The sequence below is a fragment of the Nelumbo lutea genome, chromosome 3, assembly GCF_056320005.1.
Source record: "Nelumbo lutea isolate HS-2025 chromosome 3, American lotus-T2T, whole genome shotgun sequence".
Taxonomy (NCBI): Eukaryota; Viridiplantae; Streptophyta; class Magnoliopsida; order Proteales; family Nelumbonaceae; genus Nelumbo; species Nelumbo lutea.
In genome coordinates, this window is record NC_142686.1 from 57,586,337 (window position 1) to 57,810,169 (window position 223,833).

General features: G+C 39.0%; 2 protein-coding genes, 1 long non-coding RNA gene and 1 pseudogene across 3 annotated transcripts; 1 reads left to right on the top strand and 3 right to left on the bottom strand.

The window, feature by feature from the left end:
• Positions 1–4,846: 4,846 nt before the first annotated feature.
• LOC148865144 (protein neprosin-like) lies at positions 4,847–9,606 on the bottom strand. Its single transcript, XM_088975392.1, has 7 exons — positions 9,053–9,606; positions 8,843–8,929; positions 8,504–8,770; positions 7,330–7,503; positions 7,106–7,159; positions 6,322–6,468; positions 4,847–5,514 (listed from the first exon to the last, which is right to left on the bottom strand). The coding sequence occupies exons 1-7, from the start codon at positions 9,251–9,253 to the stop codon at positions 5,137–5,139; spliced, it is 1,308 nt and encodes a 435-aa protein (XP_088831518.1). The 5' UTR covers positions 9,254–9,606; the 3' UTR covers positions 4,847–5,136.
• Positions 9,607–33,915: 24,309 nt separating this feature from the next.
• LOC148865145 (uncharacterized) lies at positions 33,916–37,962 on the bottom strand. The gene is made up of 3 exons (XR_016109371.1): positions 37,646–37,962; positions 34,576–35,025; positions 33,916–34,477 (listed from the first exon to the last, which is right to left on the bottom strand). It is a non-coding gene; the product is annotated as an uncharacterized LOC148865145 (long non-coding RNA).
• A 10,556-nt stretch (positions 37,963–48,518) lies between these two features.
• On the bottom strand, positions 48,519–52,026 carry LOC148865146 (xyloglucan endotransglucosylase protein 1 pseudogene; annotated as a pseudogene).
• A 4,435-nt stretch (positions 52,027–56,461) lies between these two features.
• On the top strand, positions 56,462–205,946 carry LOC148865147 (myosin-6-like). The gene is made up of 39 exons (XM_088981329.1): positions 56,462–57,410; positions 57,560–57,688; positions 58,023–58,166; positions 58,293–58,438; positions 58,512–58,668; positions 58,825–58,883; positions 58,989–59,148; positions 62,767–62,916; positions 63,009–63,145; positions 63,260–63,406; positions 63,581–63,682; positions 79,311–79,368; positions 79,474–79,575; positions 79,810–79,847; positions 79,991–80,117; positions 82,677–82,847; positions 82,929–83,060; positions 83,161–83,270; positions 83,459–83,516; positions 84,599–84,776; positions 85,225–85,430; positions 97,723–97,842; positions 109,652–109,750; positions 144,821–145,333; positions 145,527–145,666; positions 146,511–146,625; positions 146,706–146,750; positions 146,873–146,953; positions 147,073–147,243; positions 179,511–179,669; positions 179,803–179,982; positions 180,298–180,426; positions 180,508–180,578; positions 180,701–180,800; positions 203,019–203,075; positions 204,759–204,815; positions 204,904–204,984; positions 205,103–205,185; positions 205,264–205,946. The coding sequence occupies exons 1-39, from the start codon at positions 57,408–57,410 to the stop codon at positions 205,376–205,378; spliced, it is 4,830 nt and encodes a 1,609-aa protein (XP_088837455.1). The 5' UTR covers positions 56,462–57,407; the 3' UTR covers positions 205,379–205,946.
• The last annotated feature ends 17,887 nt before the right edge of the window (positions 205,947–223,833 follow it).

The following is a 223,833-nucleotide window of genomic DNA, read 5'->3' on the forward strand; positions in this document are numbered from 1 at the left end:
TTTTAGAAATGACTAGAGTTTAGACAGGTCAAGGGGGTGAGATAATTCTATTGTTATGCTTCAATTGGAGTTGGAAACTCTACTTGAGGATATCATGGCTCTGTTCCAACAGCTCAGACTAATGAATCCTTAGTTGTGAGCAATAAAGATGGAGATGATTCCCAGATTGTCATTGGTTGCATGAGAGATGGCTCAAATGGTCTTATGATTTGAGGCTTGCTTTCTCTTTTGGTACGTAACAACTTGCTTTTTATTGATTTAAAATGAATAATACTAATGGCAACATGCCAGAGATTGAAATGTTCTAAACATAAACTATATGCATCAAATATTTCAAAGCATGATACAAACATTCTATTGGATGTGTGGCAGAAATTTGTATGTTCAGATGGATGAATTTAAAACATAGAAAGGATAGGGCAGAAATAAAATCATTCAAAGGAACCTAGGAGTATTTCTAATTTAGCTATGTGCATATAAAACCATCTACAACACCCCTAAGAAGAAAGATCTGCTGCAAGTTGAAGGGGCTAGAAGGGCTAGGGGTAGACCAAACAGGACAGGTTGAACTGTTGAAGTAGTAAGAGATGAATTAAGCAATTAATTTAACAGAATGGCAAAACAAGATTCATGTAGCCAACTCTATATGGTTGGGATAAGGGATGGATGATGATGATTATACAAACATTTTATTAGATGGTTTAAAACGTATGATGAAGTTGATTGTTTTAGTAGGCCTTCTAGATGGATTCCATTACTCTCGGAATTTTGTATGGAGCTGTGAAACTAATAAATGTAGGATATCGAGGTAAAATGATGAACTAGTATTTCCGCTTCTCTAAGTTTCGGGTTTTTTGTTCTTTTTCTTTATAAGAAAGCATCTTGTCATTTCTCCCAATGTTCTATGTGTACAATAAACATGTTTGTAAGTTTCAGTATAGTGTTGGTTCCATTCTTATGCAATACGCGCCTCTTTGTTGAATGAAATTTTTTTGCAGTTTTTTCCCTTTCCTTTTTTTAGTTTTTTTTTTTTTTTTTTTTTGTTTCCTTGAGACTTATGGAAGCAACTGCATGTACCATAATTTGGCATTTAAATAGGCCAACTCAGGACAAAATCATAAACCCATTGGATTCATAAGAGAGGAAAAAAAATTAGTCATTGGTTCCCACAAGTGCAGGTCAACTTGAGATTACCAACCTACATTGGGGTGGCCCATGCAACATCACAATGGAAGACTAAAAAGAATTACCACCGGTGGTAAAGATATTTCAGCTTGACCAAGGGATTGCACTAAATTAGTCAATAAAATAGAGAATGCAAACACCAGAAGGGAAAACCAAAATGAAAGAATATTCTATTGAAACCTGGGTTAGAATCTTTAGCATCTGATGCAGTATCTTTTTTTCTCATCAAAACCTCCTCTTCAAAATGCTCACGGCCCTCAATCTATATGCTAAGATATCTGTACATGTTGCTTTGTATCATAAGCTTGATATTATGCCACTCTTCTGGAGTAAAGAGTGTGTGTGTGTGAGAGAGAGAGAGAGAGAAGAAGAAGAAGAAGAAGTAGAATAGGAGAGGAGAGAGAGCAAAATCAATGGTGACTTACCTTGCTATCGTCGGAGCTTTAGTCCAAATCCATTCTTCAAACTTCAGCTACAAGGAGAGAGATGAAAGATGAGGGAGAGAGGGTTAGAAAGTTAGAATCGGGTAGTAAAAGGGTTTGAGGGCTTTTATATAATTTTGTTATTTCTTTTTTTGGGAAGTTGTCTAAAACTCACCATGAGTTTTCAGCTTTTCTCTTAAACTCACCACAACTTTCAAAATGTCTAAAACTCACCATGTCACTAACTTGGCGTTAAACAGACTAGCAGACATTAATATATTACCATTTTAACCTTCATAGAAAAATATAAAATATATACAAAATAAATTAACGGGTGTTAATATATTACCATTTTAATATTAGACATGAAAAAAGGAAAAAGTTCAAAAAAATATTTCCAAATATAAAATACATAAAATCATAGAAATTACAAAAAATATAAAAAATTATAGAAATTGAAAAACAAAATCAGAAAATAAAAATTGTAGAAAAAACACCAAAAGTTATAGAAAACACAAAAACTGTAAATAAATAACAAAAATACAAGAAAATTTATAGATTGTAAAAAATATAAAAATGTAAAAAAACAGAAATTATAAAAAATATTGGGAATTATAACAAAACATTAAAAATGCAAAAAAAAAAAAGAAAATTGAAAACTGAAAAAGACAACTTTTCCTCTAATTCACCATTCAAGGGTAATTTGGTCATAAAAGTTGTTATTTATGCTGACATGGACACCTCTGTTAAGAAGCATTAACGGTGAACTAACGGAAGGTGAGTTTTGAAAAATAAAAACTAACTGACATGGTGAATTTTAGACATTTTGAAAAGTTGTGGTAAGTTTAAGAGAAATGTTGAAAACTCATGGTGAGTTTTAGACAATTTCCCTTTTATTTTAAGAAACGGGAATGGGATTCTGATTCCTGGGGGTGGGTCGGGAATGGCCATTCCCTCAAATGGGGGATTGCCATTCCACTCGGAATGGGAATCAGATTCCGATTCCGCCCAACCAAATGCCTGGAATCGAAATTCCAATTCCGGACCCTATTCCACCGAACCAAACGGACCATAAGTAATTCCATTTTTCTATCATTCATTTCCCACTACTGTTTCTCCATTTCAGATTTGGGTTTTCCACCAAATTCTTCAAAAAGAGAAGGTTCATTGTCCCACTACAATACAGTTGCTGAAGAGGAAAAGCTTGCAGATCAAATGGGTTCATCTTCCAACTTCTTCAAATAATAAATGCCATTGAATAAGCTGTTTCCATTTGCCTTTATTTCTTGAGTTTCTGAAACTTTTGCACCTACCCGAATTCAATGGCTTTTGGTTCTCTAAATCACACAAACAAGCAAAACCCATTTCCAAAAGTGGCCAGCTTAGGTGAGAGACTGCAATTCCCTTCATTTCTTATTTCTAATTAATCCAAACAAAGCTGCCTTTGAGATTATAGATCCTAACCTCAGTATATTAAGTAATCAGCCTAATCGTTCTTTTATAGGGTTTCTCTAAGTGTCATATAATAATAAAGGGGGTTGAGCAGCTAGGGTACATTTCTCTACATTGATTGAGCTGTATTGACTGAGTCACTTCGGATAAAACACCTAAGATAGGCAGATAGTTTCAACAATATGTCAACTTTTTTTTTATGTACAAGGGAAAATTAGCACCAGTAGGGGAGAGACCTCTCAGCTGCATTTAAAATAACTAAGAAAATGAAGTCCCAAAGAGGGGAGCTTTGCCCTGAGGCTCATTTCAGATAGCCGCATTGGATGGCCAGCCAGTCAGCAGTTGCGTTGCCTTCTATGTGGGTGTGTTTGTACAAGAATGTTGATGAGGAACTATGAACTAGATTTCTACACTCCTTGAGAAGCGAAGTACATTGCTACTGAACCTTCAAGACACCTTTGAGGTTGTTAATTATGAGGAGAGAGTCTCCTTCGATGGTGATTAATTGATTTTTCAAATGGATAGCTAACTTGTGAGCTTCTAGAGCAGTCCACACTTCATCTATCAAGATGATTGTATTACCAATTTTGCCCCATTTTATCTTTAGAACTATGCCTTGAGCATTCCTCGTTATGCATTCAGTAAAGGTATACCTTCCGTGCAATTTTTCTGAGGCATCAAAGTTTATTCGAAAAAGTGGACAGATCCAATGCAGATTTCTGAATTTCACTGCAGATTTATAAACATTCAAAATGTCAAAAACCCCTACTCTATACATCAATGTCTGCCCGTGAATTGGCATCAATTCCGAGATGGCACCAACCCCAACTGTACTTTAGGCCTAAAATTTCTGACCCTGGGCTGAACCATCTTTCTCCCAAATTTATTTTTATTGAATTTGAGACCGGTGTGATCCATCTGATCCAATTCAATTACTTCAGATGGTTCTCTTTGGGGAGTTGGTGGGTTGTTTGCTATGTATTCTTTTGTGGCATGGGGGAGGTATGATTTATTTTTAAATATTTTTTCGGTTTTTCCATAATTACCGAAAGGTTGCAGTGACCTTCTCCCAGAATTATTGCATTTTATGGTCTAATTTCTCATGGACCGTTCCTTCCGACTCCGGATCTCTTGCCCATGAGAACTCTGCCCATGTCTACCCACAACACACTATCCCCATGAATTGGGAACATCTCCCCAGCATAATACTATGTAGGAGAATGAGATATTCTCCATGTGTGACTGCGATATTTGTGGGTAGACATGGGCAGGAGATCGGACTCGTTCCTTGCCAGCAGTTCAGTCTGAATGCTTAAGCCTCTCGCATGGGGATTATTTTTTGTTGGCAGTTTATTTTTGAAAAGTCAACTTTTGGTTCATGTAAGTTCACTTTCAGCCTTCCGATTTTTTGTCAAACATGGCTTTAGGAATTTCCAGCTTTCTCGGCTCATGTAACGTCAGAAGCTACTGCATAGCATTGAAGCTTCTTTTAGTGGCTTCTCCAAAGAAGCTCAACAACGCTTTTAGTGGCTTCTCCAAAGAAGCTCAACACCCCCACATTGACCCATCTCTAACCCATGGTTCATCTTGGCATTGGATAATCTTCCCCATCCAATCAAGGGCCCATAAGGGTAAGAAAAGAAAGGTTATGGCGTCATGCCTTATATTGGTCATTGGTGAGTTCATTCATACTCTGTAGGTCAAGTGGCACTAAATCTTTATTTTTATTTCTCCTAATATTACTCTTTTATGTGTTTTAATTAAATATTAATCAATTGAATATCCACTTTCTTAAGGCTCATAGTCCATTATATCATAGTAATTTGAAGAATATAACACTAAAATTACAAGGATCATTACCCAAGAAAAAAGAAAAATACAAGGGACCAAAGAAAAGGAAAGAAAAATAAAAAACCTAAGCCCGTTTGATGGAACAAAAATAATGAGATTACACATTTTGGTAATTCAAAACAATACACTTGTTCAAACTAGAGAAAGATATTTATAGAAACTTTAGGAAGAAAGAATTAAGAATGGAGATTTTACTTTCTTCTAAGGTTGTATAAATGGTTGATGATTATGGGCACTGTGGGTTTTTCCCAGGCCCACCATAATAGAAATGGGTGCCCCATTCATTGTTGGAGGAGCTCCTGATGTTGTAACAGTTAGTGTTCTCAGCGAGGTTGGAGATGTCTTGGGCTGGGCTGAGACTGTTGTCTGCATCAACAATCTCCAGGTTTCGGAAGTAGCTCGACTTGCCGAACCCTGCCTCGGCGAAATGACCGGAGCCCATTTGCGTTGACGTGTGCTTGCCGTTGGCCCTTGAGTTCACCACTTCACCACCCCACTCCACCATGGTTGCATAGTCTCCTAATTGTGTGAACAGCTCCGCCGGCCAGTAACCCACTAATGTGTTATCACCAAATCCAAGCCACCAATTCCCTAGATTGGGATCCTGTAGGAATACAAAAGCAATGAGTTGGCCCATTAGATGGGTATCACAAAGAAACCTTCTAGGGAAAAATCAAATATAGGCCATGAGATCCTCCAGTTCATGCTTATAAAGATCCAAATGCACCCTAGACAGGATCAAGGAATTATGGGCCTAGAAAGCCCAGGTCCTTAGTCATTACGGTTGTGTTTGTTTTGGACATAAAAAAAAAAAGTGCAAAATAAAGTTTTCATCACCATAAAATGTTGAAATATTTCGGTTTGAAAATATTTCTACCATTTTACAGTGGAACAAGCAAAACCTAGGCTCCATTTGTTTGCAGTGCAAACTTCATTTGCATTGATATAAATGTGTGGGAGTGCAAATGAGCTGAGGTAAATTCTGATTTGTTTTTGCTTCAGAGTTGACTTCACCTTGTCTGTTTGTGAGAATAGAAAGTAAAATCATGTGATTCCCATTCTATATGGAGAATGGAGGCAGAAAGAAAGTTACATCTTTGAGAGAATATAGAAAGCAAAATGATGTAATTCCAACTTTATATTAAAGAGAATCAAGGTAGGAGGAAGATTGTGCAAATTTTTCCATGCAAAATTTGCACTGCTAATAAGTGCAAATAAGATGAAAGGTGCAAATTTTGCATCAGGGTTGTGGATCGGCAAAAACCCTAAAGAGTGGCTGTCAAATATCTGATCAATCCCTTATAAGTCCTAATTTCTTTCTCTTGTTGGACTGTGTCAAAGTATCACTTAGAGAAGCCATTAAATGTGCCTTAGAAGACATATAGAGAAGCCATTAGATGAATTAGCAGACCTTCCAAATAAGAATGGTGATGTCAAATTGGTTGCCGGAGAATTTCGAGACCGGAGATATAGCTGCTCCAATGGCAATCTTACTGTTTGTCTGTACAAATCCTGCACAGAGAAGGTTGTAGCACCCCGTCGCCTCATACGAGTCACTCTGTAGCATTAAAATGGAGACAATCAACTTGATGCAATATTGTGATTACAGCAACCAACCATGGCCAGTTATTGTTCTATACAAAGGTGTAATGGCCTTTAAATATACCAGGCCCAAACCCAACCAGGTTCAAGCCTTTCAAAGGTAACATCTAATCCAACAAATGTCTTATACGTATACGGGTTTGCCAGTTAAATGGCCCAAGGGCCCACTCCACGTCCACCATGAGTCCATGACTGAGTCCAAATTTTGAAAATTACTGGGCCAAGGCAGAGGACAAAACCCATCTTTTCATGGGTTTCTTTTTCTGGGTTATTTATGATTCAGTAATCCGGCCCATTTCTAAAATGTCAACCTTTGGGCTTTCCCTTGTAGGCCATCGTCCAAGCGGTGTACTCAGGAGTCAGGATACTAAAGAAGGGTAGGTGGAATAATTCAGAATAAAGGTCCCACACCAGACGGTTGGAATCAATCGGAATTTGATTTGCATACGATGGATGGGGCCTACAACACAACTACATAGTAGCACAGATGATACTAATACTGCTGATGCATGGTAAAACAAAACATGATTTTTACGTTTGTATTTAATAAAAGGACAAGATATTGAGGAATAGAGTTGAAAGAGAGATCTGACCGTCCAATAAGTAAATAATCTAGGTTTGCTGTCCCCGTAAAGCTCCGGACTGACCTGACTAGAAGAGAAGAATCAAAGCTTCAGAAAACGCTTTTCTTTGAAGTTTAAATAATTGTTTATCTTGATTTCAACGAGTCTTTTTGTTATTTTTAATTATTTATTTACTATTTAAATATTCGAATGTCGGATACTGTGTAGCGTGGTACACGAGACGGAAGAAGCACCTGCCAACCAGCTTCTATGCTGTTCAGATCCGAGCCGTCAAAGGATCCAGAGAGAACCCAAATCTGAGACAAACTGAACTCGTTCTCCACTTGAATTGATGGGTCCCACACGTTTATTGTAGCCTTTGCTCCGTATATTTCTTCCGTTGATGATCCAGTGTATGCAATCGCATGCTATAAACGTGCAAAACAGTTCAGAAAGGATAAAAAAAGTCAACATCTTTTGGGCTTGCAGGAGAGAGAAAAGACTGCAAAAGGCAATAAAAATATACGATGATCTAGATCATTCTAGTGGGGCACTGGATCCACACTACAACAGTCTGCACAAAACACCAAGCAAATCCAGTGCCTAATTGTGCAGAAAACCAGTTGCTAAATCTAAAAAGTTAAAGATTTTGCCCATGGCAATCCTATGTATGTTGCAGCACTATATCACATATTTATCAAATTTCAACTTACCCCTTGAATTACTTGCGAGAATTACCATTAGCTGCTTCAAGAATCAAGACAGTGGTTTTTCACTATTTTAAGCTAATGGTGACAAGGTAGAGAGGAGTAGAGGATATTGTCTCTTCATCAACAAAAGCTAAAATTGAGTGAGTTTGAACTTTCAAGTGAATATTCAAAATTTGAGGCAGGAAGAAGCCAAGAAGTAACCAAAGGAGGTAGCCAATGGAAATTTTCCTCTATTCACACTTCACCATTTGAATCTTCTAATTAGTTCAGTTCCTTCTCTGACTTCCCATTCCCATTCCAATTTTGCAACTTGATCAATCTAGACATATGAATATAACATATTATGTATACATACATACATATAAGTTAATGTTTTTTGATATTTTAAAATTTTCCGTGACGTCTGATCTCTCATTTCCGTTCCCATTACCATTTTCATCACCATTTTTCCTCTTTGCTTGGTGTAGAGACGTGAATGGAAATATATATATATATATATATATTAATGCATGCATACACATACATATGCACAAGTCAATATTGAAAATTTTCCTCTATTAATCATTTGAACCTTCAAAGTTCAGATACTTCTGTAACCTCTCATACCCATTTTCATCACCATTCTTCCACTTTGTCACCATTCTTCCTCCTTCTTGGTGTATAGACAAGGATAGATTAATCATGGGATAAAACATAGCATACATATATACATACATACCTCATGGCCGTTGCCGCTGACCACATCAGGTGCTTCAACATATTTATCAAGAGGCAGCCTGCGTTGTTTCTTCCCAAAGTGATACAGAGACTTAGCTCTCAAGACATCATTCACTGAGCTTCGTCGCATCGGAATCGTCCCCTTCGGACATCTCTCTCCAACTTGATGCCATGTTTGCCATGTATGTTCTGTTCCTTCACTGCTATTGTAACTTCTTACTCCTCCTTCCTTTGTCACTCTAATTCTTGGCATCTCTGGAGGTACTCTCTATTGCAGACATACAAGTTGACATTCAGAGAGAGAGAGAGACAGAGAGAGAGAGAGGGTTTTGCCAAGTACCTGGATCTTGTGATTCTTTAAAAGTGGATGATCTAAGGCTGGCTGATTGTGTCTATGAACACAATCAATGATATCTCCATCTGGGCTCTGAGAAAACCAATCAAGAAAGAATCAAACTTCAAAATTTACTCAGAAGACAAGAAATCAGAATATCATTAACAAAACCAGTGGCAGTGATGAGAAGACTATAGAGATAATTAAGCTAATTACCTCAATGGTTTTAACAGAAAGCTTGTTTATCTTCTCCAAATGTCTCTGAATCCTTGCAACTCTTAAGCTTGATACTTGTCTCAGATTTGTGTAATTCAAACCCAAAACGTGAACTGTGCATCTTGAGAAGAAAACAAGGAGGAAGAGAGCCAGAATCAGAGGTGGGGCTTGTCGTCTCTTCCTTCTAGTTCCGGTATCCATTTCATTCAGTGCCACCCAGAAGCTGAGATGCCTAGATCACCACCATTACCAGTAAAACAAATAGCACAAACAAATCAGAGCCCCACTCTTTAATTCTCAATAATAAACCAACCAACAGTGGTAAATGGGAAGAAATTAAGTGAGCAGCTGGCAACAAGGAACTCTGTCTCGATCTGCCTCCCTCTTGAAAGATGGTGCACGTTAACCTGCGCATAGCCCTTCTGGTTCATGGATCGCCATCATGATGGAGGAACATTTGCATTTGCACCAGCGGTAAGAACAGTGGCTTCAAGCGCCCTATAAAAACTTGACCTACCCATCTCCACTCCACACACCCTTAATTACACCTCCTTGAATATCCATCTGCCACCACACGATAAGCCATAAATACTTTTGAAATTGCACTCACTTTCTTCCTCAGTTTACTGAACTCTCCCTCTGAGATTCTGGGGCTTCTTTTATTTATTTGTTACTTCTTTTTCTCAAAGACTGTATTCTGTACTTCCTTCAACCATGGTGAAGTATGCCTCCCACCCATCCAACTGTTGACATCGCTGAACGATTCAACCATCTTTACAGCCAATCATGGCCTACCCATCCATCCATCACGGACTATCTCTCCTGGATAACATCATTTATTTTCTTTGATTTTATAATTAATAATTTAACTTATTTCTAGGGTTTGGGTGGTGGGGTGGAAAGGGAAAGCCAAAGGGAAGGTGAGGAAGGGAGAAGGTGTTGAATTTTGAGCAGATGGGGAGGATTTCTAATGCTTCTGAGCTCATTCAAGGGAGAATTGGCTCTTAAGTCTCCATTCTCCTCCCGAAACTCAGCAATTTGACTGGGGATATGTGGAAATGACCAAAGTACCCACCACGATATTTTGGTGCTCTTCTTTGTGTGCAACTGCAAATTCTCGACGGTTAATTTCTCATGACCCGTTAACAGAAGATTCAGTTAAGTTTTGTTCAGCTGCTCTGAAGTGCCCACATACGCTATTCAAAGTGGTAGAAGTGGAGAACTCTTCAAATGACTAATTGATATCCGATTTGGGCTCTGTCTAAGACCCACATTGGAAAGCCAAAAGCCACTGCATTTCAGCCCTCTCCAACAAGATCTAAATCATGTTAAGGTGGTGTTTGATTGCACTTTTCAAATGTTTGAGGTCTAAAAACATTGTTTTTCAGACCTCAAACCCGTTTGGTGTCTCCTCTTAAAATTTATCTGAATTTTGTTTTCAGATCTGAAAACCATAGCACATGGGCTGGCTCTTAACGCGCTCAAACACGAATCAGAGCCGATGTATTATCGAAATAACCCTTCCAATCTTCTGGAAATGATGCGTGCTACCCCTATAACCCTAACCCAAAAAAAAACTAGTCATTCGTGTTTTCTCTCTCAGGGACAAGAAGGAAGAACGTCAGTCGTGTTTTCGCTCTCTTGTGAATCCACCGCTCATGTTTTGTAGTGGTGCTTCTCTCTCTCTCTCTCTCTCTCTCGTCTTCCCGCCACCATCGACGGTTGAGTAATAATAATAATAATAATAATAATAATAATAATAATAATAATAATAATAATGATGATGATGATGATGATAATTAATTATAAATTATTTTTACTAATTATTAATTATCTTAATACTTTTTACTAAACATTAATTATTTTTATTAATTTTTATTATGTTGTTTATAATTATTAATTATTTTTAGTAATTATTGTTTATTGTATCATTTTTGTTCATGTTATTTCAATATTATTAATAATTAAATAATTAATTATTAATTTTTATTGATTATTTAGTTTGTATTAATTTTAATCATTTTAATATTTTTATTAGTGAATAATTATTTTTATTATCTGTTTGTATAATTTTGATATTATTTTGAATTTGATAAGTTATTTTTTATGAAATAGTGCTAACTGCATTCACAATTACAAAATAGCTTGTTCTAGGGGTAAAATAGTAAAACAAAGCAATTTTAGATGTTGTAGAATTAATCCACACAAACAGTATTATCTTTTCAAATCCTCTAAAAAGTAGAAAAGCATCTATGCCTCTTTTTAGATTTCAGACTTTTAATATCTTTTTAACTTTTCAAACTTCAGATTTCAGATTTATCAAATGCCACCTAAGTCTTGCTTTTAAGACTATCAATGAGTTGGGTTTGAGTCAGGATTATTGTGTCTGATAAACCTTAATAAAAATGGCAGTAAAATAATATATTATTTTGATGTTATAAATTAAGCATTTTTAACTAAAATTATCTTATACCATTGTAGACATAAAATATTATAAAAATTATAAAAAAACTAAAAAACCTTTATATATTATTATTACGAAGATAATCAGTTAGGGTTTGAATCGGCTTGAAACAAACAAGAATTAGAACCAGCCTAATTATTAATTGAAACAAAACCACAGAACCAGAACCAATATAATTGGTTCAGTTGGGTCGATTGGAAGAACCGATTCATTGAAAGCCCTATAGTTGCTTGACCCTTAACAACCCTAATATAGGAAACTTCTAAAGTTCCGTTTCGTTGTCAACCGAGAGTTTATACATTTTAGAGCCAAAGTAAAATATAGAAATGAATGGGAAGAGCAAGAGAGTTAAAGAGAACGTTGACAGGTGGCAAATTAATGTTGAGCCAAGATACAGTTTCTAGAAGTGTTGGGGTTCATATATGCAATATTTTTCCTGTCGTGATGAATATAAACAGGCCTCTGCTTCTTTCCCGGAACTCACCCAATTTGGACTGTTCAGAAGTATTTACACAGCAAAAGTTCATGCATACATGGTTTGGTCCGAAGAAGCAAGAAGTAAGAAACAAAACTTCACCCAACATATGGGGACATGGCAAAAGCCAAAGACAAACCGAGTATTTGTATTAAATATGGGAACAAAAATGGCATTTTTGTAACTATTTGCAAAAAACATATACAATTTGTTTTCTTATTTTCTGACCTGTATTGCTATTATGTTGAATCTCTTTGCCAGATGTCCACTTGGGATCCATCAATCCAGGTTTAATCAATAAAAAAACCACTACCAATTACTGGTCTTAGCTATTTGGGGTCTTGGGAAGGGTAGATTGAACCAAGGTTCAAAGTCGATACATATCATATCGGAGCCTTTTCAATATGCTCCTACAGGGAGTATTTCGGGTTAGCAAGTGATTCAGAGGGTAGACCGGCCTTAAACCAGCTCATCTGAAACAGATTCGAGAAAAATAAAAAACAAAAAATAGTACAGAGATTTTTCCATTCCCACATGTCTTGACTTTGAACCTTGGATTGAACACATGTCTTAACTTTTGCTTTTCCATATTCTTTTTTTTTTTTTTCTTTTGCACAAAGTGACCATTTTTAAACTTGAACCTGTGTTTTCACACTTGCTGGCCCAAAATTTTTCCATTCCCACCTCTCAAAAAAAGAAAAGAAAAAAAAAAGAGAAGGAAATCTCAGTTCTGAAAGAGTATAAATACAAATATGTATATAAATATATATAAAATAATACAAAATACGAGGTTTCACTCTCTCTCTCTCTATATATATATATATAATCTTTCCAAACTGAGACAAAAAAGGAAAAAGAAAAATAAGTCTAAATCACTGTCTAGATTTCAGCTGATTGAAACTGACCTGACTTTGGTCCATTGCCATACTTAGCGGCATAAACAGCTCCATGAAAACAAGGTCTGATGGCTTGAGGCACATGAAAACTAGTTCCAACTTCCAACTATGTTTTTTTGGATGTATTTGGTTTGAAAGGTAGGGTATAAAATAGAAAAATAAGGTTTTCTGGTACATAAAATGACAAATGCAACTGTGACATGGGCATTGATCAATGTTAGGCCCTCGCCATTGTAATGGTTATAGTGAAGCTACTTGTTCCAATTTTTTTCTACTTTGCATTATTATTTGAGTAGACAAATAAGTGATAATGACCGTCAAAGTGGTCATAGCGCTATCAATGGCCGTAATTTAGCAAGACTAGGTCATCCATTTAGATAAGGTTAAGCTGGGGTCTTGGCTCTGGGGACATAGAAGTTAGAACCATTAATACATGGGTATTGGGGCCCCATAATTTTGTGTTTGTGCCATTTTTGAAGCATCATGAACCCACCATTAGATAGGGGGGAGGGGGGGCCTAGAAGATTAGCTGGATCAAGAATCAGAAGAAAAAGTTATTTTTCCTGAGCAGTGATGTGAACAAAAACTCTTTCTTTAGAAATAGTTCTACAAATAATGCCCAAATTGGAAGAAGTCTAACTAATTAAACTGATTTATGGTACAGCAGTTGTTTTAGTTGGAAACTTGAAATCCATGCAGTGGTCAGTCCTAGTTCTTGAAAAATGGGACGGGTGGTAAGTTATGGTGGGTGATACAAATTGCTTAATAACTGTTCAGCCCACCTCAGAATTTTTAGGTAAGATGAATTCTGACCGTGGCTTGGTGTCAAATTTATGGATAAGATGTGGTTTATAGGATGCTATTATTAAACTATGGGACTGGAATTTCAGAATTTTGTAATGGGTTGCAGTGTATTCTATAATTTTTATTGGGAAATAATATTTTAATGTGGCAGCTGAGGTGGAGTTGAATCTGTTACCAGTTGAAGGGGCAGAAGAGCATAGGGGCACAACGAAAAAGAAATGGATTTATGTAGTAGAAATGATTTAAGTATTAATAATTTAACAGTGGACATGGGTTTATGTAATAGAAATGATTTAAGTATTAATAATTTAACAGTGGACATGGGTTATTAATTATGTAGTAAGAAATGATTTAAGGGCCCATTTGATTTGCTAGAATAAGGGTTTGGAATTGGAATTGGAATGACGTATTCTGATTCCAATTATTTGGTTGGGTGGAATTAGAATCTCATTCCTGGCGTAAAGTTCTGATTCTTATTCTTGTTTAGGGATGGCAATCAGTTTCTACCCTACCCGGTGGGTACCCACCCTACCCTCTCCTATGGAGTTAGCTTTTTTACTTGAAGGACAGGTTTTGGAGTGAGGACGGATTTTGGGATTTTACAACCCACACGGGTACAGGTAGGGTATGGTATTAGGCAAAATCCAACCCTCCCTGACCTGTATATTGTTAGAAAGCATCAAACTTTATGTACTAGGTGATGAACTTAATAATATTTTGAATTTTATGTGAAGGATAATTGATAGTTCATGTGTGTTCTATGTCTTAATCAAATAATTGAAATTTTTCTTGTTTATTTGTGTTATTTTACTTATTTATTGCTTAGATATGGATTTTAAACCCAACCCGTCTCTACCCTTGAATGCGGGAAGGATTTTGCATTTTCATGTATGGATAGGGTTTGGTTCTCAAAATCCAACCTACTACAGGTTTTGGGATGGGTACGAATTGGGAGGTTTAGGAAAGTGGATAGGATCTAGAGTTTACAAGAAACCTCCCTGAACCCGCCCCGTTGCCATCCTTATTCTTGTTTGAACCATCCAAGGGATTTTGATTCTGATTCTAATTCCTATTATGGTTGCAAACCTTACTGAATCTAAATGTTCATAATTGAGTAGTGGATATGTCAGTGAAGCAAGATACAAGTAGCTGGCCGTGTATAATTCGGAGAAGGCTTGATGACGATGAAGAAGGAGATGACAACTGAGATAAGGGCCCTAAGTTTTGTTCAATCACTTCCTCCCCTCTTCACACCTATCAGATTCCTTCTCGAGGTGCAAAATGAGAATTCCTTCTCATATGCAATAGAAGCTGATATGGATAAGGCCTTATAAGGAAAATTTGGAGTTTCTCTATCATATGGATGGTTTGAATAAACTGAAGGGATAGGAAATCCATCACATGGATGCCCAAGATTGTGGAATAAAGGGGGCGAATTTCAAAAATTTTTCTTTCACTTCAACTGGCAATCGAATTCCCTATTTAGAAAATCATATTTTCAATGATCATTCTTGAACCATAAACTGAGCCAGATCTGAACCAAAAGAAGGAGAGAGAGATAATACCTGATAAAGAGAAATAATATCTCTCAATGGAGGTGTTCACGCCAAAGGTAGAAACCAAGATCTGCTCCCACTAAAAATGGCACAGTGTAAGGTGGAGCAGAATCAGCACTGTCCTTCCTAAGAACTTGATTCTTCCCAAAAATCACCTGGACGGCTTGTGAATACAATTCCTACCAATCTTTTCTCCAAAAGATTGGAATCAACATCCAATCTTGATTTCTCCCAAAATGGAGATCGAACTGCTATAGTCGGCGGCTGCAGGAAGGAAGCGGCTAGAGAGTATTTGCAGGGTGCAGAATTCTCTCTTCTGTAATCTCAGCTCTGAAGACAAGACGAATCTGCTGGATGTTGTGTCTAAAGGCTACCGCCCCCTCTTCCTTTTATAGACTTAAAGGGATCAGCTCCTAATCTCATTAGGAGTTGCTAACCCAAATCATATCTACATTAGAGGTCCCTTTAAGATAAGGGATAATCCTTATCTTATCTGCATATTAGATTAGTCAGTTCCTAATCTAATTAGGAAGTTTCCAAATCTAAATCTCATTTACATCTTGGACTCTCTGAGTGGATAGGGTGTGGGCCCAATCCTATCAGCTGATCTTATCTCAGAATTCGCCCCTTAAAGACTAATCAAATTAGCCCAGTTCGAAATGGGCTTAAGGCCCATTTAGGGTTATGTATTCATTAAGCCTTCCAAACTACTGCCCAGTTGGGCTTCCTTGTATGGCGTGGGACCCAAACATTGATCTACACATCAGCCACATGGGTTCAGCCCAGCCTTTGTTACAAGGCCTGGCCGAATACACTGTTATGGATATTGCACCCCCTGAAACCCATCAGATGGGCTCTATGGGCCCAACACTTACCCTAAGTGGTCCTTGGGCCAAGCCACCTTGTAACACCCAGGGACTGTGGGCAGATGCAAGATTAGCCCATCATGTATTATCCTCAATGGTCTTACACTTAACCTCTCAGCCCATAATGATCATACACTGCCCAACAAGAGAGGACATCTCCCTCGGCTGCAAGGAACAGTGTTGCACTCTCTCAAGTATAGATCCCAAGAATTAAAACCTATTTGCAAACATTTCGAAACCATAATATATGTACTTTTATATCTCATATAAAATATATTTTGCAAAACAAATCTCAACGATTGAAATCGGCTACCGGCAGTCTTGGTTTCCATCAGAGAGAGTGCATCCCCGATCATTACCTTTGTCCGACAAAAGGGCTGATCCTGTCACTATGATCACCCACTCAGATGAATTCTCAGACTGTCCCAACATACCCAGGTTTTGACCCCCGCTAAGGATCTCACTGATTGGTACATCAAAGACAACCTAATCCGACAACTAGTGCAGTATCATAATCGAGTCTAGGGGTCGGGTGTAACTTTCCAGTTTTGCCCATCAATCTCCAAGGTCTAGGGCAATACTGGAAATCTGGTCCAATTCAAAGATTAAATTAATCCCACACTGTATGTGCCTAGGGTCTCACCCCGGTAGCTGAGACAAGCCACTCCAACCGACTTGGTGGCACCACAGTGTCAGCCTTGTCAGGATAGGTCTCCCCAGACCGACCCACTGGCTGTGAACATTCTAAACTAACACGAGTCTCATTAAGTGTCTAGTTTAAGGGTATAGCACAGAAACATACCAAGGGAACATGAATCAAATATGCACTTTTATTCATTTACAATAAACTCATAAAGTACATCATTTTGATTGAAGCTAAGGGCATACAAAACTGTCTAACAGATCCCACTTGCACTTAGGTCCAATCAGGTACTAGCCGGAGTCCCATTCTTTCCACGTGTTTCATAAACACTTTCTGTGTTAATGGCTTAGTCAATGGGTCTACCACATTCTCCACTGATGCTACCTCTTAACATCATGCTCCCATAGGTCCAGTGTTGTCATACAACAGTGGAATAGGTGATGTGTTGAATTATAAATCCAGGAATGAACACCTTCATTCATAAGGCAGCCTCACAGCAATGCATTCGGCTTGGGTTGTGGACTATTAATTTGCTACTCAGGACCCCAGTTTGCTAACATTCAGGAAACAACACACGACTCTATCATGAAAACATATCCAGATGTAGACTTTCTATCATCTGGATCCGACTGGAAATCGGCATCTGTATACCCTTGGATCTGTAGTGAGCTACCATCGAATACTAGACAAAACTCTTTTGTCCTTCGAAGGTACTTAAGTATGTTTTTCACAGCAGTCCAGTGCTCCTGCCCTGGGTTGGCCTGAAATTTGCTTACTACACTCACTGCCTGAGCAATGTCAGGGCGAGTGCATAGCATGGCATACATGATGCTCCCTACGGCAGAGGCATAGGGAACGTCCTTCATGCCATCAATCTCCTCAGAAGTCTTGGGAGACATCTTCTTGGAGAGAGTGACTCCGTGCCTGAAAGGAACATTTCCTTTCTTAGAGTTTTCCATGCTGTATCTTTTGACTATTTTGACAATGTAGGCAGATTGGGATAATCCTATTATCCGCTTCGATCTATCTCTATAGAGTCGAAGACCCAGTATATAGGAGGCTTCTCTAAGATCTTTCATGGAGAATTGTTGTGAAAGCCATACTTTCACCATAGTCAACATTCCTACATCATTCCCAATGAGTAGAATGTCATCTACATACAAAACCAAGAAAGTAACCTTATCTCTACTGTACTTTCTGTAAACACAGGATTCATCTAGATTTTGCTCGAAGTCAAACGATTTGACGGCAGAACCAAAACGGATGTTCCAACTTCTAGAAGCTTGCTTAAGTCCATAAATGGATCTATTAAGTTTACATATCATGTTTTCCTGACCCGCAGCTATGAAGCCTTGCGGTTGCTGCATATAGATATCTTCAGTAAGATCTCCATTCAGGAATGCAGTTTTGACATCCACATGCCAAATCTCATAATCATGGTATGCTGCTACAGCTAGCGGATCCTAATGGATTTAAGCATGGCCACAGGCGAAAAGGTTTCCTCATAATCGATGCCCTCTTTCTGAGTGTACCCTTTCGCCACCAGATGAGCTTTGAAGGTCTCAAATCTACCGTCGGGGCCCTTCTTCCTCTTGAAAATCCATTTGTAACCGATTGCTTTTACCCCGGAGGGCGGATCTACTAGAATCCAGACTCCATTTGTATCCATTGAGTCCATCTCTGCTCTCATGGCCACCACCCACTTCTGGGAATCTATGTCCAACATAACTTTCGTATAAGTCACGGGATCCTCCTCACTAGTCAAGGTTTCCACCAAGTAACTATCCTTGTCATAACCATAACGGACTGGTGGCCTGGATACCTAAGTGGATCTTATAGGTTGGTCACTACCTGGAACTTGTGGGACATCTCCCACTGCTCCTAAGCTCTCCTCATCAAGAACAATTTCCTGATGATGGGTGTCCAGGATATAATCGGTCTCCAAGAACTGGCCATTTCGACTACAGAACACTTTCTGCTCACTTGGGTCATAAAAAAGGTAACCTACAGAGCCTTTTGGGTAGCCTACAAATAGGCAACGGCTGGTCTTGGATTCCAACTTGTCTGCACTCGTTCTTTTAACGTGTGTTGGACAACCCCAAATCTTCAAGTGCCTGACACTTGGTTTCTTTCCGGTCCAAAGTTCATATAGATTCGGAACCGATTTGGTTGGAACCCGATTCAGCACGTAAATTGCAATCTCTAATGCGTAACCCCAAAACGATGTGGGTAACTCTGAGTGTATGAGAAGTGACCGGACCATATCCAATAAGGTCCTATTCCTCCTCTCTGAAACACCGTTAAGTTGTGGTGTAGCAGGAGGAGCTAATTGTGATACTATCAAATTGTCCTTTAAGTAGTCCCTGAACGAGTCAGAGAGATACTCACCACCTCGATCAGATCGAAGGACTTTAATTTCTCTCCCCAACTGTTTCTCGACCTCTTGTCTAAACTCTTTGAACTTTTCAAAGGATTCAGACTTGTGTCTCATTAGGTACACGTAACCATATCATGAGAAATCATCTGTGAAGGTGATGAAATACACCTGTTGATTCCGTGTCCTAACACTCAAGGGACCACATACATCAATATGTACTAGGTCAAGTGTGCCTGTACATCTTTTAGGCTTACCGTTAAATGGTCGTTTCGTCATCTTGACTTGTAGGCAAGGCTCACAGGTGGGAAGATCTTCTACAGTTAGAAAATCCAAAAAACCATCCTTTATCAACCTTGTGATTCGGTCAACACCGATATGGCCAAGTCGGTAATGCCACAGACACGTGGGATTAACTGTATCACGGGCTCTCTTCTTGGGGATTTCAGCCGACGTAGTTTTGGTTATGTTAGTTTCTAGAGAAGGATGTAGAACATAGAGACCGTTCTCCAGTTTCCCGTATGCGATGAATCTGTTATTTCTTTTAATAGTAATCGTATTACTAAAAAAGACAGAATAACCATCTATACACAGTTTTGAAACAGAAATCAAATTTCTTCTTAAGTTTTGTACATAAAGACAATCTTTGAGTATAATTTTTCTTTCTCTAAAAATTAACTCCACGGTTCCTATTGCCGTGGCTGCAACTGCTGCAGTAGTCCCCAAGTAGAGAGTGACTTCTCCTTCACTCAGCCTTCTTCTTACCTTGAACCCCTGCAGTGAGTTACACGCATAAGTTGAAGCCCCAGAGTCAATACACCAGGACACAGAAGCTACCAATAAATTGGTTTCTATAACACAAATTTCGAAATTTCCTTTCTTGGATTCCAGGTAGGCAGGACAATTCCTTTTCCAGTGGTCGGTCTTCTTGCAGAAGTGACAGGCATCCGATGCTTTGTCTTTCTTCTGCCTTTTGCTCTTAGTGGCTTTCTTCTGAGGCTTCTTTGCCTTCCTCTTTCTCTTGCCCGCTTTGCTAGCTTCAACAAGCATAGCTACAAGCTCATCCTTTTTAATCAGTTCTTCAGCTCTTTGCAACATATTGCTGAGCTCTTGCAAACTGACATTCAGCTTGTTCATGTTATAGTTCATGATGAACGGATTAAAGGAATGAGGCAAAGAATTAAGGATAGCGTCTATCTGGGTTGTGAGGTCCAGCCCGGATCCAAGAGCCTCCAGTTCGTTGATATAACCCATCATCCGAAGACAATGGTCGTGAACTTGTTGGCCCTTGGACATTTGAGTGGTCATGAACTGCTTCAAGACCTTTTGCCGAGTAGAACAATTCTGCTCTTCATACATCGTCCTCAGGCTGTCCAATATGTCATTGGCAAGTTCGATTTGATCGAACTACCTCTGTATTGGGTTGTCCAAGGAGGTGATGATGTAACACCAGGCTAGGGAGTTTTTCTCCTCCCATTCCTGATAGTCTCTCCTTCGGGCCTCAGAAGCCCTATCTCCCAAACGCTCCGGGGCAGGATTCTTTACCACTTTGTCCAGTTTTTCTGAAGTTGGGACCAGCATAAGGTTCCTGTACCAGTTGGCGTAGTTTGGGCCCTTAAGCTTGTTGTCATCAAGAAGCTTTGCAAAAGATCCGCTTGCCATTTTCTGATAAAAGAGCAAACATTAGTCCACAACCTAATTTGATTCATGTTCATTTCATAGATATGGCTTTTAATCTATGATCCATTTCCATTTATTCATCTCTGAGATTTCCCTCCTTTCTCAGTGACGAAAACTACGGGTTATCTCTAGAAATGTGGGAAATCACATAGGGTGCATGGAGCCAACTGTTTCAGCTACATAACCCCACCACCTTTCTGTGAAGGATCATATCCACTCATCATATGAGTTTTCCCTTTGGCCTCTATCAGACAAGGTTCAGAGCCATTTTGAGGTAAACATTTCTGTCCAGTGAGTGCTTACCCATCATATTCGTGAACGCCAAGGTACCGTGAGAGAGTTTCCATTTTCTGGTGAAGCCCTTCCCAGATCGGTCTATGACGCCCCCATCATCTTATGAAACACTCAGACAAGCCCAACAGCAAATGGATAGCCCATTTTTTGGTGCATTTCCTCATTACTGAATGACCCATCCTCATGCTAATGATGGAAGGCCTTTAGAGAGTTCATCATATGAATCTCCCTATCACTTGCACTCATATTAGCTGGAGGGAACAAATAATTATGCCCTAGTTTGATTTAGGTCAAACCAAAGTGGCTCCCACTGACTTTCATAAAGCAGATTTCGGTGGGCCTTAAATCGACTAGGGTTCCGCACATAACCTCTTGATGAGGCATGGGGCCCACCACTGAGGGAGGTTATCCAATGATCAAAAGGGACACCATGGCAGTGATGTGCATTCAGCCATGGTGTGTGCAAGAGCCACTGTCGAATGAGCATGGGCCAAATACTTATGGCCCATGTACGCAGCACATCACACATTCATACATCTCATGCAGGAATAGATTGATCCAATCAATTAATTATCTGTAACGCCCATTGGAAGCCCGTTAAAATCCATAATATTAACCATTAATATTATCTAGGTATATGGGATGAATTAGGGTTACCCAGTTCGGCCCATATAGCTTTATCCTTTAAAGTGGGCTTTTAGCAATTTTAACTATTTAAAACTTGGCCTTTACAGGTTGAGCCGAATTAACCATTTAATTAAATATCAATCCTCAAGGCCATTTGTGGGAAAAATTAGGACTGACTTTTAGCCTTGATTAAACCCTAGATTTGGTCCAAATAGTTTGAACCAATCTTGGTTCGAATGGGTCTAGGGTTTGATTTTTAATTAAATCATTAATTCAAGAAAATAATCTAAAATTAAATAATTGATAAAAGAAAAACAAAACCAGTTAATCAGGGTTGTTCGCACACTCCATCCTGCAAAGCAGAGGTTAGATCACAGATTGCAGTTTCTTAAACTACAAATCGCAGATAGTGAATCTCCCATCTGCGAAATCTCCTTCTTTGCGCCCCCTCTTCTTTTTATAGAGAGTATTTGCAGGGTGTAAAATTCTCTCTTCTGTAATCTCAGCTCTGAAGACAAGACGAATCTGTTGGATGTTGTGTCTAAAGGCTGCCGCCCCCTCTTCTTTTTATAGACTTAAAGGGATCAGCTCCTAATCTCATTAGGAGTTGCTAACCCAAATCATATCTAGATTAGAAGTCCCTTTAAGATAAGGGATAATCCTTATCTTATCTGCATATTAGATCAGTCAGTTCCTAATCTAATTAGGAAGTTTCCAAATCTAAATCTCATTTACATCTTGGACTCTCTGAGTGGATAGGGTGTGGGCCCAATCCTATCAGCTGATCTTATCTCAGAATTCACCCCTTAAAGACTAATCAAATTAGCCCAGTTCGAAATGGGCTTAAGGCCCATTTAGGGTTATGTATTCATTAAGCCTTCCAAACTACTGCCCAGTTGGGCTTCCTTGTATGGCGTGGGACCCAAACATTGATCTACACATCAGCCACATGGGTTCAGCCCAGCCTTTGTTACAAGGCCTGGCCGAATACACTGTTATGGATAGTGCACCCCCTGAAACCTATCAGATGGGCTCTATGGGCCCAACACTTACCCTAAGTGGTCCTTGGGCCAAGCCACCTTGTAACACCCAGGGACTGTGGGCAGATGCAAGATTAGCCCATCAGGTATTATCCTCAATGGTCTTACACTTAACCTCTCAGCCCATAATGATCATACACTACCCAACAAGAGAGGACATCTCCCTCGGCTGCAAGGAACAGTGTTGCACTCTCTCAAGTATGGATCCCGAGAATTAAAACCTATTTGCAAACATTTCAAAACCATAATATATATACTTTTATATCTCATATAAAATATATTTTGCAAAACAAATCTCAACGATTGAAATCGGCTGCCGGTAGTCTTGGTTTCCATCAGTGAGAGTGCATCCCCGATCATTACCTTTGTCTGACAAAATGGCTGATCTTGTCACTATGATCACCCACTCAGATGAATTCTCAGACTGTCCCAACATACCCAGGTTTTGACCCCCGCTAAGGATCTCACTGATTGGTACATCAAAGACAGCCTAATCTGGCACCTAGTGCAGTATCATAATCGAGTCTAGGGGTCGGGTGTAACTTTCCAGTTTTGCCCATCAATCTCCAAGGTCCAAGGCAATACTGGAAATCTGGTCCAGTTCAAAGATTCAATTAATCCCACACAAGCCACCCCAACCGACTTGGTGGCACCACAGTGTCAGCCTTGTCAGGATAGGTCTCCCCAGACCGACCCACTGGCTGTGAACATTCTAAACTAACGCGAGTCTCATTAAGTGTCCAGTTTAAGGGTATTACACAAAAACATACCAAGGGAACATGAATCAAATATGCACTTTTGTTCATTTATAATAAACTCATAAAGTACATCATTTTGATTGAAACTAAGGGCATACAAAACTGTCTAATATAAACCACATTAGTTGAAACTTTTTTACTAAGAGCATTGTTTCTAGAAGCTTCAACTGAAATTGATTAACCATTAATTTAGATTGTTTTCCCACAATCCAAAATGTTTACTCAAGCAACTAACTACAATCACTTGTTCAGGAAAAAAAAGAAAAAAAAGATTTGAGTTTTCTCCTAAATGATCTCCCAAATGGGACCTATTCAATGGTGGGTCCTAATTTTCCATTAAATTTATTACTCAATGGTTTAGACCTCAAGCTAAAGTTTTCCACTTTAGCTGAATCAATTGCTCTTGTATTAATGGTAAATAGATTTTTAGATTTTTTTTGCCCAAATGGAACTTTCCTTGACTGACCTTGTTTATACATGAGGAGAAGTTTAAGTTCCGAAACCCTTGCAGCAGCTGTATTCATTGGTTCCCCATCCGTAGAGATCTCCACTCTGCTGTATTCATTGGTTTAGTTAGGAAATTCTTGAAATCTGAAAATTGTAAGAAAGTTGAGAAAACCCTATACCATCGAAACAACTAGTACTGAAAATAGAAAACTACTTGGGTTATATTGACAACTGCATCCAGTAGTAGCTTATTTGACTTTAATAAAGAAATTAATTAGATGCTAATATTAATTTTCAAGCCTAGTCAACTAAATTTGTTTAGCTTTATATGTCAGATGCAAATAAATCGTATTTTAAAACTTAGAAGTCATATTAGATACAATTAACATGGAACATGGGAGCCCACACTTGAGTGGAAGGAAGAATTGAAAGACCAAAAACATATAAAATAAAGATAATTTATGAAAAATAGATAAGTCCAGTCATCCTTGTTTACTCCATTCAACTAACTCATCAATCAATGCCATTTAAAATTGTTAATGTTGTTGCCCACAACCTGTTCGATCAATGACTCATGGCTTCCTGATCCAGAGAAAGAATTTCTTTCAAAATTCAAATGGACCTACTGTAAATTAATAGGGTCTCTTAACTACCTGCACGTTCTTCTCATCTGTTAGCTAGGATCTCTCAACCAAATTCAAATAGCTCGATATTTTGAAGATGGATTGTCATCAAGGTCATTTTGGTCAATGAACACTATACTCAACTGGCTTTAAAGGCAGAGGAGTTCTAACCTCACGATATGAGAAGACCCATTTTTACATTTGTGCCAGACAAGAAACTCAAAAATTAAAATTAAATGAAGGGCCCACGAGCGATCTTTTCACTCTACAATCAAATGAAGGGTGTTTTCGTCATTTAAGTGCAAAAGGGACTGATGCTTAAAGGCCTCCTTGCCTTTGCTTGCTTAGTTTGAAAAGCTTAGTTAATGGGCTGTTGCCCTATTTTTATGTGCTTAACGAGCAAGGGAAGTTTGAAAATATCTCTTTGAGATCTCTTTGGAAGGGTTGGTATACCATTTGGGGAGGCTTTAAAAGTCTCAACTCCCAACCAACCATATAGATCGGAAAATGATACTATGATTCAACTCACCATTATCATTTATGGTGTGCTCCATCTTCAAAAGAAAACACTATGGATTAGATCATGATAGTTAGCAAATATAGGGCATCATCATTAATACTGAAGATGGGTGTGATTATATCAGCACTGATGCACCAGATTAGATCATCAAAGTTAAACATGTTTGAGCAAAATTACATACATATATATTAGAAAGGGCCATTATTTTGATAGCACATCTGCATCCCACAGAGGGTATCCCACATACATTGGGAAGATCTCACGAAATTGTCAGTGGGAGATGTTCTCAATACACAGTTGGGATATATTGCGGGGCACAGATATGAATTCCATTATTTTTGTATATGACGAACCTCAGGTTGATAAACGTGAAAATGCGCATTCAAGTCTGAGTGGGCTGCTTTACAATAAAAAGGAAAAAATGACAAGATAAGTCAATACCCAATTGAACCCTCCAAAGACGCCAGATAGCTGGGACAACACACAGGTACCAGTTTAGGTCTCTGATAGGATAGGGCATGCATGAAGATTTTTAGATCAGATGCATCCAAGAAGAGTAGAGACTACTCCTAACAAGGGTACAGTTTGGGACATCTATAGACATTTATATGCTAGGATAAGAGTCAAAGGAGAGCCCCGCATTGCTTTTTAATTAATCAAACGAATAGGGAATCAAACAACTACCTTAGCCTTTTAATCATGGAAAGCGAAGCACCAAAAGGGTTCATTCTGAGTTTTAAGGGAGTTCGTAAAAAAGGAAATGACCAATTTAGCCATAAAAATTCATTATTAAAAAGGGTATTTTTGTCCCATTCAAGTGTTAAAAACTTTCCTCTCTGGTGAGAAAGTTATTTATCCACCTAGGAGATGGGTATCACTTATTCGGGTAAGTGATACCTAGGAAAATAAACTTTCTCTAATCCCCACATTAATTTAAAAAAAGAACATGGGATTCTTGGTCAATGGGAACTAAAATCCCATTGACTAACTTTCCTCCCTCTCAAAATCCAGAAAAAAAAAATACCCCCTTAATGTCCACTCTACCCATGTTAGGAATTTCTTGGAAAGGTTGGATAGGCTTGAACTAGGTCTGGAATATGTCTCACAATAGGAAAAGGTATCAAGTAGTAAGCACAATTATCAGTTGCAATTTTCTAAAATAATTAGGTAGGGTCATGCTTGTAAAAGCTATATCACATTGAAAAGTACTTAAAAAAAAGGAATGTTCATTTTTAACTTGCAATCAAGGATTAAAATATTGATATATCCAATACCCAAATATGGGTATTGATGTGTATTGATATGGCTAATATTTGCCTTTTTTTTATGTGGTTTGACAAGTATTCTTAGAAAGATCTTTCAACAGCCTACATAATCAAAAGACATATTGGACTTTTGGGGTCTTGTCTTTAAAGACAAACGTTTGATAAGACTTGTGATCTGGTCTGATTCTGATCCATGGATCCTACGTGTTGTTCTATAGCCACCATTCGGATTGGCTCAGGCCTAGTCAAGTAGAAATGGGACCAGTCATGGGCCCAATAAAGCCCAAAGTTAAATTTAGCTGGGCTTACGTCAAATGCAGAGCTTCCTTGGGATTGTATATGTGACCAGTTGAGAGGGCTTTTAGCGCTATATGAGCTGAGAACGCTGAAATGTGGTGAAGCCACGTTTTGTAAAAAGCTAAAAAGTCGAAAATAAGCTTATATATGCAAAATTGACTTTTCAATGAAGCTATCTCAGGCAATTTCTCCAAAGTGATTCAACTAACATAGCTCAATCATAAAGAAGACCTCCCAAACAATCCTTATATGCTTAAGGGTTTGAGCAAAACCTTCCCTACCCAGTCCGGATTTCCTGCCCAAAGGACTCTACCTACAATACACTGCGGCTGTAGTGTCCTGTGAGTAGAGAGGCCTGCGAGCCAGAAACCCTATGTCCCAACCTACATCTTCAATCTCCATTAAGGGTGTCAATGGACTGGTTTTGGACTCCCATCCATTCCAAAATCAATTTGGACGGATTGGATGGAGCAACAAGATATATTAGATTGGATCAACCCAGGCCAAAATATTTATTAGATTAGATTGGATTGGGCCTGATCCGTTTGTAATAAATTTATATTGGATTGGGTTGGATTAAACCAATATCTTTTCTATTGATATAAGATAAAAATATAGGTGTCAATAGGCCAGGTTTGGGTTGAAACTAATATAAATTAAAACGAATTTGAACAAATTGAACGGTATAGACATTAAATTGGACCGGTCCAAAATATTCATTGGATTAGATTGGATCTGGTCCATTTGTAATGGACTCATATTGAACTGGATCATATTGGACCAAATCCAATCCAATTGACACCCCTAACTTCTCAATGCAATTCATTCAACCAAACCCCTTTTAGAGCACCAGCACCAATCATACATTATCCACCTACAACTAGAGGTGTTAAGTGGGTTGTGTCATGTCAAGCCCGGAATGGCCTGTGGCATGAGTCTAGGCAGGGCCATGTTAGGTCAGGCCCTACTGCGGGCCTTGGCCGAGCTGGGCCAGGTCTTTTTTTGGTTTTTTTTTTATTTCTGCTAGTAAAGATGATACAAATTTTATGGAAAATGAAAAATTAACCAAAAAAAACACTTAACAAAATACAAAATAGGCAACAATTGAAAAGAAAATTTTAGAAATTTTATTTCATTTGAATTTAATGCATACAAAGTAAAAATATATATATACAATGGAATTTGAATAAAATATAAAAATAATATAATAAAATTGAAAATAATAATTTATAGTGGCATTGAAAAAAAATAAAAAATAAGTAATAACTTTTAAATAAAATTAAGAAACAAAATTTACAACAACTTTAAAAATGTTGTACACAATTATTGAGTATACAAAAAAGTATTGATTTCATTATTTTCTTCAAATTTCACCTCCATCTCCTTGACTTTGATCTTAATATACATCATTTGCTTTTGGTGAAATATCAAGTGTCATGCCCTCATTGATCTTGTAGTCTATACTTAGCACCCAACCAATCATTCAAACACACACAAGCTTTCATTGTTCATATAGCGTTTCTCGCCATCTAGTACCCTAGTACCTATAAACAAGATTCCGATAAAACTGTAGACACCGGAGGGATTAGTAGATCACATATTGTGGCAGTAAAAACTAGATAATTTTTTTCATGTTCACTCCACTAGGCTAAAATATCAAAATTATTTAATCCCTTCAATTTGAGTGAATTTGTTAAATTAATTAGTACAATTAGCTTGTAAATAAAAATTGTCTAGTAAATGAACTTGATGATGAAGTGATAACTAATTTTTGCCTTCTATTTATTAAAGACCAAACTTTATCTCTTTCACTACTAGAACTAGATGCTTCAGTAATGGAGGATATACAAGTTCTTCTAAATCCTTATAATTGAGATTCATATAGACTACTTATTTTAAATAACAAATATTAATTTCATCCTTTTTTGTTTCAATTTCAGTTTTCATATTTTCATAATAATGTTCAAGTTAAACATATAAACCATCTATTTTAATCCTAGGGACATAGTTGTCAAGGCGTTGCCTAGGCACCTTTGGTTGGTGCCTCGTCCAAACGCCTTGACTTTAGCAACTACGTGCCCTTCTAAGTGACAAAAAATGACAAGGCAGATGTTTTTTATAATATCATTTATATTGTTGTATCTAACTTATTAATGTATGTGTTAATACATTTTTTTATATGCTACATATGTCAATAATATTTTATTTTAATGTTTTACTATTAAAACTTAAAAGATCAAAGGGTTTTGAGGAGAGGAAAAAAAAGAAAGAAAAAACAAAGAATAGAAGTATAAAGAGATATTTTTTCTATTCTCTCTCTAATTAAATAATACAAAAATGTTGTCCTTATTTTTTCTATTTTACTTTTTATCTTGAATATTTATCATACGATGTTAATAAACCTTCTTTACCTGGTAATTGATATGAAATTGCTTTATTAAATACTTATTATAATAGTATTATTTTTGAAACTAATGAAATTAATTTATGTAAAATATTTTATCTTTAGAAGTGATAATTTGCCACATTTTTAGAGGAAATTTAGTGTCCCTAATAAAGAAGATTGCTATTTTTTCAATTAATATACATGTTGAATGGTATATAAACTAGGGAACTAACCAAAAGTTAGTTTTTTATAATATAAAATTTTTATTTCCTAGGCGACTAAGTGCCCCGGTGTTGTCCAGAATTGCCTTGATGCCTTGAAAATCATGCTTAGGATCTAATATTATAACTAACCAATATAGAGGAGAAATATTTTCCTAATATTTTTAAAATTTAACTTCCATTACATCAATAATATTTTTAAATTTTAAATTATCTCTATACGAGAATATGAGAGAATACAAGAATTGGTGTGATGAGAAGATGGTTAATTCAATTGACCAAAATACCCTTAAAATAGTATTTTGCAGTTGTTGGGAGGGTATTTTGGTCTTTCATAAGTTAATTATTACTTTACCAAAATGCCACTCAAACTAGCTATTATATAGCTATCAGGGGCATTAATGTCATTTTTCCTCCCCCAAAGCCGAAATGCACAAATACCCCCTCAAACTAACTATTTTTAGAAATTGGTTTATGTAAAAAACCCCAAAAAGCAAAAAAAAAAAAAAAAAGCCATTAGGGGTCCCCAACAGCTATATTCTTAGCAGGCCAGAGTGACCCATAACAAACTATGTCGTACCGAGTTGCAGGCCATGCCAGCATGACCCACTTTGTCATGCTATGTCATGCTGGCTCGTGGGCCTCAAAACCCAAGCCCAACATGGCCCAGGAGTATGGGCCAGGCCGCAACACAGCTCGACATGGCCCATATCATGTTGAGCCATGCCAGCCCGCAGGGGACATAGCCCATTTTACATCCTCTAACTGCAGTCGCAACAAAAGAACCATTAGAAGCCATGCAAATAAATCCACAAGCTCCTAAACAATCCAAGATTACACCTCCATCACAAATTAACGAAAACAAGGAATCCTCTATAAGAAAATTGGAACCAAGTGCCTTAGATTACCTGCAATAACCGACCCACTTGACCTCACACCAAACTTAAAAACACTCCAAAATGGTAGATATAATTTTAAAACCAGCCTTAATAAATTAAACTTCTCACTCCAAAAAATACAAACACTCCTTGCTTACCAAATACAGTAAGATGCTATTGTCAACTAAGATAAAAGCGTAATCTTATAATTCTTAGAATCCAACTTATGTAAACGTCATACGCTTTACCCCCCAAATCAGAATTAGACCTGACTCCCCAAGGTGAAGAAAACCGCTTCGACCAAGCCCTATTTGAATGTTTTTGATTGCTTTCCTGCCACTATTTCGCCAAGGCAGTGTTTGGTTTACCATTTTCTTCCTTTTCTTGAGAAGCTTTGTATTCATTATGTTTCCCTTGTAACTAGCCCTGCCTAGGTTGAGCTTAACTCAAGTTGTATAGTGTTGTTAATGCACTTAAGGATGAAAATGGGTAGTACCCATGAAAATTGTCCTTCCTATTCCTGAACCTGCCTAGTAAGAGTTCTCATGGTTTGGTTAACTGAACCATGGGCACTTTTTTTAAACCGAACGGGTACCACCGGATTTTGAAAAACTGTGAATTGAAATTGAACCAAACCAATTGGTTAACCTGTCCATCGTTTCAAATTTTTATCAATTCAATTCTCGATCTCTTAGTTTTTATATTTACAGTATATATTATAAATAAATGTATATATTATATATTATAACTAGATAATTATAAATATAATATACTTATATATAATGCATGCAAATTTATGTATAACATTTAGATAATATAATATATGCATTATATATATACATACATATATAAACATGTCAATTCAGTTAATCGTCAGACTTTCTTTTAGGTTAAACAAAACAAAACTGGTATCACCGATTTTTGAGAAACATCAAACCAGTTGTTGGGGTCGTATCCTAGCCGTCAGTACTCACCACGTGGACACCATGGTAACCAGGTCCAATTGATGAATTTGGTCACGTCAGCAACTCTAAGTCAGCACTAAGCAGACGACCAAGCCATCATGCGAAGGCCCCGGACGGATAACTCCAAGACAACCCGAGTAGTAGCACGCAAGACCTCTAAAGATTACAAGCCTTGATCTCTTTAGGGAAATGGTGCCACAAGACACGGAGCATACTAATGTAGGAAATGGCACTAGGCCATTTAAAGGCATTTCCCCCTAAGGTCTACAATCTTTAACTCTCCCACTCTTGCTCTCATATTCACCTCTTCGGCTTGGACCAGCTCGGCCCAACCAACTTCACCATTCTCTACTAGCTTAAGTGTTAAAGTGTCTTCCCCGAGGACCTCATTCTCAAGACTCTGACTTTCTTCTTTTTGCATGCACCACCTTGGCTTCATCCAAGTTGGCAGTATTATTTGTTGCATGTCCAATTCGGTTACACCTTAGATCGAGCAACATTAGATTGGTGTCATCTATAACAATATTATTTCGTGCATTAGCAATAATACATCCCAAGAACACCTCTATTCGCATTGGCGCTCAATCTCCATCATGGGGATCCCACTCTTGACATACTTCCGCTCCCTGAAAAGCTCAACAACCGAAGCAAGTGTCCCCCGAAGACTTTAACGCCTTGAAAAGAGCAATTGATCAACTTGTTGTGTTGATGGAGGTGTTGGGGCAGCCTGGACGTGCCCCAACAACCATGCCACCAGCTCATCAAGTGCCCACTACGACTGATCCTCAAGATGATGACCCCAAAAGGATGCCTAGGAGACCTTACGAAGCCCAAGGTCGAGTGTGAGCAACCACAGCCATCTCGAAGATCTGACACTCAAGCCTAGAGTTGAGTCCACAACACTCACTCACCATTCCAAAACTCCGACATCCGAGCCCCGGTCAAGAAGCACCTCGGATCCCAATTGCAACACCAATAGTCGTAGGCCTCCAAGGCCAAGTCAAGCTCTATTAGAGACTGCCGCAAACTGACAAAACTAGCAAAGCACTCCAATCTTGGCATTGAAATCAAAGACATGTGGGAGTGGCTGAACGAGCTTGAACAAGTCACCTCAACTGAAATGTGCCCGCCAATGGAGTTTGCTCCACTAAAGAACCAATCTTCACGTAGGAGATCATGGACTAGTAGACCCCTACGAGATGATGACCTCCTTAGTTCGAGAAGTACAATGGCACCATGAACCCCATTGATCACCTAGAAGGGTGTAAGGCTACTATGCTCCTCCACAGCACCTCCAAAGCCTTGTTGTGCAAGGCCTTCGCCTCCACTCTCTAGGGAGCAGCTTGGCAATGGTATTCTACAATACCATCGTAGTCCATTGGTACACAAGACCAATTCAAAGAGAAGTTCCTGGCATAGATCACCAATAACCGATGGCACTAGAAGACGTCGGCCAGTCTCATATAGAATAGGTAGAAAGATGAGAAGCCCTTGTGAGACTGTGAGAGTACTTAGCAAGGTTTAATGCCAAGTCCACCCAAGTTCAAAACCTTGACCAATCTGTGGCCATGGTCGCTCTGATGCATGGCCTACGATCCTCTTGCTTCAACTTTTCACTACAAAAGAAGTCTCCACAAAACATGACCGAGCTCTTCACACGAGCCTAGAATTACAACAACATCAAAGAGGTTCCAACACAATGTAGGGAACGCAAAGAGAATCAGTATCGAACAAAGCGTAGAGATCTAGACAACCATCAATCTAATCATGATGAGAAGAAGTTGAAATGTTGATGATACCACAGGCTGAGGACTCCACCCTTGACCTTCAAGAACATGGCACCCCTCAATATGATGCAAACTAAGTTGTTGATGCAAATTTGTAATCGTCGGTTCATTTGTTGTCCAGAGAAGTTGAAGTCTCAAGGAAATAGGAAGACCAGGGACAAGCACTATGAGTTCCATCGAGACCATGGCCACAACATCGAAGACTGTTGGGACCTCCACAACCACATAGAGGACCTCATCTGAAGAGGGTAAATCGTCAAGCTCTCAAAAAAGAAAACTCAAGCCACTCTGACACACCTGACGATTGGGCCTGCCTTCAGCCAGAGTCATCATTGTCATCTCAGGCAAAGGATGCTTAGAGGGGAGAGCCCCTCGGCCTAGTAGGCCTATGACCCCCTCAAGCAGCCGAACTCCTTATAACTAATTTCTAAGAAATAAAAGTTACTACACACACCAAGAGCCCTCCGCGGTGATCTAGTTGAACATGAACACGTGGGATCCCTAGTTCAGGCTAGGCGAAGCGGGAATAGTGTCCCCACCACTCATGGCCCGGGGACGACCAACAAAGACTATCCTAGGGCGCTATAATGGCCTTATGGAGCTGAGGAACCATGACAAATCCCTTGGCCTAGTATCGAGTGAAGAGTTGGCTGAGCACCATGGTCAACCCGTTAAGGAGCTGCTAACCAGCTTTGAGATGGCCAAGCTCTGTAAGGAACCTAAGAGCTTGGGAGTTCCTCAGCTAGCTCAGCTTAGGGGTCACCTAAGCCATGGAGTGTGAGACCTCAGTCGACTAAAGACCAAGGGCACACATCAAGCAAGCAAGTGAGGGGGAAAGCTTAAAACCTTGATCAACCGAAGACCAAGGCCGCATTTTAGATGGATAGTTCCAAGCAAGTCGATGAAAGCCACCATAGCGAGGTGAAGGCCTCAATCATCTGAAGGCCAAGGCCTTATTGCAAACATAAGGCAAGACAATAGTAGAAGCCAAAGAGTTAAGATAAAATTACTTTCATTCATTAGAAAAATTTTTACAAGTATTTTACCCTGGCATATTGAGCTATACAAAAAAAAAAAAAAAAAAAGGAGAGGTAACAAGAAACTACAAAAGACATTTAGGATTGTTGTACCGAACCATACAAGATTGAAAAAAGTGAAACAAATCAAGAGCTACTCATCTATTGGAGGGTCCAACTTAAGTTGATCCTCAACTTCAAGGTCTCACTCAGTTTCTCTTCCCTCAGCCTTGCCTGTTTGAGGAGGTTGTTGATCCAAGGGTTGAAGGCCTTCAGGAAACATCTCCGCCACCTTCTTCTCACACTACTCGAACCCAAGGAGATACAAGTCAATGGCGAACTCATCTAGCTCCCGCTCATATTGCGCTAATGCACGAAACTCCTCAACTGCCCAGTTTTGGAACTCCTCAACCACCAATGCCCTTGCTTCAGTCAGCTCCTTCTTTAAGGTCCGGACCTTCTTCTCTTCGCCCTTCACCTTTGCCTTCTCCTCACCTAAGGTAGCCTTCATGGCCTTTGTCTTCCCTCCAAAGTCCTGATGAACTAAGACATGGCACACATTCAATTGACAAGGTGGACAACCAAGCAAGCATCCTAATATAACAAAGTCAGGCTAGACCGAAGTAGAAAAAGAGTGTTACCCAGATAGCAAACGTGATGGCCATACTACAGACCGACCCACTAGTCTATTCCCGTAGATCCTTCACCACCTCGAGAAGCAAGATACCCTAGCTGATCTTTTCGAACACACCCTTCTTCTCAAAAGTGTCGATTGGCAGAACCTTCCAGTTCAACCAATAGTAATGACCTTCCTCCTGTATCTGAGGCCTCGACAACACCGCTTGACAAGGGGGGATCAACTACCTCTCGGCATTTGACTCAAGCTCGACCACTTCCTCGTGGGGGCACTTCGAAGGCCGAACAAGCACGTCACCCGAAATCCTACCCAACTAGTAGAGGCACATCCTTTGGACTAAATGTTGTCTTCTTCTAGATCTAAGCACTCTGAAGACGACTTCGTCTAGCTGCCTTCTCTCTCTCCAACTCCTCGGTCAACCTCTAGTGATTACCCATGGACGACATCTCAAAAACTGCAAAGGAAGACGGTTGGTCAATATTACTTAACAAATAAATGCAAAAAGCATAGCAGCATCGCAATGCCATTACCAGGCTGAGGTGGGCATAGTTCAATACTAATTAGTCGAGCCTCAGACGTATACTCCATGATATCGATCTGAAGATTGGTTACAAAGGTCCTTACCTCAGGCATACAAGCCATCTACCCTCTTGACTAACAAAAAGGAATTTGCCCTTCCACCTATGCATAGACGAAGGGGCACCAACAAAGATCTTCAAGTTCTATTAGGCTGAAAGGTAGTTGAATTCCAACTTGTTGAACTTCTTCAAGTATAGGAGGGTGTGGAAAAGGTTGAAGGTCATTGGCATGTCGTGCAATCTAATAGAAACACAATAGGTTGATCAAGTACCTAAAAGAGTTTGACACTAGTTGGACAAGTAACACCTAGTGCTCGATCAATATCTGCACCAACCTCTCATGTAATGGGAATCTAGGCCCGACCTCCATGCTATGCTCGTACACGCACAGTTCGCCCTCCCTGAGCTCGTCTATGCCCTCTCCCCTCCTCAAGCACTTCAACTTGTACTTGGCAGGGATCAAATATACACTTCGGGTGCAATCTATTTTGGCCTCGATCAGAAACCAAGGCACGTCACTAAGTCCATGTAAATTGCAACCAATGACCAATTGACCCTCCTCAACCTCACTAGACTCCTCGCCAACCTTGGCCTAAGCTTCGGCCTCATCATGACCCACATCTTCACCCTCGACTACGACCCCTCTTTCCAAGAGATGGCCTGCCTTACGGGCCTCCTCCTCGGAGCCCACGCCAATGACATCCACTTCGACCACGTCCTCGTTGGCATCGGTCCCAAAGACACTCACGTTAGTGGTCTCTCCTAGAGATATCGCCCCCCCACTCTGCTCACTACTTGAGTTGAACTCTATGGTCTTAGTTTACCCTAAAGAACACTTGGAAGAAAAAGACGAGGATGAATACTTAGTGGTCTAACCATGGACACATGTCTTAACTGGCATTTAGAATTCTAACAAGTGTTCTATAGTCAAACACCAAAAGAGCTCGACCTCCAAAGTAGGGGTGAGCATTCAATTTATTTGGTTAAAAATCGAACCGAATAAACCGAATTTTTAAAAATTGAACTTATAAAATATAAAACCGAACCGAAACCAATTTATTAAAAAACCAAAAAGACCAAAACCAAGTATTTCGATTATCTCAGTTAAAACCAAAATTTATTAATATTATACTAATACATATTATATATTATATACTAATATATTTATGTATATTATAATATATGTATATGTTAATGTATATTATATATATTAATATTATGTTTTACATATTAATAATATGTATTATATTATGTATATAATAAATTTGGGTTAATTCGGTTTTTTCGGTTTTAACCGAACAATACTCACCCCTACTCTAGATTTTGGCCAAGTACTTCCTCCTCAACCCTGGAACTGGAGGACTGGTGTTGGGGCCATATCCTTGTCATTAGTATTCGTCACGTGGACATCGTGGTAATTGGATCCATTCGATGAGTTCGACAATGTCCACAACTTTGAGTTAGCACTAAGCAGATGAATAGACCGTTATGTGAAGACCCCAGATGGATAAGCTCCAAGACAACCCGTGTCGTAACATGCAAGACCTCCGAAGATTACGGACCTTGGCCTCTTCAGAGAAATAGCGTGCAACACAAGAGCATACCCCAATAGGACACAACACTCGACTATTTAAAGGTATCTCCCCCTAAGGTTTAACATCTTTAACTCTCCCACTCTTGCTCTCATATTCACCTTTTCAAATTGGACTAGCTCATCCTTAATAGCATGGGCAAACTAACTTCACTATTCTTTACTGACTTGAGCGTCAAAGTGCCTTCCCCAAGGACCTCATCCTTGGGACTTTGACTTTCTTCTATTTGCATTATTTGCTCAATGTGCCACCTCATCCTTCCACCTCGACTTTGTCCAAGTTGGCAGGATTATCCACTACGTGTCCCACTCGACTACACCTCAAATCGGACAGCATCACTTGTCAGTTTGATTAATCAGATTTTTCGGTTTGGTTTCCTCAATTCATTTTATCTTTCCGGTTTTTGTTGATCAACTCTATTGTCTAGGCACCCTTGATCCCAACTTGTTCAACTTTTCCTTCCAAATTTCCAAACCCATTATGATTTGTCTTATCCAACTATCACATCAAACATGCCAAAAAAAGTGGTATATTTTAATTAAGGTTTTAAATTTTGGAAATTTAATCCACCATAGACCTAGGATTTGATATAATATTTAAAAAAAAATTATAAAGGAATAAGAAGCAACCAAGAAATGATCTAATCCTAAGGTTCAATGCTAACAGATCCAAATAAATAAATAAATAAAAAGTATGGGAGGTTTAAGAAATAGCACAGAAACGCCATTAAAGGGATTAATAATCCAATGAATACAACAAAAGAGCCAAAGATAGGAACTTCGATATTAGGAGAAAAAAGCAATCAAAACATTACAATTAGATTAAAGACAGAAAGCTTCATCTCTGGGACAAAGTAATAAAGAAGAGAAAAAAAAAAAAAAAAAAAGAAAGAACACATACGTACACTTTGATTCAGCCAATATAATTTTAGGTTTTAACTTTTTGGACTTGAATGCAGCGGCACCTCCTCTCTCCGTATTCGCCTTTCTCTTTTTTCTCTATGTATCTCTATCTTAGGTTTCTCCCTTTCTTCTAGGGTTTTGTTTTTGACATAGAATGCAACAGCAACGACCCCTCCTCTATCTCAACAGCGACACCTCCCCTCTCTCTCTGTACTCAGCGGCACCTCCTCTCTCTCTCTATACTCTCCTTTGTTCTCTCTTTGCTTTTCTTTTTCGACTTTCCTCTCTCTCAACAGCGATACCTCCTCACTAAACCTCATCTCTATTCTCTCCCTTTTTCTTCTTTCTTTGCACGTGTCAATGTAATTTCAATTAGTTTTTTTTTTTTTTTTTACTTGAACAAAAGTAGGATCCGGTCCTAGTTGTGGGTCGGGGCAGACTTGGGATTTCGGACTTATCCATGTTAAATTTATTTATTTATTTATTATTTGAATTAATGGAACCATAGAGTGAGGTTCTGAGTGTGGGTCCGGATAGGTTTAGGCGTCCAAGCTTATCCCTACTAGAAAATAATAAATTAATTATTTTTGGTCTCGAACTAATGGGATCGTAGGGTTTGTTTTAAAGTATGGGCTCAAGTAAGCCTAATACCCAAAAATCCAACGCTCAATCTAACATCTGATACAATTATTTCGGACTCAGATGATGTATTTGTGCAATAAGATTTGACCCCATCTGGTCCGATTAAAATCCGAATCTAATTATATTATAATATTTATTAATTTTGATATATAAATTTTATATAAATATATTTAGAAATATAATATATAAATTTATATGTATACTAAATTTATTATGTTATATTTATATTAATTTATTATATATAAATATTGAAAATAAATAAGTTTTTAAAATTTTTGATATTTTAGAAAATTTATAGCAGAGATGGATTAAATTCGAATCCGATCCAAATCTTTTAATATTGGAATTTGAATATGAGTCTTTAAATCCAATCAAATTTCATATTGGATTCGAATGTAATCTCTCAATTGGATGCAAATTTTGCTACATCCGGTCTAAGTCCGATTTGATTACAATCCTAAGACTCAGGTAAACTAAGGCATCCGACCTTACCTTATTAATTAATTATTTTTTAGACTTTGAAATAATGGCAGCATGGAATCAAGTTTCAAGTGTGGGCCCAAGCAACGTTCGGCAACCGGATTTACCCATTTTAGAAGTTATTTACTTATTGGATTTGAACTAATGGGACTTGGGGTTGTGATCATGGCTGCCTCATAATCTAGCTTGCTCAGTTACTGGAAGAAGTTCTTTTCAGGGTGCACACATGGACATTTTCATTGCTATTGAAAGGGCAATCATGGTTGCCTCTTTGGATTGTCCTGATGAGTTCAAGATGAACAAGGAGAGAATCACGGAGGTCTTCTTCTCGTATGGAACGATGAATGGTAGCAACGGTAGGTGTATCGGGTCTGATAGCATGCAGTTTGAAGTGTTAGAAAAGGGAGATTGTAGTAAAAAGAAGGTAGGTTTGACCATGAAAAGCAACGTGAGTGGTTTCTGTACCAAGGATGGCAGCTATGATCAACCAGCAAAGGGGGTTAAACGGAAGAAGATCTATGGTCGTATGATTCTTGCTATTGACTTAAGTGTTGGAGCGCCTTCCAAAGGTATCATCTCCTAGAGCCTCTGATTCTTTCTCTGCCTACAAACCTCTTTGGTGCACAACTTCATTCTTCCACCTCGATTCCATGTGTTACTTGTTTGGTTTAGCACACCTTGGATCATACAACATCATGGATCATACAACATCATACATGTTGATCGCTATTATTGTTGTCTTATAGATTACAAAGACTTACCTTACATGTTCAAGTTTATTTTATATTATTTATTTGTCAATTTTATGTCATGTTATTGTATTTTATTATGTGAGATATTTGTTTAATTTATTTCAGTTTATCAATTTTGTATTCAATTATTTTATTAATTCATTGTCTTATAGGTTTACAAAGGTTCGCCCCCTATGTTTGTTGAAGTGGGAGATTTGGAGTCAAAAGAAGAGGAGCCTAAAGACATGATGTAGGTGATGGAGGGTGATTTGACCCAACCTCCTAAGAAGGCAACACGTGGACGTGACTCAGCATAAACAACATCTCAGCATGACAGCATAGCAACAACTGAGTAGCGAGCTAGCTAGGGTCCTCACAGGGCAACTCGCTACACTACAGCTCGCCATGGAATGAGCTCGCTATAGCGCGAGCTCATAGACCCCGGTATGTGGAAAGGGAGTACTCTAAGTCAAGTCTATCCCAGCTCGCGAGCTGAGAGAATCAGCTTGCCCCATTACTTAAGCAAGAAGACTGCCCAAAGGCAACCTCAAGTGGAATCACCTCGGGACATATCTAGGAGCTCGCTATGGGATAGCTCGCTACATGGCAGCTCGCTAGGGGATAGCTCGCTACAGGGTAGCTCGCTATGGGATAGCTCGCTGTTAAGTGATGTGGTGTTCTCATGAAGCTTCTTATCTGATGAGACCGTACCCATCAGACGGCATCACGTCTCTGACGGCACAGTCCCTACCAGCCCAGCAAACTGCACCCACGTCTCTCGACAGGTGGTGGCGTGTCTATCCTTTTTGGGTCATGTCTCTCATTCGATTGGACAGTACTCTGCAATAGTAACCTGCGTAGCCCTAGAAAATAACGGTTGCGGCAAAAAGCCAGTGGCGGTTATGCCCGATTTGACAAGAACATCTACATTTAAAGGCCCTAGGATCGAAGGGGCGAAGGTATCTTGTATCTTGAATTAATCTCGAATTTCACTGATCTAGTGCTATTTGCACTCTTAGTTCTCTTTGCAACAGAGATGCTTCCGAATCCAGCAGGATTGGCAAAGCAACCACAGAGGCAACCCCCGGAAGAGAGACCAGTTTGAGGAACCATAGTTGCAGCTTGGACATTAGCTCGCGATGCCGCCAGGGAAGAACAAAACCCACCAAAGCGGCCAAGGATGGAAGATCTGATCTTCTTCGCAGAGGACGATGGACGCAGGGTCCACTACCCCCATGATGACGCGCTCGTCATAAAGATGAAGATTGATGACTTTGAAGTCAGGCATGTCCTTGTTCACTCCGACAGCTCGGCAGACATCCTCTTCAAAGCAGCATTCAACCAGCTCCAGCTCCAAGAAAGCGACCTGAAGCTTGCGAACACTCCCCTGTTAGGCTTTAGCGGAGAGGAAGTCAGGCCCTAGGGAAGGATTACAGTACCTGTGGAAGTCGGCACCTGGCCTAGCATTGTGAGGCTCAACCACAACTTCTTAGTGGTCGCAACCCCCTCCCCCTACAAAGCCATAGTAGGTCGGTCGATCACCCATGCCCTACACGTAGTGGTCTCCACTTACTACTTGGCAGCAAAGTTCCCCATGGACTTCGGAATTGGGATAGCGCGAGGTGACCAAATTGAGTCTCACAAGTGCTATGTCGCCACCCTCAAAGGGAAAGCAAAGGTGGCCGATGACCTCGAGCTGGAGCTATCTACGGAGCAGTGGGAGGAGCGAGCTTCACCCACTGAAGAGACTCTCCATCCCGGCATCAAAGGAGGACCCAGCTCGAACACTTCAGATCGGTGCTTCTATTGAAGAGCCCCTGCGATCTCAACTAGTACGCTTCTTACTTGAAAATTTAGATGTTTTTGCATGGTCCGCGGCAGAGATGCCCGGCATAGACCCCAAAATCATAACTCACAAGCTCAATACTGATCCTGTAGTTAGGCTCGTTAGACAGAAGAAATGAAACTTAGCCCCGGAGTGATGGAGGGCATTCGACGAGGAGGTCAGAAAGCTCCTTGCAGCCGACTTTATCAGGGAAGTCCATTACCCAAGTTGGGTTGCCAATCCCATTCTGGTAAAAAAGGCTAATGGTAAATGGCGCATGTCGACTACACTGACCTGAATCGAGCTTGCCCAAAGGATTGCTTCCCAGTCCCCAGGATCAACCATCTGGTGGATGCGACTTCAAGGCACGGGTTGTTGAGCTTCCTAGACCCCTATTCGGGCTACAACCAGATCAGGATGGACCCAGCTGATGAAGAAAAGACTACCTTCATAGCCGAGCTCGGCCTGTACTGTTACAAGGTCATGCCCTTTGGGTTGAAAAATGCTGGGGCAACCTTTCAGAGACTTGTAAATAAATTATTTGAGCCATCGATTGGCAGAAAAATAGAATGCTATGTAGATGACATGGTCATCAAGACCCAATTTTTGCATGATTTAATACAAGACTTGCATTCAGTTTTCACAATTTTGCGTAAATTTAACATGAAATTGAACCCCAATAAGTGTGTCTTCGGTGTCACCTTGGGTAAATTCTTGGGCTACATCGTTAACCGGCATGACATTGAGGCCAACTCGGATAAAATAAAGGCCATCCTAGACATGAGATCACCCCAGAAATTGAATGAGGTTCAGAGGCTGAATGGCCGAATAGTTGCTCTGAGCCGCTTCATGTCCAAGTTGGTAGACCGCTGCCTGCCTTTCTTTAAGGCAATTAAAAGCAAAGGTTTTGAATGGACCAAAGAGTGCCAGCTCGCGTTCAACGAGCTCAAAAAGTACCTCGCTAGTATTCCGATCTTAACCCGACCCGAGGAGGGTGATGTTTTAGAGTTGTATCTCTCAGCAAGTGACGAGGTGGTCAACTCGGTACTGATAAAAGAGGTAGATCGGGTCCAACGACTTATCTACTATGTTAGCAAAGAATTGCAGGGAGCATAAACGAGATATCTGAAAATAGAAAAGTTGGCCTATGCACTAGTTATTGCAGCCCGGAAGCTTCATCCGTACTTCCAAGCTCACACTATCATCGTCCTCACCAACAAACCTCTGAGGCAAATTATACTCAAGCCTGGAGTCTCCGATAGACTGACGAAGTGGGCCGTTGAGATTAGCGAGTACGATCTCCAATACAATTTGTGAACTGCTATCAAGATCCAAGCCTTAGCAGACTTCATCGCAGAATGCACTTTCAGCTTCGAAGTCCCCAGGCCAGTCGAGCACGAGGCCCCCAGCTCGGGCGAGCCCGAAGCTCCAAGGCCGGTTGAGCGTGAGAAACGTGAGGAAGTAACCAGTGCGGCATCTCTCCTAGTTAGGCCAAGCGCAAACTGGGATGAGGAGCCCTGAATCCTTCACGTAGATGGCTCGTCAAACCAGCAGGGCAGTGGAGCCGGAATTGTTCTGTACGGCCCAAGCGACACAAAGCTGGAGTATGCATTACACTTCGAGTTCGCAACATCCAACAATGAAGTGGAGTACGAGGCATTAATAGCTAGGCTATCTCTTTCCAAAGAGGTGAAAGCCAAGCATATCGTCATCTGCAGCGATTCACAGCTCGTGGTCAATCAAGTCACAGGTGAATACGAAGCTCGCAAACCAACCATGATCGCCTACTTAGCAAACTAAGAGAGGCCTTGCTCAACTTCCAGTCACACTTCATCAAGCAAATCCCAAGATCAAAGAACGCTGAGGCCGATGCCCTGTCCTAGCCAGCACCAACAATAATATCATGGAACCGTGTACATAGAGAACCTACCTCAGCCTAGCATTCTCGGGGGGGCAGAGAAGGATGCTCCAATCATGCAAGTAGAGCCGAGCTGGATTAATCCGCTCGCTAACTTCTTGCTACACGGGACCCTCCATGCAGACCGCAATGCCGCCAAAAGGGTAGAGCATCAGGCGGCCAAATACGTCATAATAGATGAATGGTTGTACCAAAAATCTTACACGCTCTCCTACCTACGCTGCTTGTGACCTTCCGAAGCCGAGCTCATGCTCCGCGACACTCATGCCAAGTGCCAGAAGCATGCCAATATCCACCATCAACCTGCCGCTGACCTGAAGTATCTCACCAGCTCGTGGCCTTTCGCACAGTGGGGATCGATATACTCAGACCGTTTCCACCAGCAACAGGCCAGAGAAGGTTCTTAGTGGTAACAGTTGATTATTTCACTAAGTGGGTAGAAGTTGAACCTCTCGTAACAATTACAGCTCGGAATGTACAGAACTTCTTTTAAAAAAGTATAGTGTATCGTTTTGGGTTACCTTGGGTACTAATCTCTGACAATGGCAAGCAGTTCGAGGACATTAAATTCTAGAACTTGTGCCAAGACATGGGAATTCAATAGAACTTTACCTCGGTGGCACACCCTCAAGAAAATGGCCAAGCGGAAGTTACAAAAAGAGCTATCCTCCGTGGACTAAAGGCACACTGGACCGAGCCAAAGGACTATGGGCAGACGAGATACCCAGTGTTCTATGGGCTTATCGGACCACAGTGAAGACCATTATAGGCGAGACTCCCTTCAACCTCACCTATGGCACTGAAACAATCATCCCAGCCAAGATCGAGGTCCCCTCGCTACGGCTAGAAGCGTATGATGACAAGGCAAATGAGGACGAGCTACACACCAACCTCAACCTACTTGACGAAGTATGGGACCTGGCATATTCTAGGACCACGGCCTACCAGCAAAGAGTAGCTCGATACTATAGCGACATGGTCAAGAAGCAGAACCTCCACATCAGCGACCTGTTCCTTCGTAAAGTTATGGTACCTGAGCCTGGTGTTGGTAAGCTCAGGCCAAATTGGGAAGGACCCTACTGAGTAAAGCGGGTGATTGGGGAAGGAACATATGAGCTCAAAACCCTAGAAGGGAAACAAGCACCTCGGGCATGGAATATTGTCAACTTAGGGCAATATTACCTATAAACTACTGAGTAGACCACGAGTCACTCCCAGAGTCTAAGGGCCAAAGTGCTGAGCTAACGACGACCTTGACGCAATAAGACCTAGTCGCCTCTATGGCATGGGTGAACTACTGAGTAGACCACGAGTCACTCCCAGAGCCTAAGGGTCAAAATGCTGAGATAATGAAGACCTCAACGAGATAAGACCCAGTCGCCTCTATGGCATGGGCAAACTCTAAGAGTGAACTATAAGTCACTCCCTCAGCCTAAGGGCTAAAATGTCGAGCTAACTAAGACCTCGACACTATGAAAGACCTAACCGTTTTGTCGGTAAATGATAAGTATTAATGCCGAAGGCATAGGAAGCTCGGACATGAACCCTATGAAGTGTAGCTTGCCTCGGCATACTAGTTGAACCCGATAAGGGACAAGCTACGTCAATTTAACCCAGGTGTATATAGCTCGGGCTCACTATAATAACCACTACGGGGTATATCATAAAATTACCCCAAGTGTGGAAGAACAACTCGGGGTAACAACTACCGAAAGATCCTACTTTGTGCATGTAGCTCTAACAGCTCGAGTGATAAAGTCGCTTTGGCAGAAAGTAAAGAGCACACAATACTTAGCATAAAAAGATAAAACATTTCATTACTAATTTCTATAAACAAAAAAATCGGGCTTAATAGCCCGAGAAAAGTTCAACAGAAAACAAATAAAAAGCAGGGCCCAACCGCCCGAGAGAGTTCATAAAAAAATAAGAGAAATACTTAAAACCGGGTTCAAACACTCGGGAACCACCAAAATCCATGCAAAAGAAAGAAAAAGAAGAGCAGCAACTGGCCTTAGGGATCCACCGCCTCCACGTCCTCGTCATCCTCCAGAGAGTCAGGCTCCTCTTCCTCTGCCATGTCCACCGTCTCTAGATCCAGGCCCTTCATCATTATGCCCTCAAGGTTGAGCCCGGAGTACTTCTTTTGGACCAGCCAGGGACAGAGTTTGAATCTAGAATGGTAGGAGCTCAAGCCATACTCCACCTGGAGGTCATGGTAGTCCTGGGAGTCCTTGAAGTCCCATACCGCCTTCACTCGCTCAGCCTCCACCATGGTGTCGAAGTTCCGAGTCCGATCTTGAAGTGTGGACTCCAATTCCTGGACCTGCTAGCAAAGAAGCTCCCCCTCCGCTGCCACCCTCGACGACTCCTCCCTGTAGTGAGCACTCTCCTCAGATAGCCGTAAGATCTGTGCCTCCTGGTCCCTGATAAGCAGTTCCTAGGCCTCGATCCTCGTTCTAGTCTGAAGGACTTCACCTCGGGCCCGGTCGAGCTAGCCCTGGAGCTTCTGCATGGTTGACCTCTGAGCGAGAGCGTCGTTGGAGTGAATGTTGGTCTGGAGGACCATGGCATGGATGGCAGAGTTCACCTGCCAACAAAAGGCCGAGATCAAAAAAGAAAAAAGAACAAGAAGGGAAAAGAAGAAAAAAGTAGCCACTTACCACCATATAGTGAGTGGAGGCTAGCCTGGCAAGCTGCTTGAGGTTCATCCCTCCCCAGCTGGCGACCTCCTCGTGGGAGACCGCCTTTCGGCTCCTTCGCGAAGCCACAATGAAGTCGATGACACTTTTCCACCCTTCGGTATGAAACCGCAGGAAAGCAAAGGGGTGGGATTGCTCAGGCAGAGGGAATTGCCCTTGCGTCGGGACCTCATGCTCTTCTGTGCCACCTTCCGTGGCTACTCCCTCGAACGAGACCGGTGGGACCTCAGGCGGTGGTGGAGCGAAGGCTGCATCAGCAGCCTCGAACTCAGTGCTCCCAGAGGTGGAAGCTTAATCAGCGCGCGACCTCTTCGCCCTATGCTTCTTGTTGCAGGACAGAAGGCGGCACGCGTCTACACCAGACATGTCAGCTGCCAAAAATCACATGGCGTTAGTCCAGTAAAAAAAGAAAGAAAGAGAAATTTTGTAGAAGGCATTACACGACCTAAAAGGCAACCTACCAAGACTAAGGCCAGCCTGCGCGAGCTTGTCCTCGGTCAAGTAGTCTGACCAATGGAAGCCAACTGCTGCCCAGGATTGCAGCATTTTCCAAACTTTGGGATCCAAGTCAACACCCGAATCCTAGACGGTGGCCCTCCAGTGAGTTGGGAAGGGCCACCCTTTGGGGTTGCGAACTACAAAATAGTCCCGCTTCTAGGCCAGGATCCTGTTCGGCAGCTTGTGCAGGAGCTTGAAGCCAGGACGGGGAGAAAAATAATAGGAACGCCTTTCTGGAGGTGCTCTAGGGGAAGCATTCTTGATGGAAAGGATGGTGGAGAAGATGTTGAGGTTAAGAGGAAGACAATATTCATAAAATAAAGAAATTGTCCCAACTACATTTCAGATTGAGTTGGGGTGAAGCTGGTCTATAGTAACATTAAAATGGTTTAAAACCTCCACTATCAGAGGATGCAGAGGAAGACGTAGGCCAACGATGAGCTATTCCTGGAAGATCACGATCTCATCGTGACCGTATGGGTAGTCACCAGATGGGAGACTATAGATGAGGTTTCTACAAAGGTTAAATTGAAGAACCAAGGTCCTAAGTCTCTCCATCGACATGGAGGAAGGACCAAAGCTATCTGGCTCCCTGCCTCGGGAGGTGGAAGTCGTCTTGTTAGAGGCCTCCCGAGACTGCCCCCAAGCTCCCCCTAAGCTCGAGGGAGTGTCATCTTGGTTACCGCCCTAGGGAAAAATGTTGTACGGATACCCAAACATACTGACAAAGTGATAAGACTCACCAGGGAAAAGATGAACCGAAAAGACGATGTGAACAAGAGGAGCACGAGCGGCTAGGTGAAGGCGCGACCTCAAAATCCAAAGGCAATGAAAGTTGGCGTGAAGGAAATGAGGCCTAGTGCCCTCCTATTTATAGTCACCGTGCCCACAAAACCGACGGCTCAGATTAAGGCAAATCTGATGGTTCGTAGTCAAGCTAACTGCACGTCTTCTGAAACCGAAATGTGTGGTTACACGTCTTCCATGATTAAGGTAATGCCAGCTGCACGACTTCCAGAGGTGAGAGGCGTTTTGGCGCACTTTTTAGCATTCGAAAGGTCCAGAAATCACCTATCGTTCGCATGTGTATTTAATACGATTGGTCAATCAAGTTTAATTTCAGGTCAAATCCACCCGTCACACTCCATGAACTCCTCGTGCCAAAGTAGAATCCCTAGCCTGAGGAGTGGAGGGCAATCGATGGATGGTGATTTGACCTGACCTCCAAAGAAGGCGGCACGTGATGTGACTCAGCATAAGCAACAACTCAACATGACAGCCTAGCAACAACTGAGTAGCGAGCTCGCTAGGTTCCTTGTAGGATAGCTCGCTACATTACAGCTCGCCACAGAATGAGCTCGCTACAGCGCGAGCTCATGGACCCCGGTATGTGGAAAGGGAGTACTCTAAGTCAAGTTTATCCCAGCTTGTGAGCTGAGAGAATCAGCTCGCCCCATTACTTAAGCAAGAAGACTACCCAAAGGCAACCTCAGGCGGAATCACCTCGGGACACATCCAGGAGCTCGCTAGGGGATAGTTCGCTATAGGGCAGCTCGCTGTTAAGTGACGCAGCGTTCTCAGGAAGCTTCTTATTTGACAAGACCATACCCGTCAGACGGCATCATGTCTCTAACAGCGCAGTCCCTGCCAGCTCAGCAGATTGCACCCATGTCTCTCGATAGGTGGTGGCGTGTCTGTCATTTTGGGGTCATGTCTCTCATCCGATTAGGCAGCATTCTGCAACGGTTACTTGTGTAGCCCTGGCAAATAACGGCTGCGACAGAGAGCCAGTGGCGGTTACGCCTGATTTGACAAGAACATCTGCATTTAAAGGCCCTAGGGTCGAAGGGGCGAAGGTATCTTGTATCTTGAATTAATCTCGAATTTCATTGATCTAGCGCTATCTACACTCTTATTTCTCTTTGCATCCCTTACAACTCTCTCAAGTATTGTAACTTAAGCATTAGAGTATTCCCATCGGGCGAGCTCCCCGGGAATCCTTCACCTTCTACTTCTCAGGTACCGTCCGTCGCTAGTAGGAGCCAAACGCCCGCCAACTAGGAGTGCCTGGATCGCGCTGCATCAGTAGGCATTGGCATTAAAGTTTCTATACGAGGCAATAAATGGTGCGTTTGTCCAATTAATCTTGGCAAGGCCACCCCTTGTGGCCCAATCATCAACATTCCATAGCCTGGAGTAGATCTTCATGGGTTGGTTCTTAGGGAATGGAACTGATGGAAATGTAGGGTCATGAAAACTTGGAGAAGAAGTTCTGAGGTGTGCCTAAAGACATTGTCTTTAAAACGTTATTTTCCCCTAGATTTACTGAGTTTGTTGTTGGGTTACAGGCAAATCCGTTCACAGGATACAACAGAGCCTTGGGCGAGAGTCTACAACTAGCAAAGATGAAGATTCTCCAAAGAAACCTTCTATGAGACAGTAGCAGATCGAACAAAGAGAGACAAAGTGATTTTCGAAAAGCTTGTGTGTGCATTTTCTTGATTAACGCTCCTTAAATAATTTATGAAGTCATGGAGCAAAAGAAGGTGTTGGTTTAGAAAATGCACCTTGAACAATTACAATTTCAAACATTGTGATTGTTAAAAAGGTAATTAACAGTTAATGACTGTTAACTTTGAATAGTGCCTCTTGATCGCAACCAGTGACCATTAAAACATCAACGGTCAACCTTGCATCAAAAGTCAAAGCTTCCCTTCGCAATCCACGCGGGTGCGTGCGAAATGCAAGCAAAGTGTACCTCTAAAGCGCCTCATTGCGCCACACACACACATGCACATGTGTGCATGTGCGTTGTGTGACAGCAAGCCTCTATACTCTCCTCTTTATTTCTAAGGAGTGTAAATAAGCTCCTATTTAAAAACTCAAAACAAGTTTGTAATTTTCTAATGTATGACAAGTTGGAAATTGGTTTTAGTAAGAGAAAACACTATTTTTCAATACATGTGTGCAGGTGTTTTTTTAATGTAATTGATCAATTAAACCCCGTTGGATTTAACCTCTAATGAAATTAAAATCCAACAGGAACTCCAATGGATTTTGAGTTCTTGAATTCTCTTATGGGTGTTCCATTTATAGAAAAGATGATGCGTTGGGGTTTCTAAAGGATGGGATAAGTGTGGAAGTATGTTGTAGGATTTAACCAGAGATAGAATTTTTGCTCCATGTTTCCCTTTCCTTGGTTGAAGACATTAGTGCATGTGGAGAATATTAGGGTCACTACTTAGGTTACTAAGGAATTCAAACTCAATCTCGTTATTGGTCGGCCTTTGAGATGATAAGTAATAAGTTTTAACTATGTCGGTTGAGTTGCCAGGGACAAGATTAAGTTGCATGTTTATCTTAGAAAAGAGGTATTCATTCTTTTCAAATGATAGAGTTAGAAGCATCCCATTGTTGACTATCTGTTTTTTACCATGACCCCATGTGACACTGGAACTTGGAAGTTGGAATCTTAGTAAAAATTATTAGTCGAAGCAGTAAGAGCGTAAGAGCTTAAAACCAAAAAAGACAACACCTACTTCTATTCCAATGAGTGAGAAGTGAACATTTAAAGAAGTTTTGTGTGGAAAGGTAATTTGAAAATTTGGAAAACAACGAAGGGTAAAATAGATATTTTAACTATAAAAAGGAAAAATTAGGATTTAAAAAGTTATATAAGTCGTGTGGCATCACATGATAGTGGATTGTAATGGCGTGCTTGAAGGGATGAGAGATCCATCATATGGATGGTCGAACCCTACAGGAAGGTTGGTCGAATTTCAAAAATTTCTCTCTCTCCCATCTAAGAATCGCACTCCCTATTTTAGAAAACTACATTTTCAAGGATCAATCTTGAACATAAAACCGAAACAGATCTGAAACCAAAAGGGATATGCCTGATACGAAATAAGTGTAACTCCCAATGAAGGTGTTCACGCCTAAGGAGAAGACCAAAATCCGCCTCCACTGAAGATGACATAGTGTGTAGTGAAACAGGATCAACAGGATGGCTCTTTAGCAAGAACTGGGATTCTTTAGCAAGAATCGAATAGGGGCTGGTGAGTACAACGTCAGATTGTTTCTTCAACCAAGAAACAATGTCAAGAACCTTTCTTGATTAATTCCACAAGTGGAGATCGAACTAGGTAGGGATGGCAAGAAAAGGAGAGAACTCTACAGATTATGAGAGACCTTTTGATCCAAATCTAATTAGGAGAGAGTTTCTTGATCCAAATCTGATATTTACATCTAGACTCTTCAATGGATAAGACATATCTTATCCTTCAGCTAATCCTAATTAGATTATAAATCAGATCTTGGTCTTTTAATTAACTAACTTAAGCCCATTTCGAATTGGGCATTAGGCTCATTAAGCTTATGTGCTCACTTACTCCTTAATCTACTGCCCAGTTGGCTCTCTTTGTATGGCGTGGGACCCTTACATCGATCTACACATCAACCACATGGGTTTAGCCCAATATTTGTTACAAGGCTTGGCTGAATTAACTATAAAAGATAGTGAACCCCTGAGTCCATTACCATGGGCTCTTAATGGGCCCAACATTTACACTAAATGGTTCTTGGATCTAGCCACTTTATGAAAACCCAAGAACTGTGGGCAGATGCAAGATTAATCCATCAGGTATTACCCTCAATGGTCTTATACTTAATCTCTCAGCCTATAATGATCAAATACTGCCCGATAAAAGAGGACATCTCCCTCGGTTGCAAGGTACAATGCTACACTCTCCATTCACATGGATCCCGGGAATTAAAACATTTTTGCAAATATTTTGAAACCATAATATATATATACATATCTCTATATAAATATATTTTGCAAAAACAAATCTCAACGTTTGAAATCAACTACCGGCAATTTAGGTTTCCATCAGAGAATTGAATTCCCCGATCATTCACTTTGTTCGACAAAGGGGCTGATCTTGTCACTATGATCACCGACTCAAATGAATTCTTAGATTGTCCCAATATACCTAGGTTTTGACCCCCTCTAAGGATCTCACTGATTGGCATATCAAAGACGGCCCAATCTGACACCTAGTGTAGTATCATAATCGAGTCTAGGGGTCAGGTGTAACATTCCAGTTTTTCCCATCTATCTCCAAAGTACAGGGCAATACTGGAATTTGGTCCGGTTGAGGGTTTCAAGAAAACTCACACTACATGTACCTCAGGTTTCACCCTGGTAGCTGAGACAAGCCACCCCAACCAACTTCGTGGCACATCAGTGTCAGCCTTGGTAGAATAAATCTCCCCAAATTGATTCAATGGCTATGAAGATTGTAAACTAACACGAGTCTCATAAGTGTCTAGTTTAAGAGTATTATACAAAAACACACCAAAACACATGAATCAATTATGCACTTTATTCAATTACAATAAATGACATAATGTACATCAATCTGATTGGAGCTAAGTGCATATACTGTCTAAAAGTGCTAACGATAGGGGGATTTTGTCCATTATTATAAAATTTAAGGGTACTTTAAATAATTTTTCAAAAGTAAGGTAAGTTTTAGTTCATTTGTTAAAACATAAGGGTAGTTTATGTATTTTACCCTTCAACCATTTTCTTACTACCCACTACTAGTTGCGTTTGGATCTGGTCTCAATATAGGGCCCAAATAACTAGTCCTAGTGGCCATTGGTTTGGCAACTATTGGATTAGAATCTCATAAATAAGGGTGATTCATGTTCACTATTGCGATCTCCTCTTTTGTCAACAAGTTGTACCTGAAAGAATGGTAGGATCCATCTAATGGACGCCATGAAAGGTGCGAAATAGGTGGGCGAATTTTAAAAAATTTTCTACCTTCTTCCAACTGAGAATCATAATCCCTAAATTTAGAATACATTATTCAATGATTCTACTTGAACCATAATCAAACCAGATCTAAACCAAAAGGAAACATGAAGGATTGTACCTGATCCGGAGAAACAATATTTCCCAAAGTTGGTGTTCACGCCCAAAGAAGAAACCAAGATCTGCTTCTGCTGAAGATGACACAACTGTGGATGGAACGGAACCAGCAGGGTGCGTCCTACACACTGGATTCTTCGCAAGAATCCTCTAGAAACATTGAACACCGAATCTTTTGATCTTTATTGCAAGATTGTTGTCAAAAACTGATTTCTTGACCTCCTGTTGCTGCAAAGATCCAATCTTCCAACAGGGAATGGCGGCTACTGGAGGAGGAGAAATCCAGGGACGAAGAGGGCAGAACTATCTCTTCTCTCTGGAGTCTGTGAGAGATCATATCTAAACTCGCAGGAGGTGTCTCTTGCATACAAACCCTAGTTCGAAATTTGATATTTCTGTTAGGGTTTTCTCCTCTTTCTTCTTGATTAAGAAACCTCCCAATCATTTTTGGGAGTTATCCCAATCCAAATCAGTATTTGGATAGGGGATAATCTTAATCTTATCTGTAGATTAAGTTAGTTAACTCCTGATCTTATCAGGATGTTACCAAATTCAAATCTAATTTGAATTTGGTCTCTTAGAGTGGATAAGGTTAAAGACACAATTCTTTTACTAAAATTAATCTCAGATTCACCCCATGAACATGTGATCATATCAGCCCAATTCGAAATGGGCTTTTGGCCCATTAAGTGTTCAGTGTTTAACTAGTTTCCAATCTACTACCCAGTTGGGCTTCTTTGTATGGCGTGGGACCCAAGCGTTGATTTATACACCAGTCACATGGGCTCGGCCCAGCCTTTATTATAAGGCTTAGCCGAATTCACTAAAAGACTCAGTAACCCCTTTGAGCCCATCACATGGACCCTATGGGCCCAACACTTACATTAAGTGGTCCCTGGGTCAAGTCATCTTATAAAAACCTAGGGACTGTGGACAGGTGCAAGATTAGCCCATCAGGTATTATCCTAAATGGTCTTACACTTAACCTCTCAGCCCTTAATGATCAAGCACTGCTCGACAAGAGAAGACATCTCTCTCGGCTGCAAGGAACAGTGCCACACTCTCCACTCACATGGATCCCGAGAATTAAAACCTTTTGCAAATCTTTTGAAACCGTACATACACACACACACACACACACACACACACACACATATATATATATATATATCTTAATTTTGCAAAACAAAATTCCAACGATTGAAATCAACTACCGGTAGTTTGGTTTCCATCAGAGAGAGTGCATTCCCGATCATTACCATTGTCTGACAAAGGGGATGATCTTGTCACTATGACCACTCACTCAGATGAATTCTCAGACTATCCCAACATGTCTAGGTTTTGACCCCACTAAGGATCTCACTGATTGACACATCAAAGACAGTCTGATCCGACACCTAGTGATGTGTCATAATCGAGTCTAGGGGTCAGGTGTAACTTTCCAATTTTTCCCATCTGTCTCCAAGGTCTAGGGCAATACTGGAAATCTGATCCAGTTCAAGGGTTCAAGCAATTCCATAGTACATGTGCCTTGGGTTTTACCTTGATGGCCGAAACAAGTCATCCCAACACTTGGTGGCACATCCATATCAGCCTTGACAGGATAAATCTCCCCAGACTTATCTAATGGTTGTGAACATTTAAAACTAACACAAGTTTCTATAAGTGTCCATTTTTAGGGTCTTACACAGAATTATACCAAACAACATGAATCAAACATGCACTTTAATTTATTTCCACTAAATAACAAAAGTAAATCAAATCCGATTGAAGCTAAGGGCATACAAAACTATCTAACAGTACCCTGGATCCTAACCCTAGTAAACTTGATTGACTTAGACCATGATTTTAGAGCCATCTATATGTTCTACACACCTCCTCCCCCTTTTTCTAAGATCCATGGTCAACTTTGCACTAAACTCAAAAGCATGAGATATCAACTATTGATTTTCTTTTTTGATTAAATAATCTATATCTATACTGCTTATAAAAGTGCAGGGGGTCTTGGCTTCTAGAATTTTCATTGCACAGCTTCTACTCCTACACCTCGATGTCAATCGGTCGATTTTAGGTGACCAAATTCCCAACATAATTAGGTTGATTTGGTCGGCTAAATAAATAACAATTGAACTAAATCGACCCATGAAGACCCCTAGTTTCATCTAAATTAGTAGTTTAATCTCTAATAAATAACAATAGTTTAATCTTCAATAATTATTGAAAGCTTATAGTGAAAATAAATAATTATTGAATATAAATTTCTAATAAAAACATAATAAATACAATAATTATAAAAATATATTAATTTAGTTAATAAATAATGTAATCTCTAATAATAGTTAAATATCTGATAAATATTAATCAATGAATTATAATGAAAATACATAATTACTAACAATAAATTTATAACAAAAGTGCAATAAATCTAGTAAGTAGAATAAATTAAATTTAAAAAGTTAAAATGACAATATTTTAATCCATTATTAAAATTTTACGAGTAAATAATAAAACAAAAATAGATTTGTACATAATTATTGAAAATATATTTATCACAAAAATACAATAAATAATTATTCAAAATACAATAATATTTTTGTTATTAATAAATATAATTTTTTTTCTAAAAGTTATTTTCTAAAATTATTAATTGATATAAATGAAATAATATTTTTGTTATTAATACATTAATAATTGCAATTATTATTCTATGTTTTAATGAAAAGTCAATACATATTTTTGAAAGTTCTTTACACATGGGGTGTCGCCGTCGGAGATTTGCAACTAGACCTGTTCATGGGCCGGGCTCGGGCTAGGCTTTCTCTCTGTATTAACAGATTTTTCTAAGGCTCGAGCCTGAGCCCGGCCCGACCATCGGGCTTACAACTTGGGCTTGAGCCCGACTCTCATAAAAAACCCGAAGCCCGAGCCTGTGCCCGAGTCCAAAATTTAACCCATACTGTTACTACTGTTGAAGCGGTTAAATAGAGAGAGAGAGAGAGAGAGAGAGAGAGAGAGAGAGAGAGAGAGAGAGAGAGAGAGAGAGAGAGAGAGAGAAGAGAGAGAGAGAGAAATTATAAAAATAAATTCAATAAATATTATATTATTTATATTATTTATATATAAAATACATATTATAATTTTATAAAATATATAATGTTAAGTTGGGCCGGACTTTTTTTTGACAAATCTCAAACTCGGACTGAAACAGTCGGGGTGCAGGCCGAGGCATCGGGCTATCCGGTCCATGAACATGTATATTTGCAACAACGTGCACCAGTTCGATACGTGAGGCCCTTTTCGAAGGTGAGATCTTGAGATTCTTAACCGTCGTATCTGTTGAGACGATTAATAAATTCAAGGCCTTTTCACAGCCTCACAGAGCACCTTACAGGCGCCCCACAACATATTTAAACCGTGCATCGGGAATATCTCCCGATGACAAATACGAGAGATGATATTAATGTGGGGCGCTGATACGAATATTCCTCTTATAAACATCATTCACGGTGAGTGGGCCCTTACACTGATCCCGACTGTACGATCGCATTTTGAATTGGGAGGTGGACTAAATTCACACCTGCACGACCAAAGCCAGTGCTGCTTTTGCGCCACATAAAAGTACGACAAGACCTGCAGAACGGGAGTTATTATAGTTACAATATTTTTCCAAGAATGCCCATAATTGTAATAGAGAATAACGATATTACCCGATATTTCACGTGTTACCCCGGTGTTCACATTTTCGGTTCGGGTATCAAAAGCGTGTATGGGGTGGGGGGTGGGGGTGTGGCTCACATAAAGACTACCAAACATACAAGCTAAAAATGGGAAATCTCAAGTAAAAAATGCGGTCAACGATTGAAGCAGTAGTAGTTGACTCTGTGGGGTGAGTAATTTCTTTAGGCTGCATGGTTTAGTGAAATGAGCCAATGTGGTTTGACCAAAATTTGAACCGGATAGGTCCACTGAACCAATATGATTGGGAAACATACGGGTTTGTTGTCTCCTAGTTAAATAGGGGTGGTCTTGGACCGATTAATCTAATAAAAACCTAGTTTTAACTTTTAACCTAGTTTTTTAGTTTTTGCCTTTTATCTCTCCCTTTCTCTGCTGTGTAGTAATCTGATTCTGTTATTTTCGAGGGGGAGATGGGGAAGGATGGAAGCCTAGCGAAGAAAGGAAGGCAGAAGTGAAGTTCGAGGGAGGGAAGATGGTAATGAGGGTCTAACAGAGGGGGAGAAGCTGAAACAAGGAAGGGTGGTCTTAAAGAAAATTGTCGATAGAGAGGTGGATATTGGCAAATCGTTGGGTTTGTTTTTCATGGCAGGAGATGCCTTTGTCGGAAGAGCTTTTGAAGAATTTGAGAAGAGAAGGAGGGAAGAAAGCATTAAGAGATCAGCTGCAGGGGAGGGGGGCAGAGATTTGGAACGAAGGAGGGCATGAATGAAGACTTTTGTGATGGGGAAGATTGAGTTTGGTCGCGAGAAGAAATAGTGGGGGTCGATGGCTGTTGCTGGAAGGATTGGATCTTGAGCTTCATTTTGCATCGTTGTGTATGTTTTGGTTGTAAGTCTTGTTGTTAGATCTTTGGGAGGTTTGCCTTAGCACCTGCGGTGTGGTTGTATCCAGAAAAGAGGAGGAAAACTGAAAAGAAGAACATGAAACAAAGAGAAATGTATAGGGAGAAGGAGGAACATTACAGGGTTTTTAGTCTTCTTCACACAGACAGGTTTTTGGCAAATAGGTTGGTGAAGGGTTAAGCAGCTTGATGGTTTATACCTGTTTCCCGCGTTGGGCTTCTGCAACAGTCTACATGCAGTCTCAACGCCTTACTATAAACACTAGAAATAATTTATATTCGTAATAATACATTAATACCTACTATAGATGGGAGAATTTTTGGTTGGTACAAGGGATAATTGATAAAGGTTTACTTATCAAAACAAAAAAAAAAAAAAGAAAAAAAATTGATAAAGGTTTCTTCGACTATCGAGGAGCAGGTGGGGTTTCGATCAGATCGAGCTCTTAAAATGGTAATTCTGTTTTGAATGGATTTCGTTTGGTTTGTTCTTAAATACAAATACTCATCGCTTCAAGACCAAACGACCTTCCTGAATGATTAGCAGTTTACGTAAAAATGGTATTCATGATTGCTGATTTGCTAATGCTGTTGTCTCTGCAGGCTGCTTCTATCAATTTTGTGGTTGGATCTCATGTTTGGGTGGAGGATCCTGAGGTAGCTTGGATAGATGGGGAGGTTGTGGGGGTAAAGGGTGAAGAAATTGAAGTCAGCTGTACATCAGGGAAAACGGTAAGTGGATGGGGGGCTTTTTGCCTTTTCCTTTTAATGTTTTGTTACTGGAAAATTGAGAATGCAAACTTTCTTGAGCGAAGTTTGTACGTCAATTGAGTTGTTATTGGTATCTTCTTCTGGCTCCTTTCTATGTTCCATACTTGGTCATTAGCATCAGTTTTTATAAGCTCTGGACTCGGTTCATTTAATAAAAAAATATTCTTCTACCAATTACTCTTGGTAATAATATTATAGACTTGACGTCTTATTTCAACAAATGGAAAGAATTTAATTTTGAATGATCTCTATGTGCTAATTGTCTCCGAGTGAATTTAGCATCTCTATATTGCAGGTTGTTGTTAATGTATCCAACGTCTATCCCAAAGATGATGATGCACCATCGTGTGGTGTGGATGATATGACAAGACTGCCATATTTGCATGAACCAGGAGTTTTGCATAACCTAAAGGCTAGATATGACGCCAATGAAATTTATGTAAGTATTAGAGGATAAGTCTTTGCATTTTATTAATGACATTTGACACCCCACCCAGCCATCTATTTGCTTGTTTTTGTTATACTGGAAGTAGTCTGGAACTAATCCACAAAATGATGCTTCCAGACTTACACGGGAAACATATTGATTGCTGTGAATCCCTTTAAAAGACTCCCTCAGCTGTATGATAGTCAAGTGATGGAACAATATAAAGGGGCAGCATTTGGTGAGCTGAGCCCACATCCTTTCGCTATCGCAGATGCTGCTTATAGGTACTGGCCTTACTCTAATTTAAGTTAGGGACATCAAGTTTACCTAAAAAAGTTGTAATTGTTGTTGAAACAGACTGATGATCAATGAGGGGATAAGTCAATCAATTCTTGTAAGTGGAGAAAGTGGAGCAGGTAAAACAGAAAGCACAAAAATGCTTATGCGTTATCTTGCATTTATGGGAGGAAGAGCTGCAACTGAGGGGAGAACAGTGGAACAGCAAGTACTTGAGGTAAAGCAATGTATGATTTTGTAATCCAACAAAGTGGTAGAGAAGTTGAGGATGTTGGTTTTGAGACCATTGTCAGTTCTATCTGCTTATTGAATTTCAACCAACAGATTTATTAGTTTTTTTTTTTGTTTGCACCATCTTTTCTTTGTTTGACAGTCTAATCCTGTTCTAGAAGCATTTGGTAATGCAAAGACTGTCAGAAACAATAATTCAAGGTGAAATGAGCTCTTACTAAAAGCCATCTATCCATTTCAGTTAATTAAAATATATCTTTTGATTGGTTGAAGTCCATGCTAAATCTTTTCTCTCGCACCTTGAAGTCGTTTTGGTAAGTTTGTGGAGATCCAGTTTGATCAGCGGGGAAGAATTTCAGGAGCTGCCATCAGAACCTACTTGCTAGAGCGATCACGTGTTTGTCAAGTGTCTGACCCTGAGAGAAATTATCATTGTTTCTACTTGCTTTGTGCTGCACCACCTGAGGTAATGGGCCACTGTTCTATGCTTTGGGATTATACATATACATGTCTGTTCTCTGCTTTGTTTCTATTGCATGCATATATGCATGTATGCATGATAATTGGAATATATATATATATATATATATATATCTATATATATATATGTATGTATGTATGTATGTATATATGTATGTACGTATGTATGTATGCACGATCATTGTGTGCTTGATATATATATATATAATTATATATAATTCTTTTATAGTGCTATATGTTATACTTGAGCAACTTACTGGTAAAGCTTGGTTTTCTTTAAATTAAAATTACTGTTAATTGTTATTCACTGTGGCATGTAGCATAATACTGCTCAAGAAGGAAGACAGCTTGAGCTGAGTAATAACATTCAAGTGGTCAGGCTACCTCCTCATTATCAGGCATTTCCTCTATAAAGGACTTATGGAGAAAGGCAAAGGTGGGGCGAGCAGGGTCCAGGGTAGATCTTTAATTCTCTGGCTTTTGCTTATTGAGTTGACTGAATTCAACCCATTTGGGCTGCAATTTCCTGTTCTATATCTTGAACCTCTTCTGACAACCAAACGTTGTAAAGTTATCTCCAAGTCAAATTGGCCAGAGAACTTACAAAAGTTCTCTCCAAATCGAAATTAGGTTCATTTGACACATTTTCTGCATGACATTTTTAGTGAACAAAGTGATCCTCAGGGCATGTGAATAAGTGATGCAAGAACCAAAGACATAAACCAGTGATTTTCTGAACTTTCATGTACTAATAGATGAAAGATATTGTCTTAACTTTTTATTAGCTATTTCCTGCTTCTGCTTCCTTGCTAGTGAAAGAGGTTTGGAGTAAGCATGTGCCCCCTAAGATAAGGGATTTCTTACTTGGAATATTTGAATCTCGTCAGGCATTTGAGGGAGTAAAAGTGTTTAGCTGGATTTAGGGAAACTGTTTAAGAAAAATGATGAGGAAGATAAGATGGAAGTTTACTTGGATTTAGAAAAGAAAATACATAGACAAAGAAAAAATGTTAAGAAAAAAAAAACAAAGAGTTCGAGTTTACTTGGATTTGGGAAGCTTGTTGCAGAGGAAGTTTGCGCAGAGAGCTCTAGAAGAAGAAATTGTGTTTCTAGGATTTTGTCGAGCCGTGTTCTAATTTTAATAGAGAATTAACAAATTTCCCATGTTTGCATGTGGAACATGGGCACATGTGTTCGTTTTCTTAAAGGAGGACGTAGTGAGAATTGTATAGGATGAGAATTCTCATCCTTAGAAGTGACTTTTTATGGATTTGGAGAACGAGAATCACAATTTTGGAGAGAAGTTTCTATGAAGAAATGAATCGATTCGTGGGACGAGTCAAACTCAAACACTATTCTCATCCAGAGAATCCCTAGAATTGCTAGTAAGATTCTTTGGAATCCTAAGATAGACTTTGATAGGGAGGAGAGTAAGAGAAAAGGAATAAGAGTAGATGGTTTCTAAAATAGGGTCAGGAAATTTGGGTTTAAGATTGGAATCGGAATGAAGATTTTAAGTTGGAATGTGAAAGGATTAGCGAGTGTAATGAAAATAAGGTTGATTAGGGATTGTAAGGAAGGTGAAGCTGGATGCGGTGTTATTTCAAGAAACAAAACTCCAGGAGATTGATAGGAGATGGGTTAGGAGTATATGGGGTGCTAGGGGGCATAGTTGGGTTTATGCACCTTCGTGGGGAGCTTCTGGAGGTATTATCACAATCCGGAGAAATGAGGAAGTGGAGTGTCTAGAGGAGTTAATAGGACAATTGTCAATGTCAATTAAGGTTGTTTGAGCTCGGTGCATTATTCCATACTAGTAAGGGGTGTAGCAAGGGATTTCTTTCCAATGAAAGAGGAATAATTTTAATAAGGATTTTAGAGATTTGGTAAGCTTTGATGTGAGAGTTGGGTCCAGAGTGAGGGAGGATGATTGGAGTGGGGCTGGGAAGTTGTATGACATTTGCCCAAGGCTGTATAGGCTGGCTGATCATCAGGTCTCGGTTGCCTGGTTCTATGGAATCAGTGGTGATCAGGTGGTTTGGAGCCCTAGGTTCAGAAGACCCCTGTTTGATATAGAGGTGGATGAGTGCATCCTTTTGCTGGACAAGCTAGAACAAACATGAATCTCTACAACCAATGATGATGGTTTGTGGTGGAAGGAGTGCAGGAATGGAAAGTTCACAGTGAAGTCATTCTACTTGGCTCTCATTAAGGATGATGTGGTGAGTGATCAAATAAGTGGAGTTTAGCGTAATCCAGTTCCCCCGAGAATTGAGGATTTTGCTTGCTTGGTCGTTCTGGACAGTGTTCTTGCATCAGATCACTTGAAAAGTAGAGGATTCAGTATGGCCATCTACTGTTATTTGTGTAAGTTCGAAGAGGAAACTGTTCTCCACCTGTTATTCTTTTGCAAAATAGCAAATTTCATTTGGAGGTTCTACTTATTCCTATTTGGATTCCAATTTTCCGCCCATCCTCAACTGCAGAGATCTTCTTTTGTTAGCCAAAGTTCACAGGAAGCAAAAAAGCTAAAATCATCTGGATCTGCATCCCTGCAATGTGTTGGTCTCTGTGGTGGGAAAGGAACAGGAAGCTCTTTGAATTAAAGGAAAAGAGGTGAGAAAAGTGATGGAGTGGAAGCCCCCAACAAACAATAAAGTTAAACTGAATTTTGATGCAATCTCTATGGGAAATCCAGAATGACTATGTATGTGGGTCCTGTTGGGGTAGTGGATTCTTTAAAGGCTGAACTGATGGCCCTGCTACAAGGCCACAAACTGGCTAAAACAATCAAACATAAAAAACTTAGAGGTTGAAGGGGATTCTGGTTGTTTCATGGACTACCAATAGGTGCAATGTGCCTTGGACCTACAGATATGCTTGCAGGGAAATAGATAGCTTGGCAAGGGACTTAAATGGCAATTTCACATGGATAAGGACTGCAAATGGTATGGCCGACACACTAGCTAAGCAGGGGGTTTATAGGCAGCAGTTGTTTTGGGCTCTATTGTAATTTCTCGGGATATGCTTTTCAGTTTTCTGTTTCTTGGGTAATAATGACACCCTCTCTTATGTAATTAATATGGCTTATTTTAATAAACTTCTTTCTTCTTGCTGTTAAAAAAATAGTAGGTACTTAGCTTTGTATGCTCAAGTCCTACATAGGTTAGACTATTTAAACTCTAAGCCTCATAGGTATAACCTACACTATAGTAAATTATGTATTTCATTGTAATATTTTAGGTTAGTTCATCAAAGTATGGCAACAAGCGAGGTTAGGCATTGGGTTCAAGCAAGGTGCAACCTACTAAATGAGCCTTTCCTGTGAGCCAAAGCACGTTTGGTATCACCTTTATACACTGTTCCCCTGAACACATGCACACTAACAATGATTGGTGATGAGAAGTGGTTTACAGTGGCTGTGTTTTTGTGATGCTATGTGCCATTTGAATTGTTGGCACATATTGGGATTTATTTAGTTACCACTTTGTTTGGCAGCATATTGGGATTTATTTAACATCAAAAACTTCTTATGTTGAATGATTTTTATGACTGATTTGTTTTTGTCATATTTCATATTCTTCTCTTTTTTGTCCATTGTCAGGATGTTGAGAGGTTCAAATTGGGAAACCCAAGGGCATTCCATTATCTGAATCAATCAAATTGTTGTGAGCTTGATGGAATAGATGATTCAAAGGAATACATTGCAACTAGAAGGGCGATGGATGTTGTTGGAATCAGTACTGATGAGCAGGTGCTTTTTACCAGGGAGTTGTCTCCATGGGGAGGATTTGGACCCTCAAAGAACCATCTATAATGAGTTTTCACTTTCCTTGTTTTCTTCAGGATTCAATATTCCGAGTTGTGGCTGCAATTCTGCATTTAGGCAACATTGAGTTTGCAAAAGGCAAGGAAATAGATTCATCTGAGCCGAAAAATGAAAAATCTTGGTCACATCTCAGAACTGCTGCCGAACTTTTTATGTAAATAATGACTTCTCTGAACTCCTTTGCATATGCTTCTTAAGCATCTTATGTGAATCAATATGAAGTCTTTACAGAAGATAGAAAATTCTTAATTCCCCATGTTTTGTTTAGGTGCGATGAGAAGGCTCTAGAAGACTCCTTGTGCAAAAAAGTGATTGTAACTCGTGATGAGACTATAACAAAATGTCTTGATCCTGAATCAGCTGCTCTCAGTAGAGATGCTTTGGCAAAGATTGTCTATTCGAGGTTGTTTGATTGGTAAGTTTGCTTTTTAGGTAAAAATGATTATTTGATCGATAAGTCTTGATTGTCATTTCATAATAACTAATCAGTTGAAAACTTGGTTTTTAATTTCTTCAGTTTGAATATGAATTTAAATAAGTGGTTTTGAATTTTCAGTGTGCTCAAACTTTTTACTACTTGTTTCTACAGGCTTGTGAATAAGATAAATAGTTCAATTGGTCAAGATCCTGATTCAAAAACCTTGATAGGAGTGCTGGATATTTATGGATTTGAGAGTTTCAAGACAAACAGGTGCTTAACCGGTACGCTTTTATTTTTTTATCATTCCAAAGGTGATTTTCTTGCAGTGAACTGCATGAAAACTGTGTTTGTTTGTGTGGTTGAAGGGCATTTTATGCTGTGATAGCGGAAAATGGGGCTTAGCATTTATATGTGTCTTTGTCAATTGTCAGTTGATTTGGATTCTTTTTTGATGGATAACAGTTAAGATTTTACCAATTACAAAAAGGATTGGTTTACATAAATGTCTGCCTGGCATCCCCTTGAGTGCTTGCCAGCCCATCCTTCCCATCCCCTTTGTCCCTCACTGTACATAAGGTTTAGCTTTTCTATATATCATACTTGAGCAGGGGGGAACATTCCTCTAAAATAGTTACTCTCTCTTTATGCTCCTTGTTTATAAGCTAGCCTGTTTGCCAATTGTTGAATAAGAAGCTTGTGCTGTCTTTCCTAGCCAGGTGCCTTCTCTAATCATATGTCTGTATTGTCAAGACCTTAGGCTATTTCTGACAGTTTGCTCTGGTTATCTAATTTGTGTAAGAAGACTTATTATGACATCATCATTTATCTTTCCAGGTTGTTTATCTATTATATTTGCCACTTTGCTAGAAAATCTAAGAGTTGTGAACCAATGAAAAAAATTCTCCTCATTTGATCATCACTGGTCTCTCTTTCTTATTTTCTGTAGAGACTGGAGAGAGAATTTAAAATTTTCCTCATTTGGTCACGACCGATATCTTCTAATTGACCAATGAAAAAATGGATTTTATGGGAATGTTGTATTGACTCTCTTATGCAGGTGAAGTGTCTATGTTGGACAACATCTAATTCCAACCTGGTTTGCAATATCCCTGAAACTTTCCAATATTTCCCATCTTCATAGTTTCCAAAATATCAACCAATAAGATATCTATAATTGGATAATTTAGACGGAATACTCATACTTCTAAAAATAAATAATTCATGTTTTGTTATTTAGGGAAATATCATAAAAAGAGATTAAAAACCTGATAATTCACATCATAAGCTTACCGAATATTGGTGGAAATGAGAGTTATCTGGTGGAGGAATCCATCTATAACCAAACAAAGAAAAAATCCATTCCCGAATAGAAGAAACAAATGGACTGGAAATTAATAAGTGATAGTAGGACTCACCATTAGCTTTACACAGAACACACCAGTTAGGAGATAAGCACCAAAAAAGGCTTCTTACTTTGAAGGAGAAGCACTAGTAGCTCAAGCCAATTGTCCTGCATTCCAGCCCTTAGCTGTCAACCCATGAATACTCAAAATCACCTTGGCTCATAACTTGTCCTTCTCTGTCGGTAGCCTCCACACCACTTTCTTAAAAGAGCCAATTTTCTTTTATGAAGATCGCCAATTCCTTAGCCTCCAAAATTCATGCTTTTAATTATAGTTTCTCAATTGACACTATGATCCTTTCTTTCCTCCCTTGGTTCCCACATAAAGTCCCTAATTATTTTCTATAGGCTTTTGGAAACCCCAACTGGAATTTTGAACACTGATAAAAAGTAGAGAGGTAAATTGGCCAAAGTTGACTTGATTAAGGTTATCCTCCCTCCCAAAGATAGGTAATTCCTCTTCCAAGAAGCTAATTTCTTTTAACTCTATCCACCTCTGGGTTCCAAAAATTGCCATTTCTTTGCCTTAGGGTCCAGCTTTAAGTGGTGAGGACCAAGAACATGGGCAAAGCATACACATCCAAAAAACCTTAGAGGAATATGGAACATCTCCCCCTCAGGAAAAAGAAGGCTGAATGGAGTGCTATATCCAAGAACATGAGAAGGCACTCGATTAATAAAAAAATTGCTATAATAACTGCATCACCCCAAAAACGAAATGGAACTATAGAGCTCAATATCATGCTTCTTGGTACTTCCACAATATGTCTGTTCTTCCTTTCTACTACACCATTCTGTTGTGGAGTGTATGTACAACTGCTTTGATGGACTACTCCATGCTCCAATAGGTTTGATGCCATTTTTTATTTCAAAGTATTCCCTAGCATTATCTGATTTAAACACTTTCATTCGTATTCCAAACCCCGACGTCACCATCCGATGTTACTATTGAACTAAAGATGCTCATCAGGGGATCTCATCAAATATATCCAAGAGTATTAAGAATAATCATTCACAAATAAAAGAAAATACCAATAGCTACCCATAGAGGAAATATGGTATGACCCCCACACATCAGTATGAACAATATAAAAAACAGAAGAACATCTTTTATTGCTTGCTTTAAAGGAATGTCTACAATGCTTTCCTAGTTGGCAACCCTCACACTCCAAGATGGACAAACTGACAGACTCAAACGATGTTGGAAACAACAAATGCAAGGAAGCAAAAGGCAAATGCCCTAACCAGTTATGCCAAAGCATAATCTGACCCACCGACTCTGACTCAATGTTCCCGCTAACATGATGATTTTGATGACTGGGAAGCGCATCAAGAAGATAGATTCCATTCACCTCACGACCACTCCCAATCATCCTCTTTGATTCCAGATCCTGCAAAGCACAATGACCAGGAGAAAAAATCACTAAATAGTTCAAAATTTTTGTCAAGCTACTAACGGATAAAAAATTGGTGCTCAGTCTAGGGACATTGTTTGGTGAGTGATCATGTTACATAGTGGGATTTGGTGTTGCCTACAACTGAATTTTCCTACAATAGCTCTATGAGTACAGGTCGCAGCCCCTTTGCGATAGTGATGGGAATTCAGCCTAAGAAGACTATAGACCTAGTTCCTTTTCCATCAGGGGCAAGACCAAGTGCTGATGAAAAAAATTTTGTTAACCACATCAAGGAGATCCATGATGAGGTTAGGAGGAAGATTGCAACCAACAATGAAGCCTATAAGTCCCATGGTAACCTATGATGCAGGTTTATTGATTTTAATGAAGGGGACATGGTAATGGTATGAACCAGGCCTGATCGTTTCCCTAAAGGTGTTTATAAGAAGCTCCATTCAAGAAGGGTCCTTTTAAAATCAAGAAGAAAATCAGCTCTAATGATTATGTACTTTTGGAAATAAACAACCTAGTTGGTTTGGTTGAAGTATTTTCTTTTGGAAATAAACATCCCAGTTCATCAGCCCATTAAGTTGTTCAGTGACAACCAAGGCACAACTCATATTGCTTCCAACCTAGTGTTTTGGGAAAGAACTAACCATATTGAAGTTGACTGTCATTCTATGAGAGGGAAAGTGACAAGTGGAGATATTGCTACTCCTTATGTTAAGTCAAAAGACCAAGTAGGTGATATCTTTACCAAAGTTTGGGCCATTCAAGGATGAATTATATTTGTAAGAAGTTGGAACTTTATGACATATATGCTTCATCTTGAGGGGGAGTGTTAGAATTAGTCCATATGTATTTTCCTTTTGGCGTCAGTATGGGAAGAGTGCAAATATAAATATGTACAGTGCAAAGCCTTGTATTTTGTATTTATAAACATGAGCCTTTCTTGTTTTATTTTCTCTCTAATATCAGTTTTACATGTTTGGGGATATTGTTGTGATTTCATCCATTAATGAATAATAATACATACTAGGTTGACAGTGAGGGGAGTGAGTTCGACTTCTCTTGACTGAGTGCAAATATAAATATGTACAGTGCAAATCCTTGTATTTTGTATTTATAAACCTGAGCCTTTCTTGTTTTATTTTCTCTCTAATATCAGTTTTACATGTTTGGGGATATTGTTGTTGAAGAAAACTGAAGAGAGGAGAGCTTGAGAGTTCGGCAATGAGGGTTTGAGAATGAGAGTTTCGAACCTACTCTCTCTCAGCACCCTAACACTATTTTATTAAGATAGATTTGAATAATTACAAGGAGGCCCTTAGTTGGGCAAGAAATTACAAAGAACTTAATATAGACAGGATGGGCCCATAATAAGGCCCATTACAGAAAAACATAAATAATAAGAAAGAATAAACAGCCTATGGGCCATTCGACCCATCTTCTCTACACTCCCCCTCAAGCTGAGGATAGATGTCAATCATGCCAAGCTTGCTGGTATCATGCTGAAGTTTTGCCTTGGGAATGCCTTTGGTGAGAAAATCTGCCAACTGTCCTTCAGATGTGATGAAAGGAAGGCATACTTCACCCGAAGAGACCCTTTCCCTAATGAAGTATCGATCAACTTCAATATGCTTGGTTCTATCATGTTGCATTGGGTTGTGAGCAATGTTGATGGCAGCCTGATTATCACAATACAACATCATTGGCTTGTCATATTCAACCCCAAGTTCTTCCATCAATGATTTTAGCCATAATAATTCAAAAACTCCATGTGCCATGGCCCTGTATTCTGCTTTAGCAGAAGACCGAGCAACAACTGATTGTTTCTTGCTTCTCCAAGAAACAACATTACCAGCCACCAAGCTGCAATACCCAGAAGTAGATCTTCTGTCATCAATGTTTCCGGCCCAGTCTACATCGGTGTAGGCTTCAAGTTTCATATGACCATGCTTGGCAAACAGAATACCCTTTCCTGGGGAGCCCTTCAAATAACATAGGATTCTCTCTACTATTGCCATATGAGTGTCTCGGGGAGCATGCATGAATTGGCTAATGCAACTGACTGCATATGCAATATCTGGCCGAGTCATGCATAGGTACAAAAGTTTCTCAAGAAGTCTTTGAAAGATTCCTTTGTCTTCTAACAATGTCCCTTCTGAGGCTGAGAGTTTATGACTCGTATCAATAGGAGTAGCCACTGGTCTAGCACCCATCTTTCCAGTTTCAGAGAGCAAGTCAAGAACATACTTCCTTTGGGAGATAAGAATCCCATCCTTGGATCAAGCCACTTCTATGCCAAGAAAGTATCTCAATTCCCCCAAATCTTTAATCTCAAACTCTGTATGGAGAAAAGATTTTAGATCATGAATTCCTAAAACATCATTACCAGTCACTACAATATCATCTACATACACAATGAGGTATACTGCCAGAGGTCCATTCTTCACAAAAAGAGTATGATCGAATAGTGTCTGCACATAACCAAAGTTAACAAGTGCTGTTCTAAATCTCTCAAACCATGCTCTAGGGGACTGTTTTAGTCCATAAAGAGATTTCTTCAGCCTGCATACCTTCTCTTTCATATCAGTTCCATACATCCCTGGAGGAAGAGACATATAAACCTCCTCATGTAATTCACCATTCAGAAATGCATTCTTCACATCCAATTGATAAAGGGGCCAGTCAAAGTGAGCAGCTAAAGATAGAAGAACCCTCACAGATGTCATCTTGGAAACAAGTGCAAAGGTCTCCAAATAATCAATCCCATATGTCTGTGTATAGCCTTTTGCAACCAGCCTGGCCTTGTATCTTTCAATGGTGCCATCAGCTCGATATTTGATAATAAAGACCCACTTGCAACCGACTAGATCCTTCCCTTCAGGCAAATCCACCACTTCCAATGTGTCATTCTTGTGTAAGGCATTGATTTCAGATCTCATAGCATCCCTCCATTCTGGAATCTTAAGAGCTTCTGACACAGACCTGGGAATAGGGTTAGAAGCAATAGAAGAGATATAGGCAAAGTATGAAGGTGAAAGCAAACTGTAAGAAAGGTGCTTGGAAATGCAGTGTGCAGTGCACTTCCATTTTCCTTTCCTAACAGCAATGGGAATATCAAGGTCAGGGAAGGATGACTCCAAAGGTGCTGAAACAGTACCTGTTGTCTCTTCTGTAACTGGAAGTGTATGAGGCTCATGTATTGTAGGAGAAACAACCTGCACATTTCTGGGTCTTTTCCTTTGATACACCTTGGGATTGAGGATAGGACGAGGAGGTAAAGAGGGAAGAACACTGGGACAGGGAGAATGGAATGACTGGTCCACCCTTGATACATTTGAAGGAGAAGCAGACACATCAAGAGACTCAACAGGGACAGGAAGAGGAAGAGCAAACACCTGTGACAAATCCTCCCTCTATGGACAATGTCCTTTTGGAGAGGAACCATAAAAGGGGGAAAGCTCATCAAAGGTGACATCCATTGAGACATACCAAGTGCCAGTCTTTGGATCAAAACAACAATAACCCTTTTGTGTGGGGGAATAACCAAGGAAGATACACTTTTGAGCTTTGGGTTCAAATTTATGCCTTTGGACACTTGGAACATGTACATAACAGGTGCAGCCAAAGACACGAATAGGAACAAGAAAAAGGTCCTTGTCCGGATGAAGGAGATTGAAGGGAGACTTAAACCTCAAAACCCTGGATGGCATACGGTTTATAAGGTAGGTAGCAGTAAGAACAACATCACCCCAAAACCTTGTAGGAACATGTGAGGAAAATAAGATACTTCTTGCAACTTCAACAATATGTCTATTTTTCCTCTCAGCAACCCATTCTATTCTGGGGTCCTAGCACATGAGGTTTGATGAATAACCCCCATGTCAGAGAGATATCAGGATAGGTTCTTCTCAAAGTATTCTTTTGCATTGTCAGATCTGAAGATTTTAATTTTGGTATCAAATTGGGTTAGAATAAATTCATGGAATTGTCTTACAAGTCTTGGAACTTCATCACGGGATTTCATCAGGAATATCCAAGTGAACCGTGAAAAGTCATCAAAAAACAGGATAAAATATTTGTAGCCACCCATGGAGGGTAAGTGGTAAGGCCCTCACACATCAGAGTGCACAATATTAAAAGGAAAAGAAGATCTTTTATTGCTCAAAGGATAATTGTTTCTACAATGCTTTGACAATTCACAACACTCACAATGAAGACTGGACAAACTAATTCTCTTAAACAGTTCAGGGAATAGATGACTCAAGGCAGAAAAAGACAGATGACCAAAACGACGATGACACAACATAATCTGACTAATAGACTCTGAAGAAACATATCCGAGAGCAACATTCCCAAGATGATCAGTGCATTGTCCCGGAGTATCAAGCAGGTATATTCCGTTCACCTCATGGCCACTCCCAATCACCTTCTGAGACTCCAGATCCTAAAAAACACAGTAGGAAGGAAAAAAGATTACACCACAGTTTAGTGACTTGGTTAAACTACTTACCGACAACAAATTTGTATTTAGTTTAGGTACATGAAGGGCAAAAGGTAGGAACAAGGAATCCGTAGCCTTGATGGTTCCCTTATCAGAGATAGGGGCAAGTGAACCATCAGCTAAAGTGATTTTATCACATCCAGGAAGCAAGTCATATGAAACAAACAAGGTAGAAAGATTGGTCATATGGTCAGAAGCACCTAAGTCAATAATCCAAGGGATCTTGAGATTACCTGAAGTGGTAGCATGATTGGCAGAAGCCCTTATACCTGAATGAGCAAATGCAGAAGAAGCAGAATTTCCTGAAGGGTTGGAAGGAGAAGTCACATCACCCAGCTGACTGATCATCTTCCCAAACTTTTCATATTCTGCTCTCATGGCTGCCAACTGTGCAGAAGCAGACATCTCTTCACTATTTGGCCCGGCAACTACATTTGCACTTCCTGATCTTTTACTATCATGTTTTTTCTGAAACCGAATGGGAACAAGATTAGGATGTAGTTTCCAGCATTTGTCTTTGGTGTGCTTCGGCTTCTTGCAGTACTCACATATAACTTCTTTTTTTCCTGTGCCACCAGAAGTTCCAGCATTCCCTTTAGGTTTAACCCCCATATTGGCAAAGTGATCACTAATATCAACCCCTTGAACTTGGACAACCCTTTTGCGCTCTTCACTACTCACCAATGCATAAGCTTGTGACAATGAGACACACTCCTTGGAAAGAATATTCTGTTTTGTGATATTATGTTTTGGGTTTAGTCCAGTTAAGAACTCAAAAACCCTGTTCCTTTCAACCAATTTTCTGTAGGTCTCTGCATCATTGGTGGTGTCCCAAGTTACACCTTCTATTATGTCAATCTCTTGCTATAGAGACTTCAGGGTTGAGAAATACACAGCTAGAGGCTTCTCCCCTTGCCTTAAATTCTTTACATCACTTCTCAATTTATATGCTCGGGCCACATTGAGTTTTTGGGAATAGGTTTCTGCAACACTGTCCCAAATTTTCTTTGCTGAATTCATCCATAGGTAGTGTTGGCTAATTTGTGGCTGCATTGAGTTCACAAGCCACCCAATGGCAGTGTAATTTTTTTGCATCCACTTCTCGTAGGATGGATCATCTTCTGGGGGAGCCTTCTTACTCTCGGAAATGAACCCCCACTTTCCTCTACTACATACGTAAATCTTTACTGATTGTGACCATGCCAGATAATTGGTTCCATCTAGTTTGACTATAGTCACAGTCAATAAGGAATCACTTGGAGTCCTCTGAACCAGTCCATATTCAGCACCACTTTTGTTTTCAAACTCTGAGGAGTACGTCATGTAACCACTTCAAATATGATTTCAGATGACTTCTACAAGTATATGAATGAGGACGAGCAAGAATTGAGTTCAACCGACCACAAGAAGGCAATACACTGAGTTTAGCCGACCACAAGAAGGCAATACACTGGGTTCAGCCTTCAAGAAGTAATAAGAAACTTCTAGGCACTGTGCACTCAGCCGAAGTACCTTTTCAAATCTGGACTTCAAGGTAACCACCAAAGAAATAGCCAAGAAGAGTAAATACCAATTGGTATTGCTAAAAAGGCCTTTTTACAAACACAGTGTGGGCAATAGAGACAACCCCACTGTCAAAAAAGAAAAAATAGGCCTCAAGAACAGTTCGTACAGCCCCCCAAAACAGCCAAATATAAGTAACAATCCACAACCTTGTTACAAGGATGTTTCGGCAGTTTTAACAGTCCAAGAAGGAGTGAAAACAGCCCAGAAATTTCTGGGTTAAACCAGATTCAATGGCAGCCGAAGGTAGTACAGAACAACCAAAAACTTTTGGACACTTCAACAGTCCAAACACAACCGAAAGTAGTCCAAAACAACCAGAAATTTTCGGACACTTCAACAATCCAAACACATAAGAAAATAACCCAGAAATCTGAGCACAACTTACAGTTTCGAGCTTCAAACCAGAATCGAGCTGTTCCCCTTCCTTTTTTTTCTCTGATTCTTCCTGGTCACCGAACCACTTCTCCAAGAGATTCTAGTCTTGGGCACTTTCAATGACCTCCAAGAATCAGGCAACACGAGCCTAAGCTTCCAGCCCTAGAATATTGAAGTTCAGGTCTGCTCTGATACCATGAAGAAAACTGAAGAGAGGAGAGCTTGAGAGTTCGACAATGAGGGTTTGAGACTGAGAGTTTCGCACCTACTCTCTCTCAGCACCCTAACACTATTTTATTAAGATAGATTTGAATAATTACAAGAAGGCCCTTAGTTGGGTAGGAAATTACAAAGAACTTAATATAGACAGGATGGGCCCAGAATAAGGCCCATTACAGAAAAATATAAATAACAAGAAAGAATAAATAGCCTATGGGCCATTCAACCTATCTTCTCTACAGTTGTGATTTCATCCATTAATGAATAATAATACATACTGGGTTGATAGTGAGGGGAGTGAGTTCGATTTCTCTTGACTGTTCTCCCTTGTAGAGAAGATGGGCCGAATGGCCCATAGGCTGTTACTGTATATTATCTTTATGTTCTTCTCTGTAATGGGCCTTATTCTGGGCCCATACTCTTTTATGTTCCTCTTTTGTAATTTCTTGTCCAACTAAGGACCTCTCTTGTAATTACTAAAAGATTAACTTAATAAAAGTGTATTAGAGAGTTAGAGGGAGGTTAAGTTCGAACTCCTCATCCTCTAACTCTTCTTGTCGCAGCTCTCTCTTCTTCTCTAATCTTCTCTTGCTAGTTTTCTTTGTTTCAAACACAGTCCCTACTTCTAGGACTGTTTTTCAACTTGGTATCAGAGCAGGCCATTGCTTGGCGTGTCCCTCATGTGGTTCTAGTTCAGCCAACTACATGAGGAGGTTCTAGGGCTGAGAGTTTACAGTCATCCGCCTGATTCTTGGAGGTCATTGGAGGGTTCCCAAGCTTCTACACACTTGGAGAAGGGTTCGGTGACCAGGAAGAATCAGAGAACAAGTTGCTTTGCCTGCTTTAAATTCAGAGAAAAGGGTTTTTCGAAGTCATCCTAAAGGACAAGTATTTGGCCTGGTTTATAGTTCAAACCAGAGACTCTCTTACTGTAAGTCTTTGCTCAGTTGTTTCTGGGTTAATTTTTTTACTGTTCTGGACTATTAAAAGTCTGAAGTTTCTTTGGAAACAGTACATCTATTTGGCTATCCTCGGGTTTGATTTAATCCAGAGATTTCTGGGTTGTTTTTCATTTCTTTTCTGGACTGTCAAGTAGCCGAAATACCTTTGGAATCACTACTGCTGAGACTGCTTCATTCGGCCACTGTTGCTGGACTGCCCCTACTCAGAAATTTCTGGGTTGCTTTGGAGGTCCTATTCGGCTGATTATTGGGTTGGGAAGTTGCTGAGACTGTTTTAAAACTAAGTGATACTAGTCTCATCTTCATTCCAGCCCCTTCTTGAAGCCTGAAATAGTAAATTGTGCCCTATACTTTGAAGGTTGAAATAGTAAACAGTGGGCTGTTAAGTATTGCACACTGAGTGTTCGACAAAAGGTCTCTTAAGGATTGTGGTCTTTTGTCTTCCTCTTTGGGACATTGGCTGTTAGAATCTGAAATACATTGTGATTGGAGGTTGTTGGGTGTCTTTTTGAAGGCTGAAACAGTAAAGAAAGAACTACCACCGAACTTTGCATGATGGATTTCTCAAACTTTGAAAACAAGAATACTGCTGAATATGGGCAGATTTTGGGAACCCCAACCGATTCTATGCTGGCTGTAACTACAGTCAAGCTTGATGGGACCAATTACTTAGCTTGGTCACAATCAGTGAAAATCCATATTTGTAGCAAAGGAAAATGGGGTTTTATTTATGGGAGCAAGAAAGCTCCTTCAGAGGATGATCCATCTTATGAGAGATGGGTACAAGAAAACTACACTGTGATTGGGTGGCTTGTGAACTCAATGCAGCCACAGATCAGTCAACATTATCTATGGATGAATTCGGTTAAAGAAATCTGGGATAGTGTTGCAGAGACTTACTCCCAGAAGTTGAATGTTGCTAGAGCTTACAAACTGAGAAGTGATGTGAAGAATCTAAGACAGGGGGAGAAGTCACTTGTAGCATACTTCTCAATCTTAAAATCTATATGGCAAGAGATTGATTTGATAGAGGCTGTGACTTGGGATACCCCTAAGGATGCTGAAACATACAGGAAATTGGTTGAACGGAATAGGGTCTTTGAGTTCTTGATAGGGTTGAATTCTGAATATGATATTACAAAGCAAAACATCTTGTCCAAGGAAGATGTTTCATTGTCACAAGCATATACTCTGGTCAGCAGTGAAGAAAGTAGAAGGCAAGTGCAGGTTCAAGGAGTTGGTATCAATGATCATTTTGCAAATATGAGAATTAAACCCAAAGGGGTTACAGAAGCTCACAGTGGCACAGGAAGGAAGGAAGTGGTGTGTGAATATTGTAAGAACCCGAAGCATACAATGGACAAGTGTTGGAAATTGCATCCCAATCTTGTACCTATCAGATTCCAGAAGAAGAATGATAGTAGAAAGACAGGAAGTGCACATGCAGCCACAGGCACAGATATAGAGGTTGAATCTACCAGTGCATAGTTGGCAGCCATGAAAGTTGAATATGAGAAGTTTGGAAAGATGATCAGTCATCTTGAAGGTGCATCTTCATCATCCATCCCTTCTGGAGTTCAGCCACCATTGCATTTGCTCACTCAGGTATAAGGGCTTCCGCTAACCATGCATCCACCTCAGGTAAACACAAAACCCCGTGGATCATAGACTCAGGTGCTTCTGATCACATGACCAACCTTTCCACTTTATTTGTTTCATATGATTTACTTCCTGGCCGTGACAAAATCACCTTAGCTGATGGTTCTCTTGCTCCTATTTCCGGCAAGGGAACTGTCAAGGCTACAGACTCCTTACTCTTATCTTCCACTCTTCATGTGCCTAAATTAAATACCAACTTATTATCTGTAAGTAGCCTGACCAAATCATTGAATTGTTGTGTAACCTTTTTCCCTTCTCACTGTGTGTTTCAGGACCTGAAGTCTCAGAAGGTGATTGGGAGTGGCCATGAAGCGAATGGAATATACTTGCTCGACACCCCTGGCCAATGCTTTGATCATCCCAAGAATGTTGCTTTTGGTTTTACTTTTTCAGAGTCTGTTAGTCAAATTTTGTTGAGTCATTGTCGGTTGGGTCATTTACCCTTTTCTGCTTTAAGCCATTTGTTTCCAAAACTGTTTAAGGGAGTCAGTGTGTCCAGTCTCAATTGTGAGTCCTGTCAGTTGTCAAAGCATTGTAGAAAAAATTACCCTGTGAGCAATAAAAGATATTTTTTTCTTTTTCATATTGTGCACTCTGATGTGTGGGGGCCATACCATTTATCCTCTATGGGGGGTTACAAATATTTTATCTTGTTTATTGATGACTTCTCTAGATTCTCCTGGATATACTTAATGAAATCCCGGGATGAAATCCCAAGACTTGTGAGGCAATTTCATGAGCTTGTTCTAACTCAATTTGGTACCAGAATTAAGGTTTTCAGATCTGACAATGCAAAAGAGTATTTTGAGAAGAGTTTATCCTTGTATCTTTCAGACATGGGGGTTATTCATCAAAGCTCCTGTGTTAGAACCCCTGAACAAAATGGAGTTGCTGAGAGGAAAAATAGACATATTGTTGAAGTTGCAAGGAGCCTTTTGTTTGCCTCACATGTTCCCACAAGATTTTGGGGTGATGCTATACTTACTGCTACCTATCTCATAAACCGTATGCCATCCAAGGTACTAGGGTTTAAATCCCCCTTCAGTCTTCTTCATCCAGACAAGGATCTCTTCCCAATTCCTCTTCGTGTGTTTGGCTGTATCTGCTATGTTCACATTCCAAGTGTGCAAAGACACAAGTTTGAACCGAAAGCCTACAAAATGTATCTTCCTTGGTTACTCCCCCACACAAAAAGGTTATTGCTGTTTTGATCTAAAGACTGGCACCCGACATGTCTCTATGGATGTTACCTTTAATGAACTTTCTCCTTTTTATGGTTCCTCTCAGGATGGACATTGTCCACAGGGGGAGAGTCTGTCACAAGTTTTTGCTCTTCCTCTTCCTGTCCCAGTTGAGTCTCTTGACAAACCTGTATCCTCACCAAATGAGTCAAAGGAGGATCAATCACTTCATACCTCTTGTCCCAGGGACCCTATTTCTTTACCCCCTCGCCCTATCCATAATCCCAAAGTGTATCAAAGGCAGAGATCCAGGAATGAGCAAGTGGTTTCCTTCACAACAGATGAAGCTCATACATTCCCAATCACAAATGAGATAACAGGTACTGCTTCAACTCCTTTGGAATCATCTTTTCCAGACCTTGATGTCCCCATTGCTGTTAGGAAAGGGAAGCGGAAATGTACTGCACACTGCATTTCCAAACACCTTTCTTATGACTTGCTTTCTCCTTCATAGTTTGCCTATCTCTCTTCTGTTGCTTCTAACCCCATTCCTAGGTCTGTCTCAGAAGCTCTTGGGATTCCAGAATGGAGAGATGCCATGGAAACCGAAATGGATGCTCTACATGCAAATGGTACTTGGGAGGTGGTGGATTTGCCTGAAGGGAAGGATCTGGTTGGGTGCAAGTGGGTTTTCACCATTAAATATAGGGCTGATGGAACTATTGAGAGGTACAAGGCTAGGCTTGTTGCAAAAGGCTACACACAGACATATGGGATTGACTACCTGGAGACTTTTGCCCCTGTTACCAAGATGACATCTGTGAGGGTTCTTTTATCTCTGGCAGCTCACTTTGATTGGCCTCTCTATCAGTTGGATGTAAAGAATGCATTTCTGAATGGTGACTTACATGAGGAAGTCTACATGTGTCTTCCCCCAGGGATGTATGGGAAAGATATGCAAGGAAAGGTATGCAAATTGAAGAAATCTCTTTATGGTCTTAAACAATCTCCTAGAGCCTGGTTTGAGAGATTTAGAGCTGCACTTGTTAAATTTGGCTATGTTCAGACACAGTCGGATCATACTCTGTTTGTGAAGAAAAGTAGATCTTTGGCAGTGTATCTCATTGTGTATGTTGATGACATTATAGTGACTGGTGATGATGCCTCGGGCATCTGGATCTTAAGTCCTTCCTCTGTACAGAATTTGAGATTAAGGATCTGAGGGAGTTGAGATATCCTTGGCATAGAAGTTGCCAGATCCAAGGATGGGATCCTTATTTCCCAAAGGAAATATGCTCTTGATTTATTGTCTGAAACTGGAAAACTGGGTGCAAGACCAGCTGCAACTCCCATTGATACGAGTCACAAACTTTCAGCTACAGATGGAACTCTGTTGGAAGACAAAGGGGTTTTTCAGAGACTTCTTGGGAAACTTCTGTACCTGTGCATGACTAGACCAGATATTGCGTATGTTGTCAGTTGCATTAGCCAGTTCATGCATGCTCCTAGAGATACTCATATGGCAGTAGCAGAACGGATTTTGTGCTATCTGAAAGGCTCTTCAGGGAAAGGAATCTTATTTACCAAGCATGACCACTTGAAACTTGAAGCCTATATTGATGCTGATTGGGCTGGAAATATGGATGACAGAAGATCTATCTCAGGATATTGCAGTCTGGTGGCTGGTAATGTTGTCTCTTGGAGGAGTAAGAAACAATCTGTTGTGGCCAGATCCTCTGCAGAAGCAGAGTATAGGGCCATGGCACATGGGGTCTCGGAATTGTTGTGGCTAAGGTCCTTAATGGAAGAACTTGGGATTGATCGTGACAGACCCATGATGTTGTACTGTGATAATCAGGCTGCCATCAACATTGCTCACAACCCGGTACAACATGATCGAACCAAACATATTGAAGTTGATAGACATTTTATTCGAGAAAGAGTCTCCTCCGGAGAAGTGTGCCTTCCATTCGTTACCTCTGAAGGACAATTGGCAGACTTTCTCACCAAGGGCATTTCCAAGGCAAGACTTCATCATGTCACTGGCAAGCTGGGCATGATTGACATCTATGCTCAGCTTGAGGGGGAGTGTAGAGAAGATGGGCCGAATGGCCCATAGGCTGTTACTGTATATTATCTTTATGTTCTTCTCTGTAATGGGCCTTATTCTGGGCCCATACTCTTTTATGTTCATCTTTTGTAATTTCTTGTCCAACTAAGGACTTCTCTTGTAATTACTAAAAGATTAACTTAATAAAAGTGTATTAGAGAGTTAGAGGGAGGTTAAGTTTGAACTCCTCATCCTCTAACTCTTCTTGCCGCAGCTCTCTCTTCTTCTCTAATCTTCTCTTGCTAGTTTTCTTTGTTTCAAACACAATCCCTACTTGTAGGACTGTTTTTCAACTTCCCTTTTCTTCTCTCTCTTTGTTTCCTATCTTTCTTCTCTTCTCTTCACTTTTCCCTCTCTTTTTCTTTCCTTTTCTTTGATCTTTTTAGGTCAGCATAGAGTGCAGGTTTTCCCCTTCCATCATATAATGGATTGTTTTGATTGCTGTTTCTATTAATGGAAAAGTTGTGGCATATTCTATTGTTTGAGTGCCATATATTGAATGTTTTTCTTTTGGCAGCTTTGAGCAATTCTGTATCAATTTGACAAATGAGAAACTGCAGCAACATTTCAATCAGGTTTTGGAATTGCATCTCTTGTGGTTCTTTGTTTTTCCTTGAAAATTCTGATTTAGATGTATGTATTTGTTCATTTGTGTTATTCATTATTTTATTGACAAGCAGCATGTTTTTAAAATGGAGCAAGAGGAATACACAAAAGAAGAAATTGATTGGAGTTACATAGAATTCATCGATAACCAAGATGTTCTAGATCTTATTGAAAAGGTTTGTTTTTTCATCCCTGGCTAAGACTTTTCTTTATGCTTAATTTGTCTAACTTAAATTAATTGTTTTGATATAGGTTATCACATCACTTTCATCATGGTGATTCAGGAACAGTTATTGACTCTTTATTATGCATATCCCCTTCCACTAATATCAGTTCTATCTCCTGTAAATATTTTTTATGTATTCTGTGAAACATTTTAATCTTACATTTTTTACACTTACAACTTCCAGAAACCTGGTGGGATCATTGCTCTTCTGGATGAAGCTTGGTATGAATAAGAATATTATAAGTTGTGCTTTTACCACTCTCCTATTTCATTAAGGGAACATGTTTTTCATATCATTTAATGGATAAATATTTTTAGAGTTGCTTGTTTGAGATGGTGAGATAGCTGGGGATTTTGTTTTGTAGCATGTTTCCAAGATCAACACATGAGACGTTTGCTCAAAAGCTGTATCAGACATTTCAAAAACATAAGCGCTTCAGCAAGCCAAAGTTGTCACGTACTGACTTCACCATTTCGCATTACGCAGGTGATGTAAGTAACATACATCTGTTCATGGCATCCCTTTTAAGTTGACAACACTGTTTAAAAATGCAGAGGCGCAAATTGAGGCGCCAGGGTCTTTACATGTGAGAGGTGTAAGCCCCAAGGGGTGAGGTTTAAATTTCATGTGTCATTTTTTTTTCAAGAAAAAAAAAAGAAAACTGGAAGGAAAAAAGTGTGTACATCATGAGCATATTTTATAGGGGAAGAGCATATAAGTGAATAGCTGAGCACGTAAACAGGAAATTTGAGAATATTAAGAGCTTGATAACTATTAAAAGTTTTATATGTATAAAACATACCTCATTTATGTTGAAGCATAGATACAAGCACAAATTTAAAACTATATATGAAATACATACATTTTGTTAATACCAATTGCAAGGCATAACTTCATCGAAATAAAAAAGCACAATCCAGGGGAAGAGTTGTGTGATAACACTTCAACAATAACCATGCAACAAAAGAATACAAACACTAGAGGGAGAGGTCGAAGAGGGAGGGGTAGATCTTCTGTGTGTATTTAATTGGGTGGTCCATTTTTGGGGTTTGTTGCCTTTATGCTTTGTGCTGTTTACCTGGGTTTGGTTGTGGCTTTTGCTCTAGTGGTATTTGTATTGGGGCATTGGCCTAGTTTGCGTCCTTGCTGTCCTTTGGCTTTTGGGCTAGGAGCTACGCTTAGCCGCGTAATTTCCTTGGGTAGGTTCTTTTGCGGGTTTCTACTATATACACCTTGTATACCTTCTTTTGGTTTTTAAATTTAATTTTACCTTTCATTCAAAAAAAAAAAAAACTGGAGGTGTGGGGAATCTGCCTTTCAGGGTAAACAATATGAAGCATTTTTTCCTTCAGGCTTGCATGGAGGCACAACTCTCTTAGGCTGTGTTTGGTTCGAGGAAAGATTTTGGTGTGATGGGAAAGGATGGGATGGAATAGGATGAGAAAGAGAATGGGTGGAAATTTTTCATGTTCCATTGTTTGGTTGCAAAAGCAAAAGTAGTGGGAAAATCAACCCCAATAACAATTATTAATTAATTAATTAGTTAATTAGTAAATTTTTCTTATTTTATATTTTATTAGTATTAATTATTTAAAACTAATATTTTAATTTATTAATATTTATTATTAACTAATATCTATTTTCTTGAATTATCAATTACTTTTAATTAATTAACATTTATTTTGATTTATTATTAAGGAAATAATTAGTAAAATAAATAAATAATTCTTCACTACTTAATTAATTATTAACTATTTTTGTTGTTAATTATTAAATAACCATTAATTTATAAATACCTTTTTGGTATTTTGTATTTTATTATTAATTGTTAGTTAATTAATATTAATAATTAGTTAATTAACTCTGGACATTAATGAATATTTTAATTTTTATTAATACTTATGACTTAATTAATAATTATAATATTTCATTATTAATTAATGAGTAATTTTAAGTTAGTTTTAATTGATTAATATTATATTTATTATTTTTTAGTTTATTTATTAATTTTAATTAAATTGTTTTATTAAACTGTTATTAAATAATTAATAATTTATAAATGGGCCATGGGTCTATTATTATATTAACTCTCAAAATTTCTACAAGGGAGGTGTTTTTTTTGTTAAACAACTTTGCCCCTCTTTTCTAACTTGTTTCCCACCAAAATGGTGGGATTCCACATCCCAAAAATTGAGATCTCGAAATCCACCATTTTCCCATTCCATTTCATGACATCTCACAAACCAAAAGGAGCCTTGTGCTTTAATGAAGCCATGGTTTTTACTTTCGATATCAATGGACATTTCGCCATGTAGAGATGGAGAAATTTTGGAGATATTTCGCTAGTCTCGCTAAGATGTTTGGAAAATTTAAAAAATTGGAAAGACTTCTAGAAACATGGAATTGATTATTAAACCTCCAAGGAATCATTAGAATAAATATACTTGCATAAGGTTCAAAAAACCATAGTAAAGAACTTTATAAATCAAATTGGGGAAATTGAGAGGCCTTATTAGTACTTTTCTCTTTGTCTCTTTTTTAGTCTTTTGGCCGTCTTCTCTTCATTAAATATTTCAATACTTGCCATTTTCACTTTTTCTTTTTTGTTACTATATGTTTTGATTAATTTCAGAATACTCTTTTCTAGTTATATGCATTTCTATTTTTCTTTTGAATTATAGTGACTTGGTGAATAATATCAAAATGGTAGGCCAATTATCCAATCATCAATTCTCTATGGTTCTTTTAGGAAAATATTTTTAATAAGATAATGATTTTAACAAAATATTAAAGTTTTTTAATAATTTTCTAGAATTTTAAATATTAAATATATTATCTATCAATGAGATCTGAAATATCACTGACATATTGGCAAAGTTTTGGAGATATTTGAAAAGAAAAAGATTCCTGGAAAATTTTGTATTGTGTCCAAGCAAAATGGGGACATTTCATCAATATTGTTGATATCGTGAACCATGAATGAAACATCAATGTTCTATTAATCTAATTTCACATAAGAAATTGGTTAACCACAAATTTTGGTTTTCCAGGTTACTTATCAAACCGAGTTGTTCTTGGACAAGAACAAAGACTATGTTGTTGCTGAGCATCAAGCAGTCTTAAGTGCTTCAAAGTGTTCCTTTGTCTCCAGTTTGTTCCCACCATTGCCTGAGGAGTCATCTAAAACTTCAAAGTTCTCATCAATAGGCTCACGATTTAAGGTGTGGTGTTTTGTTTGTTTGATATTTTTGCTTCTATCCAGAGGTTCTTGATTTATGAAGTGCTTTAATGCACCTGTGCAGCAACAACTACAATCTTTGCTTGAAACTCTGAATGCCACTGATCCTCACTACATTCGTTGTGTGAAGCCAAATAATCTTCTTAAGCCATCTATATTTGATAACAACAATATTCTACAGCAGCTTCGATGTGGGGTAGGAATTATTTATTTATTTATTTTTGTTCTTTGTTTTAGTGCCACTAGAAATTTTTATCTGTTAATATCCATGTGCTGGACTTTTTTTTTAATATCAGGGAGTCATGGAAGCAATTAGGATAAGTTGTGCAGGATATCCTACAAGAAGAACATTTTCTGAATTCTTAGAGCGGTTTAGCATTCTCGCACCATGCGTTCTGGATGGAAGGTAGCTTTTCCTCCTTATCTTCCCACCAAAAAAAGAAACAAAAAAGAATAGAAATGAAAAAAAAAATCTCCACCCTGCCATGCCTACCTTGTATGACTAATACTTCTATTAATGATTATATATCTCTATAATTGGAAGGTTGACATTTTTTCCTCTTCTGTTTTGGCTAATCGTTATTATGGGAGTAGTGATGGGGCTACAGCTTCAAAGAAGTTACTGGAGAAGACAAATCTACAAGGTTATCAGGTAAATTGTATTAATCAATGGAAAAGATTTTTTTTTTTTTTTTTTTTGTCTTTAACAATGTGTTTTACGAATGAAAAGAGTATACAAATACAAACAACTTATAATCAATTGAGAAGATATAAAACCTCTTATCTCTCCCCATTCCCTATTTTTCTTACAATTGTTCCCAAAAAAGTTGCTCTCTCCCCATCCATCTTTTAGCAAGTGTATCAGCCATATTGTTAGCAGTCCTTTTATCCCATTGAAGTCTCACTTCCATTACTTTGGTCACCCAAGGTTTCCCATGCTGCTACGATCAAAATTCAGCTTAGCTTATCCTCTTTCTGGTGATAAGTGACATTCTTATTTATGGATGTTCCCTCCACTTCCCTCCAATTTCTTTTGATATCTCCCGCTGAAAATTCTGAGAGCTTCTCAATAGATTTCAGCCGTGGGCTACCCTTGAAGTGAGACACTCAATTGTGGCTTCCTTACTTTTCTAAGAATATTGTTGAAGTCCTTTCTCCCAAATCGTCGAAATTAGTGCAGCTCTAGTACATCTCCACATGATTCGTCCATGTTTCTTTGGCCACAAGAAAGTTATTGAGGCAAACAAGCTTGACACATCAATCAGAAGATTCCATTTGCACCCAAACTGAGATTACCAATTCCAAATACATCATGCAATAAATGGATAGGTTATTAGTAAGTGGTATCGGGTCTCTCCATTGGCATTATACAGAACACACCAATAAGGGGACAAGCACCACTTAAGCAAGTGATAGGTATTATTTCTCAAATTATCTTATGTGAACTAGACTTCCTAATTATTATTAATCACTCTTGGTAATCTAGTGAATGGTTATTTTCAAATTGAATTTAATAAATATATAATAGTGGATATCGGTAACGACATAAGCAGTCAGGTTTCAGTAATTGATCATATGCAGGACCTGATATCATTATCAGTGTTGCTAGGAGATACATCTGTAGCTAGGAGATACTTTGCTATGTTGGGAGCTACTGAGTCTGTTTTTCTTCTCCACCAGAACATTTCTGGCATATGTTGTAGAGATATCTAACTAATTCAATTTATCATGCAGATTGGAAAGACAAAGGTATTTCTTAGGGCTGGCCAGATGGCAGAACTCGATGCTCTCAGGATTGAAGTTTTAGGAAGATCAGCGAGCCTTATCCAGAGGAGAGCCCGCACATACTTGGCTCGGAAAAACTTTATATTATTGCGGTTATCTGCTATACAGATCCAAACTGCATGCAGAGGTATTGTACTATATAATTTTTTGCTTATCAATGAAAAGAATTAATTTGGTGATACTGTTTTTGGTTGCAAAGAAAAAGGGGGAAAAGAAAACAAGCAAAAGAGAAAAAGAAAATAGAGGGGAAGAACATAAATGTTTTCTTTGGAGAAAATGGGGCCAGTTTTGCTTAATCTCACTCTCCACTATTTCCTCTGTTTTTCCATCATTAAAAGTAAAAAGTTACTTCCAGCTGAAAAGTTTAAACTGATATTAGGTACATTATTGAAAAAAAGACGATTAAACATCATCATTCAAACGAAGACAACGAAACATTATCTTTCATAAATTAAGAGATTTATTCACCTTTTGTTTCCTTTTTCATGTCATTTTTATAACTTGAGAGCCAAGCTTGCAATTATTTTATACAAAGGAAATTAAACTACTTTTACCTTGCTTGTATTCTGATACAGGACAAATTGCTCGACAACTGTATGAGAGCATGCGGAAAGAAGCTGCCTGTGTGCGGATCCAGAAATACTTGCGCATGTATCTTGCTAGGAAAGCCTATAAAAAGTTGTGCTCTTCAGCTGTTTCTATTCAAACAGGTATGCGTAGGATGGCTGCTCGTAATGAACTTTGCTTCAGGAGGCAGACAAAAGCAGCAATAATTATCCAGGTAATACATGACTTTTATTTCACATTTAATAGGACTTTGTTAACCTTTTATTGCTGTCATTTTTTATGTTTGATAAATAAAATTTTTTCCACTTTTTAATAGCTTCGTTATTTCTCTTTGACAATGGAAGTCAAGTGGAGTAGAGGGCATTGCTATGCTTATACTTGATTGCATTAATCAATGTCCTGAAGAGTTTGTTTTTGTTCTTAAATTTCCAAATTTACTTATTTATTCTGTTGATTATATTGCATTCCTATCTTTTTCTATTTCGTTCTTAATAGTTCTTATCTTACAATCTGAGTAGTGTTCTTGGTTCAATCTGCACTTTTCAGTCCTAGGATAAGAGAGAAAGATAACAGAAAGAGAAGAAAAGGAAGAGAAGATGAAGAGAGAAGTAGAGGAGAAAAACTTTGGTTCAGCTAGAGAGAATTCAATCTCTCTCCCTAGCCGACCAGATCTTATTTATATGTTTGTAATAGAAACAGAAAGACACTTATGCTCCTAATTAAGTATGGGACATATTACTCAAACTGAGACATAATGGATAGAACATTCAATAAGACAAGGTATAAAGACCAAAATACCCCTGACTACCAACTCTAACACTTCCTCTGTAGTTGGTGAGTATATGTCACATAGACCCAACTTGTTACATATGTAATCCAGTCTTCCCCAACTTCAACCTCTATGTGCTTTGTTTTCTTGTGAAAAAGTAGATTAGATGAGATGCAACTTAGTTGTCACAATACAGCTTCATAGGGTTGTCAATTGAGTACCCAATCTCCTGTAGGAGATTCCTCAACCACACTAGTTTGCATTGTGTGCCATGGCTCTATATTCAGCTTCAGCACTACTCCTTGGTACTATAGTCTGATTTTTGCTCTTCCATGTCACCAAATTCCCTCCAAGAAAAGTATAATACCTTGTAGTGGATCTTTTATCAGACGTTGACAAGACTATCTCCAGTCTTGTATAACAAACCATGACTTGGAGCTCCCTTCAAATATCACACAATTCTTAGAACTGCTTCCAAATGTGGAACCTATGGATTCTGCATAAACTAACTTACTACTCTAACTACAAATGATATGTCTGGCCTAGTAATAGTCATATAGTTTAACTTACCCACTAACTTTTTCTGCCTCCTAGGATCCTCGGATTCTTTACTTGCATTTGTACTTAATTTGACATTTGGCTCCATGGGTGTTCTAGCTAGGTTGGCACTCAACAATCTTGTCTCCTCTAGCAAGTCAAGAACATGCTTTGGCACAAATTGATACCATGCTTCGACCTTGCAATTTCTATTTCCAAAAAATACTTTAGTTTACCAAGATCATAGCTAAATTATAACAACTTGTTGCTACCAATTATAACAATGTCAGCTACATATACCACCAACAAAGTCTTTCTAGCTTCAAAATCATAGCTAAATACTGAATTATCAACTTGACATTGTCTCATGCCGAAATCTTTTACACCTCACTGAATCTACCAAGCCAAACATGCAAAGGCTGTTTCAACCCACAAATTGTCTTCTTGAGTCAACACACCTTACCATCCTCCCCTGAATAACAACCCTTGGTGGTTACTCCATTTAAATCTCCTTAAGAAGATCACCATGTATGAAGGCATTCTTGATGTCAAGTTGGAATAGGGGCTGGTCATACATAGTTGCTAAGGATATCAAAACACGAATTGAGCCAATTTTGGCAATAGGAGAGGTCTCTATATAATCTACTCTATACATTTGTGAGTAACCCTTTGCAACTAATCGAGCCTTCAACTGCTTTATACTGCTATCTAGTAAGTATTTGACAGTGTACACCCACTTACAACCTACAACATGCTTAACAGGAGAGAGTGGTAAGCTCCCACGTGATTATGAGCAAGAGTAGAGAGCTCTTCCATTGCTTGGTGCCAGCCTGGGGGGGTATGGGCTTCCTGGACATTCTTATTAATAGACATAGAGGACAAAAAAGAAAAAAGATTTAGCAATGGAAAGCAGAAAGATGAGAAACAAAAACATAGAAATAGTATGAAGGTTGCAATTATGTTTACCTTTTCGCAAAGTAATGGGAAGGTCAAGGTCAGAAGGAGAAGGCTATATGAATTTAGAAACAACTGCTGGATTTGCTGATGGAGAAGAAACTGGTGGAGCTAGTAGTTGTCGATGAGTATACATTTGCTTGATTGGTGGTTGTTCAGTATTAACTTGCACTAGAGGTGAGGGGATCTTGGTCACAACTGGAACAATAGGAATGGGGTCATCAATTGGAACTGCAAGTGGAAATGTGAGATGAGGAGGAAACATCAGACCTATTGAAGAAAGGAATAGATTCAAAGAAAGTAACATCAAGATAAGGATGAATAAAAGTACACTTTGTAGCCATGAAAAGTACACTTTGTAGAGCGTGCGTTGAACTTGTAGAGCGTGCATTGAACTTGTCCATTCCAGGCCCTAGATTATGAACAAAATACAACCAAAAACCTTGGGAGTGAGCGGAAATGGAGATAAAGTCGAAAACAAAACGAAGAAGGGAGAATGACCTTCAAGGGTAAACATGGACATCTAATTAATAAGGAAATGTGGTGTAAGTAAACATCACTCCAAAATAGATTGGGAACACATAATCCGAAATGATCGAGCAATGTCAAGTAGATGGTGGTTCTTTCGTTCAATCACCCCATTTTGTTCCAAATATTGCTGAAAAGGTGTATAGAAATAATTTCAGCCATTTCCAGAACATAGAATCTTTATGTGAACACCAAACTAAGTGCAGATTTTAGCATGAAATTTTTGGAAAATGGAGAATAATTCACTTCTATCATTCATAAGATAAAGCCATGTCATCCTTGAATAATCATCTACAAAAATTACAAAATACTTATAACCATTTTTTTAATAAATTACAAAATACTTACAATGATTGTATGACATAGTTCTATTTGGACCCCAAATATCTGAATGAATGAAAGCAAAAGGACTACAAATTCGACTATCGAATCTAGGATTGAAGAAAACTGGACAATGTTTTTCGTATTGACATGACTCACATTCCAAAGAAGAAAGACGACTCAATGAAGGAACACGTAACTAAAGTGCCTTTAGAGATTAATGACCAAGCTTGCAATGCCACTAGAGAGGAGTAATAGAGGACTAAAGTGCGATTGTCGAACCAATGCTATCAAGATAATACAACCCACTGGCTTCATGACCTCCGCTAATCGTCGTACTCGTCTTGAGATCTTGAAAAACACAGGAAGAGTAATAAAATGTGATAGAAGAAAAAAGTGACTCGGTCAATTTACTAATTGATATAAGATTAAATGAAAATTTGGGTAGATATAAAACCGAGGATGATAATGAATCAATATCAACATTACCAACACCACAAATAGGAGGAATACAAAGTTCACTAGAGACACTCTTCTCTTCTACGAAGTATTTGTCCACCCTTTGTGTGTTTAGTTCTGTCCTGCTGCACTAGATTATTTATAATATTGATTGTAACCTTGTTATCATGATATGGTTTGAGAGGACAAGTTATTTTCATGCCCAGTTCAGTTAGGAATGATTTGAGCCACAACAACTTTGCAACACCATGAGCCATTCCCCTATATTTGGCTTCTACTTTTGACCTTGCAACAACATTCTGTTTCTTGCTTCTCCAAGTAGTTAAGTTTCCTCTAATAAAAATACAATACCCCAATGTAGACTTTCTTTCTCCTATAGAACTTACCTAATCAGCATCGGTAAGTACCTCAATCTCAAGTCTACTATGCTTTTTGAATAGAATTCCCATTTCCATGACATGCCTTAAAATATCTGAAGATCATCTCAACAAACTTCATATGAGGCACCTTGGGAGCAAGAATGAACTAACTCACAACATGACTGCATAGGAAATATCTAGCATGGTAAGAGATAAGAATACCAAATTTCCCTCCTTTGATACCTTTCCTTGTCTCGGTAGTCTTCACCATCCAACTCCTACAACCCATTGTTCATCTTCATTGGTGCATCAATAGGTATACTCATTGTCATACCTGTCTCCTTTAATAGGTCTAGGATATGCATTCTCTGGAAATTGCACATTCCTTCTTTTGACCTTGCAACCTCATCCCTAGAAATTATCTATGGTGTCCCAAATCCTTGATCTCAAACTTAGAAGCTAAAAATTTTTTAGTCACATCATCTCTTCTAAGTCATTTCCAGTGATAACCATATCATCTACATAAACTATGAGAGTTGTAAGTTTTTAACCTTGTCTTCCTATGAATAGAGTATGGTCATTGCTTCTGAAATTTCTAAGCTATCCCAAATTCTTCATGGCTCTACATGGCTTCTGAAACCATGCACGAGGAGTAACAATGGCATCAATCTAGCCTCTCAAACCATATCGTCTTATTGCATTTCCTTTGTTGAACCACAAAATGCGATATGGTTGGGGGTGCTGAACAATCTTGAGCTGCAATTTATCTACCACTTCTTGAGAAACAAGATTCCCACTACTCCCGCTATCAATAATCAGGTTACACAACCAACTATACAACGTGTTCTAAAGACATTCTTTCTCAACCAGTCCCCAGGTAGTGGTTCTTGAGGTGCAACCATGGAGTGCTGTATCACTAAAGCTTCACCCTCAATGTCTCCTTCCAAGTTTTCTTCCTCTAAGGCATTAGCTTCAGTAGTTTCAGCCACTTATCCATCCTCAACATGGCCTGTATCATCCTGCTGTTCATCAATGGCCTCATCAATTGGATGTGTTGCACTGCAATCCTTTCTCTAGGACCTTGTCTTCTTCCTAGTCCTAAATCACTTGCTACGTCACCATCCCTAGCAGCATTTTTAGATATAAGTTGAGCAAGACACTCAATTTGTTCATGTAGCCCTCTTATGCTTCTTGAAAAACCTTTATAGTGAAATTTTGCAGTCTTCTACCACCCTTTTTTTTGAACAGTAACTGAAAACTTTTATTAAATAAGAGAAATATAAGTACAAGAAAAGGGGAGATAACATGTCTTAACTCCCCACCAATAGATTACAAGAAAAACTTAGAAATTAGCCCAAAATAAAGAATCCCTATTCACCCCTTGTTTGGCTAGACCATCAGCAAGTGAACCTCCATTTGAATTTCTTCCTTTCATTACTGAACCTCCACATGCTGCTGTTATCTTCCTTTATCCATCTAATCACCATCTCTAAGTCTTCTACCACCCTTACCACGTCCACACCTTGCAACCATAATAAAATAGGAAAACACAACAAGGAAATGAACTTTGAAGCAAACCCAAGGAAAGAACTCGTGCTATACCACTTGATGTAGATGAAAAAACAAATTATATGCAACACTTCAAGTGTACAACAGTAAACACAAGAAGTACCAAGCTGAAAACAACAAAACAAGTTGGATTGTAAGGGATTTCAGATCTGAATTTGAAGAACTCCTGAGTTTGAAGTAGAACCCCTCCTTTTATACGACTCAATGTCTTGTTAGAGAAGCCCATTAAAAGATGAGTTAGTTACTTATATATACCCTATACATTTGAGAAACTACTCATATATACTTTGAACTTTGAAAAGTAACTTATATGTACTTTGCTGACCTTTTCAAGGTTTAAGTCTAACACATAAGATTTTACAGACAAAATCATCCCTGACTATTTATTAAATTTTCAAAATATGCCATTTTCTTTATTATTATGGTTTCTCTCCTCTTTCTTTTTCATCTGCTTGTAAATAGATGTCTGAGAAAAGGGGTGACATTATTATAATCGGTGGTATTATTTCTCTTATTTTTCTTCAACCAGAAAAGGGTTGCATTATTAATATAACGGTGTTGGGTATCTTAATGTCATCGTCTCATTCAAATTTCAAACTCTTCTCTCCTTTAGCATAGGGCACAGCATATGAATCATCTATATCAGAATCTCATAGCCACTTGAAAATTGAATATAAGCTTGTCCTTAAAAATCTAAAATAACTTGCAGATTGAATGACTCCAAGCATTGATTTTTTCAAGATAAACTTTCATGGAAGAAGAGGTCAAGATATTTCATACTTGGGAAGAATAAACCGTGTCTAACTAGCTTTCCCAAACAAACAATACCTTCTACAATACCAATCCATTTATCCAGAAATTCAGATGGAGCACTACCTTGAGCTTTTATTAACAAGTCCTCCAGTCAATAGTGCCTCTTGAGTCTTGAGTATCCCACCATTAGGGATAATCAGCCTTATTTTTTCCTTTCATCTTTTTTGTGAAGATGTTGTAGTTGTGAGAATGGTCACTGGAGAAAATAGGCACAGTGGAACAAAGAGGTAGGGTTCAGGTTGCTCAGTTGCACTCTCTTGGTTTTGGAAACAATAAATCTCTATTCATTCGGTTAGGAGAGTAGAGGAAGGACGAACAAGGGTAAAAATGAGATTATAAAAGGAATTTAACGGTGTATCAAACAGCTCTAATTTTTTCTTTAACAGATGGCCTATTTATGTTATGTGGGGCCGTCCTATAAGGTATATATAAATAGATTTTGAAAGATTAGGGTACATTTAAGTAGTTTCCTAAATATACAGGATATAAGTAATTATCCATTAAAATATATACACATAAGCCCCAATGATTTAAAAGGCACGCCTAGGTGCATAGGCGAGGCGCATTTTGGGGTATGCGCCTCGCCTAGGTCCTAGGTGCATCCCTTTCAAAAGGCGTGCGCTTGGTGCGCCTAGGCATGTGCCTGATGCGCCTTGCGCCTTAGCCTATTTGCTGGTGTTGTTCATTCATTCATTGCAATAAAATATCTTCTTAAAAGGCAATGAAAGTTGAAAAAACATTATTTTTTATGTGAGAAATAAGAATTTCAGACCCTAACATAGACTTGTTTGGGCTTGCCTTGAGGGGCATGGTACAAAGGCGACTCATAGAATCAAGAATGCAATATGTTTTACATCACATTAGCTATTTGAAGCAATGCAATTAGGGAAAAAAAGAGATTGTGAGTTTTACATGCTTGGAAATGCTTTATATGTTTGCTTTTATTTTTAAATTTTCATTTGAATACACTTTACATGTTATGCATTTATTTTAAAATTTATGTTTATATTTTTTATTAACATTATGTTTAATATTTTTTGAATTTTTTGCATTTTTAAAAAAAATTTGGCATTTTTTTGAATTTTTTTTTTATTTTTTAGCTTTTTTTTTGTAATTTCGCCCCTTTCTTAAAAAGGCGCGCACCTTGCGCCTCAGGCACAAATTGGCCCTTGCACTTTTTTTGCGTCTTGCGCTTTTAAAACACTGATAAGCCCCTAGAATATTTCCCATTCACAAACAACTCCTTAAGAACAAAATAACTTCAAACAAACCCCAAAAAGATAACTTTTGTTACAAAAAGCCCTAAGAGACCAAATCCCAACTGATGTGTACAATTGTCCCTAACCAGAATCTGAATTTTTAAGATGACGAAAATACCCTTAGACCCAAACTGTCAACAAAGCTAACCCAAAACATGGTTTAAAATGTCCCTAATTTCCCCAATATTTCCACGACATATTTCCATTTCCATGGCTAGCGACATGAAATTTTCTTGGAATTGACATTTCCCCAATGAACACTACAAGCACTGTGGAGTACGACAAATAGTTTCCACAACATATTTCCATTTCCACTTCCATGGGTAGTGTCATGAAATTTTACTGGAATCAACATATTTCTTAGTGAACACTAAGAGTTTTTTTCGATGTTTAAAATGCCCAAAGGAATATGTGGAATTTTGGAAAAGTTGATGAGAGACTTCTTATGGGAACTAGGAGAGGAGAAAAAAGATCATAGGGTTAGGTGGGATATAGTTACCAAAACCAAAAGTGATGGTGGGCTTGCTTTAGGCAATTTGCAAAAAATTAATGAAACTTTGCTGGGGAAATGGCTTTGGAGATTGACTTTGAAAAGGGATAAATTATGGGCTCAAGTTGTCTTAAATATTCATGGCAAGTGGCGGATGCCTGGGACTCTGGAGTTTCAACTAGGGCTATGAGGGCTTCTCCTTGGAAATCAATTCATGCCATACTTCCTTCTTTTCTTCTTCTAATCAGGTATGATATGTGCTCCGGTAACTGCTTTTGGGATCATGTTTGGGTGGGAAGCACTCCGCTGAAAGAACTTTTCTCTTCCTTGTATTCTTTATCATGGTTTAAAAATGAGCCGGTCTCCACTGTTTTGACCACCTCTAATACAACCATTGATTGAAATTTGGGTTTTAGAAGGGTCCTTAGAGAACCGGAACTGAACCTCATTGCTGACCTGCTAAATATCCTTGAGGGGGTGGTTATTGACCCCCTTAGGAGGGATAGTAGGATTTGGGCTCCCTCCTTCGGGTATCTTCTCTTGCTCCTCTTTCTTCAAGGAACTGGCTCATTCCCTTCCTGTCTTTGGAATCCCTTTTCCAGTTTTGGAAGTCTGGGGTAGACCAATTCCTCCCAGAATTAGTGTTTTTTGTTGGGAAGTTTTCCATGAAAAGTGTAACACTTGCGATTTACTTCAAGGAAAAGTCCTAATTGGTGTTTATCCCCACACTGGTGCATCCTTTGTAAGAAGAATGGTGAGACTTGCTATTGCTTATTGGTTTCTTGCCCATTTGTTTCAGAAATATGGTGTTGGTTTTTCTCTCTTTTTGGTGGCAGGTGGACCCCTCCCCCAAATGTTCAAAGCCTATTTCATTCTACTACTGTTAGGGGGCTGAAGAAGAGAGGGAAAATTCTGTGGAGGTGTGTAAGAGCAGCTGTATGTTGGACAGTCTGGGAGGAAAGGAATCAACGAACCTTTCATGGGAAAGAAAGAAATAAGGGTGTAATCATTGAACTGATTTCTGTAAGGGTGATCCATTAGGTTACGAATTTGCAAAGTTTTGAAAATTATTCAGGAGACATCATCAGGAAGTGGAAAGAAGTGGCTTGGTCAGTTCCAAGAAAGAATGTATCCCACCCAATTTGGTCCCCTCCAGTTTCAGGTTTCACTAGACTAAACTTTGATGGTAGTAGTGAAGGAAATCCAGGTCTATCGGGTATAGGGGGAGCCTTCAGAGATGATGAAGGTTGAATTATTGCATTGTATTCTGGTTCTATTGGATGTGGGACTCTCTTAGTACTGAAATATTGGCTGTCTTGGAACGGTTAAAAAGAGTGCAAGAGTTAAATATCAGAAAATTGATAGTGGAAGGTGACTCTAAGTTGGCTATGAATTGGTTGATGAAGGATACTTCTAGTTTGTGGGAGTTTCTGAATGAAAAAAAGAAAGTTAGGCATCTCACCCAAAATATGGAAGTCAAGTTTCAATGGATAAAGAGGTGCGCCAACTCCTTGGCAGGTTCATTGGCCAAACAAGGGTTGGGAAGAGTTAATTTCTTCTGGGCAACATTGTAATCTGAATTGCTTTCTCGGGAGGGTTAAGAATTTTTACCCCTCCTTTTGTACCTTTTCTATTATTATCTTTTAATAAAAGTCTCTGTTATTTATCAAAAAAAAAACACTAATAGTACTATGTGGAGTTCAAGAGATAGTATTATAACATAAGTTGATAAAATATTGTAAATATGTTAAAGTACTAATTTTATTGTTTGCCTAACTTACATGATTACCATTTTGAGCTAGCTCAATATTCATTTCAAACATGAAGTTAAATATTAGTTTTTTGTTTGTGTAATAGATTATTTGGTTGATCTATTACAAACATTTGCAGTTTCTATGAGTTAGAATTTTGCTTTAACTCATTTATCATGAAGCTCTGAATCTTAAAGTTTACAGGGCAACTTTAGAACGTATTGTTTTGTCTATAACCTTAGTTTCTTAGCTTTGTTTAATGATTATTTGGTTGATCTATTACAAACATTTGCATTTTCTATGAGTTAAAATTTTGCTTTAACTCATTTTATCATGAAGCTCTGAATCTTAAAGTTTACTGGGCAACTTTAGAACGTATTATTTTGTCTGTAACTTTAGTTTCTTAGCTTTGTTTAATGATTTGCAATAACATAATAATTTAAAAAAGGTGTGACCATGCTTCTTTTATCATTTCATAATATATCTTTCTGTATTTTGCATATTTTAAAATGTTTCCACCATGTTAAAATATTTCTATACGATATTTCTGACATTTTTGACATGTTTCTTATATTTGGATGATCAACATTTTCACCGACATCGACATTTTAAACCATGACCCTAAACAAAAATTTGGGATCCTATTACAAAAAGATGGAAATGCAAAATACATTCACATTTTTTCTCTTTTTTTTTAAAATTTTTTTTCCTTTTCTTTCTTTCTTTCTTTGTTTTTTGGCATCATCATTGCTGGCACGGAACAGTCGACTACAAAGCCTTCTTTGAGTCATTGATTAGAGGGCTTCTAGAAACCCACTGAAACAGCCTCTTCAGAACCCACTGGAGAGGCATGAATACCTACTAAACAGAAAAGCGACCACTCCTTTTTGGTGTCTCCTTGATCCTCCAAGTGGGTGATGAGCTCTCTTTGAAATAGTATGCTGAGAAGTGGTGAAAAAATTCTGGGTTGACTACCAGTGCTCTGATACCAAGTTCTTGGTTCGATCTGCACTGGTTTTAGTGCTAGGGTAAGAGATAAAGACAACAAGGAGAAGAAGAGGAAGAGAAGAGAAAGTTAGAACTAGAGGAGAAAACCTTCGGTTCAGCTAGAGAACAAAATACTATTCAATAAAATAAGGACATATTACGTAAGGAATGAAGATCATTCAATAAGTATGTGACATATATCAAAATACCCATGACCAAGGATCAAAGTATCGGTATCGGGTATCGTATCAGACAACTTGGATATGGATACGGATACACTTTGGAAACACATAGATACAAACGAAAGATATGAAAACACATGGATACGCTAAGAAAATAGATATAAATTTCGTAAATACATCAACTACACTAGCTTTAAGGTCAAAATAGCTACAAATAAGATACAAAAAATAAGAAATGTATATTTTAATGATATAGATAAAGGAATGTATTACAATTAATATTATGGGATGCATAGATATCATAAAACTTTGTTGATAATCCATCAATAAGGAGTCTAAGACTCATATTATATAGATCTTTACAAATTAATGCATGTATAAAACCATTATTATATTTATTCTATTTAATTCCAAGATACAAACAAATGCTACTATATTTTAATTACTATATTAATTATTTTTCATTTTAATATTTTTACTTTTCAATTAACAAAAAAAAGTCAACCACATATTAAATTTTGAAATGTTTAATAAACAATATTTTTATTTTTGTAAATAATAAATATGTTATTATAAAATGTAAATCAAAATATCAATTGATAATTTATAAAATATATAATGTTAACATAAAATATTTCATATGTATATATAAAAATTTTTAAAAGCATATAATATTGCAAATTCATAATTTTTAATTACTAAAACGATTATTCTATTATTAACGCTTTTATTTCAATAATTTTTCTAAAATAATAAATAATTTTTATATAAATTTAATTTATTTATAGATTCAATATAATATTATATGCTTGAATATTTTTTAAACAAAATTTTTATTTTTATAAATAATAAAATATGTTATTATTTAGTGTAAATTAAAATATCAATTAATAATTTATAAAAATATATTAAAATTATATAAAATATGAATTTTAAGTACTAAAATAATTATCCTATTATTATTCTTTTTATTTGTATAAATTTATTGAGTAAAAAATCAATTTTTGATATAAATATAAATATGGTAGATTATTTATTTTATTTATATTTATAAATATTAAGTTTTAATATTATTCTATTTAATTTTATGTTGGAACTGTTTAATATAAAGATATGACATTTATTTAGATTATATTTTATAATACAGATAATAACAACAATTGTATTTCATTTACCATCACAAATTAAAAGATGGCTTAGTGGCTTAAATTGCTAAGCACCTTAAGTTGCGAGTAGGCTTGGGTTTGAGTCACGCAAGACGCAAACTTTTTTAAGATGGAATTTGCGCGTGTATCTGTGTATTGTGCGTATCGGTCCATATTGGCCGATACAGTGCGATATGCACCGATACGGTACTGTATCGTAGCGATACACATGACTGGCATGATACAATGCCAGTCATAGCATATCCCGTATCTGTCACCACCGATACCTTTATGATATGCCCCGTATCAGACGTATCGTATCGATATTTAAATCCTTGCCCCTAACTGCAAAATCTAACAAGTAGTTGTGGTTCCTTGTCCAGAGTTGGTGCCGAAAATACTTGGCTCGCTTATACTACTTCAGGCTAAAGAAGGCAGCCATTACCACGCAGTGTGCATGGAGAGCAAGAGTTGCTAGAAGAGAGCTACGGAAACTTAAGATGGTGACATTTCTTTCCCTTTTTTGTTCTTTATGTTGGTTCTTTTTCTAAATTCAATTTATGATATTAATGAAATATAGATTCCAATATTGCATGATCATATTGTTAATGTTCACAAACTTGTCTTGTGTAAAGTTACATTGCTATTATGTCCAAGCAGTCTTGTTTTCTTCCGTATGCAACTTAGAGCTTAACTATTTGTAGCATAAAATGATTATAGCATGCTTAGCCAATGGCAATCTAGTTGTGCACTTGAAATTAGGGTTTAAAGGGATAATACGAGAGAAACTGAACAAAGGGATGTCATGATAAGAGTCAATTCCCACTCTTAAGGAACCAATACATATATACATGCGTACATACATACATACATACATACATGTACAATTACATAATTGACCTTACAGGGCTAAAATAGAAAGGATAATGAATTAACGAGATAGGATACAACAGGAACATTGGTAATACAATATAATACTCTCCCAATACCTATCATCTCTACACTCCCTCTCAAATTGATGCGCAGTCATAAGCGTCAGTTTGTCCACAAAACATAGATTTTCAGATCTAGTCATAGCCTTGGAAAAGATGTTGGCAATCAGCATGTCGGAGGTTACATGTGGAAGAGTGATAGAGCCAATAAGAGTCAAGTGTCTAATAAAGTGATAGTCCACTTCAACATGTTTAGTCCTCTCATGGAATACGAGATTAGTAGCAATCCTAGTGGCACTAGTATTACCTGCATGGAGAGTAAGAGAAAGATCAACATCGAGGTTAGCAAGGAGAGACTTTGGCCAAACAATCTCACTGTAGACAGAAGACATAGTACTACACTCTTTTTTAATAGATGACTTAGAGATTGTCTGTTGCTTCTTGCACTATTAGAGGTAAGAGATTCACTCATAAACACACACTATGTTGCAGTAGAACATCATGTGTCAAGGCATCTAGCCCAGTTTGTGTCAACATATTACCTAGTTGAATTGGTAAAGATGATGAGAACATGGTCACTGAGAGAACCAAGAAAGGAAAAATGGGAGGGAAGTACAGAGAAAAAACAGAGTTGGAGAAAAAGGAGAGGCCTTGTGTAAAGAAAAGGGCAAGGAGATTAGATCTGAAGTGGACAACTTGGGAGAAAGGACAAAGGGGAAGAGGACCCGGTGATTGACCTAGTTGATAGAATGGGGCATAATTTATAGATATCTAAGGATGTGAATGCAGAAACTAAGAAAGGAAAAATGGGGAGAGGAAAAAGGAGAAAACTAAATGAGGTGGAGAAGCTCATTAATGATGTCAAAGGGGACGAGTTTAGTGCTAGGGGAGGAAGAAAAGGAGGTTTATAGAAAGAGGAGCGCGAGGGTAATTTTAGCTAGGTCAATGAAGGTCTGGAAAGTGAGGTGTGTAGGAAGTGCCACAAAGAGAAGAGTGATTAGATTTGCTGAAGGAGAAGCTAGACATAGTGTTGATCCCGGAATCCAAAATTTAGGGGGTAAATAGGAAATGGATTAGGAGCTTTTGGGGGGAGAGAAAGATGTTAATGGCGTTTTTACTAGCATGGGGTGCTTCAGGGGGAATAACAGTTTGGAAGGAGGATATGTTCCATTGTAATGAGGAACTAGTGGGAAGATTCTCAGAATATTCAGGATGGGTTTGAATGGGCTCTCACCAATGTTTATATTCAACTTTTTATAGAGAAAGGAATGCGATGAGGGAAGAGTTAGCAGATATTAGAGGATTGTGGGGAGGACTTTGGTGCCTAGGAGGAGAATTTAATGTAATCAGGTTTGTGGATGAATCAAATGGAGGAAGACAAAGGGTTTCGTCAAGCATAAGGAAATTTAACAATTTTATTGAGGTTTTTGAGTTAAGAGATATCCTTGTAGGTCAACCTAGCTTTACATGGTCTAATCTTCAAGTTAACCCTATCTGTTCTAGGTTGGACAGATTTTTATTGTCTTTATACTGGGAAGACCATTGGACGGGTTTGATTGGAAAAACATTACCTAGAGTTACCTCAGATCACTGGCCAATTTGCTTATTTCAGAGGTCTACTGCTGGAGGCCCAATTCCCTTTAGATTTGAGAACATGTGGTTTAAATGGATTAGAGGTTGTGTGCAAACAAGCCACTTCTCTTTTATAGTTAATGGAACGACAATTGATTTCAATGAAGGGCTCCTGAGGTCATAGACAAGGTGATAAACTTTCTCTCTTTCACTTTACACTGGTGGCTGAGGTACTATGTAAGTTGATCCTGAAGGTTAACTCCTTGCAGTTGTTTAAGAGTTGGGTTGTAGGAAGAGATAGCTTTTTGGTGTCCCACTTGCAGTTTGCAGATGATACTCTGGTTTTTTGTGATGGGGTAGAAAATTTGAAGTTAGTAGTGATGCTCTTTGAAAGGATATCCAATTTGAAAATCAACTGGTCTAAATGTTTATTGGCTGGAATCAAAGTGGAAGATGATAATTTTAGAGCAATGGCAGATTCGTTGGTCTGTGAGAAAGGAAATTGGCCTCTGTGTTATTTGGAATTACCCCTTGGTGGCAACCCTAGATCGATTAGTTTTTGCACACCAGTAGTGGAAAGGTTTAAGAGAAGGCTAGCAATTTGGAAAAGGAATTATATCTTGATGGGTGGCAGAATCACATTGATCAAATCCATTCTAGCAAATCTCCTATAGTGCTACATTTTGGTTTTAGAATGCCCCAAGCAGTGGTAAGAAGAACTGAAAAGATTATGAGAGACTTCCTCTAGGAGCCTAGGAAAAGAAGGTGGTGCAGCTGAAGGAGGAAGGGGGACTAGGCATTGGAAATGTTTAGTTGAAAAATGGTTTTGGAGGTTTTGTAAAGAAAATGAGAAGTTGTGGAGTAGAGTTATATCAAGTATCCATGGGCTCTCAAACAATGGGTGGGATGCAGGCAGCTTGCATAGAGCTACCATGGCTGTTCCCTGGAAAGCTATCCATGACATTCTTCCTATGTTCCTCATTCACATAAGGTATGACTTGGCTTTGGGTCAGAGAATTAGGTTTTGGGAGGATATTTGTGTCGGGGATTCCCCCTTGGCTGAGGTCTTTCCCTCTCTCTTTGGTCTCTATAGCTTTAATGTAAAACCCGTGTGTGATTTTATCAATTCTTCCTCTTCCCGTTCATGCTTGAGTTGGAATTTGGATTTTTTTAGAAATCATAGAGAATCTGAAATTTCTAGTGTTCCTTCTTTTCTTAGCTTGTTGAATTCAGTGGTCTTGGGGGGGGGGGTGGTTCTGATTCCAGAGTATGGGCCCTTAATCAAATTGGGGATTTTTCTTCCAAGTCCTTTCTGAACTCTCTTGTAGCTTCCTCCCTTTCTCCTTCCTTCCCTGTTAAGTAGATTTTGTCTCGGTCTATTCCTCCAAATGTTAATGCTTTCTGTTGAGAAGTGTTTCATGGCTCCATTAACTCCTGTAATTTTCTTTAGAGGAGAGGACCAAATTGGTGCTTGTTCCTAAGTTGGTGTGACTGCATTTCATCTACTAATTTCCTGTGCTTTTGCTATCTCTGTATGGGAGTGGTTTGCGTTTCTTTTTGGTTGCAGATGGCTTCCACTCGTTAGTTTGGAAGGTTTATTTAGCTCTCATACCTTTGGTTACTCTAAAAAAGGGGTCGGATTTTGGGGATATGCACAAGAGTAGCAATAGTTTGGACAATTTGGGAGGGAAGGAACTTAAGAATCTTTGAAGGCAAAGAAAGGAGTAAGGAAGCTGTGATAGAAGTTATAACCTTAAGGGTGGCACATTGGGCGACAACCTTAATGCTCTTCGCCGGTTTTAGGTTGAAGATATCTTCAGGTCATAGGGTCTAATCTAATAGCTCATTCTTCCTCTAGAAGACAGAGTATACAAGGCCTGTTCACTTCCATGTGCTGGATGGAAGAAATTGAACTTTGATGGTAGCTGCAGGGGCAATCCTGGACCCATTGGGAATTGGTGAGGTAATCAGTGGAGGAAATGGAGACATTCTAGCCATGTACTAAGGGTTCAGCATAGAGATGTGGTGAGATCAGTACTGATGGCAGCAGTGTACATAGTAGAGAAAGCTAAAAAAGTGGGAATTGATAGGTTGATTATTGAAGGTGATTCAAAAATAGTTGTGGGTTGGCTGAAAAAGAGGAAGGAGTAATTTGGCAGCTAAGGAATGAGGTCAGGCGCTTCAAACAGATATCTAAAGACATGACGATCCAGGTTAAGTGGATTAGGAGACCTGCTAACAGTTTGGCTGATGGTTTAGATAAACAAGGAATTCAGAGACGATCCATGTTTTGGGCTGTTTTGTAATTTTTCAGATAGTTTTTAGGCCTGTTGTTTGTGCCCACATCTTGTTGACTTGTTGTATTACTTATTATTTTATTGAATTAATGAATTAACTTTGTGTTGCTGATCAAAATTGTTGAAATAGTTTATTTTATTTCTTGTTTATTATTTTCTGTCTTGTTAGGGTCCGTTTGGCTGGTCTAAATTCTTTTTTATTTTCTGTTATTGTACTTTATTTACAGCAAGGGCACAAGGGTCTTTTTCCCTTTTATTTTAGACGCCCTATAAATACTAATAGAATCTGGCGCCGCCAGAACTATTCCTTTGTCGCCAATCTCTCTTCTCTTCTACCTTCTCTCTTCTTCTTCTCTTCCCTTCTCTCTCTTATTTCTAGTCGGCTTTACTGTCAAGATTGTATCAGAGCAGGATTATTGATTGTGAGAGCAGATCAAACAATTTTCTTTCTATTTTGACTTGCTGAATCTGGGCTGAACAAAACTGATCTATGACTGGTACAGTCCTTTTTTTCTCTTTTACCTTTCTTGGTCATGTACTAAGAGAAAGATCAAATGAATCTGGGCTGCTGAATGTTGTCAGACATTTGTGAGGTTTATACCTCTTTTTTCTTGGATCGTGTGATCCTGTACCTGTGAAAAGGTGACTGTAGATCACGGATGACCCGTTATCTCCAGCTTTTGGTATGATTACAAGTGTTCAAGGATCTCTCCTGATGGTTAATGTTCTTAGACATTCTGGAAGGTTGGTAGGTTGGGACTGTTAACCCATACAGGTCTGAAATCAGTCTGATCTTGCCTTTTTTTTTTCTGGAAATTGGTGCTGTTTTGTGCTCAGTTTGAGTCCAAACCAAAGTGTGTGTGTGGACTGACTACTTGATTGGAGATAAGTTTTTTTTTTTGGTGTAAGGAGGGATCCTAAGTTGAGTGTTTAGACTGAAATTCTTTTTTGACCATGTCCTCTGAGAATTTTGCTACTTCGGGGGTTTTAGGAAGTCAAAATGGAGTGAGTGGGGGAATGGTTATGAGTTTTCCCATGGCTGTAATTCCCTTTGATGGATTTAACTACCTTGAATGGTTTAGGGGAATAAAACTCTACATCTCTGCTAGGGGGGGAAATAGGATATATTAATGGGAAAGTGAAGGAACCGAAGAATGGAAGTGCTGATTATGATAGGTGGAACCAAGAAAATAGTATTGGTGATGTCATGGCTCTTGGTTTCCATGCTGCCACAAGTAAGAAAGACATTCATGTGAGCTAAAACAACTTGTGAAATATGCGAACAAGCAAAATCTACTTATTCAGAGCAAAGGCGCTATGCCAAGATATACCAATTGCAAGCTGAATCCTCTACTTGCAAGCAGGGGGAGAGGAGTCTCTTAGTGTACTACTGAGATCTGACATCAATCTGGAATGAATTGGACCACTATCAAATGTGAATTGGAAATGTGATGAAGATGCAAAGGCATACAAGTCACTTGTCTCTTAGCAACGGGCATTTGCTTTTCTTTTGGGGTTGAACCCTTCATATGAGTTCATTAGAGTACAGATCTTGGGAAGTAAAGACTTGCCATCAGTTCAGGAGGTTTATGCCTTAGTCCATTCGGAAAAGAGTAGAAGTGTGATGAATTGTGCAGAGTGAGAGCCAATTGCCCTAGCTATTCGAGGAAGAATAGATTCTATTGTCAGAGGCTTCTTTAAGAAGGGTGATTCTCAAAAGAGAGTGGATGACAAGAGTTAATTTTGGTGCATTCACTGTCAAAAGACAAGACACACTAGCGATACATGTTGGGATCTCCATGGGATACCTAAATGGGAACAAGAATTGGGTAAGAAGTCAACAACTAATCAGGGTAAGAAACCAATCCAATAGAATCAGGAAAAGTATAACTCAATTAATATGGCATCTCAAGAGACTAGTCCCATGGTAACTCAGGAAACGCACCCTAGTTGTGACCTAAGGTAGAGATTATCAACTCCTTTCGTGACCATTTGGAGTTATATGGTAGGACTCTTCCCTAGATGGATTTTGGTCCTACTCCTACCCCCTTAGCGTCTACATCAAGTAACACTACCACTGCTTTCCATGTGTCATCTCGTACATCTGATTCCCCTTGGATAATTGTCTCTGGAGCCTCAAACCACATGATTGGTAAGTCAAATTTATTTCAGGCATATAACCTCCTCTTTGGGAGAGATAAGGTGAAACTGGCTGATGGTTCATTCTCCACCATAGCCGGTCAAGGAACTATATCTCTCCCACTCGGCCTTACCCTCTCTAATGTGTTGCATGTTCCTAAATTGCCTATAAATTTGCTCTCCATTAGCAGTATTACTCACTCCTTGAACAGTTCAGTTACTTTCTTTCCGTCTTCATGTGTGTTTTAGGATTTGGCCTCGGGGAAGACGATTGGTAGAGGAAGCATGGTGGATGGTCTCTACGTATTGGAGAATAAAGCTGGTCTTGTGGCTACAGTCTACAGAGTCCTTGAGTTCATCCAGTGAGAGTCAAGCCTACTTATGGCACAGTCGTCTTGGTCATCTTTCTTTTGGTTCATTAAAATTTATATTTCCAGAATTATTTAAGTCTTTGTCAGTTAGTAAGTTGCAGTGTCAGACATGTCAATTGAGCAAACATTGTAGAGTTTCTTTTCCTTTAAGAAATAAGAGATCTGAATTTTCTTTTCATATTGTCTATTTTGATGTTTGGAGCCCTGTTACTCTACCTACTAAGGTTGGACATAAGTACTTCATACTTTGATTGATGATTACGCTTATATATACTTAGGTTTACCTTATGCGATCTAGAGATGAAGTGCCCAAAATTGTGAATGGCTTTCAATGCATGGTTTTCACTCAGTTCCAAACTAAAATTCATATTTTCTAGTCGGGCAATGCAAAAGAGTACTTCCATAGTGATCTCACAGAGTTCTTTGCTTTGTGCGGATCTCTTCATCGAAGCTCTTGTGCTAGGACACCCCAACAAAACGGTGTTGCTTAAAGGAAAAACTATCACCTTCTCGAAGTAGCTCATGGTTTATTACTCCATATGAATGTTCCGAAACGCTTTTGGATGGATGCTGTTCTGTGTGCTACATACATCATCAACCGCATGCCATCTAGGTTACTAGAGTATAAGGCCCCACATCAACTTTTGTTTCCTACAACTCCATTGTCTCCCATTCCAATGCATGCTTTTGTGTGTCATTGTTTTGTTCATAACTTGTCCCCTACTTGCGGTAAACTTGATCCTCGTGCTATTCCTTGTGTTTTCCTTGGTTACCCTTTATCTCAAAAGGGTTGTCATTGCTATGATCCCACCTCACGCAAGTACTATGCCAGCAGAGTTCAAGAGCTGTGGAACCTGAAACTACGCAACCAACATCATCGGATTCTCCAGAGGTAGATCCTCCTCATCAGGAAGGTACACTTGTTCCTATTGATATGCCTGAACCTCTCAGTGTTGATTCCCCTGTCATTAATGATCTTGATGTTCCTATTGCTAAGAGAAAGGGTGTTAGATCCTGTACTACTAATCATCCTATCTCTCACTTTGTGCCCTATGATAATATTTCACCTTCATATCGTGCATTCCTTTCTTCCGTTGATAGTGTCTCTATTCCTAAGAATGTGGCAAAAGCTTTATCCAAACCTAAAGGAAGAAATTGATGCATTGCACAAAAATGGCACTTGGGAGTTAGTGGATCTTCCTGAAGGGAAGGAACCAGTGGGATGCAAGTGTGTGTTCACAGTGAAGCATAAGGCTGATGGAACTGTTGAAAGGTACAAGGCCAGATTGGTGGAAAAAGGTTTTACATAGGTATATGGAGTAGACTATGCAGAGATATTTGCTCCAGTAGCCAAGATGAACTCTATCAGGATTTTTCTCTTATTGGCAGCAAATCTTGACTGGGAACTTCACCAGTTGGACATTAAGAATGCTTTCTTGAATGGTGACTTAGAAGATGAAGTGTACATGACTCAACCTCAGGTTTTTGTGCCAAAGGTAGTGAGCAGAACGTGTGCAGGTTAAAAAAATCTTTATATTGGTTGAAACAATCACCTCAGCCCTAGTGTAGTAAGTTCCACTTAGCAGTTCACTAGATGGGGCTTAAACAATGCCAATCAAACCAACACTGTTTGTGAAGAAAGGTGAAGGGAAAATTGTAGCTTTAATTGTGTGTGGATGACATAATGATCACAAGAGACTGGGAGATTGGAATACAGAAACTGAAGAAATTCTTAGCCACTCGACTTGACGTGAATGATCTAGGACCCTTACATTATTTCCTTGGAATTGAAGTTTCCTGCTCTCAAAAGGGTATCTTTATTTTCCAATAGAAATATGTACTAGATCTACTAGAAGATACAAGCAAGTTGGGGTGAAACCAATTGACTCACCAATTGAACCTAACCATTAGCTAGGGAATAGTTAGGGGGAGTTCTTGAAAGATGTGAAGTTTCAGAGACTTGTAAGGAGACTCTTATATTTGTCTATGACCAGGCCTGATTTTGCTTATGCAGTGGGTGTCCTTAGTTAGTTCATTCACAATCCTAGGACAACTCACTTTGAAGAAGCTACAGAGAGGATCCTTAGATACCTCCAGAAGTTTCCAAGAGCTGGTTTGCTATTCTAGAAGCGTGGACATTTAAAGGTGGAAGTATATATTGATGCTGATTGGGCAGGGGTAGTCGATGATTGAAAGTCTACCAGTGGGTATTGTACCTTTGTAGGAGGAAAATTGGTCACTTGGAGAAGTAAGAAGCAAAGTATGGTGGCTAGATCTAGTGCTGAAGCAGAATTCATAGCTTTGTCTCATGGAGTTGCTGAAGTCATGTGGATAAGAAACTTGTTAGGTGAATTGGGTTTAGGTAACAATCCTATGTCACTCTATTGTGACAATAAAGCTGCTATCAACATTGCTGCTAATCCAGTCCTCCATGATAGGATGAAACACATTGTAAGGGAGAAGCATTTTATTAGAGAAAAACTTGTGAGTGGAGAAGTGTGCACTACATATGTCATCTCGGTAGAACAACTTGCAGACATCTTCACCAAAGGTCTTCATCATGTGCGGCATAATGATTTGTGTGACAGGTTGGGCATGATTGACATCTATGCTCCAACTTGAGGGGGAGTGTTGAAATAGTTTATTTTATTTCTTGTTTATTATTTTGTCTTGTTAGGGTCCGTTTGGTCGGTTTAAAGTCTTTTTTATTTTCTGTTATTGTACTTTATTTACAGCAGTGGCACAAGGGTCTTTTTCCCTTTTATTTTAGACGCTCTATAAATATTAATAGAATCTGGCACCGCTAGAACTATTCCATTGTCGCCAATCTCTCTTCTCTTCTACCTTTTCTCTTTTTCTTCTCTTCCCTTCTCTCTCTTATTTCTAGTCGGCTTTACTGTCAAGAAAAATAAAAAAAAAGAGGCTAAGGTTGTTTATCAGGTGTTGTAGGTTGAAGGGAGTTAGGTCTGTGGGCTATGAGCCTGGAATATCATGTGAGTCAAAACTCTACAAAAAAGAAATAAGAGTAAACAACTAGGCAATACCATAAGAAAAGGAGATATATTCAAGAAACACAACATGATGTGAAATACATATTTGATGAAGAGAAGGATCATAACACAAGAAACCCTTGTGATCAATACTATATCCCACTAAGGCACATAAAGTAGATTGAGTTGAAAGTTTAGTGTGTTCATGTGGTGGAAGTTGAACAAAACAGAGACAACCAATCACATGTAGACGAGAAAGATTAGGAGAACAACCAAACAAATTTTGGAAAGGGGAAGTATTTTGAAGAATAGTAGTAGGAACATAGTTCATCAAGTACACAGCTGTATTGGCTGTTTCTACCCAAATGAAGTTGGGACATGAGATTCTTGCTACAGTGTCTGCACCGTACTAATAGTATGTCCATTCTTGTTGCTCTTTAAGTTAGATTGAAATTCTCCATTAGTTTATGTTGAGTTGGGCCGATTTCTAGTTATTGGGCCCAGTTATTTATCTTTTATTTTTAAGTTGTTAAGTTAGGAAGTTATTGGGATTTAGGCCCATTAGTTTATGTTTTTTAAGTTGTGACTGTTTAGCTACTAAAGTAGCCGCCCTACTAAGGTCATTCTTGTAATCTCTATTCTTTTAGTTTGAGTATATAATACAAAGAGGGGTTGGCGGCCAGAACTAATTCAATTCTGTTTGACATCCCACTCCTTTTCTTCTCCTCTCTTCTCTCTACTGCTGAAACTCTTCATCTTCTTCTTTCTCTTCACAAGGAATTCATCTAAAACTGCAATCAGTGATTTCTACTGTATATTCTCCCCCTAAATCTGAATGGAGGATACTTGTGTTCTGAAATGAACTCAAATTATAGCATTAAATTGTTTAAATGTACGAAACACTTCTAATGTCTGATTATTTGATAAGAATGGATCTAATAATCTCATATTATGGTTTGAGTCTCTTAAGGAACCAATTTACCTTCTGTTTCACAAAAATGCTTCCATAGGTACTTAACACAGTTTGTTGGATTAGAGGGATCTATATGTACCGGTTCATATTCTGCCTAGAAATCAAGAAAACCAGCATAATACTACTGAATTTTCTTATCTCCTTGGCAAAAGAAAATATTTCTGAATCAATCTGATATTGCCACGACATGTTAGACTGATGATCAACTTCTTTAAATAGGGATATATGTCATAGATGGTGAACATCCCCCTCATAGTTATTGCAATACTAGAGTTGATTGAGACAAGAATCTGGGAAACCAGTTTACCATTATCTAAGATCCATTGCTGATAAGTATGCATTGGTTTCACTAGTCTGAGTAACCAATCTATTCAAATAGCCTTTAGGCCTTTTCCTTAAACAAAATAGTCAAAACCGAATTTCCACGTTCCATGGTTGGCTCCATTAAGTTTAGCAGGAATGGTTTCTATCTTATCAGGCAACTTGAGGCTGTCTTGAAGTAAACCAGTCTGAAATCTGATCTGATATCAAAACAAAATCTGATTTATCAAAATAGCAATATATTGTGTCCCAAAATCACAGAAGAAGATGAGACTTAAGACAACCTGTATCAAGTCTTAATCAAAATCTGACTTTTCTATCTGTTTCAAATGATTAGGGCGATACCTAATCTAAAGTTTCAGTCCAAACAAATCAGGAACGAGGGAGATCAACAGTGCTGACTAGAGGGTTGAAAGTGAAAATATGAGGGAAACTGAATAAAAGGGGTATCAAGAGGATGACCCCCCTCCTCAACGCCCAAAGAGTCAATACATATTAAAGTATATAAGATATGAACATGAATGCCCTTACAAGGCTGAAATAAAAGATCATGAAATGAACAACATAGGATACAACAGGGACTATAGTAATACAATTCAATACTCTCCTATCTCTTATAATCACCACAGCCCTATGGCTGTTTAAATCGAAAAGTTTCATTTCTTGTCGTTACTTTCTAAATAATTTATATATAATATGTCCTGACTATATACACAGGCTGCAAAGGAAGCTGGTGCTCTGAAGGCTGCCAAAGATATGCTGGAAAAGCAAGTTGAAGAATTGACATTGCAATTGGAAATAGAGCAACGAATGCGGGTAAGTGTTTTACGTTTCTGAAGCACTGCACTTTTTGGCATTATATTTCAGGTAGTATTGTTAAGCAGCCTAGCAGAAGAGTTCTACTCTATTTTTGCTGTTTAAGAACAAAGTTTCCTCAAGATGAGGGGTCTCTCCAACTTATTGGTATATAATGAGAGTTAAACCATAAATGTTTAATTTTTGTTGTATGGATTATTGTCTTTCTTATTTTAGGTTATATATGTTTTTTTCTTCAGTGTTGCATGGATATGGACACAAGAACCAGAATGTGATATGTCTAACAGTCCAACTCGGTAAACCTAAAAAAGTTGGACTCTTGGATGCATTTCACATGAATAATTTTTTATTGTAAATATTAGATACAATGCTTTTAATATTGTTCATAAAATTCATGGAAACATACAAGCATAAGAATTTAAAATGTTGAGTTGCATTTTACAATCGATAAGTTAAACTCACAGCCTCTGCCTACTTGCTATATGACCACACTAATTTTTCTTTATTGTCCTGATTTTAATGTTAACTGGAGAAGATAACAATAAAAAATGGGTCATAAATTATGTATAAATTGGGAAAACACAAGTGCTATAGTCCCCTTTTGGATGTTTTAGATGGTTGGATCACTGTTGTATAGAAGCATTTTGTAATTTGGAGAGACAACATGACAAGCATTTTGGTGAATATGCTTGGTTCACATTGTAGCTGAGTCCGACGAGCCAGCCGTGAGTTCACTTGCAAGGCCCTTCCAAAGGTGGGGTGTCCATGCAAATGTTCTTGTTTGGTTGTATGGGCCTTTTGTCATTAGTTATGACTATTTAGTGTTTTTTTTCTTTTTTCTTTTTTACTTCCTGTAACCCATCGTAAATAAGAGCAGACAGTTTATAGCCTCTATTTGCTGCTTTTCTTCTCATCAATTTTCTTTCCTCTCCTTTCTGATATTTTCTATTCTTCTTATTATATTGAAGTTTGAAGGTTTATAAGTGTGTACAAAACACATACATGAGAGAGGTTGATTCTCAACCAAGGGGCATCTTGCAAGGAGCAATGCTACAGAACACACTCCTACATGGAAAAGTAAAATAACTTTGTAGTTTATAGATGATTTAGACTTAAGTATTTTTAGTTCTTTCAAATTTAATTTCTAGTTTGTTAGTGTCTTCTTAATAGTGTTTGTCATAATTTTAAAGGGGCTATTTAATTTTTAGGAGTCTCATTAGAGATTCTATAATTTTGAAAACTTGAAATGCAATAACTTTTGGGAACAATTGTGGTAGGAACCTATTTCCTAGTGTTACAGATATAATCTGTACTGGTTTCAGACCTCTACTCTTGTATAACAAACCATGCTTAGAGCTCCCTTCAAGTATCGTACAATCCTTAGAATTGCATTCCATTGTGGAACCCGAGGATTCTGCATAAATTGACTTACTACACTAATTACAAACGATATGTCTACCGAGTAATCGTCAGATTCTTTAATTTACCTACCAACCTCCGGTATCTTCCAGGATCTTCAAACTCCCTACCTCCATCACTACTCAACTTGACATTTGGCTCCATTGGTGTTTTAGCTGGTTTGGTAACAAACAATCCTATCCCCTCTAATAAGTCAAGACCATACTTCCTTTGGCACAAATTAATACCATGCTGAGGCCTTGCTACCCTTATCCCCAAGAAATATTTTAATTTACCTAGATCCTTTGTTTGGAAGTGATCAAGTAGAAAGGTCTTCAACTTATCAATCCCCAAATTATCACTATTGGTAATAACAATGCCATCTACATATATTACCAATAAAATCTTCCTAGCACTTGAATCACGGATAAATACTGGATGATCAACCTAACATTGTTTCATGCCAAATTCTTTTACCACTTCATTGAATTTGCCAAACCATGCATGGGGAGACTGTTTAAGTCCATAAATGGCCTTCTTGAGTCTACACACCTTACCATCCTCCCCTTGAGCAACAAACCCTGGTGCTTGGTCCATATAGACCTCCTCAAGAAGATCACCATGTAAAAAGGCATTCTTGATGTCGAGTTGAAACAAAGGCTAATCATACATAGTAGCTAGAGATATCAAAACATGAACTGTCAATCTTAGCAGCAAGAGAGAAGGTCTTTGTGTAGTCAATGCCATACAATTGTGAGTAACCTTTGGCAACCAACTAAGTTTTCAACCGCTCTACACTATCATCTGGTAAATACTTGATAGTGTGTACCCACTTACACCCTACAACATGTTTGCTAGGAGGGAGAGTGGTGAGGTTCCATGTATGATTATGAGCCAGAGCTGAGAGTTCTTCTTCCATTTCTTGGTGCCATCTTGGAGAGGTAAGGGCTTCTTGGTCATCCTTAGGAATAAAAACAAAAGATAGCAGAGAAATAAACTATCAATGAATAGAAAGGTGAGATATAGAATTAGAATTAGAAATGTGGTGAAGACTGTTACTGCATTTACCTTTTCACAAGGCAATGGAAAGGTCAAGGTCAGAGAGAGAGGGTGAGTTTGATGTAGAAACAATTGCCGGATTGGTGGTTGTTTAGCAGGAAGCTGCACTAGAGCTGAGGGCTTAGTTACAATTGGAAGTGGAATGGGGTCCTCAACTAGAACAAGAAGTGGAGGTGGGGCTGACCACCTCAATGGAACTCAAAGAAAGTAACATCTAAAGAAACAAAAGAATGTTGGGAACTGAAATTATAACACTTATACCCTTTCTGGGTACTGGAATAGCCAAGAAAAGCACACTTAGTAGAATGTGCATCTAATTTGTCCATCCCAAGCCCAAGATTATGAGCAAAACATACATCCAAAATCCCTAGAGTGAGAGGGAAAGGAGACAAAGCGGGGAACAAAACGGAGAAGGGAGAATGACCTTGAAGGATAGACATTGGCATCCGATTAATAAGGAAGCAAGATGTAAGCATTGCATCACTCCAAAAACAATCGGTACATTCATATGGTGCAAAAGGAATCGAGCGGCCTCTAATAGATGGCCGATTCTTTTTCCTAGCGACCCTATTTTGTTAAGGAGTATAAGTACATGAGCTTTGATGAAATATTCTTGACCATTGTCAGAATGAAGAATTCTAATGTGTATAACAAACTGAGTTCAAATTTCATCATGAAACTTTTTGGAAATGGAAAAGATTTCACTCCTTTTTTTCATAAGATAATGCTATGTCATCCTTGAATAATCATCAACAAAAATTACAAAATACTTGTAACCATTGTATGAAACTATTTTATTTGGACCCCAAATGTTTGAATAGACTAAAGAAAAGGATTCGACATACAATTACCAACCCTAGGACTAAAGGGAAGACAATGATGTTTCCTATACTAACACAACTTACATTCCAAAGTAAAAAGACAACTCAACGACGAAACAAGTAATTTAAGTGCCTTAAGAGATGATGACCAAGCCTGTAGTGCCACTAGAGAGAAAGAGATGTTTGAAGAGTAGTTGACGAACCAACTCCATCAGGATAATATAGTCCATCAGCTTATGCCCTCCACCAATCTCCATCCCTGTCTTGAGAACTTGAAAAACATAAAAAGAAGGGTAAAAGGTGATAGAGCAATTAAGAGACTTGGTCAATTTACTAATAGACATAAGGTTAAAGGGGAATTTTGGAACATACAAAACTAAAGACAAGGGTAATGAATCTATGTTAACATTACTAATGCCACAAATAGAAGATGTGAAGCCATTAGCAAGAGTAACTGTGTGAGATGTACAAGATTGAGAAATAAAAGAAAACACACCTGGAGTCTTGGTCATATTATCGGAAGCTCCAAAGTCGATAATCTAATGGGAAGGTTTGGATGCTAGATAATCCATTTCTGAGTGGGTAAGTAGTTGTATTTCTTTCTCGAAGGCATCTGTAGATGTAGGTGTATGATCAATGTGTTGAATTTCATCTCTCATACCACCATCACTAGACACTGCATGATGGGCTTAGGTTGTGGGTGGAACATGTCGATCATAACAAAAATTTATTGTCTCCCCCATTCTATAGTATGTTCACTTCCTTGAACAATTACTATGCCCTCTACCACAAGCTGCCCTTCAAATCTCGACCTCCAATGCGCCCACCTCCATGATTGAACATGGGACCACTACCACCACCATGACCTAGCTGAACTCCTTGAGCTCGCCCTCTACCTCCATGACCTCCCCCTCTTGTCATTGCAAAAGCAGACCTATTAGATACAATTGAGTTTTCTGTAGGTCCAATAGAAATCCTCTAAAGATGGGCAAACACCTCAAGAGAGGGAAGGGTAGACCCACCTAGTATTATGCTCTCACTGGTTCGTATTTGATAAAATTTAGATATCTACTGGTTTTAGTTCTAGAATAATAGAGAAAAAGAGAGAAGAGAGAGAATAGAAGGAAGAGAAGAGAAGAAAAGTAAGAGTAAGGCTGATTCGACCCCTTTACAATCAACTCTAACAATTTTCAACCTTCAATCTATTAAGAATCTGGTTAGGTCAACCTATATAGCTGACTCTAACCCCCCTCCCCCGTCAAGCTGGTGATTATACGCCATATAGTCCCGGCTTGTTGCATATGTAATCCACTCTTCCCCAATTCAACCCTTTGGTGAATAAGTCTGCCCATTGACTTCTTGTGTTTAAAAACGTTGTACTTATCACTCCACGGAGTAGCTTCTCTTTCACAAAGTGACAATCAACTTCTATATGTTTTGTTCTCTCATGGAAAGTAGATTGGAAGAAATGTAGACTGTAGCTTGGTTGTCACAATATAGCCTCACAAGGGTATCAATTGTTTACCTGATCTATAGTAAGAGGTTCTTCAACCACACAAGCTTACATGTTGTGTGTGCCATAGCTCTATATTTAGCTTATGCACTATTTCTTGCTACCACATTTTTCTTTCTCCTCCATGTCACCAAATTGCCCCCAAAAAAGTACAATACCCTGTAGTGGACCTCTAATCAAATATTGAACCGGTCCAATCAGCATCAGTATATTCCTCTATCTCAAGGCTTCCTCCTTTCTTATATAACAAGCCATGACTTGGAGCTCCCTTAAAGTACCTTACAATCCTTAGAACTACATCCCAATTTGGAACTTGAGGATTCTACATTAATTGGCTCACCACACTAATTGCAAATGAGATATCTTGCCAAGTAGTGGTTAGGTAGTTCAATTTACCCACCAAACTCCTATACCTTCCATGGTCTTCAAATGCCTTGTAGTGGGCCGTAATTTCTTTGTTTTTCTTTAAGTTATGTTTATGACTTGTTTTAGTAGGTAGTGGGCCTTAGTTATGGGCATGTTTTCTGTTTGTTATTGTTGTCTTTAGTGATGGACGTCCTACTAAGGGCACGCATGTAGTCATCCTTATTTTTTGATAACAAAAGAACAAAAGAGATCACTGGGGGCTGAAGAGAGGTTTTGAACTACTCTCTCTTTTTCTTCTTCCTTTTCTTCCATCTTCTTCTTTTCTCCTGTTTCTTTTCTTTTAATTCAGATTATTGCAGGTGTGGTTTCTAACTTGGTATCAGAGCAGGTTCTCACTTTTTCTTTCTTCTCTTTTTGCCCATACACAGTATGTTTGGAGAATTGATTGGCTGATTAGGGAACATCGTATGTAGCCCAATTGGAAGTGTTTTTTGGAGAGGTTTTGTGAAAAATTTCATCCCTAGGAGAAGCCTAAGGCTGGTTCTTGGAGGTTTTTTTTCCCCCAAAAATCCTTAACAATTGGAGAAAACTAGTTACAGGTCCTAGAGACACTTTGAAGCTGGAACTTGGGGATCAAAGGGTAGCCTTTTGATTATCATTAAGGGCGATTTGAGTTGGATAAGGTTTTGGTACCTTTGGTAGGAGCTGTTGAACTTCCTCCTGTTCTCCCAGTTGGGTGGGATGAAACTGAAGATCAACACTAGGAAGAGAGATGTTGTTTGTGAATATTGCAAGAAACCTAAACATACTAAAAAACATTTGTTGGAAGCTGCATCCAGAGCTGATACCTACTAGACTCAAGAATGTAAATCGTGGAAAAAGGAATGAGAATGGGAAAAGTGGAAATGCAAATGTAGCCAGCTCAGAAAGTAAATAGGGGCATAGTGGTGAAAAGTCGGTGGGAGAGCAACTAATTGCTACCAGGGCTGAGTATGAGAAGTATGGCCGGATAATTAGTTACCTGGAATCTACTGCTATAACACTTACTTCATTAAAGACTGTTCCCTCTTCTTCCGCACATGCCCATTCAGGTATTCATGCTACTATGAATCATGCTTCTATCTTAGGTAATCGTAGGATCCCTTGGATAATTGATTCTGGTGTCTCTGACCATTTGACTAGTGTGTTCCATTTATTTTCTACTTATCAACATTTATTTGGTTGAGATAAGAACATCTTTGTTGATGGCTCTCTTGCTTCCATCTTTGGCAAAGGAAACATTAGAGCTTTGGATACCCTCACCTTATCCTTAGTCATTCACGTTTCTAAATTAAACACTAATTTTCTTTAGTTAGTAATTTGACAAAATCTTTGAATTGCATTGTGACCTTCTTCTCTTCTTATTGTGTTTTTCAGGACACATACTCTCATAAGGTGATTAGGAGTGGCCATGAGGTGAATGGGATATACTTGTTGGACATGCTTGGATAAAGTCAAGTATCAACTTCGAGAGAAACTTTTGGCTCAAATGTGTTAGAGTCAGACAATTGTATTATGTTATGTCATTAACGTTTGGGTCATGTTTCATTTTCTTCATTGAGTGTTTTGTTTCTAGCTTTGTTTAAAGAAACTAAGATGTCAAGTCTACATGTGAGTCGTGTGAGTTGTCAAAACATTGTAGAAACCAATGTTTTCAAACTGTTGTTGATCCAGATAGTTGGACTGTTAGGCCTGGGAATCGGTCGGGAAACCGGTTCCGTTTTATCCCAAACCAGGTCCTTAGCAAAAAACTGTTGAATTGGTCAACTATCCGTTGACCTGGGTAATCGAATCGTCGACCTATTCCTGGTTCAACGTTTTTGGCCGCTTTTTATTTAATTATTTTTTTTATTTTTTTGTTGGAACGAACCATCTGTTTGAATCGGTCCAACCATCGACCTAGAAACCGGTGGCCACAATAGTTCCGGTTTCTGTGGTAAAGTACCTAAACTTGTAAAGCAATTTGATGAATTTGTTCCCTTACTCTAGAACAGAATGGGGTAGCCGAAAGAAAGAACCGACATGTTGTTTAAGTAACTAGGAGCATCCTCTTTCCTTACCATGTTCTAGTGAGATTTTGGGGGTGATGCAGTGATGACAACTACCTACCTTATAAACCACACCCTTTTCGAGTCTTGGGATTCAAATCTCCCTTTGTTGTCTTGTTTCCTAAGAGTGAATTGTTTCCTAATTCATTGCATGTCTTTGGGTGCACGTGTTATGTTCATGTACGTAGCTCTTAGAGACATAAGTTTGAACCTATGGACCGGAAGTGCATTTTCTTAGGGTATGCCTCCGCACAAAAGGGCTATTGCTGTTTTGATCCCACTAGTGGAACTCATTTTGTCTCCATGGATGTTAGCTTTGCAAAGTCACTTCCATTTTATGGTTGTTCTTTTGAGAAAGAGCATTCTGTTGAACTGTTCTTCTGAGGGGGAGCATTTTGTTGAACTGTTTTCTTCACCACTTCCTCTCCCTTCTCCTATTGATCTTGAGATTAAGTCTCTTGTGGTTCCTTTTGTTTTTGTGGTAGAGCCTTCGTCTCCTAGTTCTACCATTCTTGCTCCTCCTCCTCGTCCTCCTCGTAATAGTCCTCCAATTATCATTATTCATCCTATTGTTCAGATGTGGTACCAGAGATAAAGGCAACGACATGATCAAGTTGTTCTCTTGTACTAGTCCTTCAACCCCTACTTCAGAACCTCCCTTACTAGACTTGAACCTACCTATTGTTGTTAGAAAAGGTAAGAGGAAATGTACAACACAATGTATTTCAAATACTTGTCTTACAACCCATTATCCCCAACTTATTATTCTTTCTTAGCCTCCATTTCTTCTTGCCCTAAACCCAAGTCAATTATAGAGGCCTTGTCTAAGCCAGAATGGAGGGAGGCTATGAGAAATAAAATAAAAGCACTTTGTAAAAATCATACCTGGGATATTGTGGATTTGCCTCATGGGAAGGAACCAGTGGGATGTAAGTGTGTATTCACTATCAAGTATCAGGTTGATGGAACCATTAAGAGGTATAAGGCTTGTCTAGTACAAGGGTTATATGCAGGTATATGGAGTTGATTATATGGAGACTTTCTCACCAGTTGCAAGAATGACTATAGTGAGAGTTCTGTTATCCTTGGTAGTGAGTTATGAGTGGCCCTTATATCAATTTGATGTGAAGAATGCTCTCTTAAATGGAGGCTTTGACTAAAGAGATTTATATGTCACTTATGCTGGGTATGTATTGTAAGGAAATGCGGGGCAAGGTATGAAAGTTGAAGAAATCTCTTTATGGCCTCAAGCAATCCCCACGATCTTGGTTTGATAAATTCAGAGCTCCACTTGTTGAGTTTGGCCGTACATACACACACAATCCAACCATACCTTGTTTGTGAAGAGGAAAGGCACTTGGGTTACCTTGCTCATTGTTTATGTTGATGATATTGATGTTATAGGGAATCATACAAAGGAGTTAAGGCACTCAATATATTCCTTAACTAAAAATTTGAAATTAAGGATTTAGGGGAATTGGGATGTTTCCTGGGAATCGAAGTTGGTAGGTGTAAAGATAGCATCTTCATCTCCCAATGGAAGTATGCGTTAGATCTTCTCACGGAGGCTGGGAATTTGGTGCCAAACCTGTTTCTACGCCTATTTATGCTAACCATAAACTCTCAATTGATGATGGTGAACTTTTGGTAGACATGGGAGTGTTCTAGAGACTTTTGGCAAGTTGTTGTACCTTTGCATAACATGACCACATATCTCATTTGTTGTTAACGTGATCAGTCATTTTATGCATGCCCCTAAAGACACACATATGGCTGTTGTAGAATGAGTTTCGTGTTACTTGAAGGGAACTCCAGGAAAGGGTGTCCTCTTCTCTAGGCATGGACACATGGAGCTAGAGGCTTACAGAGATGTCGATGGGATGGTAGTATCGTTGATGGGAGATCTACATCGGGTTATTGTGCCTTGGTTGCAGGGAACATTGTCTCTTGGATGAGTAAGAAAAATTCAGTAGTAGCTAGGTCTTTGGCTGAGGTAGAGCATAGGATAATGGCACAGGGAGTTTCAAAGTTGTTATGGCTCAGGTCTTGAAGAGGAGATGGGTATTACACATGATAAGCCCTTAATGCTTTACTGTGATAATCACGTTGCGATGAAAATGTCTCATAACCTAGTTCAACATGACAGGACAAAACATATTGAAGTTCATCACATTTTTTAAAAGAAGTTTACCTTCCTTTAATTGCCTCATAGCAATAGTTAGTAGATGTTCTAACCAAGGGTGTCCCGAAGGCAAAGTTACAACATTGTGTAAGAAAGTTCGGCATGATTGATATCAATGCTTAGCTTGACGGGGAGTGTAGAGATAATGGGTCGAATGGAACTTAGTTTCTTTGTTTTTCTTTAAGTTATGTTTATGACTTGTGTTAGTAGGTAGTGAACCTTAGTTATAGGCCTATTTTCTCTTTTTCTTATTGTTTTTATTATTGTAGTCTTTAGTGATGGACACATTACTAAGGGTACTCATGTAATTGTCCTTATTTTTTAACAACAAAAGAATAAAAGAGATCATGGGGGCTGAAGAGAGGTTTTGAACTAATCTCTTCTTCTTCCTTTTCTTCTATCTTCTTCCTCCATGACTTCTCTCCAATCTCCTTTTTCTCCTGTTTCTTTTCTTTTAATTTAGATTATTGCAGGGGTGATTTACAACTCTCCTTACCTTCATCACTACTCTAGTTGACATTTGGTTCCATGGGTGTTTTAACTGGTTTGGCACCCAATTGGTATAGTACTTATACCTTGCTACCTCCATCCCCAAGAAATATTTTAATTTACAAAGATCCTTTGTTTGGAAGTGATCAAGCAGAAAAGTCTCCAACCTATCAATTCCCAACCCGTCACTACTAGTAATAACAATGCCATCTACATATATCACTAGTAAAATCTTCCCAACACTTGAGTCATGGCTAAATACTGAATGGTCAACTAGCACGGGGAGACTGTTTAAGTGCCTGCTTGGCAAGTCTTTTCCAGAAGATCTGTTACAAGATCTAATAGTTAAAAGACAGGGTGAGCTTTTGCAAATAGATCCTGGAAGACGAAAGATTGTTTGGTTGAAATTATTTTTCATAGATCTTAGGAAAGACCATAAAAGCTAAAGACTGTTTGGTAATGTGATGAAAATGTGTTATGTATATATGAATGTCTTCTGTATGGGCCAACAAACCTTTCATTTAACACGTGGAACCCACATACATTTTTAAGGTGGGCCCCACACACCATTGATGGACATGTATGTGGGTCCACATACATTTTACATGGTGGGCCTGACATACCAATGGTGGACATGCATGTGGGGTTCATGTGTGGACATGTATGTAGGGCCCACATACATTTTTCAAGGTGAGCCCCACATACCATTAGTGGACATGTATGTGGGGTCCACGTACATTTTACAAGGTTGGCCTGACATACCATTGGTGGACATGCATGTGGAGTCCATGTGTGGACATGTATGTGGGGCAGCAAGAGCAGAAGGAGAGAACTGAGAGCAGATGTGTTAACTGGAGTAGTTCACCCTCCTCCTTTTATAAGCCTTAAGGATGAGCACTCCTAATCCAATTAGGAGGAGTCCAATCCAAATCTTTATTTGAATTTGGACTCTTTAAGTGGATAAGACTTATCCTCTTATCCTAATTGCTGATTCAAACCCATATTAGTACCCATATTTGCCCATGTCACATGACTGCTTAAGTTGTCATGTGACCACTTGATTAATCTAATTAATCATGGGCTTTAGGCCCATTAAACATGTGGCTCACAACCCTAGATAGTTGTTGGCCCTTTTGGCTTTCTTTGTATGGCGTGGGACCCCAATAATGACCTCACATAAGCCCATATGGGTTCGGACAACCTTTTGTGAAAATGCCTGGCCGAATTCACTGTCAAGTACAGTGAACCCTTGAGTCCGTCAATATGGGCTCTTAATGGGCCCAACATTTACATTAAATGATCATTGAGTCCAGCCATCCTATGAAGGTCCAAGGACAATGCACTTAAGTGAGATATAGCCCATTAGGTAAAACAACCCTAAATGGTGGTCTCTTACACTTAACCTCTCAACCCTTAATGATCAAACATTGCTCGACAGGGAAGGACCTCTCCCCTAGCTGCCAGGTGTAGTGTTGCATTCTCTGCTCGGATGGGTCTCGGGAATTAAAACCTTTTGCAAACCTTTTTCTTAAAACATAATATATATAATTTTCATATAAATATATTTTGCAAAACAAATGTCAAACAAGTTTGAAATTGACTGCCGACAATTTTGGTTTCCATTAGAGAGTGTAGTCCCGATCATTCACTTTGTCCGATAGAGGGGCTGATCCTGTCACTATGATCACCCACTCGAGTGAATTCTTAGATTGCCCCAACGTACCTAAGTTTTGACCTTGGAAGGATCTCACTAATTGGCATATCAGAGAACCCAATCCGACACCCAGTGTAGTACTATAATCGAGTCTAGGGGTTAGGTGTAATTTTCCAGTTTTGCACACCAGTCTCCATGGTCCAGGGCATAACTAGAAAAGGTTCCAAGTTCAGTGTTTCAAACAAACACACACTACATGTGCTTTGAGTCTAACCCTGGCAGCTAAGACAGGTTGCCCCAACCTTCTTGGCAGCACATTAGTGTCAGCCTTGGCAGGATAAACTTGGAGTTTATCCAACGGCTGGGAACATTCTAAACTAACACGAGTCTCATAAGTGTCCAATTTAAGGGTAATTACATAGAAATACACCAAATATAACATGAATCAATTATGTACTTTTATTCATTTACAATAAATGGATATGCACATTAATCCGATTGGAGCTAAGGGCACAGACTGTCTAATAGTGTGGACATGTATGTGAGCCCACATACATTTTACAAGGTGGGCCCCACATGCCATTGGTGGACAAGCATGTGGTTTCATGTGTGGACATGTATGTGGGCCCCACATAATACCTAATGTGGGCCCATATAAATTTTCCAAGGTGGGCCCCACATACCATTGGTAGGTCCCACTTACACATTCAAATAGATTTTTTGTGAAAATAACCTATTTTCTCCCAAGTATGTGCATCATGCCACATATTCGAAGAAGGCGGAGTGCTAAAAGATTGTAAAAGCTTCATTTGAAGCTTCCTGAAAAAGTCCAAATTCGGGCTGCAAGCATCTTTCATGGGCTGGAGCTTTTTCCCAATAGATCTTTCCATTGACAAATGGGAAAAGCCTAGAATTCAAGCTTCGGGGCTTCTAAACAGCCCAAAGCCCACGTGGAAAGACTTGCCAAATGCAACGTAAGTCAATAAATGGCTTTCTTGAGTCTACACACCTTACCATCATTCCCTTTAGCAACAAACTTTGGTGCATGCTCCATATAGACCTCTTCAAGAAGATCACCATGTAAAAAGGTGTTCTTGATGTCATGTTGAAACAAAGGCCAATCATACATAGTAGCTAGAGATGTCAAAACACAAACTGAGCCAATCTTAGAAACAGGAGGGAAGGTCTTTGTGTAGTCAATGTCATATGATTGTGAGTAACCTTTGGCAACCAATAGAGCTAAGAGTTCTTCCATTGTTTGGTGCAATCCTAGAGAGTTAAGGGCTTCCTAAACAACCTTAGGAACAAAAACAAAGGACAACTAAGAAACAAACTATTGATGGGAGGTAGAAAGATGGGACACAAAAACATAATTCGAAATAGGATGAGGAATACAACTGCATTTAGCTTTCCACAAGGCAATGGGAAGGTCAAGGTCAGAGACAAGGGGGCGAGGCTGGTGCAAGAACAACTGCTAGATCTGTTGATGATGAAGAAACTGGAGGAGTTTATGCATGTCGATGTGTATACACTTGCTTGATAGGTGGTCATTCAAAGGAAAGTTGCATTGGTGGCGAAGACTTGGTCACAATTGGAATGAGAAGAATGGGGTCCTTGTCAGGAACTGGAAGTGGAGGTGGAGAAAGAGGAGAGACATCTGACCTAAAGAAAAACGGAACTAACTCAAAGAATGTAGCATTGAGACATACAAAAGAATGTCGAGAACTGGGGTTATAAAACTTACATACTTTTGGATCCTATAGCCATGGAAGATACACTTAGTGGATTGTGCATCTAATTTGTCCATTCCTGGTCCATGATTTTGAACAAAACGCAGACATTTGAAAACCTTGGGAGTGAGAGGAAGAGGAGATAAGGTAGGTAACAAAACAAAGAAGGGATAATGATCTTTAAGGATACACATGGGCATCCAATTAATAAGGAAGCAAGATATAAACACAACATCAGTCCAAAAATGTTTGACTACACTCATATTGTGTCAAAGGGACCAAGTTGCCCCTAAAAGATGGCAGTTCTTTCTCTTAGCCACCCCATTTTGCCGAGGGGTGTAAGTACATGAGGTTTGATGGATAGTGTGATGTTGTTCCAAATATTTCTGAAAGGGGTATAAAAATATTTTCTTTTCTTTTGAAAAGTAAACAGAAATTTCATTAAATAAAAAGAAAATATAGAGGAAGGTGATAGAAATCAGCCAAAAGAAGATAAGACTAACTTAGACACTTACACTAAAACAACCAACAAAAGACTTTAAAAAAAGAACAACAAAATTAACTCCTTCGGTACCATATCTTATACCAAAATCAAAAAGGTCAATTACAACACAAAGATAAAAACTAGAAGAATGAGTAAACTAATCTTCCCCAACAAACACCTCCTCCTAGTTGCCATCTCCATCCCATCTCCCTTCTCCAAACGCCCCTTTCCTTGATCTTTCGTCCTTCTTCTCTGTCTCAAACTCCTCAGAGTCTTTTTTGGCGAATTCCTCACCTCCCCAGAAGAACAAAATCAAGCATTTACTAATTTCTACGTCCTTTATAGCCTGCCTCTATAAGAACATTTCTGGTTTTCTCCACCTTTCCGATACTATTATCAGTGTCTCTTACAATAGAATTGGAAACCTTCTCAAAAACATCCTCATAATGACCAGTCCCTAATTGCTTACCTGGCTTTGAGGCACCCTAAGAATTCTCGTTATCAAGAACATTATCTGTTGGTTTAATAATCTTATTTTTCCTTCTTTTATACACCATTTTATAGTTCTTTGTAGACCTGGGCCTGACCACTCCAAGCTTGTGTTTTAAAAGCACAAGGCACTAAAAATGCGCAGGAGCCAATTTGCGCCTGAGGCACAAGGCGCAAAATACAAAAAAAAGGTAAACAAAAAAAGTCAGAAAATTCAAAAAGGAAAGCCAAAAAATTGAAAAAAAATGCAAAAAAATCATAAATTATTAAACATAATATTAAGATAAAATATAAAACATATAAAACATGTTCCTCAATTGAAAATAAAATTAAACATATAAAACATTTTCAAGCATGTTAAACTCACAATCTTTTTTCTTTTCCTCAATTGCATTACTTCAAGTAGCTAATGTGATGTATAACATATTACATTCCTGATTCTATGAGCCACCTTTGTGCCACACCCCTTGAGGCACACCCAAAGAAGTCCCATGTTAGGGTCTTAAATTTTTAATTTTCACACAGAAAATAATGATTTTATAATTTTAATTGTGTTTTAAGAAGATATTTTATTAAGATTAATGAATGAACAACATTAGCAAATGGGTTTTCTCGAAGCTTCGGGCAAGGCGTGCCTGAACATTAGCCTAAAATGCGCCTCACCTGCGTGCTTAGGCATGCCTCAGGCTCCTTGATACTTTTTGGATGTCATAGATTCAATCACATTTAAATCTTCCTGTTGAGCAAGAGCAAGAGAAGAGAAGAGAAGAGAAGAGAGGAGAGAAGAGAGGGAGAGGAGAGCTGAGAGGACTGAAAGCCCCTTCTGAACTTAGGGGGCGAAATAATGATATATTATTATTTATACTAGTACAGTCGAACAATATAGACAGAGGAGAAATTACAACAGTACCCTTATGGTACTAAACCTGAATACATAAACAACTGACAACACTCCCCCTCAAGTTGCAGCATAGATATCAATCATGCCCAACTTGTCACAAAGATCATGATGTCTGGAATGGTTTAAACTCTTTGTAAAGATGTCTGCAAACTGGTTCTCAGAAGTGGCATAGGGGGTACACACTTCGCCTGTGATAACTTTCTCTCTGATAAAATGCTTGTCAACTTCGATGTGCTTTGTTCTATCATGTAGCACCGGATTGGCAGCAATGCTTATAGCTGATTTGTTATCACAAAATAGAGTTATAGATTTGGTCATTGGGAAGCCCAACTCCCCCAACAAATTCTTTATCCACATGCCTTCAGCAACCCCGTGGGCCATAGCACGATATTCAGCTTCAGCACTGGATCTAGCTACCACATTTTGCTTTTTACTCCATGTAACAAGGTTCCCTCCTATAAAGGTGCAGTAGCCACTGGTAGACTTTCTGTCACTTTGGGATCCAGCCCAATCTGCATCTGTATAAACTTCAACTTTCAAATGTCTGTGCTTTTGAAACAACAAACCAGTACCCGGATACTTCTTTAGATATCAGAGGATTCTCTCTATTGCTTCAAGATGAGAAGACCTAGGAGCATGCATGAATTGACTGAGGACACCAACAACATATGCAATGTCTAGGCGAGTCATAGAAAGGTATAACAATCTCCCTACAAGCCTCTGAAACTGTTTCACATCCTTGAGCGATTCACCACAGTTGTCACGTAATTTATGGTTGGGGTCAATGGGAGAGCCAACTGGCTTCACCCCCATCTTTCCAGTGTCCTGAAGTAAATCTAGGACATATTTCCTTTGAGAAATGAAGATACCCTTTTTTGATCGGGCAACTTCAATTCCAAGGAAGTATCTGGCAGGTCCTAGATCCTTCACTTCAAACTAAGTGGCAAGAAAAAGTTTCAATTTCTGAATTTCATCCTCCCAATCACCAGTAACAATTATGTCATCCACATATACAATTAGAGCAGCAATTTTACCTTCTCCTTTTTTCATGAATAGTGTATGATCTGATTGACATTGCCTGTATCCTTTCTGCTGAACTGCCACATGGAATCTATTGAACCAAGCTCTTGGTGATTGTTTCAGCCCGTGTAAGGACTTCTTCAATTTGCACACTTTCTGTTCATTGCCTTGAGCTAGAAACCCAGGAGGTTGAATCATGTACACTTCCTCTTCAAGGTCACCATTCAAGAATGCATTCTTGATGTCCAGCTGGTGTAAAACCCAATCCAGATTGGCCTCAAGAGAGAAAAGGACTCTAATGGAATTCATCTTGGCAACGGGGGCAAAAGTTTCTGCATAATCAACTCCATACACTTGAGTAAATCCCTTTTCCACTAAGCGAGCTTTATACCTTTCCACTATTCCATCAGCCTTATGCTTGACTGTGAATACCCATTTACATCCAACTAGAACCTTTCCCTTTGGAAGACCAACAAGTTCCCATGTGCCATTTTTGTGAAGGGCATTAATTTCTTCCTTCATGGCATTTGTCCATTCAGGAACTGAAAGAGCTTCTGCCACATTCTTAGGGATAGGGACACTGTCAATAGAGGTAAGGAAGGCATAGAATGAGGATGAAATGTTCTCATAGGAGAGAAGGTTGGAAATGGGATGTTTAGTGGTGCACAATCTAACACCCTTCCTGTGAGCAATAGGACGGTCAAGATCATTAGCAGTAGAGGAATCATTTTTAATAGATTCAAGGACATCATTGGGAGCCAAAACACCTAAGTGAGTATGATCCTCCCTCAAGGAGTCTGGTGGCACTAGAGGTACAGCTTCCGGATTCTCTACAGCTTTGAGATTTGGCTGGCCTTTGCGACGACGAGAAAAAACACGAAAAGGTGGAGGGTCAGGGAGGGAGGGAAGCTGAACCAGTTTCTCCTCATGTCTACACTCCCCCTGAGGAGAAACAGGATAGAAAGGCTCATCTTCAAAGAAAGAACATCCATGGAGACATAGAATTTACGAGAAATAGGATCAAAAACATGGTATCCCTTTTGAGTGAAGGAGTAACCAAGAAATATGCAAGGTATAGCACGAGAATCCAATTTTCCAGGGTGAGAAATAGATTTTGGACAAAACACTGGCAACCAAAGACACGAGGAGGAATAGAAAGAAGGGGAGCCTTAGGAAAGAGAAGTTGATGTGGGGCTTTGTACTCTAACCGACGAGAGCTACGGTGAAGGGAACCATGCGAAGCAAAAAATTCCGTGAGGTCACTATGAAAAAATTCTTTTGCATTATCTGATTGGAAAATTTGGATTTCAGTTTGAAATTGAGTGAAGACCATTTGTTGGAAATCTTGAATGATTTTTGGTACTTCTTCCCTAGTTTGCATCGGGTATACCCAAGTAAATCTAGAATAATCATCAATGAGGGTAATGAAATACTTGTAGCCACTCTCAGATGGTAAAGTAACTGGGTCCCACACATTAGAATGAACAATGTGAATTGGAGATTCAGATTTACTATTTCTTTGAAGAAAATGAGTTCTACAATGCTTACTCAACTGACACGTTTGACAAGAAAAATCAAAAACAGACATTGACTCAAACAGTTCTGGGAATACAACTTTCAAAGACTCAAAAGACAAATGACCAAGACGACAATGCCATAAATTGACTTTTTTCTTACAGGACTGACTCGTAGACTCTATAACATGAAGACCAGCCGTATTCTCTAGCATGTAAAGTCCATCAGTCATACGACCCCTACCAATCGTCCTCCCCGAGGCCAGATCCTGAATCACACAATGAGAAGGGAAAAAAGTCACTGAGCAATTCAAGGAATTAGTAACACTACTAACAGAGAACAAATTAATGGGAAAATTTGGAACATGAAGAACATCAGAAAGGGTAAGGCCAAGAGGAAGAGAGAGAGTTCCTTGACCAGCTGTGGAAGAGTATGATCCATCGGCTAGTCTCACCTTGTCTCTTCCAGAAAGAGGGTGATAGGTTTGAAAGTAAGAGGACGTATCGGTCATATGTTTTGATGCTCCAGAATCAATGATCCATGGAGAGTCAGGGGTGTGAGAAGCAACATGGAAAGCAGTGGCAGGGTTACCTGACGTAGATGCAAATGAGGTTGAGGGAGGAGTATCCATCTGACGAATTGCTCTACCATAGAGCTCTAAATGGTCACGGAAGGAATTCATAATGTCCTCCCTCGGGTCAGGTCTAGTGAGATGTGTCTGAGTCACAATAGAAATGGGGGGCTGATGCTCCCGAGTAGCCATGTTGGCCATGTGATGTTTCTTTGTACTTTGCTGTCCGTACTTCTTATTCACCTCTGAACCTTGCTTCTTAGTCAGATTTTGAGCCCATTTTGGTTTCCCATGAAGATCCCAACAGGTATCTTTGGTGTGTTGGGGTTTCTGGCAATGAGTGCACCACAATTTTTCCTTATCTTCTGTTTTTTTCTGGAGATCTCCTTTTCGGGAAGAAGATCCCACACCAGTAGATACACCCCCTTTTGCAACTAACACAACAGCATCCCCACCAGGGCTGTTCATCAAATTTCTCCTGCTTTTTTCAGATTATACAAGAGCATAGACTTCCTGAATAGAAGGGAGATCCTTTGAGCTGAGAATCTGAACCCTGATAGATTCATACATAGGATTCAGACCATGTAAGAATGCAAACACCCTTTGCTGGGAGAAGCTGTTTGTACTTCTTAGCATCCTCATCACACTTCCAATCCACACTCTGTTGCCTGCAGTTGATAAATTTTGGCATAGTGTCGCAATTCTGAATATGTAGACTTTGCTTGTTCCCAGATTTCATTCGCAGTTTCAGCCCACATGAAATTCTTCCTGATTTGAGGTTGCATGGAAACCAAGAGCCAGGACATAACAATACTGTTCTCCTGATTCCATCTATCATATTCAGCACTCCCGGAGGATGGTTCTTTTATCCTCCCATTAATATAGCATATCTTCCCCCTTGCAGTGATGTATAACTTGATCCCTATTGACCCCTCTAGGTAATTTAAACCATCAAGAGGGACAACAGCCATAGGAAAGGATAGGTCACCCCTACCCATTCCATTCAGCATTGAGGAAACTCCAGATGTGGCTGAATCTTCACTACTCATGATTTCGGGTTAAAGAAAAAACAGCAACCAAAGGGGTACTTCCGTACAAGGCTATTATAGAAACAGGTCCTTCTGACCTACGGTTTCACTGGGAGCAAAGACTGAACACTGCTATTGCAGTACTGGAACAGGTCTGTATAACCTACGGTCTTGTAGGAATCCAAAAAAACAACACTGCAGTTGCAGTACATAACCTGGTCTGTATGACCTACAATTGTACAGAGGTCATATGACCCCCCAACAGAATGGAAAATACAAGGTGAAGTTCACCACACCCCTAATCGGCAGGCCTGGTAGCCGAACAGTCAATGACTGAGATCAATACAACATCTGCTTTAGGGCATCAACAGTCCATCAAAGGGGTAAAGAAATACAAAAAAAAATTGTCGAATACAGCTGCTTTGTTAAAGAAATACAGTCCATCAATAGTCCATCAATCGGCTTTCAGTCAATCGATAAACAGTCAATCCGTAGGGCAGCCGAACAGTAAATGAACAGTACCTCTTTTAACTTCAGATGATAGCCTCTCTGTAGACTAGAACTCCCTCTACGAACCTCAGATGATAGCCTCTCTACAGTCGAACAGACAATGAATACAACTTCTGGGCTGGAAGATGAAAAGTCTCTATAACTTCTGGGTTGAACTGAATACAACTGATTAGCAGTTTGATGGATACAGCTCTGGGAGATAGAGAGACTATCTGCTCGACATTGAACAACAGGTTTGCTTGACACCACCCTTTAGGCCTGGACGACTTGCTCTGATACCATGTTGAGCAAGAGCAAGAGAAGAGAAGAGAAGAGAGGAGAGAAGAGAGGGAGAGAGGAGAGGAGAACCGAGAGGACTGAAAGCCCCTTCTGAACTTAGGGGGCGAAAGAATGATATATTATTATTTGTACTAGTACAGTCGAACAATATAGGCAGAGGAGAAATTACAACAGTACCCTTATGGTACTAAACCTGAATACATAAACAACTGACAACACTTCCCAATCACCACCTCCACGAAAGGACAATTTTCAGCAGCATCGTCTTTAATCTGGAATGGGGAACTGATCAGCAACAACAAACCTACTCGAGTTATTCTCCCTCTCCATCAGGCCATTCTCTGCTTCTTTGTGCATCTCCCTATCTGCATTAGGCGTGGCTTTATTTTCAATAAGAAAAGGTGCCTTAGATGTTGAAAGAGAGGTCTGCTTTGGAGTTGCATTTCCGAGTTCTTCTAGCATTGTTTCTACTTTTTTGACCGCAATGATGAAAATCATCCACACTGTTACTAGAATTTCTAATCGCTTCACCAGATCTCCCCTCTGGAGTTGCAACTTCTAAGTCCACTGATTTTCCCCTATTTTGATCGCATCCACCAGAATCAATTGCACTGTTACCAGTTCTTTGGGTCACGTCAAATGTGGATATCTTGATTGCATTCTATCAATAACCTTGTGCTTCTTCCCTTTATAGTAAATGACATCTTTTTCCTTTCGAATCTTGTTCTAAACGAATCTGCTCAGTCATCTTCCTTTAACTGAGTCTTTAAAAGGAGTTACGCTCTTTCTATTAACCTCTACCTTGAACGGGACAAAAGACCTTCTCGCAAGAATTAGGGTTTAGAAGAGAGAAAGCAAGAGGAGACTTGAAGTTACTGCTGTTAGCAGAACTTCTGGGTACAAAAGAAAACGGAGAGAGAAGAGAAGAAGAGGAGAAAGAAAAGGAGAAAAGAGAGCAGAGGAAGAGCAAGAGAGTGATGGGCGAAAAATTACTTACTGCCACCGAAGGCAGTATTATTTATATGTTCAACATAACATTAGGTAAAAGGATACCTACAATAGTACAAGTAAGCAAGCATAAAGGCAATAAATAAGAAATAAGAACTGAACTTATGGGACTACATAAAGAAGGAACATCATGTCTGGTCCATTGTATCACTACACTCCCCCTCAAGTTGGGAATAGATATTCATCATTCCCAATTTGCACAAGTCATTCCAATTTGACTTTGGTGACTGCTTTGGTGAAGAGATCAGCAAACTACATATCAGAGGTGACATAGGGCAAACAAACATCTTGAGAAGCAACTTTTTCGCAAATGAAATGATGGTCAACCTCAATAGGTTTAGTTCTATCATGCTGGATGGGGTTATGAGCAATATTGATAGCAGCTTGGTTATCACAGTACAACCTCAACGGTTTCTCATACTCAATCTCTAGTTTCTTGAGAAGAGATTTCAGCCATAACACTTCAGCCACACCATGGGCCATGGACCTGTATTCTGCCTCAGCACTTGAACGGGCAACAACATTTTGCTTCTTACTATGCCCTGACACAAGGTTACATCCAACAAAAGCACAATATCCTGAAGTCGATCTTCTATCATCAACACATCCGGCCCAATCAGCATCAGTATACACATCGATTTTCATATGACCATTATTTTTAAAGAGTATTCCCCGACCTGGACATTTCTTCAAGTAAGCAAAGATTCTTTCCATAGCCAATAGATGAGTAGTTCTAGGAGAATGCATGTCATGGCTGACAACACTAACAACATAAGAGATGTCAGGGTGAGTGAGACATAGATAAAGGAGTCTTCCAACCAATGTTTTTGTTAGATCTAGACGAATAAGGGTAGATTAGTCATTTTATTTCTGTTAAGTTATGTGCTTATGTGGCAATTTTAATAGAGACTTCCTGTCCCATACTTAAGTGGGGGCAGTTTAGTCTTTGTACAACTAATTAGATGCTAATCTAAATTATGGTCAACTGATAGGGTTTAGCTATCAGATTCAACTGTTCTTCTTCTTGCTTCTTCTTCTTCTTTTTCCCTTCTCTCTACTGGTTCGAACTACCTAAGCACAGCTGTCAAACATGGTATCAGAGCCATAAACGAAGGAGAAGAAGGCTGCGACTTCAAGTTCTTTCTCCCTCTTCTTTTTTTTCTTCATCTCTGGGCTGCGAATATGAGGTACACAATCTGAAAGCTGCTGCATCTGTTATTTATTTATTTTAGGACTGCCGCAATCCCTATTACAAGTATTAGGAAGGTGCGGCAACCCTAGGATATCAACCTAATACTTCTGTTACCATGTGTGACAGCCCTAGTCGTGTGGTGGTGCTTGTGGTGTTTACCCTCTACTGAACCATTTCAAGAGGGAGCAACTGGATGTCACTAGGTTCTTAGTGGGTTTAAAGTCAGAGTATGAACCAGTTAGGGCCCAAATATTGGGAGGCTCTACTCTTCCTACACTTGAGGAAGTTTTTGCATGGGCTTTGCAGGATTTCTTTGGGATCTACAGAGAATTCTACACCGTCTGATAGATCAACATTTGTGATAGCCAAAGGAGGTGGACGTGGTACTAGAGGGGGAGGACATGCCTCTGGGGAGGTCGAGGTGGTTCCATATTTGGTCGTGGAGGTGGTCGTGACTCACGGGGAGGCCATGGTAAAGGAAAAAGTAAATCTACTAGGATGTGTACCCATTGTGGCAGGGACGGACATTCGGTGAATTTCTGTTATGATCTCCATGGCCCACCTTTTACATGGGCTAATCATGCAGTAGCTAGTGGGGTTGATGTCAGTGATAACCAACAGGCAGATCTAACACCTTCCACATCTACATTTGTTCCCGAGAAGGAGATGGTGAGTGTACTGAACGGTGAGTATGAGAGGTTCATCTAGGCTACTTCACAGCATACGACAGCCACCCTTGCGCACTCAGGTATAACTTGTCTAGTATCCAAACCCTCTCCTTGGATTATTGACTCTGGAGCCTCTGATCACATGACTGGGACTCCAGGTGTGCTCTCTTCCGTCTCTGAAACTTTCACATCTCAAGCTGTTACCCTTGCCAACGGTTCCTCTTCTCTCATCAGTGGTGTTGGTATTGTTGACACGACTTCTCTTTCTTTAACATCTGTTCTATATATACCTAAATTTCCATTCAATCTTATGTCTGTCAGTAAATTAATTAAGACTCCTAATTGCTCTATTACATTTTTCCCTTCTTTTTGTGTTTTTCAGGATGTCAAGACGGGGAAGAAGATTGGTGGGGGGCATGAGGCCGGAGGATGGTATTACCTTGACGGTGGTGGATCGTCAGTTGCACTTCGGAATTCACTCACTCCTATACAATGGCATTGTCGACTGGGACATCTATCTCTCAAAGCACTCAAGATACTGGTTCTGTCTTTGAGTTATTTGTCGTCTTTACAGTGTGAGTTGTGTCAGTATGGGAAATATCGTCGGGTTCCCTTCAGCCCTAGAGTTGATAGTCGTATGTTGAGTCCTTTTGCTTTGGTTCATTCAGATGTTTGTGGTTTGATTAAAATAGAGTCTTATAATAGTTACAAATATTTTGTCACTTTTCTTGATAATTGTTCAAGGATGACATGGATTTATTTAATGAAAGAAAGTAGTGAATGATTTTCCATTTTTCAAAAATTGCATGCTGAAATACGTACACAATTTGGTGTTTCAATCAAAGTTCTTCGTTCAGATAATGGTCATGAATACTTTCTTACTTCCTTTCAGCGGTATTTAGAACAGGATGACATCATTCATTAAACTTCATGTGCATCCACTCCTCAACAAAATGGGGTGGCTAAACTATAGAACCGTCATCTCCTTGAAATTGCTCAGTCTATTCTTCATCATATGAGTGTTCCTAAAGGATTTTGGAGTGATGCTGTACTTATTGCTTATTTCTTTATTAATCGGATGCCCTCTTTCATTCTTCATGGTCGGTCTCCCTTTTCTATTTTGCTCCCCACCTTGTCTCCCTTCCCATTAACACATTGGGTCTTTGGCTGTGTGTGTTTTGTTCACAATCTGAGTCTTTGGATAAACAAGCTGGATGCACGCTCTATTTTGTCTTTCTTGGATACTCTCGGACCCAGAAAGGGTATAAGTGTTACAATCCCATTACTCGGAAGTGCTATGTCTGTCTTGATGTCATCTTTTTTGATTCTGTCGCTTTCTTATTGGGACCTGAAGTATTGGTATCTCCACCTTTGCTTCCTCTTCCTCTTCCTCTTCCAGTCCGTGATCCCATTCCGGTTGTTCTAGTTGGGGCTAACCCTTCACCTCTTCCAGGGCAGATCCCTATTGAACGACCACCAATCCGGCACGTGTATACTCATCGACAGACACCGGCTCCTCCTCCAGCTTCTACCTTGTTTGTGGATCCTGTTGTTGCTCCCGTCCCAGAACCTTCAGGACTTGATCTTTCCATTGCTTTACGGAATGGTAAACGTAGTTGTACCCTCCATCCCATTTCCAATTTTGTTTCAGTCTCTCGCCTTTTTGCTTCACATCGCCAGTTTGTTTCACTGTTGTCATCTATTTCTATACCTAAGAATGTCCGAGAGGCTCTTAGCTCACCTGGGTGGCGACAGGCAGGAGTTCACTACTCTTCCTCCTGGTAAGCATATTGTGGGTTGTAAATAGGTGTATGCTGTTAATTACTTGCCGGATGGTAGTGTGGAGTGTTTGAAGGCCAGACTTGTTAAAGGTTATTCACAATTGTATGGGTTGGACTATATGCAGACCTTCTCTACAGTGGCTAAGGTTGGCTCTGTCTGTGTCTTAATTTCCCTAGTAGTTATGTATGATTGGCCCTTGTTTCAACTTGACATTAAAAATGCCTTCCTTCATGGTGACCTTATGGAGGAGGTATATGTGGAGCAACCACCTGAGTTTGCTGCTCAAGGGGAGGATGGTAAGGTGTGCAGATTGAAAAAGGCAATTTATGTGTTGAAACAATCGCCTCGTGCTTGGTTTGGGAAGTTTAGTGAAGTGGTGAAGAATTTTGGAATGAAACAATGTCAGATTAACCACTCAGTGTTCAACTATGATTCAGAAGCCGGAAAGATTTTATTAGTGGTCTATGTGGATGATATTGTCATAACTGGTAGTGACAAATTGGGGATTGATAAACTAAGGTCTTTCTGCAAAACCATATTCAAACAAAAGACCATAGTCATTTTATTTCTGTTAAGTTATGCGTTTATGTGGCGGTTTTAATAGAGACTTCTTGTCCCATACTTAAGTGGGGGCAGTTTCGTCTTTGTACAACTAATTAGATGCTAATCTAAATTATGGTCGGCTGATAGGGTTTAGCTATCAGATTCGACTGTTCTTCCTTCTTCTTCTTCTTCTTCTTCTTCTTTCTCCCTTCTCTCTACTGGTTCAAACTACCTAAGCACAGCTGTCAAACAGTTTTAAAACGCGGAGAGGTGACGTGAGGTGTTCCACTAACTAGAGGCATGAGGTGTGTTTCAGAACGCAAGAGGCGTAAGCCTCCTTAAGTGGAGGGGGGTTAGGAGGAGGATGAAGAGGAGGCGTATGCCTCAGAGGCGTCAATGCCTCTAGCATACGCCTTAGGGAGTTTTGGGAATGCTTCGCCTGGAGGCGCACCTCCAAGCATACACCTCCCATGCCTTTTAAAACACTGTTTCCAACTAGTCATTGGTACATTGCTTTGTCTTTAAGAGGCTCACACCCTTCAACACTTATCTTATGATTCAACTCATTGGGTGTGTTTGCGGATTTAACCCTTAGTTTCCTAGTGTCCTCAAGAAGATCAAGGACATATTTCCTCTGTGAAATGAAGATACCATGTCTAGAGCGGGCCACTTCAATTCCCAAGAGATAATGTAGATCACCAAGGTCTTTCACTTCAAATTCCGCATGAAGAAATTGTTTGAGAGAATCAATCTCATCAGGATCACAACCAGTCACAACAATGTCAACATACACTGCAAGAAGGGTGAGAGAAGCACTATTTCTCTAGTAGAAATCTGCTAAATTAAAAAATATAAAAAAAAAGTAGTTTCTTGAAGAGAGAAGGAGAAGAAGAGAAGTTGAAAACAAAAGAGAGCAATAATCTGGCTGCCCTCTTCACTTATTATTTATACTAAAATAATTGAACAGTACAAAGACAACTATGCCCTTATAGGGCAGCAAAACATAAAACAACATATATAACACTCAAAAACATAATAAAATTTGGACTCGCATAACTACTATGGTCCCCACCTCCCATCTAACAACTAACATAAAACACCTACTCAGAAAAACATCATAAAACTAATTAATCTTCAACACTCCCCCTCAAATGGGAGTAAATGTCACGCATTCCCAACTTGCTTAGATCATGTTCAAGCTTGTTCTTTGCCATCCCTTTAGTGAGAACATCAACCAGCTGCAACTTTGAAGAGACATAAGGCAAACAACCTTCTCTGGTTGTTACCCTTTCTTTTATAAAGTGTCTATCAACTTCAATGTGTTTTGTCCTATCATGCTGAATTGTATTGTGGGCAATATTGGTTGCAGCCTGATTGTCACAGTATAAAACTTCAATGTGTTTTGTCCTATAAAGTGCCTATCAACTTCAATATTGTGGGCAATATTGGTTACCCTTTCTCACCCTCGACTGCAAGGCACAATGCTACACTCTCTACTCACATGGATCCCGGGAATTAAAACCTTTTGCAAATATTTTGAAACCATAATATATATGTATATAAATATACTTTGCAAAACAAATTTCAACGGTTGAAATCAACTGCCGGTAGTTTAGGTTTCCATCAGAGAGAGTGCATCCCCGATCATTCAATTTGTCCGACAAAGGGGTTGATCCTGTCACTATGATCACACACTCAGATGAATTCTCGGACTGTCCCAACATACCCAGGTTTTGACCCCCTCTAAGGATCTCACTGATTGGCATATCAAAGACAGCCCAATCCAACACCTAGTGTAGTATCATAATCGAGTCTTGGGGTCAGGTGTAACATTCCAGTTTTGCCCATCTATCTCCAAGGTCCAGGGCAATGTTGGAATTCTGGTCCGATTTAGGGTTTCAAGAAAACCCACACTGCATGTACCTCAGGTTTCACTCTAGCAGTTGAGACAAGTCACCCAACCAACTTGGCGGTACATCAGTGTCAACCTTGGCAGGATAAATCTCCCTAGATCTATCCAACGGCTGTGAAGATTCTAAACTAACACGAGTCTCATATGTGTCCAGTTTAAGGGTATTACAGAGAAACACACCATAATAGCATGAATCAAATATGCACTTTGTTCATTTACATTAAATGCCATAATGTACATCATTATGATTGGAGCTAAGTGCATACATTGTCTAATAGCTCCCACTTGCACTTAGGTCCAATATGGTATAAGCCGGAGTCCCATGATTTCCACGTGTTTCTCAAACACTTTCTGTGTCAGTGGCTTAGTCAATGGGTCTGCTACATTTTCCGCTGATGTTACCTTCTGAATTAGGACGTCCTCTCTTCCAACTATCTCTCGCAGTACATGGTACTTCCTCTCGATGTGCTTTGACTTCGAGTGGGCTCGTGGCTCCTTAGCCTGAGCAATGGCTCTAGTGTTGTCACACAACAATGGAATGGGTGATGTTCTAGATGGAACTACTCCCAATTTGTGAATGAACTTCTTCATCCATACGGCTTCCTTGGCAGCTTCACTTGCGGCAATGTATTCGGCTTCGGTTGTGGAATCCGTCATGGACCCCTGTTTGCTACTTTTCTAGCAAACAACGCTCGATCCTATCGTGAAAACATAACCAGATATAGACTTTCTATCATCTGGATCTGACTGGAAGTTTGCGTTAGTATACCCCTGGAAAGAATATGCTGCCTAGCAATGTCAAATTCAGGGTTCAGCCCTACTAAGAACTCAAATTCAGGGTTCATCTCTTCACTTATTATTTATACTAAAATAATAGAATAGTACAAAGACAACTATGCCCTTATAGGCCGGAAAAACATAAAAGAGCATATATAACACTCAAAAACATAATAAAATTTGGACTCACATAACTACTATGGTCCCCACCTCCTATCTAACAACTAACATAAAACATCTACTCAGAAAAACATCGTAAAACTAATTAATCCTCAACATCTCTTAATGAAAAGAGTATGATCAGAGTGGGCCTGTACATAGCCAAACCTTTCAAGAGCCAATCTAAATCTGTCAAACTAGGCTCTTAGAGATTGCTTTAAACCATATAAAGCATTTTGCCATTTGCAAACTTTCTTTCCTATAGCAACATCTTAAAAACGAGGAGGTAGTTCCATATACACCTCTTCCTGCAAGTCTCCATTAAGGAAAGCATTCTTGACATCAAGTTCGAATAGAGGCCATGAGAAATTTGCTGCAAGGGATAGTAGAATTCTAATGGTATTCATCTTGGCAATAGGTGCAAAGGTTTCTTGGTAGTCAATGCCATAAGTCTGAGTAATACCCCTTTGCAACCAATCGAACTTTATACCTTTCAACTAAGCATTATGCTTCACAATGAACACCCATCTTCACCCAACTGGTTTCTTCCCTTCTGGTTTGTTAATTAGCTCCCAAGTCTTATTTTTAATGAGAACACCCACCTCTTCTTCCATTGCATTCTTCCACTCAGGTACTACAAGAGCTTCATGTAGAGACCTAGGAATAGGTATAGCAGAGATAGATGCCAAGAAGGACCTATAGGATGGTGAAAGATGATCATAGGTGATAAGTTGAGATATGCGATGAGCAGTATATGAAGTGCACTGACGCATTCCCTTACGGACTGCAATGGGAAGATCAAGATCATCTAGAGGGGGTAGAGGATTAGAAGATGAGGGTATTGTATCAACAGGCAAGGAGGGAAAAGTACTTGAATCTAGAATTGCAGAGGAGAGAGGATCTAGCCTGGGCTGATTATGAGCACCAAAATCAACCTGCCTCCACCTCCTGTGGTGAACTCTCAACTCCCTACACTTCTGACAAGCACCCTTATTGCACAACTCTCCTTCAAGAATAGGGATAGGTAGAGGAACTCCAGGACAGGGACTACCCTTCTCATTATTCTCCTCCTGAGAAGAGACACCTAGGTAATAGGGGACATCCTCAATAAAGGTAACATCCATGGGTACAAACTGAGAACCGGAACTAGGACCATAGCAGCAATATATAGCCAAGGAATATACATTTAGCAGCTTTAGGATCAAACTTAGAACGATGGGGTCCTAGAATTTGAACAAAACAAGTGCACCCAAAAACTTTAAGAGGGATGGTGTACAAATCTTTCTTAGGATACAATAATGAAATAGGAGTATTCATATCTAGAACACGGGAAGGGATTCGGTTGATGAGGTACACGACTGTATTAATAGCATCCCCCCCAAAAATGAATGGAAAAATGAGAATTCAGCATAATACTTCTTACAACTTCCAGGATATGCCTATTTTTTCTCTTGGCTACCCCGTTTTGCTGAGGTGTATGAGGAAGAGTACTTTGATGAACAACCCCATACTCAAAAAGATATTAATTCAGATGTTTAGTGAAATATTCTTTGATGTTATCAGATCTGAAAATTTTGATTATGACTTCAAATTGAGTGAGAACCATTTGGTGAAAGGCACGGGTTAAGGTAGGAACCTCATCTCGAGAACACATAAGATAAACCCATGAGAAATGGGAATAATCATCAACAAACAATAAGAAATACTTGTACCCCCCCATAGCAGGAATATGATATGCCACCAATACATTTGTATGCACAATTTCAAAAGGAGTATTGCTTCTTTTATTACTCAAAAAATAGGAGGATCTACAATGTTTTGCAAGTTCACAACTCTCACACTTCAAAAAAGACATCTGAACTGACTTAAACAAAGTAGGAAACAAGTTTTTCAAAGACCCAAAAGACAAATGACTTAAATGGTTATGCCAAAGCATAATCTAACTCATAGACTAAGAAAAAAAAGACTTCGCAACTCCTTTATTACTTCCAGGGGGTGCTCGAACAGGTAGATTCTGTTCATCTCATGGCCAGTCCCAATCACTCTCCTTGTCACTAGATCCTGGAAAATACAATGGTCAGGGAAGATGGTTATTGAGCAATTTTGGCTTTTTGTAAGACTACTGACTGAAAGTAGATTAGTGCCAAGCTTAGGTACATGCAAAGTTGAGGATAAGGCAGTGGCATCAGAGATTTTGATGTTTCCCTTGCCAGTAATGATGGGAACAAGGGAGCCATCAGCTATGGATACTTCATTTCTGCCTAAACACAAGATGTAAGAAGTAAATAATGAAGACATGCTTGTCATGTGATCAGATGTACCAGAGTCTATAATCCAAGTAGGGCTAGTGTTTCCTGGAGTAGAGGCATGAAAAGTAGTGGCTCTTGTACCTGAGTGGCAAATGTTGACGTGGAGGAAGGAGGTGTAGTAGTAGTAGAGATAGATTGAGATGATCCTACAAGCCCGGTTTCATTCTCCAACTGAGTCAATGCTGCCCTGAATGCAGCTATGGCCTCCAAAGAAGTGGATCGAGGCCCCTGAGGAGAAGAACCATCTGATGTAACAATTGCATTTGCATTTCCTTTCTTATTCCTGAGTCTTTCTGGTACATGATTTGGGGGAAGCTTCCAACAGGTGTCTTTTGTGTGCCTAGGTTTCTTGCAATACTCACAAAACACACCCTTCTTTCCTTCATTCTTTATCTCTTTCTCCCTCTCACCACTATACTTGTGTCTTGTAGCTGCTAATGCTACTTCCATCTGAGAATTTTGAAGCATAACCCTCCTCCTACTCTCTTCACTACGTACTAGTGAGTAGGCTTGAGACAAGGTAACATTTTCCCTAGTGAGATGTTTTTGTCTAATAATGTCAAAATCAGAATTCAGACACGCAAGAAATTCAAACTCTATTTCTTTCAACCAACTTGTTAAAGGTTGCCACATCTGTATTACTCTCCCACTCGATTGTTTCAAGATGATCTATCTTGTGCCATAGGGATTTCAGAGTGGAGTAATAAACCGATACAGATTTCTCCCCCTGCTTCAGATTGTTAACTTCAATTTTCATCTCAAAAGCCCTAGCCACATCAATTAGCTAGGAATAAGTCTCTTTCATATTGTCCCAAATATCCTTGGCTATCTTTTCCCAAATATAATTTCTGCTAATATGGGGCTGTATCGAATTGCACAACCATGCCATCACAAGATAATTTTCTTGAACCCATTTGGCATAGGAAGGTTCATCCTTGGTTGGTCCCTTAGTGTCTCCAGTCACATAGCCTAACTTTCCCCTTCCTCCAATTGCCATCATGGCAGGTTGAGCCCACTCCAAATAATTAGAACCATCAAACCTGATTGTGGTAACCTGAAAAGGATTGTTATCAGTCATACTAACAGCCCTTTCGGCACCCTCTCCAGCTGGTTTCTGTTCACCCTCAAAGAACTCCATGCTGAAACCAACACAAAGAAGAATAAGACCAGACTCGGCTGCCCTTTTGAAACAAAATAAGGAGAAAACTACCCAGAAATTTCTAGGCGGCACCTTCAATCTGAGATTTAAACCCTAAATCTCACCTCAAAAACTTTTCTCTGATTCTTCCTGACTGCTGGGCGAACTCCAAGAACAGAAACATCCTGGGCAAGGCTTCGAACTCCACCAATCTCCAAGAATCAGGCCATGAAAAGAACTAAAACTCCAGCCCTATTAAACTCTCATGTAGCGGGCTGGGAAGAGACTACATGAGATTCACGAGCAGACCTAAACCTGCTCTGTTACCAACTTGAAGTTACTGTTGGTAGCAGAACTTCTGGGTACACAAGAGAACAGAAATCAAAAGAAGAAGAGAGAAGAGAAGAAGAGAAGAGGAGGAAGAAAAGGAGAAAAGAGAGCAGAGGAAGAGAAAGAGAGTGATGGGCGAAAAATTACTTACTGCCGCCTATTATTTATATGTTCAACATTACATTAGGTAGGAGGACAAAAATGCCCTGCTACCTAAAATAGTACAAGTACGCAAGCATAAAGGCAAGAAATAAGAAATAAGAACTGAACTTATAGGACCACATAAACAAGGAACATCATGTCTGGTCCACTGTATCACTACAAGGAGAGAAGAAGAAGAAGAAGAGATGTATGGAGAGGTGTGTTGTTTTTACTGTTCAGACCCTCAAAAGATCTTTATACTTTGAAATAGTATATTACAAGGAAGCCCCTACTTGGCTGTCTGAAAACAAAAAGAGTACAAGAAAGAGAAAAAGTCCAGAAACACCCGTCTAAGCAATCTCAACAAACGATTTATTCACATCCTCTATCTTTCTAGTAATATTAGTGCCCAATAGATCCAACGAGTCATCCCCGACCTTCTCTTTATCTGACACCGAGTGGACCCCACACCTCTCTTCCATTTTCATACACTTCCCCAATTCAACCCTCTTTCCTTTCCCAAAGTCTAAAAAATCCAACATACCCAGCGTATCAGCCCCACTAATACTGGTAACTTTTTTTCTTCCCAAATTGCCTTCATCTTCAACCTCTGAACCTATCTCTAATAATTGCTTGTTTGACTTTCACCTCTTTGCACCAGATGATGACTGAGAATTGCTTCATGTCTCCTTCTACGAGAAGATGATAATCGATCCAATCACTTGGGTAGGTTCCTTCTACCACCACCCTTAAGTCGAATAGTTCCCCGCCAAAGTGAAGCAATAAGGATGCTGGAATGAGATGAATTTCCTCCACCTCAATTAAGGTACGCACACTCACTAAATTCTTCTACTCCAAAGTTCTTGAACTGACGAATCTAAAAATACCACATGCATCGCCAACATCCTTGAATGTTTGGAAGCTCCAGGCATGTAGAGGAATGACAAACATGTTAATCCAGACGAAACTTGAAGGTCCCACATTTCTCAGCACACTGACAAGAGGATTCCACCTCCCCAATCTTAAATCTGGATCCCATAATTGATCTTGTTCTCGTTCAAGGATATCTATAGCTTGTTTCTAACTACTGAAAGAGAATAGAAAGAAACTTGTGCCAAGTCTCCTCACTTGGAACTGCCTGCTTGGTTTCCATTCAGTCACCATCCAACTCAACACTTCCACATCTGGTTCAGAGTTAACGAATTGACCAACCAAGAATTTGTTTAATAGCTTTAGTCTATTGAAAGTTCCTTCAGTTGAACTCATTATTGCCTCTTTCATCTTCTGGTGGATACCCTCAAACATGAAAACCTTCTGCAAGAGAGCTCCCTATTGTTTGAACTAGAGAAGCGAATTTTCTCTAGTTGGCCAGATTATTATTTATAGGTTTCTAATTAAAACATAAAGACCATTTAGAAAATCTGATGTTCAAAACCATTTTGAGATCACTTGCTAGGAAGGATTTGGGAAATCCAGACAATCTTGAGTAACAAGCTAGAGAATGCACCACAAATCATAAATTTGTAGGAGTCATTTTTGTTCAATGTTTCTATAAACATACATTGTCGTACCTTGAGCTGTTAATTTGACAATGTAACAAGACTTTTTAATCACTTTATTTAAAATGCCAACTGGAGAGGAAGGGTTTTATGGAGGTGGACTTTGGTAAAGACCATGGATCTGTTTAATGATTAAGATAGTGCATTGGTGATACTAAATGCTGCAGAAAGAAAGAAATCATGGAACACATAATGATTAAGATGGTTAATTGGGTAATGGAGGCCACTGGATTTAGATAAACTGAAACTGAACATTGATGTCTGCGATATTGGGAATCCCGGACCATTGGGTATAGGTAGAGAATAGTGCTAGGGGAAGCATTACTGCTTTGTTAATGGGACCAATAGGTGTGGGCGAACATGCGTGTCCGGAATATTATTTTGGAAAGAGCTTCAAAAGCAGTAGTAGTTGGCTGACTAAGAACAATCAACCAGGGAGTATGGAATACAGATAAATAATAAATGTGATAAAAACACTGTCTAGCGAATTAGGATTAACATTTCATCGAGTCAAATGATCTGCAAGTTGTTTGTATGTTCACTTTCTAAGCAAGGACAACCAAAAGTCAGAGGGTCAGTTGTAAAAGGGTGTTGGGCACAATTTAAAGAGGGCTTGTAATACAGTGGTGTCTGAATGTGCACTCTTTTTTTCCGTTTATTTAATAAAATTTTTAATTATTGATCAAAAAATGGCGAGACAAAAGAGATACATTGTCCTTTTTCATAAGGCAGTATTTGCACGTCAACCCACTCAGACTAATTGCCCTTAGTCATTGGTTGAAACAGTTTAGGTATGTATACTGATCATGTCATGCCTCTAAATTAGTGGCAACTAGCAGTTGCCTGTAGTCCTAAAATATAGAACAAGGGCATATCTACGAACTAATAATACCAAATGACACATGTGATTGTGTAATGATAATTTTTTTTCATAATAAAATAGCATACAACACTTGCTGGATTTTAAGGTCATATATTATCCAACAATCTTCCCATCATTTTGTACTTGTATTCAGTGTCTTATCAATCATTATTCTAACACCAATATCAACAAACAGCATAGACCGTTGGGCCTTTTCCTATGAAGTTGTACGGATAGTTTGGTAATTAAATATCCAAAGTCAGGTACTTTACTGGCGAAACTGTGTATATAAGAGAATCTTACATTACAGCTCTTATTTATAGTAACCAACCTGGATGCTTATTTTAATTTAATTTATGTCTTGTGTGTTTATACTTCTCTGTCTTGTATGTTTACACTATCCCAACGAGAAAGGTGAAAAATGGAAAATGTCTTTGGCTCAGTGTGGAAAAAAGGGCAGAAGATGACAGATGGGAGCCATGGGATTCTCTTAATACATCTGTTTATGGTTCTTTCTAAGCCATATGCTACAGACTGTAGTTGTGTTGTGTTAATTGCTTTTCTTTAGTTGATGCATCCTTCCTGTGTTTTTAGGTGGACATTGAGGAAGCAAAGAAACAAGAAAATGCAAAATTGCAATTGGCTTTGCAAGAGATGCAACACCAATTTGATGAAACAAAAGCAATGCTGGCAAAGGAACGTGAGGATGTGGAATTGGCTTTGCAAGAGACAAAACACCAATTTGATGAAACAAAAGCAATGCTAGAAAAGGAGCGTGAGGATGCAAAATTAGCTTTGCAAGAGACGCAACGTCAATTTGATGAAACAAAAGCAATTCTGGAAAAGGAACGTGAGGATGCGAAATTGGCTTTGCAAGAGATGCAATGTCAATTTGATGAAACAAAAGCAATTCTGGAAAAGGAACGTGAGGCTGCAAAAATGGCTTTGCAAGAGGGGCAACGCCAATTTTATGAAAATAAAGCAATGCTGGCAAAGGAACATGAGGCTGTGGAAAGGACAGCAGAGCAAGCTCCCATCATAAAGGAAGTTGCAGTTGTTGATAATGCAATGTTGGATAAGCTTACTGCTGAAAATGAAGAACTCAAGGTAAGATTGTTGAAGCTCTAAGATGTTAATGTTTTTCATATACGAGGGCTGCTATTTCCTGTTCCTGCATATTGATGAATATTGTTTCGTTGACATGTATTCATATTCTTTAAAACAATATTGAGAATGTCGTCCTTTGTAAAACAGAATATTGGTTTGTTCTTGTTAATCATTTAGTATGTCATAATCTCAGGCTTTGGTGAGTTCTCTGGAAAAGAAGATTGATGAAATGGAGAGAAAGTATGAAGAAACAAATAGAGTTAGTGAAGAAAGGCTGAAGCAAGCTTTGGATGCAGAGGCAAAGATGACTCAATTGAAGACTTCAATGCAAAGGTTCTTTTAGTGATTGAACCAATTTTTTCATCTTTTTTTTTTTTTTTTCTTTTTTGAATGATAACTTCATGAATTCATTAATGAGAAAGAAGTTACTGGAGTACAATGATCCCCATTTTCCATATTAACCACATCCATGCAGCTTTTTTCAAAATTTATTTTTAAGTTTGATATTCTCAAAGAACTGCACCATAGAATTTATCTTCCTAATCCAATCTTGCTCATCTCCTTCACAAAACAAAATGGTGTCATCCACAAACTGTAGATGGGTTATCAGTACACAATCTCTTCCTACTCTCCACCCTTGCACTAAACCTTTGAAATCAGCCATCAGTATGTGTCTAGTGAGGACATCATCAATAAGAGTTAATAAGAAATAAGAGAGGGGATCACCCTGTCTATTCCCACATCTAACCAAGAAGAAATTCACAACTGTGCCATCACTATCACTGAGTAATGACAGATTCTCAAAAAGCCCCATATCCATTTACACCACCACTCCAAACCCGCACCGTCTCTTTACCTCAGTTAAAAAAGTCCAACCAACCAAATCGTAGGCTCTCTCCAGATCCAACTTGCAAATTATACTTTTTTTCTAGATCTCTTGTTTCCTTGATACCTTCATTAGCAATCAAATTCCGATCAGTAATTTGTTTATTCTGCACAAATTCAACTAATTTCCTTCACACATTCAACTAATTGTCATCTAGTTAAAATTTCAATTTAGTTCTCTTTGATTATGTAAACATGGAACAGAAATTGTTTTACTTTCTTTCTTTTTCTTTTTTTTTCCTTGATTGTTTGGTGTATTTATTTTATTCCCTTTTATTCTTTTAATTCACAGGCTTGAGGAGAAGCTTTCTAATGTGGAATCTGAGAACAAAGTTATACGGCAGCAATCATTTTTAAATTCACCAGGGAAACGTATGTCCGGACATTTATATATTTCAACAGATAAGGTAAATCTAGTAAAAGTAGATATATCATCATCTTGTGGCACTTTCTGTGGCTACATTCTTATGCATGGTTTTACTTGCAGAGTTTAGAAAATGGTCACCATGAGAGTGAAGAGACAAAAGCCAATGTAATTTACCTTTTATATCCTTTTATTTATTGTTTAACTGTTTTGGACATAATTGGTGAGCCTATTCTTTCAATTTTGGTTTACTATATTTGTTTTTATATAACAAAAAGCTGTTTTTGCAGGAAGCACAGAGTGCAACGCCTGTTAAGAAGTTTGGAACAGAATCTATGAGGTTGAGGAGGTCCAACATCGAGAGACCACAAGTATAGGCTTGCCAGACCCATGCAATCTGTTTACTTGGTGTTCTTAGTTATTTTCCTCATAATTTCTTCTCTAGCAAGTTTTTAAGAAACATTACTTGGACTCCCTACCTCTGGTGCAGGAGAGCGTTGATACTCTTCTCAACTGTGTGACACAACATCTTGGATTCAGTCAGGGAAAGCCTGTTGCAGCATTTACCATATATAAATGCCTACTCCATTGGAAATTGTTTGAAGCTGAAAGAACTAGTGTATTTGACCGTCTTATTCAGATAATAGGTTCTGCGATTGAGGTAACCCGATGCTCCATATACCAAATATTTGTCTGTTTAATGCAATCACCAATCTTCTAATGCAATCATTAGAAGACCTGTTTTATATGAATATTAAACAAGGTTGTGCCTTTTCCAAGGAAAGGGTGTGGACTAACCCAATAAGCACTCAATCTGGAGAAACGAATATTTGAAAATATGTGGCCTGTTTCAGTACATGAAGTGTTGTGTAAACCCAACCACTATGATATTAGTGACATACTGCAATTGAGGTAACCGGATGTTCAACGTAGCAAATATTTATTTGTTTAATGCAATCATCAAATTGTCATTTGAAGACCTTGATTATATAAATATCAAACAAGATTGTGCCTTTTCCAGTGATAAGGGTGAGGACTAACTGAATAAAGTACTAATTCTGTAAAAACAGATTTTTGAGAATGTGTGGCCTGTTGCAGTGTATGATGTGTTTGGTAAATTTAACCACTATGATGTTAATACCATAAAGCTACTGTTCAGTCTTCTCTCCTTTGTTGGCTGATTCCTTGGTGATCATATTTTCTTAGTCTATCAATTAAAATTTCACCATATGAAAAGAGGTGAAAAATGAAGCAAATGTATACTAAATACACATTATACCCACTTTAAATGATCTTGTCTTTCTTTCTGCCTTCCAAATGACACACTATTGTTTTTCTTCTGTTCTGAATATTCTTATTCTTCAAATTATTGTTTTTTATCCCTTCTCTGTATTTTTTTTATGCTTAACTGTTATTATTTATCTTTTCTTTCTGCCTTCCAAATAACATTCATTGAGGATTTTAGCCTCATCTAACCTTCCAAAGGCTTATATCATTCAATCCAAACCATGAAATAGATTGATTTTATCTTCCCTTGTAGTTTTCTTATAATTGAGCCCAAGACATTTGTTCTTTCCGCACCCCTTGATTTGCTAGATTATCCGCCATGCTATTGGCTACTTGGCTTCCCTTTGTAAGCATTAGACTTTCACTTCGATATTTCTATTCAGCCATCTGCACTTCTTTAGTTCATTTATGAACATCCATAAAGTTTCCTCTCCATTCTATAATCACCCAATTACCATCCTTGAGTCTCCTTCAGTAATGAGCTTATCCATGTTTTTATCTCTTGCCCTTTGTACACCTTCTTTTCTATTATGGCCTTATCTTTTATAGAATCTTAATTTCTTTTGGAGATATTTTGTCTCTGTGTCTCAGTTTTACTTGAAACTAAGTTTCAAAGTAATGATATGATATGCTCCCATATTGGGCATATCTTATCATTTTGACAAATCACCTATACACCTTTTTGAAGTGTTTTCCAAAAACTCGTAATTTTTCGGTCAAAACACCACATACTGTGATCTGTTTGTTTGTGAATATTGGCTGTATTGATACTTTGAACCTTGCTTGAGATTATGAAGGTCAACCGTTTTTCTTTTCCAATTTTCTACTTTTTGTTTTTCGTCTATGAAGTCTCTCACTTTCACTCAAAAAAAAAAAAAAAAAAGAAAGCAAACAATATAAAAGATGAAATGCTCTATTAACATCATTATCATCATCCATGCCTTATCCGAACTATATGGGGTGAGCTACATGAATCCTGTTTTTCCAATCTGTTCTATTTTAAGCTGTATCCACCATTAAATTATTAGTGCTTAAACCATTCCTAACCCATGACCTTCTTGGTCTACCCCCAGCTCTTCTAGACCCTTACACTTGTAACAAATCAATTCTTCTAAATGGGACTATTGGTGGTCTTCTATAGACGTGACCAAACCATCTTAATCTATTTTCTCTCATTATCATTTATTGGAGCTACTAATAGGTTTCTATGAATGACTTTATTCCTGATCCTATCCTTTCTAGTTGTTATACTCATCCATCTTAGCATTAGCATTTCTGGCACCCATTTTCTTGGCATGTTTCTTGATTTCCCAACAAAGCTGGCCTTACAACTATTAACTATTTTATAGATGTAGAGAACACTGATGTGGGCCCACTGCAGTGGTCCCCACTGTGTTCGTAAGACAGCAGTGTAGTTATTTGTTTCAGTTATAGTAGTGTCAGTTTGAGTCAGTTTGTTAATTCAGTTGTTATTTATTTCAGTTTTTATTTACTTTATTTATTATGTAAGTACCAAGGGCAGATGTGTCATTTCCATTATGTACTAAACATAACCTATAAATATTAAGAGAGTGGTGGCGGCAGATCAGAAAGAATCTGTCCCTCCTTTCAACAACTTGTGTTCTCTTGTTTCTCTTCTATTCTCTCTCCTTTCTCCCTCATTTTCTTCTGTTTTGCAAACCTAAAACCTATTAGGATTCAAGACTGATTACAGTCTTGATCTTCTACTTGGTATCAGAGCCTATCTAGGGCTTCTCATGTGTGTCTAGTCCAGCCGACCACATGAGGACTAGCTAGGGCTGAAGAAGTTTTTCGGTGGCTGATTCTTGGAGATTACCAGGAGAGGTTCGCAGCAATTGAAGACTTGCCGCGGCTTGCAGAGAGTTGGTAATCAGGAAGAGGCGGTGAAGGTTAGGGTTCAGGTAACCCTAGAAGACAGTAAACTGAAGTACATAAGTAAGTTTTTTTTTTTTTTTACTAAGTTTTAGAGACTGCAATCAGTCGAGATAGGTTGGACCTATCTAGAAAGAGGGGTCGAACTGTGTTTAAGTTGTTTCTAGGGTTTGACTGTTGGGCCGAACCCCCCTCTTCAAAGGTGATTAGTTTTAGTGTTTCATATTCCCCTATGACAAGTCCCACTTGTGCGGACTGCTTGGAGAGTGCAAATGAGCACCTACTTCAGACCTACAGTTGAAACCCTAATTTTGCTCTCGCAGTAGTGGGCCCCACAGTAGTGATTTCAGAAAATAGCATCTCAGATTGATAGGCTGCCTGGTACTGTGCATGCCGATTGATTTCAGATCAGATTTGAGTTGATTTCTTGCATATACTGTGATAAGCGATTGATTTCAGATCAGATTTGGGTTGGTTTCAGATCGGATCAGATCAAATTTCAGATCAGATCAGATTTGTATTGGTTTCAGATCAGATTTCAGACTTGCTTGTTTGACTCTGTTTTCTGATATAGTTGCTCTAACAGTTTGTAGCCACTGAATCTTGATCAAAGATGGAGTTTAAGGGTCAGGGAGAAAGTAGTTTTGGAAACCATAGTTATGGTAGTGTATCTGAAACCGGGTTTCAGATTACAACAATGAGATTTGATGGGTCAAATTATTTGGAGTGGGCGCAATTAGCCATGATGGCTATTGGAGGAAGGGGAAAACTGGGTTACCTCTTGGGAGATGTGAAAGAACCTTCCAAGGAGGACCCCACATACACCAAGTGGGTTCAAGAGAACTATTTGGTTATGGCATGGCTGTGTAATTCTATGCAGCCACATATCAGCCGAAATTATTTGTGGGTAAAGACAGCTAAAGAGATATGGGATGTTGTGAAAGAAACCTATTCCCAACCCCTTAATGTTGCCAGAGCCTATGAACTGAAGTGTGAGGTGAACAACCTTAAACAAGGAGAGAAGCCAGTTTCTGTCTACTTCTCTACCTTGAAATCCTTGTGGCATGAGATTGACCATCTAGAGACCTTTGAGTGGGAGAGTCCCAAAGATGCACAGACTCACAGAAAGCAAGTCGAGACGAATAGGGTATTTGAGTTTCTGGCTGGTTTGAATTCAGAATATGACATTGTGCGACAACAGATATTGACAAGAGATAGTGTGACCCTCTCTCAAGCATATTCCCTGGTGCATAGTGAAGAGACCAGGAGGAAAGTCATGATGCAGCCTCAACCCTCTTTCCTAGCCTTGACAGCTATTAAACCCAAGCCAGGGGGTGACTCAGAAAGGGACCGGAAGAAGGAAGATAAAAGGGATCTGGTATGTGAACATTGCAAGAAACCCAAGCACACAAAAGATACTTGTTGGAAGCTACATCCTCACTTGGTCCCAGCAAAACTAAGAAGTAAGAAGGGTAATGCTCATATGGCAGTGAACACTGATTCAACATCCTCATCAGGCACATCCCTAGAGACTTTAGCTGCCGTTCGGGCTGCCCTCATACAGTTGGAAAAGGAAGTTGGGAGTTCAGCTCAGCCATCTCAGTCACCATCAGCTCCTGCCACATCTGCATTTGCACATTCAGGTACTTGAGCCTCAGCTTACCATGCTTCAGCTCCAGGTAATACTGATCACTGCTGGGTAATAGATTCAGGTGCATCTGACCATATGACTAGCTTGCCATCTTTGTTCACTTCTTATCACTTGTCCTCTGGCCGAGATAGAGTATCCATTGTTGATGGCTCTCTTGTTCCCATTTCGGGCAAGGGGGACATCAAGCTATCGGATAGTATCTCTTTATCTTCTGTCTTGCATGTTCCTAAGCTTGATACTAACCTACTTTCAGTTAGTAGTATTACCAAACACATGAACTGTTCAGTAACCTTTTTCCCTGACCGATGTGTTTTTTAGGATTTGGAGACGAGGAAGGTGATTGGGACTAGTCGTGAGACGAACGGGATCTATCTGCTTGGAGAGAGTTCTCGACGGGAGGAGTCAGTGGATAAGAAGTCTTTTGTTTCCCAGTCTGTGAGTTCGGTTATGCTTTGGCATAACCGATTAGCTCATTTGTCTTTTAAGTCTTTGAAGAGTCTGTTTCCTGTTTTATTTGAGTCTGTTGAGTTATCAAAGTTGAGGTGTGAGAGTTGTGAGTTTGCCAAACATTGTAGAACCTCTTATTCTTTAAGTAATAAAAGGAGTAATTCCTCTTTTGATATTGTGCATACTGATGTTTGGGGGCCATATCATATCTCTTCTATGGGTGGGTACAGATATTTTCTACTGTTTGTTGATGACCATACCCGGTTTTCTTGGGTCTATCTTATGCGTTCTCGGGATGAGGTTCCTGCTCTGACCCAAAGCTTCCATCAGATGGTTCTCACTCAGTTTGGGACCAAAATCAAAGTCCTTAGATCTGATAATGCAAAGGAATACTTTGCTCAGCCATTGACCTCCTACCTTCTTAGCCATGGAGTTATTCACCAGAGCACTTGTCCTTATACACCACAAAAGAATGGCGTTGCCGAAAGGAAGAATAGGCATATTTTGGAGGTGGCTAGAAGCATTATGTTTACCTCCAATGTACCTATTCGCTTCTGGGGTGATGCTATCCTCACGGCAGTTTATCTCATTAATCGAGTTCCTTCTCGGGTCCTTGATATGAGAACCCCCTTTTCCCTTCTATATCCAGACGAGGAGTTGTTCTTGTTCCCCTTAAAACATTTGGTTGTACCTATTTCGTTCGGCTTCTCGGGCCCCATCATTCCAAGTTTGAACCTAAGGCCTCCAAATGCATTTTCCTTGGTTATGCACAAACTCAAAAGGGTTATTGCTGCTATGATCCGGTTTCAGGGAAACGGTTTGTCTCCATGGATGTCATCTTCTTTGAAGAGACACCCTATTATCCTAGGGTTTCTCCTCATGGGGAGAGCAGTGAGTGGGGCTGTTTTGAGTATCTTTCCTCAGGGGGAGAGTAGTGAGAGTGGAAGTGGGGCTGGTAGAAGTGGGGCTGTTCCTTTACCTATTCCACTGGGTAATGAAGGTTGTAGTGGTGAGGGTGGTCAGAGGGAGCCGGAGTTGAGAGTCTATCACAGTTCCTTCTGCGCCTCCAGATCCAAAGCCTACTGAGATAGCTCTCACTGTTGCCACTTCCCCTCCTGTGGATGACCTTGATCTCCCTATTGCCATTCGCAAAGGGAAACGACATTGCACCACTTCTACAGCTCACAACATCTCACAGTTCTTATCCTATGACCGTCTATCACCATCTTACCGGTCCTATCTCACTTCCATTGCCGATGTCCCTATTCCAAGAACAATGCAAGAAGCCTTATCAGTTCCAGAATGGAAAGATGCAATGCAAGTCGAAATGGATGCCCTGTTGAAGAATAATACTTGGGCACCGATTGACCCACCAAAAGGAAAGAAACCGGTGGGATGCAGATGGGTGTTCATTGTGAAGCATAATGCTGATGACTCTATTGAAAGGTACAAAGCCCGACTGGTTGCAAAGTGGTTCACTCAGACTTATGGTATAGACTACTTGGAGACCTTTGCCCTAGTAGCCAAGATGACCACCATTCGAGTTTTGTTATCCCTTGCAGCAAATCATTCTTGGCCCCTGTTTCAAATGGATGTTAAAAATGCCTTTCTGAATGGAGACTTACAAGAAGAGGTTTACATGCAGTTGCCTCCTGGATTCTATGATACAGAGACAGGTAAGAAGGTTTGCCGACTGAACAAGGCATTGTATGGTTTGAAGCAGTATATGATACAGAGACAGGTAAGAAGGTTTGCCCAGTCAGATCATACACTATTCATCAAGAGGGTAAAGTCCTCTCTGACACTACTAGCAGTATATGTTGATGATATTGTGGTGACAGGAAATGACAGTCATGAGATTGAGTCCCTCAAACAGCTCCTTCATCAAGAGTTTGAGGTGAAAGATCTTGGTGCAATATGGTACTTTTTGGGTATTGAGGTTGCTAGATCCAAGCAGGGTATTTTTATCTCTCAGAGAAAATATGTTCTAGATCTGTTGGCGGAAACTGGAAAGTTGGGTGTTAAGCCGACCGATACACCCATTGAACAAAATCACAAGATTAGTGCAGAGGGTGGGGAGCCTCTTGAAGACAAAGTTATGTTCCAACGGTTGGTTGGAAAGCTTCTATATCTCTGCCTCACTCGGCCGGATATCAACTATGCAGTTAGTGTTGTTAGCCAGTACATGCACTCCCCTAGAACTTCTCATCTTCTTGCGGCAGAGAGAATATTAACATACTTGAAGAGATGCCTGGGTAGAGGTATATTGCTCAAGAACAATAATCACATGAGGGTGGAAGTCTATACAGATGCCGATTGGGCTGGAAGTGTTGATGACAGAAGGTCTACCTCCGGATATTGTGCCCTGGTGGGAGGTAACCTTGTCTCTTGGAGGAGTAAAGAAGTAGAGTGTTGTTTCCCGCTCCAGTGCTGAAGTGAAATACAGGTCAATGGCTAATGGAGTGGCTGAAATCTTATGGCTGAGGTCACTACTTGAAGAGTTGGGTATTGACTATGAAAAGCCCTTAATGCTGTATTGTGATAATCAGGCAGCTATTAATATAGCCCACAACTTAGTGCAACATGACAGAACTAAACATATCGAAGTTGATCGACATTTTGTTCGAGAAAGGGTCACATCACAAGAAGTGTGTCTTCCGTACATCACATCTAATATGCAGCTCGCGGATATCCTCACCAAGGCTGTACCAAGGAAGAAGTTAGAGACAGACCTATCCAAGTTGGGCATGATAGATATCTACTCCCAACTTGAGGGGGAGTGTAGAGAACACTAATGTGGGCCCCACTGCAGTGGTTCCCACTGTGTTCGTAGGACAACAGTGTAGTTATTTGTTTCAGTTATAGTAGTGTTAGTTTGAGTCAGTTTGTTAATTTAGTTGTTATTTATTTCAGTTTTTATTTACTTTATTTATTATGTAAGTACCAAGGGCAGATGTGTCCTTTCCATTATGTACTAAACATAACCTATAAATATTAAGAGAGTGGCGGCGGCAGATCAGAAAGAATCTGTCCCTCCTTTCAACAACTTGTGTTCTCTTGTTTCTCTTCTATTCTCTCTCCTTTCTCCTTCCTTTTCTTCTGTTTTGCAAACCTAAAACCTATTAGGATTCAAGACTGATTACAGTCTTGATCTTCTACTATAGAATTTTTCTTTTAATACAAGTGGTAGTTTGCTATCAGACAAAAGTCTAGATGCACTTCTCCATTTTTCCCAATCTGCTTTAAACTTACATGTGTATCCTGATTTACACTCCTATTATTTCTAAACTTACATGTCATATACTTTGTTTTAGTCCTACTTATTTGTTGTTGAACGAGAAGCACAAAAGAAGAAAAGTGTAGAGAAGATGGGCCGAATGGCCCATAGGCTGTTTATCCTTTCTTATTTTTTATGTTCTTTACTGTAATGGGCCTTATTCTGGGCCTATTCTTTCTATGTTATGTTCTTTTAATTTCTTGCCCAACTAAGGACCTCTTTGAAAATAATTAAAGTTTAACTTAATAAAATAGTGTTTGGTGGTAAGGGGAGTGATTAAGGTTCGAAACTCTCTTCCTCTGAATCCTTATTTCCGCCATCTTCTTCTTCATCTTCTCTTCCTTAGAAGAAGGATTTCTGCTGTTTTTCTTATGATTTCTGCATCTGTTCTAAACAGTCCTCCATTCTCAAGGGCTGTTTTTCTTCTTGGTATCAGAGCAGGCCTAAACTTGGCTTGGGCTCTCATGTAGGTGTTGTCCAGCCGGATACATGAGAGTTGTTCTAGGGATGGAAGCTTCAGCTTGAGTTGCCTGGTTCTTGGAGATCATTAGAGATTGAAGAAGGTGCCCAAGATTCAAATCTCTTGGAGAGCTGTCTGGTGACCCGGAAGAATCGGAGAAAACAGGTTGGTTCCTGATTTAGAGCTTAAATCAGAGATTGAGAGTGGTGCCCAATAATTTCTGGGTTGTTTTCTTTATATTTTTCTGGACTGTTGAAGTATCCAAAATTTCTCTGAAATCAGTACTGCTATTCGGCTGTTCTTTTAGACTGCTTTAGCCCAGAAATTTTTTGGGTTGTTTTCATATTGTTCGGACTTTCAAGTGGATGAAATATCTCTGGAATCAGTACTGCTGGTTGGCCTTTTCTTTTGGACTGTTTAGGGCACCTGTACGGACTATTTTCTGGGCTGTATTAATCTTTCGACAGTGTGGTCTCCTCTACTGCCCACCTTGTGTTTGTGAAAAAGTCTCTGAAGTTTTTTTGCTTCCTTTGGATGCTTATTGGACAGTACCTAGAATTTCTGTTTAGAAAAGGAGTTCTTCTGATTTTCTCTTGAAGACCGAACCAAGTTGTTTGGTGTACCGTGTAGTCTACAAGGTGCAGCTTCTGTTTCTGTTTCTCACAGCTTTTGGGTGTGACTCAGATTTGTGGTTCTGCTGCATTGAGGTAGGCTTAATACAGTCCTTGTTCCATCTTCATTCAGTGTCCTTTTTTTGAATTGGTTGAAATCTTTTTGAAGTGGTTAAAGAGATGAACTCCTCAGAGATTGAAAACTAGAATGTTGCTGAATCCGGGAAGGTTCCGGGAGCCTCTGTTGACTCTTTACTGACTGTGACCACAGTCAAGCTGGATGGAATTAATTATTTGGCATGGTCACAATCCGTAAAAATTCATATCTGTAGTAGAGGAAAGTGGGGTTTTATCTCCGGGAGCAAGAAGGCTCCCGCAGAAGATGATCCATCTTATGAGAAGTGGATGCAAGAAAATTATATTGTTATTGGGTGGATTGTGAACTCAACGCAGCCACATATTAGCCAACACTATTTGTGGATGAATTCAGTAAAGGAAATCTGTGATAGTGTTGTTGAAACCTATTCTCAAAAATTAAATGTGGCTAGATCTTACAAGTTGAGAAGTGCTGTGAAGAATTTAAGACAGGGGGAGAAACCTTTAGCTGTATACTTCTCAACACTGAAGTCTTTGTGGCAAGAAATAGATTTGATAGAAGCTATAGCTTGGGACACCACTAATGATGCAGAGACCTACAAAATACTGGTTGAGAGAAATAGGGTGTTTGAGTTATTAACCGGACTAAACCCAGAGTATGATATTACAAAACAGAATATTTTATCCAAGGATAGTGTCTCACTGTCACAAGCATATGCCTTGGTAAGTAGTGAAGAGAGCAGAAGGGTTGTCCAGGTTCAAGGGGCTGGTCTAAATGATCACTTTGCTAATATGGGAGTGAAACCCAAAGGGGTTGCAGGGACTCCTAGTGGCTCAGGGAAGAAAGAGGTTGTCTGCGAGTACTGTAAAAGGCCAAAACACACTAAAGACAAGTGCTGGAAATTACATCCTGAGCTTCTACCTCTTCGGTTTCCGAAGAAGCATGATAATAAAAGGGCAGGGAGTGCTAATGGGGCTGTTGGTTCAGATAGTGACAAGTACCATACTGAAGAGATGACAGCTTGTGCGTAGTTAGCAGCCATGAAAGCAGAATATGAGAAGTTTGGGAGGATGATCAGTCACCTAGAGGGTGTGACTTCTTCTTCCAACCCTTCAGAAAATTCAGCCTCTTCTGTATTTGCTCATTCAAGTATACGGGCTTCTGCTAATCATGCAACCATTTCAGGTAATCTTAAGATCCCTTGGATTATTGATTCAGGGGCTTCTGATCATATGACCGACCTTTCTACCTTGTTTGTTTCATATGATTTACTTCCTGGACGTGACAAAATCACCCTAGCTGATGGTACTCTTGCCTCTATCTTCGGCAAGGGAACCATCAAGGCTACAAATTCCTTGTTCCTACCTTCTGCTCTTCATGTACCTAGACTAAATACAAACTTGTTCTCTGTAAGTAGTCTAACTAAGTCATTAAACTGTTGTGTAACCTTCTTCCCTTCCTACTGTGTTTTACAGGATCTGGAGTCTTGGAAGGTGATTAGGAGTGGCCATGAGGCAAATGGAATATACCTGCTTGATACTCCGGGACAGTACCCTGAACAACCTGGAGAAGCTGCTTTTGGGTCTATATCTACAGAATCTATCAGTCGAGTTATGTTATGTCATTTTCGTTTGGGTCATCTTTCTTTTTCTGCATTGAGTCATTTATTCCCTGAATTGTTTAAGGGAATTAGTCTGTCCACTACAATATGCTTTGTATAATCTTGTTGAACAGGACTATGAGCAATGTTTATAACTTCTTGATTCATAGTAAAGTCTCATAGGAGTTTCTACTAGAATTCCCATTTCCAGCTTGCATGTGAGAGGTTTTGGGCTCATGCATATACACTGACTGCATAGGATGTATCTGCTCTTGTCGAACATAGGTAAAGAAGACAACTAACCAATCCTTGATAGAACACTCATAACCTATTTTCTTTAAGAAATGAAAATACCCTTCTTTGATCTTGCTACTTCGATTCCCAAAAAGTACATAGGATTGCCAAGATCCCTGATTTCAAATTCAGAGGCAAGGAAGGATTTCAGTTGAGAGATTCCAAACAACACTGCAAATAGAACAAACATAACAACAAATCATTCCCATACTAGCAAAACATTGAGATATCCACTTCCATCCTTAACACCCAATTGATCACAAGACAACTCAAATGACACCCATCTCACCAATGAGAGACCCCACCTAATAATAGACCATTCAATCCGAATCTCCATCCCCCCGCCCCCCCCCCCCCCCCCCCCCCCAAAGAACTCATCCACCCCGAAACTTGCTACAGCAGCATTAGAATCCTTTTTCTTTTTCTTGACAACTCTTTTTGTTTTGTTGACCCTCTTGTTGATTCTAACCTCAAATAAGCCCCAGTTAAATCTAGCAAATACCTTCAAAACTGACACAAATTTGTTGAATTTTTAATGCCTAAATCTTTTAATTGCATTAGGATGACCCTCACCTATCTTTTTATCTCCACTACTCTCATTCACCCTTTCAAAGCTCCAAGACTGTGTTCTTCTCGAAAACTTACTCTTCTGCAAAACATCTCCCTTATATTGCCAAGATTTTGCTCTTCTCTAAAATTGGCCATCCTCCCCCCCCCCCCCTCCCATTAGTAGGAACCTTGGATCTTATTTTGTCCATACGATTCCTTCGAGAACCCACCAGGGTCAACTTCCACTTCCTAGAAATCTTACATAGCAAAACCCTCACCACCCAAGAAGAATAATCCTAACCTTTTACTTACCCCCACCTCTTTGCTGATAATCATCCAACTCGACTTTTCTTTCAACTTCATGAGTCACATCTAGCACAACCTCATTATCCTCATCCTTTTCCATTTCTTAACTGTCCTCTATAGGTGTCATTCTGTATTTTCTCCTATGATAGACCTTTGTTTCATTTACCTCAGTCTCTTCGCTTCCTATAAAGACCATTCTTTTCTTGCTCCTCCCCCAAACTATCCTCTTAATCATTTGCAGCCTTCCTTGAGATTTTCTCTTCCTCTTCCCCTCCCTCTCCTTCTGATGTAATATGTACTATTATTTTGTAAGGGCATTTATGTCTTTTTCCTTTCTTTTTATTATATATGGTCGCCCTAGTCTATATACACAAGATTTGGAACCACCATCCAGAACGTTTTGGCTCTCTCAACTCTTTCTTCTCTTCCTCTATCTAACTGAAAACTTGGTATTAGAGCAGGACAGTGCTCTGTAAATTCCTTCACTTCTGATCAAAGCCCTCCTTTCTGCTCCTTGGACTGAGAATGGAGAAGAAATATCCATCCTGGACCTGAGAACTGTTCGGCTGCAGCTTTATCTCTTGTTTTTGGGCTGAATCTCACCAATAGTGATTCCAGAAGTTGATTGATGACTGACTGATTCTTCCTAAGTGGTTAATGTTTGCCTTAACCCAATGGTATAAGGGAAGTTTAAACCCTTTTTTTGTGGGTTTGATGATCCAGAAACCTGTGTGCACATGGAGCCTTGTGTAAGTCATGAATGACCTGGTTCAGCTGGCTGGTGCAGCAGTTGTGTATTGATGTTTTGTGGCATATGTTAGCCTTGCAGAGGTCTGTTTGGCCTATGTATGTGTGTGACAGCATGGGCTGTGTTTGTGTTTTAGCAGGAAAAGAAAAATAAAAAACTTAAAGTGAGACTTGTGCTGTCCTTTGTGTGTGGATTGAACACAAGGATTGTTGTCTTCTTGGAAGTGTTGTTCATGAATTCTGAAGATTCTGCAACCTTAGGAACAACCACTAATCAGGGTGGAATGAATAGTGGTCATGTTTCCTTGAACTTTCCCATGAATTCTGAAGATTGTGGCTGTATATTACAGCCAGGGGTACAGTAGGATATATTAATGTGAAAATAAAGGAGCCTAGGGCTGGTACTGCTGAATATGATAAGTGGGATCAAGAGAACTGCATGATTATGTTATTTTAAGTTGTGACTGTCCAGCTACTTAAAGTAGCCGCCCTACTAAGGGTATCTTTGTAATCTTTCATTCTTTTATTCTAAGTATATAAATCAAGAGGGGGTTGGCAGCCAGACCTAATTTCAATTCTGGTGACATCCCTTTCTTTTTTCTTCTAAGTATATGAGAGGCTGATCGAAGACCTCAAGTAAACCCAGTTTTTGGATTTTTTGGTGGATCTGTTTTGCCCTATAGCTGGTCTAGGGTTTCCCATTAAATTCAGGAAGAATTGGAGAAAGGGGGGAGTCTAGTTTTTGTAGGACTCTTCAATTTTGACCAAGGAAGTGGCGCCCTAATATTTTAGGGTTCCTTGGAGTTTTCTGAAGGGGGCGGTTCAAGTCGCACCTGTTTTGGAGGCCTCTGGAAGGAGCGGTTACTTCTTCTCTCTCTTCTCCCGCTCCCGCGGAAAGGGAATCTTTTGTGGGAGGACCATCTAGGGTACCAGAAGGGTGTCTGTCGTGCCTGAAGGGAATTATCTCATATTTCTTCATCTTAAAGTGATTTTCTAACCCGTTTTTGGGATTAATGGAGGGTTACGGAGTTGAAAACAATCCAGGGAGTGAAATGGGACAAGGGGGAGGAGGTGTCAGAGACCTTTTTGGGGTTGGGACCATCACTACAGTTAAGTTAGACTGTACAAACTATTTAGAATGGTCACAATCTGCAAAGATGACCATTGGTGCTCGTGGGAAGTTGCTGTATATCACTGGTGAGGAAATGAAACCCGAGACTAACTCCTGGTGGGTATAGGAAAATTATATGGTAATGACTTGGCTGTGCAATTCTATGCTGCCCCGTATAACTAAAAACTTTTTGTGGGCAAATACAACTAAGGAAATTTGGGATGGAGTTGCAGATACCTTACCTATTCACAGAGTGAGAATGTTGCTAGGGCCTACCAGTTGAGGAACCAGGTTATTGCTACCAGACAGGGAGATAAACCTATTGCTGTTTATTTTTGGGCCCTTAAAACCCTATGGCAGGAGATTGACCATCTAGAGATAGTGGTTTGGGAAAGTAATAAGGATGCAACTACCTACTAGAAGCTCTTAGAGAAGAATTGAGTCTTTGGATTTCTTGCTGGCCTTAATCCCGAGTATGACATTGCAAGGCAACATATCCCTTCTTGGGATAGTGATAGTGTTACTCTCTCTCTCATGCATATGCCTTTGTATCAAGGGAAGAGAGTAGGAGGAATGTGATGATGAAGAATTCGGGTCTTGAACAGTCAGCTATGGTTAGTACTTGAAACCTAAACAGAGTGGAGATTGGGGTGGCAGTGAAATCAAGAAGATAAGAGGGACCTGATCTGTGACTACTGTAAGAAGCCTAAACACACGAGCGATACCTACTGGAAGCTTCACCCTCACCTTGTGCCATATAGACTCAAAAACAAGAAGGGAAATGTTGATTTGGCAATAACTGGTGACTTACCTGGGCCCCTACTACAGCTACTTTGGAGTATGTTGCAGCTACTGCAGTGAGGACCGAACTTGAGAGATATGGGTCGTTACTTAATCAACGAGATATAGTCATCCCTAATCCATTATCAGGTGGACAGCTAGGTACGGGTGGATCTGGTGGTGGACATTCTACTTCCTTTGCTCATATAGGTAGTTCACATGCCACTGCAAACTATGTTTCTACTACAGGTAACGAGGGACCTCCTTGGATTATAGATTCTGGAGCCTCGAAGCATATGACCCATAGTTCCACTATTTTCTTCTCTTACCAACTCTGCTTTGGCAGAGACAGAGTTTCCATAGCCGATGGATCCCATGTTTCCATTGTTGGGAAGGGGTCTATCAAGATAATTGATTCCATTTCCCTACCCTTTGTCCTCCATGTACCTAGATTGAGTACTAACTTGTTATCTATTAGTAGTTTGACTAAGAACTTGAATTGCTCATTGGTTTTTTCTCCTGGTCATTGTGCTTTGTAGGATCTGGTTTCAAAGAGGACGATTGGGAGTGGTCATGAGGTGAATGGAATCTGTTGAGCAAAAGAAGAAGAAGAAGATGGAAGGAAGGAAGAAGAAGAAGAAGAAGAAGAAGAAGAAGAAGAAGAAGAAGAAGAGAAAAGAGGCTACAGACTTAAGGCCTCAAAACCAAAACTGCTTCATGCGAGTGAAGCATTTGTATTTATACCATACTGGCCGTACAACACAAGAGGACTACAAAAAATTACAAAAATACCCTTGCGGGCACTAAACCTGCGTACAATACATATAATACACCTGACAACACTCCCCCTCAAGTTGGGGCATAGATATCAATCATGCCCAACTTGTCATAGAGACCTTGGTGTCTGGAATGGTTTAGCCCCTTTGTAAAGATGTCTGCTAGTTGGTCTTCAGAGCTGATGTATGGAGTACATACTTTGCTTGTGATGATTTTCTCTCTGATAAAGTGCTTGTCAACTTCAATGTGCTTTGTTCTATCATGTAGTATTGGGTTGGCAGCGATACTTATAGCTGCCTTGTTGTCACAGAGTAGAGTCATGGGTTTGTCTACTGGAAAACCCAACTCTCCCAATAGATTCTTTATCCACATACCTTCGGCTACTCCGTGTGCCATTGCACGGTACTCAGCTTCAGCATTGGATCTAGCTACCACGGTTTGCTTCTTACCCCTCCAAGTAACAAGGTTCCCTCCTACAAAGGTGCAGTAACCACTAGTAGACCTTCTGTCACTTTGAGATCCAACCCAGTCCGCATCTGTGTAAATTTCAACTCTCAAATGTCTATGTTTCTAGAATAATAAGCCAGCACCCGGGAACTTCTTAAGATACCGCAGTATTCTCTCCGCTGCTTCAAGATGAGTGGACCTAGGTGCATGCATGAACTGGCTGAGGACACCAACAACATATGCTATGTCTGGACGAGTCATAGAGAGGTACAACAATCTCCCTACAAGCCTCTGAAATTGCTTCACATCCTTAAGAGGTTCACCTTGGCTATCACTTAACTTATGGTTGGGGTCAATGGGAGAGTTAGCTGGTTTAACCCCAATCTTTCCAGTGTCCTTAAGCAAGTCTAGGACATGTTTCCTTTGGGAGATGAAGATACCCTTTTTTGATCGGACAACCTCAATTCCAAGGAAGTATTTGGCGGGTCGTAGATCTTTCACTTCGAACTGAGTGGCAAGGAAGCCCTTCAAACTTTGAATTTCATCTTTCCAGTCACCGGTAACAATTATGTCATCCACATATACTATTAGGGCAGCCATTTTACCTTCTACCCTTTTTACAAACAGTGTGTGATCTGACTGACATTGCTTGTATCCCCTCTGCTGAAGAACAAACCTTGAATTTAACACTACTGATTGAGAACAAATTCATAGGGAATTTTGGAACATGAAGAACATCAGAAAGAGTAAGGCCGAGGGGAAGAGAGAGAGTTCCTTGACCAACTATGGAAGTGTATGATCCATCGGCTAGTCTCACTTTATCTCTTTCGGAAAGAGGGTGATAAGTTTGAAAGTAAGAGGACATACCAATCATGAGTTTTGACTTTCCAGAATCAATGATCCATGGAGAGTCAAGGTTGTGAGAAGCAACATGGAAAGTTGTGGCAGGATTACCTGATGTGGATGCAAAAGAGGTGGTGGGAGGAGCATCCATCTGGCAAATTGCTCTACCATAAATCTCCAAATGATCACGGAAGGAGTTTACAATATCCTCCCTTGGGTCAGATCCAGAGTAGCTATGTTGGCCATGTGGTGTTTGAGTCACAGTAGAAGCAGAGGGCTGATTCTCCCGAGTAACCATGTTGGCCATGTGGTGTTTCTTGGTACTTGTTTCCCAGGCCTTCTAATTACATCTAAGCCTTGCTTCTTAGGTAGATCCTGAGCCCACTTTGGTTTCCCATGGAGATCCCAACAAGTATCTTTGGTGTGCTGGGGCTTCTAACAATTAGTGCACCACAAATTTTCCTTATTCATGATTCTAGGTTTAGAAGTACTCAAAAACAAAGGCACACTGCCTTACAGATCTGCTATAGTCCACAACTAGGCACTTGCTGATTTTCGGTTTCACATAGAACCAAACACAAACACTGCAGTTGCAGTACTAGTTTGTATGACCTACCCTTCGTAGGAGTTCACAGAACAATATACGAACACTACACTTGCAGTGTAACCAGGTCTAAATGACCTACAATTTTACAACTTTCATGCAGCTTCTCAGTAGGAATAGAAATACAAGTGGTGGTTCACCACACCTAATCGGCTGATATCCACTTTCAAGGGCAGCCGAACAGTCACTTAGGGTTTAGGGGTCAACAACAGTCCCTTAGAGAGCTGAATAGAGCAACATACAATCGGAGGAGGGAAAAAAAACCGAACAGTCCCTACTCAGATTATAGGACATTAACAGTCCATCGAAAGAGTGCAAGAAGAGAACCATAACCAGAGAAACTTCAGTTCAGTACCCAGGTCACCCGAACTGTGAATAGGTAGTACACTCATGGACCCAATCTTCTCTATAGGCCAGAACCCTTCTTCGTACATCTGGGATGGTTTTCTATAGTCTTCTTAGCCGAGCAACCCCAGAAAAAACATGTAGCAGAACCCTTTTCTGCACTAGGAAGTTGAACAGTCAGCTTTTTTGTAGCAGAGCCCTACTCGGCAGTAGAGACTAACCGCAACACTAGAGAATGCTTCTTCTTCCTTGCCTTTGAGCATCAGGACTATAGCTTCTACGCAGCAGTGAAAAGAGACCTTGGTTGGTTGTTTTCCAGGTCTAGCCGGTCCTACTCTGATACCATGTTGAGCAAAAGAAGAAGAAGGAAGGAAGAAGAAGAAGAAGAAGAAGAGAAAAGAGGCTGCAGACTTAAGGCCTCAAAACCAAAATTGCTTCATGCGACTGAAGCATTTGTATTTATACCATACTGGCCGTACGACACAAGAGGACTACAAAAAATTACAAAAATACCCATGCGGGCACTAAACCTGCATACAGTACATATAATACACCTGACAACAGAATCTACCTTCTGGATGCACTTCCAAATTATCAGAGTCATCATGTTAGCAGGGATTTTGAGTCAGAGTCTGTGGGTCAAATTATGCTTTGGCATAATCGTTTGGGACATTTGTCTTTTCCTTCTTTGCATTTCTTATTTCCAAAGTTTGTTGAGTTTGTTAATTTGTCTAGCTTAGAGTGTGAAGGTTGTCAGCTTGGAAAACATTGTAGACATTAATTTAAAGCTAAGTAATAAAAGGTGTTTATCTGTTTTTGATGTTATTTATACTGATGTGTGGGGACCATACCATGTTCCTTCTATAGGTGGCTATCGATATTTTTTTCTCGGTATTCTTGGATTTACTTAATGAGATCCCATGATGAGGTACCATCCTTGGTTCGACAGTTTCATCAGATGGTGCTAACACAGTTTGGGGTATGAGTGAAAGTGTTTAGATCAGACAATGCCAATGAATATTTTGAGAAGAACCTTGCTTGGTATTTATCAGAGTATGGGGTAATTCATCAAAGCAGTTGTTCTTACAATCCACGGCAAAATGGTAGCAGAAAGGAAGAACAGACACATTGTTTAGATTGCGAGGAGCATGATTATCACATCTACTATCCCAGTTTGATTTGGGGTGATGCAGTTCTCACAATAGTCTTTCTGATTAATAGGGTGCCTTCTCGTGTTCTTGGATTTAGCACTCCATTCAGCCTTCTTTTTCCTGCGGGGGAGATGTTCCACATTCCTCTCAAGTTTTTTGGTTGTGTTTTCTTTGCTCATGTTCTTGGTCCTCATCGCTCAGACCTTGATCCGAAGGCAAACAAGTGTGTTTTTCTTGGGTGTGCAGAAAATCAGAAAGGGTACTATTGTTATGACCCGGTCTTTGGGAGTCGTTATGTTACTATGAATGTCACCATTTTTGAGTTCACATCTTTTTTCTCGAAGGGTTCTTCTCAGGAGTGTTTTAGGCAAGGAAGTGAGCAGTCTATTCCTCTTCCGATTCCAGTTCCTGTGTCCACTCCTATGCCTGACCCTCCTATGTCACCTACCTTACCACCTCCCTTGCGTCCTGTTTCTTAGTGCTACTCACGACAACGCCTTCGCAGGGAGGTTGATTCCACTATAGAAGAACCCAAATCACTTCCTATTCGTTCCTCGGAGACTACAGATTCGGCCGACACTGACTCAGGTATTCCTCTTGATCCCTCTGATGTTTCTGTTCTTATTGATTCCACTAACCCCATTACAGATGACTTGGACCTTCCTATTGCACTTAGAAAGGGGAAGAGAAAGTGTACTGCTCATTGTATCTCACAGTATCTCTTCTACAGTGGACTTTCTCCTTATCATGCCTTCCTTTCTTCCTTCGACTCTTTGTTTATACCAATGGTGTCTGTGAGGCTCTCTCCAAACCTGAGTGGAAGACAACTACACAGGAAAAAAATGTAAGCTTTAATTAAGAATCAAACGTGGGAGATTATGGATCTACTAGAGGGCAAGGAGGCTAGATTGGTTGCAAAAGCGTACACTCAAACCTATGCCATTGATTACTTAGAGACTTTTGCACCAGTTGCAAAAATGACTTCTGTTTGGATCCTTCTCTCTCTTGCTACTACATACTCTTGGCTCCTTTTCCAACTTGATGTAAAAAATGCCTTTCTTAATAGGGACCTGCAAGAAGAAGTATATATGGATCTTCCTGCTAGTTTCTACAGTGATGCTGAAAAGGGGAAGGTATGTAGATTGAAGAAGTCTCTTTATGGTTTAAAGCAATCTCTTAGAGTGTGGTTTGACAGGTTCAGGAAAGCCTTGATTATTTTTGGCTATACTCAGACTCAATCAGACCAGACATCTCTTATGCAGCGAGTGTGGTGGGTCAATGCATGCATGCCCCACCAGTCTAGCATTGGGATGTTGTTGACAGGATTCTTGCTTATCTGAAGGGACAACCTGGTTGAGGCATACTATTTGTTGACCATGGACAGTTGAAGCTAGAGGCTTACACAAATGCTGATTGGGCAGGATGCCTAGATGACAAGAGATCTACATAAGGAGTTTGCACTCTTATTGGAGGCAATCTAGTTTCATGGAAAAGTAAGAAACAGACAATTGTGGCAAGGTCAAGTGCAGAAGCAAAATACAGAGCCATGGCACAAGGAGTTTTAGAGCTTCTCTGGATCTGTTCCTTATTAGGAGAAATTGGTATAGAGGCAAAAGAACCTATGATGCCTAGATGACAAAAAAACCCTTTCATAAGAGAAAGGGTGACCTCAGGGGAAGTTTGTCTTCCATAATTGCTTCTAATTTGCAGTTTGCTGATGTTCTTACAGAAGGTGTTGCAAGAAACAAGCTGGAGCATGATCTACGCAAATTGGGAATGTGTGACATTTACTCCCAACTTGAGGGGGAGTGTTGACTTTGGGCCGATTTTAAGTTATTGGGCCCAGCTTTGTTTTATTTTTATTTAAGTTATTTAGTTAGGAAGTTATTGGGTCTTAGGCCCATTAGTTTATGTTATTTTAAGTTGTGATTGTTCAGCTACTTAAAGTAGCCACCCTACTAAGGGTATCTTTGTAATCTTTCATTCTTTTATTTAAGTATATAAATCAAGAGGGGTTGGCGGCCAGACCTAATTTCAGTTCTAGCGACATCCCACTCTCTTTTCTTCTTCTCTCTCGCTCTCCTTTGCTGAAACCTTTCAGCTTCTACTACTTTTCTTCACAAAGCATCCATCAGAATCAATTATCAGCAATTTCTACTATCAGCTTACTACAGAGGATGCTTGCTTTTCTTTTGGGTCTGAATCCCATGTATTTACCCATTTGGGTGCAGATTTTGGGAAGCAAGGATCTTCCTTCTGCTCAAGAGGTATATGCACTTGTTCAATATGAGAAAAGTATGAAGCCTGTTATGAATCTTTCCGAGGGGGAGACCATTGCTTTACCTGTAAGAGGTAATATTGGTTCAACAAGAAAGGGGAAAACTAGAAAAAGGTAGACAATAAAGATAAATTATGGTGCACACTCTGTCAAAAATCCAGGCATAGTTGCGAGACTTGTTGGGAATTGAATGGGAAACCAGAGTGGGCACAGGAATTGAGCAAGAAATCAACACAAGACCAGAGCAAGAAGGCAAATCAGAAGTTCACTTCGACAAACTTAGCATCCCATGAGCATCATGGTGGTTTTTCTACCATGAGTTCTTCTCAGGAATGCCTCCGTTGTTCTAATCGCAAGGAGGAGATTATAAGCTCCGTCTGTGACCACTTGGAGCAATATGGTAGGGCCCTCTGACAGGCAGATTCTGGATCTACACCTTCTACTTCATTTGCTTCTTCCTTAAGTAATTCATCCATTGCTTTCCTTGTATCTACTAATAACCCAAAATCCCCATGGATTATTGATTCCAGTGCCTCCAACCATATGACTAGTAATTCAACCCTGTTTCCGTCATTTACTCTTCTTTCTAGCAGAGATAAAGTGAGGTTAGTTTATGGATCATTCTCTCCACTACTAGTCAAGGACTTATATCTTTTCCTTTTGGTCTTACCTTGTTCAATGTTTTGCATGTTCCAAAGTTACCCATTAATTTATTGTCCATTCGTAACATTTGCACATGCCTTAACTTGCTTAGTAACCTTTCTTCCACATTCTTGTGTTTTTCAGTGTTTGGCCTCCGGGAGGACAATTGGTAGAGGGAACATGGTCGATGGTTTCTATGTGTTGGAGAGCAAAGTTGGTCTTGCAGTTTCAGAGTTTTTTCAGTTAGTTGAGTAAGAGTAAAGTTGTTTTGTGGCACCATCATTTGGGCCATGTCTTTTGAGTCTTTGAGGTGCTTTTTTTTCATATTTGTTTAAGTCTGTGTCAGTTAGTGATTTTCAGTACCAAGTGTGTCGATTAAGTAAAAATTTCTGAACTTTGTTTCCTTTACACAATAAAAGATTAGTTTTCCTTTTTATATTGTGTATTTTGATGTTTGGGTACCTATTAATATTCCAACTGAGAATGGCTACAAACATTTAATCTCATTTATTGATGACTTCTCTTGATACACATGGGTTTTTACTCTATGCACTCATGGGGAAAGGTCCCTAAACTTGTAAGAGATTTTCAATCTATGGTCTATACCTAATTTCAGATAGAGATTCAACCCTTCCAATCAGACAATGCCAAGGAGTACTTTCATGGTGACTTCACAGATTTCTTTACTTCCCATGGTTCTCATCATAGGAGCTCATGTTCCGGAATCCCTCAACAAAATGGGGTTGCAAAGAGAAAAAATCACCACCTTCTAGAAGTTACTCGGGTGGATGTTGTTTTCACTATTGCCTATGTTATGAATAGGGTGCCATCTCAGTTACTGGATTATAGGTCTCCTCATCAGTTCCTCTTCCCTAAGGGTTCCATCTTTGTGTGTCAATGTTTTTTTCATGATCTCTCTCCCACTCGCGTTAAACTCGACCCCAAAGCTATTGTGTGTATTTTCCTTGGTCTCTTTCTCAAAAAAGCTATTGATGCATTGATCCCATGTCTAAAAACTATTTTGTCTCTATGGGTGTTTCTTTCTTTTGAAAATGTTCCTTATTTTTCTATTTCTCCTCAAGGAAAACATTCAGTTAAGGAGAAACAAAAACAAACACAAGTTTTATTACCTCCTCTTCCTAATCCTCCTCTATTTCATGTCTTTCGAAAACATCTCAAAAGTCAGGACCAGCAGAGTTAAATTTCCACAAAGTCGCCAGAAACTATGCCACCAATGCCATCCAAACTCTTGGGGATTGTCTAAGTCAGAATGGAGGGAGACTATGAGAACTGGAAAAGCACTTTACAAAAATTATACTTAGGCTATTGTGGATTTGCCTCATGGGAAGGAACCAGTGGGATGTAAGTGGGTGTTCATTGTTATGTACCATGCTGAGCACCACTAAGAGGTATAAGGTTTGGCTAGTAGTTAAGGGGTATACTCAGGTATATGGAGTTGACTAAATGGAGACTTTATCACCAATTACAAAAAATGACCCTAGTGAGAGTTTTGTTGTCCTTGGTAGTGAGTTATGACTGGACATTACATTAGTTTGATTTTAAGAATGCGCTCTTAAATGGAGGCTTAACTGAAGAGGTTGATATGTCACTTCCCCCAGGTATGTATGGTAAAGAAATGTAGGGCAAAGTATGCAAGTTGAAGAAATCTCTTTATAGCCTCAACCAATCCCCACAAGCTTGGTTTGATAGATTCAGAGTTGCACTTTTTGAATTTGGTTATACTCAAGCACAATCTAACCATACATTGTTTGTAAAGTGGAGAAGCACTCAAGTTACCTTCCGCATTGTTATGTTGATGATATTGTAATTACTGGGAGGATAAATAGATGGCATCTTGATATCCCAATAGAATATGTGTTAGATCTTCTCATGGAAACTAGGAAACTTAGTGTCAAATTTACTTCTACACCTATTTATGCTAACAATAAACTCTTAGCTAATGATGGTGAGCTTTTGGCATATAGGAGAATGTTCTAGAGACTTTTAGGGAAGTTGCTATACCTTTGTATGACATGGCTAGATATCTCATATGTTGTTAGTGTGATCAATCAGCTTATGCATGCCCCTAGAGACACACATATGGCTTGTGTTAAACGGTAGTGGGCTTTAGTTATGGGCTTTTTTTCTTTTTCTATTATTTTTTATTGTTGTCTTTAGTGATGGATGCCCTACTAAGGGCACTATGTAATTGTCCTTATTTTTTTTCAACAAAAGAATAAAAGAGATCATTGGGGGATGAAGAGAGATTTGAACTCTTTCTCTCTCGCATCTTCTTCAACCTTCTTCTTCTCTTTTGTTTTTTCTTTTCCTTATTTCAGATTATTGTAGGTGGGATGTACAGTGTAGTGTTTTTGTGTTTTAACATTTGTTGTTTCTGCCTCAGACATATGCTTAATTAGGTCTATATACCTATTTTGAACCCCTTCCTTTTCCAAGACCCACCATATTATCTCTCTAGGAACTCTATCATAAGTCTCTTCTAAATCAATGAACACCATATGAAGATCTTTCTTATTTTCTCTGAACATTTCTTTCAATCTTCTCAAAAGGAACATAACTTCCATGGTTTATTTCCTTGGCATAAAGCCAACTTGGTTCTTCGATACACTTGTTTCAATTCATAATCATTATTCAATTTCTCTCCAAAGTTTCATAGTGTGGCTAATGAATTTAATCCCTCGATAGTTATTACATCTTTGTATATCACCTTTCTTCTTAAATATAGGTAGGGGTGAGCATTCAGTTTATTCGATTAAAAACCAAACCAAATAAACTGAATTTTTCGGTTCGGTTTTTGGTTTTTCGGTTAAAACCGACTTTTATTAATATTATACTAATATATTATATATTATATATTAATATATTTATGTATATTATAATATATGTATATGTTAATGTATTTTATATATTTTAATATATTATATAATATATATGTTGAGATTTCTTAGACAGGGGTGTTTTTGGACCTTTTATTCTTCCTTGTACTCTTTTTGCATTTGGGCACCCAAGTAAGGACTTCCTTGTAATTTACTATTTTCAAAGTATATAGATTTTTTGAGGGTGTGAACAGTAACAAAAACATACCTCTCGACACATCTTTTCTTCTTCTTCTTCTTCTCTTCTCTTGCTTTCTCTCTTCTAAACCCTAGTTTTAACTTTTGTTTGTCAACTTGGTATAAGAGCGGGTAAGGGAACTTGGGAGTACCTCTCTTGTTGATCCTCTCTCACGAGGTGAACTGCTGACGTCAGACTGCCACCGAGTGACGTCAGCAGTCCGTATAGGTGTCGGCGGCAATCAATGAAACTTACATTGTTTGATTCGCCCTCGTTTTAGAGGAATTTTGATATGAATCTTTCTCTCATTCAAAGCTTCTATGATTTTCAGATCTGATGTCAAGCCTTGTACATCATGTTTAATGACTTCTTCTATTGTAAAACCTAAACCATTCAGGTCGTTTTACTCTTTGGGAATGAAAGAAAGTGGTCTCATAATTTTCTGAGCCCTATATAATTTTAGGGAGTTTTGTTTCTCCCTTTATTTTGCCGCCAATTTGTTTTTTTGGCGTCCTTTTGTATCTTAACCGTGTGGTGACCTTGGTTCTTGGGTCTGTGGCCAGTGTGTTCCCGAGAAGTGTCGATATTGCTAGTAGATGATAAGTACAATTAAACTTGATGGAACCAATTTTTTAGAGTGGTCTCGATCTGCTAAACTTACCATTACTCGGAGAGGTAAACTGGAATTCATCACAGGAAAGGAGGTGAAGCCAAATCTTGAAGACCCGAAATTTGCGAAGGGGGAACAGGATAACTCCCTTGTTATGTCATGGCTGATTTGCTCAATGCAACCTCATATTGCTCGAAACTACATGTTTCTTCCAACGGCCAAAGATATTTGGGATAGAGTTGTTGCCACTAATTCCCAAGTTAACAATACAGCTAGAGTGTACCAGCTTCGAAGGGAAGCTTGTAGTATGCGTCAAGGGGAGAGATTTGTGGCTATGTATTTCTCTTCTCTACAATCTATTTGAGAAGAAATGGATCACTTGAAAGCACTTGTATGGAAGGACCTTGAAGATGGTGAGCAATATCGGAGGTACATAGAGGAGAATAGAGGCTTTGATTTATTGGATGGCTTAAATCCAAAGTTAGATTTTACCAGGCAACACATTCTTGTTGTTGGCATTGTCTCTCTTGCTTTCGCTTACTCCCTTGTACAAGCGGAAGAAAGTTGGAGGACCGCCTCCATGATGCAACCTCTTATGATTGATGTTGAAGATTAATCAATTTTATGATGTTTTTTTGAGTAGATGTTTTATATTTGTTATTAGATAGGAGATGGGGACCATAGTAGTTATGTGAGTCCAAATTTTATTATGTTTTTGAGTGTTATATATGCTGTTTTATGTTTTGCCGCCCTATGAAGGCATGGTTGTCTTTGTACTGTTCTATTATTTTTAGTATAAATAATAAGTGAAGGGGGCGGCCAGATTATTGCTCTCTTTTCTTTTCAACATCTCTTCTTCTCTTCTTCTCCTTCTCTCTTCCTTCTTTCTTCAAGAAACTACTTTTCTTTCATATTTTTTAATTCAACAGATTTCTACTTGGTATCAGAGCATCGGCTAGGGTTTCTTGAAGCATTCTCATGCAGCCTTAGATAAGCCGACTGCATGAAGTAGTAAAGGGTTGATCGATCTGCTATAGATTGCCCAGTTCTTGGATTTTTTGGTGGGATCTAGTCATCAAGAAGGTGATCTACTATTTGGCATCAAAATCAGGAACAACTGGAGTATCGAGAAGAGTCCTAGAAAAGTTGGACTCTTTGTTTTTTATCTGATCTTGGGCGCCTAGGTATTGTTAGTTTTCTTTTGATTTTCTGAAGAGGCCGGTTTGATTGTTGGAATTTTCTGAGCCTCCCAGAGTGATCGATTCACTCCTCTCTGTTGGGAGGCGTGGGGAGGAGAGAGGTTTCTCTCCATCTAGGGTCTTCTTCTTCCAGAAGGGTTGGTTTCTGTGTGTGTAATATTAAATTATGTTTTGAAGGTCTCCAATCTATTTTTTCTTACTGTTGAACTGTTTAAAGTAAGATGGAGAGTTGGAATACCAAGATGAAATTTACCCTTACTGTAGGACTAGGTGTTGGAGGTAGTAGTGATATTTTTGGTTATGGGATCATTACTACAGTAAAACATGATGGTACAAATTATTTGGAGTGGGCATAATCAACTGAGATGGAAATTGGTGCCCATGGAAAATTAGGGTATCTCATTGGGGAGGAGAAGAAACCTGATACAGACTCTTCCCGATGGGTGTAGGAGAATTACATGGTAATGTCTTGGCTGTGTAATTTTGTGTTACCTCATATTGCAAAAAAAATTTCTATGGGCTAATAATAAGGGGACTATTAGTTCCTCAATGGTGATTTGCAGGAGGAGGTATATATGGACATTCCAGCAAGCTTTTATGAAAATGTTGGTAAAGGAAAGGTGTGCAGACTCAGAAAATCTCTGTATGGACTGAAACAGTCACCTAGGTTTTGGTTTGACAGGTTCAGAGGGGCACTCATCCGTTTTGGATACACATAGACACAGTCTGATCACACCCTCTTTGTGAAGAGGAGAGATGCTTTGGTGTCAATTCTGATTGTGTATGTGGATGATATAGCGGTGATAGGAAATGATGTGGAGGAGATTGATGATCTCAAAAAATCATTGCAACAAGAATTTGAGATCAAAGATCTTGGTGAGCTCAAATACTTCTTGGGGATTGAAGTTGCAAGATCCAAGCATGGGATCTTCATTTCACAAAGTATGTACTTGACTTACTATGGGAGACTGGGAAGCTGGGGACCAATCCAGTAGATACTCCTATTGATCCAAATCACAGAATTAATGGTGTTGATGGTGAGTTGGTAAAGGATGTGGGGAGATATCAAAGAATGGTGGGTCGACTGCTGTATTTGTCTATGACACGACCAGATATTTCTTATGCTGTCAGTGTTGTGAATCAGTACATGCATGCACCTCAAGTTCAGCACTGGGAAGCTATTGAGAGAATACTTGCATATCTGAAAAAGCTCCCTGGAAAAGGCATTCTTTTCTCAAATCATGAGAATCTAAAGCTAGAATCCTATACAGATACAGACTGGGCAGGATGCTTAGATGACATGAGGTCTACATTTGGAGTGTGTACCTTTGTAGGTGGAAACTTGATCTCCTGGAAGAGTAAGAAGCAAGCGGTTGTGGCAAGGTCAAGTGTAGAGGCTAAGTATAGATCCATGGCTCATGGTGTCTCAAAACTTCTTTGGGTTAGATCTCTTTTGAGTGAGATTGGGGTAAAAGCAGAGGAACCTATGATGTTATACTGTGACAATCAGGCTGCAATCAATATTGACCACAATCCAATTTCGCATGATAGGACAAATCACATTGAAGTTGATAAACACTTTATAAGAGAAAGGTTAACAACTGGAGAAGTTTATTTGCCTTATGTCTTTTCAAAGTTGCAGCTGGCTGATGTTCTCACTAAAGGGGTGGCAAAGAACAAGCTTGAACATGATCTACGCAAGTTGGGAATGTGTGACATTTACTCCCAACTTGAGGGGGAGTTTTGAAAATTAATCAGTTTTATGATTTTTTCTGATTAGATGTTTTATGTTAGTTATTAGATAGGAGGTGGGGACCACAATAGTTTTGTGAGTCCAAATTTTATTATGTTTTTGAGTGTTATATATGTTGTTTTATGTTTTGCCGCCCTATAAGGGCATAGTTGTCTTTGTACTGTTCTATTATTTTTAGTATAAATAGTAAGTGAAGGGGCGGCCAGATTATTTCTCTCTTTTCTTTTTAACATCTCTTCTTCTCTTCTTCTCCTTCTCCTTCTCCTTCTCTCTTCCTTCTCTCTTCAAGAAACTACTTTTCTTTCATATTTTTTTAATTCAGTAGATTTCTACTATTGATCACTTTGCTTTTATGTCATATCAACCTCAGTCCTGGTAGCATTTTTTCATCAGGTACAGTAGAGGGTGGCTCCTGTATAAGAATGCCCATTACAATCTGATTCCCCTGACTCAGGTAATCTTAAAGCTCCTAACAATCCTATTATTGTTTGTCACCTTGATCTGCCTATTCCATTTGGAAAGGGAAGAGGACTGTAGCAAGTATTCTATTACTGTGTCTTATGATGCTTTCTCACTTTACTATTGTGCCTATATTTCTGCCATCTCTTTTGTTTCCATCCCTCGCTGTGTTACAGAGGCAATGCAATCCCCTCACTAGAAGGAAGCTATGAACCAAGAAATGGAGGCCCTAATAAAGAACTAGACTTGGGAGGTTGTTCCTTGCCCTAAAGATAAGATTCCTGTTGGGTATAAGTGGGTTTATATTATTAAGTACAAGGCAGATGACTCGATTGAGAGGTACAAAGCTCAACTTGTAGCCAAAGGATACACTCAAGCTTATGGCATTGATTATCTAGAAACCTTTGCTCCAGTTGCTAAAATGAACTCTATTCGTGTGATCCTGTCTCTTGCTGCCCATTACTCTTGGCCTTTATATCAATGGATGTAAAGAATGCCTTCCTTATTGGGGACTTACAAGAGGAAGTGTATATGGACTTACCACCTAGGGTAAGCTTTCCTAATAGTGATGGAAAAGTCTGCCACCTGAAGAAGTCCATGTATGGGCTCAAACAGTCCCTGAGAGACTGGTTTGACAAGTTCACAAATGCTATCTTGAAGATTGGGTTTGCTCAATCTTAAGCTGACCACACCTTATTCATTAGAAGAGTTGATGGTAGAGTAACAATGTGATAGTATATGTTGATGACATCGTTGTGACAGGTGATGATATCACAAGTAACTCTCAATTAAAGTCCTTCCTCGCTTCTAAATTTAAGATTAAATACCTTGGTGATCTCCGATATTTTCTTGGTATTGAAATTGCAAGATCCAATAAGGGAATTTTTTTGTAACAAAGGAAGTATGTACTTGATTTGCTTTAAGAAGTTGGGAAATTAGGGTGTAAGCCTACAGAAATTCCAATTGATCCTAACCACAAGTTGAGTTCCACTAAAGAAGTCTTCTAGACAGGGGGATATATTAGAGATTGGTAAGCCGCCTTCTGTATCTCTACTTGACTAGACCAGAGTACCAGGCATATACTATGCTGTTGGAGTGGTTAGCCAATATGTGTCTGAACCCAGAACATCTCATATGTAGGCAGTTAATAGAACTTCAGCATACCTGAAAGGATGCCCTGGAAAAGGGATGTTGTATTCCAATTACGACCATCTAAAGATTGAGGCTTACATAGATGCTGATTGGGTAGGGTCCATTGATGATAGAAGGTTTACATCTAGTTATTGTGCCCTAGTGGAAGGTAACATGGTTTCTTGGAGAAGTAAGAAACAATCTATGGTTGCTCATTCTAGTGCTGAGGCAGAGTACAGGGCAATGGCTGATGGAGTGTCTGAACTACTCTGGTTGAAGACCTTATTGACTGAGATAGGCATCCAAGTAGATATCCCAATGAGACTATATTGTGATGATAAAACAGCCATAAATATTGTCCACAATCCTGACCAACATGATCATACAAAGCATATTGAGGTGGATAGACACTTCATTAGAGAAAATGTTGCTAGCGGAGAGATTTGCCTTCCTTTTATAAGGTCGGAAGACCAACTAGCTGATTGCCTTACTAAAGGTGTCTACCATCCAAAGTTTGCTAAGAACCTTGACAAGCTGGGCATGATTGACATGTATGCTCAGCTTGAGGGGGAGTGTTGAGATTGCTTACACAGGGGTGTTTTTGGACCTTTTTCTCCTCGTACTCTTTTTGTATTTGGGCGTCCAAGTAGGGGCTTCCTTGTAATTTACTATTTTCAAAGTATAAAGATTTTTTGAGGGTGTGAACACTAACAAGAACACACCTCTTGACACATCTCTTCTTCTTCTTCTCTCCTCTTGCTTTCTCTATTCTAAACCCTAGTTTTAACTTTTGTTTGTCAACTATATATTATATACATATTAAAATATATTATGTTTTACATATTAATAATATATATTATATTATGTATATAATAAATTTTGGTTAATTTGGTTAACTGAATTTCCAATACTAAAACCCAAAACCGAAACCAAAATTTTTTAAAACCGAATTAACCGAACCAAACAAACCGAAACCGAAAATTTTGGTTCGGTTTTTCGATTTTAACCAAACAATGCTCACCCCTAAATATAGGCACCATATTGGTAATTCTCTAATCATAATGCATACTCATATCTTTTACTATCTTATTAAATAACTTAGACATAACAAGCATACCTCTCCCATACCTTTTCACACTTTTATTGGAATCTCATTAGGTCCTAACACCTTTCCCTTCTTCATCATATGTAGTGGCTCTTTTACTGTAGTAGGTCTAGCTCTACGGAGGTACATTATATTTTTAACCCTTAATATTGTTAGATTTCCTCCATTAGCATCCTCTCCCTACTGTTAATTTAATAATCTTTCAAAATAGTTTTTCCATTTTTCATTGATTTCCTCATCTTTTACCAAGACTCTATGATCCTCATCTTTAATGCACCTAACATGGTTTAAATATCTGCCTTTCCTTTCTCTCAGCTTTGCTAGTTTATATATTCCTTTTCTCCCTCTTCAGTTCCTAATTTCTGATGAAGCTCACCATAAGATCTACATTTTGCTTCTTTCACTTTCTTTTTAACTCCCTTATGGTTTTATATTTTTTTCATTTTTTCCAAATTTCTGTAATTTTTAGATTTTTTCCTTTCTTTGTAACATGTTCGTTTTAATCTGATTATATTTTGAACCTCTTCATTTGACCACCAAGTTTCTTTAGTACTTTACCTTTCCCCTTTAAATTTTCCTAAGTCATCCTTTGCTACTTTCATTATGTTGTTTGCCATTTCGAGCCAAATATCATTAATCTTTCCATCTAAATTCTAATACCCTTCTATTATCAACTTGTTTTTAAATTGTGCGAGCTTTTTTTTCTTTTAGGTTTTCCTACCTAACTCTTGGACACCTATTTTATTCCCTTTCTCTTCCATTTCTTAATTCACACATCTACCACTATTAATCTATGTTGTGTTGTTAAGCTTTCTCCTAGAACAACTTTTCAACCTTTAAACATCATTCGTTCTGTTCTCCTAGTAAGGAAAAATTTATTTGACTTTTTTTTGATCCACTTTAAAGGTCATTAAGTGTTCATACTTCTTTTGGAAATAGGTGTTTAAAATTTCCAACTTTGTTAACATGGAATCTTATTTTATTTGTCATGTAGCCTACACTATGAGTCTATTTTGAGTTGTATTTCTTGTAGGATGGGAGTAATGTGGGCCAACTCTGCATGGTCATTGATCATAACATGAAATTCTGGACTGTTAGATAAGCACTTAAGCAGTGCATTGGTGCTAGTTCTGAGCTCCCAACAAATGTTGGGATCTATTCCTTGCGCCCTTTTATTGTCCATTTCCATCTCTAGTGTTTTCTCCTAACTGTCGAGGTTCCTCCCAATTTTATGACTCTTTTACGTTTTACATGTTTTATTTTTTCTTTCTTCTGCACACAGAAGTTTATGATATGAGAAATCAATTGACACAAGTTTATGATCTATGAGAAATCAACTGAAATTTAGGTGCTGTTTTCTTTTAGTTCAACATTTGTTTTTTTTTACTTTTGTTTGCAGAATCAAGATAACATTGAACATATGGCTTACTGGCTGTCAACTACCTCTTCCCTGTTGTTCCTTCTACAACGCAGTTTAAAAACTGGTGGTAGCACAAGTGTTTCAACTCCACGCCGGAAACCTCCCCCTCCAACATCATTATTTGGGAGGATGACTCAAGTAATTGGACACCTCTACTTCTTTTCATATCTTCTTATTAGATTGATTCCATCCTTAATTGAGTGAAGGAGAACTAGAGACTTGACTAGAAATCATCTCTTACATTATGTATAATGATCTTGATTTTTATCAGGGCTTCCGCTTGTCTTCTGCACAACTTGCTGTAGGTTTAGATGTTGTACGCCAAGTTGAGGCCAAATACCCAGCATTGCTGTTCAAGCAGCAGCTGACAGCATATGTGGAGAAGATATATGGAATTATTAGAGACAATGTGAAGAAAGAATTGGGATCACTACTTTCCCAATGCATCCAGGTTTTTTTTTAACTTCAGATTTCCATTGTCTATATATAGCTTTCCTTTCAGAAAAGATTTTTTTCAGATGTCTTGGTCAAGGACCTCTGTGAAGAATAACACTTGCTTTTCAAAAATTTCGTATTAGTATAGAAAGCATACTTCTATGTTTTAAACTGAATTCTATAAACTTGCTTTTAGGAATTCTGAAAATAACATGCCTTTTGATTCTGTATACGAGTAATTGGAATTTCTGTGAGAATGCTATGGATGCTTGTCTTTATTAGGTCTGGGCATAGCAATTTATACACTGTTACTGTGCTAACTGAAATATAGGTACCAAGAGCATCAAGGGGAGCTATGTTGCGACCTGGGCAATCATCTGACAATAATTCTCCAACTGATCACTGGCAGAACATTATTGAGAGCCTCAACGCACTTCTCAATACATTGAAAGAAAATTTTGTATGGGATTCTGTTTATTCTTGTTCTTGCCCTGGTTCTTTCTTGTTGATGCATGAATACTTATGGTTGACCTTATTTCAGGTTCCTCCATTTCTCATTCAGAAGATGTTTGCTCAGACTTTCTCATATATAAATGTACAGCTCTTTAACAGGTACTTTGCAATGTTGGATCCACTTTTTTCTTATTACTATTTGTCAAAAAAAAAAACAAGAAAATCCTAGTATTGTAGAGAATCAAAATAATGATATGAGTTACTTATTTTTGTTACTCCAGTTTTTTACTACGCCGAGAGTGTTGCACATTCAGCAATGGAGAATATGTGAAATCTGGGTTAGAGGAACTGGAGCTATGGTGTTCCGAAGCAAAGGAAGAGGTAATTGAGTGTGATTTTATGATCAGTCATCTTCTCCCCCCTCCCTTTTATGCCTTTCATTGGCCTCGACGAGGAGGAAAGAAAAAGAATCCAAAAAATGCAAGTAAGCCTTCTTTAGATCAACAGAATCTCATGAGTGTTATCTCCATGTAGAAGACTATAGTTTGTAACCTTCAGTACCATGGACCAGTGCATAATTACCATCACAAAGTGATTATACTTGAATCTCTTAAGAGTGGTGGATTGAATAAATAACTTCTTTACTTAACAACTTCTTTCAATTAGTAGGAACTAGTCCCTCCCATCATTAGCTAATCTTCAAATGTATCTAATGACCACCAAAATTCTCAATGAGGACTTGGGATCAACTCGTAGGGAGGTAGGGAACGTGCAAGGAAGAAGAGGGTCAGAGGGCCTAGGGTGATATCCTGGGCTTAAGTCTCCGACGACCAAGTTAGTAATGGCCGACCTGTCCAAGGTGTATTAGGTAGCAGTAAATGCATTCAAGAAGTGTGTAATGAATGCAAAACTAACCTTTATCTAGATTGGGGATGCTCGTGCCAGTCTGTACATGTCAGAGATGAGCAAGACACCTGTAAGTAGAAACACTTGGAAGTGAAGTGGGACACATTTAGGTGACTCGTATGCCACGTTAATCACACGTGGAGGAAACCCAGGGCCTACTAGCTAACAAGATGGGTAGGTGTGATGACTGCATTGCCAGGTGGTTGTCTTATCGTAAACGTAGTAAAGCTCGGGTTTGTTTCTCCTGAGTTAGCTCATCTCGGCGAAGTGTGCTTTCTTACTCATGTAGATCAGCTCATAAGCCAATCTGCCCTTCGCTACTAGTGATAGGGTAGTTCCGACTGGGTAAGTTCCAGATCATCCAAGGTTAGAGTTGGATGTTCGAGGTGAGTATCGATCCATCGAGGCCGCCACGGGTCTTGATCTTATTGGGGGTTACTTCCACCCCCATTAGTATCCTTATAAACTCTATTAATGGTAGACCATGAAATAACAATCTTTTTATATTGTGTATAAATATATAGAACTAATATGATCCAAGGCTAGGCTGATAACACTTAGCCCTTTTATAATAGTCCTTATAAACTCCATTTAAGCTTTACATGAGAATGGCAGTTGGGACCTTGTTCCAGCTCTTTTTTATGGCTCTACCATTGGGAGTAAGTGGGTTTATTCTATCATGTTGAAGTCTAATGGCTCCTTAGATCGATACAAAGCTTGTCTTATGGCTTAGGGTTATAAACAAGAGTATGGCATTGATTATGAGGAGACATTGTTCCCATTGCCAAGATCACTACAGTTCATGTCCTTTTAGCCCTCTCTTTTGTGCACTCTTGGTCTATCTATCAATTAGATGTGAAAAATGTCTTTCTACATGGACATTTAAAGGAAACAGTTTACATGAAATCCCCTTTTGTGTATTGTAGTGACCCATCTCTTGTCTGTTGCTTAAAGAAATCTCTTTGTGGTCTAAAACAAGCTCCTCGGACATGGTTTGAGAAATTTCGAAATGTTGTTGTGGATGTTGGGTATAGTCAGAGTGATTCCAATCATTCTCTCTTTGTTCGAAAAAGGCCTTAGGGTATTATAATTCTCCTCTTGTATGTGGACAACATGTTGACTGGAGATGATGTAGAAGGACTTGGGTCCTTCTTCACAGATCCTTTCATCTGAAGACCTCAAGTCTTCACAGATCCTTTCACATGAAGGACTTGGGTCCTCTCACCTATTTCGGCCTGACTGAGTTCAGTTATGTAGAAGAAGAAAAAGGATAAAGAAAGAGAGAAAGAGAGAAAGAGAGAAGAGAGAATTCTGGTTCGATCTGAAAGAGTCAACATGACTTCTCCCAGTCGGCTAGTAAGTATTTATATTATTATTAAAACATAACTGAAATGACCTATGTGCCCTTACTTAAGTTAAGAGCACATGCTTCAACACAACATTACAGATCAGCAACATCAATCCAGGTATAAAGACAGAAATACCCCTACACTAACACTCCCCCTCAATATATACTCACCAGCTTGTTACATATGTAGTCCACTCTTCCCCGACTCAAGCCTTTTGTAAATAAGTCAGTCCACTGATTTCCTGTATTAACATGTGTAGTGTCTAGCTCTCCATTCAGCACCTTCTCCCTCACAAAGTGACAGTCAACCTCAATGTGCTTGGTTCTTTCATGAAACACTGGATTAGAGGAGATATGAACTGCAGCCTGATTATCACAATAGAGCTTCATTGGAGTGTTAATGTTGTACCCTACTTCCTGTAGAAGGTTCCTTAGCCACACTAATTCACAAGCGGTATGCGCCATAGCCCTATATTCTGCTTTTGCACTGCTTCTTGCCACAACCGTCTGCTTCTTACTTTTCCATGTCACCAGGTTACCTCCCAGAAACGTGCAATAGCCTGTAGTAGACCGCCTATATGACATAGAACCGGCCCAATCAGCATCAGAATACCCTTTTATTTCAAGTTTTCCCCCACTCTTGTATATAAGACCGCGACCTGGGGCCCCTTTTAGATACTTCACAATTCTCAGAACCGCATTCCAATGAGGAATCAGAGGTTTTTGCATGAACTGGCTTACTACACTAACTGCAAATAAGATGTCTGGTCTGGTAATGGTTAGGTAGTTCAGTTTGCCCACAAGTCTCGGTATCTGCCAGGGTCTTTAAACATTTCACCCATATCACTACTTAGCTTGGTATTTGTGTCCATGGGTGTTTCAGCTGGTTTGGCACCCAACAAGCCTGTTTCTTCCAGCAAATCAAGCACATACTTCCTCTGGCACAGGTTAATCCCATACTTGGATCTCACTACCTCTATCCCCAAGATGTATTTCAGTTTACCCAGATCCTTTGTCTGAAAGTGATCCTGTAGATAAGTCTTCAGTTTGTCAATACCAATGTTATCATTCCCAGTAATAACAATATCATCTACATACACCACCAACAGTATTTTTCCTCCCGAAGAGTCATGACTAAATACAGAATGGTCAACTTTGCACTGTTTCATGCCAAACTTCTTTAAGCCCATATATAGCCTTCCTTAGTCTGCACACCTTACCATCCTCCCCCTGAGCAACAAACCCTGGAGGTTGCTCCATGTTGACCTCCTCGAGTAAGTCACCATGCAAAAAGGCATTCTTGATATCAAGCTGATATAGTGGCCACTCATACATAGCTGCAAGAGAGATCACAACACGAACTGACCCTATCTTAGCAACCGGTGAGAAGGTCTCTGTGTAGTCAATGTCATAGGTTTGGGAGTACCCTTTTGCAACTAATCGTGCTTTCAAGTGTTCAACACTACCATCAGGCAGATACTTAACCGTATAAACCCACTTACAACCAACAGCTTGCTTCCCAGGAGGAAGAGTAGTGAGGTCCCAAGTATGATTATGATGAAGGGCTGAGAGTTCTTCTTCCATGGCATGACACCACCTTGGAGAGGCAAGGGCTTCCCGGACATCTTTAGGAACAATAACTGATGATAACAAGGTAACAAACTGGCGATGGGAAGCGGAAAGGTGAGTAAGAGAAACATAATTAGAAATGGGATGAAGGGTGCAAGTACGTTTACCTTTCCGCAAAGCAATGGGTAGATCAATCTCAGATGCTAAGTGTGGGTCTGGTGTCGGATCCGTCGACGGAGATGTGGCCGAAGGAGTAGTAGTTGGTGCATGTGGGCGATGTGTATACACATGATGGATAGGTGGGCGTTCAACAGGTGGTGGCACCGGAGGCAAGGATTTGATCACGACTGGAACAAAGGGAGGAGGATTGACAACGGGAAGTGGAAGAGGAGGAGGTGATGAGGAGGAAGAAGCATCACCAGACCCCAAAAAGAACGGAGTAGACTCAAAGAAACTGACATCAGCACACACAAAGGACCGTCGAGAACCAGGATGGTAACACCTATACCCTTTCTGGGTCCGAGAATAGCCAAGGAAGATGCACTTGAGAGAACGGGCATCAAACTTGTCGTTCCCGGGACCCAGATTATGGACAAAACAGACACACCCAAAAACTTTCGGCGTAAGAGGGAACGGAGACAAAGTGGGAAACAAGACCTGAAACGGAGACTGACCATCAAGGATGAACGTGGGCATCCGATTAATCAAAAAACAAGAGGTAAGCACTGCATCACTCCAAAAAGGTTTGGGAACATGCATGTGATGCATTAGGGATCTTGTTGTTTCAAGGAGATGGCGATTCTTTCTCTCAGCCACCCCGTTTTGTTGTGGGGTGTAGGTACACGAGGTCTGATGTATAATGCCGTGTTGGTCCAGGTATTCTTGAAGTGATGAGGATAAATATTCGCGGCCATTATCAGAACGAAAAACTTTGATGTGGGTACCAAATTGGTTACGAATTTCAGCATAAAATTTTTGAAAAATGGTAAACAATTCACTTCTTTCTTTCATTAAATAGAGCCACGCCATCTTTGAAAATCATCCACGAAAATGACAAAATATCTGTATCGATTATATGACATTACTTTATAAGGACCCCAAACATCTGAATGAACTAAAGAAAAAGGACTCGACACAGAGTTATCAACCCTAGAACTAAAGGGAACATGATGGTGTTTCCCAAACTGACACGACTCACAATCCAAAACAGAAAACTGACTCAAGGACGGAACCAAGGACTTCAAGACTTTGAGCGACGGATGACCAAATCGGCAGTGCCATTAGAGAGGAGAAAGAGATGACTGGAGAGCTGTCGAAGTTCTACCATCACCACCGTCAAGATAATACAGTCCACCTGCTTCATGCCCTCCACCAATCTTCATCCCCGTCTTGAGATCATGAAAGACACACATAGAAGGATAAAAGGTAATGGAAGGTTAAAAGGCAATTTAGGAACATACAGAACTGATGAGAGGGATACAGGATCTAGGTCAACATTTACCAACACCACAAATTGAGGATGTGGAACCATTAGCAAGGGTGACATATTGTGATGTTGAGCAATGAGATAAGGAGGAAAGCACACCTGGAGTTCCAGTCATGTGATCGGAGGCTCCAGAGTCAATGATCCAGGGATTGGGTGTAGATGCCAGACAAGCCATACCTGAGTGAGCAAAAGTCGCCATTTTCTGCTGTGATTGGATAAACCTCTCATATTCATCACGGGAAACACTCACCATCTCCTTCATGGGACCATATGTGGATGTAGGAGGCAACTGGTCAGATGAATGATTCTCCTGTCTAAAGATGGAACTTGAGTCACCGATCGCGGCATGATTGGCCCAGGTTGAGGGAGGACCATGTAAATCATAACAATAGTTGATGGCATACCACAATGAGTGCACTTCCTCGGGCCTGAGCTACGTCCTCTACCACGGGCTCCCCCTGAATCTCTGCTCCCAGTACGACCACCACCACGATTATAAGTAGACCCACCATTGCCACTTCGGCCATATGCAAAACCACTACCAACACCACGGCCAGACTGAGCTCCCCGAGCTCCACCTCTACCACCATGGCCTCTCGATACAACAAAGGCAGATCTATCTGAGATATTAGAGTTCTCAATAGATCCGATAGAAATCCTCCGAAGTCGAGCAAGTACCTCTTCTAGGGACGGAAGAGCTGATCCCCCTAATATCTGAGCCCGTACTGGTTTATATTCAGACTTTAGTCCCACCAAAAATCTAGTCACATCAAGCTGCTCTCTCTGTTGTTGCTGAATCTTGACATCAGAAGTGAGAGGATGATAGACATTCAACTCATTACGTATGTTCCTCATGCTGGCATAGTACTCCTCAAGATTCTGATTGCCCTGTTGCAGATTAAAGTACTCTTGATAAAGCTGATAAACTCTGGTTGCATTGTCCTGCCCCGAATACAATTTCTTCGCATGGTCCCACACATCTTTAGCAGTATCAAGGAACATGAAGTTCACACTAATCCTGGGTTCCATACTGTTCCACAACCATGTGATGATCTGAGCATCCTCTTGCTCCCAGTCTTCATACTCGTGAGAGTCAGAGGAGGGTTTCTCCTCTCTGATGTGTTTTACCTTCTTCTTTGCCTTCAGAAAGACTTCAACGGATTTAACCCAAGGCACATAATTCTCTCCATTTAACTTAATGGTGGTCATCTGAACATTCAGGTAGTCTGTAGGCACCATCACACTAGGTTTATAATCATTATTGTCTCCCATTATGTTATCACCAATTTTGCACACTTGCTGAATTCTATTATCACTGAGATCTGCACACTACACACCACTAGGTCACACCTGTCACACTGATTGCAGCACTAATTGTTGCTGGAATGTGTGCTCTTTACACCACAAACCCTAAATCACACCTGTCACACTGATTTCAGCACTTGTTGCTGAAAAGTGTGCTCACACCACAAACCCTACTCCTACAATTACCTGAAATCTCACCACTATATGATCATATCTCTTCCTTCAAAATGCACAAAGAAACCAGCATAAACCCTAGCACTTACTGGCCGAAACCCTAGCAAATGGTCTGAAACACACCTCCTATTTAATCCATAACAGATATCATGCACTGAAATCCCTTTCCTTATCGCTGAAGTAACACCCATGCGAGCATGAGAGCAGTCCACACACAACAGCCGCTTCACACACAACAGCCACACACAGTTCGGCCCTCTATTCTTCCTCTACTAGGAGAGGGCGATCTCAGAAATCACAGCAACCGACCACATACGACCTGACTGGAGGCATAGAGACCCCCAAGGGAAGAGGGCAATCACTGCTTTTCAGCCCTTTCCCTCATCTCCAATTGAACACAGAAAAAAAAAAAGAGGAAAACCCTAGATAGGGTGCACAGAGAATGAACCCTAGGCAAGCAGAAATCTAGGCAGATTTAACCTAGCTCTGATACCATGTTATAATTCAGGTCTGCCTTAGAGTTCGGCCTGACTGAGTTCAGTTATGTAGAAGAAGAAAAAGTGATAAAGAAAGAGAGAGAGAGAGAGAGAAAGAGAGAAGAGAGAATTCTGGTTCGAACTGAAAGAGTCAACATGACTTCTCCCAGTCGGCCAATAACTATTTATATTATTATTAAAACATAACTGAAAAGTCCTATGTGCCCTTACTTAAGTTAAGAGCACATGTTTCAACACAACATTACAGATCAGAAACATCAATCAAGGTATAAAGACAGAAATACCCCTACGCTAACAGTATGCATCTCCTCATCCTCTCCTATCCATTTGATGGCCTATGCTGATTGTGTGAAAAATATTGAGTCAACTTGTGGACTTTTTCCATTAAGGACTTCACCCCAAATGCAACCCTCACCTGTTCTCTTGTTTTCACCCTAAATTGCTCTCTTGTTTGAACTGGTTGGATTTTCAACCCAAACGCAACCCTCACCTGTTCTCACATGCTTTGTACTTATGACACCACTAAGGACTTTTTCCATTACAAAATGGCAATATACCTCTATGTGTTTAGTCCTCTCATGAAAAACTGGATTGGATGAGATGTGAATTGCAACTTGGTTGTCATGGTATAGTTTCATGGGTTTGTTTATTGAGAACCCGACTTCCTGCAAAAGATTTTTCAACCACACTAGTTCACGTGTAGTGTATGCCATGGTCTTGTATTCTGCTTCAACACTACTCCTTGCTACAATAGTTTGCTTCTTGCTCTTCCATGTCACTAGATTTCCTCCAAAAAAGGTGCAATAACTTGTAGTGGATCACTTGTCAGACACTGAACCTACCCAATCTACATTTGTATAGCCAACTATTTCAAGACTTCCTCTTGGCTTGTACAATAATCCACGGCCTAGAGCCCCCTTCAAATACCACACAATTCTAAGTACTGCATCCCAGTGTGGAACACGAGGGCTTTGCATGAATTATCTTACCACACTAACGGTCTGGAGCCCCCTAATAGTCTTATTTCTTCCAATAGGTCAAGAGCATATTTCCTCTAACACAAGTTTATACCTTGCTTCGATTTGGCAACTTCTATACCCAAAAAATAATTCAACTTCCCAAGATCCGTTTTTTTGGTAGTGATCTTGTAGAAAGACCTTAAGTCTATCAATCCCAAGTCTTTCATTGCCAGTTATACCTATGTCATCCACGTAAACCACTACCAAAATCTTCCCAGCTTTAGAATCATAACTGAACACTAAGTGGTCAACTTGACATTGTCTCATTCCGAACTCTTTCACTACTTCACTAAACTTGCCAAACCAAGCACGAGGGGATTGTTTGAGCCCATAAATTACCTTCTTGAACTTACACACCTTACCACCCTCCCCCTGAGCAACAAACCCTGGTGGTTGCTCCATGCATGCTTCCTCTAGAAGATCTCCATGGAGGATGGCATTTTTAATGTCAAGTTGAAACAAGGGCCAATCATATATAACTGCTAATGAAATCAAAACACGGATTGAACCAATCTTTGCAACAGGAGAAAAAGTTTCCACATAATCTACACCATATAATTGAGAATATCATTTGGTAAACAGTTGGGCTTTCAACCGTTCCACTCTCCCATCTAGTAGATATTTAACAGTATACACCCATTTACAACTAATAACATGCTTACCTAGAGGAAGATTGGTGAGTTCCCACCTGTGATTGTGTTGAAGTGCAGAGAGCTCCTCTTCCATAGCTTGACGCCACCCTAGTGAGGTAAGAGCCTCCTGGACATTCTTAGGTGTAGACACAAATGATAACAGAGAAACAAACTGGCGATGTGAAGCGGAAAGGTGAGACAGAAACATAATTGGATATAGGATGCAAAGTACAGTTGCATTTATCTTTCCACAATGCAATAAGAAGATAATATCAGAAGGAGTAGGCAACACTGGTGTAGAAGAAACTGGATCTACTAACAAAGTTGAAGCTGGAGGAGGTGCTAGTGTTTGTCAGTGAGTATACACTTGCCAAATTGGTAGTCGTTCAATATGACTCTGCATTGGAGGAGGTGGAGACTTGGTCACAACAGGAACAATAGGAATGGGATCATTAATTAGAAGAGGAAGAGGGACCATTCTAGGAGAGAGAGACATATCAGGACCTAAGAACAATGGAACAAACTCGAAAAATGTAACATTAGGGCAAACAAATGACATCCGAGTAATGGGATTTACACCCTTTTCTGAGTCCTAGAGTAGCCAAGGAAGATACACTAGTCAAGCATGCATCCAACTTGTCTAAACTAGCACCCAGATTATGAACAAAGCACACACACCCGAAGATCCTGGGAGTCAAGGGATATGGAGATAGAGTGGGAAACAAAATAGAAAACGGAGAACGACTGCCAAGAATGAATAAAGGCATGTGATTAACGAGGAAACTAGTTGTAAGCACTGCATCACTCCAAAAACGTTTAGGAACATTCATATGATGAAGAAGGGACCGAGTTGTTTCAAGTAAATGCCAGTTCTTCCTCTCAACCACCCCATTTTGTTGGGGGGGTGGATGCACAGAAAGTCTGATAAATAATGGCATGTTGCTCCAAATGCTGCTAAAATGAAGTAAGGAATTACTACCTATCATTGTTTGAACGAAGAATTTTAATTGGAACACCAAATTGTGTACGTATCTTAGCATGAAATTTTTGGAAAATGGAGGATAATTCACTCATTTCTTTCATTAAATAAACCCATGTCATTCTTGAACAATCATCAACAAAAATAACAAAATACTTGTAACCATTATAGGTCTCAATTCTAACCGGACCCCAAACATCTAAATGGACTAAAGTAAAAGGACTCAACATACGATTATCAACTCTAGGACTAAAGGAAACCCAATGGTGTTTCCCATACTGACACGATTCACACTGCAAAGAAAACAAACGACTCAATGAAGGAACAAGTAGCTTGAGAGCTTTAAAAGATGGATGACCAAGTCTACAATGCCACTGTTGAGGAGGTAAGGAAGTCAAGATAATACAATCCACCAACTTCATGCCCTTCACCAATTTCTTCCTCGTCTTGAGATCCTGAAAAAACATAAGAGGAAGGGTAAAAAGTGAGAAAAATTGAGAGACTTTGTTAGTTTACTAACAAACATAAGATTTAATGGAAACTTGGATACATTAAAAATAGAAGATAAGAAAAGAAGGGGGAAGGTGATCAAAGGCTTCAGAGTCAATTATCCATGGAGAAGGTTTTGATGCCAGGCAAGCCATACCTGAATGGGCAAGGGTGGCAGTATTCTGTTGTGAAGTAGCCTGAAGGAACCTCTCATTACTCATCTTTTGGAACACTCAGCATCTCCTTCCTAGAAGTAATTGTAGATGTAGAAGGTGTTGGATCAACCGGTTGATTATCTCTGCCACCAACAATGGCCTGATTAGCCCATGTGGAGGGTGACCCATGTAGATCATAACAGAATTTGTGTCCATCCTTTCCATAGTGTGTACATTTCCTAGTAGTGCTTCCTCTTCCTCTACCTTGGCCTCCCCCTGAATCATGACCTCCACCACTACCATGACTATGACCAAACATGGGGTTACCACGACCCCCTCAAACTGCATGACCTCCTCTATTTCCATAACCTCCTTTTTGTGCTCCAATAAAAGCTGATCTATCAAAAGTTATGGTACCCTTTGTGGGTCCAAAAGAGATCCTACGAAGACAAGAAAACACTTCCTCTAGAGTAGGAAGGGTAGATCCACCTAACATCTGTGCTCTGACGTGTTCATATTCTGATTTCTGCCCCACTAAGAACCGGGTAACATCAATTTGCTCCCTTTGTTGTTGCTGAATTTTGTCATCTGGAGTTAAGGGATGATAGACATTAAGTTCGTCCCAAAGATTTCTCATATTGGCACAATACTCTTCAAGGGTTTGATTTCCTTGTTGCAAACTGAAATACTCGTGATAAAGATGATAGACTCTCGTAGTATTGTCTTGGCCGGAATAGAGTTTCTTAGCATGTTCCCATATCTCCCTCACATGTTTTACTTTCTTCTTAGCCTTAAGAAACACTTCCACCTACTTGTCCCATGGTGCATAGTTTTCACCATTGAGTTTAATGGATGTCATATGCACATTTAAAAAATCTGAGGAAATCATCACTCGATTTTTGGTCACCACTGACATCACTAATTGACGCCATCAAGATTTTAATTCAAGAAATTGCTTCTGCCCTTCCAAAAAGAAATTTATCAGTCCAGACAAAACAAAGGTTTAAAATGTAGATGGCAATGTAAATGTCGCTTACCAAAATATAGGACATATGTCGGAAATGTTGGAAATGTCGAGGGGAAATATTGTAAAAATTAGACACATTGTGGAAATATGCAATGATATTTTGTAAAATAATAAAAGAAGCATTAATACATATTTCTAGACTATTATCTTATTCCCTACCATTATATAAAGCTAAGAAACTAAGATCAATAAAAAACTAGTAAATGACGATTTACTGATTTATTATGCATTTTGATGTTTTTACAAGGTTATCCTGTATTTTCTTTTCCTATTTTTAATTCTGATTTATTATAAATTCTAATATATTTATTTCACACTAGTAAATAGAAATACATTTATTCTGATTTTTGAAATATTAAAGTTATAATACATTATGTTTTATTATAAATTTAATGAACTGATTCTCCTTTTTGTAATATTAAGATTATGATAAATTCCGATTTCTTATAAAACTTAATGAATTTATTATGATTTTTAATATTAAATTTATAATAAATTATGATTTAGTATAAAATTTAATAAATTTATTCAGATTTTTTATATTAAATTTAGAATATGATTTATTACAAAATTTAATAAACCTTTTCTGATTTTAATAAATATTTTAAAAATACTAACTAGTTTATATTTTATTACTTGAAAAATATTTTATGTTTTATATTATAAAGTACTTAATTTATTCTTTTGTTTTTATTTTTTGTTAATTCTTTTTTATAAACATTTTATTTGAAATATTAAATAGAATTATTAATGGAATAATTTATATTAATATACTGTATTATATTAATATAATATACTAATATATTATATTATTAATGTACATTAGTTGACATAATAGGAAAAACAGTGTTTTCTTTTTTGCTATTTGGACCAATTTTGCTGACATTTCCGAAATATAGGAAATGTCAACTGAAATAATGTAATATTTATATTACCATCCAGTTTCATATCGGTGAGCCTCGACATCAACATATGCCAGGCGACATTAGCGAAATGTTGCAACATTTGAAACCATGGACAAAACTATTGTTGTTATTTGAATACTACAACAGTTCACTCACCACCTTACAGCACCTCCTCATCCAACCACCACGACTCAATACATACGATACCACCTAAACACACATTCAGCCGCTTTTATCAACATAAAAAAAAAAAAAAAAAAAAAAAAAAAAAAAAAAACTGGTCCAACTTCTAATAACACCACAAGCCACCATCTGATAAGAAACCCCTCTTGGAACTGCTTAGTAGAGGATTCAAACCACCATAGACATAACTAGGGGTGTCCACGGTTCGGTTAACCAAACCATGGCCTTTTTTTGTAAACTGAACCGGTGCTATTGGTTTTTCTATTTCTCCAAACCAAAATTGAACTGGTACTACCAGTTAATCGGTTAGCCGGTTTCGGTTTTTTACTAGTTCGGTTCTTAGGTTTTTCGGTTTTTTATGTTTATAATATATATTATATGAATATATGTATAATATTATATTAAAAATAATAAATGATATATAATATATTATAAATATTTTAAAAATATATAATATATTTATAAATATAATATAAGTATATATTTTTATATATATAGAATCGGTCCTTCGGTTTTTCAAAATTATAAATATTTTAAAAATTATAAATATTTTAAAATTTTAAACCGAACAGAACCGGTCCTTCGGTTTTTCAAAAATTCTAAACCGATTGGTTCGGTTAAACTTATTTTGCAGTTCGGTTCAGTTTTTCGGTTTTTTGGTTTTTCATGGACACCTCTAGACAAGATGTAAATCAGTCCTCTAATATCAAGATTAAACTTAGTGATTAGTAGAATAAAACAGATCTAAATAACTATAAAGGAGAAGAAGATGGCGAAGAGAAGAGGTAAGAGGAGTCAAAAAAATTCTCCATTCTCCTCTAACCCTATTTTATTAAGATCTAAAAATTGATGATGACAAGAATGCTCTTAAGTGGGCGGCCAGCTTGGCAGTTACATAAAGAAAAATAAACAAGAATAAATAATAGGCCAATTAAGTGTGGCCCATCAACATAAAATAAAAGATATTACAAGAGAGGATGTTAGGACCCATTCGGCCCAGTCTCTTTGCACTCCCCCTCAAGCTGAGCATAGATGTCAATCATGCCCAGCTTGCTTACATAGTGTGTCAATTTCACCCTTGGAACTCCCTTGGTCAAGATATCAGCCAATTGCTCTTCTGATGTGATGAATGGTAAACAAACTTCTCCTAAAGAGACTCTTTCCCTTATGAAATGCCTATCAACCTCAATGTGCTCAGTTCTGTCATGTTGAACAGGATTATGTACAATGTTGATGGCAGCTTGGTTGTCACAATAGAACATCATTGGTTTCTCATAGTCCACCCCCAATTCCTCTAGAAGAGATCGTAGCCATAGTAATTCTGACACACCATGAGCCATTGCCCTGTATTCTGCTTCAACTGAGGATCTAGCAACTATTGATTGTTTCTTACTCCTCCAAGACACAATATTTCCAGCAACCAGAGCACAATAACCAGAGGTGGACCTTCTGTCATCAATACGTCCTACCCAATCTGCATCAGTAAAGGCTTCCAGCTTCATGTGACCATGCTTAGCAAATAGAATACCTTTCCCTGGAGTACCTTTCAAGTAGCATAGAACCCTTTCTGCAACAGCTAGATGAGTATCTCTGCGATAATGCATAAACTGAGTAATAACACTTACTGCATAGGAAATATCTGGCCGAGTCATGCAAAGGTATAACAACTTCCCAAGCAGTCTCTGAAACACTCCCTTATCAGACGAAGGTTCACCATCTGTGCCAGAAAGCTTGTGATTAGGATCAATGAGAGTGGAGATAGGTTTAGCTCGAAGTTTACCAATTTCAGCAAGAAGATCAAGGACATATTTGCGCTGAGATATGAAGATACCATCCTTAGATCGAGCAATTTCAATGCCCAAGAAATACCTAAGATCTCCCAAGTCTTTGATTTCAAATTTAGAGTTGAGAAATCTTTTTAGTTTACTGGCCTCTTCAATGTCATTACCCGTAACCACAATGTCATCAACATAAACAATCAAGAAGGTCACCAGAGAGTCATTTCTCTTCAAGAACAATGTATGATCAGATTGTGTTTGAATGTAGCCAAAGGAGACAAGAGCAGCCCAAAATCTCTCAAACCAAGCCCGAGGAGATTGTTTGAGACCATAAATAGATTTGTGTAGTTTACACACCTTGCCTTTCATTTCTTTCCCATACACTCCTAGAGGTAGAGACATATAGACCTCTTCACGCAGATCTCCATTCAAGAAGGCATTTTTAACATCAAACTGGTGTAGGGGCCAGTCAAAAGTAGCTGCTAGAGAAAGTAAAACCCTGATTGAAGTCATCCTAGCTACAGGAGCAAATGTCTCAAGATAGTCAATGCCATACATTTGGGTGTAACCCTTAGCAACCAACCGAGCCTTAAACCTCTCAACAGAGCCATCAGAGTGATACTTAATGGTAAACACCCATTTACAACCCACTGGTTCCTTCCCTTCCGGCAAGTCCACAATATCCTAGGTATGGTTCTTAGGCAATGCATCAAGTTCAGTCATCATAGCATCCCTCCATTCAGCTTGAGATAATGCTTCCGGTACAGACCTGGGTATCACATGGGAAGAAACAGATGCAAGAAAGGAGTAGTAGGAAGGCGAGAGAAGGCTGTAAGATAAGTGTTTGGAGATACAGTGGGTTGTACACTTCCGCTTGCCCTTGCGAAGAGCAATAGGAAGGTCAAGGTCTTGGATAGTCAGAGATGGGTCAGTAGAGGGCTGACCTGTTTCCTCAGGAATGATGGGAGTGGCAATATGCTCTTCTGAAGGAGTGGAAACAACCTACACATGTTTGAGTCTTTGCATTTGGTACCACCTTTGGAGAGCAGGAGCAGAAGGAGGAGGGGGAGTGGGGATATCAGAGGTAGGTCCAGTGGAAGAGGTGGGTGGACACCCCATGATCGGACTCACAAGGGATGGGAAGAAGAACAGCTGGAGACATAGCAAATGGCTCATCAGATTTCTACCCCTCAGGAGGAATACTAAAGAAGGGAGTCAACTCGGCAAAGGTGACATCCCGAGATACAAAGCGGGTGCCACAAACTGGATCAAAACAACAATAACCCTTTTGTGTGGAAGCATATCTCAGAAATACACACTTATGAGCCTTGGGTTCAAACTTGTGTCTTTGGTGACTTTGAATATGCACATAGCAAGTACATCCAAACACACAGAGAGGAGGAGAAAAGATATCTTCATCCGGGAAGAGAAGACTAAAAGGAGTTTTAAAGCCAAGGACCCGGGAGGGCATATGGTTGTGCAGAAAGGTAGCAGTAAGAACAGCATCTCCCCAAAACTTTACAGGAACATGGGATGCACACAAGAGGGATCTGGCAACCTCAACCACATGCCTCTTCTTTCTTTCCGCCACCCCGTTTTGTTGTGGAGTGTAGGAACAAGAACTTTGATGAATAACCCCAAAAGTTTTAAGATAGGTGGAGAGGGTTCTCTCAAAATACTCCTTAGTATTGTCAGAGCGGAATATCTTGATACGAGTATTAAACTGGGTGAGGATGAGTTCATGAAAATTTTTCACAATAGCTGGTACTTCATCCCTGGATTTCATGAGAGAAATCCAAGTGTAACGCGAATAATCATCAATAAAAAGAATAAAGTACCTATAGCCCCCCATGGTTGGCATGTGATATGGTCCCAACACATCAGAGTGAACAATATGGAAAGGAGAAATTGATCTTTTATTGCTAATTGAATAGGAATGTCTACAATGCTTTGTCAGCTCACATGATTCACAATGAAGACTCGATAAAGACACTCCTTTAAACATATCTGGGAACAGATGACTCAAAGCAGAAAAAGACAAGTGACCAAACCGAAATTGACGTAATAAAATTTTGTTAACAGACTCTAACACAACTGACTCTAAGGCAACTCCATGAGGTGATCCCGAAGCTTGATCCGGTGTGTCTAGCAAATATATTCCGTTCGCCTCATGGCCACTCCCAATCATCCTCTGAGACTGCAGGTCCTGAAAAACACAATGAGTGGGAAAGAAGGTTATGCTGCAATTCATGGACTTTGTTAAGCTACTAACAGATAAGAGGTTTGTGTTAAGCTTAGGGACATGAAGAACAGAAGATAATAACAGGGTGTCAGAGGTCTTTATATCACTTTTACCAGAGATGGGGGCAAGGGAACCATCGGCAAGGGATATTTTCTCTTTCCTAGAGAGAAGGTGATATGAGCAAAAAAGGTTAGATAGACTGGTCATATGGTATGATGCACCGGAATCGATAATCCAAGGGATTTTATGATTACTGAAATTGAAGCATGATTTGCAGAAGCACAAGTACCTGAGTGAGCAAAAGCCGATGAAGATGATGTACTATTGGAGGGGTGAGCTGAAGAAACTGTAGCTTCCAGGTGATTTAGGAGCCTCCCATACTTCTCAAAATCCAGCTTCATTGCAGCCAACTGCTCAATAGTTGATTTCTCTTCACTCTCCTTACTTCCCCCTTCAGGTACTGTAGCAGCATAGCAGTCTTGGGTTTTCCCACCTGACTGCCCTTCTTAGGGTTATTATTGTTCTTAAACCTATCAGGGAGAAGTCCAGGATGAAGCTTCCAGCAGGTGTCCTTTGTATGTCGTGGTTTCTTGCAATATTCACACAACTGCTCTCTTTTCTCAGTAGGGCCCTTTGGTTTCATTCCCGCATGTGCAAAATGTTCTGTAGGTGGACTCTACAACTGAACCTGCCACGTACTCTCCTCACTACTTATCATAGCATATGCCTGTGAAAGAGTAACCTCATCCCTGGCCAAAATATTTTGTCTGATATCAAACTCAGGGGTGAGTCCAGTGAGAAACTCAAACACCCTATTTCTCTCCACCAGCTTTCTATACATTTCAGCATCCTTTTTACTCTCCCATACCACTGTCTCCATAACATCAATTTCCTGCCATAGGGATTTTAGTATAGAGTAGTAGATTGCTACACTCTTCTCCCCGTCTCAAATTTTTCACATCACTTTTCAATTTGTACGCTCTGGCTACATTCAGTTTCTGTGAATAGTTCTTGTTGTCAATTGTTTATGTATTCAGGTTTAGTACCATAAGGGTACTATTGTAATTTCTTCTTTGATTACATTGTTCGGCTGTACTAGTATAAATAATAATTGATCATTCTTTCGCCCCTTAAGTTCAATAGGGGCTTTCAGTCCTCTCGGCTCTCCTCTCCTCTCTCCCTCTCTTCTCTCCTCTTGTCTCTCACTTGCTCTTGCTCTTGCTCAACATGGTATCAGAGCAAGTCGTCTGGGCCTGAAGGGTGGTGTCAAGCAAACCTGTTGTTCAATGTCGAGTAGATAGTCTTTTCATCTCCCAGGGCTGTATCCATCGAACTGCTAGTCAGTTGTATTCAGTTCGACCCAGAAGTTGTAGAGACTTTTCATCTTCCAGCCCAGAAGTGGTATTCATTGTCGATTTGACTGTAGAGAGGCTATCATCTGAGGTTCATAGAGGGAGTTTTTTGGTTTACAGAGAGGCTATCATCTGAAGTTAAAAGAGGTATTGTTCATTTACTGTTCGGCTGCCCTACGGATTGACTGTTTATTGATTGACTGTTCAGCCGATTGATGGACTATTGAGGGACTGTTTTTTTAACAAAGTAGTTGTATTCAACTTTGTTTTGTATTCCTTTACCCCTTTGATGGACTGTTGATGTCCTAAAACAGATTTTTATATTGATCTCAGTCATTGACTGTTCGGCTATCAGACCTGCCGATTAGGGATGTGGTGAACTTCACCTGTTTTTTCTATTCTGTTGGAGGGTCATATGACCTCTATACAACTGTAGGTCATACAGACCTGATTGTGTACTGCAACTGCAGTGTTCTTTTCTTGGATTCCTACAAGACCGTAGGTTATACAGACCTGTTCCAGTACTGCAACAGTAGTGTTCAGTCTTTGCTCCCATTGAAACCATAGGTCAAAAGGACCTGTTTCTATAATAGCCGTGTACGGAAGTACTCCTTTGGTTGCTGTTTTTTAAACCAGAAATCATGAGTAGTGAAGATTCAGCCTCATCTGGAGTTTCCTCAATGCTGAATGGAATGGGTGGGGGTGACCTATCCGTTCCTATGGCTGTTGTCCCTCTTGATGGTTTAAATTACCTAGAGTGGTCAAGAGGGATCAAGTTATACGTCACTGCAAGAGGGAAGATAGGCTACATTAATGGGAGGATAAAAGAACCATCCTCCGGGAGTGCTGAATATGATAGATGGAATCAGGAGAACAGTATTGTTATGTCCTAGCTCTTGGTTTCCATGCAACCTCAAATCAGGAAGAATTTCATGTGGGCTGAAACTGCGAATGAAATCTGGGAACAAGCAAAGTCTACATATTCAGAATTGAGACACTATGCCAAAATTTATCAACTACAGGCAGCATCTTCTACTTGTAGACAGGGGGAGAGGTGTTTATCAGTCTATTACTCTGACTTAACCTCTACCTGGAAGGAGTTGGATCACTACCAGAGTGTGGATTGGAAGTGTGATGAGGATGCTAAGAAGTACAAACAGATTGTCTCTCAGCAAAGGGTGTTTGCATTCTTACATGGTCTGAATCCTATGTATGAATCTATCAGAGTTCAGATTCTCAGCTCTAAGGATCTCCCTTCTGTTCAGGAAGTCTATGCTCTTGTACAATCTGAAGAAAGAAGGAGAAATTTGATGAACAGCCCTGGTGGGGATGCTGAAGGGGGTGTATCTACTGGTGGGGGATCTTCTTCCCAGAAAGGAGATCTCTAGAAAAAAACAGAAGATAAGGAAAAATTATGGTGCACTCATTGCCAGAAACCCCGACAAACCAAAGATACCTGTTGGGATCTTCATGGGAAACCAAAATGGGCTCAAGATCTGACTAAGAAGCAAAGTTCAAAGGCTTGTAGGGAGATTGTTATACCTTTCTATGACTCGCCCAGACATTGCATATGCTGTTGGTGTCCTCAGTCAATTCATGCATGCTCCTAGGTCTTCTCATCTTGAAGCAGCAGAGAGAATCCTCTGATATTTGAAGAAGTATCCGGGTACTGGTTTGTTGTTTCAAAAGCACGAACATTTGAAAGTTGAAGTTTATACAGATGCAGATTGGGCTGGATCCCAAAGTGACAGAAAGTCTACTAGTGGCTACTGCACCTTTATAGGAGGGAACCTTGTTACATGGAGAAGTAGAAAGCAAAATGTGGTAGCTAGATCCAGTGTTGAAGCTGAATATCGTACTATGGCCCACGGGGTTGCTGAAGGCATGTGGATAAAGAATTTGTTGGGGGAGTTGGGTTTCCCAGTGACCAAACCTATAACTCTATTTTGTGATAACAAAGCAGCTATAAGCATTGCTGCCAATCCGGTGCTACACGATAGAACAAAACACATCGAAATTGACAAGCATTTCATCAGAGAGAAAGTTATCACAGGCGAAGTGTGTACCCCCTATGTCACTTCTGAGAACCAGCTTGCAGACATCTTTACAAAGGGTTTAAACCTTTCCAGACATCATGATCTTTGTGACAAGTTGGGCATGATTGATATCTATGCTCCAACTTGAGGGGGAGTGTTGTCAGTTGTTTATGTATTCAGGTTTAGTACCATAAGGGTACTGTTGTAATTTCTTCTTTGATTACATTGTTCGGCTGTACTAGTATAAATAATAATAGATCATTCTTTTGCCCCCTAAGTTCAATAGGGGCTTCCAGTCCTCTCAGCTCTCCTCTCCTCTCTCCCTCTCTTCTCTCCTCTTGTCTCTCACTTGCTCTTGCTCTTGCTTAATAGGTCTCAATTACACTGTCCCATATCTTCCTTGGCCGAAGACATCCAGAGATAGTGTTGGCTTATATGGGGTTGCATAGAGTTGACTAACCATCCTATAACAGTATAGTTCTCTTGCATCCATTTTTCAAATTCAAGGTCTGTCTCTTCGGGTTTCACCTTACTACCTATGAGATACCTGAGTTTTCCTCTACTACAAACATAGATTTTTATAGATTGTGCCCAAGCAAGATAGTTCGTTCCATCTAGCTTAATTGTGGTAACACCAGTCAAAATGGAATCTACTGAGGTAGGTCCAGAAACTGGCACCTGCTTGAAATCACTTCCGTATGGCTCCATTAATTAAACGGAAATCAAAGAACAGAAATTTTGACTATGTAAACTTACTTGAAGTCAAACCAAAACTCGGGTGCTTCAAAAATTAGGGTTTTGCTCCGTCCAACAGATGAGAGGAAGAGAGAAGATGCTGCCGCACCTACCAGACTAACCCAAACTCTTCCAAACCTGAACCGCCCTACTTTAGCAGTCACAAGACACCTTCCAAGCACAAATCGCCACACTCGAGCTTCACCTTTCCTGGTAACCTCGAAAATTTCTAGTCGGCTAGCGTTTCGGGCAGTAGCAGAACAGCATCACTTCTTGGCAAAATCTAGCCAGAACTAAACTCTCCAAACCCTTCTACCAACTAGGCAAGTGATTCTCTATACTATAGAGAACCTATCTCTCCATACACTCTCTTGATTTTAGAGCGTACAGGAACGAAGAAAAAGAAGGAAGAGGAGCTAAACCCGCTTTGATACCAAGATGTAAATCAGTCATCTAATATCAAGATTAAACTTAGTGATTAGCAAAATAAAACGGATCTGAATAACTGTAAAGGAGAAGAAGATGGCGAAGAGAAAAGGTAAGTGAAGAAGGAGTCAAAATGGCGAAGAAAAATAGACAAGAATAAATAACAGGCCCATTAAGTGTGGCCTATCAACATAAAATAAAAGATATTACAAGAGAGGCTGTTAGGGCCCATTCGGCCCAGTCTCTTTACAAGACATAACCACACAACCACTAGGGCTGTCACACATGGTGACAGCAGTCCAGAAACCACCAACTAGGGCTGCCGCACTCCTCTCTCACCTGTAATCCAGACCATATTAATTTTGGGAACACCAGAATAGGTTACCGCAGCTCTCTATAGATTGTCGCAGCCTTCTCTCACCCTTAATCCAGGTTGCGCGCCCCAGAAAACAAAAATGAAAGAAGGGGAGAATGACTGATTGCAGTACCAAGAACTTGAAGTTGTATAGTCTTCTTCCCTCCTGTTTATTTCTCTGATACCATGTGTTGATAGCTCAGTTGAACCAGGTTCAGAGAGAGAGCAGAGAAAGAGAGAGGAAGAAGGAGAAAAGAGAAGAAGAAGGAGAGTACTGTCGATTTGAGAAGTCAAAGAGACTCTCCCAGCCGACCATATATATATATATATATATTGTCAATACAAGATACAATGTCTAATATGCCCCTACTTAAGTATTGGATATGTAACTTAACACAGTACCAAACAGACAAAGCATATCTTAACTTATGATAAAAGACAGAAGTTCCCTTCCTTAGCCGACTCTAACAAAATTGATTTAAACCTCATCAGATCGATTCAAAGAATTTCAGAAAAATGTGCAAAAGGTTCCAAATAAATGCCTTTATTGATCTGTGGAAAAAGAGTTTTGATTGGGAAAGCCACACTGGTGTCTTCTATTGCACTCACAAGTCTAGTTGCTGCTCTGATACCATCTTAGTCCCTGCGATGTTGTTCTCAAACATGCCAAAAAGATTAGGATGAAAGGAGAGTCTAAAAAGTGTCTACCTCTCCATAAAGAATGTTATTATAAAATAAAGGTGGGGAATTACAATTCTGCCCCCTCAGTAGAATACAAAAGGAAACAAAGAAAGGTAAAACATTTACAATACCCCTCAAACTTACAAAATTACAACATTACCCCTCAGGCTGTCTACAGAATGACCCAGATGTGCAATTATTTATTAAGCTCAAAGAAATCTTAGGCATGACATGATCAAATCTGCTTGGTCATAAAGGAACTAAAATGTGTATATATATATATGTTCTCTTTACATCTGATATTTCCTTGGATTGCACAGTATGCAGGATCAGCATGGGATGAACTTAAGCACATAAGGCAATCTGTTGGGTTTTTGGTATGTATATTTTCTTGTTTGAAGCATCATTTGATGAAAATTTAAATATGCATTGGGTTTTTAAACTAGAAAAGGACATTCAGAGAATTGTTTGAAACAATTACTTTAAAGTAAATACCTATATTAAATTTACAAAAGAACATTCAGTGCTTGAAGCATGGTGTTTGACTGTTGAATGTTCACTTTACTCAATTCCTTTCTTTTTAGAGTCCTGACAAACAGTTTATTTTCAACTGATACATACAGTTTACTGTCATACAGTTCATCATTTGTTGAAGCGTGGTTTTCTTCTTTTTCTTTTTAGTTTGATTGCATACAGACTATTTGTGTCTTTGGTGTTTGGTGTTTATTCTAACCTCTAATTTTAATTTTCTTCTATTCAATGTCTGTTACCTGTTAAAGAAAGTAATAACACCCTTAACCGCCTCTACGTATAAATTGCTCCCACCTCCTTGTTTTCGAAATTATTTGAATTAATTTCTTTTCCAGGAAACTGTCATTTGGTCCTTATTTGTAGACTGTTCCTCTCCTCATTATCTTGCTTCTGTACACGTGTTCCTCTATCCTCTCTCCCTCCACATGTACACCACCCCACCACCTCACCATCATCTTCAACCTTGTTACAACCCTTCCACAGTGATGCTTCAAGTTTTGTCGCCAACCAGATCTTGCTCCACAGACCATCGAAGAACACATCAATCGATCAAGGGGCATCCTCCGGTATCACCACTATGATCTGAGCTCTTGTAACATGCAGGTTGATGATATTAAGTATTCCTCCCAAGCCCATTACTACTCTATCAAGAATATGCTCCCTACATATATTGAAGGGAATCCCCAGCAGCTTTATAATAAAACTTCATTTATTTTCTTCTAGTTGCATGAGGTATGCCATTTTTCCACCATAACCAGGCCTATCTCAGTCCCAACTGTTGAAAACTCTGCATTCTCTTCCCTAATCATGTAGCCTTCCTATCGTCAAAGGGCATAAGGATCACAGCAGTCCTAATATTGAGTTGCTCCACAACCGACTCCAGTATTCCTGTCCAATCTGTCACTTCATTACCTGCCGTAATTACCAATCTCTGTTCCCAATGACCTACCACTGCATCCTACATCATCTTTTTAATCTTGCGTGAACCAGTTATAGAAATTGGTGATTTTTGCTTCACGACTCTCTCCAGTTCATCGCTGTTATGATTTGTACTATCCGATCCCCATTAGATTCTAAACATTTATCTTCATTATTGATGATGTATGAACCAGTTATGGTGGTTTTTGTTCTTCATGACTCTCTCCCTTCAGTTCATCACTGTTATGGTTTGTATTATCCGAGCCCCCATTAGATTCTAAACATTTATTGTCATTATCCATGAGTCTCTGTTGCTTCATCTTGCCCTCTTTTATCTTCAACATAACTTCCTATATTTTATCTGGAAAAAAAAGTTTCCAAACTCCTCTCTCTCTCTCTCTCTCGCTACACTCCTATAGCTTATCTTCAACAACTCTTCTTGTTGCTGTTTCATGAATAAATGCGACCAATGAGTTTATTCAGGAATACACATTGAATGCTGAGATACGCATAGAAGTTTTATTAACTCTTGTGTTGCATCCTTCACATCTAGACAAGCACATCCATTATTTCTTTTTCTCGTTTAATTGGCTTCTTCTGTTGATCTGCAGGTTATACACCAGAAGTCTAGAATTTCGTATGATGACATCACCAATGACCTCTGCCCAGTATCTCTCTCTCTCTCTCCATCCACTTATGCATCTTATCTTCAATGCATCTTTCTACCTAAATTGTAATTGGTGCCTGCTTTTCCAGATTTTGACTGTCGAGCAGCTTTATAGAATATGTACATTGTACTGGGATGACAACTACAATACTCCAAGTGTTGATCCAGCTGTAAGTTTTAACATTACTGATTCTCTTTTCTTTTTACAGTTTATTGTCAACTGGTTGTATATTTTGAGGCTTCTATTTCCTATAAGAGTTCCAAATTTTTATTATTACCTTTCTACAGGTCATTTCTAGCATGAAGGAGATGATGACGGAGGACTCCAACAATGATGTTAGCAACTCCTTTTTATTGGATGAGAATTCCAGGTGAAAAGTTTTCCTCTCCATTGCAGAACAGTAAACTAGGCAGCTCGTTTTCTATTAACACATGCCTGTTTAATGCAGCATTCCCTTCTCAGTGGAAGAGATATCAAGTTCTATGCAAGAGAAGGAGTTTGCATACGTGAAACCTGCAGCAGTACTTCTTGAGAATCCAGCTTTCCAATTTTTACAGGAGTGAGGCTGTTCTCAACCAATTCTTTTCTCGCTGGAATATTTTACAACTCAAAGGTAGAAAGTAAATCCCCAGTCTCTTCAGTATGCCTTCATTTAATGTAAATTCTCCCTTTGTTCCTCTTTTTTCATCATATATTATTTTTCTCTGCATCCATGCCCTGCTGTAAAATTATTCTTTGAATTTAGATTTTTGTAAAATGCCTAGGGTGATTCAGAATAGTTAAGAGGGGTAGGATAGATTTTGTTTTCCTTTTGATCGATGCACCATTTTTTGTTTTATTTTCTTTTCGGTATTGGGGCAGCATTCTTTGTAAGGAGGTTAGGAGGCAAGCTTACTGTTGGTGGGAGGTGTCAATCTTGTTCCCCCTGCCCTCCCAATTTTCATTGTATAAAGCGTCAAATACGTGACCACATTTATAGGAGAATTCTTTGGTTCCTAATTTTTTGTACACCTTGTATACACTCTGGATGGATTCTTTACAACAAAGCAAGCAGGCTTGTAAAAAAGAATATGTATTACTGTCACTTGCTGTTACTTTATCACTCAATTGAAAAGGAATTGATTTGTTTCAGATGGGATATTTGTTTGTTTCCTTTAAAGGCTTCCACGCTGAGTTAGCCTTATGTGAACTTATGTAGCATGTGCAAACAAGCAAAGGATAATGTGAGTAGCTTCTCAATAATATAGATGGCAATTAGTCTTTTATTCATTGACATTGAGCCCCGAGTATCTTTGGTTAAAGTGGATTACTGATGCGCTAGTGTTAGCAAATATACGGGAATGACTCTTTGATTTAAAGATATCCTAGTCAGGTCCTGTCTTCTTTTTACCTGGCTTCCTTTTCATATTATTCCTGTTTTGATGAGTTGAGGTTTCTCTCTAAATGTTTTCAAAGTTGCATGCATATTTTATTCCACCATAAATTGGAGATCCTACATAGCTTTAGGAGCCTAGTGTAGCAACCGGGATTCAAACTGTCTTCTAATATATGTACTGAGATATGATTAGGATTTGGGACACACTTGGGATACGGTGGATTAGGACAAATAAATGAAATTCATCAAGGAAATCCATATAAATCATACAAATGCATATTTACTTCGGAAATGTCGGGGAATGGTACAAGTATTAGGATATGTGAGTAATGTTTTAAGAAATCAATATAAATATCATCAAACACCAATGCTTTTGAAAATATTAATTTTAATCATTAATTAGCTTTCCTTTCATTTTTTAGTTTTCTTCTTTGGTCTATATCTATCAATACTCAGCCATGCTATCAACCAAGAAGGGTTGATACTGAAGGTGCCCAACTGGCTCGGTTAGTAAGGTCTTTTGGCTGGTTATAATGGAGGCTTGGGATTGATTCCCTCCACCTGGGTTGAGGGGTTGTAATGGAGGATTGGGATTGATGGGTTACAAGTTACAACCAAAGTGTGTACTCCTATGATGCAGGAAACAAAAGGAGGATTATCATTGGTGGAATTGCTAAGATACCCCAGTATTTTTAGTTTTGCTCCCAATACTTTTAATTTTTGTTATTTATTGATTTTTTACTATTTTTTTTGTTGAACATTCATATAACAACATTATTGATTTGAATTAAATGTACCCTAAAAATTTAATAAAGCCTATATGATTTCAAACATTAGCATCATTGCAAGTAAGGTGGCTTAGTGGCAAGCATGGTTCAAAGTATTGAAAATGGAGTATAGAAAGACAAATTTAAAAGGTGTATCAGGATACACTTTAAACATGCATGGATACCGTGGAGAAACTTGTATTTATCCTAATAATATAGGGTCTGTTTGGCATGTCTTTTTTATGTAGATCTTCCTACTGCCCAGCAGATCAAAAGACATATCGAGCTTTTTAGAGCTTGTCTTTCAAGATAAGCGATTTGGTAAATATCTTGGCCTACCATGTTCTACCAGGCTGTTAAAATTATATTTCAGGCACATAACATGGAAATTTTCCGAACTTTTTAACCATTTTTGGCTTCTGTGAGCTTTCTAGGGTCCGATTCTTTTCAGTTTCTCATCATTCATTATCAAATGAAAAATGACCAAATTTACTAATCCGTTTGGGAAATCTTCTTAATTAGATCTTTCAACAGCCCAAGAGACCAAAAGATATAATGAGCAAAGTTTTAAAAACCGATCCAAAACCAGAATCATTCTAGCAAATAGTTTCTGGGTCAAAGGTTTGACCATCTGGTTTGAACAGACAGGTCGTTCCAACTTAAAAAATAAAAAATAATCAAAAACCATTGAACCAGTCAAAGGGCTGAGGGTTGACCAATTCAACGGTTTTTTATCAAAGACCGGGTTTGAGTAAAATAAAACTAGTTGCCTGGACAGTTCCCAATCCGGTCTGACCATCCGGGTCAATGGTGGTTCGAAACTGATACCAAGTATTTTGGAGTTTATCTTTCAAGATCATGATGATTATTTTGATCTACCATGATCTATTGGGTCATTAAAAATGATATTTTACGCATGGGTTTTTCAGTCTTCCCTCTTCCATTGTCAAACGTTTTTTACATCAAAGGCATCCAAGGGGTTATCATATTAAATTGGGTGCTTTTGAGCTTCATTATATGGGCTTCATCCGACTGTTTTTAAGCATTTGCATTATTAATCTATAAGGTACATCCTCCCAACAAGTTTGATTCAAGTACAACCTATTTTGTGTCTTAACTTCTTTGGCAACTCCATGAGATTTATATACTTTAATACTCACTGCAATAATCATTTCTTGTGATATTTAGCACGACCCTTGATTGTTAATCCATGATTTAATTCAACTCAACTCAAACCTAAGCTAAACTCTGTTCTGACATGCCTTTCGGATCCTTTTATTAGCTTCCTCGAGTAATGTCCTTTGCAGCGTCCCTGTAGTCTATTACAGCTCTTATCCATTGGTATTTTAAGTTCCTTAATATTATATTGCTCCCCAACAATAGTAATTAGAACAACCTGGAGAAACATGTAGGAATAATTAATCGACGAACCACAAATATGGTTTCTGCTATTGAATCTAATTAGTAAATATGTACGTGATAATTATAGATAACATTAATAATTTCAAGGGCAAATTTCTTAAAGTATCTTTATGATTTAGCTAATTGACTAATTTCACCCCCTACTGTTTGACTATTGTCTTAAAATATCCCTACTGTTTCAGACAATTGATTAACACCTCCCTTATGGTCAAGTCTCCATCAAGAGCCGTTCACATGTGACATCACGTGGTTGATTGTTCATCATATAATACCAAAACTACCTTTTGATGGTCGAAAATGCCCTTTATGGTTTAGATGTAGGGTGCTATTAGAGTATAGGTTTAGAGGCTTAGGTTCTGCGTGACAAACCAGGTTTGGAGTATAGGTTCTGCCATAGCCAGAGCCACAGGTTCTGCCATACCAAATGAACTTGAAGTAGTGGTTGTCAACCAACTGAATGAATTTGAAGGAGGAAGAAGGAAGACTTTGAAAAGCAAAGTATTGTCTTCCGTCCATCTGCAAGAAAAAAAATAAAATAAAAAAATGTTTGTAAGCTAAACATACAAGACAAGAAAGAATCGTCCTATCTGATTAGGGTTTAATGCTAGGGGCGTCCATGGTTCGGTTTTTGCAAACTGAACCGGTTCTACTGGTTTTTCAATTTCTCCAAATTGAAACCAAAACAGTACCACTGGTTAATTGGTCCGTCGGTTTCGGGTTTTGACCGGTTTGGTTCTTCGGTATTTTTTATTTTTTATATTCATAATATATATTATATAAATATATGTATAATATTATATTATAAATAATAAATCATATATAATATATTATAAAGATTATAAATATATATAATATACTTATAAATAGATTATTATAAATATAATATATGTATATATATAATATATAGAGGTGTAAAGTGGGCCATGCCGGGCTAGCATGGCACGGCCCGTGGGTAGCTCGCACTTTGTGAGGCCATCACAGGTCGTGCCACCCTCCCTGGTGAAAATTTGGGAGTCGGCTCGGCACGACCCACAGCCTGGGTCCATGTGGGGCCAGGCTGGCCCGTGGGCCGAACCTTGGGCCAGGTCGGGCCGTCTATTGGGCCAAAGCTATTTATCTAAAAAAATTGACAAAAAACTTAAAATTTTAATTTTATATGAATTTTGTGTATAAAATTGCTTATATATGCAATAATTAAATAAATTAGTATAATAAAATTAAAAGAATTATTAATTTTATTAATATATTATATAGTATATATTATTATATAATTATAATATATATAAAATATACCCGGCACGACCCAATTTACACCTCTAATTATATATAGAAAATATGTGACATATTTAAAAAATATATAAAATATACATATAAATATATATACCGATCAGTTTGGTTAACTATCGATTTTTTTCTAGGGTAACCGAAAACCAAACCGGTCCTTCAGTTTTACAAAAATACCAAACCGATCAGTTCGGTTAACCGCATTTTCCAGTTTAGTTTTCTCGATTCAGTTTAGTTTTTCGGTTTTCATGGACACCCCTATTTAACGCCATTATAGTATAGGGCAAAACAGGGCAAAACAGTGTTTTTCCCCATAAAAAAAAAAAAAAAAAAAAAAAAAAAAAAAAAAAAAAACTATCTGATTAGGATTTAACGCCATTACATTCAAATAAGAAACCTTACTGATTAGGGTTTTTCCCCACATAGTTGAATAACCCTATCTAATTAGGGTTTAATCCCATACGAAACCTTAACTGAACAAATCGTTTACGCCATCGCACCGTTGGGAGTTGTAGCAATAACCCACGCAGTTGATCGTGTTCGTTCTCTACTCAAGTTCAAACTGAGTTCTCCATTCAGTTAATGAAGCTATTAAAGTGACAGACAAAAACGTCATTGCACCACTAGGAGTTGCAGCGGTAACCCACTAGGAGTTCTCCATTAATTCTCCACGGTTCAAATTGAGTTCCCCACGAAGTCAACGAAGTTATTAAAGTGGTGGACAAAAACGTCGTCGCATCGTCGGGAATTGCAATGGTAACCCACGTAGCCGATGGTGTTCATTCTCCACTCAAGTTCAGACTGAGTTCTCCACTCAGTCAATGAAACTATTAAAACGATGCACAAAAACATAATTTCCAATTTGGTGCGTTTATTGAAATAGAGGCAAAAGCGATAATTGTCCAAAACAGTAGGGGCACTTTAAGACAATAGGCAATCATTAGGGGTGGAGTTAGTCAATTAGCTAAACCATAAAGGTAATTTAAGAAATTTTCCCTAATTTCAATATTCTTATCAGAACCATTTAAAAAAGATAAGTTTTTTTTTTTTTTTTTGTATTTGGTGCCATTAACCATTAATGACTTCCTTTGATCTCCATCTTCCCCAAAGTGCGCTAGTTATGGGATTCGATTCCGCGTCAACCCTAGAAGAAACCAGCTAATGACTTCCCTTGACTTCCCTTGGCTCGTTGGTGTATTTAGATTTTATATTTCAGCTTCATTGGTAAAAAAATACTTCTTGTTTATTATATTTATTTTTATTTAATATGATATATATGATATTAGAGACGTGCACAAATTTTATAGACAAATTTGTGTATTTTCTTTCTATCTTTTTTTGTGTTTTTATTATATAATTATGGCACCAAGTGCTAGACTATTTGACTTGAAAAAAAAAAAAGCAATCTTATTTTTGGGCAAATTTAAAATTTTTTATTTCATTTACATAATTAATTCTTAAAATAATTCTAGCTATTATTTAATTATGGCATCATTGGTTAACTCACTTACCTAAACGATTAAACCATTATGGTGCAAGCCAAGTAGGTTGGACTGAATTTAAGCTTAACCATGGCCTAACCCTATGCATTGGACCTAAGTGTCATGGGGTGACATAATAGGTTTCTTGGCTATAGGCTTTCTTGAGGCTCTTAGCCAATTTTGCATGTTTCTAGGTTGTTCTGGAGCATTTTGGGGTGTTTTGGAGTGTTCTCCATGTGTCTAGAAGGGGTTAGATGTTGGTGAAACTCTTTAGAACCTTGTAGAACAATCTAGGTTTATGTGGAATGCCCAAGAGGGGTTAGGAGTAATCTAGACTTCCTCTAGAGTGTTCTTGTATCTTATGAAATGGGCATCCCCTAGAAGAGTGTAGAAGGTAGAATGTTATAGAGGTGCTTCTAGATGATGCCAAGTGTACATAATTTTAGAGGATTCCTTGAGGGGTTAGTGTATAAATAAGGGTCCCCTCCTTCATTTGAAACGGGCATTCAAGTTATAAGAGCATTCTTTGAGTTGTAAACTTTCTTCTAGTGCAATGCAATCTCTTCCTCCTACAATACTTGGTGTGCTCTTGTGTGCCTTGATGTGTGTCCTTAGCACTTAAGCAACCGAGAAGAAGGGTCTTGGGCGTGTAGTTTGGCTGACTTGCTTGGAGTGCCAAGTGAGTGCCACATGACTTAGCCAACAGGATCAATCAGGTCGTGACAAGTGGTATTAGAACAAATTTTCTAAAGACGCATCGGAGCTTGTGTGTGAACATGATATAGGATGGACTCGACAATAGCAAGACACACAAGTGGGAGAAGGGTCACTCCAAGAAAACAAGGGAAGTGTCAAAGTACATCCTTGCTGCCTTGGAGGCTAGGATGGCGAGGTTGGAGCTTGCCATGGGAGACATGCAAGACAAGTTCACAAGCATGGGAAGCTGACTTAATAGCCTAGAGGGCAGGCTGATGGAGCTCAAAGCAACCATGGAAGAGGTTGTGGATCTTGCCTGGCATGGGGAAGACGAAGAATGAGAAGGGATGGAAGCCAAGCTAATGGGAAGCCTGGCCAAGTCCCATGCTAATGTAGACGAGCTTAAGGCAAACATGGTGCTTTACAAGAAGTTGCTAGCACGGGACGAGGTGAGGACTCTACGGGATGTGCCAAAGGTAAGGGCACCTGAGTCACCTCACTTCAATGGTGCTAGGGATGCATGGGCATTGGACAACCTCTTATGGCATGTGGAGCAGTACTTTGAAGCCATGCACATAAGGGATGAGCAGGCCAAGGTACATGTTGCCACTAGGTACTTAGTTGTCTTGTGGTGGAGGCGGCGCTGTGCAGACATGGAGAAGGGGCAGTATCACATTGACACGTGTAATGAGTTCAAGTGGGACATCAAGCGCTAATTCTATCTAGAGAATGTAGAGTACTTGGTGCTAGGGGTGCTCATGGCTCAGTTAACCAAACCGTAGGGCTTTTTGGGAACCGAACCGATACTACCGATTTTTGAAAAACCGGTAACCGAAACCGAACCGAAGCCAGTCGGTTAACCAGTTGACCAATTCGGTTAATTGTCGGTTTTTCAGTTTTTAAATTTTTACAATATATATTATAAAAATATATATAAATATATAATAAAAATTATAAATAATATATCATATATTATAAATATACATTTATTAATTTATAATATATATAATATATATAATATACATAACTATATATAAAATATATAGAAATATGTATACTGGTCGGTTTGGTTTTGTTTGGTTTTCTCAGTTGGTTCGATCTTTCAGCTTTTTTTGTTCACCCCTACTTGATGCAGCGCAACTTGAGGAAGTTGAAGCATACTGGGTTGATTAGGGACTATGTATAGGAGTTCTCCACACTCATGCTTGAGATATCCGACATGGCTAACAAGGAGTTATTCAACTTTATGGATGGACTCCAGTCGTAGGTGAAAATTGAGCCACAACACAGGGGTGTGCAAGATCTAGCCACTGCCATGGACGAGGCAAAGAAGTTGGGGGAGAGCAACATGGGTAGCTCAATGGAGCCCAAGTCTATAAGGGGTGGCCACAACATAGGTAGGGGGAGATCACCACAACCATAGGGACAATTGGGACATGCTGAGTGATTATAGGGCAAGGGGGCCCAGACCAAAGCTCGAGACAACAAGACCAGTCCACATAAGTCAAGGGACAAGGGTAAGGCAAAGCTAAGGTGCTTCATTAGTAAAGGGACCACTATGCTCGTGACTGTCTGTAGCACAGGGTGCTTAGTGCACTAGTGGCACAGATGGGGCAGTAGGAAGTTGGCCATGAGGAGGCCAAGATTTGGTCATTGTAGTTACTTTGCAGTGTTAAGAAGCTGGAGGGGCTAGCTAAGGGGGTAGCCAAGACCACGACCTGGTCAAGGCTAATGTATGTGGAGGCGTTGATCAATGGTGAGAAGACCTAGGCCATGATTGACACAGGAGTGACTTACAACTTTGTCTCAACTAGGGAGGCAAAGCACTTGGGCTTGGAGGTCACAAAGAGCACGTGCATGATCGAGGCAATTAATTCCCAAGCACGTGAGATCGAGGGTATTGCTCAGGGGGTGAGCATCCAGTTAGGGAGCTGGCAGGATGCCATAGATGTGACCATGGTGCCAATGGATAACTACCAAATAATATTAGGTATGGACTTCTTCAACAATGTGTGGTCTATGCCCATACCTTATGCACGGGGTGTTGTGCATCATGTAGGTAGGGGCCTCATGCATGGTCCCTTTGGTGGATGGGACATGTGCAATAATGAAGAAGTTATCAACCCTACAAATGGGCATAGGGCAAGGCCATGGGGGCTAATCTAGTCCAGGGGTGGACAAGCAACCAAGGGCAACACAACATGACAAGTAGGTCAAAGGGAAGGACAAAGTCGTGTATGTAGGCATAAGCCAATGCAAAAGCCGAGGCAAGGACACTAGCAAGGGCCAAGCAAATGATCAAGGTTGGAGCAAATGGGCGGCTATAACAACAATGTAGGCCACATTTCCAAAGGACAGGGAACATGAGGAGATTATTGCTGAAACCATGGCCACTTTTCCCAGGGTAACTCCATGGGTGGAGTACGTAGTCAAGTGGAAGGGGTTGCCTACATTAGAAGCATCATATGTACGAGTGGATGAGTTGATTGCAGCCGACCACGAGGACTTGATCAGGAAATGGGATGTACAAGCCTGAGCGCAACGAGGGTGTTGCACAATCAGGTGGGGGAGAATGTCACGGGGTGACATAATGGGTTGCTTGGCTAGAGACTTTCTAGGTGTTTTCTAAGGCTCCTAGACAATTCTGCATGTTTTTGGGCTATTTTGAAGCATTTTGGGGTGTTCTAGAGTGTTCTCCATGTGTCTAGAAAGGGCTGGATGTTGGTGGAAATCTCTAAAACCTTGTGGAACAATCCAGGTTTGTGTGGAATGCCCTAGAGGGGTTAGAAGTAATCTAGACTTCATCTAGAGTATTCTTGTATCTTATGGAATGGGCATCCCCTAGAAGACTGTAGAAGGTAGAATGTTCTAGAGGTACGTCTAGATGATTCCAAGTGTACATAATTCTAGAGGATTCCTTGTGGGGGTTAGTGTATAAATAGGGGTCCCCTGCTTCATTTGCAACGAGCATCCAAGTTGTAAGGGCATTCTTTGAGTTGTAAGCGTTCTTCTAGTGCAATACAATCTCTTCCTCTTATAATACTTGGTGTGCTCTTGTGTACCTTGGTGTGTGTCCTTAGCACTTAAACAACCTAGAAGAAGGGTTTTGGGTGTGTAGTTTGGTTGACTTGTTTGGAGGGTCATGTGAGTGCCACATGACTTAGCCAACGGGAGTAGTCAAGTCGTGACATAAGGCTTCAAACAAAAGTCAAGCCTAATTTATTCAACTTGGGCCCAACCTCCAAACTGCATTGAAACTTGATGCACTTGTATTAGTTTTGGACTAGGGTCTATCTATTATCAATTAGCTCCATGACAAAATTTGGCATATGATGTATGTGTATAATTGTATATATATGCATATATTCAAAAATATATATATATAATCAAGCTTGACTTTTCAACCTAAGGAATAGGCTTAGGCCAAACCCAAAAATAAAAAATCTCAAACTTTTCAACCTACACCTAGGTCCTAGTCAATGATTGGAAATCGAAGCGAGCCCATCTAAAATTACAAACTAGGTCGATAGGAGCTATAGTTAAACCCACTTAATTAGCCTCCTTATGGACCATTTACCATTAATTAGATACAACAAATAGTTTCCTTTTTAAATTAGTTTAGTTTTTAACTCTATTTCTATCATTAGTAAAAATAAATCTTATCTATCACACTTATTTTTGTTTAATATGGTGAATATATAATATTAAAGTTGCATCCAAATGTTTTTTAAAAAATATATGTTATTAATAATTTTTCTGTCTCTAACTTTTTAAAATTTTATTATTTATTTATGATATCATGGGTTGATCTGTTTGACCTAAAAGGTTGAACCATTGATCCACCACTTGAAAAGGAAAATGGTTTCGTTTTTGGGATAGCTTTAAATCTTGTATTTCATTTCCATTGAATAAAAATACTTTTATTTATCATGATTAATGTTGTTTGATATGATAAGTAGATTATTAGAGATGTACCTAAATTTTTTACATTTTTTTATAATTTTTGTAATATTTATATCTATTTTTAAGTTTTTATTATTTAAGTATGGCAACATTGGTTGACCCATTTGACACTGATGGTTTAACTGTTTACTTGCCACTTAGACCAAAGGGTGGTTTATTTAATTAACTTTCATGTTGGTTGTGGAACATAGGTTTTACATTATTATAAATACTAGATATAAAATAGCTTTGTAGAATTTATTGGTGAAAAAAAAAATGAGAGTTAATACCTTAATGAGAAGAAATTTAATAAAGTGAAAAGTAATAGTACTTTAAATTACATTTTTTGCCAATATAGATAAAGAGGGATTAAATTCATAAATATGGGTGTTTTAGTAAAAAAAAGTCCATGAATCTTATTTATTTAATGTGCCTTAAATATAAGATTTAATGAAATGAAATGAGACTTAATACTTTAAATATAAGACTTAATGGAAGGAATATATGAATTTACAAATTATGTCTTTTGCCCTCATAAATATAGGGAGACCAAGTTCAAAGAGTAAGGATATTTTAATAAAAAATTCAAAATCAATACCTCATTCACACTTTTAATAGTAGTATAAATGTAAGTGATAGAGTCTTGCCCAAACCCAGTTTCCATCACACACTACATGTCATGGTTTTAAAAGGCTTAAGCCTTGGTCAGAAAAAAAAAAAAGGCAAAAGTTTCAAAACCTGTAATAGTTGAGTTATTTGATACAAAAAAAAGGATTGTTTAATGTTTTATTTAAGTTTAAATCATATAGGACACTTTGGTAATTATGGGACAAATTAAAAGATTAAAATGTAAAGATAATAGAGAAAATAAAATTTCTAGTTTCTCTTAGGACATTTTTTCTCAGGAATTCCGCTCTCCCCTTGTTGCTGGCTGTAGTGTTTTGTTTCTCCAGCTTTATTGGTTGGGCCATAAATGGGCTTTTGGCTAGGCTTTAGTGTTTTGTTTTCTCCCTTTCTTGCTTGTTACTTCTTTTGTTCGTTAGGGTTGGGTGCCCTAGTTTTTGGTTTGTTTTCTCCCCTTTATATGTTTTCTTACCTTTCCCTTCCTTTCCCTACCTTTTCCATCAAATCAAGTCCATCTTTAGGGTTTTAGAAGAGTTCAAGGCAACAAGGGCCAAAAGGAACATAATTATTCTCTCTTCGTTCATTCTTGGTCAATCAAATGTGGTTCTTTTTTCTTATTATTTTACACCTTTTGGGTGACTAGAAATCTAGCATATTTATTAAATATATCATTGTGTCTATTTTTTTCCATAAGAAAATACTATATACCCAATTTTGCTTCTCAATTCTCTTCCTAATGGATTTTTTTTTGTTTGTTGTTATTGTTTTCCATAAGAAAATACTATAAATGAAGTATTCATTAGTGATGGAAACTTTGATGAAGGGGAATTTTTGATAATCTAAAACATATGAGTAGTCATTTAAACAATTTGACAAATTTGGATTTTGAAATTATAAAAGGCTTATGATTGTTAGTTGATTAGTTATTATTTTGTTGAATGCTAAAAAAGAAACCTAAAATTTGTTACTTATTAGACTTTTATTTTATAAATTCTAGCAAATTCTATCATTTTATCTTAGTTTATTGTATGTTTTTTATTATTTATAAACTTTAATTAATCTTTTTAAAATTTTTTAGGCTTACTATGCCTTGAAGCTTATATCTCTCCATTTTGAGCCTTTATGCCTCAACTACAACTTTAGCCTTTTAAAGCCTGATCGGTTGATCTTCAACAGTAGGGTGATTAGAGCAATCTCTTAGAACTGATTTTAAAATTCATATAAATTACCATGTTAGCATATTGTTTTAGAGCCTATTTTCTTTATTTCTGACATCACAAAAGATCCTTTTCCCTACTTTTATCATTTCATGCTAAATAATTTTGGCAATGTTTGGTATAAACGTCGCTAAATGGTGAAAATAAATGTCCCCGAAGGAGTAAAACCTTATATCTTTTGATTAAACATAGAAAACCCTCTTCAATGCAAAGAAAAAAAGAATGAAAGAAAGAGTCCATGCATTAAGTCCACAATATTGGCTGACCTATATGTGTGCAATCAATGCGCCTCTTTAATTAAAAAGCAAGATCATGTGCAATCATATGCAATGATTTTATATTCTTGTTTTTTTTTTCTTCTCTCAGACAACTTGAATGATATAGAAATTAATGAATGGATGTGAAGGATGGGTAATGTTGGCATAATATGATCTTGTGGTTTGTGTTTAAATAAGGTTTAGATAGCTGGATTGATGAATCATCTCTTGAAAGTGATTGGTCATGGCTTAATTACATGATAATATGATACAAGTTTTTTTAGTATGTGATATAAGTTATATTCTTGCATTCAATCATAAACTGATTGGTCATGACTATTCCAATATTTTGATAAATACTTCTTCAGTAACACAGCTTAAGATCATTTTCTTTTTATTTTTTTTTTCTTGGAATGATATCCCAATAAATGCATAGAATGAATGCAATAATTACTTATAACTAATTAATATTCTATTGTAAAAAAAAAAAAAAGAAGAAGAAACTGAAGCCATTTCCTTTCTGCTTGTGTCAAATAATATAAACCTACATCCGAGTTCACATCTGTCCACCACAGAACATGCTTCAAAAGCACCCCACATGTACATCTCAGCATGCATTAAAAACATCTTCCTTACTTATCATTGTGAGATATTCCCAGTATACAGTTGAGATGTACTGTGAGACATTTTTGAAACCCATTCTGAAAGGGCAGATGTGACTTCCCTACATCCACCATGCATCACACCTTTCTTTAGCAACCCTAATAATTGAGTTTTCAGTTTTTCTCATTTATATATACTTAAAGAAATTCCTAGAAAAGGGTTGGTATATAACTTGTCATTGTGATTTAATAAATATGTTGAGCCACATTGGTTATTGATCATTAGGGGAGTCTTCATTGTTTGATCATGATTAGGAGCTTTCTCCCATTAGTCCTATTGAATGGTTATTGCAGTAAAAAATGGAGAATATATAGTCTGCCCTTTAACTAGTAGGGGGTCAATTGACAAAAATATTGTCTCTTACATTTTTTTTTTTTGCTATAAATTAAGATAACTAATTAATCATCCTTTATATCTCTGTCATTTGTAGCTCCAAAAATTAGGTTTGCTTCCAGAATTAAAGAGGACAGCTTCCTTTCGCTCTCCAGGACTTTAAGTCAAAATTAAACAAAGAGTTGTACAAAATACATATTATGTTGATTGCAGACCCAGACGGTAGCATTAGTGAGTTGCCACGTATAATAGATTTCCTTTTCGACTCTTCAATTCTGTGGATGTGATAGTCCTCTCTCTCAAAAGTTTCTTTTATTCTTTTACGATATCTTCATGAAATTAAAGACGAAGGTGATGGATTTTTGTTTTATATTGTATTCTTATAAGCTACTATATAAGATTATAGGTCAATATCAAAGCTAGCTTTAGTTATATATATTAAGAATAGACTGGTTCAGGGTTGATTTTTCAAAAAATTTTATTGATTTTACGAGTTATTTTCTTGCATATATTGTCCTTGTCTTACAATAAGAGGGTTCTTTTCTTTCAAAATCCAATCATAGACGACTGCAATAAGTCTAGAACACTTGCATATATTGACTTAGAACTAGTAAGTATTTATTGAAAGAGCTGGCCTCTGAGAGAGAGAGAGAGAAACCAGCCATGGCCATGAGAAATTCACATGGACTGAGTAGCCCCTTGAACCAGTCATCCACAAAATCAAACTCGATCTCCACTAGATTTGGGACCATATATAACAAAATTGTAGCGAGGTCCCCTACAACGGACCACCCTTGAATTCAGATTTCAGAGTAGCACAATTCTGAGCCCCAAGTGTTGATCGCTCACCGACAGTTGGTATATCGTCGGGGTTGTTGCCTGTAACATCCCATCTCCAGGATAACCATGACTGGTAGTGTCTCTTGGTCAAGATGTTGGCACCTCCATTGTTACCGACAGACAGATTCTACGTATACAAAAGGACGACCCTCGTGGTTGGCCTGATGGCTTCACCTGATCGAACCATCGAAGCACAATGTCATTGGTCCATCGTTGAAGGTCCCCTACTCCTGCATTTCAAAGACCCGTTACTTCCGTTCCGTTCCGTTGTACTATGGTTCATGCATTTCATCAAACACATGGCAATCACATGGGTCAGGCGTATATCTGCAGGCAAATGGTGGACCGATGGGCCGGCCTTTCTATGTGTTCAATGAAATTGTGATATTTGCCATTGTTGTTGCAATCATAGAGTCATCTATCTTCATCTGTATAGGCCTCAGTTTAGTAGGTCAGATGAGGTGGACTCTTAGGGACTATGGAATGCCTACAAGGTCAATTTCATTTCCTTTGGGGAGCATTCTAGAGTGGGTTTGCTGGTTGGCAAACTAGTTTGGAGCTCAGATGGAGTCTCCAAGTTTCATTCCCTGTCCCCACCCTATCTTATGGAAAAGATATAAGGTTTTGCATTTTACATATTTGTATTTGTATTCTTTTTAAATTGAGCCTTTCGCTGCGTTTGCAATGCAAATACAAATATGTACACTGCATATTTACTATTTTTTCAGTTCATAAATACAAATATGACTCACATTTTAAACCGTTTTTGCTCTCATCTTGTTTGTTTGAAATTGGTGCAAAATGTGAGCCAAATTAGAACCATGTATAGCTAATATTGTTCGCCAAAATCACCAACACAATGTGGGGCAGAAATGGACTGTGGTATTGAACATGTACATATGGTAAATTCAATGGATCTATATGGACAGTTTGGAGGGGCAGACTGGATATGATCTTTAACCTTTGGCATTTTTTACAGAGTAGCCACTCTCGGACTCAAATTTGCATCGTCATATCTGCCAGCCCAAGATTTTACCATTATACCAAACAATGTCCCTCTCGTGATTCCAAAATGAAATTTTAAGGCAAGAAAAAAAGGGGGGTTTTAATCGCTTCCAATAGTGCCAACCACTTGGTTGGTAAGGTCTCTCTCATGGTTGTAGCGGAAACTTGGGATTGAATCCCGCCTACACCTTAGTTAGGGGGTTTATGGGTGTAGGGGATGGGCTACCCCCGTTGTGCAGCCCTTTGGAGTAAAAAAAGATTTCTTTCAACTACATTGGGCTCAGGTAACGATTTGGGCCCACTGGCCCAGTATGGAACTTTTTTCTTCTTTTGAGGGTGGAGGGAGGTAGCCCATCTGGCTAGGGGTGCCAATTGGACTGGATTTGGTCCAACCCGATCCAGTCCAATGTAAGTCCATTATAAATGGACCAGGTCCAGTCCAATTCAATGAATGTTTTGGACCAATTTGGGCAAGTCCAATTCATGTCTGGACTGTCCAATCTGTTCAAATTCATTTTAATTTAGATTGATTTTAACCCAAACCCAATCCATTGACACATGTATTCTTATCTTATATCAATAGACCAAATATTGGCTTAATCCAACCCAATCCAATATAAATTTGTTAGGAACAAACCAGGTCCAATCCAATTTAATAAATATTTTAGACTGGATTGGTCCAATCCGATATGTCTTGTTGGTGTATCCAATCTGTCCAAATTAATTTTGTACTGGACGGGGTCCAATCCAAAACAGGTCCATTAACACCCTTACCCATCCCCATCCCTTAACCCCCACCTCCCCCCAATCCTAGAGATAATGAAGAGATCCTACCAATTAAGCCACAAAACCATCATAAAAAGAGGTTGGGATGCTCCCGAGTTTATGAAAAGGGCTATCTGTAACAGAGACAAAGCCACCAGCAAGGAGAGAGGTGCTGCCAAAATATATAAAAGCTACATAGAGTACTGAGAGCCATTGAGACATAGGATGCAGAGGCTGGTGATATGTGACTGTCCTCTAAAGGTTATGATTATTAGACGTGCTCCAAGAGTCTTAAGCTTACCAATTTGTTGGTCCAAGTTCATTTCATCACAATTTAATTCTTGGTCATCAGAAAATTATAAAGTTTCCAAACCTTGAATCTTTTATATATTATATCTAGTCTATTTCGAATTATAAAAATTGATGTTTGATTTGGCGACAATGACTTAAGCTGAACCCTGTATGAATCCACCATAAGTGATCGAAGTGGATGGAATTTTCAGTTTATTAAAGCTCAGTCATGCCCAAGATATTCCACAGGTGATCCACTCTATACAGACGTTAGTGAATGGAATTTTCAGTCCAAACCCCATTGTGCAGACGTGCCCACGATATTTCCTGGATTCTCAGGCCCATCACAGAGTTGGCTGCAGTCCAATCTGGTCCTGCCTGAGAAAAAAATGGAGAGAAAGAAAGAGAAAAACGCCAGTCAGGGTCGTGGCTTCACACAAATTAGATCAGTCATCACCCACTATTAATTCTTAGGTGAGACCCATTGTAGTGGGCCAGTCTTTTAGTTTTCATGGAGTTAGTTAGTTTCTCATTTTCTAGTCTTTCCCTAACTAGGCAATCTAATCTTTATCCTACTTTATTTTTTCTATTTAGTTATTTATTTTTAACATTAAATAACAATAAACATTAGTTAAATAGGAATTACTTTTGTCTTTATGATTGTTTTCTTTTTTGAGTAGGAATTTTATACCAAATATAGGGTTGTTTACAAACAATGCCAAACCGACCCTTCATGTTTGGGTCAGTTTTACTTAATGGTAGGTTGGTTTCGATTTGCTCTTTAAGTAACTCGACCAGATTGGATCAATTGAAAAAAAAAAATCTATTAAACCAACCCAACCCAAGCCATAAACAGCCCTAATTTTAGGTATTTTTTCTCTTTTTTTTTCTCCTCATTTTCTCTCTTATTCCTTTAAAAAGCCATTACAATCATCATAGTACCCGTCCAAATGTTTCTATAGATTTGGAGAAGAATCCAATGAAACAAACACTTTTGTAGGAGGTGTCAGCAAAAGGCAGTGATTGTAGGCCATGTTTTCTATGGCCTATAGCAAATCAATAGAGTTGGGTTGATTAGGAGATTGGATTCAATGAGAATGTAGAATTCCTTTGTAGCTCATTGACATAGAACTCAGGGCATTCATGGTGCGAAGAAACAATTCACGTTGTTGAAAATCTGGTTAGATATAATTCCAAAGAGGAATGAATCTAATCAAGAACCTGTAACAGTGGGAAATAAAAAGAAGAAAAAGAATTCCATGTCCAAGAAGGTGCAGAAAACAATTCAAATGGAAGTTGTTCACATGTTGTCTAGAATAAACAAGGGTTATCACTCCAAGTGTTCTTCTTAAGTTATTTTGTTTCTTTTAGTTTTATTTTTGTCTTTTGTTTCGAGCTTTAGTTCTTAGTGTTGTTTCGAGGGTAAGGTCTCATGCCTCCCCCCTTTTTTTATCATTAATATTTTTTTTTTGAAAAGAAGACAATGTTTTGAAAAGCAGAATGCACATCCAACTGAAAGTTGTCCACTGCTCCTAATCATTGAATCATTTTTCATGGTCAATCAATTTCTCCAATCTAGTTCTCAAAACATTGACTAAAACTAGATATATATAATTCAAGGTGATGATGCGTGATCCGGTACTCCCTGTTGGCAGATTGTTAAGATGTCGAACTGAGTAGGTCACCTAGCTAAGCTATAAAGAAAGAGATCAGAGTGTCCAGGTTGCTTTATCCGGGGTGGGCACTCTGATGCTTAACTCAACGAAGAGTTTTGAGAGAGGTAAAAAGCAAGAGAGGTAGAGAGTTGTTAGAAGTAAATCACAAATACCTTCTATGAAAGAGAGGAGGCCTTTATATAGGTGTAAGAAACTAGGAGCTTCATGCAACGAGTCCGAGATCCTCGGGAAACTGCATCCGCCATGTTCAGAGGAGATCTCTTAGCTGGAAACATGATCCACATAGAGGGATAAGGTCCGTCTGATCAACTTCGATGCGGACGATGTAGAGAGACGGGTCTAATGGTCAAGCATCATGCCTATAGGAGTCGAGCACAATG

Bases quoted from the DNA above. Each gene is read 5' to 3' on its own strand.
- LOC148865144 (XM_088975392.1), bottom strand. From the start codon at position 9,253: ATGGATACCGGAACTAGAAGGAAGAGACGACAAGCCCCACCTCTGATT. The intron at 8,930-9,052 runs GTAATTAGCTTA...TGGTTTTCTCAG, and splicing joins TTTCTGTTAAAACCATTGAG to AGCCCAGATGGAGATATCAT. The intron at 7,504-8,503 runs GTATGTATGTAT...GCACGTTTATAG, and splicing joins TCAGCGGCAACGGCCATGAG to CATGCGATTGCATACACTGG.
- LOC148865147 (XM_088981329.1), top strand. The intron at 109,751-144,820 runs GTAAGTGTTTTA...CTGTGTTTTTAG, and splicing joins AAATAGAGCAACGAATGCGG to GTGGACATTGAGGAAGCAAA. The intron at 179,670-179,802 runs GTAATTGGACAC...GATTTTTATCAG, and splicing joins TATTTGGGAGGATGACTCAA to GGCTTCCGCTTGTCTTCTGC.